At 40.5% G+C, this 259300-nt stretch overlaps 4 protein-coding genes across 5 annotated transcripts; 2 read left to right on the forward strand and 2 right to left on the reverse strand.

Moving 5' to 3' along the window:
• Nucleotides 1-46096: 46096 nt before the first annotated feature.
• Nucleotides 46097-54916, reverse strand: LOC143744260 (E3 ubiquitin-protein ligase TRIM35-like). Its single transcript, XM_077235650.1, has 6 exons — nucleotides 54286-54916; nucleotides 48132-48227; nucleotides 47787-48017; nucleotides 47647-47669; nucleotides 47447-47565; nucleotides 46097-47086 (listed from the first exon to the last, which is right to left on the reverse strand). The coding sequence occupies exons 1-6, from the start codon at nucleotides 54679-54681 to the stop codon at nucleotides 46542-46544; spliced, it is 1410 nt and encodes a 469-aa protein (XP_077091765.1). The 5' UTR covers nucleotides 54682-54916; the 3' UTR covers nucleotides 46097-46541.
• Nucleotides 54917-64517: 9601 nt separating this feature from the next.
• On the forward strand, nucleotides 64518-88059 carry nup62l (nucleoporin 62 like). Its single transcript, XM_077235649.1, has 13 exons — nucleotides 64518-64608; nucleotides 66002-66619; nucleotides 73393-73625; nucleotides 78575-78646; nucleotides 78744-78851; nucleotides 81635-81739; nucleotides 81882-81984; nucleotides 82065-82209; nucleotides 83876-83925; nucleotides 85700-85834; nucleotides 85919-86030; nucleotides 86131-86197; nucleotides 87878-88059. Exons 2-13 carry the CDS (start codon nucleotides 66018-66020, stop codon nucleotides 87967-87969), a joined length of 1824 nt encoding a protein of 607 aa, XP_077091764.1. The 5' UTR covers nucleotides 64518-64608; nucleotides 66002-66017; the 3' UTR covers nucleotides 87970-88059.
• A 168-nt stretch (nucleotides 88060-88227) lies between these two features.
• On the forward strand, nucleotides 88228-144975 carry atrx (ATRX chromatin remodeler). Of its 2 annotated transcripts, none has more exons than XM_077235634.1 (35): nucleotides 88228-88426; nucleotides 90192-90286; nucleotides 92678-92727; nucleotides 93619-93668; nucleotides 98098-98222; nucleotides 98309-98425; nucleotides 99537-99646; nucleotides 99725-99792; nucleotides 101169-103300; nucleotides 104271-104337; nucleotides 105063-105208; nucleotides 105293-105463; nucleotides 105549-105675; nucleotides 107765-107864; nucleotides 107956-108153; nucleotides 108250-108391; nucleotides 110299-110408; nucleotides 110836-110982; nucleotides 113451-113628; nucleotides 113809-113946; nucleotides 114981-115156; nucleotides 115314-115431; nucleotides 117527-117657; nucleotides 119962-120056; nucleotides 120145-120284; nucleotides 126334-126487; nucleotides 126576-126676; nucleotides 128278-128386; nucleotides 128479-128656; nucleotides 129003-129194; nucleotides 136966-137115; nucleotides 139778-139894; nucleotides 140109-140204; nucleotides 141258-141386; nucleotides 143655-144975. In XM_077235634.1, exons 1-35 carry the CDS (start codon nucleotides 88407-88409, stop codon nucleotides 143877-143879), a joined length of 6402 nt encoding a protein of 2133 aa, XP_077091749.1. In that variant the 5' UTR covers nucleotides 88228-88406; the 3' UTR covers nucleotides 143880-144975. The 2 variants fall into 2 exon arrangements, with proteins under 2 accessions (XP_077091749.1, XP_077091750.1); XM_077235635.1 differs by lacking the exon at nucleotides 88228-88426 and adding an exon at nucleotides 88861-89109.
• Nucleotides 144976-150733: 5758 nt separating this feature from the next.
• fgf16 (fibroblast growth factor 16) lies at nucleotides 150734-158802 on the reverse strand. The gene is made up of 3 exons (XM_077235586.1): nucleotides 158284-158802; nucleotides 155317-155420; nucleotides 150734-152269 (listed from the first exon to the last, which is right to left on the reverse strand). The coding sequence occupies exons 1-3, from the start codon at nucleotides 158543-158545 to the stop codon at nucleotides 152024-152026; spliced, it is 612 nt and encodes a 203-aa protein (XP_077091701.1). The 5' UTR covers nucleotides 158546-158802; the 3' UTR covers nucleotides 150734-152023.
• Nucleotides 158803-259300: the final 100498 nt, after the last annotated feature.

Here is a 259300-nt window from a genome sequence, read left to right on the forward strand (position 1 = left end):
AGCTACATGTTGTTAAATGCGTTGTTTATTCCAAGCGCGCTGTATCTTTTTATGGGCACGAGCGATGCTCAATTTACAAATGAATCACTCTTTTGAGTCGATTCTGTTCAAAGACTTCATCAAACAAGTTGGCAGATCTGTCTAAATTGGTTTGTGAATCAGTTTGAATGATCTTTTCAGTTTCCTGCATGCACTGAATCGTCTGAAGCGCTTTCAATTCACACTCGACTCGGAGTCGTAACAGGAAGACTTAAGAACATCAAGAGCATTGGATGAAGCATTGAAGCATTGGCTGTGGACCTACAGTCTAATGAAAGCAAATCTGCAAATGCATCATATGTTTGCCAGCGATGCAGATCTTTATTAGTTGAAAATCTTCGTATGCTATCTGTGAATGAATGATGCCACAGGACGATACATTCGATTTCATTTCATTCAGGTAATACATTTTACAACCAAACAGATTATTACGCCACGATAGCACAACTACAAAGTATTACATTATCCGTTTTGTGGAAATATAGCCTACATTAATTTACAGGCTACATTAAATAAGCTCCCATTGTCCACAGTTTATGAACTGAACACCCCCCATCCCGCGGTAATGTATTACGCAGTGGCGAGCGAACTCGACTTTACCTTTGCCTCATTCGTTGGCCAGAGGAGGACTGGTTCTGTTTTCTCTGTTTAGCTGTTTTGAAACAATCTGTATTGTAAAAGCGCTATATAAATAAAGGGTGACTTGACTTGACAACCTCTCACTCTTTCAGGGAAAGATTACAACAGTAACTGAGACATTTTCACAGGATTGTAAACAGAAATGTGATACACCCTTATGTGATAACACAATAACCAGCGCATCGTTTAGTAGAATTTAAACTTTTATTGTGGAAGACAATATTAACGTAGGGAGCAAGCAAAGAAAGCGGAACCAAAGTGCAGTATTGTTGCACTACTACGGTGTCCAGGTGACGGACTGCTCTTCTCTCAGACAGAGATTTGAAGACGAAGATGACGGTTCGCTCTTTCACTCACTGACTCCGTGATTCTGTTTTCCAGGGTTTCATCTAGGAGAGTTGAGAGTAGTGAATCCCAATCAAAATCATTTGTTACTCTAGTTACACAATTTGAAACTCGTAACACATATCAAACAACTTCAGCAAGCGTTGCAGTATGATTTATTACAAAACAGGCTGTTGAGTGAAGAAGAACCGCTCCTTGGTAGTGTTGCACATTATACCAGTACTAGAAAGGTATCGTGATACCCTGCTATTAAAAACGGCACGACATAAAATTTTATTAGTAGCCTACCGTACTTTAAAAATGATAGCACTCTAAATAATTAGAGCCGTACGTATTTCTTAATTTGCATTGCTGTGTGACACCAGGAGTCAGGACGTGTGTGCAGAGTTCTGCTTCCACTTATTACGTTCACTAAACAACGGAGGCAGAACAGTAAAAAGACGTGCAGCGGTTGACAAAAGAAGCAACAAAGAAACATGCATGCATGAGAAAATAAAGCACGGGACGTGCTGGCGCTGCCGGCCTCAGACCTGAAGCGACGACACAATCTCATGAAAGTGCGTATCTATACCACGAATGTTATTTCTCGTGCCATTAATACGCCAAAAATGTTTGTTTTTTTGCGTGCATATGCTGCGCATTGAAAATCCCTTGGTTAGGATTAGGGAGTGAAAACCATAAATTGCGTAATATGCACGTCCTTCAGACAGCATGTGATCGCGACTTCAGGTCTTTTTCACGAATTATTAATTAGAGATGTTCCGATACCCTTTTCCCTTCCCGATACCGATTCGGATACCTGGGCTCAGGGTAACGGCCGATAACGAGTACTGATCCGATACCTGGGTGTGTATCTGTATATACAGCTCTATACAGTATGTATGAATGGTATAGAATTATTTTATGGTGTGCTTCAGACTTATCCCTTAATAAAACATGAACAAATACATACAGTGAACTAGAGTATTTTTTAATGATCTGACATACATTTTACAGTAATATATTATTTGTTTTTCTTAAGTGAAAAATAGCTTTAAATGTAGCCACAAATCAAACACTATAAAATGAAAAAAGCTATTTTAGTTTCACAATATAACTGTATATAAAAAAAAACAGTGCAAAAAATAAATAAATCTAGGAATCTAAAAACTCATGTATGCATAATATAAGAAAATAGTCTCTTTAAAATTTAAAGTCCAGAAAAAAATCTGTTAAATAAAAGGGATTTAAAAAAAAGTGCAACAGTAACTTAAATACTCAATCTAAATATTCCTTTAAAAACACTAAGTGCAGCTGCAATGTAGTGAGATAAGAGACTTGAGAAAGAAGTACACAAATCATTTCACAATGCAGGTTGAAGCAGGAAAAAGATGCGGGATCTACTTACAGCAGCTTTTATTTAAACAAACTCTAACACTCATACACTGTATAACAAGACACTAGAACAGAGCAACCAAACATAACACGACAACGACAGACAAGGAACAGACTGAAACACAGGGCTTAAATACACAGAAAAGACACAGACACGAGACACAGCTGCTGCATATGCAGGATGTCCAGTACAGCAACAGGCTCGTGAAATCCAAAAGGTAAAATTCACCCAGAATGTAACATACGCAGAAGCAGCTCGTAGAGGGAAACATGTTGGCGATACAAGAATACATATTGGACCGGAACAAACCTCTCTGATTGATAAGTCAATGGAACAGCTGAACTTGATAAAGAATGTGGAAGTAAAATAATGCCAAATGTTTTTGAAACAAAAAGCCTGTTGAATTGCAAATACTTGAAAAAAATATGCATTGCATTAACACTGCTTGTATTTTAATGGATTGTATTTTTAGGGCTTGCTTTTTTATGGACTGAAATTTAGCACGGTTGAATATTTAAGCTGTGAATATTTAAATTCAAAACATTTCAAACATTTTCATTAGTAAAATTTCAATAATCCATATTTGCCTTTCATATTTAACTTCCGAAATATTTAAACTGATTAAAAATATAACCTATAATATTCAACAGGCGGTTTTCGGTCCATTTTATTTCGCTTTGTAAATTCACTTCCACAATTTCGACGTTGACGTCCAGGAACTGCAGGAAAAGCAGTAGATTACCGAGCAAAATCCCCATCTGCTGTTAGCAGACCTCACCAGCAGGGGGTGCAAGCGCGTGTTGTTGACGAAGCCAGAGCAACAGTTAGAGCAAGCCATTCATTCATAAATACTCATTTACAACAATTGAGCATGCATTAAGTTTTTTGTGATGATTATCTGGGTCAGTATATATGCGGAAAAGATGATAAAAGCACAAATGCTGTTTTTATGTTTCATTCATTAACTTCATTGTTAGGCTACTTACCCTGTGTAGCCTTACATGTTATCAGCTTTTACCATGAACGAGATTATAATCGGTTTCCCTCAATACCTCATCATACTCAAGGATTCCCCTTCCATCAGGACAAAACGCTTAACCTAGCTTAATGGACTAATACAGTGATATAAAAGACCAAACTCGCACCTCGCATTGGGGGAATAACAACAACAATAGTACCAAGTGGTAGAATGTCATGTCTGGATATCACAATAGTTTCAGCATCATTAGCTGGTAAATGTATATGGTCAGTATCTAAGGAAGTGATCATTTTCCAGTGACGTGTAATTCAAAATCAGATTCAACTTCAAAAATGTAATTATGTTGTAAGATGGATATATAAGAAAGCAGATGGGGAAAACTTCAAATGTTATCTGAAGAACAACTCAAAAATCTGTCAGTAGAGGGTAGTGTTGATGACAGATATAATAAAGTAGTGAATGGAATTTATTTTGCAGCCTCTCAGTCTATCCCACTATCAAGTGGTATAAATACAAGAAAGAATGTACAATGGTGGTCAGAGGAGTGCGGCAGCAATCAGAGAAAGGAATAAAGCATTTCAGTATTTAAAAAGAACACTCACCCCAGAAGCAGTCAAAGAAAAAGAGCTTATGTTAAAAAGATTATTAAAAGTACAAAAAGGACAGCATGGCAACATTGTTGCGATACGATAGGGAGGGAAACCGAAATAAATGCAGTCTGGCGTATGATTAAAAAGATGAATGGAATTGACAGTTTTAAAAAAATACCTGTAATGGAGGAAAATTGGAAGGTAGCTATCACAGATAAAGACAAGGCTACTATGTTGGCTCAAACATTTGCTAAAGCTCATAGCATTGAAAATTTGGATGATACATTTTTAACAAGACGTCAGCAAATTAAGAATATCTATGGAGATGTTTGCAAGAAAAAGCAAGATTTTAATAATATTTTGGACGACGAGTTTAGTTATTTTGAATTAAAAAAAGCAATTAATAACTCAAAGAGTACCACACCAGGAAAAGATATGATAAGTTATAGAATCTTAAAGAAATTATCACCAAAAGCATTAGAAATATTACTGGATTTATATAATTATAAGGTCAGTTATGCGTACGGCATAAGGTTAATGCTTTTTTAAATAACACATTTTATTCAGTATTACACATATTTACAGATGGTTCTAAGGAACCTATCAGTCAAAAGGTTAGATTAGGAGTATATATTCCACAATTTAAAAAACAGATTAGTTTGAGGTTGACTGATGAGATGTCCGTGTACACTGCAGAATTAACAGCTATAATAATAGGACTACAGTGGGTTGAACAAGTCAGACCAAATAAGTAGTATGTTCAGATTCTTCTTCAGCTTTAATTAGTATAGTACATGCAAGATCAGACAGAGAAGATTTATTAATGGAAGTATATTTATCATTATACAGACTGAAAGAGACTGGAATAGTGGTGTATTTTTGTTGGGCACCAGCACATGTTGGGTTATCTGGTAATGAAGTTGCTGACAAACTAGCAAAAAAAGCACTAGACAAGAGGGAGGTGGATGTTAGGTATGGGGAAAAAGGAGGAAAAATCATTTTTAAAGAGAAAGTTAATGAATAAGTGGCAAATTAGATGGGATAGTAGTAGCAAAGGGAGATGGTGTTATAGTATCACACACACAGTAGGGAGGATAAATTGCCAGGAAGGAAATAGGAAAGAAGTATTGCTGTCTAGGTTAAGACTGGGACATACAGGGTTAAACTCAACATTGGCAATTATGGGGTTACATGAAAATGGATTATGTGATGTGTGTGGTGTATCTGAAAATGCATGTCATGTATTATTTATTTGTAGTAAGTATAATATTTTTCGGGATGTATTATTCAGTCATTTGAAGAATTGAGAGGATAGAATAATGAATGAGGATATTTTAGGAAAAAGTTTAATGGACAGACAGATATATAGAGCACTAATTGCGTTTATATATGATTCAGGTTTGGGATTTAGAATATAATATGTTAACGTTGAACCCACCATGGGGGCTGAGTGTGGACGGAGGAGCTGAAGACGTAGCGCCGGATGAAGCTCAATGTAACCTCTATTGCAGGTATGATAAATAATGATGTATGTGGGATAATATAGATAGATAGTCAATGGTCCATTTGTGAGAAGGAAGAGGAAACAGTTTTAAACTTCAGACTTATCACCCAAGGTTAATTTGCCATCCAGCACAGCAGAGCCGGCTTCAGACTGTGCTCAGCAGGGGGGCATTTTTTTCAATGGGTGGGCACTTGGTATGGGGACTTTTTTTTGGATATCAGATATCCTATATTTATTATTGCTACTGCCTTTTCTGTTAGCTATTACCATTAAGTGATGCAACCCATACAATAAACACATAAACCATTACACATTGTTGCAAGACGTGCAACTCTTAAGAACTTTTATTAAATAAGGGTTAAGTAGGCCTATACAACTATACAAAAAAACTGCAAGACCGACTCTGACCACAGCTTTATTATAAACAAAGCTAACAAACATGCACACAGTCTCTCACTGACAGGATAGTAGTTTAACTGCTATGTCACTGGCGGTAGAGAGAAAAAAAGCTACACATCTTTATTCTGCTTTGCTCTAACATAAGCGTTTACAGTAGCCTACTATTAAAAAAGCATCATGTAGTTACCTTTATCAAAACAGTTTATCAGTTTTCATCTGTTTGCTTTGTTTTGAATGCAGCCAGGAATCTCGCACCAACTGAAAGTAATTTCATTCATGTATTAACGTGCAAGTAAATTCATTTATTAACGTGCATAATTCAATTTAGGGATTATACCGCCCCATACCGCCGACTCTACAGCACAGTAGGTGGGGATAGTGCTCCTTAGGAGTTAATCGCCATTAAAGAAGAAGAAGAAGAAGAAGAAGAAGAAGAAGATCACAGGGACTGAACCAAAAACACACTTCAGTGTATACAGCAGAATTGGTGGCAATTCAGATGGCTCTTAGTTGGGTGGAAGAAGTGATGCCAAATAAAGTTGTGATATGTTCAGATTCAGGAACATACAGGAACAAAATAACCTACTCCAGGAATTCAGTAACACAACCATATAAGGACGACGACCAACAAACAGTTGAGGGAAATCACAAGACTTAAAAGAAATGGGTCTAATGGGATAATTAACTGAACACAGGTGAAGAAACTGAACACAAACGAGGAGCGGGAAAAACTAACAGGACTAAACCAATATCACAAAGACAGGGGGAAACAAGATCACAGAACATAACTAAACACATAGAAAACGTGACAGAACCTCCCCCTCCCCGAAGGCGCGTCCTCACGCCGTATAACGTCCAAAGGGGTGGGAGGGTGGGCGCCCTGGAGGCTGACGAGGGCATGGTGGTGCAGGGACGGGAAGCCTCCAGGGCGGAGCTGGTAGCTCAGGGAACCGGGGTGGAACAGGCTGTGGACGTGGCCACGGCGGAGCAGGCGGACCTTCGGGTGTCCAGGGTGGAGCTGTCGGACCCTCGGGCGTTCAGGGCGGAGCTGTCGGACCCTCGGGTGTCCAGGGCGGAGCTGTCGGACCGTGGGGCGTCCAGGGCGGAGCTGTCGGTGAGGACCCTTCGGGTGGCCATGGCGGTGAGGACCCTTCGGGTGGGCGCCCCCCCAAAATTTTAATGGGGAAATTAACAGGGAAGGGGGGATCCGGCAGCAAAGAGGGTCTTGGGCTGGGCAGGACCAGCGGTGAAGAGGGTTTTGAGCTAAGCATGACCAGCGGCAAAGGAAACTCTGGGCTGGACAGGACTGGCGCTGGATCAGTGGGCTCTGGCGCAGGATCAGTGGGCTCTGGCGCAGGATCAGTGGGCTCTGGCGCAGGATCAGTGGGCTCTGGCGCAGGATCAGTAGGCTCTGGCGCAGGATCAATGGGCTCTGGCGCAGGATCAACGGGGTCTGGCGCAGGATCAACGGGCTCTGGCGCAGGATCAACGGGCTCTGGCGCAGGACTGGACGGGACCAGCACATCATGGGACTCGGAACTGGACGGCGCCGGCACATCATGGGACTCGGAACTGGACAGGGCCAGCACATCATGGGACTCGGAACTGGACGGGACCAGCACATCATGGGACTCGGAACTGGATGGGACCAGCAGATCATGGGACTCGGAACTGGACGGGACCAGCACATCATGGGACTCGGAACTGGACGGGACCAGCACATCATGGGACTCGGAACTGGACGGGGCCAGCACATCATGGGACTTGGAACTGGACGGGGCCAGCACATCATGGGACTCGGAACTGGTTTCAAATAACATCATGGATGTGCGTGTTGCCCACACACACAGAATGGCTGTAGCCACTACCATAAGCGCTGCATCTTCTTGGGCTGACTCCCGTGCCGTGTGCTCAGGCTCTGGCGGGCGGGCGATGGGTTCAGGCTCTGGCGGGCAGGCAATGGGTTCAGGCTCTGGCGGGCAGGCGATGGGTTCAGGGCATACCGGACTAGGAACTGGCTGGAGTGGGAGATCCTCCACGAGATAGTCGGATCCACACGCCCACAGTGTGTGATCCACAAACTCCAGGAAGGATATATTTAGGTCACTTACAAGTAGTATCTGGGCTAGTGGGTCCTTTAATCCTCCCCAGAAACTTTGTGTTAATTCTTCTTCCTCCAACGACATGTCATCATACAGCTCCAGGTAAAGCCCTGCATACTCCTCAAGAGAGCGCTCATTTTGAAAGAGGATAGGTGTGTTAATGGGATTCACCTTTTTCTTCTTTGCTCTTCTTCCCTTGTTCATCTTTGTTTTTTTTTTTAATTTTTGTAAGGGTTGGTTGTTCTGTCAGGTTGAGTGCAGGTAGCTGAAGACGAGGATGCAGGAACTTCAAAGTAAATTATTTATTTACAAAATTAACTTCAGGAACATACAGGATCAAAATAACAAACTCCAGGAATTCAGTAACACAACCATACAAGGACGACGACCAACAAACACTGACGGAAAACACAAGACTTAAAAGAACTGGGACTAATGGGATAATTAACTGAACAAAGGTAAAGAAACTGAACACAAACGAGGAGCGGGAAAAACTAACAGGACTAAACAAAAATCACAAAGACAAGGGGAAACAAGATCACAGAACATAACTAAACACATAGAAAACGTGACACACATGCTAATATACCAGGAAATGAAGATCTGATCAAATGGCTAAAGAGTCACTTAAACCAAATATCCCTACTATTACAGTTGCATTAATAGTATGGAAGGAAAAAGTATCATTAAAGAAGCTTGCAACCAGAAATGGCAAATAAATTGGAATGAATGTAAAACAGGAAGACATTTTTATAATATACATAATACTGTAAGAAAAAAAAGTATATTAACACAAAATTTAAATAGAGACGATCAGGTTATATTAACAAGACTAAAGATGGGACATACAAAACTTAATTCTACACTTCATATTATAGGGAAACATGGTACAGGATTATGCAAAATATGCCAAGTAAAGGAAACAGTTGAGCATGTGTTGATATTTTATCTAACCCTAACCCTAATCCCAGGTATTGTTAGATTTAGCTGTATTTGGGCGAGCAGTGGTTTGGGTGGCTCGCCAATATATTAGATTTATCCAATACATAAAATAAGTAAGCTTGACCAGAGTTCTTGTGGGGAGAAGAATTTATTGAAGGTAGTAGTGTAGCACATATCTTCAGCAGTGATGTTTGCATGTCGCCCTTCAACAATCTTAACCCAAAGTTCTGTTTTTGAGACAGAACTTTATACATGAAGACATTTGGGCTACAAAAAATAGAAACTGGTTAGGACCTCCCACAGGAGATCGATCTAACCTGCTTATCTACTCTGAGCAATGCTGTTTCTTTGTCATTCAAACCAATCAGTTTCTGTGGGCCATAAGGCTAATTTATACTTCTGCGTAGGACCTACGCCGGAGCCTCTACGCTATACACTACGCGTTGGTTTTCATTTATACTTCTGCGTCGTTGTCCACGTTGACGCGCAATTACACATGCAGAGGGAACATGTGAAACCCGAGGGAGAGGTTCTAGCAGACCAATCACAGCGCTAGCGTCCGCGTAGAATTGACGCGTTGTTACATTTTTGGAGAGGTGCACGTCAGGGTACGCCGAAGGGTACGCGCGCTACGCACAGCCTATGGCGTAGCTACGGCGTCAGTTCGACGCAGAAGTATAAATTGGGCTTTACACCTATGGGCCATTCAGTTTCTATAGGCCATACATCTGCATGGGCCATTTGGTTCACACCTTTACAGACACAGATAGAGTTGATTACATCTGAGGCACAGTAACAATGTCATTGCATCTGACTAAAGTTAACTGAAAATACACATAATCTTACTGTATGAACAGGAAAGGAATGAGTTAAAAAGAGAGCTACGGGAAATGGGATGCAAAGAATTTACAATCATTAACATACAGTATTAAACACAAAACAAGGATCCGGGGAAATTGTAAGGTCAGTTTTAAAATTCATTAAGCATAGTTGTCTTAGGAATAGAATATAGACATCTTTAACATGCATCTAGACTGAAATCACTTCACACTCCAGCACAGGTGGTGGCAGTATGCACAATAAAGTTGGTATGGAACCCGCCAATAAATCCATAGAAGAAGAAGAAGAAGAAGAACCAAAAACAGAATTAAGGGGGAAACACAGAACATACATGCAACAAATAAAACTCAACTGAACAATTCAACAAGAGCAGTATTAAACCCAGAAGGAAAATATACAGTATATGTGTGTAAATTTACTGTATTTCGATTTATTATTTGCATTAGGCTAATTGATTGAGTTGTCTTTTCATACATAATGGCTACTCACCCTGACCTAACTGACTGTCCCACAGATGCAGACTCTTTTCTACAACAGGGGGCATCACAGCATACTGTTGGAGATTTACGGTCTCAAGTCAAGCTGTTATAAGCAGAAGTGGCAGTGCTGCAGGGGTGCCTTCGCAACTCCATTGACCTACAAAAAGACATGATGGATCGCTTGACACATCAAGAGTGTACGGTACCTGTTACCCCACAACCAGCTCCACGAGCCAGCTCAAAGCCTTACAGTTTGGCGCAGGCTAAGTCTGCGGCTCCAAGGTCAGTGCCAGTCAATGTAGATTATAGTAATGCACCTACATTTGCTCAGCCAGTCACTATAGATATGAGTGCAACAACAAATGCACTTACTGCTATGCTTCACCAATCACTGCCAGGCCCGTCGCCAAGGGGGGGCATTAGGGGGCCGTGCCCCCCCAGGTGACACAACGTGCCCCCCTAATCATATGGTCATTGAGCAAACTATTGAGAGCAAAAAAAATTATCCACTTATTCCATAACGAAATGTCATCAGCAGCATTTAGCACACAGGTGCACTAATCTCTGTAACTTTAAATAACACATTGTCTTCAGAAATATGAAAATTAGTCGGAGCGTGTAAGGCTCTAACCAAGGCTTACCTTCCCCTGGCCAAGCGGGCTTGTCGAATTTTCTGATTAATTTGCCAGCTAAAAACAGCCTACTGTTTCCACGTAAAAAAAAAGGTAATTTTTCTCAGAATTGCGTGATATAAAATCAAAATGGCAAATTATAAAGTCAGAGTTGAGTGATATACAGTCACATTTGCGTGTTATAAAGTCAGAATTGTGAGAAAAACTCTGAATTGAGAGAAATCCATGTGAGAATCGTGAGATAAAAAGTCGCAATTATCTTTTACTTTTTTTTATTCCGGGGCGAAAACAAGCTTCCGTATACTTCTGATTGCTTTTAGAGGGAAAAGCTGTCCATAAATGCTGGTCTATGATCAGTTTTCTCCGTAATAAAAGAATATTGGCTAAACTCCGGTGTTTTGAGCGGTGACTGGATTAGTTTACGCGCGTGCAAATCCTCTAGTTATAATAAGCAGTTAGGCTATGTAAATAAGGCATTATTGTGTATCAGCTTTACTGATAGCCTAGGAACTTTGTGAGATTGCGATGAAGTTGTATAACCGCTTTTTAAAGATAATAAAATAGGCGCTCTTTGTGAGCTTTCTGCCATGTCAAATCCTGCGTATAGCCTAGTAAATGTTTTTAAAGGGGAAGCGCATATCCTCATGGTGTTGGTTCACCCTCCGCCAATGATCAGAAACTTAATATTTTGTGTTTTGGTGTTGTTTAAATATAGAATTCGGTCTATTTCAGTTATATTAGATTAAATAGGGGAGGTTATTGTTTTTGTGACTTTCTGTTTTGTAGATCATAAAAAGTGTGCACCCCCCCCCCCCCCCCCCCATGAAAATGAAATGCCCCCCCATTCTATATGTTCTGGCGACGGCCCTGATCACTGCTTGAGCCATTTGTGTTCGCTGCTGATTCCCTGAACCCTGAGGAATGGTTTCAGTCACTCAATGTATACAGGACCTCCCTAGAAACTATGAAAGATTCTTGTAATACTAATATGTTGTTGTTATCGACATATCATGTACACAGTCATTTTGATCTTCAAAGTACCAAGTTATAGAGCCCAAACATTGTATAGGTGAGGTTACACTGACTATTGATTCTTATCAAAATAATCCACAATATCAAAAATAAAAATGAATAGAATTAAAAGACACTACACAAAACAGTAAATCATTCACACAATTTTTCTTGGGTGCAGGTTCATTTATAGATCTGTTCGTCTATGATTAATGCAGCAATGTTTGTTCTCTGGTCAGTTTCTGAAATGTGATCACATGCTAACATTTTTTAACAGCAATAAAACCAACTTATCTGATCGTAGTCATGATAACCAAAGACCCTTCTTGCCCTTGTTGGGGGATAGGACCACAGATCCCAGAGTGAGTTTTAAATATTATTTGTTACCTAAAACAATTAATTGTGTCTGATTTGTCTGTCGTTACACTGCCTTCGGACAATCAAGAACGTGTCATAAGGGGCATTTTGGACTGTATGCAGATGTCTAATGAGCCACTGCCGACTTTTGTCGCTCATATGTTGGGCGAGTTTCGTAAGCTAAAGTCCCCTTCACCTCAACTAGACCAAATAGACTTGATATGGAAGCATGTGCTTGAGAAATGTAAGGTTGCTCTTCATGGCACACCCAAACCATCAGTCATGGACCTTCTTTTGCGGGCTCACAAGCTTCATGCAGTTCTTGGTCCAAGTGTTGGGTGTCCTCCTCAGAGACAAACTAGCAGTACGCCCACAAGGGATGTTCACTGTTTTAGGTGTTCCTTGCCAGGATTCACCACTCGTACTTGCCCAAATTGTAGTCCAGGAGCAAAGCCGCGTTTGTATCCAATGGAGCCACCAGAACTCCCAAGAGATACAGTCAATAGAGTGTCGGACGTGGGACGGATGGATGGCTCTGACCAAGCCTTTGGTGAAGGAAATGTGGTCTCAGACTTTGCCCAGAGGGGAAACTTCAGGGGAGGGAGGACGTTGAGATGGGGCAATCCTCCCTCCAGAAGATAGATGTGCCTCGTTTACCTGATGATTCCATGAATGATCAACCTGAGCTGTGTCATCTGGAGGATATTGTTTGCACTTCTTATTGGAATACCCCGTTCAGAGTGAAGGTTAATCTTTATGGAAAAGTTATTGATGTAACTGGTGCTTCTCTCTCTGCAGTGCAATCAGCAGTTGTCCAGACTATTCCTGGGAGGGACGTGCGATTAAAACCATGGTCTGCATCCCCGATTCAGCTTGCAGATGGAGCATCCTGTTGCCCGCTGGGTGTCATTTGGTTGTCTTTGGGTTTCATGGGCCAGCGTTTCTATCACCGGTTTGCTGTTGTCCATAATCTTTCTTCTCCCGTTATCTTGTGAATGGATTTTATGTTTAGATCTTCAGTTTCGATTCATGTTCCATCCAGGACGGTGGTGCTCGGCGATGAGCCGGTGCCCCTTGAGGAGTTAGAGAGCGCTGACTTAACAATACCTAGTCCTGATTTGTCTTGCCTGGATTTTTATACTTCTGCCGTGTCTGAGAAGGTTGAAGAATCATCCCTAAAAAATGAGCAGCAAAACAAATTGACTGAAATGCTCAAGACCTTCAGCGGGTTGTTTGATGGACATTTAGGATGCACCTCTCTAGTGGAGCACGAAATTGTTACGGGTGATGCAAAAACCAGTTCACCTTGCCCCGTACCGCACTAATCCTGCTAAAAAGGAACTCATTGAGTCTCAAATCAAGGACATGTTGAAGGAAGGAATACTTTAACCTGCCTCTGGTCCTTGGGCTGCCCCAGTTGTAATTTTCCCAAAACATTCAGGAGAGCAAAGGTTCTGTGTCGACTATCGTGCACCAAATAAGCACACTGTCATAGACTCGTAACCCCTCCCGAGGATTGATGAATATCTTGACTTCCTGGCTAGACTGACTTTTATTTTCACCATTGACTTGGCCAGAGACTACTGGCAGGTGGCCGTGGCGGAGAACTCCAAGCCAAAGACTGCTTTTATTTCCCACTGTGGGTTATTTCAGTTTTGGGTCTTACCTTTTGGATTGTGCAATGCGCCCGCCACTTATGAGGCTTATGAACACAGTCTTTGCGGGTCTCATCTATAAGTCGTGTGCCGTATACTTAGACGATATTGTGGTGGCGTCGCCTACTTTCGAGCAGCACCTTGTGGACCTGAGAGATGTTCTTACCAGGCTGGAATCTGCAGGACTGTCTATTAAGCTTGCAAAGTGCCAGTTCTGCAGGAGCAAACTCACCTTTCTGGGTTATAAGATAACCCCAAATGGTATCCTGCCAAATGAGGAAAAAGTAAAGGCAGTGATGGATTTCCATAACCCATCTAATGTGAAACAAGTGAGACAGTTTCTGGGAATCACCAGCTATTATAGGCGTTTCATCTATGATTATGCCCGTCATGCTGAGCCACTCTTTGCATTGACCAGGACGGATGTTCCCTTTGTATGGTCAAATGAATGTCAGGCAGCCTTACATTTTCCCAAAGAAAAGCTGACTTCCGCGCCTGTTTTGACATTCCCGGACTTCTCTCTTCCTTTCTCTATCCATGCAGATGCGTGCGACAGTGGACTTGGCACCGCACTCATGCAAAAGGACAGCAATAGCAGAGATGTTGTGGTGGCCTATGCAAGTCATGCCCTGAATAAGTCTGAAAAATCCTATTCTACTCCAGAGAAAGAGTGCTTGGCAGTCATCTGGGCCCTTGAACACTTAAGGCCGTATATTGAGGGTCTACATGTGACTATCTTTTCAGATCACAGCAGTTCAAGATGGCTTATGTCGCGCCCAAACCTCTCTGGCCGGCTGACTAGGTGGTCTTCTCAGATTGCACGACTTTGACATTGTCCATAAGCCAGGGACAAGTACCAAAGTGCCTGACGTACTTTCTCGTAACCCTGTTCCTTCCGGAAGTGTACCCTTGGGACTTCTTCCTGATTATGCCATTATTTGGGGCCTTGACCTGCATGCTGTACCCCCTGTAATTTTTTTGAATCAAGAGCACATTAGGCAGCTGCAGCTCAACGACTCAGAGACCAAAAAAAGCTTCTGCGGATGTTAGAGGGACAGGATGAGAATGTCACTGAGTTGTCTCAGTATGAGATCCAGGATGGACTCCTGGACTTTGTGGATGACAAAGTGGCTTGTAATCTCCACCCTATGAAGTGCCTTAAACTGTACACACCTACGGCTATGAAAAGGAGTTTGATGGAATATTATCATGATCACCCGATGGCTGGTCACTTGGGTATGACAAAGACGATAGCGAGACTGAAACTTCGATTTTACTGGCCGAAAATGTCGTCTGACGCTAAGAAGTATGTCGCCTCCTGTACTGTCTGCCAGTTCACAAACCCACACCAGAAGAAACCTGCTGGGTTTATGGTTCCCATCTGCCCTCAAAGACCTTGGGAGTATACTGGGGTGGACTTTGTGGGTCCTTTACCACGCACACCCTGAGGTAATGCATACATACTGGTCTTTGTGGATTATTTTTCGAAGAGGGTGGAGGTTAGTGCAGTAAGAGAAGCGACTGCCCAAGTTGCTGCCAGCAAATTACTTAGCGAGGTGTTCGCACGACATGGGGTGCCTAATTACCTGATCTCGGACAGAGGGTCACCGTTTGTGAGTGAACTCTTCAGGCATGTTCTCACCACCCTGGGGTCGGAACACAGACTTTCAACTGCGTATCACCCCCAGACAAATGCAACGGGGATGGTGAATCGGACGTTGAAAACTGCCATCCGTGATTACGTCAGTAACAAGCACACAGCTTGGGATCGTTACCTGCCCCAAATTTATTTTGCTTTGAGGGATGCACTACACGAAAGCACTGGCCAAAGCCCATCCATGTTACTGTATGGATGAGAATTGAATACCCCTCTTGATCTTACCACTCAGCCGAACAGTGATGGTGGGGATGAACCTGGTATCCCATACCCGGAAAGCTTGGAGTCATCGATCAGAGAAGCACATGATCATGCTAGGTCCATTTTGGATGAAAATCATGACAAATGAAAGAAGTACTACGACCAGAGGCGTCGGCCTGTGTCTTACTCTGTAAATGAGTTGGTCAGAGTAAAGACTCATCCCCGTTCGGATGTGCTGGCAAACTTCACGGCTAAGCTAGCACTTCTATATGTGGGCCCTTACCGGATTGCACAAAAACTGTCGGAAGTGAACTACAGACTCATAGACGTGAGAATAGGGGCGGACACAGGTGTATTTAATGTCATAAATCTGCTTTCTTTTTGTACCTGGGACCCGCTTGTTGAACTGAGCCCACGGGGGTTTCTGTTGTAGAAACATCTACTGAGAGTTCTTTGCTTGAAGTGCCGGAGGAAACAAGTGGTGGTGCTACCGCCGTAGACCTAACAGACTTAGAAATCAACGATGACTATAGTTGCCCTGTGACATCCAGTGCTCATGATCTATCAGGAAATGTGGACAGTGTTGATTGGTTGCCTGACCTGCAGGTTGACGTTGGGTCTCAGAACAATGACTTGACTGTTAATGATAATGATCTTGACAGCAGTGTTGGTTGCACTGCAGCAGTGTTACTTTAAAAAAGTAATTAGTTATAGTTACTAACTACTTGTTCCAAAAAGTAACTGAGTTGGTAACTGAGTTAGCCATTTAATTCGCTCTTAAATAAGAGATCTAGCGCTACAATGTGTTGTTTTTTAACTCAAGCTGAGCTCTCGTTGCCGGGGCGATCGGTTGCATGGATACAGTGTTCTCTTGCGGCTCGCAGTCTTCACTCGGATGCACGCTTCAATCTATCGCCGTTGTGGAGACTCTCTATTCATTCCGGTGAAATCACAAAATAAAATGCACAACGTGTCCCTGTTTGATATATAGACTGTAACCAGTGATGAACATATTCAGTTTTGATGAGAGAAATAAAACTATACGAGGGCGGTTTAGAACCTTTAACCTCTGACATGCTTGGCAAAAGATCTACCACTAGACCATTTAAGAACTCAAACAAATTTGCGGATCGATGGATTTATTTACGGGTTGAGCAAAGAGGCTGCACAGTTTGACAAGTTTGTACCCAGCACTTCTCAAAATGCACTTCCCAATGCGTCTCTGTCCCCAAGCACATTTCAAACTAAACTGACACCTGTGGTAACGCACCACATTTAACGTCCAGTAACGTTAACGTCGTTGTAACGACGGGAAAAGTAATTAGTTAGATTACCCCGTTACTGAAAAAATAACGTTGTTACCTAACGCCGTTCTTATAAAATTCTCTAAATTCTCTAAATTCTCTAAAATTCTCTAAAATTGAGAATTAGCATTAAAGGGTAACTAAACCCTAAACCAACTTTTTTTAGTTAATGATCTGTAAGAATGGGGCTTTAGTAGTACTGTTCATTGATTCAAGTAACTTTTTTGACATTTGTGTATAAAGTGTTTTAATTCTACAATATATGGTGTAAAAACGTCTGAGTGCTGCCCTCTTCAGGTTGAACGGTGGCTACTGCAGTTGAATTTTCATATTGGATGTTTGGGGTGGTTCGTGACGTAAGGGGTTGTTGGTGAGGTAGGCAGAGTCCATACAGACAGATGCGTCTCAGGTGCACGCCCCCCTCCGCTGGGCTCTGCCCACTTTTCCAGCATTTTTCAAATATTGCCAGTGGGTGGAGTCAGGCTCTGACCAGGGGTTTAGTTACCCTTTAATAATTAGTCTGTTGACATGTTGTTTGTTACTGGCCGACCAACCTCCCTTGCTCCCCGCTGAACGTGAGTGATTATTTGCGTGAAATGCACTCACGGTGGTTGAGTGCGGTAAAGTTAGTTTAATGTTCGATATTTCGCCGGACATTGTTTTCCCTTGCCACTGTTCTACAGGGTCGGCAGTCTTACAAAGATATCAATAACAGGATTAGTTTTAACATTATGTAACCATTATCGACATTAAATATTAGTTCAAAATCACAGTACATTAATGCTGCATATTTATACCCGAGAATGCTTTGACGCTTTTCCACAACGCATGCCTAAGGGAACGTCTGCCAATTCCACTAACTGCGTTAAACATAGCCTATAATTGGTATTATTTAAAATTACTTTTCAAATTCCAAAGCTTGTAGAAGGTTCCTATTGGCAATGGTGATCTGGTAGCCTTGAGTAAATTAACTCATCCAAGAAAATTATTCACAAAACTCATCAGTTGAGCCTATGTTTACTTTCTTCACTGACACAGACGAAAATTAAAAGACCATCAGTCAAAGTTTAGCTTTAGGAGTGGAAGAAATACGGCAGGATAAGGAGACTGAGAGAAAAAGAAAGATTAAAGCTATAGTATACGATGTTAAAAATCGGTCGAGAAAGCCTGAGACGTTAGGGAAGTTTTAAAAAACTCATCCCACCCCTCCACACACACACCCCTCCCCTATGTGCTACCTGATCCCTCCCACCGGGAAACGAATTGAACAACCTCACTCAGTCAAGCTGTGATCACCGGTAGTAAACATGGGATCTCCCTGAAGCTTCCTCCAACGGTCAATGGTGGACCCTATATTTATCCTACTCAAAGTTCGGGATTCTTCAAAAAAAAATGTAATCTCTGCTCGTTCCTCTAATGACTTTCTCTTTCGTCTTAACTTTACTGTAGAGGCAAGCAGGGGACGCTTGCTGCTGTCTTTTTTATTTATTTATCCATTGCTGATATGCTACTTAGCTAGCTACCATAGACTGTCAGCTGCTTACACGCGCAATTTCATGTCGCAGGAGGGGGGCGGGTGCGGTGGGGTGGAGATGCGAGCGCCAGGCGGAGTTTCAAGTGGAGCTGGTAATTGGATGAGAGCAGTTGACCAATGTAAGCTGTCCGGCCGGACAGCTTACATCGGTCAACTTTTTTGCGGCTGTACAGCCAATAGAGTGAATGGATTTTTTTCATTCTTTTTTCTATTCATATTGTTAGGATTGTACTATATAACCATAACCAGCATCTAAACGAGGATATTAATAATGAACAATCTTTGAAATCGTATACCCTAGCTTTAAGAATAGATAGCAGGTATTGACAAATAATCTAATGCTCACTGACACATGGTTTTAAAGCTATTAATTATCCATTTTTTTGGCCTTCAAAAGTCTTAAATTGCACATATGTAGGTCAGAGAAATCCAAATTTTCTCAGGGGAGTATGCCCCCGAACACCCCTTACTACCTCACATTTAAATGCACATGGCTGTGGGGGGTGGGGGGTAATGTGGGCTGATGTGGCTACAGTGCAGCAATTTTAACATAGTATCGTCATCATATCAGTGTTGATGGACCAAAATAAAACCATTAAAATATCAAGTAAATAAGTATTGTGATATGTGGTGCCACTGTGACACTCTTGTCCCAAAAAGTATTGCTATACCACGATACTCAATATGTTGTCCCACAGTGAGTCATTTTTCCCTGTTGCACCTACACAAAATTTGAGGGTTTGAGATGAATGATGCCGATTCCATCTTCTTCTCTGTGTCAGTAAGGTTTGGGTCTGTAATCCTGATCTTGTACTTGGCACAATCAGCACATGCATCTGTAGCTGGGTGACCGAAGCCAAGATTGAATTCCTTTGAAAACACTGAATAAATGAGGGAATAGCTGGTTTGAGCATTGCTCTGAGCCTCAAAGAGCTCATGCATCTTGTGCACATTCAGGTCACTGGGGAGATACTTGCGGCCTGGTGCTCCTCTCTGGCCATAATGACTGGCCCTGCAGGTGAAAGTCTGTATGTGCTCAACAATGAGTTGCCTTCTCCTTGCATGCTCCTCACTGTGTTGTGCACCACCTCTTCTCTCTGGGCGAGCCTCAGCAGTCTCAGCGTAATATTGAGCCACCCAGGACACACAGCCTTTGCTGATGCCTGTGAAAGTAAATTATTTAGATTGTCATATACATTGGAGCCAGTATGAAATAAACAGAATTACACACAACTAACTTGCTATTACTCCCTCCCCCATTCTCTCTCTCTCTCTCTCTCTCTCTCTCTCTCTCTGTCACGGTTGGTAAATCCTATGTCTTCTTCTTGTCTCGTGTATCTGTTGTTGTAAGTGTGTGCGCTGATCAGAGGGGTGTGTCCGCTCATCAGCGCTCGTTCAGCAATCACTCATTACCTAATCACCAGCTGCAGTCTATCCATTCCTGTGTATATATTCTCATCCACTTCTCATCTCCATTGTCAGATCGTTGTTTGTTGGTGTTCGGTGTTGATCCCTCTTCGTTTCCAGTCTCAGTCCTTCATTGTTCCTGTCTTGTTTCCCGTGGATGTCCTGGATTCGTTGTGTTGATCGTCACTCTCACCTCTCTTGCACCTGGTTTTCATCTGACCATCGGAGTCCCTGCGCCGCTAGCCTGCTGCCCTGGGAACCACTCATATTGACTTCCAATTAATAAACAGAGTGTTTACTTGCAATTGCTTCCGAACTTTATTCGTTACAGAACGATCTGACCTAAGATGGAAGCAGCGAGTAATTCTGCAGAGAGTCTGGACGAGTTCGTCAACAACAGCAGACGCCGGATGGAGAACCAAGAGAAAAATCTCAACGAAACAGCTTGCGCTGTTCAGGCGTTAGTGGCGCAGGTGTCCGGGCTCACCCAGCAAGTCCAACAGCTGCGCATTCCCGCTGCGCCAAACCCACCGCCGATTCCCCAACCACCACCAGCGGACCTCTCCCAGTCAGAGCCCCGCCTACCAGCCCCGGAGACATACTCAGGTGAACCCAACTTCTGTCGAGCTTTTCTAACAAAATGCTCAATGCATTGTTCTCTTCAACCCAGAACCTTCCGCGAGGAGAGAACCAAGGTCGCCTTCGTGCTAACACTACTGACTGGGAGAGCGGCTCTATGGGGAACGGCGGTGTGGGAAAACCAGGAAGATTGCTGCACCTCGTTCCAAGCGCTCTCCGACGAAATGAAGCGAGTCTTTGACCGTGCAGGTGGCCGGCAGAGAAGCAGCCAGAGTGCTGGCCGATTTGCGTCAAGGACAGCGATCCGTGTCGGACTTCTCGATCGAGTTCCGGACTCTAGCTGCGGAGAGCCAATGGAACGAGGAGGCGCAGTGGGACATGTTCCTGCATGGGCTGGCTGACCCCGTCCAGAAGGAGATTTATGCCATGGACTTACCCCCTAAAATCAACGACTTAATCGCCTTAGCATTGAGAGTGGACGCCAGGCTGTCATGAGCGGAACGGCGAGTGCCCACTGTCCGCTCTTCGGCGGAATCCGAAGGCCAACGCTCTGGAGGCGGGGACGCAGTCAGCCATTTCTACGATCCCGAGCCCATGCAGGTGGGTAGAGCCTGGCTTTCCCGGGAGGAGAAGGAAAGGCGGAGATCCCAGGGCCTCTGCATGTACTGTGGAGGAACTGGAAACTTCGCCTACAACTGTCCTTTAAAAGGCCCAGCCCGGTAGTAAGTATGAGGCTACTGTCGGGTGGGATCTCCGCCGAGAAGACCTCATCAACATCGACTCTCCTTCCGGTTAGACTCCGATGGTCCAACCATCATCACGACTGTCACGCACTTCTGGACTCGGGCGCCGAAGGTAACTTCATGGACCACACCTTTGCACTTAACCACCAAGTTCCCCTCAAACCCCTCACCCATCAGATTGCAGTACACGCCCTAAATGGCCAAAAACTCCCCACCATATCTCTGGTCACTGAAGACATCACCCTCACCACGTCAGGCAACCACTCAGAAACCATCTCCTTTTATATCCTGGACACTCCGCTTGCACCCATCGTTCTTGGTCACCCGTGGCTCACTCGTCACAACCCCAAAATAGACTGCCAGCTCAAATCAATAGCGGCGTGGAGCAATTTTTGTCATAAGTCCTGTCTTGTGTCTGCCTGTCCGTCTGTTTCTGTTCATGTGTTGCAGGAGGAGACAGTGGATTTATCTAACGTGCCCACGGAGTATCGGGACCTGAAGGAGGTGTTCAGTAAGTCTCAGGCTGATTATCTTCCTCCACACCGTCCCTATGACTGTGCTATAGAGTTATTGCCAGGTACGTCTCCGCCTAAGGGCAAATTATATTCACTCTCTGTCCCAGAGAGAGAGGTCATGGAGAAATACATTTCTGATTCTCTAGCAACGGGATTCATCCGCCCTTCCTCTTCTCCAGCGAGGGCGGGGTTCTTTTTTGTGGGGAAGAAAGATGGATCGTTGCGACCTTGTATTGATTACCGGGGGTTGAACAACATCACGGTAAAGAATACTTATCCTTTGCCGTTGATGTCTTCAGCCTTCGAGAGGTTGCAAGGAGCATCTATTTTCACGAAATTGGATTTAAGAAATGCATATCATTTGGTCCGCATCAGGGAGGGGGATGAGTGGAAGACCGCTTTCAACACCCCTAGGGGGCACTTTGAATACTTGGTTATGCCGTTCGGCCTTTCCAACTCCCCAGCGGTCTTCCAAGCACTTGTCAATGACGTTTTGTGAGACATGGTCGATCAATTCATATATGTCTACCTGGATGATATATTGATTTTTTCATCGTCTCTCCAGGAACACGTGCAACACGTCCGACAAGTGCTTCAGAGGTTGCTAGAGAATGGGCTTTTTGTCAAGGCGGAGAAATGCGTGTTTCATGCACAGTCTGTTCCTTTTCTAGGTCACATCATCTCGGTTGAGGGAATGCGCATGGATCCTGACAAGGTTAAGGCTGTGGTAAATTGGCCAAGTCCAGATTCCCATAAGGCCCTACTGAGGTTTCTGGGGTTCGCCAATTTTTGCCGGCGTTTTATTAGCAATTTCAGCCGACTAGCCGCGCCTCTGACCGCCTTGACCTCCCCCAGAACGACGTTCAGGTGGTCAGACGCAGCAGAAGCTGCGTTTGCCAAACTGAAGAGTTGCTTTGTTTCAGCCCCCATCCTGATAACCCCTGATCCATCACGTCAGTTCGTGGTGGAGGTCGATGCGTCAGAGGTGGGGGTAGGTGCAGTGTTATCCCAGCGCTCTCCTTCAGACGACAAGATGCACCCTTGCGCGTTTTTGTCTCATCGTTTATCCCCTGCCGAAAGCAATTATGACATTGGCAACAGAGAGTTGTTGGCGGTCAAGCATTGGAGGAGTGGCGCCACTGGTTAGAAGGGTCGGGGGTACCTTTTATCGTATGGACCGATCACAAAAATTTGGAATACATTCGTACGGCTAAAAGACTTAATTCCAGGCAGGCTCGGTGGGCTCTTTTTTTCGGACGCTTTGACTTTACTCTCTCGTACCGCCCGGGTTCTAAAAACATCAAACCCGATTCTTTATCACGCATTTTTGACCGCCTCCGACTCGTTGCCCACCGAACCGTTTGTTTGTGCCGGAGAGTTTACGGTCCAGCGTTGGTCCAACGGTCCTCATGGCTCGTGATGTTCACAATTTTGTATTGGCCTGCTCAGTTTGTGCCACGGGTAAGACTTCCAATCGACCTTCAGATGGGTTACTCCAACCGCTGCCGGTACCTTCGAGACCCTGGTCCCATATCGCACTAGATTTTATCACCACCCTCCCAGGGTCACACGGTAGTTTTGACTGTGGTGGACCGGTTCTCGAAGGCTGCCCATTTTATTCCCTTGCCCAAATTACCTTCAGCCAAGGAGACAGCGTTGATTGTCGTTGATCACGTCTTTCGGATTCATGGCCTCCTGACAGACGTGGTTTCTGACAGGGGACCCCAAATTTGTGTCCAAATTTTGGCGAGAGTTTTGTAAACTTCTGGGGGCGACTGTCAGTCTGTCCTCTGGGTTCCATCCCCAGAGCAATGGTCAAACTGAGCAAGCCAACCAGGATTTGGAGCGAACGTTGCGATGTTTAGTGTCCAAGAATCCTTCCTCTTGGAGTCAGCAACTGTCTATGGTGGAGTACGCCCACAACACATTGCCAGTGTCATCCACGGGCCTATCACCATTTGAGTGTAGCGTAGGTTACCAGCCACCTATTTTTCCTAGTCTGGAATCCGAAGTCGCGGTCCCCTCCGCCCACGCCTTCGTCCAGAGGTGTCACCGCACTTGGACCAGAGCTCGTGAGACTCTACTCCAAGTGGGGGCGCGCACCAAGGCCAAAGCCGATCGCCACTGGCGGAGGCCTCCCGTATACGTCGTCGGTTCTAAAGTGTGGCTTTCTACCAAGGACATTCCTCTCCGCTCCGTTTAGAATAAAATCGCACCTAAATTCATTGGCCCGTTTTCTGTCACCAAAATCGTTAGTCCGGTGACAGTCCGCCTGAATCTTCCTCCAGTGTACAGGAGGATTCATCCCGTCTTTCATGTATCTAAAATTAAGCCCGTTTTTTTTGCTCTCATTAATCCGCCAGCCCCGGTTCCCCCCCCCCCCCCCCCCTTCTGGACTCGAGACGGAGGGGGCGCGGATTCCAGTACTTGGTGGACTGGGAAGGTTACGGTCCTGAGGAGAGAAGTTGGGTGCCGGCTAGAGACATCCTGGATCACTCCCTTATCGATGATTACAATCGGCAGGTAAGGGAGTCTGGGAACGCCCGGAGGCCTTCTTAGGGAAGGGGGTACTGTCACGGTTGGTAAATCCTATGTCTTCTTCTTGTCTCGTGTATCTGTTGTTGTATGTGTGTGTGCTGATCAGAGGGGCGTGTCCGCTCATCAGCGCTCGTTCAGCAATCACTCATTACCTCATCACCAGCTGCAGTCTATCCATTCCTGTGTATATATTCTCATCCACTTCTCATCTCCATTGTCAGATCGTTGTTTGTTGGTGTTCGGTGTTGATCCCTCTTCGTTTCCAGTCTCAGTCTTTCATTGTCCTGTCTTGTTTCCCGTGGATGTCCTGGATTCGTTGTGTTGATCGTCACTCTCACCTCTCTTGCACCTGGTTTTCATCTGACCATCGGAGTCCCTGCGCCGCTAGCCTGCTGCCCTGGGAACCTCTCATATTGACTTCCATTTAATAAACAGAGTGTTTACTTGCAATTACTTCCGAACTTTATTCGTTACAGACTCTCTCTCTCTCTCTCTCTCTCTCTCTCTCTCTCTCTCTCTCTCTCTCTCTCTCCCTCTCTCTCTGTCGGGTTTCCGGTTTCCGTTGGTGTGAGTGAGTGGTTGATTGAGTGAGTGGATGTGGATGGAGAGCTAGTTTTTATGCTATTTTTGGGTTTTTGTTGTGGTTATTTTCTCCCCTCACGTGCACGATAAAGGTAAGACATCATTTATTTTTTGAACAGGGCGAAAAATAGCTGTTAGAACAATTGTTTGATTTTTCGCGGGTATGGCGTCCTTTGTGACGCCGCCGCTGTCCATTGGACACGGGGTTCGGTTTGTCACTGATCCCGGTGTTACAATGGAAGAGGCTCTGCTTGCAGTTGGTGAACAGGTGGGTTTTGATAATATATCTCACGCGTCTCGAATGAACAAAGCGGCAGTTGTTTTTTTGAAGGACGAACGCTTGGTTCATAATTTGATTGAAAGTGGGGTTTTTATCAATGATTTATTTGTTCAAGTTTCGCCGTTATCAGTGCCGTCGACAAGAGTAGTTGTCTCAGGTGTACCGCCTTTCATTCCAAATGAGCTGATTGAACAGGAATTGCGTAGATTTGGAAAATTTGCAAGTGGTTTTAAGACGGTGACACTCGGGTGCAAAGATGCGCGTTTAAAACATGTAATCTCACTTCGTAGGCAAGTGTTCATGTTTCTAGATTCTCCAACACAGTCTTTGGATGTATCCTTTAAGATAAAGCATGGAGGAGGATATTATACTGTATATGCAAACTCGGGGAGCATGAAATCCTTTGAATGTGGTGATGTGGGGCATAAGCGTCTTGCTTGCCCACATAGAGTACAAGCTGAACGCGCAGAAAATAATATTGAGCAAACGCATGAAGTTGATGATCAGCAAGTTGTTTTAGCCTCTAGTAGTGTGTCTACTGCTCAGGGAGTAGTTAACGAGAATATTGAGGTAAATCGAGATGATGTATCTTCGGAGCCATCAACTTCTGTTGAGAGTGCTGTGGCAATTTCAAAAGATAGAGAAATTACAGGGCAACAAATTAGTGAAATTGAAGCCACGGGTGAAAGCGTGCCTATTGAAGAGAATGCTCTTGCTGCATCTAAGGAGAAGGAAGTGCTCAGTCCATTGAATATTGGAAGTCAGGTGGAAAGTGATGCTGAAGAGATGGAACAGGATGAGTCAGAGGGCGAAGGAGTTGATGGGTTAAATAGAGCGAAAGATTTGTATTCTTTGGAGGAAATTAATAATTTCCTGGATAAAACGTTTGGACACTCAGTTAAGGTTGATGATCACTTTGATGATACAGAAAAATTTATTAGGTCTGTGGCAATATTACAAAAGATGGTTGGTTTTGAGCTGTTGGATGAACGGAAACGGTATCGGTTGAGAAAACATGTAACGGGACTTAAAAAGTTTTCAAAGTCAAATAAAACTAGAAAAGGAAAAAAAAAGCCTCTAGTAAAAGTAAGTGATGTCAGCCTCGATCATGTTGCTTTTCTTGCATAGTTTTTTTCTCTGTCTGTCCCTCTCTTTCTTTTTTTCTATGGGGAGTTTAAAAGTGGGCTCTTTAAACATAAATGGTGGGAGAGATAGGCAGAAGCTAGAAATGGTTAAGGAGGTACAAAAAATAAACAAACTAGACGTAATTTTTTTTACAAGAAACCCATAGTATAATAAAAGATGAAGTTGATTGGGGTTTGTCTTGGGGTGGTCAAATTTTTCTTAATCATGGGAGCAATGTGAGTGGTGGGGTAGCAATCCTTTTTTCTAGTAACTCAAAATTTCATGTTTTAAGTTCCTGTGATTTAATTAAAGGGCGAGGTCAAATGGTTAAAATTAACATTGAGGGTTCAATCTATTGTTTTATTAATATTTATGCCCCTAACATTGGGACTGAAAGAATAGATTTTTTCAATAATATAAAGAAAGCCCTTGAGTTAAATGATTTTGACTATCTAATTCTATGTGGGGATTGGAATTGTACTGTTGATTTTAATAATGATAGGATTAGTGAGGAGCCACATTTACAGTCTAGCAGGAATTTAAAAAGTGTATTGGTTCAATATGATCTAATAGATGCATGGAGAATTAAGTTTCCCAATGAAAGGCAATACACATGGGTCAAAATCTTAGATGAAAGAGTGAGTGCAGCAAGACTGGATAGATTTTATTTATCACAAGGACTTCGACCAAAATTAATCGATAGTGTAATTAGACCAGTTGGATTTTCTGATCATCACCTTATTACTGTGACTATTTTTTTGAAACAAGAGGTTAGTAGATCTCAGTGGCATTTTAATAATAAATTGCTTCAAGATGAGAAATTTTGTGGGAATTTTAAAATTCTTTGGCAGAAGTGGAAAGAAAAGAAAAATTATTTTGAATCTTTAAATAAGTGGTGGGAAGTTGGAAAGGCCCAAATCCGAATTTTTTGTCAACAATATACTTCTTTTTCTTCTGTTGTGTTAAAACAGGCCATAAAGGAGGTTGAGGAGGCTATAAGAAAGATAGAAAATGGCCTTTTAAATGGTGGGGAGGCTGAAAGCAATGACACGTTGAAAACTAAAAGATTGGAGCTGAGTTCCATGCTGCAAGAGAAAGTTAAAGGGGCCCTTGTGAGGTCAAGATACATTCAATTAAAAGACATGGATGCCTCAAGTACCTTTTTCTTTAACTTGGAAAAAAGTAGTGTGAAAGATCAGCGCATGACATGCCTGAGATGTCCAGATGGGCCTGTAACAACAGATGGAGGTGAAATGAGAAGATGTGCCATAGCGTTTTATACGGAGTTGTATGGCAATGAACATTGTGATGAAGAATGTGTACAAGAACTCTTAGAAGGGCTGCCTAAGCTTAGAAGAACTGAACAAACTGAGCTGGATAAAGGGCTAAGCTTGGAGGAACTCACCATAGCTGTTAATCAGCTGACCTCAGGGCGCTCACCTGGAATAGACGGACTCAGCATAGACTTTTTTCAGCACTTCTGGGGGACTATAGGATCTGATGTTCATGAGGTCCTGATGAGCTCTTTTGAACAAAGCTTGCTTCCAACATCTTGTAGAAGAGCTGTTTTAACATTACTTCCTAAAAAAGGAGATTTATCCCATCTTAAGAACTGGAGGCCTGTTGCGGTTTTATGTACTGAATACAAAGTGCTTTCTAGAGCTCTGTCTAATAGGCTGAAGCCTTATATTGGCTTACTTGTGCACATGGATCAGACCTATTGTATCCCAGATCGGTCTATAATGGACAACTTATTTTTAATGAGAGGTGTATTAGATGTGTGCAAGGAGTATGATCAGAATGTTGGACTTTTATCCCTGGATCAAGAGAAAGCTTTTGACAGGATTGATCACAGGTTTTTGTTTTCTGTTTTAAAAGCTTTCGGTTTTGGAGAGAGATTTATAGCCTGGATAAGTCTCCTTTATAACGGAGCATCATGTATGGTCAAAGTAGGGAGGGGACTTAGTCGACCAATACCAGTGGAGAGGGGAATAAGGCAAGGTTGTCCTATTTCAGGACAGCTGTATTCACTGGTTATTGAACCCCTTTTGTGCATGTTAAGGAACAACTTGAATGGGTTTAGGTTACCAAATTGTGATTTTGAGTCCCCTTTAGTGGTGTCAGCATATGCTGACGACATTAATATATTCATCAAAAATGACGATGATATATGTACAACAGTAAAAGCTTTGGAGTGTTATGAGAGGGCTTCCTCGTCAAAAGTTAATTGGGATAAAAGTGAAGCTTTACAAGTGGGGAAGTGGGAAAATGAAAAGCTGCCTTGTTTACCTGGAGGTTTAAAGTGGGGAAAAAATGGATTAAAAGTGTTGGGTATTTTCTTTGGCACACAGCAATTTCAAGAAAAGAATTGGGAGGGAATAATGGAGAAGGTGTGTGCAAAAATGTCCAGGTGGAGGTGGTTGCTGCCCCAGATGTCGTACAGAGGACGTGTTTTAGTAATGAATAACTTAGTGGTGTCCATGTTTTGGCATAAATTCATGGTGTTAAATCCATCAAAAGCACTGTTTGAAAGTTTACAGAGGAAAATTTTAGATTTCTTTTGGTCAGGCTGTCATTGGATTAGAGCTGCAGCCCTTTATCTTCCTCTTTATGAGGGGGGTCAGGGACTTGTTCATTTATCTTCACGGATTGCGACTTTTAGACTAAAATCTGCACAGAGATATTTATATGGGAATGGGTTGAGGTGGCATGAAACTGCAAAGCTGCTTCTACAGAAGGTAGGGAGGTTGGGGTACAGTAAGCAACTTTTTCTGTTAACTGAAGAAGTAGATTTTGGAGATTTAACATCTTTCTATGAATCAGTTGTTCATGCATGGCAGATTTTGAAGTTCTCAAGAGATTTTACTGCGATGCCTGGAATGTGGCTCTTTGAAGAACCTCTGTTTTATAATGATTTTATTTGCGTAAGGTCATTAAAGTCTGCCAGTTTACGCTCAGCACTGAGAGAGGCAGGATGTACAAAGGTAGGCCATCTCTTTAGAGCCATGCGCTCACCCCTAGTGGAACTGGGTCAGTTGGCCAATATAAGATCTGAGAGATTCATTAAAAAAATAGTGGATGAGGTCTGTGAGTCATTGCCACAGTCACTGAAAGCTTTTGCAAGTGATAGTGATGTGTTGGGTCAGTGGGAGGACGGGTGTGAATATGGATTCCCCAACCTTGATATATCTCTAACAGTGGAAGAAGGGCTTGGCATAGAGAATAGTTTTCTTTCATTTTCAAATGTGCAGCTGGGGTCATTTGAAGAGCTGGGCAAGGAAAGAATGTATATTCTGTGTGTGAAAATGCTCCATATGAGAGCTTTGGAGGGAATGAAACCATCAAGGTGGTTTGATTATTTTGGCCCAGATCAGTCTGTGAAAGGCTGTTGGAGATCTCTGTATAAGCTACCAATCGATAAACGAACAGGAGATCTCCAGTGGAGGATAATACATGGGGCTATAGCCACCAATAAACATGTAGCCCATTTAGATCCCAGTCAAGGTGTGGAATGTCCCTTTTGCACCCAAGATGAAACTTTGGTTCATTTGTTTTGTGGATGTTGTAGGCTAGGAGAGTTGTTTCATTTATTAGAACAGTGGTGTTTGAGTTGGCGAGAATGTTTTTCTTTTTCTTTGTTTATTTTTGGACCAAAGTATTCGGTAAAGAAAAAACAAACACAAGTTTTGATGAACTATGTGTTTGGAGTGGCTAAACTTTCCATATGGCTTTCAAGGAAACATATGATTCAGAAAGAAGGGTCAAAAGAAGTGATTGGGGTGTTTTTAGGATTGTTAGCAGCTCGCATTAGAATTGAATATGCTTATCACAAGCTGACAAACAATTTACAGTGTTTTGCTGAAAAATGGTCTGTTGCAAATGTTCTTTGTGATGTTGATGATGATGGAGAGATGGTTTTGTTTTTTTTTAAATTATAAAGTGTGTGTGTAAGATTAATGTAATAATGTTGAATTGAATGTTAAATTGTGAATTAAACGATACTTTTCAATCTCTCTCTCTCTCTCTCTCTCTCTCTCTCTCTCTCTCTCTCTCTTTCTCTCTCTCTCTCTCTCTCTCTCTCTCTCTCTCTCTCTCTCTCTCTCTGTCTCTGTCTCTGTCTCTGTCTCTGTCTCTGTCTCTGTCTCTCTCTCTCTCTCTGTCTCTCTGTCTCTCTGTCTCTGTCTCTGTCTCTGTCTCTCTCTCTCTCTCTCTCTCTCTCTTTCTCTCTCTCTCTCTCTCTCTCTCTATCTCTCTCTCTCCTCCCCACTGTTTACTGCATAATAAAGAATCCACTGTTTACTGGCCACATTTTGTACTTTTGCACTATCATCACTACACACAATCTACCATAGCACCTTATAATGGTCAATATAAAGGCCAGTTTATCTATCAGTAGGCTAGTATAACTATTCAGTACTTTTCATGTCACGTTAGCAGGCTTCTTTACAGGAAAATATCTTTATCGCGAGGGAGAAACCTACAAAACAATATTAAACTAGCCTATTCTGAGGCGAAAGTAGTAACAGTTACTCACCAAAAACTTTTATGAAGGTCGCCTTGCAAACGGGCACCTTCTCTGGATGACTGTTGCACAAAGGACTGTTTTGGTGTACTTAACAGATATGTTCCGGTCTTTTTGTTTGTTTACGTCCTGGACTTTCGGACGCTTCCTTGTCACTTGCGTGATGTCCAGGAGATGAAGTATGGCCTGGTCCTGGTCAACCTTGTTTGGTTTTTCATAAAAATAGTTAAAAAAATGTATCAGATCATCTGGCGACAGCCTCTCGGCCTGACAGAAACCTTTTGCAGCAGCTTTATGTTGGCATCCCACTGTTGGTATTATCGCGCCACCCGAGTGACGAGCCTTCTTTTTTTGTTCTTTTTGGTGATTTTCTTTGTCCAGTCGGCGTTTTCTTCCCCCAGGAAAAGGTCTCACTGACTCAGCAAGGCCATCAAAAGTGTTATCACTCATTTTGATGAATGAATGAACATAAACAAACCACTGTTCAGAGCGCCGCCGTGTTGGATTGCGTAGAACACTCACTGAATTCTGATTGGTCGAGAGGATGTATCGCGTTTAGACTAAAAATAGGTTTGCCGCTTATCACAGTTTGGAAAAGAACTGCATCTTGCAGTACATTTTAAACAAGGAAATATAGCGATTTGTAATGAAACGTTGATGGAGCAGTGAATAGGTCCAGTACACAGCAAAATGACATGACAAACTCATTTTTTTCAAAAATGGCGTTTATCGCATTTTGGAAAAGAGCTCTTCATATGTACTACCGGCACATCCAGGAACTTAACTGTCGATTTCGTCACAGCCCCTTTTTAGGGGAAAATAAACTAGACTTCCCATAGACTGCAATACAAAAAAGCGTCACAAACCAATGTCCGTACACAGCCGGCCGTCGTTAATAAATTCAGTGCAGCTTCAAAAGGCTTTAAACGATACCAGACGATGAATAAGGGTCTTATCTAGCGAAACTATAAGTCATTTCAAAAATAAATAAAAAAAGTTTAAGTTTTATAAGCATAAATGCCCGCCTTGCTCTGTTCTGTGATGCGCGTTCGTGACTCTCCTATTCGAAATCGTTCATCAAAATGGATAAATCTTTTTTCGAGTCATTTCGTTCATTGAATGAACGAAATGACTCGAAAAAAGATTCGTTCATTTTGATGAACGAGTTGTTTTGTGACGCTATTTTGTATTGAAGTCTATGGGAAGTCTAGTTTATTTTCCACTAAAAGTGGGCATGAACCTGTTCAGAGACATTCTATGACGTAGTGCCGGTTGTGAGTATAGTTTGGTCTGTTTTTGTTTACTTATTAAGTTGCAGGTGCCCTCATTCTCTCAAATACCATTTTAAAGCCCTTTATTGGCGAATAAATATCATTTTGTGAATGGATAATCAGCTTTTTTCTTTTGTTTCCCCAGAACAACTGGTACATTTCTAAAATAATCTGAACATTTCAGAGGCAACATTGAATTACAGTAAGTTACCTGCACCACATGCAAGTACTTTATTAAAATAAACTGGTTAAATAAAATAAAATGAAAAAAATAATTTGCATTTGAATATAAGACATTTGAACTCTGAATTATAACTTCAAGTTTGTAAGAAGACTTACAACACTACACAACTCATAACACATGAGTTGTGGAGTCATTTCTTTTTAATTTCCCATATTTTTAGGATCTTTTCTGGGACATTTTTGGAGCTTATCAGAATATTTATCCATTTTTACATAAATTGTTGCATTTAATTGAACTAGACAAGTGTACATAAGAATGGTTTCATGAATGATATACACAATTATTTTCTGCTTGTGTTTCATGCAGTGAACGGAACGGTTGCATTATGCCCGAGATCTGCTTTTGGGTTCCACAGACAGAAAGTCAAACAGGTTTGGAATGTCACAAGGTTGAGGAAATTATTTTAAGTTCTCAACTACTGTATTACTTTAATAACATTACTAACAGTAATTTTTGTTCTTTGCAGGGACCTCGGTAAGCTGAAATACAAGTTTGAACAAGAACAAAAGTCCTCCCGTAGACCTGAAAATCATTGAAGTACCTGGACCATCCACCAGAAAAGAGGAAAAACAAACGTAAAATTAAGCAGCTGCACCTTTTCACTTTTCTAACTCGTTGAGTAGCCTACCTCACATGTCCCTTGTGAAGATTTTATTATTGATTGAATTTTATGTTGCAGTGTGTAAAGGTGCGGTCACATTTATGAATTTCATAAAATTACACAGGCAAAAAAGTCCATTGACCATTGTCAGCAGTGTAGCAACGTAATGTATGAAGCACAGCTCACTCTGGAGTCACTTTCCAGCAGCTTTCTGTTGGTCAAATCCAGCGAATTCCAGTGACCAACTTGGTCCCATAGTGACATTTTTGACCACACACGAAATTGCTGATCATGTGAATTCTTATTGAAATGACTGGAATTCACCAGTAAAAATTCACAAAACAACAGATAATTTTAATGCACCTTAACTCTGTTAAAATGGAAAATATTTTCTGCTTGCTGTGACATAAGGAATACTGTTTCCGGGTCAAAGTCTCTACTTCTACTTCCTCTATCCTGTTTCTAATGAGAATACTCAAACACTGTTGATTCAAGTCACACATTTAAGCTTTTCAAAAGCCATAGTGTACTTTTCAGTCTCCAGTCTCATGGCATCCCAGACTTCAACATTTTATAATTCAAAATAGCTGAATAACTAACCATCTCAGATTTCGGTATAGAGATAAAGGTTAGGACACAATGAGTGTATATTAGCACTGTTTATTTTTGGCATCTGATAGAGCTTTTTTGTCTGTCTGTCTGTCTGTCTGTTTGTCTTTCTGTCTATCTATCTTCTATCTATCTAATATTTATTTATTTATTTTTATCTAATATTTCTTTCTTTCATTATTTATTTTTATCTAATATTTCTTCCATTCTTTCTATCTATCTGTCTCTTTTTTTCTATCAAATTTTTCTTTATCTTATTTTTCTTTCTTTCTTTCTATCTAATATTTGTTTCTTTCTTTCATTATATCTATCTATATATCTATCCATCTATCTATCTGTGAAAGACAATATAAGATGCCATGTTTCGAGAGTTTTTGCACTTTACTCTGTTATCCTTTTCATTTACACTCACGTTGTTTTTGCAAGTTGTGTATTTCTTTGACTAATGTTTTTTTTTTCTTTATAGGTCACATATAAATCATTTTTATGTAGAGGTTTACAGCATAATTATTTTCAAAAAGCAGTAAAATAAAGTATACACTCTTTCTAATTACCTCTTTTGTTTTTGTTTTCGTATATTTTTTTTACAATATTAAAAGCTTCTGGAATCCAACGTCCCACCTAGTATGAACACCTCATTTCAAAGCATTTTACTGTGTCCTATAAAGACATTTCTAATAAGTAGAAAAAACGAATGGCCTGTTCTCATAGGGGACATCCCATACAGTATCCATACCTCATGTAATGAGTTTTACTGCAGCGTTTTGGATATGTCACATTTTTCAAACTTAAAGTCCAGAAACAATTGTATTAAAAGGCATTTTTTAAAAAGTGCAACCGTAACTTATACTCAATCTAAGTATTCCTTTAAAAACACCAAGTGCAGCTGCAATGTAGTGAAATAAGAGACTTGAGTAATAGAGTGTAAGACTGGAAAAAGTTGAGGAATGATCACTCCTCGAGTGGACAAAGGACCCTGCTAAAAATTACCATTTGAACTCACTCATGCACCATTCGAGATGCAAGTCTCACCCCAGAATCGTTCTAATCTACATCTTTTTCCCGCCATCCCCACTCTCTCACTCTCGTGGTGAGATCACCTAAAACTCATCCAAAATATATACACATGGTTTTAATATGAACAATTATCATGCAGTTGTATACATATTTAGTATCATTTGAAATGTCTCAGTGCAACTGGTACAAATGTCTCATTCTCAAATAAGTAAACCAAAAGGTAATACAGTTCTTAATAGTTTAGAAATATCTTGCACACAGAAGGGTGTGTCTTACAGACATGGTCAGAAGGTGTTAACTTAATGCAAATTTCCACTGTTAGCAAATGGTTCCATGTAAATCAACTTCTGCCCCAGTAAGTCTGGGACAGTAATTAAGGTGAATTTCCACTATGATCTCATGTTTACATTTGAAATGAGGTCTGTCTATATAATGAAATGCAACCAGAGCTCAGGGCCTTTCTGTACCTCTGATCAGCCCGTGAGGCTGAGAGTCGCCGAGATTACTAACATAACACTAAGAAATAAAGTAACTGGTTGATAAAGCACAATTATCTGTCGAGAAGAAATGTTGAAAGCTCGGCATCCAGCTTGAACCCAATTAAATTATGTAAATCTCTCCACCTTTCAAATGCCGATCCGATATTGATCCCGGTTTATTACGGGCACGGTCGCTTTCTTTCTTTTCAGCAGGCGTTCTCTTTTCCTGTGTTGTTTTTGGCCTCCTAGCACTTGAGGTTAACCGAGGAATTGGAATATTTTCCGCCATCACTCTTCCTTATTGCGCGAACTTTAGGCGTGTGCATGTGATTGTAACGTGCGCGAAGGTTGGCGTGTGCACGACCTGTGATTGACAGTCAGATCTCACACCCCCCTGCGCTGATTGGACCCGATGATCCGGGAGCGGTGGATTTTTGCAAAACAAATAACACGCTCCAGGTGGAGTTAGAAGCTCAGTTTTTTTTCTAAAACCACTTTATTTATGTTGTTCTGTCGGATTATAGTGTCGATTTCACTGAATATGATCAAAAAAATGTTGCCGACAGCAGCTTTAAACTAGGTTACACACTGCTGTGGGAAGTATTGCTCATAATTTCAATAACAATGGCAAGTTCTTCTTCAGGAAAATGAGCATTTCTGCTCTCTCTCCTCTAGCCTGTTTCTCCTTGCATGCACAATGTTAGTTGCTGTGCTGAACAGTCTCTCGCTGTCCACACTGGTATCAGGGATGCAGAGAAACTTTGCAGCAGCCAAGAGTGGGAACCCGAACTCGGTCGACTGCCCAAATACTGGAATGGGCTGTCTGAGTGTGAGATCGTTTGGTCCGTCACATATGTCTGAAGTCTGAAGTCTGAAGTCTGAAGTCTGAAGGGGGTGGTGATGGTGCAGTGGATAAGACACATGCCTTTGGTGTGAGGGACCCGGGTTCGAATCCACTGTGAGACACCAATGTGTCCCTGAGCAAGACACTTAACCCCTAGTTGCTCCAGGGGCGTGCGACCTCTGAAATATAGCAATTGTAAGTCGCTTTGGATAAAAGCATCAGCTAAAAAAAAAAAAAAAAAAAAACAAAGTTGAACGTGTGCTTGTCGTACCTGCCCCATGTTCCTCATCTTGCTCCTGCAGGATTTCCTCAAACAGGCCCTTCGATCTACTCTTTCTCTCTCTCTCTCTCCGATGCTGCCGCCGACCTGCACTTCCATTCCTGTTTTAAAGGGTTTGTTCACCCAAAAATGAAAATTAAGTCATTAATTACTCACCCCCATGCTGTACCAACCCCGTAAGACCTTCGTTCATCTTCGGAACACAAATGAAGATATTCTTGATTAAATCTGAGAGGTGGATCACTGCTACATAGGCTGCCTAAGGGAATGAAACTTGACGGCCCAGAAAGTCATTGAAGAAAATGTTTAAATATTCCATGTGACTACAGTGGCTCAACTATAAGTTTATCAAGCGACGAGAATACTTTTTGTGCGGGGGAAAAAAAAAAAAACGACTTTATTCGACTATTCCTTTTCTTCCTTGTGGGCCTGAGACGAGAGTTCAAGAGATTTCCACGACGCATGCGCGAGAACTGAGAAGAGGACGTTCTTCTTCTAATACTTCTTGTTCCGTTCTCGCGCATGCGTCGTGGAAATCTCTTGAACTCTCGTCTCAGGCCCACAAGGAAGAAAAGGAATAGTCAAATAAAGTCGTTATTTATGTTGTTTTTTTCGGAAAAAAAGTATTCTCGTCGCTTGATAAACTTATTGTTGAGCCACTGTAGGCACATGCCATATTTAAACATTTTCTTTAATGACTTTCTGGGCCGTCAAGTTTCATTCCCTCAGGCAGCCTATGTAGCAGTGATCCACCTCTCAGATTTAATCAAAAATATCTTCATTTGTGTTCCGAAGATGAACGAAGGTCTTACGGGGTTGGTACAACATGGGGGTGAGTAATTAATGACTTAATTTTCATTTTTGGGTGAACTAACCCTTTAATGTTTCTAAACAGTTCCATTGTTTGAATAAAGGCTTTTTAACTTTTTTAAACCGAAATAAGTGCCTTGGATCTTTTTTTTTCTATAAATAGCCTACAAGTTTGAAACCCAACAATGAGCACCTTCTATTACTTAACAAAAGTACCTCCGGCAAGCAGCGCTCCAAGATGTTTTCCTTGAACAGTTTTTTATTGTTGAAACATCTTGTTTTCTTTATTTACCGCAAGTAACATGTACAGATCCGTCGCAAGGACTGTGTGGACTGTGCAACCGCACAGGGCCTTGCATCACTAGGGGGCCTCGCAACCTGCTGTTTTTTTTTTTTTACAGTCTATGGTTTTTCATAGGGCTGTAATCTCCCATTCGACTCGTCAATTTATTGGTCGATACGTTTTGGATCAACCAAAATTCTGATTGGTATATTTTTTGCCGTGTTAATTTCATCAGGTGGAAAGCACTAATTGCTAATGGGGGTGTTTTCAGAGCACCCCTGTTTCACAGGTAACAGCCTGTCTTCAGAATACCCCCCTTGTTTTCACTTTTTTTGGATTAGCCCAATCTACTGGCAGAGGTGTCAAGTCCAGGTCCAGAAAGTAAAATTCCTCCTCAGTATTTTGTTCCAATCACCTGGATTTGCTAATTAGCACAGTTTTTCAGCCAAGAGATAGAACTAATTAGTGAAATCAGCTGGCTGAGTTAATGGGTGGAATAAACATATGGCAGGACTTTTACTTCCTGACCCCTGGAATTGACACCTCTGTCAACTGGAGACATATTGAAGAAAGTACTAGAAGACATTGGTCTGGTGGTTTGCTGAATATTAATTTTATTGTGAGCGTTTAATTTACAGTCAGTCCTCCTCTACCATGTCAAGACATCAGCAGTGTGGCAGCATTTTACGAAAATAAATAGATAACGAAAAAAGGTCGAATGCAAAGTTTGCTAGCAACAGTTTGCATATCACAGCTCGACAACAAACATGGCATATCACCTAAAAACGGTAGGCTAACTTGTCTGCGTAGTGACTGGTGTGATTTCTCAAAACTATTTCACATCTATTTTATTGATGGTCATATCAGATGGTTAATGAGTTTCTCTTCATTGGTTGATTTATTTCAAGTTGATTAACTACTGTATTTTACTTTTATTTCTGTAAAATCAAATTGACACAATATTATTGTTACCAATGCAAATAAAAGTTGAAAATGAAAGTGAAATTTCCAAGCATTTGGAATTAAATTAAATTAAATTTATTTTGAAAAAGTGCAGATCTTATTGTGAACGGTTTATCCATGTACACTTTCTTTTTCATCCTTTTATTTAATCCAAACATTTATTCTCCTTAAAGGTGCATAGCGCAAGTCTCTGAGTTTTTGCAGAACTATGCCCCCTCTGGCAAAAAGCGAAACTGCAACCAGCGTTGTGCACGCTCATGGACCACACGCACATATTAATGGACACATCTATCTTATGACTTACACAACAAACAAATGTTTTGTGCGGGACACAGTAAGAGAGGGAGGCGGTGCGTTGTCAGCGAACCGACAAGTAGCCTCGTCACTCCTTCAAAATGCGCAAACACGCACAGACAGCCACACACACACACACTATTGGTCTGGTCACTCTGGTGATGGCACACCATGATTCGAATAGGCTACAGTCAGAAAACATTGTGTCAGCAGTACAGCTTTAAAGTACAAAACAGCTTATTCGCTCCTACAAACTGCGCTAGGCGCACACACCGACACGCGACACGCGTCTGGCGAGTGGCGACGGCGCACCAGGATTAAAAAAAGAGAACTACAAAAGCATTTTAACCCTTACGAAATGCACCATAATCGCACAGATAGACCTACAGTACAAATGTGGCAGAGGTGACGGCGCACCAGGGTATGGAAGAGAGAACATTTTGGTGTCAGCGCACAGCAGGCCTATCCCACCATCAGACAACACACACAAGCCAATATAAAGGTTTGAAAAATAATAAATAAATGAATAATTTACGTTTTAAAGGGGGTGCTGACTTTTATTTGTAGCCGAAACTCCTTTTCATCGATTTACTGAAGCCTATATGTAAAACGCATTTGCAGCTGCACAGCTAACGTAAGCACAGTACGCGTATGGCTCGCTCATAGGCTGTGCTGCGGCAACTGCACATCCAATGGTGCGGGCGCCTCTGACGTGAATGGAGCAGAACAGACTTTCCTCCTTGGCTCTTATTTCCATTGAAAAGGAGAGACTCATGAAATTGAAAAATACACCCAACGAAGAGGACTTTTACAACAAAGTAATTGACCAGAGGGATAGACGCATGGACTTTCCCGTCAGCAACCACAGGTCTTTTTTCTTCATAGGACGCTTCCAACGCTAGGCGCCGCTAGATGCTAAGTAGCGGGAAGCGCGGAGTGAGTGAGAGCGAGTGGATCACGTGACATGAAGCAAGCTCGGTCTCTGCCTCAATGTTGATAATTCAAGACAGCACGAGAACTGACTGCGCATGCGCAAATCTACATAAACTACGTTCTATGGACCAAAGAGGCACTGCTAACCTCTGCCTCAATGGCCATGGTCTTGAATTTTCTGCATGAAACAATGATTTTTAGGAGCAAACAATGGCAAAAGGAGTATATTATATGTGTATTCCTGAAAATATTTGTTTCAAAAATTAATATTTGGAATAAAATAAATGCAATTAATAATGTGGTGAATTAATAAAGCTCTTGGAATTAATAAATGTAATGTCAAAATTGCCTTTGGTGAGGCACTGCCTTAGCCTGGTTCTACCAGACTCTCGTACATTTCATTTGTACAGAGAGTCTGGCACCGCTCCATTGACAAGCGTTAACTTCCTTGTAGGCGGGTATTCTATTGAAGTCTAAAACTATTGGATCTGCCCAGAGTCACTCTCTCTGCCATAACCAATCGCTGACGTTTGGTCGTGACATATGTCTTTTCCCGAACCCCGTGGGAGGATGGCCATAAACACAAAACTAAGCAAAGATTGTTCTTGCTCCGGCTTTAACTTCTTGATATTCGGCAGCGTTGCCACAACGACCGAATGGCTTCGCTCGCATCTTTCTTATTTTGAACTACAACTCAAAATAACGCACGAGTCGACATCAACGTCATCGTCATCAACTAATTTGTGTCTAATTATCTAACTTATATATCAGCATTTTATATCACACTCAAGAATCTTGAACTGTTTTACTCGAATAGCGAATCGCTAAACTACATGTAGTGCTGATTTATTTAGTAGATATTTTGACAGGGACAATGCACTGACGAAGATTTATGTGAAATGTGTCAATACTTTTCAACTGCTGTCCCTGGAAAATAGAGCCAATTACACCACAAAAACAATAAAATAATATATTGCAAAATGGCCTGTAACTATGTCTTATCTTTGCAGTAAAAAGAAAGCCAGCTCGGGGTCTGTTTTTATACCCAGCGCTGACCGGAGCTCCCTCCAAGAATCCAAGAATCAAAAGCCGCTCCAATGTTGACTCTTGTCTTTGCCCGACGCCGGTCACTCTCTATCTTGGCCGCACTAAATGAGGCTTTTTTTTTTAAACTTACGAGGAGTTGCCATGGGTTTCTGGATTGTACTGGAAGCTGGTCGCTTCTTTACGTCCGCAGAGTCCATTTCATTCACGTTACTGCTAGCGATTGCCGAATTTGCCGCTGCTTACTAATGGCCGGATGTAAGCCCAAGTAGACGAGAACGTGCATGACGTCACATTTTGTGAATTTTCCCGCCAAACCCGACTCCTCCGCACACAATTGAGCCTACAGGCTGATAGAGGCAACCGTGGTGGACATTAAGGTGTCATTCTTTCTATTTATTACATTATGGTTGGCTCATAAATGTACAAATGAAAACTCTATCTTAAAGATTTTTTTTTAAGTAAAAAGCTACGCAATGACTCTACAATCGACTGTAAGCTCAGATTCATTTTTGAGTGCTCATCCACATCTCAACATCCAGTCAACAACTGATGAACCTGCCCTACATTTCTGATCATCTGATACACTTGGATGTACGTCACAATATGTAAGAAAAGATCTGTCACTATTTCCTTTTCATTGCGACTTTATTTATACAGTGCTTTATAAAATACAGATTGTTTCAAAGCAGCTTTACAGTGATAAACAGGAAAATGATGATAAATAGCTACGTTTACATGGACACCTTCTGGTTCAATCGGAATGAAATCAATTCGATTGATGAATCGAAACACGGTGTTTACATGAACGATAAATAAAGTAATCGGGTTGATGTGCGCGTTTATATGTCACAAGCTTCAAAATAGGAATTGATTTTTTACATGCGCACACTAGACGAATACTGCCGCTGTTCGCGCATAACTATTCTCCTCTATTGGTTCTTTATTTGTTTTAAACAGCAGACTTAATATTTATCTGTCTCTGGTCATGATGTGGAGACAATGAGCATATGAACCGTTGTGCCGTGCTGCTTATATTTATCACGTAGGAAAACCCCGCACCCAAAACCTTCTGTGGATGGGAGTCTGAAACAAGGACTGGTGGGCCGTGGTCCTGCTCCACTTCACAGACGCTGAGTGAAAGGAGAATTTTAGAATAACGGGACACTCTTGTCATTTATTTGACACTTTATTCAACAGGAAGAACAGCTCGTTCCATACGTCATTAAGCTATTTCAAGGTCATTGCATATGTGCAGTCCTTTCAGTTTCGGTTTTCGATCCGATCAAGTGTTTACCTGTTCTCTCGATCGGATTACAAAAGGAATAAACCACCCCTTTCAATCCGATCGAATTTCCAATCGGATCGAGCTCAATCTGTTTGATTAAGGTGTTTACATGAAGTTTTTTTAGTCCGATTGAGCCGTCAATCCGATTATAAGGGTCCATGTAAACCAGTGGCGGCTGCTGGTCTTTCAAAAGAGGGGCAGCTCTTTTTTTTTTTCTTTACTCGACTGTCAAGTGTGGGTATTGAGAAAGGAGCGAGGACTTAGGCCCTGTTTACACGAGAACGATTCTGGGTGAAAACGTAAAAATATTTTATCGGATGTGCCTTTCGTTTACACGGCGACGGCGTTTTGGAGGCTTAAAAACGCAAAAAAGTGAAACCACCCTCCAGAGTGGAAATCTTAAAAACGATCCACCGTCGCGTTCCCATCTAAACAGTAAAAACGCAAATCTGCTCACTGTGGCTCTCGTCGCGTACGCGTTTACGTCACAGGCATGTGCCATTACAGGAAAATAACCCCAATATGTCGGATTATTTCCATACGTCGGACCTTCAAGTTGCCATAGCAGCTCTGATAAACGTACTAGAGTCTTTTCAGCAGTGGTACAAAATATTCTCAGATATTGGTGTTGTTGTGTGGCAGTGCTTCACATTGCCACCTAGCCGCCTGGAGTGCATACTACATCGAATTTCACACACTTTTGCGTCATCATATGCACGTGGATTTCCCCCCGATAACGCTCGTCTAAACGCTGAATAAAAAGTGATAACGCAACGCCACTTTTGCGTTTTCTCTTCAGATCGTTTCCGTGTAAACATAGCCTAAGGTGCAGAGTCGATGGGCTTTATTTTAATAATACAATAAAACAAAACACGAACATTCTACAAAATTCATGATCATCTGATGATGATGATGATTATTATTTTTTTTATTTATTATTTATTTTATTTTTTTATGGTGGTTGGCAAACAACTTTTTAATGTGCACTACCGCCACCAGCACAAGACTGCAAACACATGGATAATAAATAGGGAACAAACAAGGCAGGTAACGAGGGAGGACAGGTGGGACAAATGAACCAATAATCAGGTCACAAGATGGGAGTCGTTTTTTTTTTAAGACTGCAAGGAAAGCTCGGCTTCCCCTTGAGTGCAAACCGAAATCAATTCTGCTGTAAAGCGGCTCTAAAAAGACAACAGTGTGACAGCCGTTTGTCCTTATAAAGTGATTTCTGTAAAAGGAAATTTCTCCATTTGCATTGAACTTTGAGCGTCGTAACATTACAGATGTTGTTTATGCTCAAACAGCAACATTACACACTAACTAAAGTTAGAAAAGTGAAATCATAATCAAGGACCCCTTTATTATCCATTGAAGTGCATCATTTTGCATCTGGTGCTTTTTTATAATGTTTCATAACGTTGGTATATATATTTTTCAACGCCTGTTACATAAGACAATTTTGTGCATCCCATTTTTGAATGATGAAAATCTGTCACACTGTAACCAATTTAATCCTTAAATTAAAAATATGACAAATTTTAAACATTTAAAAATGTTCTAATAACGGTTTGAAAGCATCTAGTTTTGTTATTCTGTCAATCATTTTGCAGGAATATATAAACAGCTGCTTGCCACACAGTGAATTCATAATTTTTAGAGCTCAAGAAATAGGATAATATACATATGAACAAATGAGGATTTTACTGGCAAGAAGGAGGACCCTTTTCACAGTGATTCCTGTCAAATAAATAAATTATAAATAGATAAACTGTTTTAACGGTCATCAGCATCATAAATCCGGCAAAGTTTTTTATATTTCCATTTAAAAAAAAAAAGTATGTACATTTAGAACACTATACATTGTATTATATTACCTTGCTGTGTTTCTAATACAGTGACTGTGGGAGTGACGGATAAACTGACATCTTTCTCTCTTCTGTTATCAATCCCTCTCTATTTTTCCCTTTTTTATAAAGTTGTTTTTCTTTTGCCATTTGAGCACAAACACAAATATATTTAATGTAGTCTCTATATTCACCGCTATAGAAGTTTACCCAAATATGACGACTTCTGCTTCTGAGAAACCCAGAAATCTGAAAAGGGTCTATTACTAAAATGTGTCAACACTTTATGTTGTCTTGCATTGTAAACGTGGATTTAAACATACTTTCATTATTTTATGACTTATTTAATGGTTACTTAATTATCAAATTTATAATATATATATATATATATATGTGTATTTTTTAAATACAGAAATCCAATTTTTAAACCTTATGCGTCAATTTATAAAGTTACTCTGAGTCTTTAAAGGACAAAAATGTACGTGTCAAAAAATGAACTGTCATAAAACACTTGAAGCTTCGGACCACAGATTTAATTCTGAAGATCCTCAAGAAGAAGAAGACTCTTGGAAGATTATTGTTGAAAAAGTTTACAAAAGTGAAAAAAGAAAAAATTAGAGGTTTAATTTATGAAAATTATTTATAAAAATGTTTTTATATAAAATGTATATTTAATAAAACATGTTAAACTCAAAAACTGCTACAAAATAAAACAATCTAAATGCAGTCCATGAATCTAAACAAGTTGTGTTTTAAACAAAAATAAAAAAGAGCTTTGAGTGAGATTTTGTTTGTTTTGTTTGAAGAAAACAGGAATAAAGTGAGTATTTGCTTTACAGGCCAAACCTGAGGAAATGGAGCCATCTTGTGAAAAAGTCCAAAATTAAATTTTATATCTTTACCAACAGAATAAAAATGTCAAATGTTTGTTTGTTAAATGGCACTGGGATAAAAATATTTAGTATTTAATAAAATAATATATATTTAATATTTAATAAAATATTTAGTGTTACTAGTGTAACATTGAGTCATGAAAGAAAAAGAGGAGGGTGAAATAAGAAATTTCCATTAAAAATACACACTTGTGCCAAAATGGATGAAATTGCATTAACACAGGAAAAATTATTTAAAATAAAAAACAGACACAATCCTTAAGGACGTACAAGTGCAAAGTTAGCTCTAAATTTAACATTTAAGATTGATCAATGAGACCTTTTTATTACAGTGTTGTTATTAAAGCATAATTTGCAAAACTGAATTAATCTAGAAGCAGAAGCAAGTATTGACAACTGTTCACACTAGAAAAACTCGCCCACTTTCTTCATAAGAGCTGAAGAGGTTTGAGCATCATGCAGAAGTTGTTCCCAGTGTGACACACACACACACACACACACACACACAGACACACACACACACACACACACACACACACACACACACACACACACACACACACACACACTTTAGCTCCTCATGCTAATCAAACACACGTCACGTAGATGTTCAGGGATGTAAACTACAGGAATGTGTGTGTGAGCTGAACTCTGCAGAAAGTTAGTTCTTCAGGAGTTGAACAACACTGATTAATAATTAGACTGAGTGTTGAATCATGGGTTTGACAACAACACTGTTAATATTTAAATGTCCTCATATCAAGTTCCTTATCAATGTACTTTTGACTCAGGGCTAGAGTATATTTCAGAGAAAATCCTACAGTTGACTCTTGATATGAGAAGCGTATCATTATAACCAGGGAAGTGTTTTTTTTCCCCCGAATCCCAGCATGCACTGCAGTCACTGGTGCTGAGAACGGGTCCTGTTACATCATCAATGGTCATTTTGTCCTATTTATGGTATTATGACTTACTGTATATTTGTCACAGTAGTTGTACACATAATCCATTGAATTCAATCATTTTGCATCTTGTGTGGTGCTTTATATATTTATATATATATATATATATATATATATATATATATATATATATATATATATATATAAGTATAAACAATAAAATATACAAATTTTCAAACATTTTCAACCAGTTTTAAATAACGGTTGGTTAAAGTAAAGTAAACTGAAGTATTTAGTTTGTCTTGTTATTCTGTCAATCATTATGCATGAATATATAAACAGCTGCTGGCCTCACAGTGCATTCATGTTTCAGAGCTCGAGTTATATGATAATATATATATGAATATATGAGGATTTCACTGGCAAGAAGATTACTAAAATGTGTCGACACTTTATCTTTTCTTACATGTTGTAAACGTCAATTTAAACATAGTTTAATTATTGTAAGACTTGTTTAACTTAAGTATTAAATTTATAATAATAATAATTACTTTAATAATAATTACTAATTACTGTAATGATTTACAGTACAGTAGAAATTTTCTCGATCAAATACACATTTTTTTTAGTACATACATTTATTACACAATAATTTATCTAATTGACTCTAATATGCATAATCAGAAAACAGGAAAAAAAGCCTTAAAGCCTTAACAAAGACTGAATCATTTAATAGTTAAATTGCTCTGGGATAAAGAGAAATTGGCCGTTTCAATGGGGACATTTTTGCCCTTAAGGTCCAAACTTGAGTAACTATTTTGTGTACCCAGTACCCAAAATTCCAATAAAAATATGTAAAATTGATGAAGTTGCCATTAACAAAAGAAACATTATCCAAAAAAAAAAAAAAAAATAGAGAGGAAAAAGTCCTTAAGGACACAGAAGTGTTAAGTTAGCTCTAAATTTTACATTTAAGTGTGATTGATGAACGAGACCCTTTTATTACAGCGTTATTATTAAAGCATAATTTTCAAAACTGAATTAATCTAGAAGCAGAAGCAGATTTAACTGTGATTTTCTGCTGTAATAAACAGTTTAACTGGTAAGATCTTCAGAGGAGAAGTTGTGCAGCGATTATATAAGAATGGAAAGACAGTTTCTGTGAAGGATGTCCTGAATGTGAGTAAATGTGTGTTAGTTACAGGATCAGAGAATGACACTGTTTTTCTGTCATAGTCCAGCTGAACTCTCACACGCTGAAGCTTCTGTTTAACAGTAAAGACAGTGACGGGTTGCTCTGGGGATTGTGAGCTGTATTTGCTGTTTATGTACCGCACACGCCAGACATTAGACTCAAAGAAAACACTTCCCTTCCTTTGGTTTGATGCTGTGGTTATTCCAAGAATCCACTCTGTATTGTCTCCAACCTCCACATCCCAGCAGTGTGTTCCTGAGTTAAAGCCCTCAGATCCCAGGACACATGCATACCAGTCAAACCTCTCAGGATTATCAGGAAGTGTTTTACCTACACGACTGTACGACACACTGGTCAGATCAGCAGAGAGTGTGAGCCAAGAAGCTGCTGTGTTTGGATCCAGAGTCAATGGAGCTGCAAAGACAATAACATCAGATTACAGGATGAAATATGATGTATTAGAAATGTAAATGTAAAACACATAAAGACTTTGTTGAAAGAGATCATAAATCATAACAATAGTCTCTCAGTTACTGTCAGAATGGATTGAGGCTTCAGGTTTAATATCAGTATTCAATAATATTATATCCTATACATAAACATAAACCATGAGGAATAGACTTTCATTATGAGTTCGCTGTATGATCTGATGATTTTCTGAAATACAGTTCAGATTAACTTTGGAATTATTAAATATATGTCTATCAAATGTTGATGTTGTGTGTGTTTATATCTGAACTATCTTTTGCACTGTGTCAGATCTGCGAGACTCACTGTGTTGGACAGTTTCCAGCATCTTCTTCCAGACTCTGAACGGCAGGTTACCCAGATAACGCGACACATGAATCAAAGCTCCAGAACTCATCCGTGGATCCGGCTGTGAGATCTGGACTCTGAGGAACATTCAGGAGTCAGAACTGCAGTGAATTTGAGTTTAGATCCACTGAGAGAAGAGATACGAGCAGCTCACTTACCTTTCCATCCTGACTTTATAGTTCTGGAAAATATAGAGTTTAAAAACATTTTAATATCTTATCAAACACTCTCAATGTCAATGAGTCTCTATATACAAGTTGTTTTATGCACAAAGAATGAAGTCAGATTGATTTGTCACCTTTAGAAACGAGACGTCATTGTCTTTCATCATCTCCTCCATGTCTCTGATTGTGTGTGAAAGAGCTGAGATGTGTGTGTTCATCTCCTCCAGCTTCTCCTTCATCCTCTGCTTCGTCTGCTCCTCTTCCTCCCTCAGTGCAGTGATTGTAGCTTCTTCTTCGTCTCTGAGAAACTGATGAAGCTTCTCAAACTCTTCTTTAATCTGACGCTCTGTGTGCTCAGCTTGAGACTGAAATCAAATCACATTCACTTCAGTCAGCTCTGTATGAACACACACTCCACTAATGTCAATAATAAACTCTGTGTGTGAATGTTGAGTATTTAACTCTTTATTCATCCTCACCGTGATGTGTTCAATTGTTTCATCACACTTTTTCTTCACTTCTTCTCCATGTTTGAGCTTGTTTAGTAAGGACGTCAGTGCTGTATTAAATTCCTCCTACAGGTTAAGATGACATTTTTCCCACATTATTTTCCCACATGTCTAGTACAACTGTGGTTTTGTTTCATTAATACAGTGTATACTTTTTTTATTGATTTATCCTGAAAGAATGGAAGTGAAATGGGACAACATGCCCGTAACATGTGAGGGCCCACATTGTAACATGACCATATGACAGCATAAAATGTTATCTGATCTAATAAAAAAAATTATACAAGACAAACGAAAATATTTTCTCAATATAATAAAATTATTAAGTTTTGCATAGAAAATAATGACATTTTTTAATAATAAAAAAAAAAAATATATATATATAGATATTAGTTTAACAACCAACACACTGAAAAACACATCTATACAGCTAGTTCAAAACATAATAATTAATAACTTGTGAACATTGACTCTCAGTCATTATTCACATTCTTCTCATGGTTTCTCAATAAAATTCATAAAAGGATAGAATAGAATATCATAGTTCTAATGTTGGTGTCATAGTTCACAATTTTTCTAATGGTGTTACAACATGCCCCACCAGCACAACTGGAATTTAAACCTTGCTAGTTTATTCTGCTAGTTAGCGAAGCATTCAATAATTATCTTAACTGTTAAATAACATATTATATATTAAAATAATATCAGATTTGTCAAATTTTACCAAAAAAAAAAAGTAAGACATTTACTTTTGCTATGGTTAAATATTCAGTGATATCTTTCAAAGATTTTTTACTTTTGGCGCATTTTTTTCTCTATATAGTGTTGATATGCCAACTAGTAAATGCAGTAGTAAATACTAGTAAATAAAGTTTCATCGTGTTAAGCCTAGTTCACACTACATGATTTTGAGCCCGATTTAAGCCCGATTTGCAAATCGTTGAGCTCGCCGACAGGTCAGGGTGTTATCGCGTGCAAATCGCGGGGGATTAGCGAGCGATGAACGCTTGCCAATCTGTTAGTATGAAAGAGCCAACAACGCATCAAAGACCCTCGCAGACGCCTCGCAGACACGTCGCCGAGCCTAGAAAAATATCTAGCATGCTAGATATCCAGAGCTGTCGCACAACTCAATCTCACTGATGTCATGAGCAACAGCCAATCACAGCAACGCATGAGTTGAAGTCACCGGGTAAATACGTGATTTTTGCCATCAGCTAAACATAAACATGCAGCTACATCTCCGATAGGCTATAAACATGCTGTACTCACCTCCAACTCTCTCTGTAGCACAGACCTGCTCTTCGCGTATGCAGATCCACTCTTTCCCCCATACTCTCTTATTTTTTCTTTTTTTGCGTTTTTTCTCAGAGCAAATCATCGCGCAAACAGTTTCTGCAAACAGCAGCACTAGTTTCTGTCTGACGTCCATATTCGCGTGTTGTGTTGTTCTTTGCTGTGTATTGGCGCGTGCCGTTTCGCGCCAAGATAGACATTAGACAGATAGATTTGTAGACAAGATAGAATCATTGGGTGACAGAGTTGTTGTCAACTCGTGTAGTGGGTTACCTCCTGTTGCGGATCAATCACGCTGTGTCGTGTGGTGTGAACAGCTCAACAACTTGAACACTCCTGATTTCTCAGAGAGCAAGTCATGTAGTGTGAACCGCACAGTTCAGCCCGACGTTTTAAAATCATGTAGTGTGAACTAGGCTTTAGCTGTCACAGTCTTCGTCTGCACCTGTCTGTCTTAGTCTGCACTACACTCCCCAGAATCCTCCTTGTCTCCACACCTGTACTCACTCCCTCACTTATCAGCCCGTTCCTCGTTATCATCATCTGTGTCACCTGTCTTCACCTGGTTAGGCGGGTTCGCTGCTCGCCCAGACTGTACATGTGAGGCTAGAGATGACACATCTAAGCTATTAAACCTCAGAAAAGTGTTGGGGGATGACAAGCCTCCTGCCATGTAAATGTGCTTAATAGATATTCCATTTTCTCATGCCCATGAGGAAGCCATTCCCCTGTGAAGTGGGCTCTAACCCCTATAGGACATTCCACGCACTTAAGAGCCATAAGCTAAAGCGATTGCAACGACAATCCAGTGTGACAGTCTTTGCTTGGACACAGGCAGGCCTTTCATGCCCCCTCCAAAACATACAAATAGCATTAATGTATTTTCCCAGCGAAGTTTGTGCAGGGCAAAGATGGGCACTGGTGCTGGCTTTGTCCACAGTTCAACATACCCAACTCGGTCAGCGCCATCCAAAGAAGACAAGAGGAAGGATCCCGACTTGTGCCCTTGACTCGTGGGCGGCGCATTCCATGACTTTGATATTTGATGTTTAACCTCGGCGAAAAATGGGTCGGGCACCCGCAGGGTGTCCTTTCGGCTGCAGTCCGACTGGAGGAACCACTAGTCCGGACAGTTTCTGGTCAGTTCGGCAGGGGACGCCCACTCTAAACCGAGCTCTTCAACCCCCTTGGAGAGGATGAGTAGGAGTTTGACATCATCACTATGATCACTATGGAGATCAGCGGTCATGAAGCACACCGGAAGGGAACCTGGGGTTGGGTGTGAGAGGCGTGTGGGCGTTGAGTCTGCGCTATCCTTCTTGGCTCGAAAGAGGCAGCAGAGGAAGAGCGTGGCAGGGCTTGTTGGGCGAGTTGGACGATGGCCACACAGAGTCTGAGAGTCCGGAGGCTCATATCTCCACAGTGGTGGCAGTCCGACACCCCAAACACCGCCTCTGCGTGGGCACGACCCAGGCACAAGACACACGACCCATCAGAATATTCAATTGGCTGTGCACAGGAGAGGCAATTGCAAGAGGTCATCCTTGTCTGAAACTCACCGAAACACAGCAGGGGAAGAGAAGGCGCTGCCCGATGCAGCGTGTAGATCTCGGTGAGTAGTCTTGGGGCAAATTCTATATTCCAAACGGAAGTGAGCCTCCCTATGCCCTACTCCCTTCGAAGGGCAGAACCCGTGAAGTGGGAACTTTGGAGGGAGAAGTGCCATTATGTGGCCATTTGGAACACACTTGGTGTTAATAAGGTTATGACTTTATCTTGTGTTTGTGTTATAATAAGTTATCTAGTTTACTGTATTGTCACTTTCCACTTTTCACGTGCCCAGCAACAGTTAGACCAATCAGCAATCCCCCTTTGTTTCTCCACCAATCAGATAGTCTCCACTAGCGTAATCCCTAACTATTGTCATTATGCACGTAACTTTCATCGGAGACACTCGCTCCATCTCCGATCCTGTATCTAGAGGGAAATATCTCTATTCTTCAGTTCTGCTTCATGCGTCCATGAGAATGTGAGTTTATGTAAATATTGTTGTCTGTTCCTTGCTTAGATTAATGTAGTATGTGTACTATTGCTTAAATTTTACTTTGCCTATCGATGTATGCATTATTGGAGCTAAATAACCAAACCAAATTTAGACTACATGATAGTTTCACTTCTTTGATGGTGTTTAGAGCGATTTCACCGTGTTTTATTTTGGATGTGCGCATCGTAGGCTTTAACTTTGATCACGCAACACCGGCATGCGCTCTCTGCATGTTTTTCGGATGTGGCGCGATTTAACCCCTTCTCAGCCAAATGTTATAGTTTATTCTTTTTGGTGGTTTTCAGCCATCCAGGCGGTTTAATCATTTATGTATGTGCAGTTCAAGACAGTATTGTATGTGCCATTTGTATATGTACCAGTCGTATAGTATTTCGCACTTTTGAGACATGTTTATTGTTATATTATAGCCTATTCATTGTAGTGATTTAGAAATCTTCTTTTCATACCTCAGTTGCATTTATTGTTACAATTGTGTATGAATAATTATTATTCATGAGTCCATCCTTTTTGTTTGTTTTAGAAACCATGAACAAAACTCCCATCTATATAAAACTGTTTCATTAAAGAGTGGCATGAGAGTGTAAAAGTCGTCTTCATTATTGTTCTGACCGGACAACCTGGGGAGATTGAGGATTTTGTATCAACCCTAAGTACAGTCCTTCTCAGAGGTCACAAGTTTGGGTCTCCTTCCCGACACCTCCTTTATACTTGGTGAAGGGAGCAATGAAAGACAACGTAATTTCCTCATTGCAATGAAGTATGTTGTTATGCGAAGAGGTCCTCCACCAGCTGGGTGAGCTCCTCCGTGGGTCCATATGTTGTTATGCGAAGAAGGAGGCGGGAACCCGTGAACATTTAATCACTTTAACAATAACACAAACACAAAACAGAAGTAAAGTCGGCAGCCCCTCACAGAGGGTTCCCTCAAGCCTGCGCTCTACTCCCCCCGCAGCACCTGGGGGTTAGGACAGACGAGGCGAGAGAATAGGAGACGGAAGAATGGGGAGCGACAAAAAGATCTGTCCAGCAGGGACGTGCACAGGAATTATGAGGGGCAGTTGCTCTGACCTGAAAAAAGGGCTTCCTGTACATTCAGTTGTGCTTCTTGCTCGTATTCAGTTCTGATGGTAGGCTACGGGCAACTACGCATGATTTGTAGTATGATTGCGTAAAGGGAACAGGAATTCCGGTAGGGAACAGAATCGACTGCTAAACTCAGGGCCGATCCTGAACTCCCCCTGGGGCCCTAAGCAAAAGGGGCCCTCTACCTGACCTGTGACGCCGTGAGCTATGTAAACCATTTGCCATTGCCACACAATCACACCTGACACTTCATTGCTCCCAATACAATCCTCCCTCCTTTAAACAAAACAGTCAAAGAATAAGTACAACAATATAGAACAGAATGAGGTTCAAACAAACAATATTTATTGAATAGAGTATTTTCTATAGAATGTTAACATAACAAGTGAATATTAACGTAAACATAAATAAGAAGAAAATAATAAATTATAACCCTGAGCTTTGGCTTTTGGGATTAACTTTGGTTCTCCATACAGCCTGGGTATTTTCGGCATCAGTATGATTTTTATTTATTTATTATTATGCATGTTGAAGCAATTCTTGATTTATGGTTATTATTTACTGAGGGATGTGCATCCATATTGACCAGTATGTCCAGCTAATCAACATTTTAAATTCAATATAGCCTATAAACCAATAGTCAATCAATGTCAAATTGTCAATACATTGCTTTCTATCTTGCATAATTAGTGCAGTTGTTTAGAGTTTTTAACTACACTGAGACTAGATAATCAGTTTCTTGTTTTATAAATGTGACTTTGATTGGGAGTGCCATCATTCACGTGCATGTATTGTACAGTATGTCTGGTCTCCACATATTTCTGCTTGAAAAATGCGAGTTTCATTTCGTGCACGCGCATATGAACGCACGATAACACACGCGACGCGGTTATGTTTTCCGAGCTGCAGTAAACAAACACCGTTGCACTTTGTGGTTTATCAAAAACAAACGTAATATTTTTTTTTATTTTACTCTCACTTTTGTCAGGCACAAAGTGATGCAAGAAATGCACTGCCTGCCCAGCTAGGATAGCAAGACCGAAAAACATCAAACTTTGCTGACATCAAACTTAGAGAGGAGAGAACACAAGTTTACCTGATTGTTGTTCCCGCAATTCACTCTCATGGGTTTTTTCTTCTTCCTCTTTTCGTGACCAGAAGGATAGTTTCGCTTCATTTTGTCATGGATGTTGTACACATTAATTGACACGCTATGACACGAGATGGAGGCGGGGCCTTAAGTAATTTGTGGGGTCTTACGCACCGGTCGCGTGCAGCGCTGCAGCCACGTAAACAGTTTGCCCTTCCCTTACTGACTTTCACGTTCGGTGCACGAATGGAAGTGAATGAGGCTTTGCGATTTTAAAAAAAAATAAATAAAAAAATGTATCTAGGCCTATGTGAAATTCTGCAGCCATTGTACGATTTTTTTTTTTTTTTCTCGGAAGGGCAACTTGAGTCGAGAAGGGCATATGGGCAGTTGCCCGGGCAACCTGAGCAACCCCCCTGTGCACGTCCCTGCTGTCCAGTGTTGCAGAGACTCATAAGGCTTCAGTAGTATTTGGAGGAAGGGTTTTGCGTTAGCAAACGCAATGTCGAAGTGAACCGAATCAAAAGGGAACTGTTTCTATGTTTAGGAGGACTGTATTCAGCATATGAAATGAGAGATATTTGTCTTACCTTGTAAGATGAAAGCACTTCACTGATGGGTCTGAATGTGTGATTGGTGTGTTTCTCTGAGTCTCTGCACACTAAACACACAGGCTGTTTGTCCTCCAGACAGAAGAGTTTGAGTTTCTCACTGTGTAAACTGCAGATCTCCTCAGATCCTGATGAACGTTTCTCAGTTCCCTCCTTTATCAATGAATCACACAAGTTTTTTAACACAAGATTAACTGGAGGATGAACATTTGAGGATCTTCTCCTGCAAACAGGACACTCCTGAGTTTCCTTAGTTTTCCAGAACTGTTGTAGACACTCTTTACAAATACTGTGACTACAGGACAGAAAAACAGGAACCTTGAAGATTTCACAGCAAACAGGACAAGAAAGCTCTTCCACAGATTTTGAATCCATTTCCTCGTCTTGTAAAGGATCCAGTGATCTAGAATTTACTTTCACTTTCTGAACTTTGGTTTGAAAAGTAAATAACCATTACAATCAAAATTGAATCTAGGTTCATTCAGAAATACACAAAATCCGAATATAATGTGTCCTCTGTTTTTCACAACACTGACTCGTTTTAGCTTTCAGTAAAAATGAAAGGTAGGAATAAGACTAGGCTAGTCACTTCCTGTAGGTTTTGTAGGGTGGAGTTTCTGAAGACAGGCTGGCTATATTCATATTTATTTTATTTGTGCTTTCAACCATAGTCTAGACTCAATGAACTAGCAAAATCTGTAGCATAAAGTAAAATAACATAATAGGCTTAATATAATTATTATTTTATAATTATTATATAATTATTTGTTCTGGTCCTTAGGGGGTTCCCGAATGCTTATGAGCCGTCCAAACACTGATGATAACAATTTATTTTAGGTTAAAGTTTTAAAACTTTAACCTAAAAGAGTTGTTATTATAAGTTAAGTTATTAGTTGTTATTGCTTCATAATCTTTGATGACAGCAGTTATTATTCTCTATTAAATGTATGAATCCATTCAAATCCATAATTTTTAATATTGTGTGCAACTGATACTGACTTTTAAAAACAACACTATCATGGTAGCTATTTTATATTGGTGTAGAATTGTTGCACTATTCCAAATAAATAGATTATGATCCACAAATAATTTTAAAGAGATTAACAAAAAAATATCAAATTCACAAATAAATTGATTAAGATACACAAATAAATGTAAAGAGTTTCACAAAGAATTATATAACTCACAAATAAATAGGATGAGATTTGCAAATAAAAAATATATTTACAAATGTTGTTTATGCCACAAACACAACTCTGCCTGGCATTTATTTGTGAACCGTTTTTTGTGCATTTGTAAACCCTCTCACGCATTTGTGAATCGGTTCCTGTGCATTTGTAAATCCCCTCATGCATTTGTGGATTTTGAAACACTTCTAGCGTCGATGTGCAGACAAATCCACAAATAAGTGGAGTCCACCCACCCTTTACCTAAGCCAATCAGATAACGGCCACATTGAGCTGACCAATCGTAGCACGTTCTCGCTACAACCAATCACGTTAGGCTTTACACTTGGGGCGAGTACTGGATCTGATTAATTTAGCAGATATCGACACCAATGAAAGCAACTGTAATGGGAGCTTCATTCAAATTAGCTGTTTGTGTGGTTAAAACACCCCGTTTCCAAAAGATTTTTGGAGTTTAAGGCTTCTTTATATTTATTATTCTTTATTATTAACTCAGGATTACACACAAATGATCATCACAGATCCCGAGCATCTTACCACCCTCTCTTCTGGAGTCAAGCGGCAGGTCAAATGCAAATAGCCGATTATCCCCAAGTACAGCTCGCTGCATCCTGCGGTGGATATCCAACCCGGCCCACATCCAAGTGTGACGTCAGAAGCCACACCCATCCAAGTGTGACGTCGGAACCCTCGCACATGTCCAATTACGGCACGTGACTCGATTTGTTGTACACATGCGCAAAATGGCGCTGCTTCCTGTCGGAAATATGTTTACGGTTGTTATCATAGTTATTGGTTTATAATAAAGATGAGGTTATTTGTGTAGAGGTGTGACGCTACAGATTATTGGTGCAGTTAAATTGTGACGCTTTGGCAGGTTTGGAATGGTCTAAATCACAATCACTCCCTTAACAGCTGTATTAGACAATACGTTACCTCTGCATTGCTCACTGGTTTTGTAAGTTAATGACATGGTTGTACAAGTAAACAATGTCTTCTCGATGCTTCTTCCTGTTTTTAAATGTTAACGTTAATGAGAATGTGTCCAATTTGGGCATGGGCGTGGTGGCTTCTGACGTCACAGTTGGATGTGGCCGGTTGGATGTCCACCGCAGGATGCAGCGAGAGGCTACTCGATTATCTTCCCTGCCGTAACAGTTTCACATCATGTAACATGTTTGCAATGATAACACATTTTGCCCATGACGTCTGTTTTCTTACCTGAATATATATGACGTATAATCTATTTTATTGACTATGCTGGCTACATGAAAATTCGTAATTCGTGATAGTGTATAGGCTACTGGACTCGGCGCAGCGCGACACGATGATTGACTGATAGTAAACGGATGCCCGTTCTTCTTCTGAAGTAGCGGCTACTACGAGCAACTACGGAGGACACATCATTTGCACATTTGCTCCATTCTCTAATGTAGGCCTAGAAAGCCTCGCACGGGGTAGACACCATGTAGGCCTAATAAATTACAAAATGGATGATTTTGTCTTTTAAAGCACAATCGTTGTGACAAATAGCTAGCTATAGAACATAAATATTATGTAGAAGACAAAATATCAGTCCAAATGACCATCATTGAAGATGTATAAGCGTGTAGGCTAATGGGGTTTTGAGTGGATAATGCAATGCTGAAAAAATACATCTTTGATTTTATTTTGAATGCTGTAAGTAACTTTTACAATACAATATTATTAAGTCTGATTCATATGAAATATTATTTGTGTGATCAAGCGTTCTCTTACGAGAGGTTCTCTCGTATTGCGTAAGTTTAGCTTACGCTACGGGAAAGATTCATCTTCTCGAGATATTGAAGGCAAAAAATTGTCCTTAATTTTGTATTCATTGTCAACGCAGTGCAGCAGCTAGCAGACCTAGAGCAGGCCATCTCGCGTGCTCATTGGCTGCCCTGCGGGCAACTGCTGCAGCCTACCAGTGAGCCCGGCGTGATGTCACGCCCAATGAAGGGCGCCCGTGCCTTCATAGCGTCACAGCCCGCCAGAATGGGCGTGGCTTGGCGTATAAAATTAGGTGCTGTAGGCTGACTTCCCCGATTTTGCGTCTCTTCAGCGAGCTCTTCGCATCGCTGGATCTGAGAGAAGCCACCGCCGCCGTCGAACAGCGAACAGCCAGCTTAGGACAGCGCTGAGGAAGCAGGCCGTCTTCGCCACCTTCAGCCATCCGTGCGAGTTACGCTATCCGGCGACGTATCCTTTTACCTTGCTACCTATTCTAAAAGAGCAGCGAGTGTCTTTTTAAAGATGCCTCGATCTTCCTGCGGCTTGTGTAGAGCACCGCTCAGCGCCGGAGACCGCCACGTGATCTGCGCTCTCTGCCTGGGCCTGGAACATGCAGAGCTCGCCCTCGCGTCCGGGGGCTGCGAGCTCTGCGAAGCGCTTCCGCTGTTGACCCTGCGGGCTAGACTCGAAGCTTTCAACACCGCAGCAGTCACTCCGCCCTCTGTGGGACCACGCAGGAAGAAGCGCCGTTCCCTGAGACAGCCGGAACCTGTGGCCGCAGCCTCAGCCTCCCTGAGACAGCCGGAACCTCCCTCGAGCCTCGCTTTTGCCTTCCCCTCCTCACTGACGCGCAGCTGCCGCTCACGAGTCTCACTGCCGTCTCGAGTGGTCACTGCCGAAGGAACCCGCGCCGAACAGGCTTGACGGCTGTTTCCTTCAAAGTCGCCGCCGCGCAGCTTCAGCAAGCAGGCCCGCTCCATTCCTGCCTGAACTTCACTCGGAGCTGACGAAGTCATGGAATGCACCATTCTCCTCGAGACTTCAGTCCCAGGCCTCCGCGTCGCTCTCCCAAGTGTACGTGCCGCCGAGAAAGGGTACACAGCCATTCCCCCTGTGGAAGAGGCGGTCGCAGCGCACCTTTGCCCGCCCTCCGCGAGATGGCGGTCATGGTCAGCCCTCCCGTCAAAAGCCTGCAGAGCCACGTCCGCCTTGGTCGGCCGCGCATATGCCGCCTCCGGCGGTCTGGTCTGCTCTCCACTCCATGGCTGTGCTACAGATCCTGCAAGCCGACCTCCTCCGTGAATGGGATGAGAAGGGCCGGGATCCAGCTGCGGTTACAGACCTGAGAAGTGCGACGGATTTCTCTCTCCGCGCCACTAAAACCGCAGCTCAAGCCATTGGACGAGCCATGGCCGCGTTGACCGTAACAGAGAGGCACCTCTGGTTGATGCTCGCGGATATGAGGGAAACTGAGCGAGCCACCTTTCTGAACGCGCCGCTCTCCCCCACTGGTCTCTTCGGCCCAGCGGTGAACGGGATGGTTGACCGTTTTTCTGAGGTACAGAAGACCACGCAGGCCATGAACCTCTTCCTGCCGCGACGCTCGAGCTCCGCTACAGGCCGCTCTCGCGAGAGACAAAGCCAGCCTCATGTGCGAGCGTCCAGCACAGCCTCAGCCTTCGTAGCGACATCAGGGCGGCCGCCCGAGATCGCGCTCAGACCGCAGACCGCCGCCCCCAAGAGGGCCTCGGCAGAAGATCACGCTGAAGTCTGAGCACGCAAAGGTGTCCTAACAAAGAGAGAGAAAAGACGCGCGTGTCCCGCTGCGGCCGGATCGCCGTCAAAGTTTATTTCCCTGTCAGTCCCCTTCAAACAGGCTACTGCAGTGGTTCATTTAGCAGCCAACGAGCCGGTTTGTTCACCCTCTCGCCTGCACACAAACGCCGTTTTCACGGCGACCCAGATAAATCTCAAAAAGAGTATAATGTCTGGTCCGGCTCACGCCGTCGGTGTTTTAAGTGTAGTGAAAGTGCCCATGCCCCAGTGTTCACCCCTACACACAAGCACTTCGAATCTCGTGTCACTCACAGAGCACACTCTCATAAAGCGCAGAAAAGCCGCTCGAGTGTTGAATGTAAGAAATGTGTCCACAGGTCTGTGCCCACTATCTGCCCGCTCTGTTACACGATCAAAAAAGCAGGTTATGAATGTAAGTCTCGTGCCCGCCAGAGAGCGTTCATGCTTGCTAACACAAACCTCCCCCCGGGCTCCGCCCGCGCGTTTAAGTGTTATCACAAAATGCAGGGCATTAATAAGACGCTCCCCATCCATTATGATCGGGGCGTCAAATACACTTGTAAGTCTCGTGCCCACGCACACGAGCTCACGCTTACAGGAAGTTTTTCCGCCCGAACTGCGCTCGCGCGTCAAAAAGTGAAAAAAGAATGTTCCCCATCCCTTATGATTGGGACATCTCATATAAATCAGCCGGTTTCGGAGTTCAGCGAGCAGCCATTGCCCAGAACCGAGAGCGCGAGCGCCGCGCTTTCGGCTCCGGTTCAGTTTCACAAGCCAGCAAGTGGCGGCGATCTGAACCCGGAGGCCATTCGCCCCCTAGCGGCTCACATAGCTGCGTGGGAAGCTAGCCCAGGGATTTAAGAAAGGGTGCTGAGCACAATAAAGCAGGGCTATACACTTCAATTCATTCGCCGTCCCCCGCGCTTTCAAGCCCGGACCGCGACGATAGTGAATGCGGAAGTAGCACACCTACTTCACGCAGAAATAGCAACAGCTATTGCAACAGCTGTGCAAAGGGGCTATAGAAAAGGTACCGCCTTCTCTGAGCGAGTCAGGTTTTTACAGCCGATATTTTCTCTATTTTCTCTTTATTTCTCTAACTCTGAAGGATGCCTATTTTCAGATTCAGATAATATCCCGTCATAGGCAATTTTTGAGATTTGCCTTCGACAGTCAGGTATATCAATACACCGTCCTGCCGTTCGGCCTGTCCCAGGCACCCTGTAAATTTACAAAGTGCATGGACGCGGCGCTCGCCCCCCTGAGAAGTCAGAGGCTGCGAATAATGAACTATCTGGACGATTGGCTGATATTGGCACAGTCAGAGACAGAACTGCTATCTCACAGAACAGTGCTTCTCAGTCACCTGGAAAGCTTGGGTCTCACGGTCAACTGGACCAAGAGCTCATTACTGCCCAGCCAGTCAATTTCCTTTTTAGGAATAGAACTGGACTCGGTGACCATGACGGCTCATTTATCGACACAGCGCGCGCGCCGTGTTCGCCACCTAGCCGCATCTTTCCAGAAGGGCAGCTTTCTCCCTTTGAAAACATTTCAAAGGATGCTGGGCTGTATGGCATCAGCTGCAGCGGTGCTTCAGCTGGGCCTACAGCGCATGCGCCCGCTCCAACGCTGGTTTCTATCCCGCCGAGCCTGGGTTTCTGGCGGCCAGAAAATCAGAGTGACTCAGACCTGCATAGCGGCTCTGCAGCCCTGGTTAGTAGCCGACTGGTACCAGCAGGGAGTGATGATGGGAACCATCTCTTATCGTAAAGTAATTTCGACAGATGCGTCCAACTCGGGTTGGGGCGCGCTGTTCGAGGGCAGACCAGGAGAAGTGTTTTCACATAAACTGTCTGGAAATGATAGCGGTCGAGAACGCGCTGAAGCGCTTCCTCCCGTTCATACAGGACCAACATGTTCTTGTCCACTCGAACAACATGTCTGTAGTATCCTATGTAAACCGTCAGGGCGGTGTCAGATCCAGAAATCTCTGCAAACTGACGGAACGCCTCCTTCTAAGGTCTCATTTGCACCTGCGTTCGCTGAGGGCGGCGCATGTGCCTGGCCACCTGAACGACGGCCCAGACAAACTGTCCAGGGACAATGTTCCCCCAGGGGAATGTTCCCTGCACCCCCAAATGGTCCAGAAGCTGTGGCGCCTATTCGGGAGAGCGGAAGTCGACCTATTTGCGTCGAAAGACAATGCTCAATGCCCGATGTTCTTCTCGAAGGACAAGGACACGCTGGCCCAGGTTTGGCCCAGCCTCCCGCTATATGCTTTCCCTCCGGTCTCTCTGTTACCACAGGTGATCAAGAGAATCAGGGAAACGTGCCACTCGGTGCTCCTCATAGCTCCGCGTTGGGAGAATCAGATTTGGTTCCCGGAACTAGCACGGCTGTCACATACAGCTCCGTGGGCTGATTCCGGCCAGATCTCCTCTCTCAGGTTTGCGGCGCGATCTGGCATCCCCATCCAGAGCGCTGGTCTCTGCACGCATGGTTGATCAACGGGTACTCGTTGCCCTGCCAGAAGGAGTGATGAACACGATCACGCAGTCTAGAGCTCCTTCCTCGAGAAGGCTCTACGCGTCTAAATGGTCGGTGTTCTCCGGATTGTGCACCGACAGAGGTCTGGACCCACGGACATGCGGGGTGGCGCATCTGCTCACCTTCGTACAAGAGCTGTTGGATAAGGGGAGGTCTCCATCCACGCTCAAAGTATACGTGGCGGCCGTGGCAGCGTTCGCGGAATCGACGCACGGCCAGTCACTGGGAAGACATGAGTTTGTCATCCGCTTCCTTAGAGGAGCTACAAGGACGAACCCGCCGTGCCCCCCGTCGGTTCCTATGTGGGATCTTTTATTGGTCCTCGAGGCCCTGAAAGCCTTTCCCTTTGAACCACTAGACTCCGTGGGGTTGAAATATCTATCACTGAAAATCTGAAAGAATCTATCACTTTCTGACCGCACTGTCGTCAGTAAAACGTGTGGGGGACCTGCATGCGCTGTCCGTCAGCGCGTCGTGTCTTGAGTTCGGGCCGCATGACTCTAAAGTCATCCTCAGACCTAGACATGGCTATGTTCCTAAAGTGATGGGCACTCCATTCAGAGCGCAAGTTATTTCGCTGTCAGCTCTGCCAGCATCTGACAGCGAAAGTGATGTGAATCTCCTCTGCCCTGTCAGGGCGCTGAGATTTTACATTACGTGCTCAAAACCAGCTTTTTGTTTCGTTTGGTGGACGCACCAAGGGTCTCGCCTCCTCGAAACAGAGCCTGTCCAGATGGATAGAGGACGCTATAGCAGCTGCTTACGCGTCAAAAGGTCTGCAATGCCCTCTGGGCATCGGGGCTCATTCCACGAGAGGCGTGGCCTCGTCGTGGGCATGGTCCAGTGGGATTTCTATCAATGACATATGTGTAGCGGCGGGCTGGAGCTCTCTGTCTTTAAATCCTAGAAGTTCCTGCCTTGCAGGCTAAACTTTTGTCAGTTTGAAGGAGAGCTGTTTTCTGCCCAGATCTTCCTGCTCAGATCATTCTCACATGACTCAGCTCTCCTGGTTGAGCTGCACTAGTAGGGTATGTGCCATGTGCCTATACAGACCGGCGCGCTGCTCTGTATTCCCTATGTGTGCTTATGTACAAGTGATGGGCCGTGTGGCTGGCCACCTTATTTTTTCCACTTATGGGGTTCCCCTGAAAGTTCGCAGTCTCATGGTGGATGCTTGGCGCGCACGGCATTGACAAAGTGTTCCCGTAGCGTAAGCTAAACTTACGCAATACGAGAGAACCTCTCGTAAGAGAACGATACTCGGTTACTAACGTAACCTCGGTTCTCTCTAGAGAGGGAACGAGTATTGCGTAACCGGCCGTGTTCGCGCCACGAGCGACTTCGCTTCAGTCGAAGAAAAACCAGGGAAGTCAGCCTACAGCCCCTAGTGTTATACGCTAAGCCACGCCCATTCTGGCGGGCTGTGACGCTATGAAGGCGCGGGCGCCCTTCATTGGGCGTGACGTCACGCGGGCTCACTGGTAGGCTGCAGCAGTTGCCCGCAGGGCAGCCAATGAGCACGCGAGATGGCCTGCTCTAGGTCTGCTAGCTGCTGCTCTGCGTTGACAATGAATACAAAATTAAGGATAATTTTTTGGCTTCAATATCTCGAGAAGATGAATCTTTCCCGTAGCGTAAGCTAAACTTACGCAATACTCGTTCCCTCTCTAGAGAGAACCGAGGTTACGTTAGTAACCGAGTATCGTTTTAACGGATAAATTCAAATCGCTTGTCTGCTGGGAATTTCACTTTTAAATGCATGTTATATATTAAATCATTAGATCCACGGACCTGCTATTTAAAATTTGAATGAAGAATTGGGAAAAGCTGTTGTGACAGTAATTTCCCCGATAGCATATTACACAAACTCGCGTATTTACCACGAGGTTGAATCCAGTTATTCATTATTCAGCAACGCATTGATGCTTTTCTGTTTTATCATGAATAACGTGACGCTTCCATAACGCGTTGTTCCCATAACATAAGCGCTGTTTCTCTGGCATTTTCAAAGGCTCAAAAAAATGAGTCTTGGCTTGATACACAGTCTAATGGTCTAACTCTAACGAAATCCAAATTTTAAACATATTTTACTGAAGCAATATTATGGGCCTTATAGCCTTACACTTCCTATTTGAGCCAATGCAGGGCAAGACCACTCTTTTTATTATGGGCCTTATAGCCTTACACTTCCTATTTGAGCCAATGCAGGGCAAGGCCACTATTTCAGGGCAAGACCACTCTGATTGTAAAGCCTAACGTGATTGGTTGTAGCGAGAATGTGCTACGATTGGTCAGCTCAATGTGGCGGTTATCTGATTGGCTTAGGTAAAGGGTGGGTGGACTCCACTTATTTGTGGATTTGCCTGCACGTCAACGCTAGAAGGGTTTCAAAATCCATAAATGCATGAGGGGATTTACAAATGCACAGGAACCGATTCACAAATGCGTGAGAGGGTTTACAAATGCACAAAAAACGGTTCACAAATAAATGCCAGGCAGAGTTGTGTTTGTGGTATAAACAACATTTGTAAATATATTTTTTATTTGCAAATCTCATTCTATGTATTTGTGAGTTTTATAATTCTTTGTGAAACTCTTTACATTTATTTGTGGATCTTAATATATTTATTTGTGAATTTGATATTGTTTTGTGAATCTCTTTACATTTATTTGTGGATCTTAATATATTTATTTGGAATAATGCAACAATTCTACCCCCATAATTTTAGGCTCTTTTTGATGTAATGGTAAATTAACTAAATACTGAAAACTAAATACTAAATACAACTAACTACTTTAAAAGTAAAAATAATTAAAATAACATATTTGATGACGCAGTTTATTTTGCTTTGTAGTTTGATAGGGCCAATTTGCCAGTAGCATGTGAGATGAGATCTGTAATTTCGATCAGGCAGTATTTTAGACAGTTGACGTAGAGGTCCTCAGAGCGGAAGCGCATGTGATGTGACGACGAATATTGCGCGCGTGAGCTGCAGTGAAGTACTATACGTACTACGTAAGTATTAATTGTATTTCCCCCCGATATTAAGTGTTTTATTCCACCTTATAATACATAATTTAGTGAGTTTGTCTTAGTTTTAATGTAAGAACGTGGGCGATGGGATTGTGCAAAAGAGGGCGTTCAGTGAACTTAATGAACTGTCAGCTAACGTTAGCTGTATTATCACTGATGTTAAACAATATCGCTTCTTTTATCGGATTCATCAGTTTGAAAGAACCAGTAATACTAAACGTTTATCTCTAAAGAAACACATCAGCTGCTCTAATGCTTTAGTTTGTTATCATTTGATTTTAATATCATGCTATCACTGCATATAAAAGAGAGGCTAGTTGGACACCAAAACACTGGCTTCCTCCAAACCTAGTGAGTTTCCTTCATAGACAGTATGATTCATCTTAGTAGCCTAGTGAAACTATAATACATTTTTGGACGCAAAACCTTAAACCCTATACTTCAGCAGCTTTTTCGAGCCGTTGTAGTTTCAGGCTGAGTACTAGATGCATTTTGGTGTAAGTTATAGTGTAATGAGCGGACTAACGTTACATCGATTACAGTTTTGGGCATCATAGTCTATAATAATGAGCTAATTGTTGACTCAGCTCACATCTACTGTACTATGGCAAATACAAATATTCGGTCTAGGTGCAGCTAATGTAGTTTTTGAGACTCAGCAACTCTCTCTAATATGTCACAATATATTTCACATTTAGCTTTCCATTAGACTGACATATGTTTATACTGTCTTAGCTGACATCACACAATGGTGTTGAACCACTATTCTTAAAATTGAGAAAAAATAGATACAACAGATCTCAGATTTAGAATCTAAACTGGTGGATTTTTCCTAAGAAACAAGTGGACATAAATGGGCATTAAAGCATACATTTTTTTTGGTGGTATTTTGTCCCTTGCCCCATTCACTGATCTAATACATATCTTCTATGCAATTAAATTGATGGAATTCATTGTAGCAACATATTATAGTCATTTACAGGTCCACTGTTAGAAAAGCAAGGACCATTAATTGTCTAATGCTAGCTATGTTTCCATCCAAAGTTGCGAAATTAACTTATGTGCAAAATTGGAATATCGCATATAACATTTGCAAATCGTATCTATCCAGTGAGCCGAGGAGAACAAAATTGTCAAAATTGAACAGAAAAATGGAAGTTGCTGCAGTAGGAGAAGCCACTATATATTAATAATTTTGTCTCAGATACTGTGCAATGAGATTTGTCTGCTTTTATAATTTATGCGCAATTGTGCATCTTGGTGTTTCCATCCAGCGTTATTTTATGAAATATTCCACAATGTGCATAAAAATAGGTGGATGGAAACATAGCTACTGTTATTTCACACATTTTCCCCCTCCTGTCATCATTTACAGGGTCTTTTGAGGCACTATGGCGTTTAACTTCGGACAAGCGGGCACTGGGGGATTCAGCTTTGGACCCCCCAAAACTACAGCTGCAGCCCCGACGGGCTTCGGGCTGCAGACCAGCGCTCCTGCAGGGGGGGGCTTCTCTTTCGGGGCCAGCCAACCCCAGACTCAGACCTTAAGCCAACCCCAAACTCAGACCTTTGGCCAAGCCCAAACTCAGACCTTTGGCCAAGCCCAAACTCAGACCTTTAGCCAACCCCAGACTCAGACCTTTAGCCAACCCCAGACTCAGACCTTTACCCAACCCCAGACTCAGACCTTTGGCCAACCCCAAGCTCAGACCTTTGGCCAACCCCAAGCTCAGACCTTTGGCCAACCCCAAGCTCAGACCTTTGGCCAACCCCAAGCTCAGACCTTTGGCCAACCCCAAGCTCAGACCTTTGGCCAACCCCAAACTCAGACCTTTGGCCAACCCCAGACTCAGACCTTTGGAAACCCCCCTCCGCAGTCTCAGATCGCAGGACTGCTCGCACAGCCCACGCAGAACAATGGAACCACACAAGGTGGATTCAGCTTTGGAGCCCAGACTCAGAGCAGCACCTCTGGGGGAGGCTTCTCTTTTGGGTGAGAATTTATCCGGGGCAAAGTGTGTGTGTGGTGTTTATTTTATTTTTTTGGGAGGGGAGGGGAGGGGAGGGGAGGGGGGGGATCAGGGTCAGAACTATCCCTTTAAGAAAGAGTTAATAAAGTCATTCCAAGGAAGAGAGTGGAGCAGCTGGGTCTAGCAGAGCATCTAGCTCGCTCATTGGCTGTGCTGCGGCAACTGCACATCCAATGGCCGAGCACCTCAGACGCACGAACCAATCAACTGACTTGGCGCCGAGTACGCCAGAGCGTGCCTAAATAGGCGTGGCCTCAGCCTATAAATATCGCCATTTCGGCCAATATATCAGATTTACTCAACTTCAGCGACATACGTCCCTGATCCCTCGAAGCGATCACCGTCGAAAAAGCCATGAAGTACAGCTGGAGTATGCCGTGATAAAGCAGACAGCGCTTCAACTTACCCGGAAGCGCTCCTCTCCTGTCGCTGCTCTCCTGTCAGGCATCCGGCGAGTCATCGACATATCCTTTACTGCTGCTTTTGTGCTCGAACTCAGCATTTGTAAAAAGAGCAATTTTCTATCAAGGCGTTGTTTCAAATGCCTCTCTCTTCGTGCACCTCGTGTGGAATTGATCTTCACGAGGACTTCAGACATGCGGAGTGCGCAAGATGTCTGAGGCCTATCCATGCAGAAGCTGCACTCTCCACCGCTGCTGGCTGGAGATCAAGGGCGGTGCACGCTTCTAAGCCTTGCCGAAGTACCTCGGCCCTCGCTGGACGTGCTTTTGCCGCTTCCGGTCAGGCTGCGTCGGCTTTGCACACCATGACGGTGCTTCAGGTGTTCCAGGCGAAGGAGGACATCAAGGAGGCAGACAGAATGACGTTCCTTGACTCCCCATCTCCAGCACCAGCCTCTTCGGCCCGGCTGTGAAAGGGTTCTCCAAGAGGTTAACGTAAGTGCAAAAGTCTTCGCAAGCCACGAAGCACTTCTTACCAAAGTGCTCCAGGTCTGCCTCGAGCCGTCAAAAGAGCACCCCGCCCGCGAAATCGGCACCTCGTTTAACTCAGCCCCGCCCTGCGGCTGATAACCGAAGCCGCTCCAGGTCTGCTAAGCACAACCCGGTGCCAAAGCCCGCGACCCCGCGTTGCGTTGGACCCCGGGACGCCGAAGCCATCCTAGCTGCGGGGGAGAAGAGAGAGGGTCTCGCACTAGCCGGACTACCCTCAAAAAGAGCTCGTTAAAACCTCGCAGCTCCCTGTTCAGCTCAGGTGGCTGGAGTTTTACAAACTGTAGTGAATAGGCCAGTTGCGCTGCACGACCCAAATAAAGCACATAAAGAGTATGTTTCACACACACAACACCCGGGTATCCGGTCCCCAATTATTAGGCGACCCGTCCCCCCCCCCCCCCCCACTCAGTTGTCACTCTATCGATCTGTCAGGTTTACGCTGTACGAGGGCAGTCCTGCCTCCGGCTTCTGGTTGAACCCGGAGAAGAGCTTACATCTCAACTGCCTAGAGATGAGAGCAGTTTGGTTAGCCCTGAATACGTTTCTACCAAACCTCAAGGGACACCATGTTTTGGTCTGCACGGACATGTCGGTGGTGTCCTACATAAATCGCCAGGGCGGCCTCAGATCGGGCGCCCTGTATGCCATGGCCAGAAAGCTCCTCCTTTGGGCGCATGCAAACCTGCGCTCCCTGAGAGCTGCGCATGTTCTAGGAGTCCAAAATGTGGGCGCGGACATGCTGTCTCGAGACAACACTCCCCCAGGTGAGTGTGTACGGCAGGGCAGAGGTAGATCTCTTTGCCTCAGAGAGCAACACTCACTGCGCAACGTTCTTTTTGATTAATCAGGGACGCTCTGGTTCACCCATGGCCCAGACGCCCTCTGTATGCGTTTCCCCCGGTCTCTATGATCCCTCAGGTCATCAGACGGATCAGGGAGAGCAGATGCTCAGTCCTCCTAGTGGCCCCCCTCTAGAAAACCCGAGCGTGGTATCCAGATCTGACACGGATGGCGGACACTGCCCCATGGCCATTGCCATTGAGGAAGGATCTCCTCTCGCAGGCGAACGGGGAAATCTACCACCCTTGCCCCGACTTATGTGGCCTTCAGGTGTTGTCCCTGAACGGGTTTCTGGGGTCCTCCCGGGGAGGGTCGTAAACACCCTCACTGAGGCTAGAGCGCCGTCTACGAGACGCCTTTATGCTCTAAAGTGTTGAATCAGAACAGACCCCTCTTCCACTTAGACTGCAGTCACACCTTTTCCATTAAGGGACAATATTTGCCCCCTTTAATCAAATTTTCCATTTCATTTTTTTACCTTTGTAATACCTTTAAAAAATAAATAATTCCTTAAATAAAACAATCTTCAATAAATAGGCAATGTTAAAAATCGTTTAATATTAATAAAAATATTATATTAAAATCGCCAGTAGGTAGCGGTAACTCATTGTCTTTATGTGTGTCATCGAGTCATTCATTGAACCTCACGATTCGTTCAAAGCCACAGATTTCGTTGCTAAATATAGCAATAAGCCTGACTATACTGTTTTAAATGTAGTAAATCACTTAATGTTACCCTTTTGTTTTGTTTTTAACTGTTGTATAAAATCAATGTCACATTTTTTGAAATCGTGTGGATATTCGGGAAACATTGCATCAACATTAAAAACACTGCTGGGTATCAGCCTGCATTTTGTTTGCACAAACAGCGCAAGCGGCTCGTGACAGAACATAGACCGACTGAATGACACCTCAATTTAATTTGAAAATCTCAAATGAAGATTGCTGAACTCCAGCTTGTCTGTGTTTTCAGATCATCCCCGCTTCTTGAGCAGTGTAGAGAGCGCGCGCGCATGGTTGCCAGCTACTATTGAAAAGACCGGGTAGAAAACAAGTTCTTTTAACAGAAAAGCTCTGATTTGGGGGTTAAATTATTGAATTCTGGCATTTGTGGCCACAGCGGATTAAACTGAAACTTTCTTATTTCAGACGACAAACTACGCTTGGCTAACGTTACTATCTTGTTCTGTAACTCACTTGCCTAGTAACCATAGTAATAGGGCTCACGCTTTGTGCTATGATGTGGAGTGCGAGGTGCACTCAACATTGCATGAATTTTTAGTAACAGTTCATTTTATGGTATGAACTTAATCCTAGTAAAGGCAAAAAATATATAATACCTTTGTAACGAAATCCAAGACTTTGTATACCAAATTCAAGGCTTTTAAGGGGCTTAATTTGAGATTATTTTTCAATGCTTTTAAGATCCCGCAGGTACCCTGGTTAATGTGTCTTGTCCCCTCACAATGACAGTAAACTAATTATTAGGCTAACGTTACATTACATGAGTCACGTCACATAGTGGTCTATTTTCAGTTCAAAATGGCGAAAATAGACAAAAGTTGATTAGTTTGCCTGATTATTTTTGTGATTCGTTTAACATTTTCGTTTAACACCTAAAAAAAAAAGTCAAATAGGAAATGTTTAGTTTAGCAACTTACATCTTATCTCGCACTTGACCGACCGTAAACTGAAGCGTGTCGAGTGAGTCGCTCCTGTCTATGAGTCGCTCTGCTAAAATTCCATTGACAATAAAAGAAAAATTCGCACTGCAAACATAAAGCCCGCCTACTTTGATTTGATTGGTCATCTCAAATATTCTGACATTGACGATCAGTGACAGACCAATGAGGCTCAGATGGTGCCGCTGCGGAAGAACGCACTGATAACAAGACTGAAGCGAACACAAAGCTTATCACATATTTAAAGAATGAAAGGGAGAAAACAGGACAGAGTAACTCGGCAGATATCGCTCATATAATTTTTTTGACGATGTAGTTAAGGCGGCAGGCGTGTGTTGCTTAGGCGGCCGCCTTAGTTACAAAGTGCTGCGGGAAACCCTGCCCTCCTAGGCGTCCTACTGTACCGGCGTGGGATCTTTCCACGGTTCTTGGCGCCCTGAAGGGCCCCCCGTTTGAACCTCTACAGTCGGTTGATCTCAAGCCTCTTTTGCTGAAGACTGCTCTGCTGCTGGCTTTGGCATCAGTCAAGCGAGTGGATGATTTACAGGTGCTCTCCGTGAGCCCCTCCTGCCTGGAGTTTGGGATAAATGACTCTAAAGTCATTCTCAAGCCAAGGCATGGTTCCATACGCCATTAGAGCGTTCTGCGCCCGTTTAGGCAGACAGAACAGCTTTTTGTTTGCTTCGGTGACCGCACCAGAGGGGTTCCAGTCACTAAGCAGAGGTTATCCAGATGGATAGTGGACGTTATCTCGCTGGCGTACGCCTCTGTGGGCCAAGATTGTCCCATGGGCGTCAAAGCCCATTACTCGAGAGGCATGGCCTCCTCGTGGGCTTAGTCCAGTGGTGTTCCAAATCAAGACATTTGTGCAGCGGCCGGCTGGTCTTCGCCGTCCACGTTTGTCAGATTTTATAATCTAGAGGTACCGTGCCTGCAGGCCAGGGTCCTCTCTGTGTGATATTTGACCCGACGGTGTCTGTTTTTTATCTATCTAGTATATTACTGTCCATAAGCACAAGTGTGCGGCGTTCTACATTGCGTCGCCACTATGTATTTGCTACGCAATACGAAGTGACCGTTCTCGAAAGGGAACGTACTCTGTTACTGACGTAACCTCGGTTCCCTGAGAGTAGGGAACGAGTATTGCGTAGCCTGCCGCACTATTGCACTCTGTCAGGTGTGTTGCTTCAGTCGATTTAAACCTGATATATTGGCCGAAATGGGTGATATTTATAGGCTGAGGCCATGCCCATTTAGGCATGCTCTGACGTACTCTGTGCCAAGTCAGTTGATTGGTTTGTGCGTCTGAGGCGCTCGGCCATTGGATGTGCAGTTGCCGCAGCACAGCCAATGAGCTAGCTAGATGCTCTGCTGTGTTTCCTATGCAAAGCTGCACTGTGTTTTAAATTATTGCTTCAATATCTCGAGGAAAAGGAGTTTCCCCAGTGCGTATTTGCTTCGCAATACTCGTTCTCTACTCTCAGGGAACCGAAGTTACATTAGTAACCGAGTACGTTTTCTCCAAAAGGGAATTAATTTAACTTAAAACCATTAAAAACTAACTTACTGTGAGCTACAATGTTGTAAATCGATGGTAAATGGTTTTGTTAAGGTACAATATGCAGGATTTTTCACCACCAGGGGTCGTTAACCTGTTACAATAACAAAGGCGTATATTGATGACGTATTCTGCATTAAGCGTAATTATGGATCTTGTCGTCAAGCTGGTGGATCTTTTATGGATGATTGAATACATTGATGTTTTTAACATGACTGTGGTATGAAGCATGGCGCGATTGCTAGACGTATACCAACTCCACATGGGGAGTCCCGCGGATATAAAGGAATAAGGACATTTCATTCTACCGAACTACACGCAAGTGCTGAATTAATACTCACACAGGTCAGTTTCTTAGACGAATTAAACTTGAGGTAATGCAGCGCTGTTTCACTTGCTCTAACAGTTACACTATGTTGTTAGTTAGGTTGTTTGTTGGTTGTATGAGACTAAGTAAGCTAGATCAACATTAGAATAACATACAGATCATATTCTAACATTTCACCATGTTGAACTAAATAACATTAATTAGTTTTATTTACATTTGCTCACCTGTCTAATAAAGTAACATGCAACACTCGCGTCTCTGTCAAGTCGAAGTTAGTCGTGGACGTGGAGCTCTCGGCATCTCGAAAGATGTTGATCTTCGTTTTAGTCCTCTTTTTGTCTCAAGTCTGCTTGCCATGGTCCATAATGTTTGAACAAAACAACAACAGCGTGAGCGTCCTGCTAGGCATAACGGGCATAGCCCAGTTGTCATCGTCTTTCGCCATGGTTACTATGACAGTACGAGGTCAAACCTGGCGGAAACTGAGGGTAATGCGGATATGACGCCATTGACTGGCGACTTCTCACCCCTGCTCACACGCCCAGTTTTTCTTGGTTAAAATCGCAATTTTCTCACGATTTACAAATAGTTGGAAACATTTGGGATATTGTAAGTAATCAACTAAACATAATATATAACATTGGCCTAGTGGTTTTTGGATATTTTACTGCAAAAATCCTACATATTGTACCTTTAAAGCCATCTGTTTGCAAAATTTTAACTAATAAAAAAAAAAAATTGTTGAACAGTCGAAAAACTGCATAGTTTTTTATTTCTCCATTTTTAACTATATTTTTACTCTCAGTGCTTCATGGGATTGTAGTTCCTTCCCTCAATAAGTGCACAGTCATGTTCCTTTGTCTTTTTGAATGATTTCAGATATTTTTGTTTCAGATCCAAGTTTGTAATGATGTGATTCATCTTGTAGCTAGTAGGCTTGTTCATGGCTTATAATGCTTTAATGAAGACTTTTTTAAAAATCCCTAGGGGAAAAATGAGAGAAATTCTTCTGAAACCAATGCCACTATAAAAGCGGGCAGTTTCACTCTATAATTAACCTGAATGTCATCTACGTAGCAACTTGACACATTAGGAATGTTTGCTGTATCCCTGCTTGATTTCAAAGTAAACTGGCTCTTTCTAAACCCTCATAATTCATGGCATTTATTCTTATCCATCATGGCTGTTTTCTTGATGACTTTGGACGTTCCTCATCCAGTCAGATATTTGAGTTGGAAATATAGGCCTGGATTGTATAACTGAAAAATGACTGTGGAACAACAGGATTTGGAAGAATTACATGTATGTTATATTTAAAGTAACTGATATATGTAATATTTATATATTTAAAGTCTGTTTACGTCTTTGCATCCAGCGCCTCCCTTCCTAAACTCAGCACCCCTGCAGCTCCTCAACCCGCGACCACAGGCATGACTCTGGGGGCTTCACCTGCCGGGACGGGCTTCACTCTCGGAAGTCTGGCTCCTCAGACTACAGCGGCCCAGCAGCCTATGGGGGGATTCAGCTTTGGGACGCCCAAAGTTCAGGCAGCCTCAGTTGCCCCGACACAGCCCAGCCCTGCGCTCTCACTGGGGGTTCAACCCACAGGTCAGACAGAGTTACATATGTCTTGACACCTAGTTCATAATAACAGCTTTGTTTGTTTTAGTCCATGGGCCAGATTTTTTAAACAGGGTATATTAGCTTGAGAGTGCAATTGCAAAATAGCGCAGATGTGAGTATAAAGTTCTGCTCATGATTTACTGAGGACACACAAAATAAAGAACACAGACCCAGCCGGATCATTTCTATAATGACCAACACAATCTACCAAGACCAGCGCAAATTAGCATCTGGTTTAAGACATGCTTTTGTTTAGGCGGTGAATTAACGCCAGTAAATTGACAAGTGCAAACATTAGGAAATCACCTTGCATGATTCATTTAAATTCTCTCCTCCCATAAATTTTGCCTCTGAAAGGGAAACTCCTACAAATGCATATGCAATAACATCAGCTGCAAAAATAACTGTCCACACCTTTTCTTCGCTAATTCTTCACAGCTCATTTGCATTTTAAAACGTACACACGTGAAAACAGCATGCGTTTTGCTCACACTCAAATAGGGGCAAATTTGACATGCTATAATGGATTATCTGTTGGGTATTTTGAGCTGAAACTTCAGACACATTCTCTGGAGACCTAAGACGTACGTTACATCATAATAGGTCCCCTTAAAACTAATGCCTAAGCAAAAGGACAAGCCCTGTCATATGCTTCCTCCAAACTTCCTGTTTCAGTAGTAAAACCATATAGTGGGGTCTAGAGCCCGACCGATATGGATTTTTGGGGGCCGATGCCGATACCGATATTAGGAAGTAAAAAAAAGCCCGATACCGATATATCGGCCGATATTATTTACGTGTATATTATAATACAGTAGCAATATTATTTATGTGTATTATAGTACAGTATACCAGTCAAAAGTTTGGACACTTTCCTATTGGTGTGTACAAACTTTTGATGGGTACTTTACACAGTAGCTATAAACAGAATAAATATATTTTATAAACACGTTTTGCAATGATCACTCAAATGTGGTAACCAAACACTTGTGTGACACAGATATGTAATGGAGGCAGGGGGAATGATAGAATGAGAATTATACAGCTGAGCTGTAACCAAACTAGTTTGCATTGCATGTTATATTATATTATATTCTAAATACTGTTGCATAATCTTCACTAACGACGACTTTGTCTTTTAATTTAGTCATAACTTGTATCAATAAATATATAAAAAGTGTCACTGACAAAACCTTATTATCTTCTATTTTTACTCTTAATTCCTCTAATCTCTACCAGTGGAGGAAGAACTCAGATCTTTTTACTAAAGTAAAATGAATAATATCATAATGAAAACGTTTTTAATTACATATGTACAGTACTTTTATACTATTTTAAATAATTAGTAAGCAAAATGTACTAAACGTGAAACTAGCTACTCTTAATGCAAAATGGCCCTATATAAAGTGTTATAATTATATACATTTTTAGAATATTGCTTGATGTTGTAACGTAGCGTTATCAGGCAGAATGAGCTTTAACACTGTGTCTACACCGGACGCGGCCGTTAATGCTCGCGTCGCAACAGCTGTTTACCCTAGACAAAGCAGAATCAGTTTACTGTCGGAGATCGCTCGCGCCACGCATTTTAATCAATGTTTCATCAACCAATTGCCTTAATAAATAAGAAGGCCTAAATATAGAAGACAATATAATCAGGACTTCTCAGCTGCGCGCTTGCAATAGTCACAAGCTCACACAATACGTGACAGAGGCTTGTAGCAGAGAAATCAATTCTGTGAATTACACTGCGCAAATCACAAGTAGGCTACTACCCACCGGATGAAGAAGGGTTGGCTCTCAGTCTCCACAGGCTACATAAAATATTCATTTTATTTTATTTTATTTTATTTTTCGTGTTTGCATTTATGAGGAAAAAACAATGTTACAGACGCGACAGTTCAGCACTACGGACGTGAGCGCTCTGAAAGCGGCACTAATGCTTTGAAACTTTCACATAGACATCAAACAGAAAGCACAAAACCTTTCGTTTCAAAGTGAATTTCGTTTTGTATTAATTGTTTCATCAGCCATTTGCCTGGATTTAATTTATAAGAAGTAAATTTAGCAGACGATAGATAATCTCGACACGGAGGCGCCTGCGGGTGAACTGGAGCTCGTCTCATGAACCGAAACTCAGCGTATAGACCTGCAGTGTTTCCCCTAGGATTCTTTTTTTGGGGGGGGGGGTACTGCTAGTGTTGCAGAGCGGGCGTGTTACGGATACGTGGTGTAATTTTTTTGCAATCAAAAAGCATGTCTAATTAATTGAAATCATGTATTATGAATCATTAAACAATACTTTTTTTTAAAATATATGAAAAAAAATGTCACACTAATTAATTCTGCGCTAATTCACACTAACACTAATTCTGTGTTGTGTTTTTTCTGGTAATAAAATGAAGACATAAAACAAAAATTGTATCATTTATCATCAATTTTAATCATGTGAAATTAAATAAACTTTTTGTCAAATAACTTGCTGCACAATGAGCTTTACTGTTAAAATTAAAACATGGATTATTCCTTAAAAATTTCAGTTTTGATGATAATTTATTTGGATTAGTGTTAGTGTATTATTACATTGGGACATATCTAAATTCTAATGTACAACAGTAATATATTTCTGTCAAGTTAAACCGAACTTTTATTTTGACGGGTTGCCGTGAAGACCTTTTGAGTTTCTGTGTGTTTATGTCATGATGATAGTTGTTCTCAAATGAAGCGGTTAAATGATCACGAAGTAGGGTTGGGAACATACTGTCTATGGTTGGGAATCGTAAGAAATTTTTCGTTTCCGATTCCGGTTCCGCCAAACGATTCCGGTTCCGGTTCCCATTCAATAAAAATTATTAAAACTAATACAAATAGTAGTACGGGGAAAATACACAATCCTTTTTGTGTTTTATTTCTGATAGGCCCTACTTGTCAAATGAGTTTAACAGACTGGCAATGTCAACAAATGCAACATATTATTTAGCAATATTTTTTTCTGAAGGAAAATAAAAAATGTTGCATTCTCAAGGATAATTTGGGACCTCTCCTATATCTTATTGTATATCCAGCAGTGGAATACCCTCTCAGAAGGGGTAGAATATGCTTGAACACGCATGTAAGATCCAGACAGGTGAAACATAATATTTTTTAAATCGGTTTGAATGATTGATTTCTGTGAAACTTCACTTGTTTCCTTACTGGATTAAAGTGCTCTAGCAGTTAATAAACAGAAATGCATGCGTCTTGCGGAAGAACATTGTAGCCGGAGCTACTTCTCTATGTTTATGTCAATGACGCGAGTGAGTCACGCAGGCACTGGGCTACTCCGCAGCAGTGCCGAACCGACCAGTGTAAAGTAGTCTGAGTCTAAACGCTTATTACAGCCTTACCGTAGTGATTCAGGATAAGACAAAAACACGTTTTGAAAAAAGGCATTCATGATGTAATCGCTCATTATATACATTTTGTAAATTCTGAAGCGAATTTTCGTTATTTGAAGCGACTTTCAAAAGGTGATTAACTGTTTTAACATCAGTGTTTATTCTCGAACTATAAACTTTTATCTCAGTACTTCTGTGATCATTTGAATATTTTTAACACAGAAATATCGATACTGTGTTGTTGAAAAGACAGAAAGTAAAGCTAACGTTAGATGTTTCATGTCAGCGACAGCGCAAACAGATTTGAATGTCCCGGTGTGAAGTTTTTGTCATTTAGGAATAAGATCGCGTGGGTGTTTGAATCGAGATCGTTTAAAGATTAATGGTGCAGCTCTACTGTCTTATTCTCTCTCTCTGCGTTGATATCTGACGCAATTTTTTTTAACTTGTTATACGAATAGCGCGAGGGACAGTGCATTCATTACAATTTTAATATTTATGTGGTGAGACGTCGCTATTAAAGGATAAGCTCCCAGCACTTCGTCCACACATCGCATCAGAACCAAAAACACTACCGGTTCTGCATAAGAACCGGTTCTCGGTTCCCAACCCTATTACGAAGTGACTTTCAGAGTGGATCTAGAGCCTGGAGAGGAAGTTCATGCGTTTGTGTCTTCATATAGGCCAAAAAATAGCGCAAGCGTCACACGTGCTTCAGTGTGTGTGTGTGTGTGTGTGTGTGGTAAATGAAACTGCGCGTCGGCGGCACCATTCATTCACACAGAACATGCAGGATTCGTATTTAAATAGTCTTTGTGTTTTAATATTCACACACACTAGTCTATATCGCGATTTGATTTCAAGTGTTCTGAACTGCTTTCTATTTTTTCCTCAAATTTACAAATTCCGTGAAATTCCGCGTTATACACTAAATTCCTTTTTTATGACTGGATTTCGTCAGCATTTTAGGGGGGGCGGGGGGTCGTTTTGGGGGGGCGGGGCGCCCCCCCAAAACAATGGTAGGGGAAACACTGGACCTGAGAATTGAAATATATCTATATTGAAATGTCTACTTTTAAACAGAACAATTCAAAACGAAAGGCAGACAGACTGTAATCGTATGAAATGTGCTCACTGAAGATCGCGAGTCAGCATCGTCAACTTCATCTTTGGCTGACACTGACTGAAAACACTGGTTTATTAATAAACAATTAAAATGTCTCCTTGCTATATTTGTTGTATTCATAATCATTATTTTTGCCAGTTCTTGTGACAGCTTTTAGGTGCTTTATTGGCAGCGCCACCCTTACATGAATCACCGTACCCGCATTTTTTAAAATATTAATTTATCGGCCATTATAAATGCCGATACCGATAGATAGGAAAATGCCTAAAATCGGCCGATAATATCGGCCCGCCGATATATTGGTCGGGCTCTAGTGGGGTCTTGAAAAATCACATTTAGCCCTGCATTGTGTTTGTTACACTAACACACTGGTCCCTATGAAGGAAATATACAAATGTTTTATATGTATTTGTTGTGCTGCTGATTTATAGGTCTGACTCTTGGTGCTTCAACTGCCTCCACAGCCTCAACAACTGCAATTAACTTTGGAATTAAAACGTCAGGTATGTATATATGTTGCGTGGATATTAAAATATTAGGAAAACTGGCAAAAGAAAAAAAAATTGTTGTATAACACGTTTGTTTTGTGTTCTTGTTCAGCCACCCCAGCTCCCACCAGCTCTGCTGTAACGAGTCAGTCCATGACGGCTCCAATATCCTCTCTGTTTGCGAATCCTATAGCCTCAACACCAGCCACAGGATTCACATGTGAGTCCCTCGTCCACCTCTTGCCATGAAGAAACTTCTACTTCAGTCAAATTCACAAGCCAAGCTTTCTTTTATGTGTATGTTTGTGTGTGTCTATATATATATATATATATATATATATATATATATATATATATATAATTTATATCTTTGGTTCTTGTGATGAGTCTCCTTGGATAAAAGCTTCTGCTAAAAGTTAATGTAGTCTAACAGAGGCAAGCCTGATTTCCTATTGCAGCACTGCATCACATTTTCCACTCTGAATGATTTTTACTCTGAATATTGGCTCAGACAAAGCAAAACAATAAAGCACAACTGCTTATCTCAATCTCTTAGAAACCCTGCTATCGAGAATTTTTTCCTCACATAGTGATAGGCTTGGGCGGTATCCACATTTTTATACCGTCAAACCTCCTCCCTATTTTACCGGGGTATACGGTATTACCGTGACTAATTAAAAATTATGACATAAGGCTCAGACAGCGTCACCAAACTGTTGGCTTGTGTCTACACCGTTCAGAAACTGAATACCAGATCGGGCATAAAAAACACACAAAAAAAATCAAGGCCAACCCGTGAACGTTGTGTCTGATCCCTGTTGACGGCATTAAATGTAATATGAGCCGGAGCCCTATTTAGACTCGACTATTTTTAATACGTGGGCCGTTATAATATGTTGCCGCCAAATAATTGTTTAACCCAGGTGCTGAGGGGGTGGTAGATATAAATACCATTTATAAATGAGCAAAAATGGGCAATTAATAATATTTATTTATTTTAATTATGACAATTGTATTCATTTTATTAATTCATTTAAATTAAATTAACAAGCAACAAGCAAGAAGTGCATTTGTAAATCCGGTGACACGCGTCCATTGATTTTTATTAATACAACTTTTCTGTCAGTGCTGCAAAGATTAAGTTGACGATCGCCATCACCTAGTGAACGCGCATATATAGAGAGAAATGCAAATCATGGATTACATAATCAGAAGGTATAGGCTAGCCTTTTTCTTTTCGTTTTGAATTGTTTCGTTTAAAGAAATTGACGATTGATATCTCCGTGGTTAACGCGCGTATAGAGAGAAATGCACATCCTGGATTAATCAGAGAGTATGCTGCCTATATTTCTTTTCCTTTTGAATTGTTTCGTTTAAAGAAATTGACGAATAGCCATCTCCATAGTGAACGATAGAGAGAAATGCACATCATGGATTAAATAATCAGAGAGTAGGCTAGCCTATTTCTTTTCGTTTTGAATAGTTTCGTTTAATATGATGATCGCCATTTCCGTATGAACGGGCATAGAGAGAAATGCACATCTTGGATTAAATAATCAGCGAGTGGCCTATTTCTTTTCGTTTTGAATTGTTTCGTTTAATGAAATTTCAAGCTTTATTTAGATATCTGTCATGTCTGTGAGACATACACTGAGTTTCGGTTAATTTATGATGAGATTTCAATGCAAGTGACCGCGGCGCGCCAGCGCACGATCATGTCATGATTATGTTGTCTGATATATTTGATTCTTATTTATTATTGGTTGATAAAAAAAAAAATATTAAAATTAGGATACAATTTATACAAAACGAAATTCACTTTAAAGAAAGGCCTTTTACAAAATGAAACTTAATTAAGTGGTCAATGTCTGACTCCCGATGCATCCCATCTTACTCGTGCTGTTCAGTTTTCATTATCAACGTAAAAAAAAAAAAACATTATAATATTTCAACAAATATAAACTAATGCGCTTATATAATGAACTCGGGGCAAAATGCATCCTCGCAGCAGTGAGTGGGTGGTTGTTTCGGAGATGCGACATTAGGTTAGAGGTGTTTCCATCTCTCGCGGTCACCTTTTTTATTGCAACATTTACAAATTGCCTAGTCAGTATTTACCGCCTCTCCCTTCTCTCTCTCTCCTCCACACTGTCACTTGATGACAACTACATAAGCATTTTTAGCCATTGAATGAATTATATTTATTTATTATATACAAGTGCCGGTAATGACGGTATTGAAACTGATACCGTTGCTATTTTAAGACCCCGCGGTATACGATATTACCGAAATACCGCCCAACCCTACATAGTGAGGAACAACACAAAAATGTAAAATGTAAAACAAGGTAAAATGTTCACCAGTTTTATTTTTGAAACTCAGATAAAGCCAGAACTTTGGCATCCAAACAATATAACTTACTGCAACAAACACGCATAACAATAGTCTTAAACCATGCAACTTGTATAATAACTTTATTTTCCTTTTTGTGTCATTTAAATTTTCCAGTGGTAGGATCTACAATATAAGTTTTTATTCCCTAACATTAGTTATCTACATTGGTTAACATGAACTAGTAATGAACAATACTTTTACAGTCTTTAATAACCTTGGTTAATGTTAATTTCAACATTTAATAACACATTTAATACTTTTGAAATCAAAAACTATTGATAAAACTATTGAAAACTAACCATATTTTTGTAAACATGACTCAATGCACTGTGAACTTACATGAACAAACAATGAACAATAGCTTTTTTATCATTATGAAAAAAGATTGATAAATGCTCTAAAACACATATTGCTTATTGTTAGTTCATGTTAGCATGCATTAATTCATGTTAACAAATGAGACCTTGTTGTAAAGTGTTACCAATTTCTTAACAATTGTAAAAGTAATGTAAGTTCATTGGGCAAAAGGTGTGGGAGCTCTCTTGCCATCATTTGGGATTGTTCTTTAGGAATCAGCATGAGATAACATGGTCTTCTCTGCTCTGTCAGTGGGCTCGTCGATGGCCTCCGTGGCTCCTGTGATGACCTCAGCATCCATCGCTCCTACAAGCCTGTCCCTGAAGCCTCTGGGAGCGGCTCCTGCTGTAACCTCAGGTGCCCTCACTTACGCTCATTAATGCACGCTCAACAAATAATTGAGGCCGAAGTACAACTATTAAAAGAGCTCTTGTTATAGCTATTTTCCTGTTTGTATTATTTGTGTGTGTGACTCTGTGTGTGTGTGTGTCTTTTGTAGCTATTGCTAGCACTGGAGTTAGTACTGGCTTTTCTCTGGGGCTGAAGACTATAGCATCTACTGCACCAGCCACCACCACCTCGACCGCCGTCCTCACAACCAGGTGCGGAGCTTTTCACATGTGTCATTGATGTTTTCTTCTGTCGAGTTGCAGAATGACATTCTTGTGTTGTCTCCTGTCAGCACTGCTCCAGTGATGTCATATGCTCAGCTGGAGGCTTTGATTAACAAGTGGAGCTCAGAGTTGGAAGACCAAGAACGACACTTTCTTCAGCAGGCCACCCAGGTCAACGCCTGGGATCGCATGCTGGTGGAGAACGGAGAGAAGGTAGAGACACACACTGTTTTCTCTTTCTGCATACACCATCTTTGTACTGGTACATTTACAGCAACACCAAATGATTACATGACCAATAAAGAGACCAGTGACTCTGATCTCATGATATCTCTCTCTCGCTCTCTCTCTCTCTCTTTCTCTCTTGTCTCTCTCTCTCTCTTTCGCTCTCTCTCGCTCTCTCGCTCTCTCTCTCTCGCTCTCTCTCTCTCGCTCTCTCTCTTACCCCCACAGAGATTGTAACAATGTATGAATGTAAGCTTTCCTAAAGATCCACTTAAAACAGAAGAGCATATATAACTAGGGATGTCCCGATCCGATCCACAGCATCGGTATCGTGCCGATACTAGCCCAGAACGCGAGATCGGTGATCGGAGGGGAGAAAAAATATGATCCGATACCTATCCAACAATGCTTAAATATGGCATTTCCCTTGCTGCGACATCCAATTAAGCGGTGCATATTGGGCGGTTTTGCAATCTATTTTGCGGTCAAAAAATTTCACACCTGAACACATCGAAAGGACTACAGCCGACTGTCAACTAGCATGCACGTTCTGCGCGCAAATGAGAACCTGTCTAGTTCTGCATATATATTTGTCTATATTAGTCATTTAAAAAGGGAAAGCGAAACTAAGACTGCAGGAATACAAACCATCAACAAACAGCGCTTGCTTACCGTTTTTAATATAAATCTTGCTGATCACGTTCTCTATTCCACTCCACTCATGTTATGGAAATATTCATGCAGTGTTGCTCAAGTAAGTTGATGTAAAATTATAAAAGCCTTCTGTCTATACCGTCTTGGCTCGCTTTCATCACTTTTGCTCTTATTGCATGCACTGACTTGTATGCTAAACTGAACAGCCAATCAGAGTTTTATCTTGACAAAAGAAAAGAAAAAAACAGCAACGTACGACTAGAACCAATGGTGCAGAACACACCGGAAAAACTTAGTCTGCAGACGGTCAAAAACGCCCCGACGGCCTACTGTCGGCTCGGTGTGTCAAAAAAGTTTAGTTGCAGAAATAGCCAAGACAAAAGAGCTCTCACAGAAGCTACGAGAAGATGTTGTTTTATTGCATCAAAAAGGCTCTGGCTACATGAACATTTCCAATACGCTCAAAGTTCCTGCAGACCCAGTTGGCAGCATCGTTTGTAAGTTTAAATCGTATGGTACCATAAAAAACCTTCCAGGGTATGAAAGAAAAAGCACAGTTTCATCAAGGGGAATAAGATGTTTGATCAGAGCAGCTGAGAAAAACCCTTGATATACTGATGACCTGATGAAAGTAGGGAAAAAACATTTGAGTGCAGACTAAAAGAAAAACACAGAACAAGCATCGACTTGATGCCCACATACCTCGATGAACGCCACTCTTGAACGAGAGATCGTGAAAGGCTGGCTTGAATATGTACTTAAAGGGAATTTAGATAGGCCTGTGACTTTTATAATAATTTATGTGAAGATTGTTTTTCATCAAATAAATGCAGCCTTGGTGAGGATAAGAGACTTCTTCTGTTTTCTTTGGCATGAAGTGACTGGTCTAGAGATACATGTAGTTCACTTAACCGACTGTAAACCCAAACCTGTTGATGAGACGCTGCCTGAACAGGTTTCCAGTGACAAGTCATTCAATTTTATTTTCTTTTTCTTTTAGATAACTTCATTACATAAAGATATGGAGAAAGTGAAACTGGATCAACGCAGGTAATCAATATTTTACTTAACCGCTTTTAATTCACCGAAGCTTGGTTTGGTGGTGGAAGAGCATTAATAGGCAAAAGATAATGTACCATCATCCAGACCTTATTACAAAAAAATCCCAAAAGTGTGATCAGACAAAGCTAAAGGTAAGGGGTCAAATGAATGTGTTTATTTTAATCTATTTTTTGCAGTGACTGACTGACTGTACATTATTCTTCTTATAGTTGAGATCATTTATTGTGAGACCACTGAGTGATATAAGAGAAACTAGCACCGCAGGAAATCCGATTCAAATAAACTGTAATGCCAAGTATGTTTACGCACACACAAAATTTGTTTTGGTGACAGGTTGAGCTTCCAGTGCAGAAAAAAGTACAGACATAGATAAGGCAGTAAAAAAAAAGCTATAACATCGTTATAAAGAAGAGACAATAAAATTAAATATTATACTATACAATAACAGTAATACAAAATATATGCACAATAAGACAGAATAATGTATATGTACATTATATTTACAGATGTACAGTTATGCAAATTTAAGTATATGAATGTATAGAGGTACATCATACAAAAGTATATAAAATGCTCATATTATTGTAGGGCTAATCAATTATGGCAAAAATAATAATCGTGATAAGTTTTGGTCAGTGCTGAAATTGCGATATTTCACACTATTATTGGTGGGTGATATGATTGGTCTTATTTTATGATATGAGTCAATGTAAATATCAGAAGTTTCACAATTATCCATACTTCAAGGTAGACTAATGTAAGAAAAAGGTCCTCACCCTACATAAGACAAATAAACAGTCGGCAATACAATAAGAACAACAAAACTAATTACAAACAAAACACAAATAAATACAACAGAATGATAATACAAATAAACAGTGTTTTAAGTTTTTCATGAAGATGTACTAACAATGGTATTTAGATAAGTAATAGCCTACAACAAAAAATAGAATAATCAAATGTAAAATAACACTGCATAGTCTTACTGTAACACATGAAATATAGATTAATCCTTATTAAAGCTACTTTATTTACTTTATTTTATACTTTACCTACTTCAGTCAAGATCATGGAGTGATTTTCCTTTGACATTTGTTGTTTGATTTTCCTTTACGACAGACTGCAGCAGGTTTATTAAGCTGCTGTCACTTTAAGACCTAATGCACGGATCCAATATACTGATACACTGTGTACGTTTACTTAAGACATCATTTTATTAAGACTTTTTACTGTCAAACACGTTCTGCAGTTTAGCAACAGTAGACTTTTACAACACCCACTTATTTGGCTGATTTGGATGTTAAGTTTGGCTTAGGGAAGAACGACAGTGCACCGCTGTAAAGGAACGTGGCATAATCTTTTTGCTTTGATTATCTTGTTTTCATAATCTTTGGAAACCAAACCGAATTCAAAAATCAATTACGATTAATCACACATTGTATGCCTGATTAAAAGATCCAGTTGGAAGTATCCTATTACTTGCTCATGTGGGAGAATGTGCATGGCTGTTCTGGTGCTCTGTAGTGCCGACCACAGGGCAACAGTTATTATATAATTTATTATACAGCTTAGTGCTCATTCAAAAATATTGCAAAAAACAAATACAGCACTTGACCAGTCACAGTCAAGTATCCGAGAGAGCCGTTTAATAAATCGTACTCAATAAGTTGCATGAAAAAAAACTGCCTAAGATATCACCAGATAGAATGCAATGCATACTGTCATTTGCTTTATTACTCATATTTCGGTGCTTGTACCACAGGCTGGATCAAGAGCTGGACTTCATCCTGTCCCAGCAGAAAGAGCTGGAGGATCTTCTCACTCCGTTAGAGGAGTCTGTGAAAGAGCAAAGCGGAACCATTTACATGCAGAATGCAGATGAAGAACGAGAACGGACGTAAGAACAAAAGCAGTCAGCTCATGTTTCCTCTGTGCATGTACTGTGACGTCACTGAGTATTTGAATGATCTCTGTTATCCAGGTACAAGTTGGCAGAAAATGTGGATGCCCAGCTCAAGAGAATGTCCCAAGATCTGAAAGAGATTATTGAACACCTCAACACATCCAGCGGACCTGGAGACACCACTGACCCGGTATGAAAAACGTGATCCATATTTAATAGAGAAATGCTGTTTATGAATCGTGCGATCTGGGCAAAAAATGAAGGGTGTTTTTTTTTGGGGGGGGTTTCAGCTTCAGCAGATCTGCAAAATCCTGAATGCACATATGGACTCCCTTCAGTGGGTAGAACAAAACTCTGGTCAGTATCTTTTTGGATTTAGATTCTTTTTATGGAGTCTTTTAGGGTATGTTCACACTTTGCATGTTTGGTTGGATTAAAATGAGCTAGGGCTGCACAATTAATCGAATTTCTAATTGCGATTACGTAATCGTTCAAAGCCGCGATTACAAAAGAAAATCAACTCTGCGTGTGTGTGTTTAGAGCATAATTATGTTATGAGAGGCGAATCACGGCTACTTCAGAAAACCCAGCACACTATAACATACCAGTCAGTGACGAAAGTGTACGCTGAAATAAAAAGACTTTCACCTCAGAAAAACAGACTTTACTGTCCTGTCAGCCGTTATACTGTGAACGTAGCGCGCACTCTTCAATTGCACACACAAATGCGGCGGCGCGCGTTGTGTATCGCTTCACTGTATAAAGTGCAAAAGAAACTACGAGCAACGTCGTTACAATGTAAATTAAGTCGAGAAATAAAAGTAAAATACCAATAAATCACGTGTTAGCTGAGAAGGACTTGCATGCAGGTATGATTTTCATTCTATTCACCAGGAGCGGTTTCATTAACAGTTCTTGTTAGTATTGTGTATTTACCATGGTAACTGTCGTTTCCATAACCCAAAAATGCAACTTTATTTTCACTTTGTGTTGTTTTTTATATTATTAAATGACTTTGGTGGCTCATATCAACATTGTATTAACAAAAACTAGTTTGGGACTGCTATTTAATTGCTTTAGCATAGTCCTAATGTTTTTCTAGTCTTTACTAGGAGTCATTCTTACAATTTCTGTGTATGTTAAGTAAAGGGGGACAGTACTTGTGTGTGTTAACAATTTTTGTGTAAACATGTATTATAATATGCCTATATATATTCAATGTAAATTGTGATAATCGTAATTAATAATCGCAATTACAATTTCAAGGGAATAATCGCAATTATGATTTTTGTCATAATCGTGCAGCTCTAATATGAGCCCTGTTGCGATTGCTCTTTTAGTGATTTATTTGAATAAGTGTGAACGCTGCCATCTGAACCCTGGTGCCACCAAACAAGCGGACCGAGATGCCGAAAACTCTGGTGAGGTTCGAATGAAATCTGAATGCTACACTGACCAAAGACGTGTAAACGAACCAAAAACAGGAAGATATGGCCTTAGAAAGGCAATAATTCTTAAGCTATTTTTTCTCGTCATAGTCGCGATGTTGTCCATCACAGTTCAGGCATCAGAACCGTGTCTCCTCACAGCAGATCTTGGTTTGTGTTTGACTGAGAAATTCCTGCCGCTGTTTTGACTCATTTACACATTTTATAAGCTCTTCACGAGTTCTCAGCTGCTCAAAATACCATCATATGTAGCTACGCTCATACAGTGAGTGTGATTATCCCAGAACAACGCATTGTTTTGGATGTTCGGTAAGTTTCATCGCAAAATATATGTAATAAAACCCCACCAATCAGGTTGTGAACGTATCCCTACGCCTTTAGGTTTGGTGTTAAAATGCCAATGTGAACACTAAGCAGACCAGGACAAAAAAAAACATTTTCGGGACCAAATGAACCAAGCGAACCTAACTACAAGTGTGAACACCCATAGACACAATAAAAATAAATTGCCAGTCCATTATGAAATGTTACTTTGATGACTTTGAAATGTTACTTTGCATCATGTTTAACGTGTAGTTTTTCTGTGCAGTGTTACTCCAGAGGCGAGTGGAGGAGGTCTCAAAGGTGTGTGAAAGCCGCAGCAAGGAACAGGAGAAGAGCTTTCGTTTAAACTTCCAGTGAACATGCATAAAATATGATTTTCAATCAGATGTAAATGAATGTCATTGTTTTTGTTATTTGCTTCAAAATAAAATCATTTCTTTTACCTGATTCCCTCTTAATAAGTTCCTTTGTATTCATATTGGTGCAATTTTTCAAAATAAATTTTCAGACAGATTAGGGATCAAGTCATTGCAATGGCAGACCAGCATAGTATTATGATTTTAAATGTAAAATGAAGAATGCATCTGTAAACCAGGGAGCTTCTCTTCCTGGTTTACACTTATGAGATAAAACGAGCCAATCAGCTGCATGGAGTCCACCATAGCAACATGGATCCTGGCATTGTTTAATATCAAGCAATCCGTGTCTGCGTCTAGGGGGAAAAAATTATTTCAAAAAGTAAAATAAAAAGCATTATATTTTAAAGGAGGTCGCGGGTTTATAAAGGAGACGAAATGACCACCGACATCTGCAGGTATGTGCACTACTGAGGATGCGATCATGCACACATGTGCCGGAGAACACACACTCCTCCTCCACATGCATGCAGTCTGTATGTAGCATGAACTGCTTTGAGTGCTTCTGTCTGAAGTGCAAATTCTGCATTGTGATGCTTGCTTAACCAAGCTGCAATAACACGGATGCTAAGCATATTGGGGTCATAATATCATATGGGAAAAAATGCATGCCGTGATTTCTGCTCATTTATTATTATAGCACGCGCCGGTATAACAGCAAGCATATATGTCCGGAATGCATCATAGAACTCATGCCCTAGTTTCCCCTTCCATGCTGCAGTTTCTTTGCATTACGTGCATTATCTTTCTGTGCGTTTTAAAAATGCAATGCATTCAGTGAGCACGCAAAGAGGACGCGGACTGTCGCGTCAAAAGTGAACCGCATGTGACCACTCACGTCCAGTGTGTTCACAGAGCGCGCGCGCAGATGAGATGAGTCTCGCGTGCGCCATTTTAGCGCGTCTCGAGCCATCCGGCAAGATGGCGCTCTCGCTTTGTCTGCCCTGATCGGCGTAAAACACAATTCACTTTTACCACACGTGAAAATTGACCGGATCGAATGAAAAAACAGCTTTCCTCGTGGGGCCAAAACAGTGACATCTCGCAGATCTACGCGTGAGAGGAGCATTGAGATCTTCAGGTATGTGTAGGGATGTAGCCGGTGATACGCGCGTGCATTTGTGCACTTTACATCTATGCATAAGTGTTGTGAATTGTTAGGGGGCGTCACAAGGATATTTTATGATGAATGAAATCCTAATGAAGTGCCTTGGTATTGTTTTGCAAGTACTTTTCATTATTCACCCTATTGTGTAGATATAGCTGCATTGGTCATGTGCAAGAACTAGGCCTTTCTCCACCAAATTTCAGTACTTCATTAAAATGGCTGTTTTGGCGTATATTTAGGGGATTTGTGTATTATTTTCGTGTCTTTCTCTCTTGTGTTGACTTGTAACATCAGCTCGTGTATGGAAAATGAATCAGTGGAGATAACAGTCATACAAGTAGCCAAAACATCATGAACAGTAATCTGTAGCGAGACGATTTGTTTTTTTCCCCCCACTCTCTCGTCTTATTCATGTATTTGGTTTGGTGGCATGTTTCTTACTCTTTATGGGAGCACGAGCTGATCGGTTTGTTTATGTTCGCTGTTATCAGTGCGTGTCTTCCGTCCTGTTACCGGCTGTTGTGTTTCGCGCTAATAGGAGACGGGCTCAGTGATGACGCCACCTGCCAATCAAAAGAGGCCGCTAAAAACTCGCCTCACATTAATAACGGCTTTCATTTTCGGCCATTGTTAGTGTTTCGTTTTAATTTTAGCTATTTATGTTTATTTAGACCTAAATTGACGTTTTTACGTTCTGCAAAGTAACTTTTGTTTTGTGGTTTATTTCCGATTTTTTTTTTAGCATGCTTTTTCCCGGCGACCCATTTAATGAATCAATGGATAGTGTAAATTCTACTTCCTGTGCCGTTACTATAATTTTGTTATTGTTTTATTACTATTTATCATTATAATATGTACTGTAGTTTCTGCCACAATATAGTAGGTATTATCCTCCACTGTGATGACCTTTTTTGTGTAATAAAATGTAGCTTTTCCTACACTGATATTTCTTATTCAGTTCAGTCTGTGGTAAAGTAACTATTGTTTGTAAATGTGGCCTATTGTCTTCTATGTCTTTGTTTCTTGATGCATACTATATCTTGTGTTTCTTTAAGGTCCAGTAAGCTGAATACATTGGTGACTAAACTTCATGAGTTCTTGGGTAATTCTCCGGACGACGAACGCATTGATTCTCAAGACATTTCCAATGGTGAGGATAAATTATGGGAATTCTTCTCCAAAAGAGCTGATTCCTAGACACTGAATAGTATGAATCGAAAAATATAGATTTTTTCTTTATAACCAAAATCGATTATTTGCATGTTTATGTGCCAGACAACCGTTATAGCCTACAGAACCATATCCGGTTAATTTACCACAACTGTAATTTCTGTAATTTCACTCCCTCCTTGCATACAAAACAAACACTTCTAATAGAGTCTGAAAGAGTGCCTGAAAAATAAAGAGCACTGTAACTAAAGTGTCTTTTAAAATAAAAGCTAAGCTTTGATCAGGTAAAAATAATTCTAACTTAAAAAAAAAAAGAATAAATCGTTCGAAACCACATGAATAAATAAAATGCTGCTATTTTACTGTAACTTAGCTTAGTAATCCCAGTTGCATATTTTTATTTGCTTACAACAGCAGTCAAATTGACAGTAGGCTAAATAAATGTACAAACTCTTATGGTTTCAAACGGAGAAAATAAAAGAGAGCTGAGTCTTATCAACTTTGCATGAATAATCTTTCGTTTTAAACTACAGTTTTAAAAGGTTTATGTGTTGTTTGATGGGCTAATAGTGAAGAGAATGGAATAAGCATAGGCCTACATTACGCATGCATTCGCTGGAATATGCAAACATTGTCAGAAAAATAAACAAAATAATGAATACATCATTGCAATTACAGAGTCCATCTAATCTGGTATGTTATCAGAGTTATTAATAATGTATTTTTCGGTCTATAATAAAATACCTGTTTTTGTCTGTGGGTTTACACAGAACTTCTCTTGCATAGATCATAATTTTCCACAGAGCTGTAATTATTTAGATGTTTATTTGTGAAATAAGGGTTATATAGTAGATAATTTAAGGAGTTTTAAACGAGTGGATCTTGTTAAAAGCTGCGTACGGTGGCTGTGCTGGAGCATTTTCTGATCATCAGCCCGGTGAATGAACGGCACTATGAACGCGACTTCACAAGACTGATGATGAGTGCTTTTATTTCCAACATGCACTCATTCATGGCTGTTTTATTTCATTCACGAAAAGATACGTCTTCTATTTTGAGCGCCATTTTTAGCGCCAAGTTTAAAATAACAGCAACAAATAAGATATGTTACATAAATGTTTGATAGGCCCATGTAATTTAAAGTTTAAACTTCTGTTTTTAAAGCTTGCCACACCTCATCTGCAAACCTAATGATTATGAATGTGTCGTGAAAAACAGGAGACGACTTTCTAAACAATTTAATAATCTATTGTTAAGTTTTACCACTGCAAGCACCACTCGCATATTATTGAAAACATTAGAGCAAACAGACTTTTAAAGTTGCTGCTACTTGCATGTTTTCAGTGATAAGCCATATTTGAGGTTGATGAATGATAGGCGAATGTTTGCATTTCCTGGTGTTAGCGATCTGTCTGTCATGGACCGCGTGATTTCCCCACTTCCCGTGGAGTTTTTTTTTTCCTACGACGAACAGAATAATAAAAATTCTGTCGACAAAACCTCACCTAGTCGATTAATGGTTCGTCGACTATTACAGGGCAGCTCGAGAATCAACTCTTGTTTGACTCTCTTGATATGTCTGAAATCGCTCACTGATTCTCTAATCCCTGTATAGTGCGTGACAGTTGAGTGCACTACATCAGCAAGGAGAGAAGTAAATAAAGCGAAGGATTCAGACACTGACGTATTACACAGTGCGAGAGGAGCTGTTGCAGAAACAACTCGCACACTTTTGTCCTGCATGGAGATTATTTTAGAAATACAAGTCACAGCAACTTTAGTTTGTAATTTTTGTGGAGTAAATGGTCATAATAGTTTATAACCGTAAATCATAAAAAAAATCATATCAAGCATAAATGCATCAATAAGTGTACATTTCATTTTTTTGTATTTATTATTTTTTAGTAACTTTAACTCTCCTGTCCTTTTAGCCTAGAGATGATCATGGCCATTTAGCGTTATAAAAATATGAATTTGTTAAAAATACATTATCTTCTTTCTCATTTATTTTATACAAGAACATTTTTCTTGGGACTGTTGCTAGGTAACGACGTTGATAGGCTTATCATTTCAAGGATAAAATGTCATCAATACATTAGTCTAATTTGGATAGGCGCGCTAAAACTGTGTTGTCTTAAAAATGGGAATTTAAGGCTTTGTGTTGGGAAATGTTTTTTTTTTAGTGTGTAATAACTACAATATTGTATTATTCCTGAGCCTGTATTGATGTAAAGTAAATGGAGTCGATAGTATCAACGCCTGTGGTGGCGGATCTGGCAGAATATTTCCCAATAGTTGCTTTCATTTAATTTGCGATTGTATTTGAAAATTATACAGATATATTGTAACTTTTGCTTTTCTCATATTTTAGGTAAAATGGCATCCAGTGACTTAAACATCCCTGATGAGAAAATGAATGAGGTGTGTGTCTACAGAGCCTGTTTTTTCTGTGTAACACTCTGTCCTACTGTGACAAGTTTCATGTGTTTAATAATGGCAATAATGCTTGGCATTAAGAAACAAGCTTTCGTGACAAAACAGCTTTTCCCATCATTCTCTGCATAGATAAAGCATCCATTATACAACTGATGCACATACTTGATTTTCAGTTTGTTGGACGGGGGCTTCCCGTCTTTCTTTTCTTTTTTTCAGTAAGTGTATAAAAGACATGGGCATGTTAAATTGAAATCCAGCACATACATTTTATTCCAACAATGTTAAGTCCAATATCTCCCGAACGCTCATCACACCATTGTAATGATTTCTGAAGTGGTGTTAAAATATACAGGTATTGAGATGTCCCTGTGGGCATTGTGGTTAGGACCCTTTTATGCAACACTAATATATGAGGCTAATGTTGCTTGAATAATTACTCTGTGGACACAGTTTATTCAGATATTATTTCTGTGATCTGCCAATCTATATTTAAAACATTTGCAGTGTAAAAGGATGCTTTTCTTACTTTGCATTTTTGCCTTGTTTATCAGTCCAGATATCTAAACATTCTAAGAAAAATAATCTTGTTTCTGTTTGAATTACGATTGTTTATCTTACCCCCCTTGCCAGATAATTGTGCTTTTTTTAAGCAACAGCTCCCTTAATTTTGATCAATTTCCTCAGAAAATAAGACGCATCTTATGGCATTTTACTCCTCTAGTAAATCTTGATTTAAGAATTTTTTTTGATAGTTGGACTGGAAACAGGACAAAAAATACTAAGTAAGAATAGCATGTTTTGCGGTGTGGAGATTTGAGTTAGTGACATGTGGATTTAAAATCACTGAAAATGACATTTTTCTTTTCTTTTTTTCAGCCCGGTTGCTCCTCCGAAATGACCAAACCCTCATCTTCACGCTCAAAGAGGTGAGTTGGGTTGCACTCATTGTTCTGGCTCTTATCCAGTGAAATAGCTGGACTGAACTATGCTGGGTTCAGTTCAACATCAGATGTGGGATATTCCCCAGGGAATTTGATCATCTGATTTTTAGGCCATTCAAATATTTTAAATATGTGTGTGTATTTTTTTCATCTGAGCATTACATTTTGAGATGAAAAATATAGCCCTTTAGGCTAAAATCAACATTGTTACTTAGTCTTGTTTCCTAGGCTTGCTGTAGTCTGTGTTACCTGTGTTTACGGTTATAAACTGAAAGCGTCGCAGCATGAGTCAGATTTACGGTTCATTTACGAGATGAGAGTAATGAGAGATGACATTGACAAATATCTCCATATACACAGCGTACACATTAATTCGAAGGCAAAAGTGAAAAGCAAACCCACATTCAAGAGCGATTTCCCCGCATACTGAACTTTCAATTCATCAAAGAATCCGGAAAAATAAAATGTATCGCAGTTTCCACAAAGATATGAACATTAATAATTAGAAATGTTTCATGAACTGCAAATCCGCATATTAGAAAGATTTATGAAGGATCATGTGACCACAGGAATATATTTGTTTACTATATAATCACATATAAAACATGTACAGTTTTACATTGTAATAATATTTCACTCTTCTCCCGCTCTTGCTGCAGGGTCAGAGTTAACACGCTGTCTATGGCCATGTAAAATAGATTAAAATAGTTATAAGTAAATAATTACCAAACTGAAATTACATACTCTAAAAAAAATATTTTTGCTTTTTTCTCATATTGTACAAAAGTTTAAATCTAAAAATATATATTTTTAAATTACCCAAATAACATACAAATCTATTCCAAATGATAATAAAATAAAGTACTTTATACACCATCAATTGAATATAAAAGCACCAAAACTGTCAATCTAGGCCATATATCTCATGGAAAACACTCTGCAGTGGTTGCACCACATGATATAAAATTTTGTCAAAATTGAAAAGTGACAGAATTAGCCACCTAAACGAAATAAGCTAATTTCCCACAAAAGGTCACTATGAAATTTATAATAAAAGTATATATTTGTAGAAATAACTTGATATTCATTGTTTTTTTTTATTTTTTTCCACATGATATCCAAATGTGGTAACTATATACCAGCCGTTAAAAAGGTTATTTTTTCCACATTTGAGAGCAGGTTACAAACTTGCTGCTTCCCTGGGTCCTTGGCAAATTGGTATATGATGCAACTTTCTGTCTTTGAATGGATCTCAACATAAATGTCCCAAATGGTAGTTTCTTGATGGTCGCACCACGTGATATTTCATAAAATTAACCTCATCGGACAACATTTGTTTGTATATTATTATGGTAATATAAATACAAATGTTTTGCAATTTTGTACATGATTACAAAGCTCTTTGGAAACCATGCCAAATAGTGTAGAAAATAAATTTAGAGTCATTTCAAAGACGTTTCCAAAACAGCAGCTATGGTCGCACCACATGATATTTTGACACTTTAAATAACTGAATTTTAGATAATTAATGTTTTTTGAAAAGTTAAAGTGAGTACATAGATGGGAGAGGTAGGCCTACTACATATACAGTATCTTTTTATGCATTTAAACCCGTTTTTTTTTTTAAATTCAGAGAGATTTTATATATTATAAATGTATACATATATATATATATATTTTTTTTTTTAAACATTGGGAACAATACAATAGCCAGATTTACATTACCTCATGGTCACAGTTCCAGTCTGTGATCTAGACCAAAGATCTCCATTCCCAACATTCCCATTTTTGTAAATATAATAAGAAACACATTAGAACACAAAACAAAACAAGAGGTGCATTAATATAAAGCAAGTCTCTAATACATAGAAACAAAAGGCAACAAAACAATTATTTTGTCAATAAACGGTACATAAAATACAGTACAATAAAATCAACCCTTGATTACCACTATCTTGCCAACATTCAGGACAACATTCCTGCATGTTGTGTTTGATTAACATAACACACCCATTTTGACCATAAGACTGCAAATCTATTCATTTGTAAACGGAGTGAGAATGTTAGTAATAATCAGGTGAAAAGTCTGTGTTAACCAAAATAAAGTTGGTAAACTTGAAGGGTATTTTTATGTTGAAAATATTTTCGATATCTTTATGTATCTCTATCCAATATTGTTTTATTACTGGACAATCCCAGAATATATGCCAATGGTTGGCATCTTCACTTCCACACTGCCTCCAGCACTTAGTCTCCTCCCCGGGAACATGAATTTTCTGTTTTGTTGTAATAAAAAACCTGATCAAACATTTCCAACCAAATTCCTTCCATGAATGTGAGTTTGTGCATTTCCACTGTGATGTGCAGCAACCAATCCACTCCTCATCCGTTATTTTCATCTTACTTTCCCTTTCCCATTTTGATTTCACATATAATGTTGAATTTGTTTGTTTATTCATAAATCCCTTATACAGCCGTGAGACAATACCCTTTTTTACTTTTGCCTGGTATGCCATCAATATTTCATGAAGCACTGGTTCCTGCACATCCAGGGACCTAATAACTTCTTGATTGAGATAATGACGTATCTGTAAATATCTATAAAAGTCCTGTTTCTCCAAATTATGGCTTGTTTTAAGTGTTTGGAAGTCTTTCACTTTACCATTATCAGTTAATGAGAAATGTGTTGTTATACCCTTAGACATCCAGTTCTGGAATCCAACATCTGTTTGATTGGGCTTGAAATCAGGGTCATAGGCACACCACCTTATTATCTTCAGATTACTGTGTAATTTATATTCATGTTTAACCTCCGTCCAGATTTTTAATTGTGGTTTTATCCAAGGGTTTTCAATATTGCATAGAGTCCTTTCTATGTCTTTATTTCCCAGTATTGCCAGTAAAGGTGGTTCTGACATTAGAAGTACTTCAATGTCTTTCCACCTAGCACGGTAGCTTGTATTACATAGATTCATCAGGGGTTTAATTTGTGCAGAATAGAAATAATTTCTAAGATGTGGCACAGCCATACCCCAATTTTCTTTGGAGAGCTGTAATGTTTTAAATCTGATCCTCGGCTTTTTCCCTGACCATATAAATCTGGAAATCATTTTGTCCCACTCTAAAAATTGCTTTTTTGTAATTTCTGCCGGGAGAGCTTGGAACAAAAATAGAAATCTTGGTAATAGGTTCATTCTTACAGATTCAATTCTTTGAACTAGACTCATGAAGGGAGTGATGGTCCATCTCTTTATATCAAGTTTTATTTTATTCAGAAGATCATCATAGTTACATTTAGCTATAATGGCTATATCTTTGGGGATTAAGATACCTAGGTATTTTAATATGGTCTGGTCCCATTTAAGGTTTAATTCATCGCTTATTGTTTTTGGAGGATTATAGTTAAATGTCAATATCTGTGTCTTGTTTACATTTAATTTATAACCAGCATAATCCCCAAAGCTACTCAGAGTCTGAAATAATTTGGGCAATGATGTGTTTGGTTCACTTATGTACAATAAAACATCATCGGCGTATAGCGCCACCTTGTGTACGTCACCGGAAATATTTATACCTTTTATACTGTTTGTTTGCCTTATTAATTGAGCTAACGGTTCATAGTATTTTTGTTTGGTATAAATCATCTTCTTTCGTATTTCTTGTAAGTATAGTGCCTTAATATTATTTCTCAATATTTTCAGCTTAATATTAAACTCCGTTTTTAATTCTCTCTTATGTTTTCTCTACAGCTCGTTCAACTCCCTATTTAACTCTGATAATCTAAATTGCCTAGCTCTCTTTTTCTGGACACGATGCGTTTCCTTCCCCCTTTTGCAGCGACTTTCCTCTTGCAAGATCTGCAGACAGGGTACCCATCCTCGATTAAATTGCCCTCAGGACTCTTGTAACAGCCAGAATACGACCACACCTCAGATTTTGTCCTCTTGGATGGCTGAAAAGTCTCCCGAGCGTTGTCTTCTCGTGCAAAAAACAACAACATTGCATGGCATGCTCGCGCGGCGTCAGACTGATTCTGGCTGGACACTGGACAGGATTTACTGCGAGTTTTCAAAATCACGATAATCAAACACGGTTTTAGTGATAATTAAATTTTAAACTATAATACTAACCGTCAGGATATTTTATCGTGGTTTATCGTGAAACTGGTAATCGTTCCATCCCTACTCTATATCAGCTGCCGTTGTTGCTTGCACCTTTTATAACATTTGAGATATTACAATGCTTCTGTAGTTTTACAGAATTTATGGCCATGCTCTTTAAATTGAATATTCATGTGGGAATTGTCCCTTTGAGAGGAATGTTAGAATTGTTTGTTTGGGAGGGAAAAGGATATATATTGATACTGTTTATCAGAATAAACCTGTTGACCTTATCCCCCCTTTTTTAATTGAAGAAAACCTTCATTTGTGACCAAGCACACTGCCGTAGATGAACCTGAATGTGCAAATGAGAGTGGAGGTGAACACTGCACAGATGACAGCATGCAGAGCGGCCTGGATATTAACAAGTTACCACAAGGTGAGTCCTCTGTTAAGATGATCGAGTGTCTTCTGAAGCGTGTAGTTTAAGAGCCACACTGAACCTCCTGGCTTCTCGTCTCTCAGGCACAGTGGTGGTGAAGCCGGAGCCGGTTTCTAATGAAGCTAAAGATGAGTTCAGAGGTCCGGAGTTTCGGAACCGAGGAAGTAAAGGGAAAGAGGACGGACCACGGAAACGTTCGGGTGAGTGAGCTCATGTCTACTGTAAATGATCTCAAGCGGCAGTAAAATTTATTGAATTATCAGAAATCAGTTATGATATTTTGGCTGGCGATTCATTTATGTAACACCTATTGCACATATTTGAATAACGTGAATGTAACAGTCCTGAGAAAGAATCTAAAGATTGCAGCTCTAAATAGCCATCATTGGTGTCATTTTGTAGAGTAGTGTAACCTGTTTGGCCGAAAACTGGGAGGATTTTGAAAGCGTTATGTTTTGTGATCATGACACCTTCACCTCTGGAATTTATTGCATTGCCTTTCTATTTTTGCAAAATTTCACTTATTTGGATGGCTATATGTGCTTTGGTGTCTGTTATACCGTTTATGTTGCAAAGCCATCTGCTTAGACGGAGTCAAGTTCACATCATTGATTATTATTCGTGCAAAAATATTTTCTCAGAACATATGCTATTTAGCTCATTTCAAAGCAGAATTATCATGTGTCCATTAATCCTCGTGTAGTTAAAGCGTTAAAACATTAAAACAGCATTTCACAGGAGAAGTGTTCAAAAGCAGCACATTCACTACAAATATTTTATTTAAATTCATTTAAAAGAATTTGTGACTTATGGATAATGATTGAAATTTCAGTGCTCAAGTCCATTAATGAGTGTGGCATATTTAATCTGAATGTGCATATCAGATGTAAAACAGAGTTTAAATCATTGTTTACTTCCTTACTTTGCTCACTCCAGTAAAAGATCTAGGTTTATTTTTTTTTATAAATCCCGATTTGTGAGTGGAAAGTTGCGCAACATTTATACATCAGGCCCCTGGTTCTGAAGTACATCTAATATTGGGGTGTTTTCACACTTGAGTCCTCTTTTAAAGAACTGAAAAGGACCTAGTGTGAAAACACCCTAAACGCACCCAATTAAATCGACCTGATCATCAGTAGTGCACTTAAGAACGTAATAGTGTTTCAACTAACAGATGCATACAAAATGTGCAGTGTTGGGGCTTCTCTAGGACCAGGTATTGAGAAAAACTGCTAGAATATTTAAGAGTCTAAGGCTTCGTTGCTGTATTACTGTTTTATTATCTTCATTTTATTTTTTAATCTCTGACAGACGAGAAGCTCCAGGAGATATTTAATTGCACAGCATGTGGACAACAAGTCAACCATTTTCAGAGGGATTCCATCTTTCAACATCCTGCACTGCATGTTCTTATCTGCAAGGTAGACGCCAGATTCACTTGTTAAAGTCAATTATGCGCTTATTTCTCAGTCATTAACATGCATGCCTTTTTCCTACAGTCATGTTTCAAATATTATATGAGTGACGATATCAGCAAGGATGATGAAGGGATGGATGAACAATGCAGGTTGGTGCATAACATTAATTTTTTTATAACAATATAGCTGGGACGATAGCAACATATTAGTAGTCAATACCAATATTTGTATCCACAATATTCCTACGCCCCATGACGCTTTGCGCGAATTATGGGTGTAACTTCCGTTAAGCTGTAAACAAGCAGTGAAAGACTTGCTCTATGGACGCAATAATATATATATTTTTAAACTGTGTACAATGACATTACATTATTCTACTCACCCATTGATCATTAAAAGTACATTTAAAAGTGTAAAAGCATCAACAAGGTTCTTTCAACAGACCATGAATAACCCCAAAAGTGTGAATCTTTCAACAGCAAAATCGGACGGTTAAATATCACTGTGGTAATCTGTATTATGTAACATACGTTGCTTTAATAAACTTATTATTCAGATATATGACAGATAATACATTTTATTTACCTGTGAAAACAAACCTGGAAAGAGATGATTTGGGGAGAAAAAAAAAGAGATTCTTCATGCATTCCAGTGAATTATTAATGGGATATATCGAAAATGAAATCGTTGAGAACAGACCACAAATGTGCAGTAGCTACATATGTTGACCTTTTTCATACTATTACAGCAGATTGCAAAAGGAAAAAAGAAAATAATCACGAAAAGAATGCAGCGACTAAAAATACTTCTTACCGTAGATATTCTTGTTATAACATGTCACGTTAAAATACCAAGTGTAACGTTATTCTCATGTTATTCTTAAATAAAACATGAAAGAAAACTGATAGCTTGACTGATAGATTGAGTCAAACTGACGGATCAGCTTTATTTTGAAAGGTCACCTTATGATTTGAAATGATTCGTTTCAGTCTTTTTGAATGGAAGTTCCCCAAACCGGAAGTGCCGCCCATAATTCGAAACGCAGTAAACTCGTCAGGAATAAGGTGGATAATTTCACATTTACCACAGCAAAAACTTATCCTAATGAATGCATTGCTATATTAACAAAAAAAGTTAGGCTAAATTAAATGAAAACAGTGTTGTGCTACTTTAAGAATTTTTCGATTAAATCAATATTGCTTCAATGTAATTATTCAAGTAAACAATCTGTAATCAAATTGAAAAATTTAAAACCACAGAGCAATGATACAGATTAAGTTAATAGTGTTTTTCAGGTTTCTAAGAGCAGTATCAAGTTAACAATTAGAAATTTGACTAGAAAATAAATCACAGAGTGTTGCTGTTTTTACTGTACTGATTCAAACAGTTTATACTACTGTAGAAAAATTGCTAATGTCATTTAAAAAAAAAAACCATTTTCTTATTAACTTTAAAGTCCTGGTGGTTTTAAAATCATTAGAAAACATAAAAAAAAAAAAAATTGGATGTTGTATTTTCTCTTCAGGTGGTGTGCAGAGGGTGGCAATCTGATTTGCTGTGACTACTGCAGCAATGCCTTCTGCAAAAAATGCATTTTACGCAACCTTGGACGAAAAGAGCTGTCTGAAATCATGAATGAAGAAAGCAAATGGCACTGCTTTGTGTGCATCCCAGAGCCACTGAAAGACTATGTTAAAACCTGTGAAAAAGTTTTGCTCAGTTTGGAATCTCGCTATAAAAAGCCCAGGGGAGAAAGTGACAAGACAAAGCGTGAAGACCGCAAACACAAGCATACCAAACGAGAAAAAACCGCAGTAAACGGACAGGATTATGCTTCAGACGGAGGGGGAACCGTAACCTTTTCTTGTAAGACGTTGAAGGTTCCCAAAGAGCTAGTCAAAAAGACCAAAAAACTGATCGAGACCACTAACGGTTTGAACCGTACTTTTGTGCAATTCCTCCAGCACACATCAAATGGCCCTGATGCTAAGGCGGTAAGTTATAGACACTTAAAGGCCTTCAAATCAGTTTTGGCTGATCTGAAAAAGGCTCATACAGCTCTTGAGGACTCGCTTGAAAAAGAATTTGAAGAGAAAGGCCTCAAGTTTCAGAATGGAGAGGAGCAAAGACCACCAGACAGTCAAACTGCAGGTAAAACAGTTGTTAACTCGCACCATGCTGACCCCACAACTGTCAGGGAGGATAGTTTGGATTGCCCTACTAAGGACTATAATCCTGTGGTAGAAGAGGAAAACCAACAGGACAGTAACTCAGCTGATGTTGAGATGAAGGAGAGCCTTCCACTCTCGCCAGAAGAAGCTCAGGACTGGTCTGATGAAGGAGCCCGATCTGAAGAAGGAGCCCGATCTGAAGAAGGAGCCCGATCTGAAGAAGGAGCCCGGTCTCAAGACAGAGCCCAGTCTGAAGAAAGTGCCCGGTCTGAAGACAGAGCCCGGTCTGAAGACAGAGCCCGGTCTGAAGAAAGAGCCCGGTCTGAAGAAAGAGCCCAGTCTGAAGACGGAGACCAGTCTGAAGACAGAGACCAGTCTGAAGAAAGAGACCGATCTGAAGAAAGAGCAGCTAAAGATCAGGAAATGGCAGATAATCCTGACTTTGAGGAAAGCTCTGTGCCAGCGGGTGAAGCGTCTCTGGATAAAGACATTGTGTCTATTCCACCGTCTGTCCCAGAGGAACTCTTTGAGATGGTCGAGAGTCTCGCTGTAAAGAAAGAAGATGATGCTGGCAACTCGACCGATTCCAGTGATGGGAAATCGACGTCCAACACTGAGGTTGTGGAATCCAATAAGAGCCTTACAAAACTGGGTAAAAAACTCGTCGTCAAACTAACACCCGTTCCTCTTAAAATTACCATAAAGCGAGATAAGAGCAGTGAACGCTCACCTTCAGAAGACATGGATGGAGAGACGTTACCAAAGGAGGGTCAAGATAGCCGACGCTCCCCCAGGATGAAGACCACACCCTTACGCAAGTCACCGGAGGCAAAGAGCAAACGTAAACCAAGGTCGTCAAAGGCAAAAGAAGAGCGCAGTGACCCAGTCGAGGAGCAGTGTGATTCAGACTCAGATGAAGTCCCTGAGGTCCTGCAGACGGCGGCTATGAAGGCGAGCTCTGATGAGAGTGAGACTGAAAACTGCGGGAAAGCTTCTGGAAAACGTACCAAGAAGAAGAAATTGGTTACTCGCTCAACTGCGAAAGGGAAGCCAAAGCGCAAACTCGATATGGGCTACTCGGATTCGGACCAGAGTGATAAGTCGTCAACAGCAAAAAAAAGAAGAACCAAAAAGAAGAAAGGCAGGGAATCGGACTCCTCAAACCACAACTCCGATCTTGAGAAGCAGATGAAAAACCTGGCCAAGATGGGTAGTGGGAAAAAAAAATCCAAAGGCGTCAAAAAGGAAGAGGAGGAATGCAGTAAAGAGGGCAAAAAAGTGCCTAAAAGGTCATTCGAGCGGAAACGAAGGTCTCAGAGAGAAAAGGCTAAAACCAAGGAAGAGTCTTCCTCCAGTGACGAAGAGGAGGAGGAGAAAGAGGAGGAGAAGCAGGCTGATAACTCGGGAGAAGACAGTGATCAGCAGAAGATTAAACCAATACTCGAGTCCGTTATGGCTAGTATTGATGGTTTCCATCAGTCATCAGGTCAGTCAACAAAATGGTTGAATTAAGCTACATTTTATGGCAGGAAGTATTCGCTTTTAAATTAGGAAAAATAAAATGGTACAAAAATGTTCTAAATTAACCACTTTCCCTTTATAATCAAAATGATTGATCTTGATTTTGAGAAACATGTCCTGCCAGATTTAGCGCCAGCTTTCAAACTAACTGGTGGACCACATAACAATTGTTAAATGTAAATTATATACATAAAACGGTAATGTCAATGTTAAAACTATGGCGTGCATAAAAATGGTAAATAACTCCGCACACTAAAGGGGCTTTTGTACTGGAGGAACGGTTTCATGGTTCCTATAACTTTTGGCAGAAGCGCCTGCTTTTTGGCGTGTTCACATCGCAGTTTTTCAGTTATAGGAACGCCTTTTGGGGACTAAATTACCTCCTACTTCGGGCCAGGGTCAAACTCAGCACAATAGGATCTACCAGTGACGTTTTAAATATATTAAGTCAGTGAAAGAGTGCAAGCATATTCGTCTAAAATAATTCTGTATCTTCAGAATCATGAATATTGTTATTCTGGTGTCTCTGTTGTCCTGTTCATTGGGTTTCCAGCACCAAGTCCAAGACTATTCATTTACACACCCAATGTAATATCAAATTTACCATATTAATCAACAGTACATTTTTGTTAACTTTTTATCATATGTCTTGGAGTATCGCAATAATATCGTATCGTGAGTTCAGTATTGTGATATGTATCGAATCGTGACATGAGGGTATTGTTTATTTAATAGAAGTTAATTGATAAATAAAATCTATTTATGACATTATTTTTGAAAGCACCCTCACTTTACATAATTTTTGTGCCTAAAACTCTTCTCAGTATTGTAGCTTTGCAGGAAGGTTTCTTCAAGCGTCTTGGAGACATTGCCATTAAAAAAATCACTTGTGACTTGTGTTTATTGAATTTCATGGCTTTTTCTTGTTTATCAAGGTGATGAAGTTGAATTAAAGGCTGAATCCTCCCAGGTGGTGGATGACGACGATGACCCTGAAAATAGGTATCATTTATACTTGCTGTGAATATTTTTTTTTTAGAGTTTCTGTCTGTTTAAACACTAACACTGTGGTTCTTAAAAATATCATCCAGTGAAAGTTATTAAAGTGCCTGTATAATGCTTTTTTGGATATGACCCTTCAATGTAGTGTGCTGTGCTATAATAGGTGTGTGTAAATGTAAAAGATCTGCAAAATTTCAACGATCAAAATGTTTCATGGTACACATGAAGTAAAAGTACACACAGATACTGTAAACTTTAACCTCCAGGTGCGTGTAATAATGGACAAAACGCATATCTCTGGTATTTTTGCTCTATTTGAGCTTGTTTGTGGTAAAATTGTAATATGACGACACATGCAAGTTTCGAACTATATAAAGCTACAGTACCAACTTTTGCCAACTTGGTGTTGAGTTATTTAAAAAAAATAAAATGTTTTTTAATTCCTGAAAAGTAACAGTTTTGGACATACAAGGTTTCTGCCCGACAGCAACGCCTCTACATTTCAAGACAGTAACTGTTGGACTTATTGTTAATATGCAGCAGTTTTTATCATTCCCTGGGGATCAAACCTGTGATCTTGATGTTTGTAGTTACTTTGATGCACATCATTCTGCATTTGATTAAGAAGATCAAATTGGTTACCTTAAAATCATTCTAGACTAGACATTCATAAGTTGTATTTTTATGGACTTTTGGCCTAATCTTGTTTCTATCTCTTCTAAAAGAATTGCCAAGAGGATGCTTTTGGCACAGATCAAAGCCAACTATTCATCTGGAGCTGATAGTTCATCGGATGATGAAAACGCAGACAAAGAGGATAAGGATTCACGAAAGAAAGGAAAAAATGGTGCAAAGGAGGAAGAAGAAAGCGGTGAGTTATGAATTAATTGAGATTTGAATGCAGTTTAAAGCGGTTGTGTTCTTGTCATGTATAATGCATTGATGTTCCGTGCAGAAAAAGAGGAAGAGGACGAAACTTCAGACTCGGGCTCAGATGTTGACGTGAAGAAAGGTGGACGCAGGCACCGTTTGCTGCGTAAGAAGTTGACTCTAAGTGAGGGTGACTCTGATGAAGAGACCCCAGTCAAAAAAAAGAAAGAAACCAAAAAGAGAGGCAGGCGAAAAGGTCAGTGTCGAGTCTAAACATAAGCCGGCACATGTGACTCCTCTGAAGTGTTGTTGAATGGTTTTATTGATGTGCGTTTGTGTAGTGGACAGTGACGATTCGGCAGACTCAGACTTTGAGCAGTCACTCTCGGGCTCCAGTGATGCGTCAGTGCTCAGTGAGGCTGTGAGTGAAGAAGAGGATGAAAACAAGAGCAATAAACGCAAAACACGGTAAGGATGGCAGCAGTTCTGTAGTTCCATGACACATTGGTTCGCAAGTTTGAGTCCCTGATCCACTATACAGTCCCATATTTAAGAACAAATGCAAAAATCATAAAGCAGCACAATCTGGATTTTAAATGGATGGGTCACCCAAAAATAAAAATTCTGTCATTTACTCTTCTATCATCATCATCATCATCTTACTTTAGTTGGGTAACCAAACAGTTGACGGCAGCCATTGACTTCCATAATATTTATACACTCTTCAAAATGTCGTCTACTGTGTTCAGTAGAAGAAAGAAATTCAGTTTGGAACAACTTAAGTGAGAGTAAATGATGACCGAATTTTCATTTTTGGCTGAACTATCCCCTTAATGTCAGTCACTTGACCCCAATGCAGCTGAAACAAAGAGCAACTCAGTATTTCTGCTATCCAGGCAGAGCATCACGAGGGAAACGCTCCCCTTTTGACAACATTGATGTGTCACAGTCAGTCAGTCAGTGGAGAAGACTTACAACCCAGACCAAGATACAATCACTGAATGCATTTATAATGGTGTATAGTTAGGACTATGCTAAAATAAATACCTGCTCATTGTGGATGTAAAATTCTACTAACACATTTCCATCTAAATCGTTTGTTTCTCTTAGTGGTGCAGTGTTGTTGTGGAAAGCACTCTATTACGATGGTCAAATTTAGACATTCTACTAGTGTTGGTATTTCGAAATGCATTGATACTGAAATATCTTAAATGGTTCCAATGCTCTGTTTCTTTCGATAAACCGCTACCAGCGTTCTCACTCTCTCTTCCCCTCTTCCTCTCACTTACTCGTCTCATTCACTCCGGTTAAATAGTGCTTGTATTGCGCATAATTTTACTCGTTCCCGCAAGTTGTGCGCTCACACCAAAAGCTGGTTCGCCACTGATCTATAGTTTTAAGTGGCGCTCTCATACAGCTGCCTCTCTAACAGCTCGCAAGTACCAAAGAGACTTCTTTTTCATGACTTATTGTGCTTAAATTGTCAAATACATAAAAAAAAGTCAAATGCCCGTCTTCCCGAGTATTCAGGTAAATAGTCAGTATTGGAACATAATTGTAAATAGTTTAGAGAAAAGGCATGTTGTGTACATTGTATCTGTGCATAAGCGTAATATTCCTGCTGCTGAATAACTTTAAGCGTTAATCTGTATTTAATTTTTACAATGAAAACCATCCAGTGTTTTTTTACATTCGATTACTTTCATTTCTCTAGTATTTCTTACCTGAATATAATGTTGAAACACCTGAAGCCGTGTTTATTTCATTTGTCTCTATTCTGTTGTATTTATTTTTGCTATCATTTGCAATTTGTTTTTGTTCTTATTTTATATTAATATAAAATTTAATAACAATTTTATAAAATATAAAAATAATAATAACAACATAAAATATAAAATAATAATATAACATTTATAATAATATAAAATATAATTTAATTCTCATTGTTTTAAAATAATATAAAATATTTGACAAGGCTGTTTACTTGTCTTTTTAATTTGTAAATGTAAGCTTTTACTACAAAATTACCCAAATTATCAAAAAATTATGAGACGATAAAAATTATCTGTATGGGCGGTGTATGTGAATCATATTAGAATGATTTCTGAAGGATCATGTGACACTGAAGACTGGATTAATGACGCTGAAAATCCAACTTTGATCACAGGAATAAATTATATTTAACATATATTCACATAGAATACAGATATATTAAATTGTAATAATTTTTCCCAATATTTCTATTTTTACCTTGTTTTTGATCCAATAATTGCAGCCTTGGTCAGCAGAAGAGACTTCTTTCAAAAACATTATTAAAAAGTTTTATTGACCCCAAACCTTTAATGGTAATGTATGTTTTAAGTGTCTAGTCTCAAATCAAATGTGCTAATAAAATATTGTCTTTCTGGACCTATTCTCCTTTCTTAAAATCTTCTGCTTAATTATTATGGATTAGTAATAATCATGTTTTATTCATGCATATTTTAGGACAAATGAATATATTACTGTTCGCTGAGGTAAACAAAACTTACCAAACATGTCTTGGTAAAACTTGTAGATCGTCCAAGAAAGCAGGCAAAGACGGTGAGAGAAGTTACCAGAAAGAAAAGAAAAAACGACGTCGCATTAAGGTTCAAGACTCCTCATCAAGTGCCAAGGTGCCAAATATTACACATCTATTTCAGCACGATGAGTAAAGAAACTGCTGATGTGTTTATGTGAAGTATGTTTGGTTTTTCTGCTCTACAGAGTGGAGAGGAAGGGGATGCAGATGGGGATGGTGATGAGGAAGGGGATGACAAAGGAACACCCAAAAATCGCAAGAAGATCCGCAAGATCATTAAAGACGACCTTCTGCGGACAGAGACGCGAGATGCCCTGAAGGAGGAAGAGGAGAGGAGGAAACGCATTGCTGAGAGGGAGCGCTTGAGGGAGAAGCTACGAGAGGTACAAATCTAAGATGCAAATATTTAGGGCTCAGAACCTTTTCCTCTGTTTTCATCTTGTACAGAAAAACTCAAAGCTGGGGCTCTTTGGTTTCAGACTATCGTGGTGGAGGAGTCGTCGCAGATCGCGTGTCCCATCACCACAAAACTGGTGCTCGATGAGGACGAGGAGACCAAGGAGCCGCTAGTGCAGGTTCACAGGAACCTGGTGACCAAACTCAAGCCCCATCAGGTGGATGGTGAGTTAAGGCTGGTTTATACTTCTGCGTTGGACCTACGCCGGAGCCTCTACACCAGGGGTGTCAAACTCAGTTCCTGGAGGGCCACAACCCTGCAGAGTTTAGCTTCAACCCTAATTAAACACACCTGATCCAGCTAATCAAGGTCTTCAGGATTACTAGAAACTTCCAGGCAGTTGTTTTTGGAGCTGGGTGCAGATAAACTCTGCAGGACAGTGGCCCTCCATGAACTGAGTTTGACACCTCTGCTCTACACTGTAGGCTACGTGTTGGTTTTCATATCTACTTCTGCGTCGTAGTCCACGTTGACGCCCAATTACAAATGCAGAGGGAGCGTGTGAAACCAGAGGGAGGGGTTCTATCAGACCAATCACAGCGCTTGTGTCCGCGTAGAATTGACGCATTGTTACATTTTTGGAGAGGTGCACGACAGGGTACGTCGAAGGGTACGCGCGCTACGCACAGCCTACGACGTAGCTACGGCGGGAGTTCGACGCAGAAGTATAAATTGGGCTTTATGGCAACTTTTTAGCATTTCTAGTATGTCCCTGACATAAATCAAAGTCATCACAAATAAAGATTTACCCTATTTCTTTCTTAATAAATGTTACATTTTTTAACAAGAAAATAAATTTATCCATCTCTAAAACAGTTTTTTTGTTTGTTTGTTTTTAAACCAAGGCTGCAATGGGCCAAAAAAATGATATACCAAAAAGTCACAAAATAAATAAAATAAATCTTTACCCAGAAATGCTTCATGTTTCAGAAGTTAAATGTCAACTAGTAATTTTTATTTCATTTAATTTCATTTTACTTATTTAATTTTTTTGGAGTGGAAAAAAAAAGTAGCAATCCGTGCACCAAACAAGTTCAAACAAGCCTAAGATCTGTTGAGAAACAGTTTTAATGAAGATTCAGCAAAGTACAAACGTGCTCTAACAAAAAAAGTGGGAAAAAAAGAAACCACAAACATTTCAGTCCATCTTGGACTTTCTTCAGTGCTTTTCAATTTAAATAAACTGCATACATAGTTCAAGGCACTAATTGGAGATGCCAGATAATTGACCAAATGAGTAAGATACAATGAGTGAATAATCGCACACGGGTGGAGGAATCCATTATTCATGATACAGCAACAAACCACAATAGAGGGATTGTAAAGACATCTATTTTCTCGTTAACACTTTACAATAAGGGTTTCATTAGTTAACATAAACTAAGAATGAACAATATTTCTACAGCATTTATTAATCTTAGTTTGTTCATTTTAGCATTTACTAATACCTTATTAAAATCAAAAGTTGTATTTGTTAACATCAGTAACATCAAACTAACATGAACAAACAATGAACAGCTGTATTTTTATTGACTAACATTAATAAAGATTAACAAATAGTTTAACAAATGTATTGCTCATTGTTAGTTCATATTAGTTATTACATTAATATTAACAAATGAGACTTTATTATGAAGTGTTACCATTTTCTCAATGGACCTCCACCTTATATCCACCTTATTCTCAACGTAAGAGCTGCACAGGCGTTTTAACTTAAATGTGCCGATGCCTCCGGTCTCATCTGAAGAGTTATTTTTGCTGTAGAAGAACAGTCCTTATTTTGCTTGATATTGCAAACTTTTATTTAGCATATTATTTTAATTTGTTTTAGAGATCATAAACGCTGGTTTATAGCACTTTTTTAACTGCGTTCTGTTATTCTTCACGTTATTTGCCTTTAGCGGCAAATTAATCGAATGAGTCTCTGCACATTCACAGAAAACAGCTTTCTTCTGCATAGCTAATTGGTGCAGGACTTGTTCGTATTTAATTAGTTTTAGTCCATCATAGTGTCCTTTTCTAAGTGGAGGACAGGGAAAAACACGTGATGTCTTGCTTGTTCTGTTTGCAGGTGTGCAGTTTATGTGGGACTGCTGCTGTGAGTCGGTGAAGAAAGTAGAGAAGTCTTCTGGCTCAGGCTGTATTCTGGCCCACTGCATGGGTCTGGGCAAAACCCTCCAGGTAATTGTGTTTTTATTTATTTATTTGCTAACACTTTACAATAAGGTTCATTAGTTAACATTAACTAATATTGAACTGCACTTGTACAGCATTTTTTAATCTTTGTTAATGTTAGTTTCAACATTTACTAATACATTTACTAAAATCTTGTTAACATTAGTTAATGCACTGTGAACTAACATGAACAAACAATGAACAGCTGTATTTTTATTAACTAACATTAACAAAAACAGTAACAAATGTATTCCTTATGGTTAGTTAATACATTGACCTAATGTTTAATAATTGAACTTTGTTTTGAAGTGTTACCATTTATTTGTATACCATCTTGTTATAATACCATGCTATGACCAGCTTTAAATGATAGTTTTTGTGGTTATGCTGTGTCTGGGCCGCTAGTGACTGCTGTTCTCTCGGCGTCCTGCAGGTGGTGACGTTTCTCCACACTCTTCTGTTGTGTGAGAAGCTGAACTTCTCCACAGCTCTGGTGGTGTGTCCTCTCAACACTGTGCTCAACTGGCTCAACGAGTTTGAGAAGTGGCAAGAAGGCCTGAAGGACGAGGAGAGTTTAGAGGTAGAGATTTGGTATTGTATCATGTAGATCTTCCCATTACTCTTTACCGTTATTTGTTAATCCCACGGGTCCATTTGAAACTCCACACAGAGTATGTTGAAGTATTGTATGATGAATGTTACGAATAAATATAAATTAAAATTTAAGCGGCCATATTGTAAGTAATATGTGGACTTTAAAGAAGTGTAAAAAAAACGAGACGAGACTCGCACGGACGAGTGACGCATGTATGCCCATTTCCCGTGAAAACCATCCCATCTGGTCTAAAATATAAATGCTTATAATAGGCTTACCATAGTGAATCAGGGTAAGACAAAAACACATTTTGGAAGAAGAATTGGTTATGTATTGACTCTTGTAATTTGAACAAAAAAGCTTCATAGTCATGGTTCCCATGGATCCTTGAAATCCTTGATTGTTTGTGAATCTGAAAAATAAAATAAAAATCAAGGCCCTGGAAAGTTTTTGAAAATAAACACACATGGATACAGGTCCTTGAAAGTGCTTGAATTTATTTGCTTAGAAGTTTTCTGGAAACAATTCCATATTATTCCCTCCGATCCGCTAATGTGTTATTTCGCCAACACTTCATGGCCTATGCATACTAGCTTGTTAGTTTACGTTAGTTACGCGCATTTACGCTAGGGGTGGGAATCTCTAGGCACCTCACGATTCGATTCGATTACGATGCAGAGGCCTGCGATTCGATTCTAAAGCGATTATCTGAATTTTTGTGTCTGTGTGAATATAAATACTTTGCTTTAAAAGTACAAAGTAATGCCCCATAAAGAATTAACGTACAATATATTTTATTAACATTGCAAAGAACAAACAGGAAAATAAATGTGTGCCTGAACTAGCAGCATACTTGTAGTAAATTAATAATATAACAACAACAGGTGTTCTGACGATTCATGCTACTATGAGATGTGCTACTTACTGGTTATGCGCATGTACAGACTCATTTTTCTTTTGCTTACCATGCCCATAAATCTATGCATCCTTGCTGTGGAGACTTGTAGGAAACTTTGACAGGTCAAAGATGAATATTTGATGATAATTTTTACTTTTCACACCGTTTTAAAAATAAAAACAGTACATTATACTGTACTCTTAACTTCGAATTTTATTATAATTTTATTTCATATAATAATATCATTTTTACTTGTTATATCAAATGTGATAATTGCTAGTTCATTTAAAATATCAAAATATGCCCCCCATACACTTACCCTGATTAAAATGAAATAACGATGTTATAATATTGTGAGATTTACACCATTATGGAAACAATAGAGAATGAATCAACATTATCTTTGATCGATTCGCGCATGGGTAGCATTATTCGACAAGGCAGCAGAAATCATCTGAACACCGCTACAGCCCAGAGCCATGAGAGAAACGGCTCTGGTACAGCCGAGTGTTTTTCCTCCTCTGGGTGGAAACGTGTCATATGGCTTCTCATATTTGTCGTGTTGCCGAAATATTTTAGTTTTATTCTACAAAGTTTACAACTAGTGTGGCTCTTGTCCAGCTCCTTTCCCCCTTCAACTTCATAGAAGCCAAAATATTTCCACACGTCAGCTTTTAACGAGGAGGGTGTTTGGATTTTGCGCTCAGCCATCGCGTCTCTGTTATGTGCACACGCCACAGACAGACGGTCCGGGCACTGCACTTCCGCGCTGCAGAGTTCCGTCTTTTGTGTTCCGTCAATATTACGTCATTATAAATAGGCTACAAATAAATAAATAAATACAAATTTTTTTTTGGGAAAATCGATTTTTGACATTTGTGAATCGATTCAGAATCGTCCACGTCCGCATCGTGATGCATCTAAGAATCGATTTTTTCCCCCACCCCTAATTTACGTGTTGCGTTAAGTGTTTCCCTGCGTGAGGTACTTTGTGTTGTACGTTGCCATGACGTTCACGCACGCACAAAACTACTACGATGGTACCTCAAATTTTCTTGGTTTCATGCAAAAGTTAATAAAAGTTAATATAAGATAATTTTAGAATACATTATAAGATGTACCGAATATTCTTCCATTTTATGCAAAACAGAAATACGACAAATAGAATATCAGTTCTCTGTCATATAGCCAAAAAAAAGTTTTTTTGCGTAGTTGTGTTTGACACATGAAAACTGTTACACGGTGAAAACTTGCTCTCACTTGTAATGTGTCCCCACATTGAGTCCTTGAATTTGAGAGTATTGGACCTGGAAACTCCTTGAATTTGAGAGTATTGGACCTGGAAAGTCCTTGAATTTGAAGTTAAACAAGGTGTGGGAACCCTGCATAGTGTACCTTTTAACCATTGCAAGGGTTGATAGATTTAACATTGGACAAGGGGCAGAAAATGTGAGTCCTGAATCACTGTTTCAAAGATCACTAAAACGAAGCACATTCCTTTACAATATTGACTTTTAATCTCACCATATGTCGGTGTCTTTTTCCTCTGTTTCAGGTGACAGAGCTGGCCACAGTGAAGAGACCTCAGGAGAGAGCATATGCTTTACAGCGCTGGCAGGAAGACGGCGGCGTCATGATCATAGGATACGAGATGTACCGCAACCTCACGCAAGGGCGCAACATCAAGAGCAAGAAGCTGAAAGAAACCTTCCAGAAAACTCTAGTTGATCCAGGTGAAGTGACTGCATTAGCAAAGACAACGCACATGATTATGATAAAACTGTAAATATCAGCTAGTAAAAATGTTCAAATAGGGATTTGCAGTCCTGGAAATAACATTGAAGTTATTAAAACTGACATGCTGCTGTTAAATGTTTAATTTACTATAAAGTTTTCTTTGTTTTGATGACTAGGTCCGGATTTTGTCATCTGTGATGAGGGTCACATCCTGAAGAACGAAGCGTCTGCCGTCTCCAAAGCCATGAACTCCATCAAGACCCGTCGGCGGGTGGTGCTGACGGGAACGCCACTGCAGAACAACCTTATCGAGTGTAAGTCACGCTTTTTGCATGTGCTTAAGGGTGCGATGGTGAAATGGCGGTTCAGTACATACCCTTGATTTGAAGTCACAATTCGGCATGTTTTCAGTACAGCAGTTTTTTTTAAAAACTTTTTATTAAACAGTGATTTACTGAACAAACTATGGTCCTGTCTTTACATAAAAATGTCAGTCAATACTGCTGCAACACTCTTCGTACTGTAGTGCTGTTGTAAATGGCGGAAGTGCTTCCACTTTTGGATGCAAAATGTGTGTATTAGTCTGAATTATTGCACTCCCATCTATTTGGCATGCATGCGTGATCCAGTGATCATTCAGTGAAGTCTGGTGAAAAATTTCTAACGTTTACAGATAAGGATTGTAAATGTAATGCACTGAAGAAAACAAGTCTCCACTGCATTAACCGGCACACACATCTTGCATGAGGGACAAGCCGCTTTAAACTGTAGGCTGAATTTGATATATAATGTATGAATTTGAATATAATTAAGGACAACTCTGATCATTAACTTTTCTCACAGGAGCTCACTCTGCTGCAAACGCATCTGAAAAATAACAAAAGACACAAAGTTTATCAATATCCTATATACACTATCGTTCCATTATAAGAGAGAAACAGAGTTTCAAATGACGTTCAACGGACACAGAAGTTAAAACAATGCTGTATTCGTATGGTACACGTGCCGAACCTGAAAGGGCCATACCGAAAATTTGACACTTTTATTTTATTTAACGTGGTCATCAGCCAATGCCTTTATCTCAAAATTTACAAATATCAGCTAACATATTGGTAGATCATTAGTCATTCATTAATAGCTTATAGATTGAGCTTCCAAATGGCCCTAAAAGTTCAGTGCTCCTTGACACCCAGAAATTGTGTTGCAACGAGCCAATCAGATTGGAGCCGGTGATTTCAGTACTTGAGTGTGATTTATGCCTCATAGTCAGTGGGCGGTTCATGGTTGTGCCATTTGAGGTGAAAAGTATGTCGTTCTGAATTTGAAAAAGGAGTTTTTTTTCCCCCAGATCACTGTATGGTGACCTTCATTAAGGAGAACCTGCTGGGATCAGTGAAAGAGTTCAGAAATCGCTTCATCAACCCCATCCAGAACGGCCAGTGTGCCGACTCCACGCTTGTTGATGTCCGTGTTATGAAGAAACGAGCGCACATCCTCTACGAGATGCTGGCGGGATGTGTCCAAGTAAGCCAAATCACCACAGCCAATGAGGGCTTGAATATTGTGCTTTTATTTATCTTAAATCATGGTTTTACACAATACCTGTCTATAAATGGTGACTGAAATATTCAGTGCTTGTTTATGATGAGCAGACTTTTAAAAATCTGTTCTTGTCACACAGAGAAGAGATTACACTGCCCTTACAAAATTCCTCCCACCGAAACACGAGTATGTGTTGGAGATCCGGTTAACACCCATCCAGTGCAAGCTTTATCGGTACTATCTGGATCACTTTACAGGTAAGATTCTACGTCATTCTGTTTAATGCATGTTTGGTTGTTAAAAGCCACTTGAATTAAAAATGTTCCCTATTTATTATAATAAATGTCTCTGCATTCGTCAGTGTAAATATTCATAATCTTTTATCATCATGAAATGATTTTCCCACCTCTGAAATGACGTTTCTGCTGGCATGACAGACCACGTGAACATGAAGAAAAAATGAATATTCAGCAGGAAACGGATGTAGGGCTGAGACAGTTTCTCTCAAAAATGTTACATTACGAAAGTTAAATGCGTTTTCGTGTTAAGTTTTAATCAAGTCAATTGTGTGATCCACATCATAAAGTCTCTCAGCTTAAACCCTGAATCTCCTGAGGTGAAACCAGCTTTTCCCCACCGGCACTTCTTTTTTCAGTGAAGTGGTTTCGTGGTGTTCTAGTTCAGGCCTCGATTGTTCTGAAGCAGCTCTGCATCTGGGAGAGAGAGAAAGGCAGCTGGCACCAGGCCGTGAGGCTATCTGAACAAATTCCCACGTCCTTATCTAATGAAGAGCTTGGGGAGAGTTTCCCAGCCGGAGGCTCATTAGTCCGGCTTTGCTCCTGCGCTGCTGTTGTGACTGTGGGTGCAGACCCCCAGAGACCACCAACCAGACACCGTCTTTCCCTTAATGCTTGTGCTTTTGTCCCGGTGGCCTGCTTTACCCAAACCCTGATCCAATTTCATGCTGCATTTAGGTGAACTCGCATTCAGCGTTTTACACTCACTAGTGTTCACAACACTACAGTCTGTCAAAGTTTTTGCTAAAATACAGTCTTCTATCTCAGATTTGGCAGCAATGACTGCTCTGGCCCTGTGTCTGCCTGGTATTGGGATGCAAACATGAGAAATAAGAAAATAAGTGCTAGATTGTTAATTATATATCATTTGTCTTAAAAAACAAAAACATAATTCAACACAATTAGAGCCCTATAAATTAAGTTTTTTTCCCTTTACATTTTGTCCGGACTCCCCCCATTTTACTCTTCTGGATTCTGTTTGAATGGTTACATTTAAATTTTATTAAGCAAAAATCATATCTAATTAATTGAAATATAAAGCTTATACAATTAAGTTTTTAGGGCTCTATAAAATCTGTTTTATTTTTTCTGTATTCAATTTTAATGGTTTCATTAAATACTAACAATCAAAAAGCATATCTAGGCAATTGAATTTTTATTGACATTTTTGTTGTTTTATTATTATTATTATTATTATTATTACTTTTAGAAGTATATTTTACTTTGCAGAGTTAATGAACACCAGTAAACTGAAACGCTTTGCTAGCTTTTAGGTTAATTAAATCAACCGAACACATCCTACATGAGAATTATGGAATATGTATACGCAGGCAAAAATGCACTGCACAAAATGACTCAAATGCACAAGTGAATTTGTGCTTGTCAGAATGTGTATCTCCTGTTGTGGATGCGCTCTTCCTTTAACAACACACTAAAATATGGGCAAAGAATTCATCATTATAATTTGATGAATTAGACAGATTGGTGCTGCACCTCTTGCACCTTACAGTGATGCCTGGAATCACCATGATGATGAAAATACAGTAGTGTATGCTTTCAAAGCCATTGCTTCAAATTAGTTCTTAGTTCTCCGGCCTGGACGGCATGCTGTCCTAACGGTAACCGATCAGATCTCAAAGTGCTGCTATGACCAATCAGGAAAAAGAAAAATAGATTTTCATTTTCATGAAGGATCATCACTGGTACTCGTGCTCGTCCCTAGAACACAGGCTTCAGGCGCTGTGCAATATACAGTATGCTAGTGTTTGTTTTTGAACATAGCAGTCATTTGTTTGGCAAATCCGCTTGGTGAATTGCAGAAATGACACACAGCGTTTTTAAGACTTTTGTAGCAAAGTCTTTCTTGCAAAGACTATTTTGGCTTTGTTTTTTGTAAGTATCAGTGTGAAAACAGGCAGCATGAGCCTCTCACAGTCCTAAGAGCTTGTTTACCTGCTCAGTTAATCCTCCGGGCTAATCTGAATGCAGGATTTGGGGTGCTCTGGCATGCTGGGATAGAGACTGCGGGCACTAAACGTCTAAACCCTGTCAACAGGTGTCGGTTCTGCCTTGGAGAGTGGAAGAGGTCGTGCGGGAACCAAACTCTTCCAGGATTTCCAAATGCTCAGCAGAATCTGGACCCATCCGTGGTGCCTCCAGCTGGACTATATCAGTAAAGAAAACAAGGTGAGGGAATAAAGACAAGCGGACTGCAGACTTCTCTGGAAACACATCCTTAGGGAATTTACTTAAGGGAGAACTTTCCCTAATATCATCGCTTTCTGTGCACATGTAGGACTCCAGACCCAAAAAAATTACTAGGGAGTCACATGATGTTCTTTTTTCTCTCTCATGTGGCACAGATCTGATATGACCCACGAACGTTTAAGCAAGACAAAAGCACAAGCACATTCTGTGATCGATTTCAGGCCTCATTCACATTAAATAAATCTGATATAAATCGGATGCATGGATTTGCGTCTGCCATGTGAGTGGACATATCGGATAGTCCCGTCAGTGCGAGTCATATGTCACGAAGGTGGCGAATCACAATTGACGTCTTTTTAATGCCCAGGCTGCAACATTGGCTTTCCTCTTCTTCTTTTTTTTTCTCTCTCTCTCCGCCAATGTTTTGCTGAACTTTAAACTCCCAGGTTTATTGTGCTAAGCCATATAAAAATATTAAATCCATTAGTTTTACAGCATTTAAAGGGATAGCTCCCCCAAAAATGCTAATTCTGTCATCAGTTACTCAATCTCATTCCATAAGAGTTGGGGTTAATCTTTGAAACATAACTTAAGATATTTACAGTATCAGTTTTATTTTTATTTTTATGAAACCTGGACTGTTTCTGTCCCGCCATTGAAAGTCCAAATAACCAAAACATGGAAGATCCAAAAAGGTCATAAAGGTGTTTAAAAATGAATTCATATGAGTGGTTTAATCCAAGTCTTACGGAGAGACACAATCACTTTATATGATGAACAGATTTAATCAGGCTTTTGTTTACATAAACAAGGATTAACACGCATACATATAGCACATCAAGTATGATGAACACTAGGGCTGGGTAAAAAATATCGATTTCTCGATTTTAATCGATTCTCATTTTTACGAACCAATATCGATTCTTAAATCCCAAGAATCGATTAGTCATCCTGTTTTCCGTTGATGAATGAATGAAACATAGCACACATCCTATCCAATAAACGTAATAATCTTTGTGCTTTGTTACTATTGATATGGAACAAAGTCTCAGATTTCAAATTATGTCCTTACGAAATTCCAAAACATAACCGTTTTGGCGCTCTGGCGCGCGCAGCTCAGCTCAAGAGAATCAGCAGCGCCGAGCACACATGATCTTCTCTTCCGCCTTAATATTACCAGTAACAGCGTGACATAAACAAGAATGAGCATCTGAAAGTGTGTTAAAAGATAGAGTACAACTTATCGAAATCCTTATAGTTACATGGAATCGCTCAATCAGTGTTTCAAACGTGGAAAGACATCAGTGAAAAGCAAGTATAGGCTACAATGTCATGAAACGTCACATCACATTTACCTCAAAACCATACCCAGTGACCGGCATGAACTCGTTAGTCAGCTAGAAAAAGTAACTCTAGAGAGGAGCATTTTGCTACATAAGTGCACCTGCACCATAATACATATTCATTATAATTGTTTTATGTTCTTCAATATTTAATGCATGTCTGAATAAATCTGGCAAGTTTTTATGTCAGCCACCATTTAAATGTTTATATTTCATATAACTTTATTATTAGAAAAATAAATAAAAGAGTAATTTAAGTGTTTGTATACAAATCAGTAAATCTTTACCTTCAATATTAGGCTATACTAGGCTAATGTAACAATTTTAATGATACAACTGACTCCCATAGTTTACAGCATTGGTTAAGAGATTTGTTTTCCTTGAGAAAATTTGCCATGTATTGTACCTGATATCCAAAATAATCAATATTGAATTGAATCGAATCGGAATCGAAATCGAATCGAATTGCAAGCTTGTGAATCGAAATCGAATCGAATTGTGAAATTTGTGTCAATACCCAGCCCTAATGAACACCGAAGCTCAAACTTGCGTGTGTTGCGCGAGAACCAGTTATGTTTCTTCTGATGCGCAATAACATCAATGTTTACCATATGTGAACTGCACTGTGTGTTAATATGTAAATAAAAGACTAAACTACATCTGTTCATCATATTAAATGATCATATCGCTTCAAGACTTGGATTAAACTGCTTGATTTATGTGGATTCATTTCAACACTTTTTGGATTCTCTAAGCTTTGGTTACTTGGACTTTCAGTGGAGGGACAGAAATCTCTCAGGTTTCATTAATATGTGTTTCGAAAATGAACAAAAATCGTATGAGTTGGAATGACATGATGATGAGTAAATGTTGACACGTTTTATTTTTTATTAACTACTCCTTTATCTCTTTACTGCTTTTTCCCCCTCCATACCAACAGGGATACTTCGACGAGGACAGTATGGAGGAGTTCATAGCCTCGGAGACAGAGGAGTCCTCCATGAGTTTGACCTCTGAAGACGAGAAGCCCAAAAGGTTTGAAATGAGCCCTTACTCTTCCTTAGCAATTGTCCTGTTTCCTATCTCTATTATGACTGATTTGGTTTCCTAAACCCCCATACAGAAAGAAGAAAAGAGGCAAAGGAAAAGACAAAGGCTCAGATAAGTCTGACAGTGATGACCTGGAAGTGATTAAGGAGTGGAACACCAGCTCTCGTGGAGGAAACCCTGAGAGCAGGAACCGAGCAGAGCCTGTGGAGGAGGGTATGGCGGACATCATCACATCCTCGGATAGGAGTTCAGGTCCTTGCAGGCCGAGTCCGAAATTTTCGTATTCGTCATTCGGTGGCTCTGAATTGTCAAAACGGCATTCAAACTGTTTGCTACGGATGCTAAAAGCGCAGAAAATGAGCTAAATTTTTTATGACGGACGAAAGTTTCGGAGGCGGTGTGTAAACGCGAGGTCGTATTTATTTTTTTAACGTGCAAAAATTTTAGACGTGAATTTCGGACTCCGTGTGCAAGGATCTTTAGGCAGTGTTATTATTACTAATAGTGGTTGATTGACTTTATCATTGGCTACGTTTACATGCAACCTAATAATCCGTTAGTAATCGGATTGACGGCTCAATCGGACTGAATGTAAACTTCATGAAACACCTTACTCGATCTGGATTAAATTTTGATCGGATTGAAAGGGGTGGTTTATTCCTTTTCTAATCCGATCGAGAGAACGGGTAAACACTTGATCGGATTGAAAACAGAAACAAAATAGACTGTGCATGTGCAATGATGTTGAAATAGCGCAATGTGGTATGACGCGTGGAACGAGCTTCTGTTCCTGTTGAATAAAGTGTGATATAAATGAGTGTCCCGTCATTCTAAAATTCTCCTTTCACTCAGCGTCTCTGAAGTGGAGCAGGACAACGTCCCACCAGGTCTTGTTCTTTCAGATTCTCATCCACAGACGATGGTTTCATATGCTCATAGTCTCCAAATTATGACCAGAGACGGATATTGAGTCAGCTGTTTAAAATAAAGAACCAATATAGGAGAATAGTTATTATGCGCAAACACCGGGAAACTGTATATTTGTGCAGTGTGCGCATGTCAAAAAATCGATTCCGATTTGAAGCTTGTGACTTTAAACAAAGTGATTGGGTTAATGTGTGCGTTTGTGTTGTGTAGTTTGTCATTAAGATTCATCAATCGGAATGAATTCAGTCCGATTGAAAAAAAAGTTGTGCATGTAAACATAGCCACTGACTCAGGCCTGATAGCGTTCCAGCGCCACGCCGGTTTTCCGGCGTAACGTTACAGACGTGTCTGGAAAAAAAAAAAAAGCAACAGCAAAAGAAGCGGAGTTCGACCAATCATAGCGCTGCGTTCATTAGCAAGCGGGTATGATTAAAAAATGCGTAAGGATGCTATCATTAAAAAGAGACTGAAAATCGACAGCAATAAAGAAGTCCGCTCGATCCCGCTTCCACTCCCGCGGCCGCCTTTGACTGAGTTCATGAGCGAGGACAGTAGGCCTAGGCTACAGTAGTCACGGTATTTCTGACTCCTGAAGGTAAACGGCTGGGGTGGATGTGGAAAGTTGAAGTATTGTATTGAGTTAACTTAATCTGGATTCTATTATCACACGGAGTGATCGGAATCGCATGGGTTATCTTAAAATACTCCGTCATTCATGTCACTCAGATAAGATTAAGACATCATACAGCCATGCACATTATACAAAGCTTAAGTATTGATGAACAATAAATCTAAATAAAATTAAAATCGCTATGGCTTACTGATTATGAAAGTGCTGTGATTTGTGGATTAATTTACTGATAAGCGCGAGTCTGCAAACAGGCGTTTATTTATTCATTCTCAGTGTTGAGAAACGTAGCCTGCATGTGTTACGTTATTGTGTTACAAAAACTAAAGTACCTAATTATGTTACATAATAATTTTGTATGAAAACTAGCGTGTTACTTGTGGATAAGAAACCGTTGTATCAGTACTGCGCGAGCTCTCTCTCCCACAAACACAGACCGCGCGCACAGAGAGAGATGATAATTGTAAAATGAAAATTGACGAACTGTTTTGTTTGCTCAGAGCCGAACGGCTCTGGTTTTGCTATTTATTGGTCCTGTGACAGGACTCCTGTCTATTCATTGTCAACTATTTTCTATAAGTATGTTTGTATTGGCCAACGTTTATTCAGCTAATGCGTGTCCTGTTTACAATGTGCAATGTTACAATGCAAAGACAGCACGGCACAAATAAAAGCCCTTTTTTCTTTTCTTTTTATCAAGTAGGCTATCATATTTGGATATAGAACTATCTTAAATTTACAAATGTTTTTTTTTTTTTTTTTTTTTACTGTTTTCTAGGTGTTTCTTAATTTTAGACTAGGTGACCAGCACACATTATTTTGCAATGCAATATTAATCATGAAAAAAATACATTGCAGTGCAAGTGAAATTTAGGATTTGGGTCGAATTCTAAAAACTTTAGAAGTCAAGAATTATGAAGATAGGCATGTGTTTGTGTGTGTCTTGCATTCTCAAAAAATAATGACAAAAATATATGACAACAATATAAGAAGACTAGAAGAACAATCGCTCATCACTTTGTGTCAGAAATTAGCGGAGGATAAACTCGCCCTTACGCATCTGTCCCAGGGAAAAAAGTTCAGGCTCAGGATTTTTTTCTACTATCACCCCTGCTGACTGATACTAATGACCCAGGTGACATATTTTTATACAGTTAGTTTGATAGGGGTGTAAGAAAAAATCGATACACTTAAGTATCGCGATATTTTACTTGGCAATACTGTATCGATTTTCAAAAACGCAATATCGATTTTTTTTTTTAGTTTACGTGCAAAAATATTCATGGTTCAAGTTTATGTTGTGTTTAAAATCCCTACCACTAGATGGCTATGCTGAGACGCACCACTAGTCTCTCGCCTAACCGCGTCTAACTTTTTGCTAAAAGCTAAAAACATAGCTATGGCTGAACCCCGCGTAAGACCGGCTCCTGCTGCATTCCGTGCTGAAGTGTGGAATTATTTTGGTTTCCAGAGTAAAGAGGGCTCTACAGATATCGACAAGAACCATGCGGTTTGTAAACTGTGTCTGGGAAAGATTAAGTACTCTGGTAATACCACGAATTTGAGGGCACATATAGCAAGACACCATTCAGACACTCAGTTAAGCGAACAGCAAGCTAAACGAGTCGACCCCTCACAACTCACCCTTGCTCAAGTTCAGACGCAAAAATTACCAACGACTTCAACTCGTGCAACCAAAATAACCCAGTCGGTAGTTTATTTCATTTGTAAAGACATGCGTCCGCTCAGTGTGGTTGAAAACGAAGGTTTCCGTTATATGGTGCAAACAATGGAGCCTCGTTACACTATACCGTCCCGGCAACACATCACTGATATCGCTGTGCCCAATCTTTACAAGGAGGTTAAAACAAACGTGCTGGAATGTCTAGCTTTAGCTGAGAAGGTTGCCTTGACATGTGACGCTTGGACGTCTAGGGCGACTGAGTCATATGTGACTATTACGGTTCATCACATAACTGACGAATGGAAGCTGGAATCCTGTGTACTGCAGACGAGAGCGATGTACGACAGCCATACCGGAGAAAACATCGCTGCCGTACTGAAAGAGGCCGTTGCTGAGTGGCGTCTGGACATAAAAGATCCCGTCTTAGTTACGGATAATGCCGCTAATATGCATGTGGCAGCTGAACTTGCCGACATGAGCCACATACGGTGTTTTGCACACAGTCTTAACCTCGCCTCACAGAAAGCGCTGAAAGTGCCATCAGTGGATCGACTACTCGGCAGGGTCAGACGCGTCACTGCATTTTTCAGACGCAGCACCATAGCTAGCCACCAGCTTAAACAAAATCAGGACCTGCTCAAGCTACCAAAGCACAGACTAATCACAGACGTTGTTACAAGGTGGAACAGCTCGTATGATATGGTGGACAGATTTTTAGAGCAGCAGCCAGCCATCTGTGCAGCACTCCTTTCAACAGAGGTCCGCAAGAGTGAGAAGGATATATTCACACTGACTGATGCTGACATCACATGTGCTGAAGCAGTACTCAAGGCACTCAAGCCCATGAAGGATGCTACCTTAGTGATGTCAGAGGAGAGCATGCCTACTGTTTCCCTCATTGCACCACTTTATGCAAAGCTTGTCATAGGCACAGAAGAACACCTGGATGACACACAAACCGTGAAGAGTATCAAGGCTGCTATAGCAAAAGATCTGGGAAAGAGATATGCTGATGAACAGGATACACTGCGAATGGCATCAGCTCTTGATCCTAGGTTTAAGGATCTACCCTTTCTCTCCGAGGCAGAGGCCAATGATGTCTACTTCAAAATAACTGATGCTGTGGTGGATGACCTCACCAAGCAACAGAATGTAAGTAAAAATAAATACATCAAATACACACAAAGGAAAATATTATGTTTAAATATTATTAAATATTATTAGGAAATAATATATGATCGCATAAGGCCTAAAGTGTAAATAAATAGTAATATAATCTCCATTTAATTGGACTTGAATCTATGTACAAAAATAGGATGAATTTTGATCATAGTTTTATTTTATTTTTCTTGTCACTTTATTTATTATTTCATTTTAATTTATTAAGTTTCATCTCAATATTTTATGATTATGCGTGGATCTTGGGCTTTGTTGTACATTTGTACATTTAAAAATGTTTAAATAAAGAATCACAAATAAAAAATAGGAATTTGGGCTAAGATACGATTTAGTGTTGGTGTACATAAATTTACTGTAAACTAATACTAGTTTGATTTGATGTTTTCAGCAGCAAGGGGAGGTAGAAAGTCCAATGGAGGAAGCTGGTCGGTCAGAGGAGGTTGATCAGCCAAATGGCCCTGTATCCACCCAGTCCCCCAACAAGAGACCAAGGAGCTCATGTGCTTTGGCAGACTTGCTTGGACCTACTTTTGCCTCTACCAAAAATAATGCAACGCCAAAATCTGCACATTACACTGCAAAAGCTGAAGTTCAACGTTTTAGGGAAGAACCCCCTTTGCCACTTCCAGAGAATCCTCTCAGTTGGTGGAAGTTCCATGAGCACGAGTACCCTCACCTATCCAAAGTAGCAAAGCGCTTTCTTTGCATTCCCGGTACAAGTGTCCCTTCGGAGAGAGTTTTCTCCTCCGCGGGAGATATTGTTAATGCACAGAGAAGTGTCTTAAAGCCTGAGCATGTTGATCAGCTGGTTTTCCTCCACAAAAACCTTAAGATTAAATAAGCTTCCCTTTTCATTGATTTAATAATTAGTGTTACATTCCTAAATGTTTCCTTTAGGAATCGTGTTTTTATAACACTAAGTGTTATGTGTTGGATCCTGCACCTCAGATTGCACCTTATGTTATGCATTAGCCTTTGTTATGCATTAGCCTGTTATGCATATGCATTGCAGTCAGGGGCTGTGTATTTTCTGACAATTTACATTAAGTTCTTCAATGTTTCCTTTAGGAATCGTGTTAGTGTTTTTGCAACACAAAACATGTTGGATGTACTAGGGTACATGTTGTGTACTAGGAATAGTGCAAGCACTTTTTTTAATTGACATAACAATGTCTTTTCTTTTTTGAGATTGTGTGATTTTTCAGATTTCTTTTTTTATGTATTGTTACAGGGTCTGTATTTATTTTATTTTATTATGGCTTACTTGAGCATATAAAAATGTGTTCACCAAGAACCTGTGAGCACAGTCCCAAACTGGCAGTTTGATTTTGCTTGTACTGAATTGTTGTTTACCTAAAGTAAACTTGTTTGACTTTTATGCACATCATGTCTTTTTTCAAATAATACTTTTTTCTACAATGATAGTCCTACTTTAAAAAAAAAAATCGCAATATATCGCATTATGAACAGTATCGGAATATATCGCGATATATTGAATCGTGACCCATGTATCGTGATACGTATCGTATCGCCAGATTCTTGCCAATACACAGCCCTATAGTTTGATATAGCTAATTAAATTAAATTAAATTACAAATAACAGTTACAATTAAATTAACACAACACACTATTTACAATTCACATTTTTTTTTAGGGGGAAAAATAGGTTAAAAATAAACCAATATATTATTGAATAACTGACACAAGTCGCAAGTGACACTTCTGGTCCCTTTTTATGATGTTTTTGTTTTTTTGTGTGCAGAAAGTTTGGATCTAAGATCCCTGCAAGTGCATGTCGTCTGCAAATATAGTCATAACAGTGTGTATCTGTGTGTTTTCGTCAGTTCGGGCCTCGTCAAACTCCGGTCCTGGCAGCCCATCACCGGACTGGTACAAAGAGTTTGTGACCGAGCCAGATTCAGAGGTGCTGGAGCATTCTGGGAAAATGGTGTTGCTTTTTGAGATCCTCCGCATGGCTGAAGACGTGGAAGATAAAGTGTGAGTTATGTTTTGTCATAGTAGCATCAGCTCAGGGCTCATTGTCTTCAGTGTCAGGTGATCATCTATGTAATGAATGTGTGCTCAGGTTGGTGTTCAGCCAGTCTCTCATTTCTCTGGACCTCATCGAGGATTTTCTGGAGTTGGCTGGCAGAGCCAAAGAGGAAGGAAAAATTTCACCGTACAAAGGTTAGACATGCTGGTATTTAGTTAATTATTGCTCTTTCAGCAATGTTTTCCCTCTGCCTTGAGCACACTGCTTTATAAACTCTTGTTTTCAGGGTTAGTCTGACATTTATGCCACTCAAAGTCTGCATGCTTTTCATTCTTAATAAACTCTCTTGCAGTTAATGACAGTATATTTTAATTACTATTTAGTGCAGTGTACATCATTTTAAATTCTTACCATGTCATGAACAAGAAATGGTCAATGAGTCAATGCATGTTTTCAAAGAAAACCATTCTCAGGTTTGCTTCTCAGTCTTTCAAAATGTAATTTTGACGTTTTTATGACTTTTAGCCATTTAAGCATTATTCCAGTATTCTAGGCATGCTAGTATTTAATAGATTTAAATATTAATATACAGTAATAGTTTAAAAGATGTTTAAAAAAAACACCTTTGAACTTTGTCTTGCCGGTTGGATTATAATATAAACTTCTAATATTGTTTATATTCTTTGTTCCTTATTTATGACTTCATATGGTTTGTACAGTGGCCCATGTGTTTATTAGGAGTTTTCTGTTATACGTTTATGGCCAGTCGTGCCGTTTTTATTTGAATTAAATTTGCTGTAAATTTAACATTGATTTTAGCAAATAAAAAAGCAAAGTGAGCACTGATCCAGTGAGTGCAAACTGTTGTTACATGCGAAAACTCATCTTATATTTGCACACACATCTGACACAGATCTGGGTTAAGTGTCTGCAGAAACACGCAAACATGCGCATGTAAATATAAAGCCTCTGGAATAAGGTCATGGTCCTAATTAAACCCGTGCAGCTGTTTTTACTTTCATTTTGAAAATGATTAGGCCTTTTTTATTTTGCAAAAAAATGTTTGCTTAAGGCTTTGCAATTTGTAATGAAAAGATCACAGAGGAATAATTGGAAACATATTGAAATGTTAGGTATGAACACGAGTGTGGGAGGCCACAATATTAGATGCTGAACACGAGACATTGCCACCTATGAAGGGTGCATACTTTCCCCAGAGCTCTTCATATACAGCACACACCCTGCCAGGGTTCCCATGGGTCCTTGAAATCCTTCAAAATTTGTGAATCTAAAAAAATAATAATAATAATCAAGGCCCTGGATAGTTTTTGAAAATAAACACATGGATACAGGTCCTTGAAAGTGCTTGAATTTATTTTGTGCAAGTTTTCTTGAAAAAATTCCATATTATTCCCTCTGATCCGCTAATGTGTTATTTCGCCAACACTTCATGGCCTATGCATACTAGCTTGCTTGATTTACGTTAGTTACGCACATTTACGCGTTACGTTAAGTGTTTCCCGCGTGAGGTACTTTGTGTTGTATGTTGCCATGACGTTCACGCGCGAAAAACTGTAACAATGTATCTTACAAGGTAACACGATGTAACCTTGCTCTCACTTGAAACGTGTCCCCACATTAAGTCCTTGAATTTGAGGGTATTGGACCTGGAAAGTCCTTGAAAGGTCCTTGAATTTGAAGTTAACCAAGGTGTGGGACCCCTGCAGGGCCATGACTGCTGCAGAAACCTTTGCTAGAAATGGCTTGTTGACTGGCTATGCTGTTGTTCTTCAAGGTGAGGGCAAGTGGTTCAGAAACATTGACTACTACCGCCTGGATGGTTCCACGAACGCCTTGACCAGGAAGAAATGGGCAGAGGAGTTCAATGACACCAGTAATGTTCGGTAAAAACACTTTTCCCTTTGGAGTAGCAAGTAGTGGAACTGTTCCTCACTTCTCCACTAGTGTCAAGCACTCTTGTTCTTGTTCTCCACAGGGGTCGATTGTTCCTCATCTCAACCAGAGCGGGTTCTCTCGGGATCAACTTGGTAGCTGCAAACAGGGTCATCATTTTTGATGCCTCATGGAACCCATCCTACGACGTTCAGAGTATTTTCAGAGTCTATCGCTTTGGTCAAGTGAAGACGGTGTTTGTCTACAGGTTTTTGGCTCAGGTGAGAAAATAGTTCAGATATTTGGATGAGTTTATTTGTTGTTCATTTCTATGTAGAAATGCACACGTTTATTTACAGACAGGGCTTTTGAATAAAGAGTTAGCTGAGAGACTCAACTAACACCAGTTGGATGATAACACGATGCTAAGCTAGTAATACTTTTATATGCACTTGTTTTCTGATTCTGCAACAAGCTTGGCTAATATTTTCATCCAAGAGAGCATACAACATTCTGGGATTGCTTTATGTGCAAAGCATGATGACATCTATAATGGCTACAAATGTTGCCTTATTGGGCTCATTACTCAGTCAGTCATCAGATCTGTAATGTTTTTTGTTTCTAAAGGGAACCATGGAGGATAAGATCTATGACCGGCAGGTCACCAAACAGTCGCTGTCCTTCAGAGTTGTTGACCAACAGCAGATTGAACGTCACTTTACGATGAACGAACTGACGGAGCTCTACACTTTTGAGCCCGACCTGCTGGACGATCCCTCTGAGAAGAAGAGCAAGCGAGCCACACCCATGTTGCCCAAGGTGAAAACCACTTCACTGCACCGTTTTTGTCTCTTTCTCCAACAGAAAACATATTGGTGTTTTTGTCTCAAATTGTCAAGTCAGATTTATTTTGTATAGATCTTTTCACAATACACATTTTCTAAGCAGGTTAATAGAAAATCATGATGTTAATGTTTATAATATCTTAATATCTTCATGCCTTGTAGTCGCGTTTAGCAGATTAGAGCTGGCTGATAATATAATCTACATTTTGCTTTGATACAAGCAATCGAACATTGCAATATGGCTTTGCATGGGTGTACTGTATGAATGTGAATAAAGTTGGATGGAATATCCAACTTTATACATAAAGCTTGGCGATAATACAGTTTACATTGTGCGACAATATAAACAATCAAGTGATTTGCTTCTGTCCTTTACAGTTGTTGTTACCCCAGTGAGATCTTGTGTGAAAAGTTACTAAATAGATTTGTATGTCAATCTGTGCTATATACAGTGACAGTCACTGTTGTAAAGTGTGACCAAAGTCTTGGCTAAGTCGTCAGTGAGAATCCACCCTGACATCGCCATTTAGACACAACATTAAAAGGATACAGCACATCTCAAATTAGACTTGCAGCTGGAGAGAGGAGATAAAGGACTGCTTATTCTGAGCAAACTCTAGGCAAATTTGGTAGTATGATTATAATGTGACAGAAACATTATAAAGCAATCTGTTTTTCTTGCATATCATAGACAAGTGTATCTTTCCCACATACCTTTTTTCAATTTCTGTGCTCCTAATGGGCCTTTATTAGTCTGTTGTCTGAGCTTGTAGTCTCTGTCTTGAGCTTGATGCACGATTGATCCAAGACTAGGGACGAAAGAAATCTTTCTAAGATCCCCACTTTCAGAATCATGTGTGCACTCGGGCTGAAGTCGAATGCTCCTGGCCTGTTTTGTTCCATGCACGTTTCCTTTTGATGTTCTCAATGGATGAGACACTGTTATTTACTGGTTTCCAAACCATTCGGCATTTTGAGGATTTGAAGAAAAGTGCTCCGCTCTTGTCTTAATAGTTTTGTCCCCTTTGTGCACCTGTGCTTAGAAACGCTCAGAGATAATAACAGGAGAGAACCCCTGAAGATTTTACAAGACCACATTGCCTTCGATTGTGCATCTAATCATTCACAACAGTTCGCAGCTGCACACAGCTACCTCTTGTGACCCTTGTTTACTGAAGTGCTTTATATTGCAGAACCGGTGATGCTGGGCTCCCTTGGAGGCAAAGGCATCTAGTACACGTCACCTTTATTTATATAGCGCTTTTTACAATACAGATCGCAGCTTTACAGTGAGAACAGGAATATAATGCAACAAAGTTTGTTTCCAGAAGAAAATAGCGTCACATTCCAGCTTAAGTTCATGATGGTTCATTTTTGTTGTAAAAAAAGTAATACATTTAGTTAATTTATATTCAGTTTATAGCCACTCTGGAGAAAACAGTGATGTCATCGTCCAGCTAAGTTCAGTTCTCATATAATGGTTTCAATGCAGGCAAATATAAATAATATTATTGAAAATTAAATTAAATGCACCAAATGTGCTCAAATCACACAGCATCGTAGCACACAAGGGTTATGTTGGCTATACAACCCCCTCATCTCTCTGCTGAAGTCTCCCTGTTCTATCATAAGCTGTTAGTTGATGTTTGAGAAGCTTGTTGTTCTTTATCGAGCTTTTAATCGGAGATGAAGCCCACCCTTTGCGCACAGCAGATGACCACATTTGGCCATATGTGCACCAGAATGTAGCAAGTCAGCTGTTATGGATGGGAATCTGCTGCCTGTAATCGTCTGAAGATGAGTCAGTCATCCCTCAAAGCCTGTAGTCATATTTCTATTTCTCACAATACCCTCGCCAAGTTTATGGAACACAGGAAATATTTCTAAACTTGGCAGACCTCTACCCATCGCCCTTTTCCTTACCTTGTGCATGTGTCTGTCAATGCCTTGATCCTTTTTTAATAAGCCATAATAAATATGACACTTGCACTTTTTTTGTAACGACTGTTACAAAACCACTTTGGACTGAGAACTAAGAAACTATTGAACTATTAGCTAATATAATTTGAATAGCTAGGCTACAGTTCTATTTTTACATTCTCAATCACACTATTAAAACCTGACAGCGACATCATAATTTTGACAATTTTCAATTTATCGTACTTCACAAACTCATTTTAATTACCAAAAATATAATATTTAGCTGCCGCCTTTGCATGCAACCCAGTTACTACATTATTCCCCCCTCCATTGAATGAATAATAATTAAAATGGTAACGCATTATTTGGATTCTTTCTTAAAGCACAGTGGGAAGTAAATTCATTAAATTTTCCCACATTTTAAATGCATTGTAGTGTTTACTGCATTTAATCTCAACCATTCAACCCCATTACCAAAAAAAAAAAAATACACTACCAAATATTGTTTGTAATAAAGATGATCCTCGGTGTACAATTTTAGAATTTAACCTAGGATGTTGTTAATATATTACAGATGTAATGGTTTTTATTATTCAGGCATGTCCTCAATTTGGTAAAAGGACTGGGAGGAAAAAATCTCATGAAATAAACATAAAACGACTAACCACATATAATATTTAGCTTACCTGAGCTAGACATTTACTTGCCCACTGCTAATAAAATTTTTGTTTGTTTGTATAAGTATTACACATTAAAACTCAAATGAAACCTGATAGTTAAGTTAACATTTCCTTCAAAGCCTCCAGGATACAGAGTATAAGCAATTCCCTCTGTAATAGTACACTATAAACTTACTCTGATCTAGCGATAGCAAAGCTCCCACCAGAGCGCTGTTACTGCCCTGTTACTTTCCCTAGTGTTTCTGGGAACACTCCCCCACCCCCTCTCCATCTAAAGCACACATCCCGCTTCTGAACCTGTGTGCCGTTTCAGCTCACCCAAACATCATGCCATCATGAAGGCCATCTGTTACGCTGATTCACTATTTAGTCTCTGAAGTTTTCAAAGGATCGCTGTAAACCTCCCCCGACCTGATGAACAGTCATTATTCCAAACCCCTTTTAGGATGTTCTTGTGCTTTTCAGAGAAACTAATTGGAGACAAAGGAAGCTAGCGGACTTCCACTCTAATGACAAAGAAGAGTGCTTTGGCCCAGACACAAGAGCCACCCAGCTTGGGGTCTGGCCCTGCCTCGGGCTCTCCGGAGGCCCTTTATAGAGCTGAGACCCTTGGGCAGACTCGAGTGACACGGTTGGGTCGGTGTGTACACTTCCCAAAAGTGGTCCATCGGTGGGAAAGTGGTAATTTGCTTTCGCTCAGGCTCCCCTGCCGACTGGCTCTCGTTGAGCAAAGGAACAGACTTTAGTTGGGGTAATTAGGTGCAGGGACTGGCCTTAATAAGTCCCCCAGATGTTCCTTAAATAAGTGGTTGCCTTCAACCCTCCATTTTTAGATATTTGCCCCAACTTGGATGAAAGACCTGAAGGTGTGAACTGCAGTGTGTCGTAGAAGTTCTCACCTAAAGTCCTCCATTCAGTAAATAGTAGAAAAGTTGTAGAGAAAGATATTCCTGATGGACATCTGACATACGGTCCTGTGCCAAACATCAAGAGCTCTGCAGACACAGACTGTTTATATCAGGGCACTGAGGTTATGTGTATAATTTGTGTGCAGCTGTAGAGTACATTTTGCCTGGCTAAGGTTAGGTATTACAAATATCTCAATCCTTCACATTCCTTGAGTCTCTTGCCCCGGACCCCTTGGTTTCTTTGGTTTGTGCACCTGCATGTGTCTTGTGAAATCTGAGGCACGCATTAGGCTCTTCATTTTAAAATGCTAGGTAAGATTTTTGTTCACATGGATGCCCATTTTCAGATCACAAAGGTCAAGTTGCGCACAAGTTTTTTTTGTTGTTGTTGTTTTAATCACCTGAGCAGGACATCTATAGTTTAACAAAAAAAAAATTCTTCCACGCTTTTCCTGTTTCTTTAGCTTTTTTATGGTTGTAGCCCGTCACACTTCCATTTTCCCTTTCTAAAGAGCGAACTGCAGACGTTTATAGCAGTGGTAATGAGTGAAATAAAACCATGTTTGAATATGGATTGCATTTATTATATGATGGCATGATCAAAAACCTTGAGAGGCAATTGGGCTGAAATAGCTGTAAATGTGCTGAAAATGATTTAGTAGGAAGCCAAATGGCAAGAAAAAGGACCTTGTGTCTTTGAACCTGATTGCATTTTTCACACCAGCAGCATTCATCTGGGACTGTGTCTTAAGTAAATTGCCTTTTGTTTGCCAAGTCGTAAATGTATGTAGTTGAGCAGAGCTCTTCAAGTTTAGTTTAATGTTCTGTTTCACCAGCAGTGATTTGGTAGCCGTGTCTTTGTTTCAGCTTTCTATTTTAGGAAAACATACTTACTCCTGTCAGCCTTGAATTGATAGCTGTTCAAGCCAATTTAAAAAATGTCATGCAGAGAGCAAACAAGCTGTCAAGTAATGCATTAAGAGTGCCACTGTTCAGGCAAAACTTTGAGGCGATTTAGCCAGAAAGGTCTTTGCGTAACAGTCTTGATAGATTATGAGTAGAACTGGCCAACATGAACGATTGAAATGGTGCACAATTAGACATGATGCAAGTCGTGCAACGAAAGGTCAATTTTCTTGAACAATTTAGTAATGAACAATTCAAAGTGGCAAGAGACAAATAATTCTGTCAGTAATATTGATTTGCGCTGCTTAGGGAATGTTTCTGGAAATGTATGTGATTGGTACACCTTACTCAGTTGCTCAGTGTATCTACATTAAAAATGTTTCTTTTGTCACATTTCAAGCTGGGTAGAACACATTGTATAAACACTTTTTCCAGCTAGTGAGAGAATTGCAGTGGGAAAATGCACATTAATAGTTCAAAAGAAACTTGTAGGTCAGTTTACTCAAGCTTTATTATTATTGTTATGGGGTTCAACAATCTGTTTTCAAAAGGATGCATGTACAACAGCACAAAAAATTCAAAGACTCACAAGGAAATGATTTCTGTGGTGGTGAAGTGAGAAGACGCTGTGAGACACACAGGCACACCGAAAACCAATGCAACTATAATTATTGCTTGATTTTGTCTGTTTTGTTACCAACACCCTGATGAAGGCCAGTGGACCGATACCCATTGGTGTTTTTTAATGGTTTAGCCCTCGATCAAATAATAAAGGCTTTTTTTACTTTTGTAACCCACTGAGTGCCTGGACTTGGATTTTTTCCCAATTTTTTATGAGAAGGCGCTGTGTTCAGACACGGGCAGATCGACGACTCCTCACCTGGGGCTGTATTTATCCTTGCAGAAGTCTGGCTCAAGCACCTCCATGCTTTGATCAGAAGCAAAAAAGCTTCCTCCCCCCGTTTCACTTCCTGTGGGATCCGAACTCCCAATTTCCCTGAGAAAAGAAAAAAAATCTGCAGTCTGCTGATTTCCCCCATTCCCCCACCCAACCTATTCCACATCCATGCATGGAGTAAAACGATATCCTTTTCTTAAGCCGTCATTATGTGCGGGGTTAGCTCACATTATGACAATGCAGGAGTTCTTGTTACCGTCATTAGTGGCTTTGGTCGAGATGCACATGTAGGGCAGGTTACGGAGACGGGCGAGACCACCCGCGGAGCTCCAGCCTGGAGATTAATCAGGAATCCCAGAATTCCTTGCTTCACTGTCATTTGACCCAGCGGCTCAAAATTGGACAATGTTCAGATAAGCTCAGGCCCAGGTCGGACCTCTCATGACGGCGAGTGTTTGAAATGTGCTCAAGCAACAGCTTCATCATCGAATTGTCTTTCGCTCTGCACACTTTCAACAAGAGGTCATCTTTTCCATGGGGTCTTTTTCACGGTTGGGATGTAGAAGGGGTTTCTCACATGGCAGCATCCAGCCATGTTTTAATTTAGGCACTTAGCCAGAAATTACCTTCACCATCATAGGCCAGGCCTGGCATGATTATGCTTACTTTCGCCACATGTTTTTATTTTCCAGCTATCGAAGCCATTTACTGAAAAGCCTTGATGTGGATGGATCTGTAGCGGCGCTCTCCATTACACTCTGCTGTAATGCAGAAAGCATGGCTCTGTTATTGGTACCTGTCTTACTGCTGTTATCTTTCTTTCTTGAAATAAACCCTGATCTGATTATTCATGATACACTCTTCGGAGGATGATTGAGGTTTTCTCACTTCATTCCTTGGATTCGCTTTATCCAAACCTTTTCTGTAGCAATTTAGTAATCAGTCCTGAGGCTTTTTCCCTTTGAATGTTAGTCACGATTATGATTAATTTTGTTTTTGTTTTATTTTGTTTGTTGTTGCTGCTCAATCGGGCGATGACGTAACTATAACGTGTTTTATACTCATATGGTTGGGATCCAGCAGTACATTGGAGATGTTTCCAGATTTTGAGGACCTTTTTAATGTAAAGTCCAGGCAAGACAAAGAAAAGCAAACAATAGCTGTAGAGTAATTTTAAACCATGTTTGTTAGAGGCCTGGATGTGAATTATGCGCCACTCAGGTATTGTTTTCAATAACAGTGTAGTCATGGATACCAGAGTTGCATGGAAGTTATTTTAAATGTCCTATTTTGAACATTTGGCTGGAGGCTGTTTCTCTTTTAATTTCAGCTTTGTGGTGCAAACGAACTGCTGTGTTCGTGTGTTATGAAAACGTATTGTAACTTTCGAAACTCAAAACTTGTCTAAAAGTAGACTCGTATATATGAGGCAAAAAATTACTCGTTCTGAACCTTTGTAACTCAAGTCAATGAATATGTCCACACATGACCGTCCACGTGTACTATTAGGTGATCACAATCTTAGGTCGTTCAGTTACAGTGAGGTAGTGATGTATCTTTTCTTCCATATTGTGATGTAAATCTAAGTGTAGCGGATTATCGAAAAAGAAAAAATGTAGGGCGGGACATGGTTCTGGTGATGGATCGTTGACTGGATGTTGAGATGTGGGCATGGCATTCAAAAGTGTAGGCAGATGAATATGAGCTTGCACGGTCAAACGAGGTTAAAAAAAGAAACATGGATGAATCGCTCACAATAAGATCTATAACTTGCATTTACAAAAAAGATGGGTGAATTTTCATTGCATGCAGACATTAAAGGATTAGGGATTTTTTTGCCTGGTAGGCAACAGAAATGTTAATTTATTGTTAGTGGTTCAACGGATTACAAAACTCATTGTGATTTTTGAGTCACAGGTAAGATAATTTTTCGGATCAGTGAATAGTTCAAACATTATCAAAGGCAAGTGAAAAGTGGGTAAAAAATAAGATCAAACACTAATTACAAGCATAGATAAATACAATACAACAAAGTTACAAATAAAGTATAACAAAGTTACAAATAAAGTGAAGTTGAACAGTAGTATTCAGGAACAGAAATGTAATTAAATTTTAAATAACACTGCATACTGTTCATTATATAAATTAAATATAGATGAATCTTTCTTAAAGATGTCTTATGTTTGATTGACATAAACAGCAGCAGTATTTATAGGCTGCTGTCAATTTAAGAGGGAATGCACAGATCCAATATAATGATACGCATCCGATTTCTTTCTCAACTGTTTACATTCACTTAGCACATAACCGACTGTGTTTACGTGAACACTAGCCAAGACGTTTAACCCACAAATTATTGTATGTTTAGTTCAATAATTGTGGTAAATCATCTGTTGATGTAGGATGTTGACCCATCTCTTTCTCCTGTCCCAGGATCCTATCCTTGCAGAACTGCTTCACAGTTTCAAAGATCAGATCGTCGGCTACCACGAGCATGACTCTTTGCTGGACCACAAGGAGGAAGAGGCACTGAGTGAGGAAGATCGCAAGGCAGCGTGGGCCGAATACGAGGCCGAGAAGAAGGTGTGTAGCCATACAGACCCTTAACTGTTATATAAATGTAATGATAAAAGATGTCATCTAATACCTCCATGTCAGGCAGCCAATGTGTTAGATTATAGGCATGTTACAAGTTGTTTGTTTGTTTTTTTGCTTGTCTGTCTGTATCTATCATTACTGATAGCAGTTTAAGAATTCTTGGTGATGGATTTCTCTAGTTATGGACTGCAACTCTCAAATAATAATTTGGAGTTATATCATCATAAGAAATTAACAAAAAATGCCCCATTTTAGTTATGGACACATTACCATGAGAAAGGTCTAACTGTTTACATATGTGCTTACATAAAAGTTTTCAAAAGTATTGTTCCTTGTAAAAATAAAGCTATTTTTATAGCTACATAAAGACATTGAGAGCTACCAAAAAGCCTTGTTGCTTGCAAGAGTGGTAACAGTTCTACCTGAACCCATTGAAGCACAGTTTTTCTGAAGTGTCTAGCAGTTCAAAGGGTCAAATCATAATCATAACCCTTACATAAACATAGACTCTCAGCCATCAGACAAGCAGGTTTCACTGTGTCCTTTAATATCCAGTCCTGGAATCCTTTGTAGGTTTCAAACAATCTGAGTCATTGTCTTCAGTTCAGAGACTCAGGTCAGCAGCTCATTAGTGGGAGAGAAATGACTTGTAGCCATGTGGGACTCTGACTCTAGTTGAATTCTATCACAAGTGCCTCCTCTTCATTCCTGATTTACTGTAATGATTCCTTTTCAAAATCAGAACAACATCTAGTCTGATTCCCCACAGTAAACGCTACTTCAAATATCTTCAAAAACGACTTCAAACTGGAAAAAAGCTTTTTTTTTCACCTTCTGCTGAAAAACGATGAGATGCGATGTAATCGCAAACATTGTCCGTCTGACATAAAAGCACATAGACCTACATTTAAAAAAAAAAACACAGACTGAATCTGCTCCTTTTCCTGAGTATTTAAGCAGTAAAAATGACCAAAATGCACATCCCAAGTGTTGCAATAAAAAGACCACATGGAAACCGCATACATGGAAAATATCACTGTAATTTTAGTGCCCAACACAGGAGCTGTATTTGTATTCAGCAGTTATACCTGCTGGCTCTCAGCTGTTACACTGAGCATTGAGAGTGCAGACATGAGTTTTGATTTGTGTGTGTGTAATTCATACCATATTGACACGCACATTCTGCTCTACATGTGATCTGTCTCCTAAATTTTATGTTATTTTTTGGCAAGATGTTTTAAATATGCTTAAATCAGAGTAATTTCATCAGTGAATCACTTGGCCAGAGCTATATATGCAGCGAAAAGAATTCACCTGCTTTTGATCATCTCGCTACAGTCATTTGTGTATTTTGAGATTGAAGAGCTTTGTCTAATTTAGTTGCTGAAAATCATTAACAATGTCAGAGGCATTAAGGTGGATTTTAAGCAGTCACTTGCAGTGATTAGAGAACCCTATCGAGTTCTGCTCATGATTTAGTTGAAAACAGCCGTTCAGTGAGCGTCACATTTTGTAAGCAGATTAAAAGTGTCAGTTTAGATGTTTTAGTGTCTGTGGTGCAGCTGTGATCCTCTCTGCCGAACACCTGCTTGTGCCAGGTCTGAACACCGGACACTCAGCTTTGGAGTGTGTTTACGAGCTGTGTTCACCAAAGACCCAATTAGAGAGCGGGATCGGCCGCATCTGCCTCGGTAGTTCATTTACACACAAACACAGCCATCCTGCTGACCTTCGCGAGGGGAACGCTGTGTTTAGAGCCATAAGACAAACACAGCTTGGGCAGGACCCTAACAGAGGTTCACATGGGTGCACTTCAGGATTTTTTGGATCCTCCAGTGATTTGTTGGCTATGAATAATAGTTCGCCGTGCGTCTTTGCCAGATCGAAGACAAATCGAGTGGAAAACACCATCCAAAAAAATAAAATCATGATGCTTTACCCTACAGCAGGCACGAGTGTGATGGAAGACTGACTTATCTGTCAGACCGAACCTGATTTGAAGTTTATTTATAATTGGGATACTTCTGTGTGACCTCATCTCATTAAATTAACAGATGAGGTACAAGTACAAGGTGCTTAAAGTGCTTGAAGTTGAATTTGACTTTTTGAAATTGAAGTCCTGGAAAACCCTTTAAAAAACATATTTATGAAGAGGTGCTTGAATTATTGAAAGACAATATATTAAATTAGTGTTTATATCTTTATCAGACAGGCTGCAACATTAGTTTTGAATGAAAATATTGTTTCATTGAAAAAATTAAAGGCATTTCGCATGACTCCGAATGTGATATTGCTCAGGTAAATATCCAAGTATATGATACAGTTTTCATTCATCAGGTCCATCATATACTCATAAACATGAGTCATGCATCATAAAAAATCAGTTTGAATAAGGAAAGCGATATCTTTGTCGTAGTATCCTTTCAATGGTTAATGTTGCCACAGTCATTGCATATATTGCTGCACTTTTTTGTACCTTTTTGCTTTATTAGTATATTTTTATGTATCGGTTTACCTTTTTTTATTTTTATTTTTTTTAAGATATTGTTTTGATAAGTGAGATCTCGTATTGTAGTCCTTGAACAAACCCTGAGTTAAGTTTGTCTGGTTCTGTTGGACTGACAGACCCGCTCTGCTGTTGTTTCAGGGTCTGTCCATGCGTTTCAACCAGCAGGCCTATGCTCAAATGGGCGTGGGAGCATCAAACTCCTACTTCCCGTTCAACGTGGCCGCCTTGGCCTCCATGAGCAACCAACAGTTGGAGGTAAGTAATGAGCCCCACATTCACTTTCACATTCCTTCAGCCGGCAGCTAATTGTGACATGCGTCCTCAGGCAGCGACATTTGGCGTCGCGCTCTGCCAGCTGCTATTTATATATGCTAGTTATCTCTGTGTGAAATCAAATTCAGCGTTTGTTTTAATCTTGTCTAGTGTGTTTGTTTCTTCTCACACTTGATTATTTCCTTCTATGCTCAAGGATTTGATTAACCAGGGCAGGCAGAAAGTGTTGGAGGCCACTAGCGCTCTGAAGTCAGTGCCTAGGGAACAACTGGAGGACATCATCGCGCAGGTGGTGAGTGACGGGAGGAGGGCGATTGAGGCAGTTCATCCGAAAGACTGCACATAAAGGCTCCGATATACTCACGTAAAAGTTAGTTTTCTCAGTGAGGGGTAAAAAGAAGTTTGAAATACCTCAGCAGTGGTATATCCTTAGCGAACATGTTTAGATGTAAATATGCACTTGCTGCTCAATAATCCTCTCTGCTCCTCTCAATAACAACATAAAAACGCAAGAAAAATCACAGCAATGAGAAAGCATCTGATCATAGCGAGGTGGATTTTTTTGCATGAGCTCAGCAATTCGGCACTTTATACAAAAGATTGCTTTAAAGCAAGCAGCCTTAGAGAATTAAACACTAAAAAAGTGTCAGTCTCTCAGTTTGAAGCCTCAGAGCCACAGCTACTTATTATGTAATCGGCACTGATCAGTGGTAGGTCAAAATTGTTTACCAGCCAGAGCAAACTTTTCTAGAAAGTCCATTTTTTCAAACAAACTTGGTTTCGGCCCGATTTGTTTCGAAATGACATCACTCCGCATAAGGTATATCGGGGCCTTAACAGTGCAGGACCAGGTTTGCTTCTGTAGGCTATTAAGACAGATGCATATCACACTTTCGCTGACGACAGTGAAAATTTATGTTAACATTTGTTAACCTATCCAAAGCGACTTACATTTGCTTGCCGAGGCAAGAACCATTTTTGTGGTAAAAAATAAATAAAAATAAACACATCAGTCCATAGACTTAAATTGAAGGATGAACTCGATTCATATTTGGAGACCAGATTATTATAGAGACTTGTGGATGGACTCTTTGTACCTAGCAACCACTTAAAACACCTTAGCAACTGCATTACAATGAGCCACAACATGGTGCAGGTCTTGTAAGGGCAAAACCTACACTTTTGCGGCTGTGCTTATTGACTCTGTGGGTTGCTGTGTCATCAGTATATGCTTGTGTTGGACTGAGTTCTGAACCACTGCTAAATGTGTTTGCGTGTGTGATGAGCGTGTAAGTGTTTGTTTGTTGAGGTCTACAGGATGTAACAGGTGTGTTGTTTTTGGCAGTGGAAGGAGAATCCGAGTTTACCGGAGGCCCAGGTCCAGTCCATGGCTCTTGGGAGGCAGGCCGGCTACGAGCTGGAAATCAAACACAGGGAGGCTATGTACCGTGATGTCCTCGGCAAGCAACAAACTGTACGTTTGCTCACTTCTCACTGTTTCCGTGACATCATCTGCTCTTTTTGTGTTTAAGTGACATGAACGTTTGAACCCAAATAGAATGAAATGGGACTTTTACTACTAGGACCCTGTTGCACCACTTTCCCAGCATGTTTCGAATTGCACAGAGGCAACTCGTTTTCTCCATTCGTCAAAAATAGTTAAATATGAGGTGTGAATTAATTTAGGGTGAATCTTTAAAAAGTCTCGGTCTTAAATTCAGAGAAAAATCTCAATGTTTGATCTGATTTAAGGCTATAAAAAGTCTTAGGATGTGCAAGGGCACATGAGATGTGCCATTTGGGACAAGGGCCTAAATCATCGTGTTGTAATATATCCTAAATAGTTGTATTTGATCTCCCTTGTCGTTTTGAATGAGCAGCTGGCAGTAGTAAAGCGTAGGCCTTTCAAAATAAGAGTCCTATTCTATTTCAAGCAAGTCCTGAATTATATTATATTTACCCTGAGGGTACCACTTTTTTTTTTTTTTTTTACCTTTTATAAAGGGCTTTTTTTCTAACCTTATTAAAATGAATGCTTCATCTTTCATTTCAAATTCTTAAAATTGATCAATAAATCTAATTAGAATAATAAGACACTATAAGGCTGTTACAAATCAAATGAAATCACTTTCACTGGAAAAATTACAACTGCATTAAATAATGTTATGAGATTGTTTTAAATATTTTTTTAAATATACAAATAAGAAATGTTGAAAATAATGATACTTTTAAACATGATACTAAACCGCAAGTAGGTGGCGGCAGGTGACCGTCTAAATGAGGCATTGAGTCATTAATTCAAACGATTCGTTCAAATGGCCGATTCATTCAAGAATGAGGCAGTTGTGACTTAATATTAACTACTTGATTATTGAACCATTGTATGAAATCAGTGTCACATTTTCATTCGTGATGGTATTCTGGAAAACGGCACTCAACTGTATTATATATTATAAGTATAAAAACTGCCCATTTTGAATTTTTTCCGCAGTATGTTAACAGTTTCTGTGAGTGCTGCTGCTCTCATTTGTTTCCATTTCTCCTCAAGAGGCTGTGTGAGCCTCAACAGCGCAACCTTGTTACCATCAGTACATTATTATCCACCACCAATCGCCACTTACACTAAATGCAATAACCTGCCATTCTCTTGTTTTGGTGATTCCCTAGTTATTTTTATTTTGTTATTGACGTTTTAATCAGGCTACTTGTCCGGTCAGGCAAGTGAAATTCTTCCACTCGCCCGCTTCAAAAAAATCCACTTGTCCCGGACAAGTGTTAATGTCAAGCTCTGAAAATGTATCCCAAATGTAATCAAAGAATGCGTTGTTTGTTTGTGGACTGGTAATGTAGTAGCATAGTCATCGTTCGTTCAGCTCAGAAGAAAACGGATCTAGAAATGGTGTTATGATGAACCATATGCCTTTGTCCACTGACTTTCTATGATGTTCAAAGTGTTTCTAAGGATGCTGATCTTTATAAGGCCGCTGTCTGACTCTGAGATGGCGAACAGGAACATGATTTGTGTAACATTAAATTCAAAATAAACAAGAATCGGCACACTGCCACTTCTGCTCCCAAGGATTTATTAAAATGAACAATGTTTCGACCCAAAGGGTCTTCGTCAGGCAAGCAACAATCGTAGAAAGTTACGATTTATATCAGTGTGAAACATCACACCTGACCTCATTAGTGAACTAATTACCCAATCATCCAATGCAATAACGACCTAATCAAACACAAATGTAATCACTAAAGCATTAATAAATAAAACTACAGGGAATTTTTTTTTTATTATTAAAAAAAAATGGTTAAAGTTTCAAATCAAACTCCATATTCAAACCTTTTAGAGAGAGTATTTAGTGTATGTTTCACACTGATATAAATTGTACCTTTCTATGATTTTTGCTCGCCTGACGAAGACCCTTTGGGTCGAAATTTGTTAATTTTAATAAATCCTTGGCGGCAGTGTGCCGATTCTTGTTTATTTTGAATTTGATGCTTCATTTGATCGAGCACCAGCCAAAAGTTTTTTGGATGTGCCACAATTTCTTATTTTTTGAATTCATATTGTGTAACATTAGTAACACATTATTATCTGTTTTATATGTAGCCAAGCCAAAACCTAATCATATTAATAACAGTTATGTGTCTGACATTTGTACAGAGCGATACATAAAACAGCTCTTGATGTTGCATGACTTTCATAACAAAAGAGTAACATCCAGTCCTGGTGTCCCTGCAGCTGATGATGTACGTGCAGAAGGTGGTGGCCAACCGTAAGGTGCAGGAGCAGCAGATGGCCCTCGCGAGACAGGGGATGCTCCTCAACCAGCTGGCCATGCAGAACGGCCTCTCGGCCCCCATGAACCAGATGGACCTGCTGGGCTTGTACCAGCAGCTCGGGGCGCTCCAGGGCCTGCCCTCCTCTCAGCTGGGCAAGAACCCGGGCCCGTCCAAGGGCCTGTAGACGCCTCTCTGAACACACAGCTGGACTGACACAGCCAGGACACCTACATGAGCTCCTCGGCCATGAGAAAGGGGCATCCTGGGACTTTGTTTAAGGGGTTTTTGGCAGTGCAGTTTGTCATTTTGTGTATATAGCCTTAATGTTATTCAAGATCTTTTTTTCTCTCACACGTATTTAAAGATTAAAGAAGATATTCTCCCCCGAATGCTTTTAGGCATTGCAAGGTTGTTTTTTTCCCTTGAAATAAGGGCTGTGCATATATGAATAATTATATTGCAAGGAAAACAGCGTGATTGAGGAGGGACCATAGCGTTTCTGTTCTATAACCATAGAGAAGATTTCACCCCGTAAATACTATCTGCGTTAATATCTTCTAGTAGTGGATTGTCATCGGTACTGTGATAGCCAGTGCGCCAGAGACACTGCAGCGGACACCTTAAATGTAACGTCAAATCAAATGGCCTTATATCAAGCAGCTATCTCTTCTAATGTTTTAAAACCCCTTTTTCTAATCTGCTTTTAGGTATTTAAAATTGTTGTTGCTGATCATGCTATGGAATGTCTGTGTTGTTAAAACTGCTTGCTGAATTCCTCCGGACTTTTGTAACATCAAACTTCTCGTTGTAGTGTTGCCTAGCATATTGTTGTGAGTACTGTTCATAATTTCTCTTTTGTTTTTTTTGTTTTTGTTTTTGTTTTGTTTTTCTGTTTCTCTCCCCGCTTGATTTGGGTTTGTGCCTGAGTTGGCGTCTGGAAGGTGTTGGGTACATGTTTGTGTGGTTTAACCGAAGTTCGACCTGTTCTGATGATGAAATGATAATGCTTAACACTTTCCTTATCAGGTTAGTGCGAGGGCTGTATTGATCTGTTCTTGGGCACATCTCCACTTCGGATACTAAATTAGATGTTTTTCATTGGCAAACATAAGCCCTTTGATATCCACAGGGTGTCGTTCAGAAATGTAGAGGAACTTTTTCCCCTCCTGAAAATGTTCAAATGTTAGCATATACACCAACAATTTCTGCTATTAATATGATCTGCTACTTAGTATTTAATATCACATTTAAATAAAGTGACCAAAAGGATGTTACATTCAGGTCTTGCTTGTGGGTTGTCATTTTTTTTTTTTTTTTGCTGCAGTGTGCAATTTCTGCTCAAACTTGGGCACAATGAATTTGCAAAAATTATGGTCTGTGAAAACCTAGTATTTCCTAAGTTCCTAGGGTTGAATATAAATCATTCTAGTTATGCACAGTTTTAAGATTTTTTTATTTATTTTTTTGTCGGGAAAAAAAATCTCTGCAATTGCAATAGCTATTATTAAAATGTATCTAATGATCATGACGACAACGAAAGTCATAAATATGTAGGTGTGGATGTTGGAACCCTGACATATTTTAAAGACCCTCCGTGTTGAAAATCAAGCTTTTAATGTTGTTCATATGCCTTTGTGGTGTTTTTAATATGCTTTAAGACAAACCATGTGCAAATTCATAAGTCGACAGCATTGCTGAGTATTTTCTGCTTAAAACTGCAGTGAACCAAAGACCGTCTCAAAAACACGGTTTGAAATCGCTGGTGTTTCTGACGTCACAAACTACCTTGTAACCAATCAGATCAACGTGTCAGCGGGCTTTAGCGTATCATTGACAGCACACTGACGGGAGTCTCCAGAGAAGCCAGGTTATCCCCATATATTTTTCTGTTGATACTGTATGAAAAATCGGGTACATTTAGCAATATAACAGGTGAATTATGTATATGGTGTATATTATGTTATGAACTATATGCCTTTTTCACTGAGATGGTGGATGGGAACATAGTTTGTGTGACATTAGTTGTGTGTCCAACGTAGAGAGTGATATATAAAACGCTTTACCATTCTGATGCATCGACTTGAAGACGAGCCTTTATGAGTGAGTGGAGACGGGGCTCATTTGCATATTTATGGATCACTTATACTAAATGAAGCAAGAGTGTCGAGTTACATTCAAGCTATTTTAATGCATGAATTTTTTTTTTTTACAGTAAAAAAAACCCGTTATTTTGGTGATCAAATATGAGTTTTAAGGGATAAAATGATTGACTACGGGGCCGTTAACATTTTCAACTTTTATTTGAGAATTTTATATTATTTTTACATTTATATTAGATTTTAATAATGAATGTCAGAATTTTTTGGAGAATTTTTGGAAAAATTCCAATTTGTTCCATCTGCAATCTGTCACATTCGACCGCTCCAGACACGTCGAACGTATCCGCCATCTTGGAACAGTTAACATGAGGCTGTTCTTCACTCACACTAACAAATCAATACATTTTCATTGTAAATGTCTCTTCATTGTGCAGCCAATGGCTGTAAAAACCACCGAGCTGATGAACAAGGATGACCTCTCATAGGTGAAATTGTGCTGATTTGGGTTTTTATGTATCACTCAATATGCAATTTACATTTTCACAATCATCACATTAATGATAAAGTAAATGCTGTGAAAATCATCTCGATGTCTGTCTATATAGATATTTATACATGTAAATGTATGTGGGTTGCAGATGCGCAGTCAACTTGCTCATGAGTGTCACAGACTGGATTTGACCATCCCGATATGGTGGACCGCTAATGTATAGCAGCGCATAGTGTATATATATATATATATATATATATGTATATATATATATATATATATGTGAGATGCGTTGCCAATAGTAGCAGCTGTCACTAGATTGACTGCAAATTGGGTGCTTGGGAGGTAATCAAAATTAACACACATACTATATATATATATATATATATATGTACAGGTGCTGGTCATATAATTAGAATATCATGAAAAGTTGATTTATTTCAGTAATTCCATTCAAAAAGTGAAATTTTGATATTATATTCATTTATTACACACAGACTGATATATTTCAAATGTTTATTTCATTTAATTGTAATGATTAAAACTGACAACTAATGAAAATCCTAAATTCAGTATCTCCGAAAATTAGAATATTACTTAAGGATTTTTAGAAATTTGGCCAACTGAAACGTATGAACATGAAAAGTATGAGCATGTACAGCACTCAATACTTAGTTGGGGCTCCTTTTGCCTGAATTACTGCAGCAATGCGGCGTGGCATGGAGTCGGTCAGTCTGTGGCACTGCTCAGGTGTTATGAGAGCCCAGGTTGCTTTGATAGTGGCCTTCCGCTCTTCTGCATTGTTGGGTCTGGCGTATCGCATCTTCCTCTTCACAATACCCCATAGATGTTCTATAGGGTTAAGGTCAGGCGAATTTGCTGGCCAATTAAGAACAGGGATACCATGGTCCTTAAACCAGGTACTGGTAGCTTTGACACTGTGTGCAGGTGCCAAGTCCTGTTGGAAAATGAAATCTGCATCTCCATAAAGTTGGTCAGCAGCAGGAAGCATGAAGTGCTCTAAAACTTCCTGGTAGACGGCTGCGTTGACCATGGACCTCAGAAAACACAGTGGACCAACACCAGCAGATGACATGGCACCCCAAACCATCACTGACTGTGGAAACTTTACACTGGACTTCAAGCAACGTGGATTCTGTGCCTTTCCTCTCTTCCTCCAGACTCTGGGACCTTGATTTCAAAATTTACTTTCATCAGAGAACATAACTTTGGACCACTCAGCAACAGTCCAGTCCTTTTTGCCTTTAGCCCAGACGAGACACTTCTGACGCTGTGTCTTGTTCAAGAGTGCTGAAAGCTGAGAGCTGAAACCCATGTCTTGCATACGTCTATGCGTGGAGATTCTTGAAGCACTGACTCCAGCTGCAGTCCACTCTTTGTGAATCTCTCCCACATTTTTGAATGGGTTTTGTTTCACAATCCTCTCCAGCAATTATCCCTATTGCTTGTACACTTTTTTCCTACCACATCTTTTCCTTCCCTTCGCCTCTCTATTAATGTGCTTGGACACAGAGCTCTGTGAACAGCCATCCTCTTTAGCAATGACCTTTTGTGTCTTGCCCTCCTTGTGCAAGATGTCAATGGTCGTCTTTTGGACAGCTGTCAAGTCAGCAGTCTTCCCCATGATTGTGTAGCCTACATAACTAGACTGAGGGGGCTTTTCCACTGGGCTCGTTTGCTGCGGTCCGAGCCCGAGCGCGTTTGTTCCCGGCGCCCCCCGCAGCGTTGGTCTGGTTTCACACTCAACTTGATTCTATCGAACTCTGGTGCGTTTGCGTGCATCTTACGTCATTGCAAACGTGCACGGCGCATGATAGAAAACACGACGCGGGTCAATATATTGTGTTTTTTATTAATTTGGTGCCATTATTCATAGCTGAGTAAACAACCCAGGTTAACTGTGTGTGTGTGTGTGTTTTGCATAAGCTGTTTTTCCGCTGCTTGCAAATGGACTCTTTTGAGGAGACAGTGGATTTCCATTAATTTGTTGCCCTGATTGCACGCACTATGCGCGAATACACTGCAGACTCACTCTTGCTCGTATCCAGGGTAAATCTTCATCCCTTACGTGTGTTTTATTTAACTAAATACATCATAATCGACTAAAACGCATGCGCAGGATACTTTACTTCCTGAACAAGTGCGCACCCGAGTCCGTGTAGTTTTCACATACTCGCGAATCGCAGCACGGTTCGGGAGCAACCGAACTCAGACCACCTCCTCCAGGTAGTCTCGGGTTCGGTACCCCAGTGCGCACCCGGGTCCCATGACAGGGTTCACATTAGCGATTTTTCATGCGAACCGTGCCCCGTTCCGAACTAAACTGCCAGTGTGAAAGCCCCCTTAGAGACCATTTAAAGGCCTTTGCAGGTGTTTTGAGTTAATTAGCTGATTAGAGTGTGGCACCAGGTGTCTTCAATATTCATCCTTTTCACAATATTCTAATTTTCTGAGATACTGATTTGGGGTTTTCATTAGTTGTCAGTTACAATCATCAAAATTAAACGGAATTAACACTTGAAATATATCATCTGTGTGTAATGAATGAATGTGATATCCAAGTTTCACTTTTTGAATGGAATTACTGAAATAAATCAACTTTGTGCTGATATTCTAATTATATGACCAGCACCTGTATATATATATATATATATATATATATATATATATATATATATATATATATATATATATATATATATATATATTGACAATGGTTTTAAGGAAAGTAGGCTAAATTAACTTATTTTTGGGACGGATGTATACTGGCTAGACCAGGGCTCTTTAATTGCGGTCCTGCAGAGTTTAGGTAAAACCCAAATTAAACACACCAGAACAAGGTAATCAAGGTCTTCGGGATTACTAGAAAGTTACTGGCAGGTGAGTTTGAGAGGAGGAGCCCTGCACTAGATGTTCATGTGTGTTAAAATGTGTCACACCCTTCCCATGATTGCAGCAATGCAGCTGAAAGTCAAATATTTTCTGTAAATGAGTAAACAGATGAGACCGTACTTAATGTCCATGAGCACAATAGCAAATTTCAGATGTGCTTTCTCTAGACAGCTGTTTTCACACCCTGAGTTTCCATCGCCTCTCGTACACTCCAATCTACCCCTTCAGTCTTTCATCTGCTGTGTCTTTTCTACTGCTTGCTATTATTTTCATTTCTTTAGCAGCCAGGGTTTTTCTCCCCCCTCTTTTCCATTCGCCCCCTCAAGCCCACGTCTCCCTCCCGAGGGGAGCTTGCATTCACAGCTTGCAGAAAGCTGCCAAAAGAGAAACATTACAACTATTGCAGATGTTGAAATGTTGATCCCATCCTTGGTATGCCCAGATTACCACTCGGCTTACTCTGCAGCACCATGCGGGCAGCTGTTCCCTCATCTGTCCCCTAATGTTAAAACCTCCTTCCGTTCACATGAATATGCAGCATACACTTCGTATCTGAAAGTATTAGAGCTTGTTGGCAGCAAGGCTAAGAATTGATCATCTGAACGGCGCAGAGCCAAGGATGTTGTCAGGCATCGGTGATGGGTGGGGTTGTGAATGTTTGTAAATCTGGATTGTTCAAACCAAATTGTTCATTTCTGATTATAAGGGTTGACTGAAACCCTATAGAGTCCATTCAGGGCAACATCAGCGCTGGTCCAGATCTTCATGGGAGTCAATCACCATGGGAGTTTTGTGTTGCTGTGATTTACAAAGCATCGGATTAATAAAAAAAGTAAACAATAGTTCTAGGTACATAATCATTAATATTGCTGTGGTGCCGACTTTTCAACAGGTTTGTCGCCCACCAATGCAACACATTCTCTTGTATTGTTTGCTTTCTGTAGGGCGTTGATTCATGCCTCCACAGACTGCTTAGGGAGAACTTTCCCACAGGTTTCCTGAGCCAAGAGCTGTCTTTTTACATCATCAGCTAACATCCACATCTCTGGAGAGCTGGATTATTCTGTGAATGCTGCTGTGATGTTCTGGAATTTACGCTGTACTAGATAAACAACGTTACACAGATTGATCGACTCCCGCTAGTGTGCTGAACACCCCTGACATGAAGATTTTCTGAAAGAAGGTATCAAATGTGTTGTGCTTTGAAGACAACATGAAATCAGAATTCACTCTACCTACTTGACAACATGTTTGTCTTTGTAATCTTTCATCATAACTTGCTCCTCCTCTGATGAAATGCCACACACAGTTTTACTTGCAAAATAGATGACATAATAGATAGAAGTACAATGGTTTGTGAATGCCGTATCATGTTGACTTAAATAACTAGTGATCTCACTGCCTTCAGTGCCTTAAAACTGATAAAAGTGGTATTTAATAGCAAAAATGCCATTTAAGATATGCCCTCGTTTAATGCTTAACTGAAGCTAAACTATCATAGAAGCTAAACTATCATAGAAGTCAAACTCAATCAGCTCAGTGTTTCTCAGATTTTAATTGGTACATAGAATCCTTGCAAATATGGTCAATGACAATAAACAATAGCAGGACAATTTTATTGTCAGTCATTCAGATCAAATGGTTTAGCCCTTCTGTATATTTCAGTAGAATCTACAGTTCCAATAACTTCAAGTTCATTACAAAATAGAGCCTTTGAAATAAATAAATATATTTATATATAGATTTATAATTATACTTTATATGTTGAAAATAAATATATTGTACATCTTATAAATAGGTTTGTCCATATTTACATGTCTTTCACTTACATTTTAGTAATGTTCCTGACCACCTGAACATTATAAGTCACTCTTTGTCAAATGACCAAAGCCTCTACCGAACCTTTCAGGAAGCACCATACATTTTCTTCGCTTGCTTTGAAAGTGGTTAGTTGTGTTTGGTGTTTCTACAAAATTTGAAAGGTTTGATCTCTCCCGAACCTTAAAAAGAAGCAGACAGAAGATGTAAAGAAAATTATCTATGTAAGCCTCTCTAATGTTTAACATGAAGAAAATGGGGTTTGTTTCCATTATTATAAAGCCTTAATAGTTTTTTACATAATCTCACAATTTATCCGTTCAAAATTGATATTGTTTCAGTAGAAGCTGGTCATTGTTCTTCAAAGCGTCTTTCTCCTTTTAAGTGCCCATGAAGCTATATTTAATTTGAAAAGCTCTTGCTTTGCATTCGTCCTACAGGACAGTCGGGGTAACTCCCCGTGTCCATCTTCTTGCTAAGTGCTGCGGCATGACCTTTCAACATGAGATCTGCCCCAGAGTTTTATCTTTACAGTCACAGGTGGTTTGACTTCCTATGCTCAGTTGCTCAATAAATTTAGTTTTAGACCATAGTTTTTTTCCAGTGAGAAAATGGCCAAAATGTTGTTCACCTTACAAAAAGTGTGGCTCACACAATGACTGTCTGAAGAAAGGTCGATTGTATGACACTTGTGATTAGGCCCTGAAGTCAACACCTCTTCCTCAAGACATCTTTTGGCTCCAGCTTTGGATCCAGGAATGTTCCCTCTTCTCTGTGGTTTAAACCCCATTAAGAAGAGGAAACGGAGCCATCCAGGACACACACGTACTGTTTATCTCAATCACCATTGGAGAGGGCCTCCTCATTTTGGACAAGAACCCAAATATAAACAGCTGTGAGGCGAGAGAAGTAGGGTCTTGTATTTCTTAATGTTCTACAGAATCCGTCTTTCCCATCAAGCAACTCTACTACACATCTCCAACACAGCGACTCCGATGGATGCTCTGGTCACCTGTGCTGGAACAAGTCTCTGTAAGCTTGGGGTATCTTCTCGATTTCAACAGGTCTGGGCAGGAAGTGAGTCAACTTCTGATGCTTTTTAGTCCTGCCGCCTTCTCGAGGCGAGCCGTCCTTGTTCAGAGCCACGTAATAGTATCTCCCAGTGTCCGCGTGCTTGTAGAGCGTAGATGCATATGTGTTGTACCAGTTCTCCTCGAATTGCTCACGGAACACACACTCTGCTGTCAGCTTCTTCTGCAAGGCAGCCGGAAAGAGACAAAAACATTGTTTCGATTATCTGGATATGATCAGTTACAGTAGCATTTAGTATTGTCAAAAGGTACCGACTTCGGTATCAAGTCGGTATTGAAATTTTAAAATTGTGACGATTTGAGCGTTGTTAAGCGGAATCGTCAACACCTCTGATTGTCTGTTGTGTCCACGCACTTTGTCTGTGATTGGCTACAATGATCAATGCATGGAAGTGTTTGAAAGTGTTTTGAAAGCGGGATCGGGAGCGTTTGAAAGCACAAGCAGGCGTCTTTCAGAGGACCGGTCCACTAATAGACGCCTGCTTTCAAACGCTCCCGTCTGTATCTGTCTAAGCGCTCGGTGAAGAGCGCATTGATGTATATTTACAACATGTTTTTGAAGCGCTGATCATTGTAGCCAATCACATACTAATCCAATGAGCGCGTGAACACATTGGCCAATCAGAGGTGTTTTTGTCAATCAGAGGTATGATTCCGCTCAACAGCGCTCAAAGCGGCACAATTTTTTAATTTCAGTACTGACTTGGTAGGTAAAGTAGGTACTTTTTGACAACTCTAGTAGCATTATTGAAAGATCCATGATAAATAAGCTTCGCCTAAACCAGTGGTGTCCAGTCCTGAAAGGCCACCCAGCTACAGAGTTTAGCTTTAACCTCAATTAAACACACCTCAACCAACTAATCAAGACCTTCAGGATTACTAGAAACTTTCAGGCAGCAAGTTGAAGCTAAACACTTAAGGAAGGATGGTTTCTTCAAGGAGCAGGATTAGACACCCCTGAGCAACAAACACTTTTAGAGACAAGATTTAAGATGGGAAATTAAATGGATTTTTTTTTTCTGTGCTGACCCAATCATAAATATCCTAACCATAACATCCTATGGTGTGATATCTAGCTGGAAATCTATGCTCTGTCCATCAAGAGTCCAGTGTAAGTGCATTTGACCACATGTTTAAGAAACTGAAATGCACCTCCCATTTCCAGATCTCCAGATGCGCTGGAAAGCATGATGGTGTGAAGACGTGGTACTGTTTCTTTCTCACAGTGCACAGTTTACCCTTGTCACCATCGCAAAATGTGTGGAGTGGAAACTATCTTGAGGCCAGACGGCAGGTGCTCGCTGCACCAGAGAAGGGAAAGTCATTATGGGCAAGCTTTGCAGTTTACACCCAAAATCATTCTTCAAAACTGCTAACCTTTTTGTGTAGTTCCCCCATGATGCAACAAGCTCTCTCGCACAAACACAGCAGCTTGAGAGAGTCTGTGTGGGCTGCTACTACTACACCACTGACAGAACTCCATGAGCAATGACTTCGGGTTAAGCAGGTGAACATTTGCTGGCTGACTACACTGCCGAGAACAATAGGAGACACTGGGGCTACATCATGTTTCCTGCCAAAAAACAGTCATGGAATGGGCCAGGTTCAAGTCTTGGTGTCAAGACAATATATTTAAAATTAGTTTTTAAGATAAAGTCAACATTAAAAGTTCTGTTAAATTGTTTAAACAGTTGGCCATGTGAATAGAATAAGACATTTTTTAAGGTAAAAATGCAAATAATGAATATATGGCTGCTTAATTTTAGAAGTAAAGCAATTTGGAGTAAATACTGCTCCATGCACGGGATTTACCAAATGTCTTAAAGGATTATTTCACTTCAGAATTAAAATTTCCTGATAATTTACTCACCTCCACGTCATCGAAGATGTTTATGTCTTTCTTTCTTCAGTTGAAAACAAATTAAGGTTTTTCAGGGAAACATTCCAGGATTTTTCTCGAATAGTGACTTCAACGGGAACCAACGGGTTAAAGGTCCAAATCGCAGTTTCAGTGCAGCTTCAAAGTCTCGACACGATCCCAGCCAAGGAATAAGGGTCTTATCTAACCAAACCATCGGTCATTTTCGGAAAAAAACAAAATTTGATACATATTTTAACCACAAATGCTCGTCTTGCACTGCATTGAAACTGTAATTCGGACCTTGGTTCCCATCGAAGTCCACTATATGGTAAAAAATCATGAAATGTTTTCCTGAAGAAAGAAAAACATGAACATATAGGATAACGTGGGGGTGAGGAAATAATCAGGAAATTTAAATTCTGAAGTGAACTACTCCTTTAATGCTAACTGTCTCCTTGATCTTACTGCAACAGAAATGGACCTGCATTTAAATCTGCGCAGTAAACCTAGGCCTGAGTCTTCAGGTGATTTGCAGTGCGATTGCATGCTGACATTCATTTACAGTCTGATTTAATGGGATGTTATCGCATTACATGTGAAGTCATCTCTTCTTGCTTTAAATAGGTTCGTTTTAACTCAGGGTCCACAGAAACTTACTGGGGCCCCCGCTTATTGTCTCTGGAAATCTGATAGCTTGTTTCTCCCGCATGCATGGCAAAGTCTGCAGAGGGGGAGGCCAGGCGATTTTCCTATATATGGTTCTCTATGCTAGCATGCAAAAGGTCAGTCAAATCCCGCTACATGCTTTTTTCACCTGGTCTCCGTTACAATCAGCACTCCAGCTGAGAAAAGCGTGGTCCTCACGCAACACGCAGATATGCAAGAGACCAAGAGCTCTCAGCTCGTATATCCACGATATGTGGGTGTGTATACGTTACACGCTTCATGTGTTCCTGGAAAATATGTAAATATTTTAAGTATGGAGCGAAATGAAGAGGCAGTTTTTCTTCTCTGAGATTGAACGCTCTGTCTGAGAGCTTGTTCTTATGTGGAAAGTTACAAAGACAAAAAACAAGGTGAGCCACACGGGCTACAGACCTCACTGTTACCCACTGATCAGAGGTCAGGGCTTGCAGCAGTGGAAACACTGCTTGTTTTGTCTGGTTAAGTGTTTTTTTTATTGTACATCTACATCATATGGGGAACAGACTATGAGCTGGTGGGTGGGTTGTCGTTCGCTCCTCATTCCAGCTTTGACTGCATTCCTATTGAAACACTTCATAGAGCAGAACCTTCTGTTGGTGGATGTTGTTTGGAGTGTGTGTGAGCACTACAGGGGTTTGACTTACCGACCCATACAGTTCACCTTTCTCATTCATCCCCAGATAAAGACCAGCATCCACGCCTCGAATGCTCACCAGCCCGACGGCCAGACTGATAAACTCCAGAATACCTGCCAGACAACAACACTCGTCAGACATTGACCAGACACCTTTACAACTGCAGCACAGCTGTACGTCAATGGTGCTGCATATGCGAGAGTCTTTTAAGTAAGATGTTTCAGAGAGCTTTTCCCCAACTTAAACCAGCCTAAGGTGGTTCGCAAGTTGTAGCTGCTGGCCAGGCTGGTGGTTAGCTGGTTAGCCAACTGGTCTCTCAGTCTGACGAGCTGAAAAATGTCCAAAACCCCTCTTTAACCACCAAAGCACACCAGCCTAACCAACCTGGCCAGGCCACCAATGCTATCACATTTGACTGGTTAATGTTTTTGCTTTTATTGTTTTCCATCAAGAATAACTGCTGTTTAAACTCATCTCGACTTTGAGAATTTGGTATTTAAAAGATGGCAGTTTTCTCACCTCACAAGTAAGCTTTCAGCAGACTACCATCTAAAAAATGTGGCACAATCTAAAAATATCCTAAAGGACAGGAAATTAAAGTCTTGTTACTAACACTCTGATCATAGAGCATGTGCACAAAACAAAAGTCAATAGTCTCTGAAATGTTTGGTTAAGCTGTTTGTTGCAGCTCTTGCTTGAATTTGATTAGCATCTCACTTTATTTTGCTGACTTTTGAAATACATTTTCTTATACAAATCAATATTGTTTAAGTTATCTGCATCTACAGTGCCTTCGTGTCAGTTTTCAGGATATGAGCCCAATCTTGGCCCAAAACAGCTGTTCACACGCTCTTGATTAAAGACTGAAGCAAAAACTACACCTTTGTGGCCTTTTACCACCACCTGGACCGAGTATGTTGTGATTTGGATGCCAAACGACGACACAGAAAACTCTCTGAAGCTGGGTTAAGCAGAAGCACATTTCATATGCGTTTAATCAAAGACACTGCCAGCTTGCAACATTACCGACAAACGGCTCGCATTTGCCAGAAGGATGCCAGAAACATGACCACGGACCACCCAATCCAGTAAAGCAGCTTGTCTCGGCCTAAAAACAAGCATTACCACTGGATTCCACAGTGGTCATGCTTTAATTTAGAGCTATTCTTGTTTTCTAAGTGAGGGCTGCACCTGCACAATGATTACGGATCACAGCAATGCAAAAAAATTCTCGTGTCTGTGCTCTGCTATCATTTGTTTATCATTGTAATACCAAGAACTCCTTGACTGATTTATTATTGCTGTAATTAGTAGTGTCTGTGCCTGCGCCGGCCGGGGTCCTTTGAACACGTTTTCAGAGAAAAACAGCCTCATGCTGTGAGCTTGTTTTCCACTGCAGAGGAGCACCTGCGTCCCTTGACCCTGCGCTGGAGTTCGCCGAGGGCAATTCCAGTGTAAGACTGAGATATGCTGCTCTCGTCTAGAGGCAGATTGATATACAGTGGTCCCAAAACAAAATATCAAAGTGTCATCTGCACTCAAATTCTCTTCCAGCTTTTCTTACAATAGCATTTCTGAGTCCTTTTGCAATCTTTTTTTAATCTGGTGTTTTGGTGATTTTTAGTGGTTTCACAATCACAAATTTCCATCTCAATTTTCAACACTATATCTGTTTTATTATTTTAAATCTAACAAACCTTTTCTTCTGCTTTTAATGATTTGTGCTAAAAGGTTTATTGTGCTATATTTCTTAACTATAAATTACCCTTGGTTATTTTGTTATGTAATGCTCTGGCATTCCTATACATTAAGTGTGCCTTAACTGTTCAAGCACTTTTAGGGGACACTGTATATGGGGTGTAGATTCTGACATGGGACGCGTCACCCCCAAAGCATTATCGATATTGTAAAGAAAGTTTCCTACTTGTACTCCCTAACTGTAGATCTACAGCTTCACTTGAAATCTACTCCGCTGAATTCTGCCCAAGTTATGCATACAAGTTTTGTCTTGTGCATGCAAAATGACAGAAAACTCATGACAGCCAGATCTGCTTAACTTAACATTTCAAAATGTTTGTTCTTAACTTCATAGTGAAGAAGCAGTTAATTTTAAGATTTCTCATGAGGTGGAGTTTTCCTTTCCTTCACATTGACTGACAGCATTTGATTGGCTGATTATTCGCTCACTGAATAAGGAGGGACATGCAGCGTTTTTGGACATTATAAACAGGCGCAGTTATGTCACTAATTAAGTAATGTCTTTAATGACAAATTTTATGAGTGTAATCCAAGTTTAATTGTTATATTATTGGCATGTTTGTGTGTGTGTGTGTGTGTGCGTGTGCGTGTGTGTGTGTGTGTGTGTGTGTGTGTGTGTGTGTGTGTGTGTGTGCATCTACTTAACCACATTTTGCCCATGTGTACCCAGAAGTGAGGTAAACCTGACAATCTCTCAAAACCACATTTGTATAAATGATATAAAAATAAAGTAAATACAGTTGTTTTTTTAGTTTTTTTGTAAAAATGCATAAAGTTTTCAGATAGGGTTAGATTATAGTTTTTCTAACTATAGCTGTATATATATATATTAACAATAAGCAGAAGTCTGTGTGTAAATATCAGCATTATTTATTTCCTTAATAAACACATTAAAGTGCCCTGATCTTGTAAGTTTTGTCTTGCTACATGTAAACTTTCATCCTTGTTAAGTGTCAATCGGCACATCCCATTCAACACATAAGAATGATTATTAATTTAGCTTGAGATGGCACAATGCAATTTATAAAAACTTAAAGAAAACTTTTTGTCTGACAGATCGTTTACCCCCCCCCCCCCCCCCCCCCCCCACAAATGGACAAGGTAACAGTTTCACAGAGAGACCCAGGTATACTTTTAAACACATCTATGATGCCCAAAACTGCTGACTAACGGATTGCTGAATAGAGGAACGGTTGAAAGGGTGGATGGAGTTCTCACCGAATCTGCTGTGGTCCTGTCTGGTTCCGTGTACCGTCCCGTTGGGGAATATCTCCAGCTGGAAGCCGGTGCGGCAGTAGAGCTGTCTCCTGCGCAGGATGCCCTTCAGGTGGCCAAAATCCGTCAGCGATCCGCGCTGCAGTCTGCCCTCAATCAGACCCAACCTCTCATTCAAACCATCCGACAGTGGCACGTTCCCCAATGCTGGAAAAGCCTGCAAATCCAGATCGATGCTCCCGAGAAATCCAGCCACCTCTGCCATGACGAGGAAACGTTTTGGTGTTTAGAGAGCGGAGAGGAGAGAGACGCTCTTTTCATCTGTGATCAGACTGAACGAGTCATTTATATAGACATCCATATCCTCCCCGAGCCACGCCTGGATGACATCCCTGCTGCTTCACCTTCAGCATGTCAACGGAGAGCTTCTGCTGAGACTTTCAAAACTGATGCTGAGTGTCTGTCGGAGCGCACGAGTCTGAAGTCTGTCCGTGCGTGCGCGTAAAATAACTCTCAGTCCGCGAAAAGTCCTAAAGAGAGGATCAGTGACACAATATCAAACCCTCTCAGTGCGAACATTTCTGACACAGTCAGTGTGTTTGTGTGTGTGTGTGTGTGTGTGTGCTATAGGTCTAATCGCAGCACGAGCTGCGTGACTGGAGTCTGACAGAGTATCAGTCTCTCTCTCTCACTGCGAGTCACTAGAGGAGTTCAGGCTGCGTCTCAAACTCTCATCTGCTGCCTCTCGAGATTGGATTTCTGGCCGTTTCGCAGTTCTGGGCATCACAGGAACTTGCACCAACTTGTAGCAGAGTGAAGTGCGTACCTAGACATTATTTTGGGTATCATAGGTGCGTGCAGTAACCTGTAATAGTGAGCTGTCTACCTAAGTGTCTGCAGCATTTTTGAAAATGACAGGTGGTTCCGACAGTTCGGGGCATCATAACATTTAAAACCTAGTGAACTGCCTAACTGAATATTATGTGTACAACATTTCTTTCATCCCTTACCCAGCATTTCATTTCATTTTTTTTAATCATTACAGGCACCTCGTGAGTTAGTATGATATGAATAAATAGCTCACACTCATGGAGGAAAAGAAAAAGCCTTGTTTTTACCAGAGGCCAAAAGTATAACACTTCTTAAATAAAATGCATAATATATATATATAGATTTGATACTACATGAATTATTTTAAAAAAATGTATGCATAAATAATAAACCTTGAATTTTTTTTTTTGTATCATAAGTTGGTGCACACCAATATTTATGGCAATTAAAAGGTTTTTTTGAAAGCTGTATCAACACCTAGAGAACTGCCTACTAAATATAATTTTGGCGTTACATTTGTATGTATCATTTTGGGACATTAGATGCATATATTGATTCCACAAAATTTTGGGGTGTCATCCATTAGTAAACTCACTAAATTTTGAAAACAACTGATGCCAAAAAATGCTGTCTAGGTAGGCAGCACTGTAGATATTGACACGCATCCTCAGACTGAGGTTTTCATAGATTTCATTTCTCCACCTTCCCTGTGTAAGCAGGTGTTTCCTCCACATCTCCAGACCAGCTGGTGGATATCTACTGCAGAAATTAAAGGAGCAAAGAAATAGAAAAGTTTGATGATGTATTTTATTAAAGCTGAGCGGTACAGGGAATGCATGGCAGGCGGAATTTCATAAAATGTGAAATGTATGCGTCACATGAAATAGCAATGAGAAGTACACCAGATAACCACAAACTTCGGGTTCTTATAGGAAATGATGATGCGTGCTGAGTGCTGCCAGAGGCAAATGTGCACCTCACAAATCTATTAAACATATCTCTGATGTGTCCAACACACTCATAAAGATAGGGCTTGTCAAATATGTGCTCTCTCTTTCATGTCTGATTTGTTAAAGGGATAGTTCACCCAAAAATGAAAATTCTGTCTGTATTTACTCATCCTCATGTTGTTACACCCCGTAAGACCTTCGTTCATCTTCAGAACACGAATTAAGATATTTTTGATGAAATCTGAGAGCTGGATCACTCCTCCATAGGCTTCTTGAGGGAATGAACTTGCCGGCCTCGAAAACTTATTAAAGACATCGTTAAAATAGTCCAAGTGACTACAGTGGCTCAACCTTAAGTTTATCAAGCGACGAGAATACTTTTTGTGTGCAAAAAAAACAAAAATAACGACTTTATTTCAACTATTCATTTCCTTCTCTCTGGGCCTTTCTCCCACTTTTTTATACAGGAAACCTGTGCCATCCAAATTTGTTTTAAGATAGTCAGAATTTTTTTATTTTTTTAAAACACTTAAGCAGGTAAGCAGTAGCCACTTGCTATGTCATGATACATGTCCTTATGTGGGTCTTCAAAAAGACACTCTAAAGTTGAAAAGTTTTTTTTGTTGTTGTTGTGAGAAATGTAAAATTAGTTTCTTGCATATCTTGTTAACCTCCATTTAGTTTAAATACTAACATACATTTATTTATATAAAAACGAGGGGGAAATGCATTGTGTGGTCTAACACAAAAAGATATAATTTTAAAGGGGTCCTATTATGCTTTTTTTTTTTTTTTTTTTACTTTTACAACTTTAGTGTTTAATGTTGCTTTTTACAAAGGTTACAAAATTCAAAGTCCACTCCAAAGGGAGATATCTTATTTAACAGAATCCACTTTTCAAGAACTTCAACGAATGGCTCATTTGGACTACAATGCGATTTTTCCCGATCTTATGAAGTCATAATATTCCTCATTTAAATAATCTCCGCCCATGGAATAAGCAAAAGAGTTGGCAAGACCTTCTCCTGAAAGACGTAACCATTCCCATTTTGTCTGGAAAATCTTTTGTTTATTATTTTTAGTTTTGTTGTGTAGTTTTACCATAGTTTTCCGACAAATATGATTAAATGGTGGATAACATCGTATTTATAAAAAAACAAAAAACATACCACTCTGAAATGTTGTGTGAAATCCATGCTGATGTGAAGTCCGTGCTAGAAATCTGTTCTGCCCAATCCTCTTGTTCGTTAATATTGTCAGGGTCTGAAATGAGCTCGAAACGATTTAAAATTGACGCCATTGTTAATATTTACACTAGAGCTGAGGTCGCAGTTATGAAAGGGCGGGACATTTTCCAGAACACGCGCTAAATGCTGCCAATCACAACACACTGGGTCAGCTGACCAATCACAGCACATTTCGTATTTCGCATGCATCTGTCCATGTCTTCCCTCAGCTCCGGCTCTACGTGCCTCTCGCCCTTAACTGAAGTTTGAGGACCACCTGCATGAAAGAAGAGACCCAGCCTGTTATGTCTCAGCGATGTAAAAAAATAACACAGAATACAGATCTGCAAACAGCTCATTGCATGGACCAATCACAGCACATTTCATATTTCGCATGCATCTGTCCATGTCTTCCCTCAGCTCCGACTCTACGTGCCTCTCGCCCTTGACTGAAGTTTGAATTTTTGAACGCAGCATAGATGGATCCTTCGCTGCCTTTGATATCCCACAATCCTGTGCATTCCTTTCCCTGACTGTTGAGCTTAAACATAAAGATGGCGTATACAATTTGAGGTTGGCAGTTGGCAGTGTGTAAAGTATACATTTTGACCAACTTTTGATGACATTTCTAGCGAGAAGTTAGTATTGTAGTAATTAAATATACAATTGGTTGTCACCAAATCTCTCTCTGTTTTGTTATTGATCATTAAATCGTTTCCCACATAAGTCTGTCTGAAATCAGTCTGACCTTGCAGCGAGGGCAACAAGTCAGCTGTTTAGGTTTCGGATGCAGCCAAAGAACTGTTCAACCAGACTGGGGAGAGAGGAGCTGTAGGAATGTAAAATATGTGAAAATAATGAGTTTTTTGAACAATCAAGCATGAAAACATATTCTAGTTAGTACACCCGAAAAACAAAATCAAGACTTCATAAAAGGGTACAATAGGACCCCTTTAAAGTTAACTACTAGACCAGCAAAACATTTACTTTCTTGCAGCATCTATGTTCAATTTGAGTAATATAGATATAGAAACACATTGAGTATAAGTAACACTTAAAAAATAAAGGTGCATGTGCATTATTTGAATGAAAAACATATTCCTTATACATTTCTCAATGATTTACACTAAATTTCCACCTGAATCAAAATGTTATTTTCAACAAGTCTTAGGTATCCTGTCGAAAACATAATGGAGAATGCATTAGCTCCTCAAAAGTGAGTTCTCAGAAGTGGTGGCAGTCTCACATACAGTTAAAACCCCCGCTAGTAGTGACTGAACCCAGTGTGAGAGACCTCAGTTCATCCTCAGTCTGGAGGGAGTGACAACTGAAGGTGGTCTATGGGTTTTCACTTGCACACCTCATCCAGTGTTTGGCACAGGAACCATTTGCGAGAACTCAGTAGGTTGCATTCTTGGTGTTAGCTGTAAAATTTAGAACTAGTGAAAATTTAGATGAGATTTTTCCCCCCTTTCCTTTAAAAAAAAAAATCTATAACGACATCTGTTGCTGGTCAGCTATATTTTATAGATGACATTGGTTGATTTATGAGTGAGTGTAGAAAATGTTCCCACATGCTCCGGGGACATATAGTGAAGATAACGACCTCAAGATCATGGCTCACGCTCCAGCGCCTCGCTCGCTCTCCACAGAGAATAAAACCTTGCAAGTTAATCAAATTTGGGCCTTGAATTGGGGGCAGCACTTTACCTGTTCGTTTAGGATTTCATATTTCAGATTTTTTCAATTCAGCAGCTCTCGCTCTCATAGGTTGCACCGCAATGATCTTGTGAACAAAACACCAGATGTTATTAAACTTTTATTTGTTCGGCATGTTAGATATAAACAAAAGTCCGTTTCAGGCAAGTCATTTCACTCATCTTTGAAACACCTCTAGGCAGCTATTTCAGTCACAGCTCCTCTCTCTTTGAATGGGGAAACATCAAATTATTTATAGCGGTTCACCAAGTTTGCGATTAAATTTCATATTTGAAATCACAAATGAAATCTGACAACAACTGTCTTTATTTTAAGGTGTTAAGAACTACATATACTTACTACAGGGTAAGGGTTAGGAATGGGGTTGGTTTAGGGTTAGTTGCATGTAATAATACATCATTTATAGTTATTACTACAGTACATGTAACAGGTGTAACAAGGAAACAGTAAAATAAAGTGTTACCCAACTGTCTCATAAATGTTGTTTCTTACGCTCAAATAAAGTGGGAGTGAGTCTCAGAACACTGACTGCTTCTATAGCAAATGGAGCTTCTAATGAAAGCTGCAGAGACGCAATGACTTTATAAATCACACATTGGCTCTTTTATTTAGAAGGCGGGACTTATTCCACCATATTGCACAGTGCACTTTTCCCCATTCATAGGTAATAAGCGTGCACTTCTTTGTATATCTAAGTATATCAGTTGCTTGTCTCTGCAGGAATGTCAGAACTAATTCGACACCTTTTAGAAGTGCCCAAGATTTTATCAGCATTCAGGGCATTAAACTGGAATGGTCCCGAACACCTTTGTTTAAAAAAAAAATACTATAACTAAGTGTTTACAACATACATAATTATAGGGTTTAGTCTTGGTCAGGGTCTGAACTTCAGGGGACTAGTTTGATTTTGTTATTTTGGGGAGGGGTGTTAGGAGGTCTGTTTATGGTCAAGGTCTTGGTCTAGATTTGGGTTTCAAGGAGTCTTGTGTTGGTCTGGGATGTAGTGGCTCTGATGTTGGTTTGGTTTTGTCTTTAGGAGGGTCCTGTCTTGACACCAACTCTGGGCAGGTGACACCATATCTCTTCGCATAGCTTTTAAATCAGACAAAGCGAAAGCACCTCTGTTCCCGCGTATGATATCATCTGTTCTTATTTTACTCTTGTGTCCAGCGCAGTGCAGAAAAATGATCCGTGCAATGAGCTGTTTGCAGAGCTGGATTCTGTGTTATTTTTTTCCATCGCTGAGACATAACAGGCTGGGTCTCTTCTTTCATGCAGGTGGTCCTCAAACTTCAGTCAAGGGCGAGAGGCACGTAGAGCCGGAGCTGAGGGAAGACATGGACAGATGCATGCGAATTTAGGTAATGGTGTTGTGTTTCAGGGTTTGCTTGGCTTGGCCATCCCTAGTGAAGATAGTGTTAATTAATTTGTTTGCTTTGCCTTAAGCTCTAACGAATGGGGCTCTCCAGGCCTTGAGGAACCATCAGTGGGTGAGGAATGGCGTCTAAAACCAACATTTGTTATACAAATTAGTTTCATGTGCTGCAGGTACAGGGGGGGATTCACCCCCTGCATATTTCTGCCTCGCGACCACTGTTACCACTCGTGCTCTTTTATCCACTTGAGCCTTTTTATATGCTATGGCTGCTTAACAATTTGGGTTTGTAGGTTAAAATATTGCTCTGCCTAACTTGCGGTTTGCCCCATTTCCTTCAATGTCAAGACAAATTTAAGCGAATGAACTTGGATTGAACCAGACACTGAAGCTGATTGGCAGATTTAAGTGATCACCAGTCTCTCAAATTGATGGCCTCATGATTACAATGTATTTCAATCAGGTCGATAAATTATGAGGTCAGCATTTTCCATGGCGTACCAGCGCCTCACATCAAGGAATGTTCAATATTCATGGAATGACTGGTAAAACAGATATTTTCAGAGTTGTGAAAAACAACAGACTGGATCGGCTTCAAAGTTTTCCTCCACAGTGTTCTTGGAAGCGCCAACGTGTCCTTTAAAATATTCAAGCCAGCGTGTGACTGTGTTACTCCAGAGCTGCTCATTTTTGATGTGACCGTCTCTATTCATGATCATGTACAAGTGACTCATTCCAAGCAAGAGTGTTTTTCTTGCTCAAACACAGAGGAGAAATGTGCCGTCAAACAGATGTTAGTAGCCCTTTGTAGAGTCCTGGCACACGTCCAGACTCTACCTATCTTCACAAGTATTTACATGGTAATCCAGCTCACTCCCTCTCTCTCTCTCTCTCTCTCTCTCTCTCTCTCTCTCTCTCTCTCTCTCTCTCTCTCTCTCTCTCTCTCTCTCTCTCTCTCTCTCTCTCTCTCTCTCTCTCTCTCTCTGCATATGTATTCAGGCTCTCACATCAATTGGAATACATTCCTGTTTTAACATGGTCAAATATTACATCAAACCCTATCAATCTATCAGCAAATCATCCAATAATTAGTACTAGGTCCAGACACAATATGTAGATTGGATTAAAATTAATAGTTCACCCAAAAGTGTACTTATTTAGTCTCATGTGGCTTAAAACTTATGTGCTATTTTCCTCTTCGTCTGTGAAACACAGAAGGAGAATTTTTCAACAATCTTCACACTTTCTGAGACATACACAGCGAAATTGATCAATTTAAGGGTTAGTTCACTCAAAAATGCTAATTCTGTCCTCATTTTCTCATCATCATATTGTTCCAAACCCCTTAAGATTTGATACACAAATTGAGATAGCTATTTTAATGAAACCTGAGAAATTTCTGTCCTTCCAAAATGTTGATGTTCAAAAAGTTTGTGAAAGAAAGTCTTATGAATTGGGCGGTTTAATCCAAGTCTACTAAAGAGACACGTGTCAAGCAAGCACGGTTGAGCTTCTGTATACCATACTTGATGTGCAGTGTGAAGTGACACTATCGCTTGAACAGATTTAAATTAGGCCTTTATTCACATAAAAACATTGATCAACGCACATCCATAAAGCACATCAAATGTGGTGAACAGAAGCTCAACCGTGCTTGCTTGATATTCAGGAACAAACCTCATTCGTTTAAACTGGCCTAAATTAATTCCGTTCATCTTATAAAGCGATCGTGTCCCTTCAGAAGACTTGGATTAAACCGCCTGATTCATATGTATTGAAACGTCAAAGTTTTGGTTGAAACCGACATCTTTAAAAATCTTTATTTGTAGTCCGAAAGATCAGTGAAAATCTGAAGGGTTTGGAACGAGGGTGAGTAATTAATGACAGAATTTTAATTTTGGCTTTAACTATTTCTTTACGTCACTAGTCACTGTTTACGAGCCACGACCACAGAAATCACCAATATTGGTCATCATTCGTCTGGGACTGCCCAAAATCATGTGTATGTGAACCAGCCATTTTCCATGCACGTCTAGTGACCAAACACCTTTGATGTCAGAGCTGACGTGTTCATTTGACCAGAGAGCTGCATTTGATAAGCAGATATACTTAAATATTGGCTATTTTCCTCATACAAAACTACCATATAACATATAGACTACTTGTGACATTTTCCTATTCTTTTAGAAGCTTGTGATATGATCAATATGACCTGTTTATGTATACAGAAAAGCTGCATGAAAATCCTTCAGATATTCTCAATTTGTGTTCCACGGAAAAAAGACAAGACAGCTGCATACATAAAGGCCGAATTTGTATCTCATTTGGATGGATTCTAAAAGCATAATTAAATTAGACAAAATATTTATTGTATACAAAAGTTGACTGAACATTGTGTAGAACCGATTGTAGGCATGATAATTAGTGATGTCTATATCAATATTGACACAATCAGGAATATGTTGCACCATAGTGTTAATACCTTCCATTTTTTGACACATTTGTAACTAAATAAATAAAATAACCTGATGTTGCACATTCTTGAAAAAATATTTCTTTCCTACTGTCCAAGTTGTGGTGGGTTCCTGACTGTTTTTGAACTAAAATTTATTTTTGTTTTCTTATGGGAACGAAAATAATATGCTGTATGCCCCTATACTGCATGGATATGAAATACATAATTAAATAGTTAAATAGCATCTGTTCTGAGCACTCGCTCTACCTTATATGGGCTCAACCTGCCTGACACTTGACTCTCAGACACTAGAGGGTGCAAATTATCTCAGGACTTGTACAAAAATAAATCAAATTCTCAAGCTGCCCAAAAAACATGTACTGTCAACATTTGACAAATAGAGACGCATTAGTTAATTCCACTTGAATGTTCAGTGTGGTTAAGGGTGATGTAAGTCTGTTTTTTTTTTTCATGTTGCCTTTTATTTTTAGAGAATTCAAAGTTCCACAATACTGAACCAGAGCCAAGGTCAATCTGCAGCATCCTGCCTCTCCTGGATCACTTCTCTTTCAGCGTTTTTAACCACTGCCTACAACAGGACTCAGCTGTTTCTTCATTTGATGTTGATCTAAGTAAATTCCCCACCAGGATCTCCTTATCTGAGCTAAACGCACATGTGATTCATTGCTTTGAGTAAAAACGCTTAAAGTAAAAGTTTATTAGTGTTGTTTTTCTGATGCAAATAAATAATGCAAAGCAATGTTTTGGGTGCTATTACTTTTCTAAGCAATCATACTTCAAATTGATGGTTGCGATCACCCTTAATCAATATGCTAAAAAAAAAAACTAAAAAAAAAACTCTCAGCATGCTGGCTAACTTTGTATAGGCAAGAACCACTCATATTTTCTTCTGAAAAAGCAAAAATTACATTAAAACTTACATTTTCGTTTAAAGTACATTTATAGAAAATGTGACACATCCACATGATTGTCTTTTTGGTTGATATATGTTATATGCCTAACAAAAGTACTGTGGTGAAACCAAAGTACAGTGATAATATACCGTGGTACTTTAATATACCATGATACGTAATGATTAATATGGTTTTCCATGAATACAAACTTTCATGTACCCCATTGTAGCGTTGTACCAGTGCATTATGATAAAACTCAGCATCAAAAACAGACATTACTTCATAGTTTGTACTTAACATACCATGTTGGTTCTTGTTAACGCTCTTATGTAAGTCTAAGCATTTCCATATTTTGTACCTTTGCTAATTGAGAGATATTAAAGTGAAGTGTTAATGCATGGCTATTTAGATGAAAAGATTTCAAGCATTTGAAGGCAGGTGGTGGATATTAAAGGTTGCTCCTTATGTAATGGATGCCACGGATCATTGCAGAAGGTGTCGGGATGTCAGATGTTGAGCAGAAATGAGGTGGTATTAACATTGTTCTGTGTGTACTGGTAGTTCTCATTAACATTTGCACGAGGGAACTGAAAACTCACACTCCATAGTGTCATAAGGAGCAAACTATCTTGTAATTGCAATAGATTTATTTGTTGTCGTGAGTGAGGGATTTTAAATCGATGGACACTTGTTTATAAAAACGTCTGGAGTCTGTGCTTTGTGCATTCCATGCTTTCACATAAAAATCTGCGGATGGCAAAGTAACCACAGGTGTAGAGCATCACATTCATTGCAAACATGTTCCACTAATGTTTTCAAAACCAAAAAGTTGTCACAACATGTTTTGTCTTCATTTTCAACTCTAGGTCAATTATATAATTTAAAACGCATTTAAAACGTTTTGCTTGAAAACTGCTTCTTGCTTACACAGTTAGTTCATTCCCTGGAGCATGTTTGAGTGTATTACACACAAGTCTCATCTAAGGTCAAACAGTCACAGCTGGCATCCATGTGATGGTTTCAGCATGTGAAAGTTGCAATAATAAGGTTAATCAGGTGAAAAGATTAATGGAAACAGATTTTCAGAAGATTCAGTGCTTTTAAAGTTTGCTGGATTACTGTCTTCAGGATTTAACCTTGTTCTTCTGACTTCTTGTCTAACAAAGGCTCAAAACTGTGATGTAATCATTGATTGTAGTCCTTTCTGGCAGATCTTGTACCTTCCTCTCCCTGTTTAGTGGAATAAAATGACTCTTTAAAAAACATTTTAAAAGCCAGAGAAACCTGTCAGCCAGATGTTTTTGCTGTAAGAAACAAAGTATATGGTGAGGTAAGCGAAAAAAGAAAAAAAAATGAATCATGGACATGACTTTCCATGACCAAAGCTATCGTTTTTCATGCCAGTAATTAATGTCCCAGTTTATTCACTTGCGTCCTTTCAGAAGTACCATATTAATGAGATTTCTGTTTTCACCTAATATTTGGTCTAAATCAAGCACCTCATAGTTATTCAAAGTCATTCACATTGTGTCTTGTCTCTTCACCAATAAATTGCACATATATATATTGTGATGCTTACTATATATAAATATATAAATATATAAATAAATATATATATATATATATATATATATATATATATATAGGCCTATCTAGAAAGCAAATATTACCACAACATAAATAGGTTTACTAGCATATCCTCTAGAATATCAACACCTGGTAAATGGCGTTTCTTTCTTTGAATTTTTCTTATTAGTAGGCCTCTATTATAAAGAATGAAAGATTTTTTTTCTTGTAATTATCCACAGGTCCGCATCATTTAAAAAAAAGAGAGACACGTGCACATTTGCCCATATCTCATTGTCAAAAATTGGGCCAATTACTATAATCCACTTTACTTTTTATTGCAGATGTTACAAATTATTTAACCCATGATTATCACACAGTATATCAAGTTGTAAAATGGTAGGATATATAATAATGGAATAGTCGTTGTCCTGATTTGTGCTTGTGCAACCACTGTCATTGGTCAATCAATCCCAAAACAGTTCCAGTCACACTAAAAGCATAATATAGTAACAGTTATGACACAAAACACCTTCTAAATGTTGGATTTTAGAAAATAAGCATGTGTATTTTGATAAATTGCATTCAGTGAATATGATATATGATAATACCATCATAAAATTGATGACTCAAAATGCACTGCAGAAATTTTGTCCAATAAAATTCTTTGCAGAGCATCCCTTTCCCCCTAAATTATATACCACCTGCAAATGAATCCTAGTTTTCATGTAAATGTCATGCAAACCAATGTGCCCGAAGTTATAATAATGTCACAACTACCAAAACAACGTGTCTACACCAGATCACAATCGGCGTGATGTGACAAGACAAAAGTAAACAGAACACATCATAATCAGGGATGCTGTCTACACTGGATGCACTGGGCGCTGCAAATTTCTGACGTACTCCAAGCATTCACGCAACTTCTGACACGAAGGACAAATAGGTTTGCAATGTTTGCTTTGTCGCCTCCAGTGTTGACAGCCTCAAGTCTAGAAAATATGACGAGGCATTCACCAGTACAATGGTGGTTAATGAAGAAAGACCACAGTGTGTTGTGTGCCTCAAAATATTAGCTTCTGACAGTATGAAGCAAAACAAGTTTAAACACCACTTTGAGACATTATCACAAACACTAACACAAACTTCCGTTGACATTGAGAAGCTGTAGTACTTTATTAATTACAATGTTTCAAATATATCCTATATAATTTTTCAAGCAAGGTCATGTGTCTTTATTTTCTGAGGCCCGGCAGAAAAAGCTTGGGAACCACTGTAATAGGAGATATCTATTAGACAATTTTTAATTATCATTTTATCTGTGGCTTTTGCAATCTCTTTAGTGTGGCTTTAATGCTATTAATAATATTAATAATAATATTTTTTTACATTTATATAGCGCTTTTCTGGGTACTCAAAGCGCTTTACATGGATGGGGGAATCTCCTCAACCACCACCAATGTGCAGCATCCACCGGGATGATTGACAAACTCTTCAGTACGTTTTGACTTCCTGTCTTCCTGCTTCAATCAAAAATACATCAAACCATTGAGGACCTCGGGGGGACCAGCAAAACGTTAGACCACCATGGTCGAGCAGGAGACCACGGTGGAGCTAGCAGAGATAGAACCCATAATGGGGGGGCCGATGGAATAGAAAACCATGCTGGAAACGTCAGAGCCGGGGCAGGCTGTGACAGCATAGTCATGACAGGGAACTCGAGTGAGCTCTGAGGGAACAGAGGAACAGAGTGAGCTCTGAGGCTGTTGGGGACTTCAGACTGAGCTCTGAGTCTGGTGCGGACTCCAGAGTGAGCTCCGAGTCTGGTGCGGACTCCAGAGTGAGCTCTGAGGCTGGTGCGGACTCCAGACTAAGCTCCGAGGCTGTTGCAGACTCCAGACTGAGCTCCGAGGCTGTTGCAGACTCCAGACTGAGCTCCGAGGCTGGTGCGTACTCCAGACTGAGCTCTGAGGCTGGTGCGGACTCCAGACTAAGCTCTGAGGCTGGTGCGGACTCCAGACTAAGCTCTGAGGCTGTTGCAGACTCCAGACTGAGCTCTGAGGCTGTTGCAGACTCCAGACTGAGCTCTGAGGCTGGTGCGTACTCCAGACTGAGCTCTGAGGCTGGTGCGTACTCCAGACTGAGCTCCGAGGCTGGTGCGGACTCCAGACTAAGCTCTGAGGCTGTTGCAGACTCCAGACTGAGCTCTTTGGCTGTTGTGGACTCCAGACTGAGCTCTGAGGCTGTTGCGGACTCCAGACTGTGCTCAGAGGTTGGTGCGGACTCCAGACTGAGCTCAGAGGCTGTTGCAGACTCCAGACTGAGCTCCGAGGCTGGTGCGGACTCCAGACTGAGCTCTGAGGCTGTTGCAGACTCCAGACTGAGCTCTGAGGCTGTTGCAGACTCCAGACTGAGCTCTGAGGCTGTTGCGGACTCCAGACTGAGCTCCGAGGCTGTTGCGGACTCCAGACTGAGCTCCAAGGCTGGTGCGGACACCAGACTGAGCTCCGAGGCTGGTGCGGACTCCAGACTGAGCTCTGAGGCTGGTGCAGACTCCAGACTAAGCTCTGAGGCTGTTGCAGACTCCAGACTGAGCTCTGAGGCTGTTGCGGACTCCAGACTGTGCTCAGAGGCTGTTGCAGACTCCAGACTGAGCTCTGAAGCTGTTGCGGACTCCAGACTGATCTCCGAGGCTGTTGCGGACTCCAGACTGATCTCCAAGGCTGTTGCGGACTCCAGACTGAGCCCCGGGGCTGTTGCGGACTCCAGACTGAGCTCAGAAGCTGTTGCAGACTCCAGACTGAGCTCCGAGGCTCCGAGGCTGGTGCGGACTCCAGACTGAGCTCCGAGGCTGGTGCAGGCTGTTGCAGACTCCAGACTGAGCTCAGAGGCTGTTGCAGACTCCAGACTGAGCTCAGAGGCTGTTGCAGACTCCAGACTGAGCTCAGAGGCTGTTGCAGATTCCAGACTGAGCTCAGAGGCTGGTGCGGGCTGTTGCAGACTCCAGACTGAGCTCAGAGGCTGTTGCAGACTCCAGACTGAGCTCAGAGGCTGTTGTGGACTCCAGACTGAGCTCTGAGGCTGTTGCGGATTCCAGACTGTGCTCAGAGGTTGGTGCGGACTCCAGACTGAGCTCCGAGGCTGTTGCAGACTCCAGACTGAGCTCCGAGGCTGTTGCAGACTCCAGACTGAGCTCAGAGGCTGTTGGAGACTCCAGACTGAGCTCAGAGGCTGTTGCAGACTCCAGACTGAGCTCAGAGGCTGTTGCAGACTCCAGACTGAGCTCAGAGGCTGTTGCAGATTCCAGACTGAGCTCAGAGGCTGTTGCAGACTCCAGACTGAGCTCAGAGGCTGTTGCAGACTCCAGACTGAGCTCAGAGGCTGTTGCAGACTCCAGATTGAGCTCAGAGGCTGTTGCAGATTCCAGACTGAGCTCAGAGGCTGTTGGAGACTCCAGACTGAGCTCAGAGGCTTTTGCAGACTCCCGACTGAGCTCCGAAAATAGAAATAGATTCTGGAGGTTCAAGATAGAATGGATTGTGTACAAGGGAGACTGGTAAGGCTGTGATGACTCTGTACCGTCCGGGTAGCTGTCTTCCTTATGTTCACCCACCTTGAAGAAGGAGCCATATAATATAAGAGCATAGGAAATGTAGTTGACTAAGGACTCTGATGTGTTTCCCACAGGCATTGGAATAAAAAGGAAATCATTCAGTTCACACCTTATATGCACCTCATCCTCTCATCAGTCTATGTAGTTAGGTTACAAATCTCCAGAAACCACATAACCACTCTAATGGGCGAGAGTACTCCGTGAGAAAAGTAACTCCCGCTGGGTTTGTTTTGAAGGTTTGTTCTTCTGTAATGAATTACACAAAAAGACAAGAGAGTGAACCCAATATCTGAGAGTAAATAGAATGGTGATACACAGGTAAGTGACAGTTTCATAAAACAAAAAAGTCTTAGCTGGTGAGTGACGGTAATGACGGTATTGTCCTTGCAGGTATGTCAGCCTTGGGACCATTGAGGATAAATACACGAGGAGAACAAGAGTACTCGAGAGTACTCCGTGAGAAAAGTAACTCCCGCTGGGTTTGTTTTGAAGGTTTGTTCTTCTGTAATGAATTACACAAAAAGACAAGAGAGTGAACCCAATATCTGAGAGTAAATAGAATGGTGATACACAGGTAAGTGACAGTTTCATAAAACAAAAAAGTCTTAGCTGGTGAGTGACGGTAATGACGGTATTGTCCTTGCAGGTATGTCAGCCTTGGGACCATTGAGGATAAATACCCGAGGAGAACAAAACGAAGAAGAAAAATTGAGAAGACAATGAAATAGCTTCACTGGAGTATAACAACACTGGAGAATGGGTGATAACTGACAGTGAAGATGGGTTTGTGTAGTCGTTAAAATTTCCAGTCCTTAATGAGTCCTTAATGAGGTGATGGGTGTCAGGTGTGGTGATAATTTGACCAGGAGTTGGATTGGCTGAAAGGAAGATGATTGGGTGTGGATCGGAGCTATCAGATTTGATTTGGTGGGAAAATTAATGCAATTGTGATTGAATGTTTTATAAACAACAGCCGATCTATCGCCAATACATATATATTGCTGCTGCTCCAAAGAGCCATGAGAACAATGTTTGCTATCTATCTAACTTTGGCAAATTATACATTATTTATTTATTTATTTAGATGGTATTTATTCATATTCTTTTTTAAAAACAGTACATTCCAGATGAAATCTAAAGAATCATAACCCTAAATAATTGCTCCCAAAATGTTGCTTCTAGTACCACAACTGTACTTTTTTGTTTTAGAACCATTTTGTTCAGACAAACACATATTTCCTGTATATACCACATAGTGACTTGATTACATATGGAAAATATTGGATATAAATGGGAGCTCTCTAACATGCAGTGTTTTTGGTGGAGCTACATAATGGGTCTCTGCCCTGTGCACGGTTCACTGTAAATGGTGTAAAGGTTCCCCTAGGAGCCTCTGGGGCCAGAGTTGAAAATGCCACAGTCATTCGTCACCAATGGAAGTTCACTTTACAAGCCAGTGGAATGAGAGCATCTTGGCCGACTGCAGAATCAGGCTGGGACAATAGACTCACGCCCTTCAGCTCACCACAGTCCCTCTAGCGCACATCTCAGACAAACCCAGTTAACACTCACCAAAAACATCATCTATGCCAGTGGATGAGGCTAGAGTCTCTGCCATTGTTTAAATGTCTTGATGAAAAATTTAGATTTAAGATGCCCATGTGGATACATGCATTTACAATGATTTGTTCTGCGTTGGATTTGTGTATTTTTATTTCTCTAGCTCAAGAGGGGAGTATGTCATTTGCAAATGAATGACTTCCTCAGAGTGGGGTCATGATTTGCGGGAGTATGTATTGTGAAAGCCCGTCTACTCCCGCTTTAAGTGCTGAGAGTTGGGTGGTCTGTCCTTCAGCACTACATTCAGAGCGGGAGACGTACGGCCCGTATCACTTTCAAAGAGTGAAACTCTAAGCCCCGCTGCCTCTTTCTAGCCCTTAAATTTTGACAAAGGCACCTGTTGTTTGACTATGATGGATTGACTGGCCTGTTTCAAGACCGCTAACAAAAAGATTAGGATATTTTTACATAAATGCTTGTGATAACAAGGATGGTGGTGCATGCTTTGTCAATAGTGTCTTAATAAGCTTCATATTTACTAGACTAAAACTGCATTCCTCAATGCCAATCAATGGGTGGTCAACTATAGAACATCAGAGAAAAGAAGCTATTTGACTCTTGAATCAGTTTTTTTCCCCCATCTAAGATGTTTTTAATAAAAAAAATTCACCTCAGGACACAGTGCTCTTCTGTGCTGCAGTATATGGGGTAAGATAGTGTGGCCTTTTGATAACAAGAGTAATCAAAATATTTTAAAGATAATTTCAATTCATATCTGAACTGATAAATTCTAAGGTAACATTTCATTTCGATGTTCCACTTTAGATATTCTACTGACTACAAGTAACTTTGCTACTACATGTAAACTAGCAGTCATTAGAGTATTATTAGACTATCTGCTTAATACCTGCTAACACTTTATTGGGATGCTCCCCAACAGACATTCTACTAACTGTAAGTGACTTTGTAACTACATGTCAGCTTATTCAACTAACCCTAACAACTTATCGTAACCTACTACAGTCTACTAATGAGAGTTAGTTGACATGTAGTTGCAAAGTTATAGTTAGTAGAATATCTAAAGTGGACTAGAGAAATGAAGTGAAAAAAAGTTCTCAGAAAACAGTGTCAAGCCTTATTAAATAGTGGTGCTACGACTTTGCACCAATATACCTACAGGATACTGAACTTAGTCACACTATTTAAGACATTTATCACATTGGTTTGGTATGCAACTGAAAGGAAGTTTCAAAATTATACAAAGTGTTTGTTATTTGCATGGTCCTATTCATCACCACTGACCATTTTTAAGGAATAAAAAGTATGAATAATATTGCTTAAATGTATAAGTTTTATTGAAATACAGTTTTTACAGTCTAATTTTATAAAGTGTGGTGTGATATTTCCTACTCAAAGCCGTTTTTAGCAATTTCTGCAATATTTTGAATGTAACAGGGCTGATGCTAACTTTTGTTTTGAAAGTTATTTATTTCTTCCCCATTATGATGTTTTAATTCGTATTGTTTAATTGGCCTAATAGCAGACAGGACAAAAAAAGGAAACATGAAAATTTTTATTGTACATCAAGCTAATATGATAAATTAATTTAAACCCAACAGTTTTTGCTGGGGTCATCTGACATTAAGCCAGTGTTGCCAAGTTGTCGCGGAATTGGGCTACTTTTTAAATTGTTGCAGCAGGTTGATTTGTTTTCCGTCCGTTTTAAATATAACACATAGATTCGAAGATAGCATTGGGCTATTTTTAGGGTATTTTGGATTGGTTTTGTTCGATTTGTTTGTTTGGGTAGACCTGGGAACCCTGCATCAAGGGCAATGAGTTATGCAAGTTCTACCTCACACTCCTGCTATAAACTGCACAATTAAGAGTGACTATCTCAGCCGAGGATAGACAGGATTCTCTTTTGGCTCTGTCTGTCCGGTAACTGTGGGTAATATGATCAGCCACAGCCTCCCCTCACTACGGATGATTTGGAAATAACAGAGAATGGCCTTTGTTTAACTGCCAAAGTGATTTATAGAATCCTGGAGAAATTTTCATTCCCATGTTTGAGGCGATGTTTATAAAATTCAGATAAAGATGCTGTAAGAGATAAGATACCTCTAGTGAACCAGGGAACTGTTGCCTCTTTTTTTTTTGTACACACAGGCAGACTCTTCTCACAAAATGTAAAAATTAGACACTAATCACACTGTGGCACAGTACTGACTCACATGAGGCATTCATCCAAGTTTTATTACGCAAAGTTCAAACATACATCAGTGCATATTCATACATCAGTGCATACTTTCATTTTTCATATCGTCAGATTGCATGCAAAATAAAAAATGTGGATATCTCTGCATCAAAATTGTGCTTTCTTTCCAGTGTTGATTGTAAAAACAACAAATGATGTCTGTTGAACTAAGTTTGTCTTTTTATAAAAACCAAAAAAGATGCCGTGATTAATCAGCTATGATGAAAGGTTAATTTTCCATAAACTGCCAAGCAATGATGTGTTCTATAATTAATATTCCATTTGCTTTTTGTCTTTATTATTGCATGAATGCAGTGTATTCCAGTCTGCTGTCTATTAATATCTCTTTCCATGTGCGTAAGGAGCTCTCATCAGTGTTTATATGCCGTCAGAAACCTTTCATGTGGCCGTACCAGCAGTTTTTAAATGGTGTCGTCATGTTTAGTTGAACTAACCCCTTTCCCCCTTTTTGTTGAGCTTTTGTCATTTTTCCACCTGTTCCCATTTTTTTTCATCTGTTCATTCCATTTCATTTTATTTTGAGAAGCCCAGACCTGCTTTTAGAGATGTTTAAATGGAACCCTATTTTAACTTATTTAATTCACTTCAGGTCTATACAGGGCAATTGGAAACCCTCAGCATCTAGTTTCACATGCATATTTGGTGAGCAACAATTAAAGATTTGTCAAAGACTCTTGTGTCAAGCTCCATGATGCCACAGGAAAGTGCAACACAAATAAGAAAACACCAGGCAGGACTCTCCAATCCTCTTCACCCTTCTTAAGTTCACCAGCTCCGCCAAAATCTGCTCAAAATCACCCACTCCTGCTGCTCATAGCTGCGGCTTCACAGCTGTTTCAGAAAGGTGCAATAAATTAATAGGCCTGCGTTACAAAGTACACAATGGAAGCTGCCAGCCACCCATGTGAGAACGTCCACAGCCAGCTCTAACTCTCGCTTGTCAAAAAGCACTGACCTGATGGATGAAAAAGAGGAATGTTTATCATGGCCACACATGTATTTTTAGTAGGAGTGTGCTCTTGTCAGCCCGCGAGTTTCGTGCTTAAGTTATTAATGATGTCCCTGTCTCCACTGAAAGGAGTGGTAGATTTAGTGCGCTGCAGACGCTCACCACAAAACATCAGCCAAGAACGGCAGTGGCTCTTCTCAACTAACCGCTGCTCTTCAGGAGTACTGTGGTGTAAGTGGCTCTGACAGAGTGCTGGGTGTAAACTGCGTTTAGGATCAATGACAAGACATTTATTTCTTCGGTCCAGATCTAATATTTTTTCATACACACAATGACTTGAAGACACATCTTCTACGTTGAACATGCTTTTTTATTTCTGATTTGAAATCCATTTTGATATTTTCCAGGGGATGGATACAATTAAAAGGATGCAATTCTTGAAAAAACACACCAAAAAAACACATTGGATTAATTGAATTTAAACTTGTTAAAAGTGCTGTAAACATTTTTCAAAACCATACAAAACCAAAATGAATACAAATGAGCATTTTTAAAAACTTGACACATGTATTTCTTTATAATTTTTTCCATTTCTTTTATTTGTTTTCCATACACTTTAAATTGTCATTGACCCGTAAATACAAGTTTACTAGTTAAAAATGGGACATGATGGTTGTCACGGTCACCTCTATATTTCTTCACGCCCTGACGAAACTTGCCAATCCATAAAATTAACGGAATGCATAGCTGATACAAAAAACTGGATGACTAGTAATAATTTCCTATTATTTAATTCTGAAAAAATAGAGATTCTAATTATTGGACAAAAAACTTCCTCACGTAATAACCTAGAATACTGTCTAACACTTGATGGCTGCTCTGTTAAGTCTTCGTCGTCGGTTAGGAACCTGGGTGTGCTCTTTGATACCAATCTTTCTTTTTAAAGTCACTTGTTCTAGTATCTGTAAAACTGCATTTTTTCATCTTAAAGGGACTATAAGTAACTTTTTAGGTAATTTATAATCTAAAATCAATATTTTTATTCATAATGTCCCCAATGGTGTACAAATACCTCTGCCAATTATCTGATGTATCCTCATAAACGAAGAATTTATTATATTTATATACATGGGATGGCTAAGTCCACGGAGGCTTCCATATAGTTCCGCCATCTTGAAAAACTATAATAGCAGAGAGGGACAAAAAGTACTAGGACAACGCGTTTCCACAACGTGTTTTCATTCAGAGCCAGCGTCACGTGACTGAAAGCAGCAGAAACGGAGGAGCAGAGCAGTGAGAGACGCTTGTCACTTTTATTTTTAATGGCCATACCTATACTGAGCCACTGGATAAGAAATCCTCTTCGCCAAAACAGACCAAAAATGATCGTAAAAGGAAACGTGACCAGAGGATACAAAAAACACGAGTGAATGTCGGGATTGCTTTTTCCCGGTGGAAAGAGCTAATGCAGGAGAAAGAATTCAAAAGAGAAGCTGAAGTCCTGCTTTCTCCTCGACAGGTAAGTCAATGTTACAGTCTTAATTACAAGTTTTTTTTTAATTGCTTGGTTGTTTACTTTATTATATAGACAGAAGAACATTTACAGTTAAAAGTTAAACAGGCTCTATGATAAATAGCAGCTATTGAGTAAAGTAGAGAAGGCGCTAAAAAACGTATGTTTTTTTGTAAGTTTACTTTTGTAAGCTAGAAATTCGATACAAATATATATTTAAAAGAGCATATGATTGTTCTTGAAGTCTACTTCAATTTTTATGTTATCTGATATTTTCTGTTATTTATCATTTATACTGTGACCTGTATAAATACAGGTTGAATAATACAGAAGCATAACTTCTGTATGTAGCTCTTGTAGCTGCTGGGCATCTTTGTCGTCGTTGTATTGACTCTCACTCTCCTCCTCTTCCTCGTCGTCCACCTCCTCGCCTAGATCCCACTGATCCACTGCCTCTCTGTCCTCTTCCTCTACCTCTACTTCTTCCTCTCCCTACTGTTGAATGATCTGATGATAATATCTAACAATGCACATACTTCAAAAAAACATAACGAGTAAACAAGGCATAACTACTAATTACAATAGTTCATGTTTTTGACACTCATTACTTCATACTGTGACATTCAAACATTCGTTTGTTCCTTGTGTCAATTTGAAGTTTGTTTGAAATAACAAACCTGTTCACCCGAAGGAAAAATCGCCGAAGCGCTATTAGAAGACATCCTGTCATAGCTTTTTGGTACATAACGGCTACCGTAGATGCAACACGCATTTGAAAACGCGAGGCGCTGGAGAGCACAATTCGTTTGAATGCAAAATACAATTTCACCGCTATTTGGGAGTAATTCTTACTTAATGTCCCTTTAAAAATATATCTAAATTACGTCATATGCTCTCAATGAAAAATGCAGAACAATTGGTTCATGCGTTCATGACATCAAGGCTAGATTATTGTAATGCTTTACTGGGTGGTTGCCCTGCACGTGTAATACATAAACTACAGCTGGTCCAAAATGCAACCGCAAGAATTCTTACCAGAACCAGGAAGTATGACCATATTAGCCCGGTTCTGTCAACACTGCATTGGCTCCCTATTAAACATTGAATATATTTTAAAATATTGTTGATTACTTACAAAGCACTAAATGGTTTAGCCTCCCAGTACTTGAGCGAGCTCTTAACGCATTATAGTCCTTCACGTCTATTGCAATCTCAAAATTCTGGCCAGATGATAATACCTAGAATATCGAAATCGACCACTGGCGGTAGATCCTTTTCCTATTTAGCACCAAAACTTTGGAAAAAACTTCCTAACATGGTCCAGGAAGCAGACACAGTCTGTCAGTTCAAATCTAGTCTAAAAACACATCTCTTTGGCTTAGCATACACATAACACATTATTGACTTCTATACTTCAATGTTAGGCTGCATAGTTTAGATCAGCCGGAACCGGGAACACTTCCCATAAATCCTGATGCACTTTGTACATCATAAGAAGGATGGCGTCTACGCTAATATTAGTATCTTTGTTTATCCCGAGGTTTACCACAAATCGCCGGATCCAGGCCATATCCAGATCTGATGAAGGACCATCACATGGACACAGTGATGGAGATTTGTGGGATGCACATCCAGGGCACGAAGCTCCCGTTCCACCACATCCCAAACATGCTCTATTGGGTTGAGATCTGGTGACTGTGGGGGCCATTTTAGTACAGTGAACTCATTGTCATGTTGAAGAAACCAATTTGAAATGATTCGAGCTTTGTGACATGGTGCATTATCCTGCTGGAAGTAGCCATCAGAGGATGGGTACATGGTGGCCATAAAGGGATGGACATGGTCATAAACAATGCTCAGGAAGGCTGTGGCATTTAAACGATGCCCAATTGGCACTAAGGGGCCTAAAGTGTGCCAAGAAAACATCCCCCACACCATTACACCACCACCAGCCTGCACAGTGGTAACAAGGCATGATGGATCCATGTTCTCATTCTGTTTACATCAAATTCTGACTCTACCATGTGAATGTCTCAACAGAAATCGAGACTCATCAGACCAGGCAACATTTTTCCAGTCTTCAACTGTCCAAGTTTGGTCTTACAAATTGTAGCTCTTACAAATTGTAGCCTCTTTTTCCTATTTGTGGTGGAGATGAGTGGTACCCGGTGGGGTCTTCTGCTGTTGTAGCCCATCCGCCTCAAGGTTGTGTGTGTTGTGGCTTCACAAATAGTTTGCTGCATACCTCGGTTGTAACGAGTGGTTATTTCAGTCAAAGTTGCTCTTCTATCAGCTTGAATCAGTCGGCCCATTCTCCTCTGACCTCTAGCATCAACAAGGCATTTTCGCCCACAGGACTGCCGCATACTGGATGTTTTTCCCTTTTCACGCCATCCTTTGTAAACCCTAGAAATGGTTGTGCGTGAAAATCCCAGTAACTGAGCAGATTGTGAAATACTCAGACCGGCCCGTCCGGCCCGTTCAGGAGATTGTCTTGACCAGGACCACACCCCTAAATGCATTGAAGCAACTGCTATGTGATTGGTTGATTAGATAATTGCATTAATGAGAAATTGAACAGGTGTTCCTAATAATCCTTTAGGTGAATGTATAATGTTGCCTGAATCATAATCATACACTTGTTCGTTCATTGGCCAAAGGAGAACTGGCCCCCTGATTGAGCCTCGGTTCTCCCAAGGTTTTTTTCCTCCATTCTGTCACTGATGGAATTTTGGTTCCTCGCCACTGTCACCTTTTTCGCCATTGGCTTTTGGCTTGCTTAGTTGAGGACATTTAATTTTATATTTAACAATACTATTACAACATTATTTTCCAGTTATCTCTGTAAAGCTGCTTTGAAACAATCTGTATTGTAAAAAGTGTTATATAAATAAAGGTGACTTGACATGAACGCCCTATCATGTCGTATTTACCACTATGAAGCTCGGGATAATTTTGATTCCTAAGTTTCCAAGATGACGAGGGGAGAAGGATTGCTGCTGTGACTGATATACTTTATTAGTTTTTCTACAACAGCTACATCGCCTTGTCTTGTCTTTAAAATAGTGCATATTTACATAAATGAATAATCATTTGAAGCGTATTGTATGTTTAATACACAACTTACATAGCCTGTATTTCACTGAAATTCCAGAAACATCAGCAAGCTGACTATCTAGATACTAGTAGATAGTGTGGCGAATGTTTATATGGTTGTCAAAGAATGGGACGCTAAATATCATTTTGGCTTCAATACGATTTTCCTAATAAATAGGCAAGTATAAACCAGGTGTCCTCCATGATTTCTGTTCTTTCCGACAACAAAGCACTTGAACGCAACAAGCTCGTAATCACGACTTTAGAAGTTGGAAGGAGGAAATTTCAGATTAATTTCTTATTCTATATTAATATAGCCTACAGTTGAACTGTTAAGCAATTCAAATAAAGGAATCAAACCCCATCTAGCCATCCAGGCTGCAGCTGGGGGGAAATCCTGTAAAGATGGCCAGTCCATCACAGTGTCAGGGTGTGTGCAGGCAGAAGATGACGAGGAAGGCTGAAGGTTCAAATCCATACTATTTTATACACAATTAATCACGGAGATACAATCAGGTAGGTCACACAACAACATTACATAGACGAATACACTGGTAACATAGACGAGAACAGACAAAGACTGACTGAACAGAGGGAACTACAGACACTGATGAACATAAACCAGGTGACGCAGATGAAGGTAATTAACAAGACACAGGTGATGAAGATGGACTAATGAAGGTTGATATGGCAACGGATGAGTGGCGGGAAAACAAAAGACATGTGACTAAGACTGAAAACAAACAGAAGATCTAAACAGAATAAAACAGAAGCAAACGTGACACACAGTCCATATTTTTATTTTTTGTACAAATATTCAACGCTGCACAATAAGTAGTCGTTTACCACACACTGTCATCTAGAAATTATGTCAAGTACAGGGACGGTACTCCAGGGGCCTCGTTTATAAAATGTTGAGTAGAAACCGTCCTACATGTGATCATACAATAATTTCTCAAATGTGCACATGTGAGTCAGAGAACGAACGTACGCACAAAAAAACCTGCGTACGCCTCTCTTCCAGATTTGAAGTTTATAAATCACAAATGATCTTGAAATGGTGCGCAGATGAATGGATTCGATTCTCCGCCTTGTAAACTCTGCCTAATAAATGTCACTTACACATAAAAGAGCACCAGTCAACGTCCCATGCTTTACCCGAGAACGGCAAGTGGCAAGAATTGCTTTAGAAATAGATTTCCAAATAGTACTCTGACTCTATGCCACAAGGAAAAGTGCGTACGTCTGCTCAGACCTTGATATAAGGCGTTAAACACTTTTCCACGTCAAAGACATTATAAATATGTACAAATCAATTTTATCGTACACACCCTCAGATCAAATCTGTGCATACGCACGTTTTATAAATTGGCCCCAGAAGCAATCCGAGGTATCTTGATCAAGGGCACGATGGAGAAATTTCACAACCATTTAGGTTTCCAGCAATGAGCACTACACCCCAAAATCAAAATACAACAGCATTTTTTATTTATTTATAATATGGCACTCTCTTCCTTATTTTCTTCTTTCTGAAGTGTATTGCAAACTTACAAAACTAATGAGTTGACTGAATGTTGGATTGTCCTCACTGCTCTGGGAAACAACAGTGTTTCTGCAAAACTACGAATGAGCTCATTTTTCCCAGCTGTATCATCTGCAAATGGTCTGGTGAAGCTTTGCAGGGGAAAATGTCCTTGAGTGCCCATAGCAGGTGTCCATCTGAACTGTTCACCTTGAGCTAACATCACTCAGTTTGACTACCTGCAGAATGCTCTCCTACTTCAGCTCTAGATTTGTTGATGTAAGGCTTTTCTTTGAAAATTATGGATTTTCTTTGTAATTAACGGATTCTAGGAACAGGGTTAGGAAACACTGTTCTGTGTCATTCCACTAAATCACTTCAGCCTAATCAACAGCGTCTAACATCTGATATGAATATTCTCCAGGTATTGTCTATGGATGAGTGACACCAGGAGTTGGTGGTTTGTGGTCTGTCAGAAGTCTAGAACTTCTTAAGCCAAAATATTTCTTGAAATGTTCCTGGGGCCACACATGTGCAAGACGCTCTATGTTGTGTTTGTGCATACCTTGTCTACACATCTGTCAGTAGTCTGGAGTAGTGTGAAACGGGCGGCTGTCCTCTGCTGTTACTGTTTGCATCAGCTGACACTGCAGTGGGCGTTCGGTGTCTTAGTACACAGTGATGATTGACTGACTCTTTTGCAATTCCTTAGTTTTAGAGTTGACTGCAAAAACATTTATTTCTTTATTTGTAAAATACATTTTATCAACATTCAGGAATATGTATGAACATAAAATCAATAATTTGATTCAATGCACTTATTAGGGCTTTTCACATTTGAACTTCTGGGTCATTCTAAACCCCAGGTAAAGGGAATCCTGGGATATCTTGCTTCAGTTTTCATACTGCTCATAATTTACCCAAGGTTAACAATTAATCCTGGGTAATTGCATTTTGCTGATTCAGACCACAAATTTACCAGATTACTGAGTGTAATTTTACCTTTAAAAAATTTACCTTTTTATTCATAGATAACGAACAGGTGTGATGATCCGATGAGTGTCCATGACAATTGATGACTGGCGGGACAGCAAACATACGTGACTGATGAAAACCAACTGAAAGTCCATGGAAACAAACTAACGGAACATAAAAGTGACATTACGCCCCTCCGGAGAAGGCGTGACCTTGCGACTTGGTGAGAAGGAGGAGGACATGGAGATGGTGCAGGGATGGTAAAAGTTGATGGCAAAAGGTTGATGATGGCAGGTGGCGTAGGAATGGTGACAGACAGCCCACAGCAAAGTCGAGGGCGGGAGGAGGGAGTAGAGGCTGACGTCAACTGGGGTCAACCGATGGAGGCAGAGCCCAGGGTGTAGACGGCTGGCACGGAAGGCCTAGGCGATGCCGGAGTGATGATTTTCTGAGGAGGAGCCGGACTGCCGGAGGACTGATGCGATTCTGGTGTGATGGAGGATCGAGGCGTACCCGAAGGAAAGGAGGAACCCACTGCAGCCATAGGGCTGGAGCGTAGTGAAAGATCCGCAAGTCCATGGCAAAGGTGGTGTGACGACTGACCAAGGGGGAACCGTTGGGACGAGGGAACCCAGTGGAGTCGAAAGCCTGAGGGTGTCTGGTGGAATCGAAGGTGGGAGGAGCCAAGGTGAAGCAAACAGGTCAACGGGCTGAGATGGAGACAACCTCCGGTAGACAGGGTCGAAGGTAACAACATTGTCCATGCAAATGTTTTTGCGATCTAAAAAACATGATGAAGGTTCAGAAGGAACAGATAAAAAGTTTAAACCGCCCATGGTGTTATCAAGAGCTATGAAAAATCCAAAATGAAGTTGGATAGGGTGGGAGACGATATCTTCATGCTGAAGTCAATCAGCCAGTCCTCAAGTTTCAAATTCCACCAGTATACCCTCAGCCACTGATGTTGTGGGCTCACACCCCTGGTTAGACTCACTGGGGGGCTCCTCTTCTGGGGCAAGGGTCAGTGCTGTTCATTTGTCCTCAGGCTTTGGCTGAAGCGTCGCGTCGCGTAGCGTACCGTCGCGTAGCGTAGCCAGGTGGTAGCCCTCCATCTGCGGGGGGCTCACATGATTTCTCAGGTGATGAAACAAGCTCTGGGTTTAGCTGTGTCCTGGGCAAGACACTTTCCAGACACCTAATGACGCCATCCCTCCAGTTAAGTCCAGAGGTGTCTAGGGGGTCAATATGCTGATGGTAAGTTGGTCCCGATCCAGAACAGGTTCTTAGGTGTCTCATCGTCGGAAGGGCTAGTGAATGCAAGATGACTGAAGTTAACTGTGAAGTTCAATAAATTGGGGTTCTCCTGAGCCACCAAAATAAACTGAGCTCTTAAATCCATTTTGTGATCCGGTCATCTGTCACGGGTGGTTACAGTAACGCAGACAAAGACGAAGATTATATTTCCAACACAATGTTTAATGACAATAAGTAGGCAAACTGGCAGGAGCAACACACACTAAATGTAGACCTGTCTGGATAACAAACAGAGGAAAAGGAGGAACTTAAATACACAGTGATAATGATGAGATAACAAACAGGTGTGAGGATCTGATGAGTGTCCATGACAATCCTGATTGACTGAAAACCAACCTGTGAACGTTAACCAGTCAATGAAAAAAAAAACTAACTGAACATAAATGTGACATGTTTTTTATAATTAATTTTCAAATTATTTATTTATAATTTAGTACATTAATACATTTAATTTCAGCAATTACATTTTGGCTTTATATTGGCCATCGTTCATCCTTCTTTCTAAAATATCGGCATTGGCCATCAATAAATCAATATCGGTACCACTATACCACTATTCCACAATCTATCCAACTATTTAAGACTACCGGTCTCATCCGCTTCCAGTTATTTTAGCTGTACAAATTCTGTCTGTTATGCTGCTTGAAATTGCAAACTCTTACTTGTTATCATATTATTTTAGTTTTAATATCGTAATCACAATGTAACGTGTATGTTCTGTTCTGTTTTGGTTTCATTTTAATTATGTTACCTGTTCTGCTTTGCCTGAGTTCTGTTCCCTAGTTAGTTTCCTTGGTTGTTAATTACCTCTACACCCATTCTTTTTTTCCGGAGATAACGGTGACGTAATGCGTAGTACCTGCATGTTATTGCATCTGTAATTAATTTCTGTAATTTCACTTTTGACCCTTTAACCTGCTCTTAAACCTAACCATACCACCAAACATGTCCCTAACCTTATTCCACCTCAATAGCAGCACAAGTGTTTTGCAATAAAACATGAATGCAATTAGTACATTATACCTAATAATATTATTTTTTGTTTGTTTGGTATACGTACATATTAGTTAAAGACACCTAATATAAAGTGTGACCTTTTGGTCAGATTAACAGTGTGCACAACTAAGTTTCTAGTATCTCAAACTAAAGCCTCTCATAAGTTGATGTGTGTTGAGCACTGAGCAGCTTTCAAACAATTCTCTGTTTGTCTAAGTGGTCTTACTTACTTACTTACTTACTTACTTACTTACTTACTTACTTACTTTATTTGTATATGTCCCTGAAGGGCAATTGATTTTACAGCAAGACAGCATACAAAAGGACAATTTACAATACATTAATAATTTCAGTAAAAGTTAAAAGGTACCTTAAAAAATTAACACTAAATAAGCACACACACACAGTACCCACACAAAACCCAAACATCTACTTCCTTCCACCTACTCCCCCCATACCCAAATTTAACATAGAAATGGAAGTAGGAATAAATTAATGTTTATAGTTACTTCTAACCGAGGGAAATCTCAGTCGAGATCCTCAGGGTAAAAACTGAAACTCAAAATAGAGAAGATGTGAAGTAACCATTAAAATGGATCGGGCTTTCCTAACTACCTGCCGGTTGTACAGGTCAGTAGGGTGACTCTGCTGAACTCCTAAAATCTTACTGCTAGTATTTACTATTTTCACCAAGGCAGTCTCATCACCAAAATCATCAAGGACCTATCAACTTTAAATTTGGACGGTCTCCTTAGACAGTACAGACATTGCTGGCCCCTTTTGCAAATCATCTCCACATTAACATTAAAATTCAACTTGTTGTCAATCACACACCCCAGTTACTAATATGATTCCACAACATCAACCTCCTGCGCTTTCATAGTTGTTCTCTTCTAGTCAGTTTGATTGCGCCTAAAGTCAATAAGCATGTCTTTAGTTTTTAGCACATTTATTTGCAAGAATGCATCGTTGCACCACTGAACAAAATCCTCAACCACAGGGCCATGGTCGCATTCGCCAGCACCAAGAAGGCTGACAATAGCTGAATCATCTGCAAATTTTACAATAAATCTATTTTCATGCCTGCGTCTGCAATCATCGGTATATAGAATATACAGGAGTAGAGAAAGCACACATCCCTGAGGGGACCCTGTGGATGAAAACAATAACTCTGATAAACAACCATTAACCCTTACTCTCTGAATGCGATCAGTTAGGAAGTCAAAGATCCAACCACCTATACTAAAATCAAAACCAAAACTTAACAGCTTCTCTACTAAAATATGAGGTTGTATAGTGTTGAAAGCGGATGAGAAATCGACAAATAAAATCCTGGCGTGAGTCTTAGTTCCCTCTAGATCAGGGATCACCAACCCTGCTCCTGCATGTAATTATCAAGTAACCCTGAACCGCTTGATTAGCTGGTCCAGGTGTGTTTGATTGGGGTTGGAGCTAAAATCTGCAGGACAGTAGCTCTCCAGGAGCAGGGTTGGTGACCCCTGCTCTAGATGCTTAAGTACCAAATTCGACAAAGTAGCCGTAGCATCCTCTACCCCACGCCTGGCCCTATAAGCAAACTGAAGAGGGTCAAGTGAGTCTTCCACCTTTGTAAGAAGCTCTTTTTTAATCAATTTTTCAAAACTCTTCATTACTAATGAAGTTAAAGCAACTGGCCTAAAATCATTTAGTGCTACTGAATTTTTATCTTTCGCCACTGGAATGACTGTGGAGGTTTTCCATAATCTCGGCACCTTCTGTTGAGTAAGGGACAGTTGAAAAATATAATAAAAGATAGGTCCCAATTGCTCTGCACAGGAAATAAGCAGCCGGCCCTCAATATTATCAGGGCCTGCACTTTTCCTGGCTTTTGAATGTCTCAACCCATTAATTACATCCTGTTCTGCAAAAGGGATAGATCCATTAACAGTTAAATGATTTTTCTGCTCACAACGAATAGTTTCAAAGTCACAAGTATCAAACCTTACATAAAACTCATTAAATGCTTTTGCAAGCTGAAAATCACCTCTATACCCTTCCAATGCCACCTGAGAATATTTTTTAGGCTTTGTCCCGACGATAGTTTTCATCCCATCCCATGCTGAGCCCAAATTACAATTTTGTAAATGCCATTCTATCTTTTCTTTATACTGCAGCTTTGCCATATTTATTTCAAATTTCACTTCCTTTTTTAACCGATTCAACTCAACAAGATTACCTTCCCGAAATGCACACTGTTTTTTCTTAAACAGGACCTTAAGTGATTTTGTTATCCTTGGCTTATTATTGGGTATACCTTTACAGACCTAACAGGAATAATGTTATCCACACAGTATGACACATTACAGCTGACCACATCAGTAAGTTAATCTATGTCAGCACATGACTCTTTAAACATTTCCCAATCAGTGCATTCAGCGATTCCCTTATAGAATCGAGATGGAATCTTCAGTCCAGTTCTTAAACTGTCTGATTAAAGTTTTTCCCCTTCTTAGGGCTGTACGATACAGTGGGACAACTACCTGTTTTTATTGACGATGACAGATCAGGCGCTGTCATTACAATTGATCATTATTTTGGCAATTTTATTTGGTGTTTCTAGAGAAATTATCCACTTCACATTTGCTATAAACTCCTACAGATTTTTAGGGAAAGTGCATTATGCTGGATTTGACCAATAGCATTATAGTATAATGCACCATGAGGTGGCTTTGACCTTTTTTGTTCTAAAAGACAAGACTGTGTTTTGCACTCCACCTGTAGACCTGCTGAATCCATCACCATTAGCACCTTATCCATTATGATGATCTTTTACTGAACCACTTCATTCAACTCATTAAGTGTCTTCATTATCAACCTCTGAAAGATTCATAGTGCACTTCTCCAACTTAAACAGTGTCCTGTGAATGACTTTATAAATATGGTTAATTGTGTGCTTTCCTTACAAAAAGGGATTAGGAACTGTCCAGATCTATTGATGTGAACATCATAACTCTTTTGAAACAATCCCGTCCATTACAGCAAAAACTAACTTCTTATGTCTTACAGCCTGGTGTTATTTTTTTAGGTCAACCTTTGTTGTAATTCTGGAGTGGCCTGATGTCACTTTTATTAAAACAACCTGAACAAAAAAAGCAGGCATGTGAGCTTAATAGTCATCATCTGTAACCTTCCCAAGCCTTTCCAAGCTCATGTCTGTTCTCTCTCTCTCTCTCTCTCTCTCTCTCTCTCTCTCTCTCTCTCTCTCTCTCTCTCTCTCTCTCTCTCTCTCTCTCTCTCTCTCTCTCTCTCTCTACGATTGTATGATTTCGGCTTAGCTGTCTAGCTTTTGACAGTAAAACACTGCTAATTTTATGATGCCACTGATTTTAGGTAGTGTACATGATGCTATATCAATGCTCACCTCAAGTTAAAAAATTAATGTATCACTTTATTTTGATGGTCCCCTTTAGATATTCATTTGGATCTAAGTAATTTTGCACCTACATGTCAACTAGCAGTCATTAGAGTATTAGTAGACTGTCTGCTTAATATCTACTAACAATTTATTTTGATGCTCCACAACAGACATTCTACTGACTAAAATAAAGTGTAACAGCATATGTTTCTTATGTAAAAGGACATTGCTAACTTTGTCCACTAGCTAAATTGTCATATTAGCTCTGCTTTCTCATGAGATATTGCCATAATTACTGAGGTCATTTACATCATGTTCCATATTAGCCATGTCATTAGGCTGACAAATTCCTTGTCAATAGAGTATGTATATCAGGATCCACATTACACATTATAAAGACAGTTCAAACTTATAAAATACCCATAAAGGCACATATGTGACACATTTTATAGTAATGCACCAAGTTGCTACACTGCTTGGCAAATGAAAACAGCTGTATTATTATTAAAAAAAGATTATTATTATGAATAAATCCATTAACCATGTAAAATCACTATGACACAAGGCTAACCATGGCTTACTGCTTTAATAAATAGGGGTTGACATTGTTTGACTATATTGCCCATTTTTGTAATTGCCCATGACTGAGAGAAATTTAAATTGAAAAAATATAGAAGAGGAGAATATAATATAGATATTAAATATAGAATTTCTCGTTGCGTCTTTTTCAAGATGCTATTCCATCAGTGTGTTTCTGGATGCGGTCATTTCCTTGCCCCTTCTGACAGCCACGATCACTGCCTCGTGTTTGGGCCGTAAGCACGCTGGGGTAGCGTTCATAGCGCATGAACCTCCTGCTGGAAGTGACCAATCTCATTGAGATTGAGTCTCCAAAACTTTGAAAAAGGTGGAGTCCCCTCTGCTATTCTCCGATCTGGTTTCTCTGCCCCGCAGTGAGCCAGTTCGGTTAATACACAGGGTGCTATTGGTCCTTCCCATGGGAGACCTAGCATCTCATTTGGGGCTCCAGCGGAGGACCAGATGTCGATCGCTGCATTGGAGGGCGGGCTTGAGCCCTCTGGGGATGATGACTTGGCTGCACTGCCCCCTTCAGGGCTACCATGCCAGGCAGCAGCGAGCGTTGGGATCGAGTTGAACCCTCCACTGAATGCTCACTCTTGCTGCCAAGGCTTACAGTGCCAGTGGACAGGCTGCCTCAGCCCTGCACATGATGGCCCTCCTGCAAGTGTACCAGGCCAAAGTGCTAAAAGGTCACTGCGTGGTCCATTGAGCAGTCTATGTCCACATTAGTGCTCCAGGAACGCCATCTCTGGCTGAACTGAAGATAAAGGAAGTCGAAAAAGTTTGCTTTCTTGACTCCCCCATCTCCAAGGTTTTCGGCAGTACAGAAGACGACGGAGGCAATCAAACACATCCTGCCCCTGGCGGGATGCTGCTGCCCATGGCACACTCATGGCCGACCCACACTCATGGCCCCCACACTGGGACATTATAACTTCAGGGTCAGGCTCCTGTTCTCCACCATGCTGCCCCACTGCATCTGTAGTCCTATCGGTCCCACTTGCACAGTATCTGGAAGCCTGGCTAGTGCTTAGCAGCCAGTCTCGCTGGATCATTCGGACGATCAGACTCGCTATGCGATTCAGTTCGCCCAACGTCCCCCACGATTGAGCAGCATCCGGTTTACATCCGTACAAGGATGCTCCTATCCTGCGTACAGAAACTGCGGTCCTGCTGGCGAAGTACGTAATAAAGCCAGTCCCTGCAAGTGAGATACAGTGAGGGTTTCACAGCCCATACTTCATTGTGCCCAAGAAAGGTTGTAGGTTACGGCCAATCTGTGATCTGCGTGTATTGAATCGGGCCCTTCACAGGCTTCCGTTCAAGATGCTAATGCAGAAACGCATCCTCATGTGCATTCACCCCCAAGATTGGTTTCCAGCAATTGACCTGAAGGATGCATACTTGCATGTCTCGATCTTACCTTGACACAGACCGTATCTATGCTTTGCATTCAAGTGATGGGCATATCAGGACAAGGTCCTCCCCTTCAGACTGTCCCTGTCGCCCCCTGCGTCTACACGAAGATCAACGAGGCTGCCCTTGCCCCACTAAGTGTAGTGTGTATTCGTGTATTCTGTATGAATAGTGCTCTCTAGAGCAGGGGTGGGGAACCTTTTTCCTATCAAGGGCCATTTACATTTTTTTAACATTCTTTAAGGGCCATTGTAATGAGGTTCAGTGTTTGGAAGGAAGAAGACAGGGTCGCCGTGACTGGGACTCGTACAATTTATTGGAAACTCAAAACTATAAACAAAACAAAAGGTGCGCGGGCAGGGCATTCACCATAGCCTCATTACAGCACAAAAACAGTCACACAATAATACTCTTTCCACAGCTTGGGCTCAATTCTTTCCACTAAATCAGCACAGACTCATTCCTCTTTTAGTCGGCCACTCATTCCCCTTGCTGTCGGCCACTCATTCCGCTTGCTGTCGGCCACTCATTCCGCTTGCTGTCGGCCAATCATACCTCTTGCTGTCGGCCACTCATTCCGCTTGCCGTCGGCCACTCATTCCGCTTGCTGTTGGCCACTCACTCCGCTTGCTGTCGGCCACTCATTCCGCTTGCTGTCGGCCACTCATTCCGCTTGCTGTCGGCCACTCATTCCACTTGCTGTCGGCCACGAAAAAATTGTGATTGATATTTTTGCCATATCGTTATAATAAAATATTGAACACATATCACTAACCTCTCTAGTGCGATGGTTGGAACTGCTTCTCTTTGGCAAGGCGTCTGATGTCACATGGTAGTAATGATGATGCTACTCGCAGCTGGTTTTCCAAGCTTGAGTCAGTCAGTCTTGAGCGGAATCGAGTCTTTGCAAGAGTCAGTTTTGAAAAAAAAACTGCTGACAGCAGTAAGTCGACCCAAACAGAGATTAACTCACTCACTACAAAACTTGCATGAGTAACATTGTCTCTGTCAGAATGCGGTCTTGTGAAAACTGCTTGTTGGGCAACCAAACTCCGCAGAAGAGTGTGAACTTTATTCAAACGCATTTGTCCTTGCAACTCATCGAGTTTAGAATGTTTTGAGCTGTAATGACGTTCGAGATTTACCTTTTTCATCACTGCAAGTGCATCCCCACAAACTAGGCAGACTGGCTTGCCTTTCACTTCAAAAAAAAAAATGTGTCCATTTTTCTTGAAAAGCGCGACATTCTGAATCTACCTTTCTTTTTTTGACAGTCGCCATGATGCATATCAGCGATGACAACCGCTACGTGTCTGTTGCGTTCATTCTGACTGTGACCCGGACACAGTCGGAAACAACCACCCGGAAACTTGACTCTCTTATGTTATTTTATAATATATTATGTTATTTTATAATATTGTATATTATCTATTATATTAAATGTAACGTGGTTAGTTAGTTCAGGGAAGAAGGAGGCGGGAACCGGCAAACGTTTAAACCACTTTAATACATTAATACGCAAATGACAAAACGAAAGTAAAAGCAGTAGCTCCTCGTGGACGACGACCACACACACATAAAGTAAAGTCCATGCCTGGTCCTCCGCTGTCTTCGTTCCGATCCTTTTATGCGCCCCGAAGCTGATCAGTGAGAAACTTGAAACCGGTGCGGGGCGCGGTGAGAAACTTGAAACCGGTGTGGCGCGCACGCCCCCGAAGCTCATCCGTGAGAAAGTGGAAACCGGTGCGCAGGTGACTCATTAACACTCACGCTACTGGCCTCACCCTGCTTGCCACTTTGACTATTTTGTGTTTTCTGTCACAGGAAAAGTAATTGCTGAGATTTTTGGTTCTGAATTTTTTTTATCTATTTTTTTATTTTTTTTTGGGAGGATTTGACTCGCGGGCCGCATTAAACTGTTTTGCGGGCCGGTTACGGCCCGGGGGCCGGACGTTCCCCACCCCTGCTCTAGAGCCTCACTTTTTCAAATCCGTGTTGCAACTACGGTAGCCGTTATGTACGAAGAAGCTATGACAACATGTCTGGGAAAAGCTATCCCAATATTTACCCTCGCTTTTTTGGCGATGAGGATTCCTTCTCCTGTGGCTCTATATATATAACATAAATAAAATATATATAATATAAATAAAATGTATTATTATTATTATTATTATTATTATTACTTGCCCACCGGCTCTGGTTTTTGGAGCTGATGCTCCTTGTGACAGCCCTCCATGGCGGATTCCCCTGAGGAAGGACCTACACCGTATGGCACCCGTGTCCAGACCTCTGGAACCTCCACGTGGTCTCCGGACAGGACGCAGAGAACTTAAATGGCCAACCACCGGTTGTAGTAGACACCATCATTCAAGGTAAAGCCTCCTCTTCTAGGCATACTTATGCTTTGAAGTGGACTTCTGTTTGATAAATGGTGTTCTTCCCGCAGGGAATCCTGTGTCTTCTCTGGGTCGATTCCACTCTGCCCATCTCTGTAATGGTAGTGATTCCATACCTGCAGGGAAGTGCGGTCAGGGTAGGCAGGGCAGGCAGTGCCTCACCAAAGGAAAGGTTGACATTACATTTATTAATTCCAAGAGCTTTATTAATTCACCACAAAATTAATTGCATTTATTTTATTCCAAATATTAATTTTTGTAACAATTTTTTTCAGGAATACACATATAAAATACTTCTTTGCCATTGTTTGCTCCTAAAAATCTTTTTTTTCATGCAGGAAATTCAAGGCCATGGCCATTGAGGCAGAGGTTAGCAGTGCCTCTTTGGTCCATAGAACGTAGTTTATGTAGATTTCCGCATACGCAGTCAGTTCTCGTGCTGTCTTGAATTATCAACATTGAGGCAGAGACCGAGCTTGCTTCATGTCACGTGATCCACTCGCTCTCACTCACTCCGCGCTTCCCGCTACTTAGCATCTAGCGGCGCCTAGCGTTGGAAGCGTCCTATGAAGAAAAAAGAGCTGTGGTCGCTTACGGGAAACCATTGTAGACGAAGTCCATGCGTCTATCCCTCTGGACAAAGATGTCAATTACTTTGTTGTAAAAGTCCTCTTTGTTGGGAGTATTTCTCAATTCATTCTTTTCCATAGAAATAAGAGCCAAGGAGGAAAGTCTGTTCTGCTGCATTCACGTCAGAGGCGCCCGCGCCATTGGATGTGCAGTTGCCGCAGCACAGCCTATGAGCGAGCCATACACTCACTGTGCTAGCTGTGCAGCTGCAAATGCGTTTTACATAAAGGCTTCAGTAAATCGAGGAAAAGGAGTTTAGTCTACAAATAAAAGTAAATGTAAAACGTAAATTATTCATTTATTTATTATTTTTAAAACCCTTATATTGGCTTGTGTGTGTTGTCTGATGGTGGGATAGGCCTGCTGTGCGCTGACACCAAAATGTTCTCTCTTCCATACCCTGGTGCGCCGTCACCTCTGCCACATTTGTACTGTAGGTCTATCTGTACGATTATGGTGCATTTCGTAAGGGTTAAAATGCTTTTGTAGTTCTCTTTTTTTAATCCTGGTGCGCAGTCGCCACTCGCCAGACGCGTGTCGCGTGTCGGTGTGTGCGCCTAGCGCAGTTTGTAGGAGCGAATAAGCTGTTTTGTACTTTAAAGCTGTACTGCTGACACAATGTTTTCTGACTGTAGCCTATTCGAATCATGGTGTGCCATCACCAGAGTGACCAGACCAATAGTGTGTGTGTGTGTGGCTGTCTGTGCGCATTTTGAAGGAGTGACTAGGCTGCTTGTCGGTTTGCTGACAACGCACAGCCTCCCTCTCTTACTGTGTCCCGCACAAAACATTTGTTTGTTGTATTACTCATAAGATTTGATTGTGCATTAGCCTCACATATGACTGATTTTGCTGTATGCAGGCAGCGATGTGATGATGCCTGATATGACTTCGTAAAAGTAACGTTAGGCCTAGTCAAAAAATTTTGCATTTCAGAACCGAACGAGAAGCGCAGCGCTGCGTCTATGACAACTCGAGGTAGCCTATCGCACACCGGACGCGCACTTTGTCAGTTTATGGCCAGCAATATTGTAATGTTATGTTTAAGGACATTATGGAATTAAGATAATGTCTGTAGGCTACTATGTTACGATTGTACTGTACAATTAAATACAACCGGGGGTCCGTTAACTGAATGAATTGAGAATATCACCTGAAAATCCGATAACATCAGCAATTTTCATTCAAGCAGCTGATTTCTGTAAATGAATGTAAAATAGATGTATATTGCAGCACAGGTTGAAGTAAGTACATTAACGACGATTTGAGACAAATAAAAATGTAAATTGAATATAAAACTATATAAATCACGCTCTGTGGCACGGCAGGATTTTGAACAAGGTCCTATAGCCGTAGCTGGGCACCGCGCTGTGTGTAAGTTACACTCATAGAGAATAATGTGTTCGAATTTTAAAAGACATGGCACTACGCGGCGCTGCGCTTCTCGTCCGGTGTGCGACCCCTTTTAGGAAATGGACAGCCGCCGACACGAACGCACACACCCATTTACTTGATAATAAAGCCGTAAAGTAGGCTATCTTTCAACTCAGGGCCATAGCTCAGGACAGCACCACTTCTCAGAAATACAGACAGGATTGGAGATCAAAAGTTTAACTGACGCGTAACCGCGATCAGAGGCGTTTTCATCCGAGAAACGCTGTGATTGGTGGATAGGATTTTGAGCAGGCGACTGACAGCGACATAACCAATCACAGTGTGACAGACGCTTCGCATAGCACCAACTGCAATGTTTAATTTTAAATGAATGTAGCCTACTGGCAGTCTGGCACACACGTGGGTGCTCAGTATTTTCGGTATCGGTATCGGCGCCTATGGGTCACAGCCTACCCATGATAAGATTTTCACCGCATGTTACTGCATCCCTGTCAAGGCAGGATCTACCACAGAGATCTTCCATATTTATCTCTGCCCTAAGGGGCAGTACATATGTGTAACTCCACATGTTACCTACCTCCAGGCAGCATGTGGTCTCCGTACCGTCCCTATCCTTCTGGACCAGGCACGCTTGCCCAGTGGTATCCAACTTGTTGTGGCTGTAGAGGTTGTAAGAAACAAACAGCAGCGATCAACATTTCCCTTGAAAAGTCCTGTCTTTTATGCCCTACCAGGTATGGAGGACCATGTGACTTACAGTCAGTTATGATGTAACGTAAAACGTGATTGGCTGATAGGGAACGTCTCGGTTACTAATGTAACCCTCGTTCCCTAAAGGCAGACACGGAGACATAAATTCCCATTGCCACCACCCCTGTACCACCAATGAGCGGCCGGGACCCCATCTCATCTCCTCAGCGCAAAACTTAACTGTGTGAGCGTTGCACGCTGCCTTACATACCTGTATGTATGGAGAGTGGCGTGTGATCCAAATCTCACTTGCCCATATGCATTGGCTTGTTTTGTTAGCCATCGAAGGTGATTGGGCTCTCAAGCGAGATCCCAATACGTCAGGCAGTTATGACGTAACGTCTCTATCCTTTTTTCAGGGAACGAGGGATACATTAATAACCGAGACGTGTTTTCACCTTGCCTACCAGGGCTTATTTAAGTAAATCTGTATATGTCATTTTATAATTACTATTGTCTTTTGAACAATATTGTCTTTGAAATATGGTTAAAGTGTACTGCTGATTGTACTGACAAGCATTTATGGTATACTACAGTTAACACACTGCAGTTAAAGTGAATAAGTACTCTGCATGTGCAAATCCTCTTTAATCTGCTGGTCAACATGCATGACTAAAGGTTATTAAAATATGATTATTTAAAGTGAAGTCAAGTCACCTTTATTTATATAGCGCTTTTTACAATACAGATTGTTTCAAAGCAGCTTTACAGAGATAACAGGAAAATAATGTTGTAATAATATTGTTAAATATAAAATTAAATGCACTTTGAATGTAAAGATTTAAAATGCACTTTGTAGTAAAACTAAACAAAAGTAAATATTGACATTATTACAAAGTGCACTTTTGAAAAGTGAACAAGTGTGTTCAAAAGAAACAGGCATGAAAGTGTACTTTAAGTACACATCATTCTTAAGACTTTTATTTAAATCATATTGCACAGCCTGTAAGTCTTTTTTTTATACATGTTAAAGGGTTTATGTACACTATAAGTGAACAATGTAAATAAGCACACTTCTTTTTCACATAAGAGTTTATAGTTTGGAATGGGTCCACACGTCTATTAACATCATAATGAGTCTGCAGTTTTGTTCAAGGGTGATTAAGCTTCATACTGGCGTGCAAGTCCACATAAATTCAGACTCAAGGTTCATGTTTAGATAGAGTGTTGAGTGAGGTGTAAGGTGCATGTCTGTTGTGCTGTCTGTTGGCTAGAATGGCAGATAAGGCATGAAAGACGGAGCAGATGTGGAGAGCTGTTTCCTAGCGAGTGCTCAATAGATTCAGCAGGTCTGGGCTTTACATAACCCCCCAAACACTTCTTTCCATGTCACACTGTGGGGATTCTAGTGAAATGTCTCCTGTAGCAGGGTATGTCCAGGAATGATAGGGCTGGGTATGGGTCAACTTCTGAAATTAAGTTTGCCATTTGCTTTTAAGTCGCTGGGCATGGATGTCCCATAGATTCTTGCATGATTTATGTTGTATTGGCGCTCAGTTGACAAAAGTGTTATTGATATACTGTGAACATGTGCTCTACTGGATCTATGGTCTGTTCTTTTCGAAAACACCATAATAATATGACAGATCTCAAAAGAAACCAACATTTCTTTAATATCTATTGATTCTCCATGGTGGCATCCTGCATTGAGACCACATCCAGTTAAAAAGTTGATACATAGCACCAAGTTATAAAAAAGCAACACCTTAGCATTTTACACTGGAATTGGAAAACTGCTTTTGCTCTTTACATAAAATATTGTGCAATGCTGTTTCCAGGATGAGAATAAACCATAATGGCATTAATCTGCAGTTTGAACAAGTACGTTTATTTGTTCAAAGAATTGTTTAACCAGGAATGAACATTCTATCATTATTTAATCATCCTCGTGTTTTCTTTCCAGCCTTTTTTATGGAACACAAATAGATAACTTTTGAAGAACTTTCACACAACTCTTTTCCACACAAAGACACTTTGTAGTTTTTAGTCAATCTCCTTAAAGGACAAAAAGTGCTTTAGAAATACCAAAAAAGTAGAGGTCCATACAACTTTCGTGCTTTATTCCTCAGTCATCCAAAGTCATATGATAGTCAAAAAATGATCTGTCCTTCCATTTCAGCTTTAAAACCTCATTCTCCATTCTGCATATTCAAACTGGCACATGCGTCACCATAATCTGTCCATGCATGAAGTTCTGATTCTTAAGGATGTTTTTGGTGGTGCACAGACGGTCAAATTAAATGATGTCTTCCATTCCATTCTTGCTCTTTTATGACCTTTATAAAAGAACTTCGCTCATTTGTACATCCTTTTGTTTCTTTGCTAATTTTTGTTTAGTTACTGTCTCACCTGAGCTGACCTTCAATTCTCCACCCAGAACACAATCTGATATGATGACCACAGCCATTTGCTTTCCTTACCTCAACCACTGTCAATGTGTCTACTAGCCTGTTTTATAGTGTCTTTATTTTCCCAGGAAACAGTGAAATCCCTCGATAACATTGCGATTGGGAAGTTGCACATTCATCAACTGATGCAAGAAAGATGCAAGGTTCTCTATGAGTAATGACTTGTAAGTATAAGAAACATAAGATCAAATTATGTCTAGAAAAACATGTGTTCTGACAAAAATAAATGACATCATCATCAGGATTTCCCCTACCTTTCACTCAAATAAAAATATGGCCTTTTCCTCTTATCAGGATTCATGAAAACCAGCTAGATGAAGAGCTTTTACGATCACTGAACTCAACCTTTTCAAATGGCTCCACACCCTCGCCATGTTACGATCTTCTGCACATGTTGCTATTTTAACAGCACAATCAAATCAGATCCTGAACAATGATCAGTTGGGTTTTCTTGGCAATGGGTTCATGTGTTGGAAACACCTGTTAATGAAATGGTTTTCCGAAATATGATCCAATAATGCCATCAGGAATAGATTTTAATGGCATTTGATGGCAAAAAAGACTTGATTTGGAAAGAATGCTGAGTGTATTTATGTAATTGTGTGTCTTGTAGTTGTTGATATCCAAGATTATTTTTTATATTATAATAGATGTGGGACAGAGTTGTATTATTCTTTGGTCCATTTTATAGGCCAATATTCAGGCTGATGGTTGAAAAAGATATGGGCCTCTATTGTTTGGTTGACATAGAAACGTGCCTTTATTTATGTGACGTGTGTCTGACATGAAAGTGGTCTTTTTTCGTCTTGCATGAGTATTGAAATTCAACCCATTTCCAAGACTCTTTGATCTTAGAGAAAACACTGAACAGCTAAACCATATAGTTTTTTAGCTATTCTTGTAGCAATTGTGCTATCAGTTGTACCTTTGAAATAATGTTTTTTATACAAATGAAAAAATCCTTTTCAATCTTTGAATCATGCTTAGTAAAAAAATGTATTTGCTGCTTGGCATGATTCAGTGGTCATCAGTCATGTTATTCATATCTAACACCATGTATTATCTGCTGAATGAGGCTGATGTGACACTAGCTGAAATACTAGATTAACTTTTGACTGATCAGAACGTAAACTGCAGTTATCTGTGTTCAGCATAGAGGTTAAAGATCTGGACTAGTGACCAAATAAATAAAGGTTTAAACCCTTAATAGTTTAATACAACTATGATGATTGTGTATTAATCAAGACACAGCCTTAGTTAAAAAAAAGTACTAACATTCTCACTCATAGCATAATGATAGGTTTTGTCAAATCACAACCCCTACAGGGGTCATGGATTGCATTTTATTATTTTATAATGTTCCCTAATTGTCCACTTATAATGTGGGTAAGATTTTTACATCTCATTTTTACATTTCTGCAAATTTTTGGATGGCATGATGACAGACTTTTTATTTTTGGGTGAACAAATCCTTTAAAAACTATAAGAAAGAGAAAAGAATAAAAAAGTCACAGTTGAAAAATTATTTGTATCCCCATTGGATGTTCTGATAGAAATGAAAGGCATGCTGGGAGAGTGTGTGTCAGTGTCAGTTTACTGCTTCCACTAGGATACAGCTTGTTATGTTCTGGCCTCTTTGCTTACTCGGTGTTTATACTGTCTCCTTAGCTTTCCAAGACAGGCCTAATATCATCTGTCAGTGAGCCACTTGGAGGTATTCTCTCACTGTTTTATCTCTTTTGTTCTCTTTTGACAGCTGATGCTATTGAGGTTGGGAAAATATTCTTGTAGTCACTGAGAGAGTGTGTTGACAGTGCCTTGGGCAAAGCAAAGGACTCAACTCAAGAACACCATGGCTCTGGGTTCAAGTACCTGCTATGATCAGACACACATTCAGTGGCAATTGAGTACAATAAGCTAAAATGTGTTACACAGTAGAAATAACAAGTAACCATATTATTACATGACACTTCCAATATAGATGATATAGCCTATGTTGCAAATGATGCCAGGCAGGTTTATGGACAGATAAGATCAAAATAGAGCTTTTTGGAAACAAACACCAGAGGTGGATTTGGTGTAGACAGAAAGATCCCTGCTGCGAAGTATGGTGGTGGAGCTTTGATGCAATGTGGCTAATTTCTTCCAAAGACTCTGGACAACTTGTCATGGTCCATGGTATCATAAACTCCTACACTGGGCCGTGGTCAGATTTTCCCCGCCGGACAATGACCCAAAGCCCCCTTCAAAATCAAAAACAACAACAAAAGTGTTCAAGGCAAGGCAAGTTTATTTATATAGCACATTTCATACACTATGGCAATTCAAGGTGCTTTACATAGAATAAAAATAATCACAAAATAAAGGCAAGGAAAATTAAAACAGTTATTCAAAATGCTTTACATAGAAAGGAATTACAATAATCACATATGGCAATTCAAAGAACTTTGTATATAAAATAAACAAAATAAAATTAAGGTAAATAAAACCGTTATAAAAGGAATTAAAAGAGATAAATGATACAGTTATAAAATTAATTAAATTAGTAAAAAGATGATACATTGAATAAACTTCTGATCTGGCAAAACACGGGTGTATCTTCTTTTGCATATAGTTTTACTCTTACACTGTTCTTGCTGTTCACTGTGAGCTACTCCTGCAATGGACTGGCTATCCGCCCAGGGTGTTTCCCAGCCTATGCCCCTCAGACCCTCCTGTAAGTGGACAATGTAGCACTCGCAAACAAGACCCGCCTGTTGCTCAAAGATCACAAGCAAGCGTGGTACGACCGACTCAAGGACAACGGAATGCGGCTCAACACTCAAAAGACCAAATACTTGGAGTGTGGCCCCCATACCTACTGTACCATCAGCATTGATGGCCAGGATTTGAATAAAAGTACCCAATTAAAATATCTGAGATGACAATCACATCGGACGACGATACCATCCAAGACGCCCGAGAAAGAATTAGTTCGGTGTGGTTGAATTGGAGACAGGCGACTGGGGTTCTGTGCGACAAGAAAATGCCAGAACAGCTCAAGGGGAAGATTTACAAGCCTGTTATGCACCCAGTTGCCCTATACGAGTTGGAATGCTGGCAAACCATCAAAAAGTATGAACAGACCCTGCATGCCATGAAGATGCTCCGGCGGTCACTCGACTGACCTGCCTTGACCGTATGATGAATGAAGATGTTCAAAGAAGAGTGGGAGTCACCCCAATCATGGAAAAAATGAGGCAAGCTTGCCTCAGATGGTACTGATATGTCCAATGCAGCAAGGAAAATTTGGTTGTAATAACAGCCCTTTGCTTCGACCCAGGAGGCTGTTGATCACGAGGAAGACCAAAGAAGCAGTGGATGGATAGCATCACAAGGACATACACGCCAAGGACCTCAACCCAGAGGACGTCCACGATCAGGCCAAATGGAGTTGACGGAGCAAAGCAGCGGACCCCGTATACACGTGAATGCACCAGGAAAGAAGATTATTATTATGAATCAAACTTATGACAGACTTGATCAAATTATCAAACTTATCTCCACTGTTTGAACTGCAGGAAAACTACTTTTGAACCATGCAGCACATATAAACCAACCAGACAAGTAAACTGTTGCACAACTAATGCTGGGGACACATATAATGACTAGCTGAAACATTCTAAGACTGAACTTTAACACACTTACGGACTGTTTCCAACGACTGGAGCAGATTTTAAACACCGACTGAACTGTCTCTGACTCGGTGCGTTTGGGCATGATCAGTCGTAAGTATCAAATTACATTCATAATCGGCCTTACAGTCATTAAGTGTGTCCCCGGCTTAAGCTGTCTATTTAGTGATGTGCATAGAGCCCCTCATGCAGATGCTGATGGTATAGTTTGGTCAAATGTTACTGTAAGCAATGTTCTAAAACAAGGATCTCTGGAGAGAGACCAGTGTTTTTTAATTAAATATAAAAGATTTCCAACTCAGCATACAGACCCTTGAACGCACAATGATGGTGACAATCAACAACAAAAAATTAAGGGTTGTGGTGCAGAGAGATGAAAAAAAGTAGTGTCAAAAAGGATGCCAATCCTGGTGTAGAATATGCCCCAAGGGCGTAGGTTTAGGGGGGGACGCTAGGTACTTGTCCCAATCAATATTTTGAGATGACAAATTTGTCCCCACCAATATTTAGCAAGCTGCTTTGAACTGCTATTTTGATATTTGCGCTGCATTTGGATCTTTGCACTGCTATTTGGATCGATTCCAACGGCCAGGAAGACGACAGTACAAGATACGCCGTAATTTGATTGGCGGCGGGGTATCTGACAGGCAGGCTACACGCGCGGGCCGGGACTACTTTTTGTGCTTGCACTCACTGGCAGCGAGCGGGTCGGGTGGTGTGTGCCTGTGTGTGTGTGTGTGTGTGTGTGTGTGCGTGTGCGTGTGCGTGCGCGTGCGCGTGCGTGTGCGTGCGTGTGTGTGTGTGTGTGTGCGCTTGACGACGCCGACGGTAAGTTACCAGGGCTGTCTCTCTGCCTGCCATATTCAAAGGCCAGAGTAAAACATTTTAATATTCCGTTTTTTTGCCCCTTTTTGTACTTTGTAGATCAGCTATGTCACCCAAGAAGAAGAAAGGGGACATACGAAGCTTTTTTCATAAAGCAGAGTGCAAGTAGGCAAAAATAACTAGTCACACAAATAACTAGCAGTTAGTAGTAGTGACTGACCAGGCTTTCAAATGCAGATTCTACTGTGGAAAATAGTATTAACTGGTAATCCTGGTTACCCAGGATATTGTTACAGTTAAACCTAGCTTCTGCAATCTTTCAAGGTTAGGAGCATTAATTAGGGGTGTGCAGCACGGATAGACTCATAGAAGTCGCGCTATCATGATAGAATGCTAACTTACGTTAGCAAGTCACTGAATGTTAATTAGCTTACCTTAACTTAGAATCTTGCAGTCATAAACAGTGGATCATCTGAGACATTTTTCGTTTCTACATTCTGTTTATGTAATGTATTTGTGAGTGTAGCCTACTTGCTAGACACATGTGCTGGAAAAATATGTTGGCAATGTTAAAAAGGCAAAAGTTAACACTGTTGGTTATTCAAATATAATGAATCATTATTTGATGGATAATATCCAAATAACAATATCTGGTAGGAGGGTTAAACTAGCTAGCCATAGGATAGACTACAAAATTAATTTACCATTTTGTATGCAGGAAAAGACAGCATCAAACTACAACAGATTTATAGCAGACACTTTTTATCCAAAGCGACTTACAATTGAATGGGGCCACCAAACCTGAGACCAAACCTACGCCCATGATATGCCCCTTTTAAAGTGTTTTAATCACACACAAATCTACAGCAGTTGTTAAAGGGTGAATATCAGTATAACATCTCTCAGTTTATCTGGACCAATGCCTTCTCATCCCACACACCTGCAGTATACATTACTGAGTGGATATACAGGGACCAGAACTGTGTGAGAAAATTGCTAGTATTTCCAGACAGAGTGAGGGAGTACAAGCGCATGTAGTTGTGTTCGGTGCATTATTAGCTCCACAGTTGTGTAGGGCTGCTGGGGACGAGACTGTATGTTCAGCTGGCTGTGGAGGATGTTTATGCAGCAGCAAGCACGGCCCTGTGGCAGAAGCCTAATGCTACTAACGTTAACCCAGTATTCCCACCCCTGAGACATACAGTATGATTAGGAATACCCAGCTGTCCCGCTGATTTCTCAGAGGTCTTTGCTGGTACTTGTTGTGCACACTAGCTTTAGTCAGCTGTCTGTCTGTGTGTAGCCACTACTGGACTGGAGTGAAAACTCCAAGTTAATTCACTCTTGACTTTAGTTGTGTTGACTGTGCTATGTTAAATAAAACCTCAGTACATAACCTGTTCTTTAAAGCCCTAATGTACTTTAAGCAAATTCTGAAAATGAACAGGTTTGGCCAACACAGAATTTCTGAGTTTGTCTTTGTGTTTGGAAACAGCTAGCTGGAGCGACCTTCATAACATGATCCAAGACGAAAGTTCAATAGGTGGGAGTGATCTTCACCTGCTTTGACGCAAATGTCTTTTTTGGTTCCTTTCTTCACACAATGCCTCACACCAAATTGATAAATACATGAGCGAGCCTTGAGAGGGGTGAGAGCGAGGATTTTTCATTTTGATGAATAGAACACTTCTTGGTGCGATACAGTAATTTATTTAAAAAAAAATGTGATGTTGCAATCTCAGTAATTTAAGACCTGGATACCAATGATTCCATCCATTGATTACTGGTTCCATCCATGAAGAACCTGAAGTTGAGTGCCTCTCTAAAGGATACAGCAAATTACTCCTTGCTGGGCACAAACCAGCAACTTTCTATTTAGTACAGTAGACCAAGATATGGCTGCCTAACAAGGTGTTCATTGTTTTACACAAATCATCCCATGATTTGGAAGAGCAATAAAAAAGTAGAAATGAATGCTTTGGTATATGCTGACACAGCATCCAGACAGTGTGGTCTTGCAAATTAAGCCTTTTGTCCAATCATTTTTCTCCAGTTTCATTGAATGACCAAAACTCTCCTATCTGACTTCATGTCCCATCTGCGAAGCTCATCATATGAACCCATCCCATTTATTCCAGGAGTTTCCTATCTATTTATGAAAAATCCATCACTGTTCACGCTTCTTAATCCCTAGGCTTTCATTATTCCTGGGAAGCTTTCAGTCACCATAGAAATCAAGAGAACGAAACAGTAAAACAAAACAAGAAAGGGGCAATCATCACAGAAGGGAAAAAGTGGACAAAGAAAAAAAAGAAACACAAAGAAGGGAACAATTGGGAAAATTCTCCAAAGGTCAAAGCGCTGATTCGAAGAAAAAAAAAAAGGCAGCCATGAAAGTGTCAATGTGTAGTGTGTGACGCACTGCTGAAGCTGGGTTCGCCTGCTGTAGCAAATGGGTCTCAGGGGCTCTTTATTTCTAAAGCTTGACTGCAATTTGGAGAACAAATACAGTGGTCCCGAGCAACGATGTGCCAAAGTTGACAGCCTGCTGGAGGAGTGATACAGGGGTGGACCTGTACACCCCATCCTATGTGTTGATCTCCAGAGGTGTGCATCCAACCCATATTGCTTGATGTCACCGACGCCCATGTTGGGGGCCCGTCCGAGCTGTGTTTAATTGCAGCGACACTCTCTTTCCATCAGCTCGGCTCCGACAGCTGATTTATTCCCAAGCAGGGTCTGGTCCCCATTGATAGACCAGTAAATGCTTTGACAAGAAAAGTGTTTCTAATGAATTGTGGCCATAGAAACCAACAAATCAAAGCAAGGACTGAAGGACTGAGGCAAATTGGTTTTGGGGAACATCAAAAAGGATCCAGAGCACTGAGACAGTTCCCCCCAATTACTATGGTTGTTCGATGCGTAAGAAGCAACGATTTAACAGAATGGTGCAGTAAAATCACAATCTGCTTAATGTGATGTGTTAATGGGTGAAACAGAGGGCAAAAATGTGGCATGTTTATGAAACAGCCAAAAGTCTTTGTTCTCTTACAGTCGTAAACCTTATACAACCATTAGGTGACAGAGTGAAAAAGATCCACAATTACTCGTCTCTCAAATGTCAGGTTGGGAAATGCCAAGTGACTCTCTAATGAGATTAATGTATTTTCCATAACTTGATTCATCTCTGGTAACGGCTCGGTTATGTATGTTACACTCATTCCCTGAGTAGTGAACGGAGACATTCCGTCGTGACGATGAATGGGGTTTCGCTTAGAAAGCCTATCAACTTCCAGTATTTAAAACGAGCCAATGGCAAGGAAATGCCATGGATCTGCGGAATTTGCATGGCGCAGCTCTGCCCCACCTCGTGGGTATAAAAGGAGGACGCCGGCAACATGCAGATATGTTATTTCCCTGAGGAGCCAAGACTGAACTCAGGCGATCCCCACGGTACAGCTGGGTCTGCCTCCTCCAAGGGCAGCGCTTGCAGGTTCACCACCTGATCTCGAAAGGGAGTGGTGGGAACCTTGGGCACATATCCAGGCCGGGGTTTCAGGATCACGTGAGAGTAGGCCGGCCCGAATTCCAGGCACGCTTCGTCAACGGAAAACCTACCCTCTTGATGGAGGCCAATTCAACCAGGAGCGCTGTCTTCATTGACAGGAACTTAAGCTCCACTGATTGCAGAGGCTCAAAGGGAGCACTCTGCAGGGCAGTTGGAACCACTGAGAGGTCCCAAGAGGGAACGAGAGGAGGACTTTGAGGATTTAGTTTCCTAGCTCCTCTCAGGAACCTGACGATCAGGTCGTGCTTTTCCACGGACTTACCCTCGACTGCGTCATGATGTGCGGCGATAGCGGCAACATATACTTTCAGGGTGGAGGGAGACAGCCTTCGCTCCAACCCATCTTGCAGGAAGGAAAGCTCGACACTAATCGGGCATCTTCGGGGGTCTTCTCGGTGAGAAGAACACCAGTTGATGAAGAGGTTCCACTTCAACGTGTAGGCATGTCACGTGGACGATGCTCTAGCAGAAGTGATGGTAGCCACCACCGCTGGTGGTAGGGTACTCAAACCTGCCTCTTCACCGTCCAGGAGCCACACGTAGAGGTTCCAGAGATCGGGACAAGGGTGCCATAGGGTGCCCCGTCCCTGAGAAAGAAGGTCCTTCCTCAGAGGAATAGGCCAGAGAGGTGCTGTCGCGAGGAGTACAAGTTTGGAGAACCAGGTCCGGGTGGGCCATTGAGGCGCAACCAATATGACCTGCTCCTCGTCCTCCCTGATCTTGAGCAGGGTCTGTGCAAGAAGGCTCACTGGGGGAAACGCATATTGGCGGAGGCCCCGCGGCCAGCTCTGCGCCAGTGCATCCGTGCGGAGCGTGCCCTCGGTCAGGGAATAAAACAGAGTGCAATGGGTCGTGAGTCGTGTGAGGCAAACAGGTCTACCTGTGCATCCCCGAACTGGTCCCCCGTGGTGGAGGCATCTGTTGAGACAACAACATGCCTGGAAACTCGTTCCAAGGGCACTCCGGCCCGTAGAAAGCTGAGGTTCGACCATGGAGTGAAGGTCTGACGGCAGGTCGGAGTAACTGGTACTCAGAGCGTGCCGTGTTGCATGCCCACCTCGGGACCCTGTGGCGAAGCCAGAGCTGAAGCGGTCTCATATGAAACAATCCGCGCGATATGCAGATGCCATATGCCCCAGGAGCCTATGAAATAACTTAATTGGAACCGCACTCTTGCCCTGAAATTTTTTCAGGCAAGTCAGCAGTGACATAAGCTCATAAGCTCATAAACTGCGTGGACATGGCGACTGAGTCGATTTCCATACCGAGAAAAGAGATCCTCTGCACAGGGCAGAGTTTGCTCTTCTCCCAGTTGACCCGAAGGCCCAGACGAGCTAGGTGCCAGAGCACTAGGTCTGTGTGTTTGCAAACCTGGTCTCGAGAGAGAGCTAGTATTAGCCAGTCGTCAAGATAGTTCAGGATGTGAACCCCGTGTTCCCGTAGAGGAACAAGGGCTGCCTCGACGACCTTCGTGAAGACGCGAGGAGACAGGGCTAGCCTGAATGGGTGTACCGCGTACTGGTATGCCTGCCCTTCGAAAGCAAATCGGAGGAATGGTCTGTGTCGAAGGAGAATGGAGACGTTGAAGTAGGCATCCTTCAGGTCGATCGCTGCAAACAAATCCTGCGGCCGCACACACTCGAAGATGCGTTTGGCCGTGAGCATTTTGAATGGCAGCCTGTGCAGGGAGCGGTTCAGGATGCACAGATCCAGGATTGGCCCGTAACCCACCAGATTTCTTCGGGACAATGAAGTAGGGGCTGTAGAACCCGGACCTCATTTTGGCTGGAGGGACAGTCTCGATCGCACCCTTCGCCAGTAGAGTAGCAACCTCTGCTCTCATGATAGGGGCATTACCACCGACCATAGTAGAGCGGACTCCCCTGAAGTGGGGAGGAGACCGTGCAAACTGAATCACATAGCCGAGCCTGATGGTTCGTGCAACCCAGCGGGACAGGTTGTGAAGCTCTAGACAGGCTCCCAAGAACTGTGCCAGCGGGGTCATGCGAACAACAGAAGTCCCTTCGGTGGTGCAGCGGACGTGGACGGCATAGCGGCCCGGTGTGGGGGCGCGGTCATTAACTGCGACCGGACAGAGTAGGCCAGGGAAGGACCAGCGTTCCGTGGGGGCCTGCTCTGCCAGAGGTCTGGCGACAGAGGGGGATGAGAGTGGTGCGGCCCGGGCTGTCAACAGCATACACTGTCAACCGAGAACTCTGAGACAGAGGGGGACGAGAGTGGCAAGGCCCATGGGCGGCGCACACTGTCATCGAGAACTCTGTGTGCTCAGGGATGGAGGTGTCAGTTCTTTCTTTAACCACATAAGGGTGCTGCCCACCTGGGGGTGAGCAGCGGGGAGTGGATAACAAAAGATTCTCTCCGGCCCTCCACCGGGGGAAGGAGTGGCCCTGCTACCATCTCCTGAAAAGAACTGACGACCATCCCTGAGCTGCCCATCTCAGGAGCGCCGCATCACCTGGCGTTTAGCGGGGCGCAGGGCTGGAGAGGGCGGTGGCGCCTTCCTCCATGACTGGGCCCGGGGGAAGGCTCCAGCTTGGGCCGAGCGGGAGGGGCGGGAGCTGGAGGAGGGTGCCCTCGGTGGCGAACAGACTGAGGATTCTGCGCCAGCGGCTGGGTGGAGGCAGCAGTGGGCCGTCGGGGCAGAATATGCTTAATAGCCCCAACCGCACCGCCGAAGAGGGGTGTTGAGCAGCCGGGACCGCTCGGCATCCCAGATATCAGCCAGGTTCAGCCAAAGGTGTCGCTCCTGGACCACAGCAGAGGACATGACCAGACCCAGGGAGCGTGCGGTCACCTTAGTCGCTCGGAGAGCGAGGTCGGTGGTGACGCACAGCTCATCAAAGAACCCTGGGTCTGTCCTACCCTCATGCATGTCCTTGAGCATCTGGGCCCGGTAGACCTGCAGAATGGCCATGGCATGCAGAGAGGCTCGCAGAGACATGGTATGCAGAGAATAGCCATGGCATGCCTGTCCTGCTTTTCTATAGGATTTCGCCACAAGCGTAGACGAAAACCTACAGGCTTTGGACAGGTGCTTAGGATCACTGCGAGAAGAAGCACTCTGAGGATACAGTTGCATCGTAACAGAGCGTTCAACCGGGGGGACCCCAAAGTACCCATGGGCATCGGCCCCATCAAGGGGAGGAAAGGTGGAGGAGATCAGCGACCGATCGCGCGATTTCGAGATCTCCTCATGCACGTCCGGGAATAAAGGTATTACCCAAAAACCAATCATCCAGCCGCAAGCACTCAGGACAGGGTGGAGGGTTCCACTTTAACCCAATGGAAAGCATGGCTGTCATCTCAGGATCTGACTCAACCAATGCCGTATGCACACCCGAATGGGGACAGCACTGACGAGTCTTCACTTCCTGACGAATCTGGCCCGCCCTGTGATGCTGCGATAGACATCACATCTTCCTCTGGAGCGCAAAAGGAAACCCGCGGGGCATCCGTAGATAGACCGGAGGGAATCCCCTGAATACTCGCGGGTTGCGTCACTGAAGAGGGGGGTGTGGGCCACGGAAAGATAGTCAGCACCTTGTTCCACACCGTCACCCTCAGGTCACCCTGGCCACCAGCCGAAGTACCACCTCTCGTGGAGGGAGTAGATCGGGGTGTGGATGAGGGGACTCTCACTCTTGCGAGATCACTGAGTCTCGACCGTAATGACGCGATGGTCATGTTCCCACAGAGAGAACACGAGTCATCCACGAGCGCTGCTCTAGCATGATCAATGCCCAAACACGCAGAACAGCGATCGTGCCCATCAGAGTCAGAAACGAGTCTACCGCAAACAGAAGTGCACGGGCAAGGCATCTTTAAAAAGGCGTGCCGCGTGCAAAGCTCTTGTGAGAGGAAAATTCAGCGGATGTTGAAGCGCCCAGGGAGAAACACACTCACTGGCAGACCACTGCACAGATCAGCAGGCAGTGTGCACTTGCTGGAGATCGCCGTCACACCAACAACGGAGAGTCGCTCGTCTCGTAGTTGACAGTTGATCAGAGATGGCTTGTGGAGTGAGAGATGCTCTTGGCTCTGAAGCGAAAACATATCTGCATGTTGCCGGCGTCCTCTTTTTATACCCATGAGGTGGGGCGGAGTTGCGTCATGCAAATTCCACAGACCCATGGCATTTCCTTGCCATTGGCTCGTTTTGTATACTCGAAGTCAATAGGTTTTCTAAGCGAAACCCCATTCGTTGTCACGGCGGAACTCGTAGTGACAACGAAAGGGAACACATGTGTACATGGGGCAACTAAATAATCTCTCTTTCTAACTTCTGTTGATTCAAACAAATTACCATATGACCCTATGTCCCTTTCTAGCATTTTTTTTTAATCTCATGCTTTAGGTTGGCCACACACTTGAAGATTTTAAGCCTGATTTTGGGATTTACAACCCCCAACGATCTGGGGGCGTGGCCCGATTCAAGACTTCTCGCAACCGACTTTTTGTCCAAAAAATCCTCAATTGTGTGGTGTCATTATGATTATTTTACTGCTCCCGATCGCACTGGAGCTCGCACGATCCCAAATCGTAAATATGAAACATTAGCAAAATATCCATAGGCATACATATATGCACAATGCAGCATTTCAATCTGAGTTTCTAACCAATTTGATCCCTTGATATGCCTCCTTGGCTGCGTCCGAAAAATGTCTTGTTGCACCACTGCCCTATTAGGCAATAACTTTGCAGGCAGTGTTTGCACATCTAGGTACCTCAGGATGGAAATTTTGGATGGATTTTGGACAGACTTCTGAGGCAGCATACCGGTTTAATGATCTTCAACTAAACAGAGTGAGCTTTAGTGATAAATAAACAAATATTGTATTTCTACAATGCTAATTACAGTTGGCGAAAAACTTACATTTACACGCAAAATGTTTTTGGATATCAGTCGTTGAACAACTTGAAGAAATTGAAGGATTGCTGTTCCTGATCCTGATCAATTGCTTCTGTCTGCCTAGCTGCCTTCTGTGTTTTGTTTGCTTCGAGGCTGTAAGCTCCGTCTAAGCCTCGTATTAGCTTTGTATTTCTTTCTGCTTTGAACCATCATTTACTACCATTTCTAGTTGTTTATACTACTAAATACAGTTTAGACAACATCTCAGATTAACCTGACATCGCTAGCTTCCGTAATTGTTAGAACAACACGCTAGTAACTCGCTAGCCTGTTAACGCGCCACCCGTGCGCTCAGTTATTTCTTTATTTTTGTCTCGCGCGCCCGCGCCTCAGAGTTCATAAAAAGCCCAGGTGAGTAAGAACCAGTCAACAAACACGGTGAGTAATGTCTTGTCCTGTTATTGTCACCTGCACTTCATGTTACATGTTTAGCATAGCCTTCCCCGTCGGCAATATAGGGTTTATATGTGATAAATGCAAGGAAACAGTCAGGCTGACGGAGAAGATTTCAGAATTAGAAACACGCATCCAAACTTTAATTGAGGATAGTAAGTGTGCTAGAGCTTTAGATTCTACTTTGGATGCGCATAGCATAGTGAACTCTTTACATGATTCGGTTCCGGCTGAATTATTGCCTGTGCAGCCAGGCAGATGGGTGACAGTGAGGGATCGCTCTAGTCACGGATCAAAAAACCACTCTTCCGTTCCGATTACCACAACAAATCGATTTGCCCCACTCAGTGAAACACCCACTGAGAATTTTGTTGATTGTGCCCTGGTAATTGGCGATTCTATTACACGGAACGTGAAAATAGGGACACCAGCCAACATAGTCACATGTTTGCCGGGAGCCAGAGCGCCTGACATCAAAGCAAATTTAAAAGTGCTGGCTAATGCTAATCGTAAATTCTCTAAGATTGTTATTCACGTCGGCACTTATGATGTTCGACTCCGCCAGTCGGAGATCACCAAAATTAATATTAAAGAGGTGTTTGAACTCGCAAGTACGATGTCAGGCACTGTAATTTGCTCTGGCCCCCTTCCTGTTCGAAGGAGTGATGAGATAGTTAGCAGATTGTCATCACTCAATGGCTGGCTGTCTAAGTGGTGTCCGCAAAATAATATAGAATTCATAGACAATTGGAAACGTTTTTGGGGCAAACCTGACCTGTTGAAAAGAGATGGTATTCATCCCTCCTGGGATGGTGCTGCTCTTCTCTCTAGTAATTTGGCTCATAGTCTTAGAGACAAAACATGACAATCTGGGGCTCAGGTCAGGAAGCAGACAAACTGGCTAAACCGACCGTCTGCTAGCGGCCTCGCGTCACCAAGGTCAGATAAATCCCATCACATAGAGGCTCTTTCACCTAGATATCATCATATAGAGACTGTGTCTGTTCCCCGAATTTGGAAATCCAAAAAACGTCCAAACCGATCTAAGGTTAAAAATGTAATTGATATTCAACAAATAAAAAATAGATATAATACAGATGAGCGAACGATAAAGCTTGGGTTGCTGAATATTCGATCTCTTACTTCAAAAGCACTCATAGTTAATGATATGATTTCAGATTATAACCTAGATGTGCTGTGTATGACAGAAACCTGGCTAAAACCAGACGATTACATTACTTTAAATGAGTCCACCGCCCATGATTACTGTTATAAACACGAACCTCGCCTGAAAGGCAAAGGGGGAGGTGTTAGTGTAATTTATAGTAATATTTTCAAAACCACTAAAAAATCTAGTTTAAAATTTCTTTTGAAGTGTTGGTGCTTAATGTAAAAATATATAATGTAAACGATAAATCAAGTTTGAGAATTCTGCTGGCAACTAATTGTTGGTGATTTTAATATACATGTAGATAATGGAAAAGATGCAATGGGATTGGCATTTAAAGACATTCTTAACTCTATTGGAGTTAGACAACACGTGTCAGGACCTACTCATTGTCGTAATCATACTCTAGATCTAATATTATCACATGGAATCAATGTTGATGCTGTTGAAATTCTGCAGCAGAGCGATGACATCTCAGATCATTATCTAGTCTCATGTAAATTACATTTAGCCAAGGCTGCAAAGCCAACTCCGTGTTACAAGTATGTTAGACCTATCAATTCTGCCACTACAGATTGCTTTATCAATAATCTTCCTAATCAGTTTCATCGTCTCAGCATCCCAGATAGCTTAGAAGAACTTGATATTGCAACAGAAACTTTTAACTCTCTCCTTTCCAGCACTTTAGATACAGTTGCTCCGTTGCGCTTAAAGAAGATTAAAGAAAATAGTCCAACACCGTGGTACAACGAGCACACCTGGGCCCTTAAGAGAGCAGCCAGAAAAATGGAGCGCAACTGGAAGAAAACAAAACTAGAGGTATTTCGGATTTCATGGAAGGAGAGCTCGATTGCTTACAGAGAGGCTTTAAAAGCTGCTAGATCTGCTTATTTTTCAACCCTATTAGAAGTAAATAAACATAATCCAAGGTATTTATTTGAAAAAGTGGCTACACTAACGAAAAAGAAAGCTTCAAGCCCAGAAGTTTCCAAGAAACACAGCAGTAATCACTTTATGAACTTCTTCACTTATAAGATTGATAATATTAGGGACAAAATTATAACTATGCAACCGTCTACTACAGCATCACATCAGGGAGTGCATTATAGTCTCCCCGAGGTAAAATTTGATTCATTTGTTGCCATAGGAGAGGAAGAATTTTGCAAACTCGTTAATTCATCTAAATCGACAACATGTATGTTAGACCCTATACCGACTAAACTACTGAAAGAGATGCTTCCAGAAGTCATAGATCCTCTTCTTAACATCATTAATTCATCTTTGTCTCTAGGATACGTACCAAAAACCTTTAAGCTGGCTATGATTAAACCGCTTGTTAAAAAAACGCAACTTGATCCTACAGAATTAATCAATTACAGGCCGATCTCAAATCTACCTTTTCTGTCAAAGATACTAGAAAAGGCAGTATCCTCACAACTGTGTTCCTTTGTTAAAAGAAATGGTATCTGCGAGGATTTCCAGTCAGGATTTAGACCGCACCATAGCACTGAGACAGCTCTCATTAGAGTCACAAATGATTTGCTCTTATCATCCGATCGTGGTTGTATCTCTCTATTAGTGTTACTTGATCTTAGTGCTGCATTTGACACCATTGACCACAACATTCTCTTAAATAGACTAGAAAACTATGTTGGCATTAGTGGAATTGCATTAGCATGGTTTAAATCATATTTATCTGACCGCTATCAGTTTGTAGCAGTAAATGAAGAGATGTCTTATCGATCACAAGTTCAGTATGGCGTACCACAAGGCTCAGTACTAGGACCGCTGCTGTTCACTCTGTACATGCTACCTTTAGGAGATATCATTAGGAAACATGGAATTAGCTTTCACTGTTATGCTGATGATACTCAGCTCTATATTTCTTCCAAACCTAACGAAACTCACCAATTCACAAAATTATCGGAATGCATAGTTGATATCAAAAATTGGAATACTAGTAATTTCCTACTAATAAATTCTGAAAAAACAGAGATTCTAATTATTGGACAAAAAACTTCCACACGTAATAACCTAGAATACCGTCTAACACTTGATGGCTGCTCTGTTAAGTCTTCGTCGTCAGTTAGGAACCTGGGTGTGCTCTTTGATACCGATCTTTCATTTGAAAGTCACATGTCTAGTGTCTGTAAAACCGCATTTTTCCATCTTAAAAATATATCTAAATTACGTCATATGCTCTCATTTACCCCTTTTCCACCAAAAAAGAACGGGTTCGGAACTGGTGCTGGTTCAAAGTTGGTTCGGAGTTGGTTCAACTTGCGAACCTCCTCAGAACCTGTTTGTTTTTCCACTTCTAGAGCGCCCAGCGAACGACGTCGTTACGTCACTGTGTACGTCGCTTTACGTCTCAGCTAGAAACGCTTGCAAGTACAACATTACTTTGGGATTATCTCTAACTCGTGAACCAAGAAGGCTTTAAAAACAATTGAAATATGTAAGTCTTTTAATCTTTTCCTTTGATATGTAATCTTTTCTGATTAGTTATGTACACCTGTCTTGTCTTTTTTTTTCTCTCCGTTTATTTGTTCTATTTTGTGACTGTTCTCTTCTTTGCTTACATAATGTTTTCAATAAAAAATAAAATAAAAAAAAGCTAGAAACGCTTGCGCCAACTTCAAGCATAACAATTACAATGGCGGACTACATCGTGTTTCTGCAAATGTTTCTCCTGGCTTTGCGGTCAGAAAAGATGTTTAGGACACATCTAAACCCGCCCCCAGCCCCCGACATAAGCATGACGTGGTAAAAGAACGGTTCTCTGGTTCTAGTCCAGCAAAGAGTTGGTGCCGCTTTGGAACCAGTTTTCCTGGCCGAGAACCGGTTCTTTGGCTGTCGAAACACAAAGAACTGGTTCGCGCGCAGGCACCGGCTCCGAACCGGCTCTCAAAACGCTTTGGTGGAAAAGGGGTATTTGACAAATGCGGAACAACTAGTTCATGCGTTCATGACATCAAGGCTAGATTATTGTAATGCTCTGCTGGGTGGTTGCCCTGCACGCTTAATAAACAAACTACAGCTAGTTCAAAACGCAGCCGCTAGAGTTCTTACCAGAACCAGGAAGTATGACCATATTAGCCCGGTTCTGTCAACACTGCATTGGCTCCCTATTAAACATCGTATACATTTTAAAATATTGCTGATTACTTGCAAAGCACTAAATGGTTTAGCTCCCCAGTACTTGAGCGAGCTCTTAACGCATTATAGTCCTTCACGTCTATTGCGATCTCAAAACTCCGGCCAGTTGATAATACCTAGAATATATAAATCGACTGCTGGCGGTAGATCCTTTTCCTATTTAGCACCAAAACTTTGGAACAATCTTCCTAACATTGTCCGGGAAGCAGACACAGTCTGTCAGTTCAAAGCTAGACTGAAAACACATCTCTTTGACCTAGCATTCACATAACACTCTATAGACTTCTATAATTCAAAATTAGGCTGCTTAGATTAGGTCAGCCGGAACTGGGAATACTTCCCTCATATCCTGATGTACTCGTTACATCATAAGAAGAATGGCATCTACGCTAATTTTAGTGTCTTTGTTTATCCCGAGGTTTTCCCGCAGCCTGCTGGATCCAGGCCGTTTCCAGATCTGACGAAGGACTTTCGCCTGGACCTGATGACAATGCAGTGCTGAAGTGCAAACTAGCCTCTCCCTATGGAGGATCCCTATACCACTCTACAGATAAAGCGTTGTGGAATTTTTCGGTTCGCGTACCTACCCAAAGTGATAAGATAAAAATTCTGCATCAAAGTTTATAGACAAGTAGTTTGTTTAGGCATGGTTTGTAAGGAATTACAAACCTGCGCACATATATTCAAACACACATAACTATAGAATCAATTCTTAATGCGCATGTGAACGCCATCAGCGTCTATCACAGGTTCACGTTTAAAGTCTGTTTAGCCCCTTACCAGTCGCCCCCCTTTTTGGCAATCGAGTGCAAAATGACATACCCATAATAAAATGGTTGTTGCTAAGGAGTCCTTCTGACTATACACAAAACCAAGGTATCATTTAAAAGCTAACACTTGACAGTTTACTGTGAAAAACTCAGAATTGCTCTAGCAATTACTAATAGAGAGATAAAGCAGCTCAAAAACAATGCACAATTTTTTTGAATGTAAAATTCGGGATCACCAGGGATCCCTGCGGCTCAAGGGGTTAAAGAGAACGGTGTCGTCTTAGCGGCCCCTAATTTAATAACAAATGATCATTTAGACGGAAGTGAATCAATCAAAACTAACTTTAGCTGGAAAAAACATTTTTCAAGAGCCACTATACAACGAAACCAATCTCTGTTACCTTAAATTATATGTTTATCTCTGTAAAGCTGCTTTGAAACAATCTACATTGTTAAAAGCGCTATATAAATGAGGATGACTTGACTTGAAATGTATGCTGTCTTCAAAAAAATATTAGATGAAGGTATACAGATTGCCTGCGGAGGAAGCATTTTTTCAGCTTTTGGACTAGGGGTGTCACAGTATACCGGTATACAATATACAATAATCGTGATATTTAAAAATGAAATAACGTTATTGTGTTGATTACAGGTGTCGCAATATATAGTGATGACCATAAACCATAAAATAAAAAGTGCACAGCATTAAAGGTACAATCTATAATTTTTTTGCCGCCAGAGGTCGCATTTTCAAAACAATAACAAAGACGAAGATTGATGACGCTATGAAGGAGAGTGGAATGTTGTTTTCACCATCCAGAGATGTATGGAATTCATGAGTCATATAAATTATATATCAGCTAATAAATTAGTTTTTGTATTACCTGCACGCTTGATCACACTATTTTATGACATTGTAATGAATTAGCTGCAAGGAACGTGAAATGTAATGCTATATTAGACTGCTACTAATACTATTTGTCAAATGATTTGGTTGGTTAATTCTGTGCAGTTTTAGTTTAAAACAATCATGCTAAAAATACATTACAAACCCACTAGTAGACTAATGGATAAATATTTTTGTGCAACACATACTGCATTTAATTTTACTGCCATAGACTTGGTCCCCAGAAATGATAAAAGGCGTTACTGAAGTACAAACAAAATATAACTGTATGTGGACAATAAATAATATATATTTGCTTACCTATCTATTAAAACACATGCGAGAGCGGTGTCTCTGTCAAGTCCAAGTTTGTCCAAGCTCTCTCCATCTTGAAAACGCCACGCTGATATTGATCCTTTTTTTTCTCTCTGTTTGTCCCACTGCCTGCTTGCCTCAGTTGATCTACGTGAACAGTACGTTTTTTTGGATTTACTGTACTCGCCAATCAGTAATTGTGAACCATGATGACTGAACGACACAACGGCGGTATGCAAGATATTGCTGTCAGGGTTCTGTCACTTCTGTCTGGTTTTATCTTAGTGGGTGACAGAGCTCTGACATCCCCGGTTTGTCATGTGCTTGTGTTCTAGTTCTGTTTATTATGAGCACATGGCTTGTCATGTGTTCGCTTGTGCCATGTGCTCTCCTGTCTATTGTGTAGCCCCTCCCATTTTGTTATCTGATTAGTGGTTAATTTGTCCCACCTGTCTTTCTCGTTACCCTCCTTTGTTTGTTCCCCTATTTAGTCTCCCTGTGTTTACTGTCCTGTGCTGGTTCGTTGTCAATGTTTCCTGTTTCCTTGTGTTACCTGTTTTTGCCTGAAACCTCTCTTGTTTTCACCCTCGGGGTTGTTTTCTTTATAGCTTGTTTTATTTTGTATTATTTAAAAAAACATTTCTCATTCTGCTCTTGTATCCTCAACTCAGTTCTGACCATTCCGTTACAATTGTATCACTGAATGTATGACATAGATCCCTCATTAGTGGCTTATGTTTTAGCGGCCCATTGAAACTGCCGTTTGAGGATTCTATGTATTATGGCTTCTACAAGCGGGAACCGAGGATAGAGCGGATATTACGTCATTGATATGCAACAATGACAAGGGACGAGACATTATTTCAGACTGAAATTTCTCTGGATTTACAAATCCTTGGGAACTTTTGGGATAATGTAAGTACACAACTGCATGAAATATGTCACACTGTGCAAGTGGTTTTTGAATATTTTATTACAATTTAGTTTTTGTAATCCAACCCAACCCCATGGTTGGAGCTAAACTCTGCAGGACAGTGGCCCTCCAGGACTGAGTTTGGACATCCCTGCTTTAAAATCTCTCATGTAATTTGTTGCATTCATACTCGACGCTGGAGGGTGCCCTCATGCAGAAAGTCTACAAACAAGACTCATAAAACTAAAAAAAAAAAGGCCTGAATCTGAAATCACCCCCTAAACCCTAATTTACTATTCCCTACGTTAGTCCACTAATACTGTTCACTTAAAGGAGTGAATGAAAACGAGTGAGTGAATTCGGACAGCCGTTGAGTGTACATCGGTTGTACACTTGTTATTGCAGTGCAATGTGGGATTGAATGAGTATACTCAAAGTCCTCTTTGGTTTCGGACACCACTACAAATGGCTGTCACCTCAAATAACGCCCATTTGAACCAATTGCTTCACAAAATGATTCAGTGTTTCGAAGCGCTCGAAACACCACATGCTGGTGAAGCCTGCTGTTCAAAACAGAGTAAATGCAACAAAACAACTCCGGCCAAAACATGCAAATAAACAGCCCTTGTCTAGTCCTAGTTTTGGTAATTGTGCCATAAGCTTTGTCCCACAGGCTCTAGCCTAGCTATTCTAGTTATCTGATGTGTGTTGGCTCACCCTGTCGTGTTGTCTATTGTGGGTGGTGATGGCGCAGTGGATAAGACACATGCCTTTGGTGTGAGAGACCCGGGTTCGAATCCACTGCGAGACACCAATGTGTCCCTGAGCAATACACTTAACCCCTAGTTGCTCTAGAGGTGTGCGACCTCTGAAACATAGCAATTGTAAGTCGCTTTGGATAAAAGCGTCAGATAAATGTAAATGTTTCAGCGCTCTGTCCAGTCAACTCATGCTCTGTTTTATCCTTTCATGTCCATTGTTCCAAAACCCTGCCCAGTATTTTTTTTTATATTTTCACTTGTTTTCTCTCCATCCTGGCCTGTCCATTTTAGCCCAGCTTGAGGTTCCATTTGCTGGGGTCACCTCCATTTACGTCTGCTCTACCTGGTATCTAATTTCCCAGCATCATCCTGAACTTTGTCTTTCCTAAGCCCCTTCTATTCATTGACTGCTCAGCCTGATTTCTGATAACATCCTCCTGCCTGGCTGTGGCCCTCTCTGTGTGTTCATTCTTGGATCCTCTGCATTCTCTGGACTGTTCTCTTAGCTCCAGGACCCACCTGGCATCCACTCTTCCATCGTCCCTGCCCAGCTGGAGTTTGTCCCAAGACTTTGTGGTCTGATGGCTATAATGTTTGTTTCACTAAGAGTGTCTCTTGTGTGTGAATGTGTAGGTTTGTGTGTCAGGTGTCACCATTAAGACCAATGAAACAAGTAGCAGATTTAGTGTTTGTTATTAGCAGGTGAAGCTATTCCTTGGTCATAGTCAAACCCCAGCACATCCTTTAGTTATTCGATGCAAACAGTAAATTCCAACATGAATAATCATGTTGCATTAGACAGTGCAACTACTTTAGTTCTCGAGGGAATACATCTGCGATGAACACACCAGTAATAACTCTTCAAATGGAAAGCCACAGGGTTAGTGGGGCAACAGGTTGATGAAATCATGCTAAGAGCTAACTGAGTTTTGTGGAGAATTAGCTGGTGGCTGAACTTATGGTGATTCCCAGACTGCCACTATAAACTCCTCCAAAAAACTGTGGAAATCACTCTAATATTTTTAACAGAATTCAGTAGGGGAAAAAATCACATAATCTCTGGCAAATGTGGGAAACAGGTGGGTTATCATAGCTAGATTCATCCTTAGCTTGATGGTTTGATTCTGTATAATCCAGCACTTTCCTGGGTCATGTGAGACAAAATTATAGCCAAAGATGGATTCCCTCTTGGTTTCTTACCCACATGTCTAAAAAATCTATTTTTATTTCAGATTTTTAACATAGGAATAAAGCAGTCTGAGGTTTGCTATATTATATAATACATTTCAAGCTATAGCCTATCCCCATGTTTATGTACTGTATGGGATATTAAGAGTAGAGGAATATAAGGGGATGGATAAAGTTTGTTTGCTAAAAGCACCTTCAGCTTTATCCGAAACAGATGAATGTGGATCAGGGAAGGTTTTATTATGCTGCTTGTTGAATGTATTGCGGCAGCTCAGAAATTAAATATCCGGTGAGTGACGCTTTACTGCAATAGTTATTATCCATTTTTATCATATGGAAAACAGCAGCTTGAACATTCTGTTAAATAACTCATTTGAAACAAATAGCACAAACCATCTTAATGTGGTTTTCTGGTCTTATCTTTGCTTGTCAGCTGATCAGACTGAGAGCTGGGTGCCATGGAAACTTAATCACACATAATCGTTTTCTGAATAGCTAATGTTTTGACAGAATTATTATTTATGAGTGAACTGTTCTTTCAAGCACACATACAGTATGTGCTGATATTCTCCCAACCAACTGAAAGAAGTGCTAACAGTTAAAACATGTTAAAGCAACAGCACAAGCTGTGCAACACACAGTGGTCCTTTAAATACAGCTGGCCTCAAAACTACAGCCTTGATGTCCATCAAAGACATTATTAAGCTTATGTTGAACAGAAAACACCCGAAAATATATTAAACATAACGACTGCCTTTAAGTTTATGGCCTGTTTTAGTATTGCACATGACTCTAATGCATGACTGAGGCAATACGAGTACTGGAGGCTCAGGAATCCAAATGAACTTTGAAGTACACACAAATGTAATAAATGTGGCTGTATGCCAGGCTGTTAAAATGTGGGAATTGTGGTCATACTCAAATTCACGACACCAATCAAGCCATCAGAGGTGTTCTCTGACTCATGGCACATGGGCTCTATATGCTGCTGCAGAAGGGGTTATACCCACTGTTTAGTAGTTCCCAATTAGATTTTTGACAATATTCAAAATTATGTACCACTTTTGTCTCAGCAGCCCCCCCCCATCATCATATTGTTGAGTTGCAAATTGTTCAATATGTGATGCATTTGTTTTCATGAAAATTCAAAGAAAAAGAAAATAAACATGTATTCATCTGAGTTATACTTTCTGTATCAGTATAAGAGTGTCCACTCTCTCTGACATATCCTAATAGCAGTATCCTTACAGGAGTTTGCTCTTCTCATTGCCTATCACCCCATTACCAGCATAAAACTTTTTTCAATCTGCACAACAGTTGCAGACCTTTATTTTCATGAGAATATCCCTTTAGAAATGTGTTCCTGCTTCTTTGTATCAGAAATATAAAATACCCACCCACTTTTGTCATGTTCGATTCGTTCTTATCCAAGTATGACATGATACACCTCATCTGGTTCTAGTTAGGGTGGGGTACCCTGCAGAGAAGAAATGTTATTACACAATCAAGAAGGCCGGCATATGATAAAAACCCTGTTAGTTGATTGGATGACACAAATAGGCCATGCTGCAACATACCTGCTCAATATGCTGTCATTTAAATTGCAATCTAAAATTTGCCCACCACTGCCGTTTCTGGTGTAAAACATATTGCAAAAATGTCCCCAATATTGAAGTAATTTCCACAGCCACTCAAATATAGATCAATGAAGATGAAGAGGTCTAAAGGATGTTGCAAACAGACTTCATAGAAAGTAATATTGTTTCACCTCGACTACAATTGTCACCCACGGTTGCAGGAACGATGAAGAATTAAAAGGAAACAGTCTTTAATGCTATCCACGGGTAATATAAACTTAAGGCAGGCAAGGTAGCAACTCTAGTAAACGAGACCAGAAAAAAATCTAATTAAACACAAGTATTTAAATACACAGATCAAACAAGGTAATTAATGACGAACAGCAAACAAAGTCCAAATATAATAGAATTGTGACAGCAAGCCCCCTCTCAAAGAGGCGCGACCTCTCACCGACAGAGGAAGGAGGAGGCTCTGGTGGAGGATGTGAATCCAGGTGAGGTGACAACTGATGACACCAAGGTGGTGTAGATGGTGGGAGGAGCCAGGGAGAAGCCTGGAGCAGCATAAGCCAGGTGGAACCCCAGAGTCCAGCCAGGATGGAAACCCATGGAAGTGTTGGAGGGAGGAACCATGGCGGGATTCCCTCGACTGAGGCCTGAGGCAGAACCATAGGTAGGGCAAAGCCAGACAGAGCCATAGAGAGACGGAGCGCAGGTACGCGTAGCTCCGTGGTGTAGGCAGGGCAACATCTGACCGAGGTGGAGCCGGTAGGCCGAGGGAGCCCAGTAGAGCCATAAGCCTTATAGTCCCTGGTGGAGCCGAGGGAGGGAGAGATAGGTGGAAGAGGGAGCTTGGGCGGGATGAGTTGACCTGAAGATTCGGTCGGGATCAGGGGGTAGTGAATTATCCTCTCCAGAATTAAAACAACTGTTCATAGAGTCCAACAGCAACTCACTCGGTTTGGGCGGGGTTCCAATCTATTCCCTCGATCTCCACTAAAATTCCTGCGGTGATGGAATTTGTGGACGGCTCACACACCTGGTCAGATGTGCACTCGGGCTCAGTTGCTCTTTCTCGCACTAGCTTTCTTGTCTGCGGTGGGCTCTGGGGTCATGCCCATCTCTCGTGGTGGTGTCTGGCTAGACTCTGAGTTGGGAGTGACGTTGGTGTCCTCCTCGGGGCCAACAGGGATATCCAGTCCATTCATCACCAGCACCCACTTCACGTATGCGTCGAAATCCCCAGAGACCGTTCGCTGGCAGAAGAGTCATCTGTGCTGTGTCAGGCACACCAGGTCAAGGAAATCCTGGGTCTGAACCATATGTGAACGGTCCCTCTGCTCCAAGTATAACAGTTTGACCGCCAGCAGATACATGGGGAAAATAATCTGAAAAGGGAGAAAAGAAATACAAACAAAAAAGATGCCGCAACTATATATATTTTTAGGTCCTGTCTTCTGTCATCCATGGTTGCAGGAAAAAGCACGACAATGAAGAATTAGATGCAATTCTTTGATGGTATCCACAGTTAATATAAACTCAAGGCAGGCAAGGTAACATTAACCTTAGTATAAACGAGACCACACAAATCTCAAAGAAAACACAAGGGAGCCTATCTTAAACCTGGTGCAATGCAAAGCCAGGCATGACGCAAGTGTTTTTTGCTAGTTTCAGCCCAATGGAGTTATCATTTTCATGTACCGCGCCATTGTTGTTTACATAGCAAATGCATTTGCACCAATTTGTGCGCCCATGGGCATATTATTTTTTTGTGATTTAAAGAGCGCTTTAGTAACGTGGGCCTATAGGCGGGTTCATAACGCATTTACACTTTGTCCCTTAAATGGTCTGCTCACGCACCTCAACCTCGCGCACGAGCAGCGTTCAGTTTTCCTTTGGCAGTTCGAGGATGCACAGGAGCAGATGGCCCTAGAGAAGCCAAAGGCCATAGAGAAGCCAAAAGGGTGAAGCACCAGTTACAGCATGTGGAGTGGCACTGTACACCTGCAAGAAGTCAGTTACCACAGACTACCATGGCTGATGTTGCTGAATGGCTGCATTTGAGCGCATGGCTGAGGCCACGTCCACACGAAGCCGGTGCGTTCCCTATCCGATTATTTGTTTTCCTCGTTCTAAAAAAAAACTCCGTAAACATGGCGTCGTCTCAAGAGATATCTGCGTCCACACGAAACCACTGAAACCGACTGAAAACGGTGTAGTATATATGCCAGACCAGTATGGGGCGCTGTAATTGTGCCACAGAGATACACTATACACGGAGAAGAAGACTTTGAGCATGCGCCGACACGTGATGTGATGACATCATCGTTTCACAAAATATACGGATTGGCTGTACACACGAAACCGCAAGGGTGTCGTTTTCAGATTTATCCACTTTGGGACCCGGTTTAAAAAAAAAGCGGTTTCACTCTCCCAAAACGCCGGATCCGTGTGGTCGAAACGGCAATACGATAAAAAATTTATACGTATACAGCGAAACGCGTCTTCGTGTGGACGGGCCCTGAAACTCTCCACAGCACCCCCAGGTAGTGGACAGAGGAATAATGGGGGTGAATATTCACTCCTTCTGGAAAAGCAGCGAAAGTGTCAGATGTAAACTGAGCACCGTTATCAGTAAAAATACTTAAAGAATTACCATGGCGGCTGAAGACTGATGACAGAAACGAATCCACAGAATCCGTAGTAACAGTGTGAGTACCAGCTAGCCTGGCAAGCCAGACCTACATCAAGATGTTAGTTCTGGGAACTCACAATTGGCATACCTCAATCCAAGGGGTGGGATAAACGGTTGTCTTTCAAATTCCAGCTGCACGCAATAGGACAGCGCTACAACCAACCAGAGCAACGAACGGCTGTGGCTGAGTGAGTCCCAAGCGTTTTTCCACCAGCGGAGCTAGTTGATAGGCCTATATTAAACTTTTGCCGTATCCGGTCGTCAAAACTCCGAACACATCTTCCTTTTTTAAAAATGACTTAAGTGACGTTCTCTTAACTCCAAGTCATCCAGAGTCGCGGCCAAAGCCGATTCGAAAGACCTCTGTTCGCCAGCAGCATCTTCTTTGTTTTCAAGTAGCAGGGAAATCACCTATGGAAATCACACGGAACCGTCACAACTCTGCCGTCATTATGTTAAGCCCGCCCACCAACTCTATACACAATGTGATTTGCCTGACCAGAGTTTAGTTTTTCCAGCTCGAATGCCAACGGAGAGTTGCTAGACCACACTTTGCTGCAAAATAATTTTTACTGCCGCTAAGGTGCATCTAGAATTCTAGGCTAAGTACCAGCTGGAGAAGAGCAGGATGTTAACTAACAGTTTTGTCATTTGAGCTGACACACGTGGCAGGAACATACAGCATCAAGAACTTGAGCATCCATCCCTGGCCATCAATAGATTTCATAAAGGCGACCAGCACAGACCAAAGAACAGCTGGTGCAATCAGCCACGAGCCTCGGAAGATGAAGTTGTCCTTCTTAGACTGTTCCAAATGCAATTTATAGGAAGACAACAACTCAACATCCAGTTAAAAGGTGCAGGTGATTGTTTCCCCGTTGTTTTGCGTTTTACTATGTAATGTACCGTAAGGGGGTGGGAATATGGTGGGAATTTTAAATGGATTTAGCCTTATCGGCAGCAGATCTGTCAAGTGTAAGATGAGTTTCTAGTAAAAGTATTACATATTTGTGGCGTAAGCACATTCTTTAATAACTGATCGCGAATCATTTTGTCAGTACTGGCACCGAACTCACAATGAACAGTCTTGTTTCATGTTTCAACACTGTTGTTCTTCCAAATCAGTTTAACTCTGGGTCAGTTGATGTTTCAATGCACATAAAGAGTTTGTAAAATCATACAAAGCAGACGTCTTCTTAACTTAGATTTTAACCTCTTGGATTTAGTGTAATTTATTCATGCTGAAAAGGACAGCACAGAAGGTCACCAGCATATGATTTGGATACTGGTATCCCAATCAGACTCCTTATTTAGGCGTTTCTCAATAGCAAATACACCAAGACTCGTGAACCAAGTGTCAAGTGTATTTTGAACTTGGCAAGTTCAGTCATTCTGTGAATTGAACAGCAGCATGCTTATTACTGTCCTTCAGCTCTTATCTTCATTCGAATTAATTTTTACAATAAAACAAAGTATGATTTGGGGGTAAGTAGTCCTCTTCTTGGGGTAAGTAGTCCTCTTTGTGCGAACAAGACTGGACAATGAGCTGTGGTGAAGTGTGTGTGTGTATAAATAGTGTCAGTGATGAGGGTGATGATGAGGTGCAGTGTGTGTGATAGAATTCAGGTGAATGTTGTGCAGGTGGGCCCCAAGGAGGGTGATGGGAGATGTAGTGCAGATCTGTGACAAGTACAAAGTTAAAGTTAAATAAAAATATAAAATTATGAAACTTAAATTTGCCCAAGGCCAAAACCATTTCTCTGTGAACAAATAGGAGATTTATGAGATTAAAGATTGTCCATTAGATATACTCTATACGAAAAATATACCCAAAACATCAGAGTCAGTCGCAAATTTCAGAAGAACTTGCCGAGATTAGGCTGTAGGCATGAGCGCTGCCTGCCCAGTGATCGGACCTCACAACATTTTCAAATAGGCACTTAATAAATAACATTCTTGGCTAAAAAAACTCTTCATTTCATAACACAACAACAGCAGTTTTTCTAAAGTTATGTGGGATTTCTCCAACTGCTGGTTAATGTGAGATGCATTCTGGTATATTTGGTTTTCTAAAGTCCGCACAAGTCGCCTCTTGATGCATCCTCGATAAAGAAGCCAAGCAAGAACATGTGGCAAGATGTGAAGTTTTAATTGGAACAGTACTTATGACTGAGGAGGTTTCAAAAGTCCACAAGAACACGTGTACAGACAAGAACGCATTCTGTTAAATGTCTGTCTCTCATGCAAGCAGAGCTAGACACTAAATGCTTACATTAATAAAGACTTGAATTTCATCACCCAAAGCTATCTCATATGGCTTCAGAGGAGCTGGAATACAGCGAAAAGAGTCATATGGGGTACTTTTCCAAAAAAATGGAAAAGACTCCAATAGTGCTGTGTCATTTTTGAAGCTTGAAACATTTAGTCCCAGAATTAGGATTCTTTTGGGTGAACTATTTATTTTACTGCAGCTGAAATAATGTCATTGATTTACCTGATAGCTGGACTGAAGCACAAGCAATTAGAACAAGGTTAGACATGAGGTCAAGGCTGCCTACAATATACACATTTGCATTTGAGATAACTCTATTACGTCTGTGTGAGTCAGACATTGATAATGAGTGTTGTTTTTCATTGTGTTTCATCAAACAGTTCCGTTTCAGGCTGGGTTATCAGTTTTTACAACTTAGTAGGGTAACCTTTCCTGTCTGCTGTGATATTTACACTGCAGAGCTTGCACATGAATGGTTTTCATTGAAACAGAAGAAGATGTACGTCCAGCTGGGGTTGTTAGCAGGTCTTTTTTTTATCCATGTAATCATTTATACTTGCCGACATCGAGGCATTATTTGAATAGCTGACATTTTCCATCCCTTCTGATTATGTACAAAGGCTAATGAGAGACATCAGACTTGTTTTTCTGTCCTCCAAGTACACGAGTTCTGACGGGAGATACATTCTCCCAGCGTCCTTTGATGCCAGCAGTGAGCAATCATTCTAATTGGCCATGGCAATACCGATGAAACTTTCAGAACTGGGGAAAACATGGGATTGGAAAATTGAATCAATAGCATTAATCACTCACAGGAATCTCATATTAATTATGTCTGCTTTCTATTAGGGTTCACGCACACATGGAACTTAGCAAGGCCGTTACTACAATTCACAACGCCCGGGACAAATTTTTTTAGTTTTTTTTTGGGCTAGTCTCCCATTCCCTTTGGCCCAATGACTAGATACAGCTGTGGTTTTAAATTGGTGGGTCATAACCCAAAGTATGAAGGTCTGTCGGACAGCAGGAGAAAACTTGCAAATAATGAATTAATTTTACAAAAATGAATAATTTACATTTTATCAAGTTTTCCCTTGCTGTCCGACAGCCGTTGTACCTTTGGGTTATACCCACAAATTATAATCCACCAATAAAAAAAAATAAAAAAATCATGAATTTACAAAAAAGATCCCACTTTATACTGACATTTAAATTAATCATTAGATGCAATGCATTTATTGTGAACAAGCATGTTTTTATATTGTACTTATATTTTTAAAAAATCTGCATGTAACTACAGCTGTAATGAATCTCTGTAATTACATCTATTTACATTGTTGACCCTTAACCCACCCTTAAACCTACCCAAACCATCAAACCTTAACCGTATCCACTTCAATAGCACCAAAAGGGTTTTGCAATACAACATCAACACAATAAGTACATTGTTCTTATTTCTGATGCACGTACATAGTAGTTAAAAAGAGACACCATATTTAAAGTGTGACCAAAAAGAAAAAGCTGACTCATGTTAATCAATTTGTTTTCAATTTGTAATCAAATTAATCATACAAATATTAATAAACAATTTATAAAACATATTTATTCAAATTAATACATATTTTTGTTGCTTTTCAACACTAAATCTTAGTGGTCTCCTCTCATCACAGGGCCCAGGACAAGTTACTCAATCCTCCACACTGGAAGTTAATATTAGGGCCTTGATATTCTTCAAGCGAAAGCGAACTGGTGTGACGTTATTTTGAACAAAATCAGTTCCTCTGGAGTTTGTTTCTGGAGTTCCGGAAAAGTTTACCCCAGCTGGTTAACACCTTCGAACTACCATTGGTCCATGGTGATGAAATAATAGGTAGGTGTGTCTCTGAGGCTCCGCCTTCCTTGATATGAAATGAAGCTGTTAATTTCTTCTGTTCAGTCCATTGAGGTCAGATGCGAGTAAAAAAAAGAACACACTGGTGAGCTGCTTTAGCATAGGACATTAAGTTATAATTCTACTCGAAAGAGACACTGACACTGTTTTGATGTTTACTATAAAGCTGCTTGCTTTAAAGCTATCTAATATAAAAAGTGCTTAATAATAAACATGACGTTACTTATCCGCATCGCTTTGATCAGATTCTATTTTAACTACTGTTTTCTCACTCTGTCATTTTTGTTTTGTGTTTATTTCATTGAGAGGAAAGCCCACAGCACATACAGTATTTACATACAGTGATGTGAATAAGTTAGCACACCCATGCTAAAGTTGCCTAAAAAGAGGAATAAAAAATCATCTTTTTGAAATTGATCTTAATGCCTTAATTTAAAAAATGAGGAAAAATCCAACCTTTAAGGACACCAATTTTCTTTGTGATTGAATAATGTATCATAAATAAATAAATGTTCTTCCTTAAAATACAGGGTGCATAAGTCAGGACACCCCTATTTTAAATTCCCATAGAGTCAGGCAGATTTTTATTTTAAAAGGCCAGTTATTTCATGGATCCAGGATATATGCATCCTGATAAAGTTCCCTTGGCCTTTGGAATTAAAATAGACCCACATCATCACACACCCTTCACCATACCTAGAGATTGGCATGGGGTACTTTCCATAAGATCATCTTTCAATGCAAATAAAACCAGCTATTAGGCTAACTGAAATAAAACCATGCCAATCTCTAGGTATGGTGAAGGATGTGTGATGAGGTTGGTCTATTTTAATTCCAAAGGCTAAGGGAACTTTATCAGGATGCATATTATCCTGGATCCATGAAATAACTGGCCTTTAAAAATAAAAATCTGCCTGTCTCTATGGGAATTTAACATAGGGGTGTCCTGACTTATGCACCCTGTATTTTAAGGAAGAACATTTATTTATTTATGATACATAATTCAATCACAAAGAAAATTGGTGTCCTTAAAGGTTGGATTTTTCCTCATTTTTTAAATTAAGGCATTAAGATCAATTTCCAAAAGATGATTTTTTTATTCCTCTTTTTAGGCAACTTTAGCATGGGTGTCCTAACTTATTCACATCACTGTATTCATCTAAACTCTGCTGTAAAGGCGTTTACCACTGAAGATGTATTTTTAAGACTTCCTTTTACACCTAACTGAAGAACAAAAATAATTTTGCTTAAATAAATAAATAACTTGATCTGTTCTCAGTCCAGCATGAGAGAGATCTTTCTCATTCGCCTGAATATAACCAGGCCAAAGCAGTTTATTAAAGCCTGACTATGCACCATTAGAGTAGCATTACACTTAAGGAAAGCTGTAATGATGGAAATTATATGACATATTAGGTAATCTTTTGTGGGGAGGATGAGTCTTTAGGTGATATTTTCAATTGATTTAGTCACGGTGTGCTCTTTCACACTGTGTGCTTCCTTCTCTCCTCCGCTACAGACATGACACAACATTGATTTTGGAAGTCAGACCATGTAGTGGTTTATCAGATCCCAAACAGGTGTGGTCGTCCTTCCTTTTCATAATCTTTGTGTATAATGCTTGGGTTCTTGCATTTGGGTTGGGTTGTCTTTGAGTTGTTATTTCAGTAGTTTGTATGAGTTATAATGCTTCACATTTCATCAGGTTGAAGTCAAATGTTGACCTAAATGATCCAAATGATACCTCATTATTAGGGATGCACTGTAAAAACAGGCATATATTCTGAATACGGAAGCGTCTGAGATAGCAACTCTCGCAAATCATCCTCATTGGATAAGCCACCCGATTTCATCTCTAACGCAAGAAATCACAGAGCCAGAGCCGTTGATTACGAATAGGCCTAATATATTGAACATGGCAGATTTTGGGTAAGGCGGTGAAAAATTAAACAAAAAAGCATTTGTTAAAGTTTTATGCATGTGTGTTGGCTCTAGAATGGGTGACCTTATCCAAAGTGACACAAAGCTAGTCCTGCGAGGCAGCAAAACATACTTGAATTGGTCTCAGAGCTGATTCCAGGCACAAAGGTTCACAAGATGCCAGTCACATTGTTTTTCTCGTTTGACTTAATTCTGCCTGAAAAACTCACTCAAACGGAAAAGTGTTATGCAAATGCAGCACAAGGCATATGCGTGCAGAGCAGCTGCTGATCCAGACAAATTGGGCAGCGTGACTTGGCCACGGGCATGTGAACAGGAGCAAGAACACACTTATGAAGTAACGTCGCTTATGTTCTGTTTTCCTTGGCTTTTGTACCTAACGGAAAGTACAATGTACCATATTTCTCAACATGGCCTAAGAGAACAGAATTTTTTTTTTTTTTTACAGTATTTTAACATGAAGGAGCTCTTTGAACCTGACATTGACATGCTAATACCACCTAATACCTCCGAAACACAACAAACATTCTGCTTTAAGGTTGGACAAATTCCTCCCAACATGGGCGGTTTTGCTCTTCACCCTTTCTTCCTTGCCTTTATCTGAAGCCTGTGACATCATCTAAACATCATTATGCGTGTTCATGTGTCTGATGTCATGTGAGCCAGTGTTAATCCCACACTTGTCATAGCAAGAGATAAATCGCTATATAAGCAACAATTGTATTTTAATAACATTGCCCTGCATTGACAGAGCACGCAAGGCGGTTTGTATCGAAACTGAAATCCGACCTCACATGTCAGTGTTACAAAGGTGTTCTCACATGGACACAAAAACAATGGCAGGTGAAGAGAGTGACAATTTCCAACTCGTTCAAACATTCACAGTAATGTGTTACAATCTCTTTAAGTTAGCCAATGTAAATACACAGTGCAAAACCATGTGACAACATAAATTCCCATAAGAAAATATTCATGCTACATAATGCATGCTTTATTGTATTTTTATGGCGTAAAATACATCTGGCGAATGTTAAGCATTACAGGAATAGGCCAGTGGAGATTTCTTGTCAGTCATTTCAGAATCTATCTCACTCATATACATTTCCATCATAATTAAATATAAAGACACATCAATTCCTGAGGAAACTGAGATGAACTCTGTCTTTAATGCTGTTTTCCATCCATGGATCAAGCCCAGAAGTGCTTGTATGTATTTATTCCATAACATCAATTGCTCTGTTCTATGGTTGATCTCAGTGCCTGGGAGAGGGCACCATATTCTGGCAGGAGACAATTGACTTGAGAAAAACTGTGCAGAGCTTCCATTCTTTCAAGAGAGATTGAGTCATGTCATCTGTCTCTTTATCATGTCAGGGTCACAATCACCACGGGAAAAAGCAGGATGGAGACATGGGAAAAAAATAATCTGCACATTGGAAAAATACTTTAAACTGTCAAAACCAAAAAGAAAAAAAAACAAGATTTGCAAAATTATGTTATGTTCAGTAACAGCCCCACTGTTGACAGCAAGATTAGCGAGATTAGATCAGACGTACAAAACAGTTCTGCAGCCGAGGACACATTACAGAAATACATGAGTACAGTTTTCCACTTCAAGAGTATCTGTTGTAGTACGACAGAAGCATCAAGGCCTTTCTAACTGGACCCGTTTCCTCTCAGATTTTCAATGCAAATTCCTTGGAAAATAAAGAAATGTCAAGCTAACTGGCATGCAAACCGGGCAAAACTTGACCCCTAATACCAACCACTACTCTTGCACCTATCACACTCCAAACATAGCTAAAACAATTTAGCACTTATGAAGAACTTATACAGGTAGTAGCTGAGTAGGTTCAGTTGTAGGTTCAGCTGGTCAGACTTGAAATCTGAAGGTTGTTGGTTTGACTCTCAATACCGGTAGGAAATGACTGAGCAAGACACCAAACCCCCAATCTCTCCCTGGGTGCCACAGCAAAAATGACTGCCACAGTTTGCAGTGTTCACTACTCATTATTCGTAATGTGTGTGCACTAACGTGAATGGGTTAAATGCATAGGATAAATTTTAATATGGATTACCATATTACAAAGTGACATTACAAATGTTACTTCACTTCTCACTGTATTTATACTCTGAAATAATAGAATTTAGGATGCAACTCATTTGTTACTTGTTATTTCTGTTATACACTAGCATGTAGATGGCCTAAAATCTAACAATCATACGCAGAAAGTCATAAATCTAACAAACATAAACTGAAAGCCATGTGCATCGCACTAGGATGGTCATCTTTGGCACGTTTGCTGACTGTTGGAATCTGATAGCAGAGTTTTGCCCTCTCACTTCAACCTCTGGCTTCCTGGATTAGAGAACAATATATATCTACTACTTTTACACATTATGTAATGGCCATTTGCCAACCATTTGGCATTCATTAATTCTAGTAATGCTGATAGGTTTTCATACATTTCCGAAGTAACCTCCAAATACGTTTGTTTTGTAATTATCATGAGACTCTTCACACATAAGTTTAAAAAAATTGTAAATGATGGTAGGACATTCTGGGAGGTAGTTTACCAACCTAGGACAAAAGAGCCTAGCCCAAAGTCTCTAGTTATAGAATGGAATGCCTTTATTGTCATAAAGGCATTTATTAAAGGCATTATTTTCATGTCGCATTTCATGTGACATATAACAAAATGTGATGTCTCTCATTAAACATACTTTATTCATCCACATTACACACACACACACGTACACGTACACGTACACACACACACACACACACACACACACACACACACACACGTACACGTACACGTACACACACACACACACACACACACACACACACACACACACACACACACACACACACACATGCACACCAACACACAAAAAACAACAAATAAGTATATCTAAAAATATATAAGTAGTACATATAATAACATATAGCCTAAGTATATTAACAAGGGAAGAGAAATGTAACATGAAAATATCTTGTGCATGTTATTGCAATAATATGGCATTGCACGTCCTTTCAAAATTTTTGAAATAGCTGTGGAGGAATAGAGGCAGGGGGAGGGAGTTCAGTTTAAAGATGGCTGTTGGGTAGAAACTGTTTCTGAATCTGGAAGTGCAAGTCTTTAGTGCTCTGTAGCGTCTTCCAGATGGCAGTAGTGCAAACAGATCACGAAAGGGGTGAGGACTATCCTGAATGATGTTGCAGGTTCTGCTGGGCAGAGGAAGTCCAATGATCTTTTGAGAGGTTTTAATGACCCTCTGCAGTGCAGCTCTTTCGATCGTTGAACAGTCTCCATATCAGACTGTAATGCAGTATGTCAGTCTACTTTCTACCGTGTAGTGGCAGAGAGATATGCCTTCCTCATGGTTCTGTCCTTCAAGTCTTTGTTAGGCCTTTTTAACCAGGGCAGCAGTGTTAACGGTCCACTTGAGGTCCTCACTGACATGTAGGCCCAGTAACTTAAAGCTGGGCACTCTCACCCCTTATTTCCAATGGCTGAAGCTCCTCCCGGTGTTGCATGAAGTCTATAATTAGCTCTTTTGTCTTCTTGATGTTGATAGACAGGTTGTTGTCTGCACACCACTCAACCAGTCTACACACCTCTTCTCTATAGGCAGCCTCACTGCCATCTGAAATAAGCCCCACCACTGTTGTATCATTTGAGTATTTGATTATTGTGTTAGAGGGGTGAACTGGTGTACAGTCATGTGTGTATAGAGAGTACAGGAGGGGCTCAGCACATATCCTTGCGGTGCTCCAGTGCTAAGGGTCAGGGTTGAGGAGATGAGTCTCACAATCTGTGAGTGGTCCCGGAGAAAGTAATCCACAAACACAGTTGGTCACTGAGGCCTAGGTCCAGCATCTTTGTGACCATCCTGCTGGGGACAATGGTATTAAAACCAGAGCTATAGTCTACAAATAGCATCCTTACATACTATGTGTCCTTCTGCTCTGGATTTTTAGTGCAGTGTAGAGAGCAGTGTGTATTGCGTCCTCTGCGGATCTATTTGACCTGTATATTGATGTGGGTCTAAAGTAGGAGGGAGTGTGGATTTGATGTGTCCCAGGATTAGTCTTTCGAAGCACTTGGATATAATAGCTGTAAGTGCTCTTGGTCTATAGTCATTCAGGGAAGTGATGTTGGACTGTTCAAATGGACTGATCAATGTTGTTCCACTGCGATCTCCCAACAATAACTTTTTTCACTCGATCTGCAATAAGATGTGATCTCTCTCTGGATGGTGCATTTGTTTGTGTTGTGCATGTGTTTTATTATATGTGACTGCAGTTGTCCGTGAGGGGCTGCTGTCTTTACTTTCATTTTATATTTATTTATTTTATTATTATAGTCTTTGAATTTTCACTGGTTCCCGCCTCCTTCTTCCCATAACAACGAACTGTTGCAACTATTAGATTTAGCAAATGGGTTACATCTGTATTCGTCTAGGTTCTGAGTGGAAAACAGACTCCTGCAGATGTAAAGAAGCTCCTTCCGTCCAGGTTTTAACCATTTTGATAAAAGGTTGCAGTATGCTGGGGTTAGAAAAAGTGACAGGTGATCAGACTGTCGAAGGTGGGGGAGGGGTGACGCAGAAGGCTTTGAGTGATGTTAGAACAAACACAGTCCTGTGTGTTCCCCCCTCTGTTGGAGCATTTCACACGTTGTTCAAACCTTGGAAACACAGTCATCAAGTGGACATGATTAAAATCACCAACCACAATAAACACCCCGTTGTGTTGCTTGTTTATAGCTGTTAATATGTAGCCGAGTGCTGCATTAATGTTAGCTTCTTGTGGAATATACATGGCTGTAATAACAACAGACATCTAAAAGGGCCTGCATTTAACTGCCAACAACTCTAGGTCTGGAGAACAATGTCTGTCAATAATGGTGGTGTTCGTGCACTCAAGCTCTTACCGTAGCTCTTACTCAAGCTCTTACCGCAGTCCTCAGTGCTGTCGCTGTGGTGTCCAGAGCGGCCCGCTATCTCAATAGCTGTGTCAGGGACTCCCGGGTGTAGCCAGTAGTCAGTAATGATCATCACGCAACTTCCTTGAATAGGCAAGCATGATTAGTGGTTGAAAGAGTCTCATCCATTTTGTTGTTTGAAGACCTAATGTTAGAGACGAAGAGCCTGGGGAGCGGTGGTCTGTGAGTATTCCTCTTTAGCCACGCTAACACAGCCCTGCATCCTAGTTTTTGTTTACGCTCTCTCCGTAGCCACCGATGTCGGCTGCTGGGTATGGTAATCCACAGAGACTCCGGTGTTTTAGTGATCTCTACTGGAATTCAATGCATGTGCTCAAAGGTGACCGATACCGACTGCTGTTGTGTCGTACCATTGCAGATTAGTGATTCACGGGTGTAACAAATCACCCCAATATATCCAGGTTGAATTTCCAGAATATAATGGAAAATAACAACAGAAACGATGCAAGAAGATACGTCTGTGAGCCCCAACATTCGTGTTAATAAAGCAATAAGTCCCTTGAAGCCGTGATTTAAAGTGAATTTAGAACAGTTCTAAATTCACTGTAAAACACGGCTTCAAGGGGCTTATTGCTTTTATAAAACGGTTACTCCATAAAAATATTAATTTTAATATTTAATTCATAAAAAAATATATATAATGTTATAACACATTCATTCCTCCACATGATTTTAGGCATCATTTATTGGGTATTTTGGAAAATCACAAACCTAAGTAAGTATGAGCAATAGTAATAGTCATGCTTGCATCAATAAACAGTAAAATGTGTCTCCAATATTACATCTGGGCTTTTAATTAGAAGCTTTGCAGTTTCAAAAAAGTAACCACCAAAAATAGACATTTGAAATGCTTAATAGTGTCAGATCAGTCTTTCTCCTGGACCAACCTTATCTCATTCTTTAAAATGCATACTGTACTTTGACAGATTGGAGTACAATATAACAGTTGTAGCTGTAACAGACACCCACAGAGGAAATTATGTGTCCCACATGACAAGCAATTCCCAAGCGCAGCCCGAAACAGATTTGAGTTAAGGGTTGAGCTCAGCAGCCCTGTCCAATATCCTGAATATATCGATCGTTGTTTGCATTATAATGATTGCAATGATGGTTCTCCTCCGCAAAAAAACTCTCAAGTCAAAGACATGGGTCGGAAAACTGTCTCCCTTGTGACACGGTTGTAATCGCTCTTCCAGGGGCCTTATCATTACATCACCAAAACTGGATCATCCGGATCAAATGAGGCCTGTAACACTCAGCCATGGAAATTCCTACAGAGACTTCAATGAGCAACGGTCTCTGTAAATTGTTAGCATTTGTTCCTCTCTGCGATAGCTAGGCCTATACATTTAGCAACTTCATAAAAAAAAATTAGCAAAATAAACAAGATTTTTACATTAAGGAGTTTTATTTTAAAAAAAACCTCTGTAAGGGCAGTTTTAACACTTTTTTTGTGTGTATAATACTTAAACAATTGCTTCAATCAGTCAGAATGCTATAGAGCAGGAGTGTCCTGCAGAGTTCAGCTCCAACCCTAATAAAACACACCTGAACCAGCTAATCAAGGCCTTCATATTCACAAGAAACCAAGCCACTTGAAGGCAAGCCTGCAACCTTAACAAAAAAAAAAAAAGCTTAACACCTGCTAACTCTGTATAGGGAAGGAGACAAGAGGATGTTTTTTAATGGATGTCAATGAATAAACCTCTTTGTGAGGAAATAGCTTATCATTTGATGAATCGACACCTCATCGGGTAATCTTCAACATGTTGCTCTTAAACATTCTTTTTGGATTGATCTATTTTTAGAGTGTACGCTGAAAAAAAAGCTGGTTTATAAGAGAAGTCATGGACAATTGCGTGACAGGCATGATTCAGTTTAAGACACTTCTCATTCATTTCTATGGTATCCGCAAACAGTGATTGACTGCTGCAGAACTGAATGAAATTCAGCTAAACTCAATGACGTCCAGGCTGTAATGTGACTGGTTATCAAGGCACTCATGATCCAAGTTAGCTGTTGCGCTTTCTCCAACTGTAGAGCCACGGACCCTCGTATCTCCCAACAATAAGACCATCTCTGTACTGGGCATACTATAAACTTCCAGGCAGGTGTGTTGAGGCAAGTTAGAGCTAAACTCTGCTGGACAATCGCCTTCCAGGACCGATTCTAGACACCTTCGCTAGAGTGTTACCAATTTAATGAACAACATCAACAAAAGCCATCTTTACCCTACAAAGGTGGAGCAGAAGCACACAGACTGTTTAACGTGGCATACATGGATTTATATTGCATAGAGTGCATGATGTAAATAGCCTAGCCTATAATGTACAGTAAAAAAACAATCTCCATACAGGTTAGGCCTGCAATACTATGACAAAAATCAACATTGTCGATTATTGCTCTTAATATACATCTGTAGTAATGATGATTATTTGTAGAATACATTAAAAAAAAAGTCACGTCATAGTCTGGCTACACAGAAAAAATATGCCAAGAACCGTTTACAAATTAGTTTATTGCTTTCTATGTATTAGAAAATTTAAACTTCACATTAGTTATTTTAGTATCATGAAAAACAAAATGGTTATTCAAACTAGGAATAAAAAACAGAAATAGACTGAAGTGGTTCACGACTTTGGTTCAGTGTGAATTACTAAACTGAATTGCAGAATTTAGCGTGGCTAATTTAAACTGCTCTGATTGGCCATTGCATTCATACACTGTAAAAAACTGCTTTTAAAAAACGGCCAAAATCTAACAGTAAAATAATGTTTTTCAATTAAAACAGTAATGTACTGTAGAAAACATTGCATTCTGGCCATTATTTTGCTAATTAAGAAATTGCTGTTAATTTACAGTTAATTTTTTAATCAATACTCTACTGTATTTAAGTAATAAGTTTTTTAACTTTTTGCAATGCATTATGTGGTGTGTTAAATTACAGTAAAATGCAGTATTTTTTAATTTGGTGTTGGTGTGCGTCATTTGTAAAACACTTTTTTTCCAAAAATGACATCTGTTTTACGTCGCCATTTGCCATTCGAAGTCCTGTATCTGCATTGACCTGCATCTGAACCTACAAGTTACACGGTAATTAAAACATTTTCTTATATTCCTTGCCAGTATTTTCAGTTAGTATTACCAGTAGTAATGTTTGAAATCGATGCTCAGCAAGCAGTCGAGCTGTGTGTTGTTTTAAAATGTCTCTGAAATGTAAATCATTCAAACATAGGCCTACACGCATTTTACAGTTACCACATTTTATCAGTTTTAAAATGTCTATTCAACATTGAAATGAAAAAATTAAATTATATATTTACATACAAAATAGCTTTTTAAAGGGACAATGTGTAGTTTTTTAGGTATTGTATTATCTAATATCAATATTTTTATTTATAAATATGTCCTCAATGGTGTACTCTGCCAATTATCTGACTTATCCTCGTAAACGAAGAATTTATTATCTTTATATGTGACGGGTAGGTCCACGGAGGCTTCCATGTCGTTACGCCATCTTGAAAAACTATAATAGCAGAGAGGGTCAAAAAGTACTAGGAAAACTCATTTCCACAACGCGCTTTTGTTCCGAGCCAGCGTCACGTGACTGAAAGCAGCAGAAACGGAGGAGCAGAGCAGTGAGATGCGCTTCACTGCCCCGGCAAGTTTAAAAGGCTTTATTGCACTGTTATTATTCATACTGTAACATTTGTTTGTTTGTTGTGTCAAGTTGCAGTTTGTTTGAAATACAAACCTGTTCAACCGAAGGAAAACTCGACGAAGTGCTATTAGAAGACATCCTGTCATAGCTTTTTGGTACATAACAGCGACCGTAGATACAACACGCATTTGAAAAAGCGAGGCGCTGGAGAGCACAATTCGTTTGAATGCAAAATACAATTTCACCGCTAGATGGGAGAAATTCCTACACAATGTCCCTTTAACACATAAAAAGTTATTTTTAAAAAAAAGTAAAAGTGTTCTAAAAAGAACAAAAGCAATACAACTTAAAAAAAAATGTTTCAGGAGTCTAAAAGAATGAAAATCTAGAAACTTAAATGAAATTAATTAGACCAACCACAGTTGATTTGCATTGAAGCTAGATATCTGCTCAGGTATTAGTTAGTTCTTCAGTTTCATTACCATCTATACAAAAGGTAACATTTTAGAATTAGGAATAATGTTGAGCAGTAATATAAACATGGACCATTCTGCAGTGAATCTGAACAATAGAAACATGTAAAAAACAAAAAACCTTTGCTTGAGGAATGAAAACATTTATTTGACTTGAGACTTGCAGGAAGTGGGTTAGTTATCTGGGTTTTACTTGACATTTCTAGACTTATTCTGATAAAATATTTTGTTTGCTGTGTTTTACAGTGGTACCCTGGAATACATCAGGAGACAACATGCCAGCATGCCAACAGCCAGGGGATGTTCATCATGGTTGGTTGGGTGTAAAATTATTCAATATTCACTCACCTAAGACTCTTGTAGAATGTACAAATGCCTTCTCACTAGACATTTCTTTTTTTTTAAAGTGGGAAAAAACCCTGAACAAATGTTGGTGTTTTTTTTCTAAAGTGTTACATCTGTTTAACATTACATTTTAAATTTGTTTAACATTGCATGTTAAATGTTCTTAGTAGTGCAATTTTTTTAAGCATGCAATGTGTTTGGTCTCAGATTGTCATGTTTGTAAGGGGGTATACTTTGTTATTTATTTTTATTGCCATTGTTTTTATTTTTGAGTTTTTATTTGTTAGCATACAGTCTAACAAATAGCTTAGTCTTTGTTTTGTTTTTTAAATTTTTTAATTTTTTATTGTTTTTGGTTTAGAATACTTGTTGAATGTTGACTGAAAATAAAACTTTATTTATATCCGTTAAGTGTTTGCTTGTTTTATATATAATTCAATTGTCAGATGTGGGGGTGGTGAAAGGAGTGAGGAGTTGATGAGGCTTTTTTAATAATAATAAAAAACAAATACAAACAAAAACTAACCGCGGGGGATGACTTGACTTGACTTGACTGAAACACACAGTACGACTTGACTTGACTGAAACACACAGTGCACATACAACGACAAACCAGCAGAAGATTACAAACACATGGAGAATAAATAGGTAGAGCAAACAAAGGAGGTAACGAGGGAGGACAGGGCGGGACAAATCAATGAATAATCAGGTAACAAGATGGGCAGGGTTAGACAATCGACAGGAGAGCACATGGCACAAGGAAACATACATGCCAAGCCATGTTCTCACACCAAACATGACTTGAATACCAGTACATGGCCAGTAAAACAAATCACAAGCCATGTGCTCACAAAACATGAACACGCAGCCAATGAGAACACTCATAAGCCACGTGTTCACACAAAACATGACAACATGAAAGCACCCAAACACAAGCTGCGTGCTACACAGCACAAGACAAAACATGACATGAAAGCACATGAAACAAGTCACACAGACAAGACAAAACAGGATTGTCAGGGCTCTGTCACAAGACCAAGAAATAGATTAGACAGAAGTGACAGAACCCTGACATCAGTATAATGTATTTTTAAGTCGATGTGTGTAGCCCACAGAACAATGTTCTTCTGTTAATCGGATTAAAGATGCATTACTTGTTTAATTGATCTTTTTTTAAGATTTATTTTAAATGTTATAAATCTCAAAAAGATTTAAAATAAATTAAATAATGAATCTTCAATCTAATTATTTCAACCCATTATTTTATCCCTTTGTTTAAAAAGATTGAATTTAAAGTAGGCTAAACATAATTATGTTGTAAATTGAAATAATCACAGAATAATACTGTATTTCATACAGTACGGTAATAAACCGTAAAATATTTTCACAGTATGAATACTGTAAAATTACAGTAAATTGCTGGCGACTATGTTGCCAGTATTTTACCGTTATTTTACAGAGAACTTTTTTACAGTGTAGGCTCAACAGAAAAGTGTGTGATTGGTTATAATGCTCAACACTGCATAAAATGCATAACATGAAATGTAATGCTGTTTTCATCCAACAGTTTTAATTCAGTTTCACTTTAACCTAATCTTATCTTTAACCTTATCTTGAATTTGGGGGCATTTATGTACAATTTGGTAGCATGTTTGCCCCAAGCCCCCATTCATTTCCGACCTGGATTGCTTTTCAGTTGCTAAGGTGTTCTGCGAGGTTCCTATGTCATTGTTCACATGTTCTGGGCAGTTACTAGGGTGTTGCTAGGTGGTAGTGTCCACCCTAAAGATGATATTCTATATAAAGTCTCTGGAAATGGCTCCGTAGGCTCCTACAATGTAATTTCATTACCTTCAGGTGACAATTTTATGTACAATCACTTAATAATATAACAATATGACCACACAATTTGATATTGTTTATGGCTGCAGAACAAATGCTACAAAATGTATGGTTAGGGAAATATATAAATCCCCAACTCTAAGTAACTTTAAGCAAAGGAATAGTAATACTGATCACTGTCTTAGCACATGGCACTATTGGTAACTCTTCTTTTGTTCCTGCATTGCTTCTTAATAAATGGCTATTTTTTATACAGCTTTGTGACGCATGACATGAACTATTCAATCTGTTTAAGGCGATAAGAGGGACAGTGGCCTTTGGCTGTTTTTTTTAAATCCTTTTTTACATGTGCACAGTAATGCAAAGCAACTAATTAAATTGCAGTAGATTACTTTAGGAAGACATGCACTTGTAAAGTTCAACATTTGTATATTCTTTCAGGAATGATGTTGATTATGAAGAGTGGTGTTATTTCCTCAGTTGTCTTAATCTTCGTCATATTCACTCTGTCTGTGTACAGGGCTGTAATGACATCAGTGCTGTGGAAACACACCTGAGCTCAGGCAAGTCACGCTGACGAGCCGTAGTGTCGACAGACAACGAAAAGGATAGAATATAATAGCGTTTCTATCCGCCACACCCCTCATCTCCAATCCAACGCCTCACCTACTCGTTGCATGATGAGTACTTCCTCATCATTCAACGGAGCTGTGTTTATTAGTGATACCGCTGGTATTTATGGAAACGTGATCAAGGGTGATGAAACCACAATAAATGAGCAGATTGCTCTTTTGTTTCGCCACCCAATGGACTGTCTCCTCGCACACAGGAGATTATATTTAGTCCTTATTTTCCAATTGGCCTTTCCATTTCCAAATTAGACCTACAGTAAGGACACAATTGATGTGTGAACAGGTTTTGGAAAAAGAAATCAGCATCTTTTTGATCATGATGATAGCTACGAGTTTACACATACAGTGAGGTAAAATACCTCTATGTTCACACTTTTCAGTTTTAATACAAAAACTATCATTACAAATGAATTAATAATTAGGATTTTCAAAAATCTTTGAATCAAATCAATCACATAAATATTTGCTGACAGAAGACATTACATAAGGCAAAGTATTTAACATTACTGAGAGTGGCTTTAGAAGTAAGCATATTGTTTGTTGTATTTCCATATCACTGAACATAAACCGATAACTGGCCTACAGTTCTCAGCAATCCATTGTGAAATTGACTGTCAATCTGTCTGAGGCTTGGGTATATTTTCTGCTAGCCGTTAAGTCTCACACACTGTTGAGTGTGCAAGCCTTTCTGACTATATTCCATCTAACAACTTTGATGCATATGCTGTGAATGAACTGCTCCGTGTTACAGACCTGCAGAGGACAGCTTGGTGTTGTCAAGTCAAGTCACCTTTATTTTTTTATATGAGTGCTTTATAAAATAGAAATGGGTTCAAAGCAGCTTCACAATAATAAACAGGAAAGTAACAGAATGTTCAATGTTCAGTTCAATAATGGTGTTAATGTTGCAAACTTCATCAGTTTTGAAAAGAAATAAGCTATAAAGCAGAAGACATTAGTGCCATGTTCCAGCTCACTACAGTTCAAGTTTAGTTCTCATCTGATACTGTCAGTGCAGTCAAGTCTTTAATATTGATGAATATTAAGTGTCTCCAACTAAGCCAAACGCAACAGTGACAAGGAACTCAAAGTCCATCAGGACCAGTCCTCCTCTTGCTTAGATGAACGAGCACGTTGTAAAATCAGTCGGGATACTTCACACAGGCATTAGGTGGGAAGGGAACGGTTGTAGTACAATGTCCAACACAGGTCTACTGCTCTGAGGTGTGCTTCCCAAAAACAACGTTAGCCAAATATGGTCGCATGTTCCTCCATTACGTACATACTTCTTCGCCATTCCCTGAAACCATAGTTCCACGTTTTAACTTAAACAGATTGTGCTTTTGAGCACAATAAGCAAGCTAATATGCAGTACAATCTAGGTTTCATCTCATTTAAAAGCAAAATATGAAAGAATTTTGGATTAAAATATCCAAACACCACTAGAACAATGTTATTTTGTTGAATTATGTACTTTCGTTATCCCAAATGTTTCCAACAATGTTTAAATCCAGAGAAATCCACATTTTAACCAGTGCAACGGCCCATGTCATTGTGTCGTCGGTCAATGACTGTCACAGAGTCACCAGATCAGCACGCTCTGCCCACTCATTCACTCTCCACGGAATTCTGATTCCCTGCACATCATCATCAGCACACACTATAAAGAGGCACTTCTCCTTCACTTCCTTGTCTGGTCTCGTCCTTACTCCGTCATCCGTCCTCTGTCTTCCGCCTACAGCCAGCCGCATTCTCTCCGACCATCGACAATCAACATACCAAGATTAACATTCAGCTAAGTTCATAAATTTAACTCTGATTCTCTGCTACATACTCCGCAGTCTCCATTGCTGTCTCTATCTGTGCCTCTGCTCAATAAAGACCTTGTTTATATCACTTACCTGTCTGCTTCCCTCTGTTCAGTGACAGAAGACCAGACCACATGCAGAGCCCCACGGCGACAGCAGCGGATCGTCCCACCGATCCATTTGCAGATCTGGTTCAAGCAGTTTGTCTTTTCCTTCAACATTCTACGTCTGACAATCCACCTGCTGTTCCCGCTGATCTGATTCAAGACGCACGTCAATCACTCCTGCACCCAGCACCTGCTGCCTCTGCTAGTCCCATGGCCATGGTGACATTCACCGGAGAGGCAGAGGATTGCAGCGGGTTCCTTCTACAGTGCTCCCTGTATTTTGAGATGCAGTCTCACCAGTTCACCACCGATCGCGCCAGGGTAGCATTTGTCATCTCACTACTGTCTGGACATGCCCTACAGTGGGGTCAATCACTGTGGCAATTCAATGCTCCAATCGTCACATCACTGTCAGCTTTCTTTGGTCACTTTGAAGAAGTGTTTGGACAAACTGCTTCGGAACTATCTGTCCACGACCAATTATTAAACGTACACCAAGCCAATAATTCTGTCAGCGGCTACGCTCTCCAGTTCCACACTCTAGATGCTGCTAGTGGCTGGAATGAGACTGCATTACTCACCGCTTTCCGACAAGGACTCAACACAAGGGCTGGGTAAAAATATCGACTCATCAATGCATTGCAATTATTTGCTTCTCAATTCAATATCGATTCATCAAATCCTGTGAATCGATTCAGCCCACCGGCCAGTGGGCACTGTGGGCAACACTCTAGTGAGAGCGTTCAGCGTTGTACAAGACGTGCTTTACCAAAACAGCAAGACGACGGACAGTAGCTGCACTCCGTTCAAACCTGCACCACCAACCAGGGACGTCGTTAGGCCTATTTTAGGGGGGCTGAAGCTACACCAAAATGTTCCTATGCCCCCCTAAATGATAATAAGGCAACAATAAGTCTCCGGGAGTCTCCCGCATATTGATAGCGGCTCCCTGATGTACGCAAATTAGTTCAAATCTCCCGAAATCTAACAGTTTAGGTTTTTCATATAATTTTTACATTTTATTTAAATTTTGGATTTTTTTAATATATTTTTGTTGTTATTGTTAACTAAAACAAAAAAGTACAACATTGATCCAGTCCATGTTTTGTTCTAATTTCACGATTCCGATTCCATTATCGATATTGCAGCCCGTTCTCATCCTTTGGCGTCATACATGTGACGCTTTGTACATTTCGTTGAAATCTTAAGCACATGGCATCCTTTAGCACATTGGTTCCCAACAGGGGGGTCGCAGCCCACAAGGGGGCCTCAGCGAGCTCTGTGGGGGGTCGCGTCATATTTTGAAAAGTTTGGAGCAATGAGCATTAAACAAAAGTCCTTAACTTTTTCCTGTTCAAAATTTATATATTGAGCGAGTTCATCATGAATCCATCAATCCGTGTTTTTGTCTTATCCTGAACCACTATGGTACACCTATAATAAGTGTTTACATTGGGACTATTTTACACTGGTTCGGATCGCTGCCGCTGCGGAGTAGCCCAGTACCTGCGTGACTCGTCATAGACGTACACAGAGAGAAGTAGTTCCGGCTACAATGTTCTTCCGAAAGACGCATTATTCCGTTAATAAACGCAAGTTTACTATCGCTCGCTAAAGCGCCAAAAACGTAAAAAATAAAGCCTCACATTGATAAAGTCTCACAAATAACGTGCAAGTATTGAGGCCCCAGACAGCAGTCATTTAGTAATAGTAATATATTCTTTCTTTTTTTACCTACACACCAGTGGGAATATTTTTGTTTTTGCATTTCAAATAGGGCCAATATATAGGCTTCTCCTAGGCTTACGTTTTTAAATTACAAAGGGCCTACTGATGTTTTTGTTATTGTATTTTCAATATTATAGGCTATTATTTGTGCATAAACCTATCTGGTTATAGTAAACATACCATTTGTTTGAAAACAACATATTTTGTCATCCTTGCTGCAAGCTTACAAGAGCGATAATATCATTAAATGTGAAGGGGGCCCTAAAATATTTTATTGGGAAAAAGGGGGTCTCAGACAAAAAAAGGTTGGGAACCACTGCTTTAGCATCAATATGAGACGCAGAACCCAAGGCGTCATACAGGTGACGCTCGTCTAAATCCAACGCACATGGCATCGTTTAGCGTGAATATGAGACGCAGATCCCAAGGGGTCATAACCGTACCCTACCCCAGGCCCAGACCTAAACCTACCCATAACAGTGCGTGTTATATTGACGCTAAAGGATGCCATGTGCGTAAGATTTCGACGAAATGTCCTATGGCGTCACCTACATGACGCCAAAGGATGAGAATGCGTTGGATATTGCTTAATCGATTCGATTCCTTATCGATTCTCTTATCGATTCTAATTGGGTGAGGGAATAAGTACAAATTTGTTTGTTTTTATTAACTCGCTTTAATATCCGATCAGAAGACACAGCACAGAGTATTAGTGGTTTGAACCTACACTGGTCTCACGGTTCGGTTACGATTATCATGTCATCGATTCAGTTCAATTCGATATCTCGATGCATTACGATGCACTGCATCCAATTTTCAATTTTACTTCAAAAGTGATGTGTGCGTGCGCACGTGTGTGTGTGTGTGTGTTCGCCTCTTCGGGAAGTCGCAGTGACAGAAACAGTGACATTCCAGTTAAAGTTTCGTGGGACTAAAGTCTGTTTATGCCATTAAGAAAATGAAATTCTGTCAAATCAATTTTTTTTTAAAGAAATGTTCATTTAAAAGCAGCGCTCATTCATCAGTGTATAATGTTACCCTAGAGACGCGTGCATCCGTCAACGAGTCCGCTGTTGAAAACGATTATCCATTTATAATCACGCGTAACAACACAGAATACTTGTAATTTGACCATCGGGTGCGGATACCTAAATCAGATAACATTAGGGCGGTTGGATGATTTGTTTTTGGCTGCGGATCCGGGTGATATTGGAGCTCATGCTTACTCTAAAGCAGTCAGACTCTGCAGGCGTTATAACAGCTCGAGTGGTATTACCTCCTGCATATTCTATTTGTGCGTGACATGAGCGCACACGCACTGTCTCTTGTCCAGGTCGTGCTTACCAGGTTGTTCATAAAAGCCAAAATGTGCCCAGATGTAGGCTTTTAAAGTAGTTGAAGCATTTTTAATTACTCACAATCGCGTCAAATGAATTGCATGTGACCGTATTGTCGTCTTTTCGCGTGAAATATAACCAAACTTTGGAGCGCTTCTGCCTCGATGCCATGTTTGCTGCGTTCTGAACCAAAACAACGTAGCGCGTGTGTGACATCATGACACATTTGCAACGAGCGGAACCAATAAGAGGAATCGTTAAGCAAGCATGCTAACGGTTCCAAGGAATCGGTTCACTGGGATCACTGGACCATAGGAAGGTGGATACCATCCGGAACTGGCCTCAACCCACAACCATCAAGGAGCTCCAACGCGTTCTAGGATTCGCAAACTTCTACAGATGGTTTATTCACAATTATAGCCTACTCAGTTCACGTCTGACTTCTTCATTTAAGGGCCGGCCCAAGTCTCTCTCCTTAACCCCGTCAGCATCGGAAGCATTTCGACAACTCAAGGAGGCCTTCCAAACCGCTTTGATCCTGGTTCACCCAGATCTAGATCTCCCGTTCATCGTCGAGGTTGACGCCTCATCTACGGGAGTCAGAGCGGTCCTCTTTCAGTGGCCATGTGCCTTCTAGTCTAATAAACCTATGTCAAGCCCGGTGGGCTTTATTCTTCACTAGGTTTTTCACCGGCTCGTATCGACCTGGGGATAAGAACTGTAGGGCTGATGCCTTCTCAAGTCTTCATCAATCTGATCCCGAAGATTCGTCTCCCGAACCTATTCTCCCTCCAGCCATGATCGTCTCTCATGGCCCTCAGCCTTGTCCTGCTCTCCACAAACATGATACTACAGAAAGGTCCAAGCTATGAACGCAACACAACAATCCAGCAAAGACAAGAAGCAAGGAAGCACAATATAAAGGGTGTGGAGCACATGAGGACTAGGTGAGCACAATTAGTGAAACAAGGACTAGACAAGAGGCTTGTTCAACTTCATGCAGCGCTGCAGAAACCGACCGGCGGCTGACTCGAAGCAGTGCATGCCGGTTAAAAATTTTGTCCGACTTGAGACAGCGCCGAGGCCACGTGAGAGTTTCGGCGCGATTCTGTAACTCAGACTAGCCCGTGATGCAAAGTGTTAAGATCCCGTTCGGTTGACTGAGGCGGGTTTAAAGCTGTACTAAGCAGTACATAAAGTATAAAATGAAAATGTCTCTTAAATGTAAGTGTATTTGACAAATATTGCATTTATTTCACTTCAGCTGTGGTGAAGTATGCAAACACAGCACAATCGTCACTACGGGAATCAGAAAGAGTCTGACTTCACGTCTCCGTTTTCAGCTCCTCCCGCCTGCACACGGCAACTCTCACCGATCGGTTTCATCCAGCCGCAGCCAATGTCGAAAACACTTAAGGACTAAACGAGGGGGCGTGGTTAGGGGAAACTAGGAGGCAAGTCAAGGGGAGCACATGGCCAACAGAAACAAAGATAAAGCCATGTGCTCAAGCACAAAACAAAACATGGAAACATTAAACAAAGACACAACAGACAAAGCTGCCAGGGCAGATCCTTAACATATTTTGTTGTAGATCATTAAACCTGTATGCTGCCTCAGAAGCATATCTAAAATCAGATTTTTAAATTAACAAAATTTCTCTTTATTACTTAAATGACAAAAAAACAGTAATTTTTAATACAGTTTTAGACCCCACTGTTGGGAGCTAAGATACATGATCTTTGTGGGACTAACTTTGAAGTAATGCACACAACCTGAACATAAAACGCATAAACAGCAGCTAGTTAAACAAAAATAAATAAGAGCTTGACTGACAAAAGTTATGAATAATGATCATCCTAGCAGGTTGCTTTTCGGGTTTTTTACTTGAGTGCTTATTTAAAACACCTGTCACAGATGCTATTTGCCCATGTATGGTCATGGGCCTGCGAGAGAATTCATGTAATTCACTGTGCGCACGAAACCTCTGACTTGCGCAGCAATAATTTACTGCTTTTATTATTGCACATATTACCTTCCTAGTGGCACAACCATTTGAAATTTCCATGATTGTTGAAGACACACTCCACCCTAGAGCAGATTTATTTTCACACATCTGGATGAGGTGTCTGTAGTTTCTCCCCGCCCTGTCGTTGTTTAATTTGCTGTTAAGAGTGAATATGAACAGAGGCCCGGGAGCAGAAAAGTCATTCCTTACAACTCTGTCCTGTCCGCCTTTGCCCCAGTGTTTGGAGTGTTGGGAAAAGAAACAGGTTTTCAACAATGTTTGGGTGGTTTCGTTAGAGAATAGTGGTCACTTCGAGATCTGTCAGCCTGGCATGTGTTTGAGCCCCTGGGAAAATGCTGCATTTAATGACAGCTTTAACAGTTATGAAGAATAGTTTCCAGGCCTATTAACACAACTCATGTCTTATAATTAATCCTGCCAAGTCAATTTTAAAATAACAATAGTCCATTCACAGGAAAATCACAGATGTGTGACGTGAGATTATGGATATGAGATCATGAAATGTGTAACCCTCAATAGATGGTCATGAAATGCAAAAAAAATCTACACTGTAAACCCTAACGCTCAAAATAATTAATTGGTTTGAGTAGGACAAACTTAAATTAAACTAATAAGTTCAGTCAAATTAACTCTTATGTTAATAAGAAAAAAGAAAATAATTGTAGGAGGAACCCAGGCTATACACTCTTAAAATAAAGATTCCTACAGGGTTTTTTTTCTTTCTTTTTTTCAGTCATGCCAAAGAAGAACCATTTAAGTGAAACGTTTTTAAAAGAACCACCTCTTCTTAAGTGTGAAGAACATTTTAATAACCATTTTCACTATAAAGAAGTGAGTTACCATGATCTTAAATTTAGAATATTGATCCAAATAATTTCTTAGAAGGATGTAGTAACACCTGAGTCATTACTAACCAATCCTTACAAAAACCTCAGAAGCTTACAACGACTTCAGTCATTATTAGGTAGTTATCATGCTTTTCACTGAAGAATACTGATCCAAATAATTAGTACTTCCTTATAAAGGATTTGGTAATACTTGAGTCATTACTAGTGGGTTACCATGATATTCACTTTAGAATTAATTAAACATTATGCATTATTCACCTTAATTATCAACCTGTTTATAGTAGTTATTAGCAGTTCTCTGGGAAGTATGACAAATAAACGTTACTGATTAGCTAGTAGTGAACTACCACATTCAGCTGAGCACTATTACTTACTAATTTGTTAAGCAGAGTTCCTTGTTAGTTAACTGTAGTTACTAGAATGTTCATAGTGCGTTACTCATTTGTCCCTGTGTAGATATTAATTGATGATGGAAGAGTATTCTGAAGTATTACGATGGAAAGGTTCAATGGATTTTAAAGATTCTTTATGGAACCATCAATGTAAATAAAGAACTGATCAGATACCGGCTATCAAGTCTTAAAGCAACACCAAGTGATTTTGTACCTTAAAATAATGTTTCCAAAATCATTTCAGTGGTTCATCAAGTCGTGACATGGCGAACTGCACTTATGCCATAGCTTTGCGGTCCTTTATCCACGCTATGTAAGATTGCCAGATCGGGTCGCGTTTCTGTAGTTCTAATGAGACATAAGAAAACTACTAATTTGACTTGCTTTACGGCAAGCGTTACAATTGCTACAATTGCTCGTTTGTGATGATGCAATACATCATACTTTCATAAAACCATTCATCATACTCTACCTTGTTTGTGGCCATTGTTGATTCCAAAGCCGGTGCTGGATAAACAGAGAGCGTGTGCGTGCGAGTGCGACAGTAGGCTGCGGTAGGCTAAATTATTTACGACAGTGGTAATGGACAATTCCGCTTCCAACCTGTAGGGCGACCACAGAGGAAAAGTTCCTTGGTGTTGCTTTAAAAGAAGAAAAAAAATCTCTCTATGGGTGCTTCTCAAACGGAAGGCTGCATCCAAGTGAGGCTGTGTCCTTCCTAGTTCAGTCCTTCGAAGGCTTGTCGGCTAGCTAGAGTCCTCCTCAGCACTGATAAATATAATTTGATATAATTTAAAAATACTTTATATTAAAAACATTTCTATTAACTGCCTTTCTATTAATGCACAGGTAATGACAACCAGCTGTGGTCTCCCAGTGGTTTACATTACAAACAGTTTAGCATCATGTGATTAATTCATTTACAACAAAACAAAACCTAATGTCTTTATCTCCCAAAATCTTTTATTTTGTCTTGCACTACGTAGTGAAATTTGACTTTTTTTTCATGAATTCTTTTTCATGAATTGGAATGTGTGCAAAGGATTGTGGGTGATTGAAGGACATGAAGGTTACGCCCAATGCATCCTTCAAAACAGGCCTAATGGAGGATGCAAAAAAAGTTTAGTAAGTACAATCAACTTGGCTGTGTAAGTCATTTCAACTTAAATTACATTAAACTGAATTTAAAAAATAAGTTGAATCTCATATAACTTAAAAAATAAAGCTTAAAATGGCTTAACTTATTTTGATGAGTTGAAGTAATGTAAAAACATTCGTTGTCATGACATTTTGAGGTCATCACCTGCACAAAATCCTCACGTCAAAATCCTGGGATAGGCTAGGCTGCAAAGGATCCACTCTTTCTATCCTTTGTGGCCTGAGAAATGAAGGATGAAATACAAAACTTCTTCGCTTGAGCTTGCGTTTCCTGTCTCCCACATTCACGTATAAGGAAACGTGTAGTGTGACTGCCCCTTTATATGGGAAAAGACATTCAGCTTCGGCTACAGAAGTGCAAGCTAAAATTCAATTCATTAATTTTGAAGTCCCTACAATAACAGACCAGCGTGCATCTAATGAATTATTAATTCAAGAATGTTGTGCAAGTTTACTGCAACAATGGAGCCACGAATGTCACATACTTTTTAAAATCCAGCGTTTGGTTGATCCTGGTAAGCGTTCATTGTCACAGTTGTAAACATGAGGCGTTCTTCTTCCACGAGGGGGGTTTGACGTCACGGCATCAGTTTCCTGACGGACTGTTACAGAACAAAACACACACTTCTCCAGTCATCCTGTAGAATTTAACCAATCAGATGACGACTTAAGTGTTTCTAGAAAAGTGTGCCATATGCATCAGACGTTCAGCCAACGGTCCGTGGGCGTGACGTATGAAGCTGAGACTAGGCAAGCACTAGAACAGTCAGAACGAGGATGAGAGTGATGAGGATGAGAGTAAATTCTGGTTAGCCTATTGAATGCTGGGTTCAGGTTCAGATAGGAGACTGGATTTACACTCTTTGAACAACTGGGCGGAGAATTTCACAGAGACTTGGGGATGGGCTTTTTTGACTTGAACCAGTTAGCAACCATTCAGAAAACCCTAAAAAACTCACAGCAATGCCACAACACTTATAACACATTAGCAACCAAATCGTAGCATTCACGTTGTATCAGAACATGCTAAAATTTTGTTTGTGAGCTGTGTTTGAGGCTGGTGACAGTCTATAAATGTGATTAAATACAGCCTATCTTTGAGTGAAGCCGCATATCACTAGCTGAGGGTGCAAAGTCAATATGATCACTGTATGCGCAGATCAAATGTTACTAATTTTTTCCATTGTGCATTTCTTCAGATCAGTGGAGAGTTCCTTTCATCACTGTGAAGTCATGCACTTGTTTTCATGCACCAGTCAGTTTCGTAATTAATTTTTTTTCATGTGCGACTCCCTTTAACAGACTTCAGAGACTAAACTGGAAGGAAAATAGACATGAAATTCTTTGTCTGCCTGCACAGATCAGTGACTTTGGGCCTGTGATGAATGCAAACTTTCCTAAATGTATTCCATCCAGACTTCAAAAAGTAGCACAGATGATGAATTTACTGTCCAGACACTTAAGCATGCAGGGAATGAAATGGGAATGCTATCAAACTCAATACTTCATTTCAGCATGATTCAAAAAACACCAGTCATGGACCTGAAACTTTAGTATGGAACCAAAACGAGAGACCCACTTAAGAAGACGGACCTGAGAAGTCTGGGAATGCAGTTAACGGAAGACAGACGCATGCAATGCACCCACTCACCCTTTCATTTACAAACTCACTTTAGTACATTTAGCATTAATTCAGGCCCTTGCATTTAATGAAACATACATCTGTATTCCATTTCTGAATGTCTGTAACATTTCTCTCTCACGTAGCTACAGTGCGCACCAAAAAAAAAGGGGGGGGGGGGGGGGTCAAATGAGAAATAATAGATTTACAATGAGAAATAATAGAATTACAGGTAACACTTTACAATAAGGTGTCATTAAATTAAAGGTACAGTAGGTGATGTGAGAAATGCTAATGTTAGCCTGCTAGCATTGAAGGCATAAGATCCCACCCTCCCTGCAAATCGCCGTCCAAAGCCACGCATTGTCCAAAACACATGAAGGCACACACACACACACACACACACACACAGCTGGTCTCGGCAAAGCATCACGAGAGACTGTGTTAAAGGAGTGGTTTTCTGTTTTTTTTCTTTGCATGATTCTGTTTATGGGGTGTAATATAACATGTCTAAGTGTGTGTTTTTTTTTAAAAAGCCTTATTTTTCATAAATTTCACCTTTATTGTAAGCCGCTTTCTCCTCTGTCATTTTAACGACCGGTTGACTTCCTGATTCTATGAAACCACTCCCTCAGAAACAGGCAATGGGCTCGGATTGGTTAGTTGGGCTGGTGAGTTGTAATTGGCTAAACTGCGTAGTGCACGTAGTCCGGAAACTTCACGCCCATTACCTTACGGGCGAAAGCTGCATGTCCTCCGGTCAAATGTAAATAATGGTGTCAATACCGCGTATCAGTTTGAGCCAGAATCAGACCCAGAATGAGGCAATGAAGAGAGTCAAGCAGAACCTCCCCAAACACGGCTTTTACAAAACGTTTCTGAATGGTACATTTTTGTATTATTATTATTCTATTCTATTCTTTTCTATTCTACTATTATTATATAAGAATTTCGATACACTGTTACTTGAAAATGCTACTGCTGCTTAAAGCTTTTGAGATACGGTTTTCTCCTGATTAAATATTTAATATAACTGAATAAATGACAGAGTAATGCAGTTTTTTTAAGTTATTGTTTATCTATTCACAAAACTTTTTTGCATATTCCGGAGGGAGGGTTGATAATGGGTTAGTTACGTATAAAACCCGGGAGTATCTCGTTGTAGTCCCATTCAAGTGGTTTTTGTAGGCATTAAACTTCCTGATTTTTAAAAGACGATATCTCTGCATATTGAACTTTCAGTGCAGCAACTTTGCAGATACTGTTCATGCACCAACAGCAACATTACACACTATTTAAAATGAAAAAAGTGAAATCGCAATCAACCACCCCTTTAAACTACCTCATGTCTCAAAGCACATTACATTACAATAATTATGAACATAAACAACTTAGAGAGCTTGTACCTGACTGCTACAGATTCATTTGCAATGAACAAAACAAACAAAAGTAATTGAAATAGCTCAACATAACAATTGTTTCAAGTGGTTTCCCCAAATTCAACTGAAAATGTAACTTTTAATGACTTTTGCAGTCTCAAAATTATTCAACCCCTGAATTGAATCTCTCACAACAGCACAAACCTGTAAAACAGGTGTTGTCTCAAGGTTCAGAAAAACCCCTCCAGGGACTGCAAAATACCTGATACTAAAGTGTGACCATGTTTTTATTTTTATTTTATTTCAAGTAATGAAATGTTTTTAGTTTTAGTTAACTATAGTAACCATAAATTATGAAAATAATAATATAAGAGGTCAAATAATTAGAATGACACTTAGTACTCATGAAAATTATGTGCAAGTGCAAACAGAATTTAAAATGTTTTTTGGATTGAAATGCGACTTGGACGTGTTTTCATGAGATTCACCCTTAAAGTAGTGTTCTTTCTCACCAGATACAGAAAGGGGTTCCTGGCACAATAATAAAGTGAGCCTTTCAAATGAATGTCTTTCAGCACACAATAAACTGATTTAGGGTGCTCTGTTAAAGCTGATCCTCAAACCACGAGCCTCATATTGTATTCTCCTCCAAACGTCCCTGTCCTTCCCCTCTCTGCCAATGCAGTATGAAGCAGAACCACAAACACGTTTCATTCCGAGTGCCAGAGATTTGCCCCGACCTGCCAACACAAAATATTTGTGTTTCACTTTCCTGTGTAAATGTTTTGATTGAGACCCGGTTACTATTATGATAGTCACAAGCTCTTTGTAGTGGTGCGGCTGCTCATGTGCTGACGGATGTCTGACTGCTTCTAACAACTAATGCAGCAGCCTGAGAAAGAGAAGCTGTCATCAGCGCTGCCATTACAGCCCAGACTACAGGCCAGTGCAGGAAACATAGAAGCTCAGCTCAGCTCAGTCAGTCCCATCACAACACACACACACACACACACACACACACACACACACACACACACACACACACACACACACACACACACACATACACACACACACACACACACACACACACACACACACACACACACACACACACACACAGGCTGTGACACACTGCGTATGACTTTAAACGTAATATTACATAAGAGATGAGCAACCACACTACATCCATTAAAGCAACACCAAGGAACTTTTCCTCTGTGGTCGCCCTACAGGTTGGAAGCGGAATTGTCCATTACCGCTGTCGTAAATAATTTAGCCTATCGCAGCCTACTGTCGCACGTGCACACTCGCTGTTTATCCAGCACCGGCTTTGGAATCAACAATGGCCACAGACAAGGTAGAGTATGATGCATGATTTTATGAAAGACATCACAAACGAAGAAAAACTATGTATGCCGTAAAGCAGTCGAATTTTGTAGTTATTTTTGTGCTCCGGTTACTACCCGAAACCCGAAGTTACGTAGTGCCAGTAAAAGCGATACAGACCACGTCAGGCTATGGCAGACGTGTCTTTTAACCGATTGTTAGTCGATGTACCATCACAAGGGTCTTGGAAATATATTATGAAGGTTGAAAAACTGCATAGTGTTACTTTAAGGGTTTGCAGAGGTGAAAAACATAAGAATGTAATGAAATGATTGATGATGCATTTGCAAGTAGATACACTACAGAGGAGATTTATGTCCATTAGGTGTGTGTGTGTGTGTGTGTGTGTGTGTGTGTGTGTGTGTGTGTGTGTGTGTGTGTGTGTGTGTGTGTGTGTGTGTGTGTGTGTGTGTGCGCGTGTGTGTGTGTACCAATAGGTGGATAAAAAGATGCCTAATATCACTGTGAGCAGATTATTTTTTATTAATGTGATGTCCAACAGTCCTGCA

Source organism: Siphateles boraxobius, unplaced genomic scaffold (genome assembly GCF_051911475.1).
Source record: "Siphateles boraxobius isolate OS27281-9 unplaced genomic scaffold, OSU_SipBor_1 2, whole genome shotgun sequence".
Classification (NCBI taxonomy): domain Eukaryota; kingdom Metazoa; phylum Chordata; class Actinopteri; order Cypriniformes; family Leuciscidae; genus Siphateles; species Siphateles boraxobius.

Excerpts from the sequence above, each read along its gene's own strand:
- LOC143744260 (XM_077235650.1), bottom strand. The coding sequence starts at position 54,681 with ATGGATTCAAAATCTGTGGAAGAGCTTTCTTGTCCTGTTTGCTGTGAA. Across the intron at positions 48,228-54,285 it reads AAGTGCTTTCATCTTACAAG|GAGGAATTTAATACAGCACT; the intron begins GTAAGACAAATA and ends CTTAACCTGTAG. Across the intron at positions 47,087-47,446 it reads GCTGGAAACTGTCCAACACA|CTCCATTGACTCTGGATCCA; the intron begins GTGAGTCTCGCA and ends TTGTCTTTGCAG.
- nup62l (XM_077235649.1), top strand. The coding sequence starts at position 66,018 with ATGGCGTTTAACTTCGGACAAGCGGGCACTGGGGGATTCAGCTTTGGA. Across the intron at positions 81,985-82,064 it reads ACCGCCGTCCTCACAACCAG|CACTGCTCCAGTGATGTCAT; the intron begins GTGCGGAGCTTT and ends GTCTCCTGTCAG. Across the intron at positions 83,926-85,699 it reads GTGAAACTGGATCAACGCAG|GCTGGATCAAGAGCTGGACT; the intron begins GTAATCAATATT and ends CTTGTACCACAG.
- atrx (XM_077235634.1), top strand. The coding sequence starts at position 88,407 with ATGACCACCGACATCTGCAG. Across the intron at positions 110,983-113,450 it reads AGGACGAGGAGAGTTTAGAG|GTGACAGAGCTGGCCACAGT; the intron begins GTAGAGATTTGG and ends CCTCTGTTTCAG. Across the intron at positions 120,057-120,144 it reads GAAGACGAGAAGCCCAAAAG|AAAGAAGAAAAGAGGCAAAG; the intron begins GTTTGAAATGAG and ends ACCCCCATACAG.
- fgf16 (XM_077235586.1), bottom strand. The coding sequence starts at position 158,545 with ATGGCAGAGGTGGCTGGATTTCTCGGGAGCATCGATCTGGATTTGCAG. Across the intron at positions 155,421-158,283 it reads ACAGGACCACAGCAGATTCG|GTATTCTGGAGTTTATCAGT; the intron begins GTGAGAACTCCA and ends GTTGTCTGGCAG. Across the intron at positions 152,270-155,316 it reads AAGGTGAACTGTATGGGTCG|AAGAAGCTGACAGCAGAGTG; the intron begins GTAAGTCAAACC and ends GCTGCCTTGCAG.